Source organism: Dipodomys merriami, unplaced genomic scaffold, assembly GCF_024711535.1.
Source record: "Dipodomys merriami isolate MVZ:Mamm:240054 unplaced genomic scaffold, mDipMer1.0.p SCAF_551, whole genome shotgun sequence".
In the NCBI taxonomy this organism is placed as follows: Eukaryota; Metazoa; Chordata; class Mammalia; order Rodentia; family Heteromyidae; genus Dipodomys; species Dipodomys merriami.
The window spans coordinates 98,870-387,227 of NW_027206126.1; the positions used below are offsets into that span (position 1 = coordinate 98,870).

General features: G+C 39.2%; 4 protein-coding genes, 1 non-coding gene and 1 pseudogene across 8 annotated transcripts; 2 read left to right on the forward strand and 4 right to left on the reverse strand.

Moving 5' to 3' along the window:
- Positions 1-2,731: 2,731 nt before the first annotated feature.
- On the reverse strand, positions 2,732-67,069 carry LOC138811960 (bifunctional glutamate/proline--tRNA ligase). 2 transcript variants are annotated; one of them, XM_069999911.1, is made up of 33 exons: positions 66,947-67,069; positions 64,249-64,333; positions 61,838-61,937; positions 60,776-60,932; positions 58,948-59,087; positions 55,875-55,969; positions 49,645-49,771; positions 48,793-48,985; positions 45,454-45,625; positions 42,865-43,098; positions 41,851-41,935; positions 41,087-41,146; positions 40,786-40,806; positions 36,215-36,325; positions 34,203-34,339; positions 33,390-33,597; positions 32,533-32,645; positions 31,991-32,108; positions 31,512-31,868; positions 27,855-28,088; positions 25,914-26,176; positions 23,202-23,253; positions 20,837-21,046; positions 20,049-20,121; positions 17,091-17,170; positions 16,826-16,927; positions 15,891-16,046; positions 13,982-14,179; positions 12,600-12,773; positions 10,312-10,472; positions 7,834-7,912; positions 3,161-3,225; positions 2,732-3,062 (listed from the first exon to the last, which is right to left on the reverse strand). In XM_069999911.1, exons 1-33 carry the CDS (start codon positions 66,990-66,992, stop codon positions 2,912-2,914), a joined length of 4,557 nt encoding a protein of 1,518 aa, XP_069856012.1. In that variant the 5' UTR covers positions 66,993-67,069; the 3' UTR covers positions 2,732-2,911. The 2 variants fall into 2 exon arrangements, with proteins under 2 accessions (XP_069856012.1, XP_069856013.1); XM_069999912.1 differs by lacking the exon at positions 40,786-40,806.
- Positions 67,070-69,635: 2,566 nt separating this feature from the next.
- Positions 69,636-96,009, reverse strand: LOC138811961 (3'(2'),5'-bisphosphate nucleotidase 1). Of its 3 annotated transcripts, none has more exons than XM_069999913.1 (10): positions 95,871-96,009; positions 87,607-87,734; positions 85,241-85,345; positions 83,224-83,331; positions 82,183-82,231; positions 81,681-81,772; positions 80,548-80,592; positions 77,505-77,702; positions 73,274-73,379; positions 69,636-70,449 (listed from the first exon to the last, which is right to left on the reverse strand). In XM_069999913.1, exons 2-10 carry the CDS (start codon positions 87,724-87,726, stop codon positions 70,301-70,303), a joined length of 972 nt encoding a protein of 323 aa, XP_069856014.1. In that variant the 5' UTR covers positions 87,727-87,734; positions 95,871-96,009; the 3' UTR covers positions 69,636-70,300. The 3 variants fall into 3 exon arrangements, with proteins under 3 accessions (XP_069856014.1, XP_069856015.1, XP_069856016.1); XM_069999914.1 differs by lacking the exon at positions 95,871-96,009 and adding an exon at positions 91,200-91,269; XM_069999915.1 differs by lacking the exon at positions 80,548-80,592 and having other exon boundaries at positions 95,871-96,008.
- A 1,649-nt stretch (positions 96,010-97,658) lies between these two features.
- LOC138811963 (isoleucine--tRNA ligase, mitochondrial) lies at positions 97,659-145,818 on the forward strand. Its single transcript, XM_069999917.1, has 23 exons — positions 97,659-97,997; positions 99,728-99,850; positions 101,221-101,380; positions 103,147-103,295; positions 103,380-103,429; positions 103,545-103,654; positions 103,732-103,822; positions 104,593-104,708; positions 110,255-110,424; positions 112,103-112,193; positions 113,886-114,037; positions 117,698-117,858; positions 129,864-129,966; positions 130,488-130,581; positions 133,895-134,003; positions 135,189-135,291; positions 135,959-136,084; positions 137,021-137,152; positions 138,360-138,466; positions 140,045-140,190; positions 140,739-140,926; positions 143,636-143,780; positions 145,305-145,818. Exons 1-23 carry the CDS (start codon positions 97,731-97,733, stop codon positions 145,445-145,447), a joined length of 3,036 nt encoding a protein of 1,011 aa, XP_069856018.1. The 5' UTR covers positions 97,659-97,730; the 3' UTR covers positions 145,448-145,818.
- A 241-nt stretch (positions 145,819-146,059) lies between these two features.
- Positions 146,060-221,562, reverse strand: LOC138811962 (rab3 GTPase-activating protein non-catalytic subunit-like). The gene is made up of 35 exons (XM_069999916.1): positions 221,415-221,562; positions 209,388-209,452; positions 199,454-199,577; positions 198,496-198,577; positions 197,761-197,808; positions 197,613-197,688; positions 197,232-197,333; positions 193,389-193,488; positions 192,677-192,775; positions 188,733-188,881; positions 187,822-187,901; positions 187,614-187,703; positions 185,637-185,776; positions 183,509-183,725; positions 182,580-182,723; positions 182,294-182,376; positions 181,009-181,073; positions 177,082-177,172; positions 174,977-175,104; positions 171,138-171,355; positions 170,691-170,784; positions 168,621-168,726; positions 167,401-167,561; positions 166,044-166,272; positions 162,816-162,989; positions 162,611-162,717; positions 159,797-159,863; positions 158,146-158,216; positions 154,465-154,500; positions 153,336-153,410; positions 152,807-153,025; positions 151,141-151,230; positions 150,717-150,935; positions 149,567-149,725; positions 146,060-149,188 (listed from the first exon to the last, which is right to left on the reverse strand). Exons 1-35 carry the CDS (start codon positions 221,527-221,529, stop codon positions 149,033-149,035), a joined length of 4,179 nt encoding a protein of 1,392 aa, XP_069856017.1. The 5' UTR covers positions 221,530-221,562; the 3' UTR covers positions 146,060-149,032.
- On the reverse strand, positions 190,449-190,580 carry LOC138811971 (small nucleolar RNA SNORA36 family). Its single transcript, XR_011367529.1, has one exon. It is a non-coding gene; the product is annotated as a small nucleolar RNA SNORA36 family (small nucleolar RNA).
- Positions 221,563-248,878: 27,316 nt separating the features above from the next.
- LOC138811968 (rRNA-processing protein FCF1 homolog pseudogene) lies at positions 248,879-249,437 on the forward strand (annotated as a pseudogene).
- Positions 249,438-288,358: the final 38,921 nt, after the last annotated feature.

Below are 288,358 nucleotides of genomic sequence, written 5' to 3' on the forward strand. Positions count from 1 at the left end.
GATCGCAGTTCAAAGCCAGCCTGGGCAGGAACATCCATGAGACTTTTATTTCCAATTAATCACCAGAAAACTGGAAGTGGTAGTGTGGCTCAAGTGGTTGAGCATTCACCCGGAGCTGAAGAGCTCAGGGACAGTGCCCAGACCAAGTTCAAGCGCTCAGGGACAGTGCCCAGACCAAGTTCAAGCCCCACGAACTGACGCCACCCCCCACCAAAAAAAAAAAAAGTTATTTCTCTCAAAACTTGGTTTTTGGGCTGGGAAGGTGGCTCAGTGGTAAAGTGCTTGCCTTGCATGCATGAGGCCCTGGGTTCGATTCCTCAGCACCATATAAGCAAAAAGAAAAAAGCCGGAAGTGGCGCTGTGGCTCAAGTGGTAGAGCGCTAGCCTTGAGCTGAAGAGCTAAGGGACAGCGCCCAGGCCCAGAGTTCAGGCCCCACAACCAGACCCAAAAAAACAAACAAACAAATAAGAGAAAGGAGCCAGGCACTCCTGTAATCCTAGCTACTCAGGAAGCCAAGATCTGAGGATCACAGTTCAAAGCCAGCTCAAGCAGGAAAGTCTGTGAGACTCTTATCTCCAATAAACCACCAGAAAACTGGAAGTGGTGCTGAGGCTGAAGTGGTAGAGGGTAAGCCTTGAGCTGAAGAGCTGAGGGACAGAGCCCAGGTCTAGAGTTCAGGTCTCACAACCTACAAGAGAGAGAGAGAGAGAGAGAGAGAGAGAGAGAGAGAGAGAGAGAGAGAGAGAGAGAGAGAGAGAGAGAGAGAGAGAGAGAGAGAGAGAGGAGATGACAATTCTTGTTAATATCAATTTAGGATGTGTAACTTGAGCTGGACTAAAAAACACCTTCATATTAGTATTAGGTTCCATGTGATAATAGGGTTTTGTTATCTACTTAAAGGTAACAAGTAATTGGGGGGGAGGGGGGAGGCTGACCCTATGTCATAGCAATAGCTGTCACTATGTGTTAGTTGTTCTACCTTACTCTATGAGGTAGAGGAACTCTCTAACAGGTATCAGACTTCTTTCCTATTTAAGAAATAAGCAGTTTACATTGCTTCTAACCATGGAAAAGTAATGAAGAATTGCCATCCATCATGAAACTGATTCAGAGTTCAAAGATGTGGCTAAAATATTTCACTTGCTCTCATATAGTTATGACATTATTCCTAAAGCATACTGTAGTTAGTATGCTTTCAAGTAACAATTTCCTATCAATGTAAGAACAGTTCCTGTTTCTTACACATAGCCAGGTACTTTACTGCCTTTGAATATTACTTCCTCTGCCTGACACATTTTTCTTCCTCCATTTACACTAAAATTCTATTCATCTTTCAAAACTGCTTAGAATATAGGCCCTTTTGGAGCACTTTCTCTTTACTGGTGTATTGATCACTGTCAATATGGAAAACCCTACTGGAACAGAGTGCTGAAGGAAGACATTACAAAGGATACTAGAAATTAAAGGTAAAAAGTATTCCAGGAAAAGAGACATAGATGGGAAACAGCAAGAGGCCCTACCTGGTTGGGGTGCAAAGACAGGAAGAGTCTGCTGAAGTAGGCAAATGATGGCCAGCCACAAAAGGATTTCAAGGTGTAAACCAAAAAAAAGGCAAACACAAAAGCACCCAAGGAAATGTAGAGACTGGCTTCGAGATTAACAGATTAATCTATGGAAGGGAAGGTATAAACAAATTCAACCTAACAGCTATTTATTTTGCTGGCTAAAGACTATGGATGCCAGCGTTAGAGCAGCTGCCTAGTACTCCGGTTTCCTGTGTGAGTCTACAGGGTCAGAGCTGTTCTTCCAGGCAGCAAAGACTGGGATGGAGAGTGAAATGAGATTTTGGAGGCATGCCAACCTGAAAATGTTGATGGAACATAGAGAATTTAGTGTAACTAAAACACGTCTAGAACTCAGACCTGGAGATACAAATGTGTAGAGTTGTTTGCCTATTAATGCTGTTTGAAACTGAGATTAGATGAGGTTGTTGAGACAGTATGAGAAGAAGGCCACGTATGGACATTTAATATATGAATATATTAGCAGCAAACTAAGGAAGAAAAGCTGGTGAATCATAACTACGGAAAAAGTCAGAAGGTAAAGGGGCAAGTCATAGGAATAAGCATAATAAAAAGAGTATCATATGCAGTCATGATTTAGCAAGCCAAGAATAACTGAACATTCACTCTGACCTAGGGTATCACCACTGATTTTGGTGAAAAACACCACTGTGAGGGCAAAAGAAGGGTAAGGAAAGACGGAAAGAAAGAAGTAGGAGAAGGGCTGATTGACTACTCCTTCATAAATTAAAACTTGACTTCTAGAGATCCAACGGTAACTAAAGGGAGAGAAGCTCAAGGAAAAGTTTATTATTATTTGTGGTGATTTTAGGCTCAGTATTAGGAACCACAGAAGGACGACAGGTAGGTAGACCATAACTAATTTTCAGTGACTCATCTCTTGATAGAAATTTGTACATATGGGCTGGGAAGGTGGCTCAGTGGTAGAACGCTTGCCTTGCATGCCTGAGGCCCTGGGTTCAATTCCTCAGCACCACATAAGCAAAAAGAAAAAAGCCGGAAGTGGCGCTGTGGCTCAAGTGGTAGAGCGCTAGCCCAGAGTTCAGGCCCCACGACCGGACCCCCCCCAAAAAAAAAAATTTAAAAAAAAAAAAAAGAAATTTAGGTATTTCAGAGAAAAGAATACATGAAGCACTATTAGTTAATGATATTTATTACTGGAGTTGTTTACAGAAAAATCTTTTCATTGTTAATTTATTCATAAGAATAGCTGTTCATCCATGTGACCTCCTTTTATTTTAAAAAATCAAAAAAGTGTATGAGAAGATTATTAGTATCAACTTTTTAAAAAGTCAGGAGGACTAGAGAGTGACGTTTGTTTTATCTTTCAGTAACTCCGACCAAACAAGGTGTAGAATTTGGCAGGGTTCTTGCCACAGACACATTTGGCTCCAGGCTGCAGCTCACAGAGTGGCTTGAAAGGGATACAAAGGCTTTTAGCTCCCATGGATGGAGCACCAGGTTCAAGATCCTGATCCCTGGAAATAAGCAAATAAGAATTCCAGTTATCCATCCTGGATAACGCATTCTCTCACAGATACAAGACTTCACAAGCATGTTAGTTAATGATGTTTACCTGGCAGTGGTCTTTTTGATCCAGTCTTCACAGTCAATTTCCCCACAGAATGGAATCTGAGCAATCTAATAAGAAAAGGAGAAGTGTTCAGTATTTCTAACCCATTCTATCTATAGAAGGATTTGAGTTTTCTCTATAACTAATGGCAAAAAGTATGGGGCTCCCAGTCTCTTTCCAGCCACAGTACTTAGAAACTTGCTAAGAATTTTCTTGCTCTACCATCAAAAATCCAAACTCAGAATAAGACACACTGAAGGAATCTCTGCAGTACAGTAACATGTCCTAATAACCCGGCTACAACATAGTACACTCAGCAGAACCTTATCAGATATGTACTAATACCTGTTTTACATACCTGATGGCTACAGGGAGTATGAACAGGAGACACTTCATAGTGGTTTTTAAAGTGATGATTGCAATAGCAACAATCAGGAAGACCTGACGTTTCTGATATGTTATGGCTAAGTGAATAATTCGCACTCTGTAACTTGGGTGCCAGCAACTTAGGAGGCTGAGATCTGGGGATCATGGTTCAAAGCCAGCCTGGGAGGGCAAATCTGTAAGATTCTTAGATCCACTAAGCTACCACAAAAAAAAAAAGAGTTCAAGCCCCAGGACTGAACCAACACCAGAAAATAAATTAAAATTAAAAAATAAATAAAATATTTTAAAAAGTTGAATAATGGACACTTAGGCCTTTGTCTTAATTTTGAAATTTTACATTTGTTTAAAAATCTTTAGTTTTTTTTTCTCAATACAATGTAAAGTTTTGACTAAACCAGAATTAAGATTTCTCCCAGTTCTTTCATAGTATGTCCACCACAAAATGAGATCTATCTGCAATAATAATTATAGGGTAGCCCACTGCCCAAATCCTGGAGATTAATGTTAATGATGTGAAGAACATCATTAACACATCAGAAATTAACAAGCAGCTACAGCTCTATGAAAGGGAGATACAAGAGCTATTAGAAGTAATATTTGGGCTGGGAATGTGGCTTAGTGGTAGAGTGCTTGCCTAGGCATGCATGAAGCTCTGGGCTGGATTCCTCAGTACCACATAAACAGAAAAAGCTGTAAGTGGCTTTGTGGCTCAAGTGCTAGAGTGCTAATCTTAAGCAAAAGAAGCTCAGGGACCGTGCCCAGACCCTGAGTTCAAGCCCCAGGACTGGCAAAAAAAAAAAAAAAAAAAAAGAATAGAAAAGAAATAATACCAATGTCCCCAGATTCCTCACCAACTTTCCCCTATTAACATAGGGGGAAGGCAAAAGGATAGTTAACCAAGACTCTCAGTTTACTCAGTTCAATATATCAATCTAATTCCCAGCTTATAAATTTTTTCTGATAAACTAGATTAATACAATAAAGAGGTGATAAATTTCATGGTAAGACTTGGAAGGGTTTTGACAGGAATGGAAGAAAATGGCAGAGATTGGCTAGAATAAACATTTGAAGTAGTTTCAATATAGAAATTCTTGGTGCAATGAAAGCTAAAGCAAAAACAAACCCAGAGATACAAACCAAAATAACAGTTAATTCCTTCTATTGAGAGTTATCAAACAAAAAAGCATGATAAAATGTGTATTCATAAAATTCATGATAAAGCCAGGTCCTTGTGGCTGACACAATTCTAGCTACTCAGGAGGCTGACATCAGAGATTCGGGAAAGTCCACAAGTCTCTTATTTCCAATTACCATGTGAAAACCAGTAAGTGGAGCTGTGGCTCGTGTAATAAAGTTCACAGACAGCACCAATGCTCTGAGTTCAAGCCCCATGACTGACCAAAAAAATCACGAAAAAACAGAGTTTTAGCTTAGCAGGCCTGTCTATGATTCCTAAGACCATCGGTTTGATCCTCAACATCACAACAGATGGATGGATGGATGAGTGGAATTCATGATAATAGATACAACAGGGGAAAAACTTTCTTATCTGCCTTCAACTATGCAGTGAAAAACCACAAACTTAATATAAGGCTGGAAGTAGCACTGTGGCTCAAGTGCTAGAGCACTAGCCGTGGGTTGAAGAGCTGAGGGACAGCGTCTAGATCTGTAACTCAAGCCCCACCCACGACAGACAAAAAAAAAAAAAGAAAAGAAAAAAGAAAAATAGGGGCTGGGAATGTGGCGTAGTGACAGAGTGCATGCCTATCATGCATGAAGTCCTGAGTTCTATTTCTCAGTACCCCATAAATAGAAAATGCTGGAAATGGCACTGTGGTTCAAGTTGTAGAGTACTAGCCTTGAGCAAAAAAAGGAAGCTCAGGGCAGTGCCCAGGCCCTGAGATCAAGTCCCAGGACTGGCAAATAAATAAATAAATAAATAAATAAATAAATAAATAAATAAATAAATAAATAAATAAATATCTGGTAACTAACAATTTTCTTTTTCCTTAAAAAAATGCCAAGATGGTCTGTATCTTCACAACAAAATTAAAAAATGTAAAATAATCGTAGCATATAAACAAATTCAACAGAAGTTTTATTTGAATTCCTAAGTAATAATTTTATAAAAAAACTATGCTTTAATTCTTTCTAGTTTCAAAGTAATGTTTAGAGGATAAGACTTGAAAATTCTGGCTTTTGGGGCTTGACCTTCATTAATATGAAAGAGACAATATACATTTTTAGTTATTCAGCTGTGAAAAGTTTTTCAACTTAGTTTAATGATTTTTATATTTCTTCTTCTTTTTTTGGTTGTGGGGTTTGAACTCAGGGCCTAGGCACTGTCCCCGAGCCTCTTTGTGCTCAAGGCTAGGTTCTTCTATTTGAGCCATAGCACCACTTCCAGTTTTTGAGTGGTTAATTGGAGATAAGAAATGCCTGAGCTAGCTTCCAACTGTGATCCTCCCATCTCAGCCTCCTGAGAAGCTAGATTACAGGCATGAGCCACTGGCATCCAACTATTTATTCTTAGAAATACATTTTTATAGTATGGAATGTTGTAAACCCTTAGAAGTAGTGGCACATGCCTATAATCATGGTGGTGGAAACAGAAGGATGCAGAGGTCAAGGCCAGTCTCAACAAAGTTAGCAAGACTCCAAGTCAAAAAACAAGAAGTAGAAACAAAAGAGCGTGGGGTTCAACTGGTATAACACATGTAGTTCTCAGTCCCTAATACCAGAAAAAAAGTTTTTAGGAAAAAAAAAGTAAATGATAAGAAACAGTAATATTCAAAAATCATGAACTCAACAAAATTAACTACTATTAATATATAAGAATAAACCACATACAGAAAGGCATTGTTTTTCATTGGCTTAAGTCCCATCCTTTGGAAAAACTACCAAAATAAAATCCTATAAATCAAATGTCTTTCTGTTTTTTTCATCTATAACAATAGACAAGAGTAGAAAGAAAATGAGTTACCCTATTGATTTATTAACTCTTATGCGATTTCTCTCATAGACTATGTTGTAAATTGACCACCATATTTCTATAGTAAAAGAAAATTTTATATAAAAATTTATGAGGTAAAAGGAAAATATCATAAATAAATTGTAAAAAAAGGACAAAGGCAATAAAACAATAATAAAAGGCTAAACCCAGAGGAATTATGAATCTGAAGGGCATTTTTTTTTTCTTTTTTGGGTCCGGTCGTGGGGCCTGAACTCTGGGCCTGGGCGCTGTCCCTCAGCTCTTCAGCTCAAGGCTAGTGCTCTACCACTTGAGCCACAGCGCCACTTCCGGCTTTTTTCTTATGTGGTGCTGAGGAATCGAACCCAGGGCCTTGAGCATGCAAGTCAAGTGCTCTACCACTGAGCCACCTTCCCAGCCCATCTGAAGGGCATTTTGAGATGATCTATATTGTACTTTTTTACAAGGTATTAAACTGAGAATCACACAGATTAATATTACTAGCTTGTATAATGAGACATACTAGCATTCATAAATCAGAGTGTTGTTTATATTCTCAACATTTAAAAAATACAGAGAAAAGAAAAAATACAGGAGTGGGGGAGGAAGCAGAATCTAACTTTTAGCACCAGGTTCAACACTATGTAGCTTGGGCTTTTAGACTCTGGCCCATGATGATTTTCTCATTTGTAACTTGGGGACATGGGACTGGTTGCGTACTCAAACATGTAAGGTAGAATTCTAAAGTCCATAAGTGATTCACTCCAATAATAAATAACTTTGCACATCAGTTACAACTAGGACAGTTACATACACATAATACACAAAACCAATGAAATCTCAGTCAAAAACTACCTAAGTTGAAAAAATCTTTACGGAGCCCAAAGTAGCCACTCATTTAAAAAGGAAGGCTTAAACCTGAGCAGCATTTTCTTCCATGTTATTCAGAAAGAGCAATCGACTAAGAGCCAAGTACATATAATGAAATGTATAGTCAGGGAATTGAGAGAAACTGACTTTTAACCTTGTGTTTTATTTCTGAAACTAGAATATTGTTTACTGTAGGAATAGATACCAAAATGAAATTATCACACAATGAAGTGAGGGTCCATAACAAACAAATGTCTTTTTAGGCAAAATTACCAAGCATGAGTTTACAAGTGTTAGCCAAAAAGTGACAGAACTTTGGGAAACCAGCAGAATATAACATATAATGCTAAATAATTACAATCTCTTCTGTGACTGTTAAAAACAAAACAATACAAACAAAACAAACAAACAGACAAACAAAAAACCCAGTTTGTGGGAAATCTCTTACCTTTCCAGAATCCAGTATCTTCTGAAAATCTTCTAATGTATTAGCCACAACCATATGAGTCTTAAGATCTTCAGAAGCCCTACCCAAAGTATTAGAAAATATATTTTACAAATTAGTTTTATAAAAACACAAAAGCAACAATTAGGAAAAAAAAAGACCACAAAAACCCAAAGTTGGAAGAACTCAATTTGAAAGTTAACTCCCTTTACTAGGAGTGACCTTCAAGGAGATCAGCACTTTATCACAGTGCTACATGAAGGTGTGGGAAATTTGCCAAGTAAACAGTAGGCAACCATTGCTTTTGTTATTGCTATTGAGACACAACTGAGTAACATTATTATTTTTTTTGTTGGTGGTGGGGCTTGAACTCTCGGCCTGGGTGCGATCCCTCAGCTCTTCAGCTCAAGGTGAGCAGTCTGTACCACTTGAACCACAGTGCCACTTGCGGGTTTTCTGAGTGGTTTATTGGAGATAAGGGTCTTACAGAGTTTCCTGCCCAGGCTGACTTTGAACTATAATCCTCTGATCTCAGCCTCCTGAGTAGTTAGGATTACAGGCATGAGCCACTGACACTTGGACTTCAACCGAGTAACATTCTATTCCTTGCTATCCCACTTCCTACCTGTGGTAGTGTGTTACTTTCTTTTTTTTTGGTAGGTCGTAGGGCTTGAACTCTGGGCCTGGCCACTGTCCCTGTGCTCTTCAGCTCAGGAGAGCGCTCTACCACTTGAACCACAGTACCACTTCCGGTTTTCTAGTGGCTTACTGGAGGTAAGAGTCTCATGGACCTTCCTACCCAGGCTGGCTTTGAACCATGATCCTCAGATCTCAACCTCCTGAGTAGCTAGGATTACAGGTGTGAGCCACCGGAGCCCAGCAGTCTATTACTTTTGAAAAGTTTTCTTTCTACAGAACTGGAAAGTAGTAAATACTGTAAAATAAAATCTAGTAACTACTATTTATGACTGTCATGATAAGCAAACACAAGGGTGTTAAGATATTTTGAAAAAGAAAAGCACATGAATATATATTAGTCGAGATATTTCCTTTCTTCTTTTTGTGCTGGCACTGGGACTTGAACTCAGGGCTTAGGTGCTGTCCCTTAGCTATTTTGCTCAAGGGTGGAGTTCTATCACTTGAGGCACAGGAACACTTTAAGTCCTTTTGGTAGTTAATTGGAAATAAAGAATCTTAATGTTTTTCTGTCAGGCTCGCTTTGAACCAAGATCCTGAGATCTCAGCCTCCTGAGTCAATAGAAGCCATTGGTGCCCAACTCAAGACATTTCACATACCATGTAAGAATACCTCTCCTAAGAATCCCAGGTTTTAGACATGCCACAAATAAATATTCTCTTCCACATCAAAGCCACTTATTTAGTCACTCATGAGTGGTGATGAAGGAAAAAGAACATCATTGACCACATGAACTCTATACCACTACTAGCTGTCTTCCAAGCATGCTCCTGCTTCTTCCCTTCCTTGTTACTATAGTGAGATGAGCCTGCGCAGTGAGAAAAGTCATATGCACTCCCTAGGCTGAAGCTTGAAGGCAGTATGCATGGCTCCTGAACATTCCCCCTGCCCAACCAACATCGTCTAGACATGACTGTCATCTAGTTTTGACCATGTAAATGACCAGAGGCCAGGCTCTAGGAGATAGCAAATCCAATGAAATAAAAGGAATTAAGGTTTCTGAATAACCAGGGGGAGGAGAACCATCCTGACCTGCAACACTGACTTCACACCGTTAAGACTACAAAAGTTATTCATTCACTAAGCTCCGCTGGAATAGAACCACTGTACCAAAAGCCCTATTTGAACATTAAGACAAAATTTTACTGATGGAATTACTTGTTCTAAATTCTGACAAATTCTATCAGTTGTACACAAACAAATCTTAGTTTCTATTTCTCCCAGATGTGAGGCTGAATGTGCATTAAACAAAGGGTATTATAAATTAACAAATACAAAGCAGGCACTGCTTTTCCTCAAATGGAGAGTCTATTGCTACTGGTGTGGCCTTAATCTCTGCTTCAGGTAGGCAGGAAAAACAGGGCACCACACCAATACCACAATTTTTCTAGTGCGTTAGAGATCACCTTAAGATCTATGATTCTAAAAGATTCCTTTCCACAGGTCAGAGCAGGTCTAAAGCCTCCCTATCCAACAGTCCCAAACCCAATGATGACATTCTTGGCCTTGGTTACCTTATACCCACCCAGAGATCATTTTATACTATAGTTACCAGGCTCTGTCTAGACCAACTGAATTACTATCTCAGGGACGGTATCAAGCACTGGCATTTACTAAAACTTCTCAGATACTACTGACCTGTACCTAGCAGGTGAGCATCAATGCCTTGATCTCTTGCATTTATATCTTAAAAGCCTGGACCTAAAGTTAACCCAAATTAGTCTAGGAGAGAAACAGTCCATTTCTGCAAACTTAATATGAGACAAAAGATACTTAGAAACTACCTTCTGAAAAGGTTAACCTGGATATCTTCCAAAATAGCTTGAAGTTTAGTTTCAGCTTCATTTTCTGCAATTGTTAGCTTTTCTCCAGTATCTCGTCTGACAGCTACAAACTGACAGCTTTTCATATCACGTGGCCCAACTTCAAGTCTAATTGGTACTCCCTACAAAATAAAATTTAAAAAAAGCACGTGGTAAGTTTTCCTAAGTAATTATTTACAAATTTATGCATAAAGCACATTTGTTTTCTTTTCAATAGCAATAGAAAATTATTCTTTAAGTCTTCCTGATTGCAAATGGAACTAAGATGGTATTAAAAATACTACATTGGGGGCTGGGAAGGTGGCTCAGTGGTAGAGCGCTTGCCTTGCATGCCTGAGGACCTGGGTTCGATTCCTCAGCACCACATAAGCCAAAAGAAAAAAGCCAGCAAAAAGAAAAAAGACAGAAGTGGCGCTGTGGCTCAAGTGGTAGAGGGCTAGCCTTGAGCTGAAGAGCTGAGGGACAGCGCCCAAGCCCAGAGTTCAGGCCCCACGACCGGAGGCCCCCCCCAAAAAAAAATACTACATTGGACCAGAAGTATAGCTGAGGTGACGTGGTTGCCTACCACAAATGAATCACTGGGCTCAATCCCAGCATAGAAGGGGGAAAATAAAGCTAAGAGTAAGAATCTTTAGTTCAAAATGCTTCAGACCAAACATGTTTCACATTTCAGTTCCTCACATTTTCAAATATTTATAGACATAATTACTTAAGCATCCCTACTCTATAAAAATCTCAAATTGAAAATGATCTAAGCCGGGCATTGGTGGCCTGTAATCCTAGCTACTCAGGAGGCTGAGGATCACGGTTGAAAGCCAGCCTTGGCAGGAAAGTCCATGAGACTCCTAGCTCCAATAAACCACTAGAAAACCGGAAGTGGTGCTGTGGCTCAAACGGTAAAGCGCTCATCTTAAGCTGAAGAACACAGGGACAGCGCCCAAGCCCAGAGTTCAAGCCCACAATTGACAAAAAATAAAAAAAATAAATAAATAAAAAAATAAAGAAGAAAATGATGTAAAACCTGAAACTTCTGGAGTATACTTAGAGCTTGATTTGTATCCATACTTTTCAAAAGCTGGTCAAACTCTTTCTCAAGTTTTTTTCAACTTTGGGCATGAAGTTAAAAACTTAAGGGCTTTATTTTTTTTCTCAGGAATGAAGACAGGGACTCTACAGTATAGCTCAAATTAGCAGTATCTCCACTCACAAAGTGCAGGTTTACCAGGGGCTCAAAACAAACAGCAATAGGGGAGTGATTGAGAAAGGAATATGGAGACATTTCTGTTTAATTAACTTTGTATCAGTAAGAAGTTTATCCTTTAACATTTGATATCCAGGCATGTGTAAATTGGTTTAGAGAAGCTGCTACACTACATACCACTTAAAAGCTATTTCTAAGCAAGAAAGACCTTTTTCTTTCTTTTTCAAAAGGAGAAAACGTCCATCTTAAAGTCCTCACTAGAGAAAGTACTACTAAATACAAGGAAAGCAGCATCTGTGTTCCAGCACAGAAGATAGTTTCACTCAAGGAACATTAAAAAATGTAATATTGTAAATATTAGCAACTTTGGGAATGATAAATATATTGATAATGAATAATCTCAGCATTACCAAGCTTACATCAAAACTTGAAAGTTGAAATCTCACTACATTTTCTCATTCCAATTTCCTATATAATGTGAATTATATTCTTGATTCCTAATTTCTAGATCCAATTATGACTCTCTAAGCTAGGCAGGAATAGAGGATAGATGGCCCCTCCCAGCAGTCAGGAGGCTAAGACAAAAGGATTCAAAATTTGAGGTTTGGGCTACATAGTGAAACCTTGATTCCAAAAACAAATGAATGAAGAAAAAAACTTAAATTCTTGGTTTTAAAGAAAAAGATGTAAATTCCAGAAGTTCATAAAATGGAATTAAGCACATAGTTTATAATAAACCAGATTTCAGATGGGCTTTGGATAGACAAACTGAAAATCAACTGATGTACAATATGTGGAATAAAAACCCAACAGTGACAAGTGATTCCCATACAGCATTATTCTAGCATTATATCCAACTGTTCAAATAACTTACATGAATTCCTGGCATAAACATTATATATCAATTACATGAGGTTTACTTATTTTAAACAAAACCTTCAAGTTCACTTCTAACATAAAAAACCTTAAGTTAAAAAGAAACAAATGTACAGACAATCTAAAGCTAGGTTGAAGATTCAGGAGAAAAAGATTCAACTGAGGGATTTACCTTGAGCTCCCAGTGATTGAACTTCCAGCCTGGAGAGTAGTTATCTCGCAAATCGACTCTAACTCGAATGTTAACATTGAGCAATCGCTGTCGATAATCATTGCATTTGGCCATCAGAGCTTCTTTGTCTTCTTCAGAAAGTGTATTTGTAATACCACAAGGAATAACCACCACCTAGAATCCAGCATACAGAAATAACCACATAGAAGCACTAAAGTCATGTAAAAACCTACCAGATTTAAAGTTTTAAAAAAAATTTTAAATTGTTATTATAAAGGTAATATACAGAGGAGCTACAGTTTCATAAGTTAAGTAATGAGTATATTTCTTTTTGGACAATGTCACTTTCCTTTGCTCTCTTCTAGTTTTTCCTTCCCAGATATAAAAGTTTTAAAAAGCCTAATCAACTTACATGATTCTTAATCTACACCTAATATCTATCCACTATTTATATATTTATTGCTTATCTACATAAATGAATTTTCAGTTGACTTACCATTTCATTTAGTCTATTATAACTCATTTTATTTATTATTTTGGTTGGTCATGGGGCTTGAACTCTGGGCTTGGGGGCTGTCCCTGCACTCTTCAGCTCAAGGCCAGCGCTCTACTGCTTGAGCCAAAGTGCCACTTCCCATTTTCTAGTGGTTAATTGGAGATAAGAGTCTCACAGACTTTCCTGCCCAGGCTGGCTTTGAACCGTGATCCTCAGATCTCAGCCTCCTGAGTAGCTAGGATTACAGGTGTGAGCCACCAGCGCCCGGCTTATAACTCATTTTAAGAAATGATCTAAAGAAGTTTTATACATTAAAAAATGATCTAAAGAAGTTTTATACAAAGTAGTGTGTGTGTACACGCACACTGGTTCTGGGCGTGAACTCAGGGCCTGAGCACTGTCCTGGATAGAAAATAGCTTTAAAAATTAAAGAAAGCCTGGTTTATTGGTAGCCAGCTACAATATAGTTTTAGAAATTAAAGAAGCAGGGCACTCATGCCTGTAATCCTAATTACTCAGGAGGCTGAGATCTGAGGATCACATTTCAAAGCCAGCCCAGGAGTCAGAGAGACTTTTATCTCCAATTAATCACCAGAAAATGGGACTGCACCCAAGCCTAAAGTCCAAACGCTACACACATACACACACACACACACACACACAATTAAATAAGTACAAACAATAACAATGCAAATAATATGCAGTTGTACAAAACAGGTCTAAGCTATATTCTGTTATTTTATTGTCAGGGAAATCTACCCAAATAATATCATTCAAAACAACAGCCTTGCAAATTTCACATCTTCCAAATCATGATTTCAAGTTAATAAACATGGCTTCTTTTATAAATGAAATGAAAAACAGACAAAGGAAATATTCTCTTTACCTGAACACAGGCTACACGAGGTGGCAGTACCAAGCCCATGTTGTCCCCATGCACCATGATCATAACACCAATGGTTCGCGTTGTCAGTCCCCAGGAACACTGATAGGCAAACTGCTTCTCACCAGGTGATTTTGGATCTTCAAAAATGATTTCACACATTTTAGAAAAATTCTGCCCTAAATGATGTGATGTTGCCCCCTAAAATAAAGAGAAAAACATAAGCTTTAATTTTACTAATTTTTTATGCCTTCGAAGATATCATGATAAAATTACATGTTTTAACGTAGCACTACACTTGTTTTACCTCCCCCTTTGGAGGCTGCATAGGTTTAAAATGTAAGTATAAACAAGAGATCAGAATTAGTATGTGTGTGGGCGGGGGGTGGGGGGGAACACACACCCAAAACTACATAATTGTTTTGCTATGGAAACCCCTTTATATAGAAATATCTTTCAGTACAATTTTATTTATTTATTTATTTATTTATTGTTGGTCGTGGGGCTTGGGCACTGTGTTTACGCTCTTCAGCTCAAAGTGAGCATCTACTGCTTGAGCCACATGGGCCATTTCCGGTTTTCTAGTAGTTTACTGGAGATGAGTCTCACGGACTTTCCTGCCCGGGCTGGCTTTAAACTGCGATCCTCAGATCTCAGCCTCCTGAGTAGCTACGATTACAGAGGCGTGAGCCACTGGAGCCTGGCTTTTCAGTACATATTTAAAAAGGTATCCATACTTTGGTGATTCAGAAATTAATTAAACCTGGAGATTTAAAGATGACGAATGCACTAAAAATATGATAAACTAGAAAGTACTTAAAACACTTTTCTTTTAAATACATATTTTTATTTATCTTTATCTTTTTTTTTTCTTGTGTTATTGAGGTTTAAACTCAGGAGCTATGCCCCTTTGCTTTTAGTTTCTCTATTAAGCTTTTTTCCTGGCCCAGCCTCAGACAGTGAAGCTCCTGCCTCCACTTCCTAAAGAGCTGAGATTACAGGCATACCTAAATCACATCCAACTTTATTATTTAGTTGGTAGATAAAAACAGAAAAACTGAACACATTAATGTTGTAACATATTTCGATATTTCGATATATGTAGACAATGCATAATGTTTAAATATATCTCCTTAAGTATTTTTTTTTTTTCCTTCCTCTGTCATGAGTCTTGAACTCTGAGCCTGGGCACTGTCCATGAGCTCTTCAGCTCAAGGCAAGCACTCTACCACTTGAGCCATAGCACTACTTCCAGTTTTCTGGTGGTTAATTGAAGAGTCTCACAGACTTACCTGGCCGGGCTGGCTTTGAATCATGATCCTTGGATCTCAGCCCCCTGAGTAGCTAGGATTACAGGCATGAGCCACAGGCTCATAAATATTGCCAGTACTTATCATTTCTTTACACAAGATTTATCATAATCATATCATATCATAAACAATAATGCATAATACATTATTGTTATCCTATTATACAGTAACAGACTAAGATTTTTGTTTTGTTTGGAGGGAAGGGGATTAAGTTAAGCTATGTGAAATATGAGAAGCACAAAATCCAAAGTACCGCATGATCTCACTCATATGTTGACTCTTAAGAAGTTCATTGCATGGAAATTTAGAATATAATAGTGATTACCACAGGGGTAAGTAAGAATGAAATATGGGGAAAGCTGACACATGGGTACACAATTATAGTTACGCAGGAGTAAGAATTTCTAGTGTGGCAGAGTGTGATAACAATTTGTAGTGTGTGCATTCCGGGGCTGAGCCAGACACACTATAAATTCAAGGCCAGCTTGTGCTACAAAATGAGACCCTATTTCAACAACAAGAATGTATTTCTGTGTGACAGAAGAAATTGCTGTGTCTGCCCATGGATGGTCCTGTTACCCACAGCGGGGGCAGTGTGGTACCTGGATAGCTCTCCCACTAGCAGATATGAATGCTTCTACTGTTGTTGTATAGTCTCCTCCTGCAAACTTTTCCTTTTCAGTCTTCCTTCCTCTCACAACAGGAATTGCCAGGAGTTCTTCATATACTCGAGCATATAACTCAAGTATCTGTAAGACCTGTAAAAATAATTTAAACAAAAATGTGTCCAAATTTAGGGCATATTCATTCATTATAATCTATAAACTGTGTACTTCAAACATAAAGTATTTTTATAATGGAAAAGCTAAATGCTAAATGAGATTACTTAAGAAAAGACATTTAGGGCTGGGAAGGTGGCTCAGTGGTAGAGCGCTTGCCTTGCATGCATGAGGCCCTGGGTTCGATTCCTCAGCACCACATAAAGAGAAAAGGCCAGAAGTGGCGCTGTGGCTCAAGTGGTAGAGTGCTAGCCTTGAGCTGAAGAGCTGAGGGACAGCGCCCAGGCCCAGAGTTCAGGCCCCATGACCAGACCCCCACCACCCCAAAAAAGATATTTAGGTTGTGGGCACAACTTGGCAGGGTGCCTGCCTAGAAAGTATAAGGCCCTATTCAAACTCCAATATTGTTAAATGAAAAAAGAAATAAACAACAGTAAAGAAGGCAGTGAGGTTGAACATCTTTTTAAAACTGTATACATTTGGAATTAGAAAAAAATGATTGTAAGAATATATAGCAATCTGAGTGAAAAATGATAATTTTCAATCATATAACTATTCTACAAAGTACAATAATATTTTCAACTGAATTTAACTGTATGCTTTGTTTTTTAGTAAGACTTCAATAAACAATTATTAAAATCTATTCACATCTGAATTAATTTGATTTTACCTTGTAACAAATGTTGCACACATTTTAATTAAAAAAGCAGAGCCTAAACAAAAAAAATCATAAATAATATGAAAAAGATTTTTTATACCTCTTCTGCTGCTTCCTCAAAGGTAGCAAAAGCACTGTGCCCTTCCTGCCAAAGGAATTCACGAGTCCGGAGGAAAGGCTGGGGGTGCTTGAACTCCCAACGCTAGAAGATGAAAGAGTGCAGTTGGTTATTATATACAGCTTTCCATTCTTATTAACAACTTTACATGGTAAGTAACCAAAAACCATAATCATGATCCATAATACTTCAAAAACTAAAAGGAAAATATGATGACAACAAAATCTAAGTAGTAGTGTGGACCTACCACCACATTGCACCACTGATTGAGCCGGATGGGCAGGTCTCTGTGTGACTGAACCCATTTTGCATATGCAGGATACATTACTGAAAGATACAGGAAAACACAAGTAACTTAGTCATTTAAGGATTCACTTGATCACATTTATTAAATTTAAATTCATGAAGAATAACATTCATTTACTTTGACTGCTTTCATGTTTTGTTTGCTTTTGGAAACGTTAAGTTCTATGTTAAATTCTGTGCATTTATAATCCTAGTTAGTTCTCACCATTAGCCCATAAGTACAGATCACTGATATCAAAGATGTGAAAGTTAAAAAACTTCCCGAATTCAGCAGTTACATATTAGAATGAATCTTACTTAGATCTACCTAGAATATGTCAATTACAGCCTATCTGTGCTATACAATCAATTAAAAAAACCTGCCAATTTGATGTGAGAAAAAAAGCTAGTATCATAATTTCAATAGGGGACACACAAGAATGTCACTAGCAGTATCAAATAAAGAATAAACATTCTTACATCTAAATATGGATAATCACTTTAAAAGTCATTTTCCAGCAGCACTTCCATTTACCATGAGTAATTTTAGGAAAATGACTCAGTCTTTCAGAGAGCTTTTTTTTTTTTTTGTCAGTCATGGGGCCTGAACTCTGGGCCTGGGCGCTGTCCCTCAGCTCTTCAGCTCAAGGCGAGCGCTCTATCACTTGAGCCACAGTGCCACTTCCATTTTTTTCTGCTTATGTGGTGCTGAGGAATTGAACCCAGGGCCTTATGCATGTGAGGCATGCATTCTACCACCGAGCCACTTTCCCAGAGAGCTTTCTTTTCCTGCAAAGTAAGAGATTATAGCTGCCTGTGACTTCAGTTTTGTTGTGAGGATGAAAATTTAAAAAACTTAATTAGAATAAATGTATTTAGTAACCTTTAAAATTTCTACACATGGCCAGTTACCAGTGGTTCATGCTTGTAATCCTAGCTACTCAGGAGGCAGAGAACTGAGAATCTTGGTTCCAAGCCAGCCTGGGCAGGAAAATCCTTCAGACTCCTATCTCTAATTAAAAAGCAGAGAGTATGGAAGTGGCACTGTGGCTCAAGTGGTAGAGTGCTAGCCTTGAGGTGAAGAGCTCAGGGACAGCGCCCAGGCCCAGGGTTTAAGCCCCACAACTGTTCTCCTGCCACCCCCCCCAAAAGAAAGCAGAGAGTAGAGCTGTAGCTCAAGTGGTAAAGTGAGTGAAAAAGCTAAAGACTCTGAATTTAAGCCACACAAAAAAACAAAACAAAAAACTCCACAACTCTACTTATGAATGTATTAAAATGAGTAACAAAATTTAAAAATAAGTATGGCATGAAGTATTAGTTTGCACATTTTATTTTTTAGTCAGTCCTGGGGCTTGAACTATGGGGTGATGGCCCTGAGTCCGAGTTTGTTTAAGGCTAGTGCTCTACCACTTGAGCCACAGTGCCACTTCTGGCTTTTTCTCAGTAGTTTACTGGAGATAAGAGTCTCATAGACTCTCCTGCCAGGGCTGGCTTCAAACCACCATCTTCAGATCTCAGCCTCCTGAGTGGCATGAGCCACTGGTGCCCAGCTTACAAAGTTTATATATATATATATACACACATATATATATACATATATATATATATGTATATATATTACTGTCTTTTAAGTCATTGTACAAATAAATTTCAATTCAACATGTCACTTCTTCTATTAGTTATCCCCCATCTCTCTCAACTCCATCTATCCTTCTGCATTCCAATTCCATTTTCACATATATACACTGAACATTATTACAGTACTAGCCCCTCTCTCCATTGGTCTGCTCCCTATCTCCTCCGTTCCCCTGACAAAACATGCTCCAGCATCTTGGTACTCACTCGTCAAACTCAGGAGTTTTGTTGCTAGACTCCTCCCATGGGCATGCCGTACTTTCACCAACCGTGTCTAAGTCCAGAGGACCCAACACATATCTTCTTATATTATTTATCATTCAGATCTAACTTCCACATATGAGAAAACATGTATTTTGTCTTTCTGGGCCTGTTTTTGTTTTTTTTTTTTGCCAGTCCTGAACTTGAACTCAGGGACTGGGCAATGACTCTGAGATTCTTTTGCTCTGGGTAGCACTCTATCACCACTTGAGCCACAGTGTCACTTCTGGCTTTTTCTGTTTATGTCATACTGAGAAATTGAGCCCAGGGCTTCACGCAAGCACTCTACCACTAAGTCACAATCCCAGAAATTCTGGACTGGATTTCACATAGTTGTTTCCAATTCCATCTATTTTCTTTTTAATTTAAATTTAAATTTTATTGTCAAGGTGATGTACATAGGGATTACAGTTACTTAAGTAAGGCAGTAAAGTACATTTCTTGTCAAACTTGTTACCTCCCCAATTCCATCCATTTTCCTACAAATCATATCATTATTCTTCCTAATAGATGAGTAAAATTTGGTGTTGGTCGCAGTGGTGTGTGTGTTTGCAATGTTTTAATCAATCCCAAGAATAAACACTATTACAGTAAAATTCCTTGAAATGCTATTCCAAGAAATTTTATTTTATTTTTTGGTGGGGGTCCAGTTGTGGGGCCTGAACTCTGGGCCTGGGCGCTGTCCCTCAGCTCTTCAGCTCAAGGCTAGCGCTCTACCACTTGAGCCACAGCGCCACATCCGGCTTTTCTCTTTTTGCTTATGTGGTGCTGAGGAATTGTACCCAGGACCTCAGGCATGCAAGGCAAGCACTCTACCACTGAGCCACCTTCCCAGCCCCCCCCGAAATTTTAAAGCAAAGAATTTAAGTAAAAACAGAATTTTTATTATGCTTAAGGAAAATTCCATACCATTCCTGAACAATGTGCTACTGACAAGGATGACACATATCACAAAACAAAAGCTGAGACTCAACTCTAAAAGTGCAGCTGGCTAAGAACTCAATGAGCTTTCTACTGGTCTCACCTGTTTCACTGGTAGGCCGGATGGCAATGGGTTCCGCCAACTCTGTTTTGCCAGATCTTGTAACCCAAGCAACCTAATAAAATAGAATCATTTTCATGCATTGTTGTTCAATGGCATTTCACAACAATAGTATAAAGGTAGGCAAATTTTGTTTTTCTCAAAATCAGTAAGGCAGTTTCAAATCACTGAGGCTGTTACTGGAAGGTAGGGTTCCAGTTATATAATGTGATAATCATAACTTGGCACAAAGGTAAAATACAACTTTAAAATAAAAATAGTCTTATGTTTCTACAAACTGGTTGTTAGACACCACTAAAAATATTCTTTGAAGTTTATAAAAGAAAACTCGAAAAAAATCAAAGAGTGAAGGGCTGGAGGTATGGCTCAGAGATAAGAGCATCTGTCTAGCAAGTGCAAGGCCCTGAGATCAAACCCCAGAACTACCAAAATACTAAAATGAAAAAGAAAAATCCTCATGCAAATCACATGAGCAACCCAGGTCACACCATTATTTTGAAAATAAAAGAGGATGGTGGGCTGAGTGGGGAGAGGGAGGGAGGACTAACAAAGAGCGAATGAGGATGAATAGGGCTTAAGTAGTTTATTTGCATGTAATAAAATAGAAGAATGAAATCTACTGAAATTGCTTTAAGAAAGGAGAATGGGAAGGAGAATGATACAGGGGGTCAAGATGATCCAGATACAATGTATACACACGAAGAACAATAAAACTGCCTCTTGTACAATAAATGTATGCCAATTAAAAAAAAAAATCAAAACTCACTTACCTCAGGGGCAAAGTCAGCAACATGATTCTTCTCTTTCTCTAATGCAGCTTGAGACACAAATATGGGGAAATAGCAGTTTTCAACACCAAGTTTCTTAATCTCAGTATCAAAAAAGTCCTTAATGAATTCCCAAATGGAATATGACCATGGTCGAAGAATATAACAGCCACTCACATCATAGTATTCAATCATTTCTGACTTTGTAATGACCTTTTTAAGAGAAAAATAAAAGCTGTGAAGCTTAATTTTGCTGTTAAGCACAATTCTATAAATGGCAAAAGTATACAATAATAAAAATTCCAATGTGAGCCAGGTGTAACTGTACACACCTGTAATCTCAACACTCAAGAGGCTGAGACAGGTGGATTACAAGGTTGAGGCCAGCTTGGCTTACATAGTAGATTCTGTCTTAAAAATTAAGTAAATAAAATGAAAGTCCAATCTAGACATTTCCTCTGTTGATCCACGCTTGTAAAGTGAAAGATCTAAATGATAATAAAAACACATCTTCCTACAATGAGAAGCAACAAAAAAACAGGTCTCTAAACTCTTAAGACTTGAACTCCAATCTTGTCTCTATTATTTACTTACTATCTTTGGGACTTTAGACAAATCCCCTGACTTTACTAGGGGAAAAATAAAAACAACAAACCATTACTATCTCCTTGCCTTTTAACTTATGGCCTCATACAGGCTAGGAAAAATGTTCTAGCACTTAAGCCAAGCCTCTATCTCTGTTTGCTTCAGGTTATTTTTTAGATAGGTCTTCTGTTTTTACCCAGGCAAATATGGACAAAACTTTCTTATCTGTATCTTACTCACCTAGCTGTGACCATCTATCACTTGCCCTATTACAACTAAACTTAAGCTTATTTATAATGTTGAGATGGGATCTGGCTAGCTTTTTCCAGGGCTAGATTTGAATTGTGATCCTCCCAAACCCTACTTCTACATAGCTAAGAGCCAATGTACACTGCCAGGGCTGCCTTTTGATCTAAGAATTTATGTGGACATGCCTTGAAAACTAACTTGTTCAAAAGACCACATACTATATATAAAAAGGCATCGTATATTCAGTAAGTCCCGTCTCATTAGCAGATTTTACTTTTTCTTTCTGGTGCTGGTACTGGGACTTGAACTGAGGGCCAGGGTATTCTCTCTTAGCTTTTTCCTTAAGGCTGGCACTCTACCACTTGAGGCACAGCTCTACTTCCAGTTTTTTGCTGGTTAATAGGAGATAAGAGTCTAGCAGACCTTTCTGCCCAGGCTATCTTAGAACTGTCTCACCTCCTGAATAGCTAAGAATTACAGGTATGAGCCACCTGAGCCCATCTAACACTTGGTTTCGACATAAGTTTTAAATACTCAAAATCTAAACTTTTTAAAATTCCACATGCATATCATGTAGCCCAACTGATGTGGAATTCTTAGTTCTGTTATCTCTAGTTATTTTTAAATAGTTTTGTGATCTAATGAATATTTTCCTGTCTTTAATATTCCCCTCCCCAAAAGTAAAAGTAAGTCATCAGCCAGGCATGGGTGGCTCATGCTTGTAATCCTAGCTTCTAAGGAGGCAAAACATCAAGGTTGGAAGCTAGCCCAGGAAAAAAAAGTCTTAAGATTCCATCTCAAATTAACTAGCAAAAAGCCAAGCTGAGCACTGGTGGCCCACTACTCATGTCTGTAATCCTAGCTACTCAAGAGGCTGACATCTAAGGATTGTGGTTTGAAGCCAGCCAGAGCAGGAAAGTCCATGGGACTCTTATCTCCAATTAACTACCAGAAAACCAGAAGCAGCACTGTGGCTTAAAGTGATAGAGAGCAAAAGAGCTCACTGCCAGTGCATCCAGGCCTTAAGTTCAAGCCCCAGGACAAAAAAAAAAAGCCAAGCTAGGTGTGGCTCAAGTGGTAGAGCACCAGCCGAACAGGCAAACCTAGTGAAAGTGCAAGGACTTGAGTTCAATGCCCTAATATTAGAAAAGGGGAGGGGAGGGAGAGGCCCCAGGGAGAAGGGGAAAAAGAGTAAGGAAAAAGAAGGGGGGTGGGACTGGGAAGGGAAAGGAAAGATATCCACAAAGTTCACTAAAATGACACAATGAAGATTGAGGTTTGTTGACAGACTGCTTGTCTTTAACACGGGTTTGATGGCATTATGGGGAAAAATGAATTAAGCATCCATAGTATAGTATTAAACTTTATGAATCCTAAGTTCTCATGGTTTTCCCTCAATAGTGGTCTTCTTGGAGGTCATGGTATATTAACAGATACCAAGGATCTATTAACTTTATTAACTGAGTGGACCCTATCTAAATATAAAACAGACTTTAAGAAAATTAAAACAAAAATCAACTGAGAGCATACTCACTTGAGAATACCAATCCGCAAGATTTTCTTCTTTTTTTGCCTCAAGACCCAATCTGCAGACATGAAAAAGAAAATAAAAATGGTGTATGGAGGAACATGGCTCAGCAGTTGCTGGTTTATCTCTTTTCTTATAAAGCTACTAAAACTCTATAAAAGCTCCTTTTCTTTTCTGCTGTTCTTTTCCTTTCTTGTCAGTCCTGGGGCTTGAATTCAGGGCCTGGGCATTGTCCCTGAGCTTCTTTTGCTCAAGGCTAGCACTGTACCACTTGAGCCACAGTGCCACTTCCGGCTTTTTCTGTTTATGTGGTACTGAGGAATCAAACCCAGGTGTTCATGCCACAGTCCCAGCCCATAAGGTCCTCTTTCTTGTCCTAAAGATAATCTTTACTTTCCCCCTTGCCTCCCACCACCCCCCAAAGTTACATTTCCAAATAACAGCAACATATGAATTTGGGGATTAAATTCCAAACATGTACTTTAGAGAAATACTTTCAAATCATGGCAGGCTGAACTGAAAATAAAGCCATGAAGTTCAAAACAGATTATATATATTTTTAGTATCACTTATTTCTATATTTTGTATGTATATAGATTTTCTATATTATATATATATGGAGAATGTTTTTAACACAGAAAACAGTTTAGACATAGAAGATGAGATATTGTCCAAAAACTACAAAACTGGCTTGATGTCTATAATCCTAGCTACTCAGGAAGCTGAGTTCTGAGGATAATAAACCTATGAAATCAGCCCAAGCAAAAGTCTGAAAGGCTCTTGTCTCAATTAACCAACAGAATGCTAGACTGGAGGTATGGTTCAAGTGGTGGAACATAAGCCATGATTTTAAAAGCCAATAGAAAGTACAAAGCCCAGAGAGACAAAAAAAAGGGAAGAAAGCCCAAAATAAAAACTCTCCCAAAAACTACTACCAAATCTAACAAAAGCTATAGTTTTAATGTAAACATCTCTTTTACAAAGTACTTTACTCAATTAATGTGCTTGTTAAAGACAAAGCTTAGTCATGTATATTCCCTACTAAAAAGAAATTTATGGGCTAGGAATGTGGCTTAGTGGTAGAGTGCTTGCCTAGCATGCATGAAGCCCTGGGTTAGATTCCTCAGTACCACATAAACAGAAAAACCCAGAAGTGCTGTTGTGGCTCAAGTGGTAGAGTGCCAGCTAGCCTTGAGCAAAAGCAGCTCAGGGACAGTGCCTAGGCCCTGAGTTCAAGCCCCAGGACTGGCAAAAAGAAAAAAGAAGAAAGAAATTTATGTTATTCTCAACCATGGTAAAATTATAGTAAGATCATATCTCACTGAAAGGTGTAAAAGTAATAAAAACAGCAGCCACACGTGAATATGTGAATATATGCATATGTATATATACATGTGTATTGTACATTTTCCTTTGAAAAAATACCAAATTAGTAGAGCTAGATAGTCATACAATAAACTACAACTGAAATAAAAATTATTGCAGGAAATGGGTGTAGCTCAGTAGCCTCTAACACTGGGAATGTTTACTTGAGTTCAATCTCTACCACTGAAAAACAAACATAAAACTACAAACACATACATCCATAAAACTCATAACTATCCCAGACAATGATCATTTTGGGGAAATATCCCAACTATCACTCAAAGAATTTTGGTCTCACAATCTACATAGAAAGATCTATCCACTAGTGATGACTTATATAAGGCATAGAGTTTTAGTTTATAAGCGAGGCTTTTCTGGCTTTAAGATGCCAACAACTTTGCACAGGCATTCCCCTATGTTTTCCTGTGATACATCACCACAAAACAGCTATATAAAACCTGGTCCTTTTACAAGCAATCAGAGGGTAAAGGGTAACAAGTTCTACTCACTCCTCCACTATTCCATAAATCTTATTATCTATGATCAATAAGCAAAAAAAAAAAAAAAACAACCAACTATTATATTCTCTTAAAAAGACAATACAGGGGCTGGGAAGGTGGCTCAGTGGTAGAATGCTTGCCTTGCATGCTTGAGGCCCTGGGTTCGATTCCTTAGCACCGCATAAACAAAGAGAAAAAAGCCGGAAGTGGCACTGTGGCTCAAGTGGTAGAGTGCTGGCCTTGAGCTGAAGAGCTGAGGGACAGCGCCCAGGCCCAGAGTTCAGGCCCCATGACCAGACCCAAAAACAAAACAAAACAATGGAAGTCCCTCTGTAAAACTAACATAAGCTAATTTTCTAAAAAAGGGCAATAAAAATATTTATAAATATTTGCAATTACTCAACAAGTACAGAAGAAATTAGTACAAGCTGAAAATCCCTTACATTTTAGGACTAAGACCAAGTCTTAGATTGGAGTTCTTGGAATTCTGGGATATTTGCATAAATGACACCAACTGAGCACCCCTAATCACATTTTCAGGTTAAGGGTGTTCATCCTGTAACATCGTTCAGCAATTCATCTTCGTTGCAGAGGAAAGTGGAATGATGGGAAACAAGCATGGGAATTCCTTATGTTCCGAGATGCTTAGCCCAAGAAATTCATGTGTCACTTGTTTTAAAAGTTAAGAAAACTGAAACTTAAAATTAAGTTATCTGCTGACATTACAGAGTTAAGATTCTCTGACATAACCTAATGGTTAAGTTAACCAAAAATTTAACAATTAAAAAAAAAAGGTAACAATCGATTACATTCAAAATTCTGCTTTCCTTCGAGAGAAGTTGCCATTTCTTACCTGGTTTGTTTCTTTGGCCCTTGCCCTTCGCCTGCTCCACTTGACGACAGCCCACTCCCCTGGTTCTTAGGAGGGTCTTTCCTTTGACCATCATTTTGTTTCTGAGGTTTACTCTGCTTTTCAGATGTATTTTCTTTTTCTTTCTTCTTCTTTTCTTTGTCCTCAGCTCCAGTGGCTGACACGGGCTTATACTCTACTCCTGTCAAAGACTTGTACTGTGCTTTCAGCTGAAGGAGTTCTTGCACAGCTGCATCTACTTGATCCTATGGAGTGTAAGACCGTACTTAATCAATTCAAATAACTATCTTAACATAATACACAAATATAGTATTCAAAGCTTTGTGAACACTGTCAGAAGTGGGGTGTGAAGAAGTATGAGGTAGAGGTGGTAAATGTTAACACATACTAGTTGGGCTGGGAATGTGGTTAGAGTGCTTGCCTAGCATGCATGAAGACCTGGGTTCAATTCCTCAGTACCACATAAACAGAAAAACCCAGAAGTGGTGCTGTGGTTCATCAGGTAGAGTGCTAGCCTTGAGCAAAAAGAAGCTCAGGGACAGTGCCCAGACCCTTGAGTTCAAGCCCAGGACTGGCAAAAAACAAAAATAAAAACAAAAACATACTAATTACTGAAAATAAAGTTCAAAGTATGATAAAACAGAGGCAGAATTATACAAGGGTACTGGGAAACAACAGTCTATAACAATACTGTCCAAACAGTAATCAGTTGTTACATGGGCTATTTGAATCAATAAAGTTAAAATTCAGGATCTCAGTTGCAATAGTGCCATTTCAAATGGTAATAGCACACATGTTATAGAATAGAATATTTCCATCAAAACCTACAATATACAGTATGTATTTCATAGGGTTTGAAGGTAAAATCCGTTAAATTGAACATATCACAGTTATAAAGAAGGCAACGGTCAAGTATCTATATTATGATTAAACTGTAAAGCCTCTGCAACTTACTGTCTTGCATGCATGTGAATCTGTACACATACACACACACATTCTACTCAGCCAGGTCTGAGGAAAAGGATCATGAGTTTAGTAAGCATAGGCTATATGCAAGTTTGAAGACAACCTGAGTCATATCATGAGACCTTTTCTCAATGCCACTCCATCCTCTCCTCTCTGCCAAAAATATCCAACACTTTATTATAAAGAAATAGACAGATGCCAGTGGTTCAAGCCTGTAATCCTAGCTACTCAGGAGGCTGAGATCTAAATTTCATGGTTCCAAGCAAGCGTGGGCAGGGAAGTCTGTGAGACTCTTTAGCTAGCAGAAAACCAGAAGTGGAGCTGTAGCTCAAAGTAGTAGAGCACTAGCCTTGAGCAAAAGAGCTCAAGGACAGTGCGTAAGCCCAGTGTTCAAATCTCATTACTGACAAAACAAAAACAGAATTAGCAGAAACTAGACCAGAGCTAAAAAACAAAACAAAACAAAAAAAAAAACCCTATTCTGAGACTGACAAGGACGCTTATATTCTGGATGCTGGTGGCTCACACCTGTAATCCTAGCTACTAGGGAGGCTGAGATCTGAGGATCAAGGTTTGAAACCAGGCCAGACAGAAAAGTCTGGCCTCTTATCTCCAATTAACCACCAGAAAATTGGAAGTTCAAAGTGGAAGAGTCCTAGACTTGAGTGAAAAAGCTCAAGCAAGGACAGGTCACAGGGTACTGAGTTCAAGCCCCATGACCAACAAAAAACAAAAACAAAAACAAAAACAAAAAAACCAGGCTCTTTACATACTTTGGCAGGAAAAGCAATGACATGAAAATATTCAGTTATATCTAGTGGGGAAAGGGTTTCTCTAAGAGGGAAGATAAGAACAGTGAGAACTGAAATACAACTAGATGGAGACAAAGTGTTCTAGGCAAAGAAAACAGCATGAAATGGGAAAAACAAAAGTGCACAAAGCAAACACAACACTCACCTTAGAGGCTTTTTCAGCTTTAAGCTTTCGAACTATTTCTCCCTGACAAGCTACTTTGTCAAAAAATGCTTTTGCTTCCGATGTTTCTGGACCAGCAGTACCAGTATTTTTGATAGGACCTGAATCTGAACTTTGGGACGATGGGGACTGACCAGGTATGTATTCCTTCCCAGTTTTTTCTTTATATTCAGTTTTCAGGGAGAGTAAACACTCTACTGCTTCATTTACTTTGGCCTGAGATAAAGGAGAAAAAGAAGTACTATTAACTGAAATTTCTGAACATTTCAGTGCAATGTAAAAGTCTTCAATTATGACCAAAGTACAGTTAACTCAGTATGTCCATAGATTTATCCAACTAAAAGTCAAAAGTATTTAAACACACACACACACACACACACACACACACACACACACACACACACACACACACACACACACACACACACACCACACACACACACACACACACACACACAAACCCACTATATATTGGAGCTAGAAGCATGGCCCACAGAGTAGGAAGTTTGACCAGCAAATGCCAAGACTGAATTCAAATTCCAGTATAGTCAAAAAGAAAAAAGAATCCTTAGTTTTTTGGGTTTTTTTTTAGCAGTCCTGGGGCTTGAACTCAAGGTCTGGGCAGTCCCTGAGCTTCTTTTTGTTCAAGGCTAGCACCATTGGAGCCACACCACCACTTCTGGCTTTTCCTGTTTATGTGGTACTGGGGAATTGAACCCAGGGCATGTTAGGAAAGTACTCTACCACTAAGACACATTCCCAGCCCCAACAATTGGATCTTGGGCCAAACATGGTGGCACTGTCTATAATCTCAGCTACTGGAAAGGCTGAGATTGGAATTGAGACTCCAATCTCAACCAATAAACCAAGTGTAATAGTACACACCTGAAACAACAGCAATGTAGGAGGCAACCCTAGGCAAAAATACAAAACCCTATCCAAAAACAAACAAACAAAACTAAAGCTAAAACAAAAAGAGCTGAGAGTTTGGGTCAAGTGGTACAATGCTTGCCTAACAATGGAAAGTCCTGAGCTGAATGACCTCCCCCACAGGCAACTTTATATCATACAAATAACAAAACAAACAACCCAAACTAATCATTTATTTGAAAAACTTTCCAAATATCCATTTGAATAAAGCGTACATACTAAATTCCAAGATGTATTTGGGGGTGGGAATTACATCTGTACTGAACATGTACAGATATGTTTTTCATGTCATTATTCCTCTATGTAGTATGACTATTACATAGCACTTACACTGTATTAGATATTATTAGCAATTTAGCAACCATTTTAAGTACGCAAGCATACAGATAATTATGCTAATTTAATATATGGTACTATACAAATTTTTCAGTAAATAGTGATGCAGATGACATCAAAAGATTTGTGGAGGTTCAAAGGAAACAACTTGTACGTAAGACTTCAGTAAAAATTTTAGTGGTAAGCAAAAATGATCTTACAATTATAATTCAAAACTGAGAAGTAAGTCAGGTGCTGGTGGCTCAAGTCTATATAAATAACAGCTACCAAGGCTGCTAATATCTAAGGATCTTGGTTCCCAGGCAGGAAAGTCCATGAGACTCTTCCCTTCAATTAACCACAAAAAGCCATGTGTGAAGCTGTGGCTAATGTGGTGAAGTACTGGACTTGAGGGGGAAAAAAGGAAGAAAAGAAAAGAAAAATCTCGCCGGGTGCTGGTAGCTCATGCCTGTAACCCTAGCCACTCAGGAGGCTGAGATCTGAGGAGGCTGAAATCTGAGGATTGCAGTTCAAAGCCAGCCCAGGCAGCAAAGTCCATGGAACTCTTATCTCCAACAGAAACCACCAGAAAACCGGAAATGGTGCTGTTAGCTCAAGTGGTAGAGCACTAGCCTTGAGCTGAAGAGCTAAGGGACAGCACTCAGGCCCAGAGTTCAAGCCCCACGACTGACCAAAAAAAAAAAAAAAATTCTCAAGGAGGGTGCCCAGGCCCTGAGTCAAAACCCCAGGATCTATACTTGAAGAGCTACTTCTGCAGCAGCCACTAGGTAGTATTTTTCCACTGGGACAGGAGGCATTTTCAACTAAATAGAAAAAACCCTAATTTCTTTGCAACTGAAAATGGTAACAGAAATTTTAGATAACTATGGCTCTTCAGAAACCTAGAAAGTGTCAGTAGAGCTAAAAACAGAAGGCTGGGGAGGTGGCTCAGTGGTGGAGTGCTTGCCTTGTATGCCTGAGGTCCTGGGTTTGATTCCTCAGCACCACATAAGCAGAAAAAGCTGGAAGTGGCACTGGGCTCAAGTGGTAGAGCACTAGCCTTGAACTGAAGAGCTGAGGGACAGCACCCAGGCCCAGAGTTCAGGCCTCACAACCAACACCAAAAAAATAGAGATTAAAAACAGAAGGATTTCTAAACATCACAAGGGAGACACAGAAAAAATATTGAACCCTGGGCAAACCTTTTCTCTTTTCCTTGGTGCTCAAATAAATGTTCAGGAATGAAAAGTATTTCAGGTGGCAGGGGTACTGGGCAGGTGGCCAACAACTTGCAGCCTTGTGTTACTGGGCCCACGGATCCCATGATAATGTTAGAACAAGTCCCTTCCAGCTACCAAAGGCAAACACAGTGGTATGCCATGCTTATGTTCAAATCACAGCGCCATTGAGCAATTTTGGGCAGCTCATCAGAAACATGTTACAGCTCTATTTCATATATTTTTTAAAGAAGTATGCCGCATCTCTGTAGAAATGTCTTTCTTCCTTTTTATTGATTTATTTTTGCCAGCTCAGGGGTTTGAACCCCAGGTTTGGGCCTAGGTACTGTCCCTGAGCTTCTTTAGCTCAAGGCTGGCCCTCTACCACTTGAGCCACAGTGCCACTTCTGGCTTTTTTCTCTTTGTTTATGTGGTGCTAAGGAATCGAACCCAGGACCTCAGGAATGCAAGGCAAGCACTCTACCACTGAGCCACCTTCCCAGCCCCATCACCTCTGTTTTTACACTAGTAGTTCTCAAAGCACAATTCCTTGGCCAGCAGCATGTGCATGACGAAACAATTTTTGTGCATTTTCTCCACCCACTATTTACTAGTTTCCCCCCTATTACTAGGAAGGTAAAGGGGTGGGTGTTCAGCATGTATTCTAGCAAGCTCTCCAATGATACTTACATACAATAGAGCTTAAGAACCATGGTCCCACGTTTAAAATGCCTCTCTCTCAACTTATTTTCTATAAAAGGCTTCTAACTACTTTATAAGCTCTCTTTTCTTACTCCTTTTGCCTCCCACCCCCTCCCTCTGTCCTTTCTCCCTGTATTTGTTTTCTCCAGCAAGCTAAACAAACCCTTAGGAATATTTCAATAGGTTTATGAATTGTTTCTTTTTCCCCTGACTACAATTACTGCCATCAGTCCATACATATAACACAGAATATGGTCACATTACACAGTTACAGAAAGTTAATTTGTATGTTTCTTTCCCAGAAAACCAAATCCCTAATTGTGAGTCTTAATGTTTTCATTTGCTGATTATTAGGTCAAAATATTCATGCAGGTGGGGTCTCTAAGCAATCTGTTTAGAAGACTAGACTATCCTATGAAGTATCAACTCATGTGCTTACTTCTGGTGAGGTCTGCACTAGCTCTAGCACACTGACCTTAGGGGCCTTTTCAGCTTTCAGCTTTCGAACCACCTCTCCTTGTGCAGCCACTTTATCATAGAGAGATTTACTGTCCACAGTGCTTGCTGGTGATGTGGAAACATTCTGTACTACTGCAGCTGGAGGACTTCCAGGTTTATATTCTTGGCCAGTTTTTTCTTTATATTCAGCTTTCAGAGCCAAAAGCTGTTTAACTGCCGCATCTACGTCTTCCTTTGCTGCTTTCTTGGCTTTTAATTCACGCACTGTATCCCCTTGAATAGCCACTCTGTTGTAAAGGGCCAAGGAATCCTCAGATGTAGCACACGTATTATTCAGAGAAGGAGATGGCCTTTCCTTAAGAGGAGAAGTTATCTAGACATGTAGAAAGTCAAAAGTAGAATTAATGGCTCATGTTCAATGCTACTTCCATAATTATATAAAAAATTTTAAAAAAAGAATAATGTAAGCATAAAGAAAGACAGACTGATGTTTACCTCATGTTTTGTGGTTTCTACTTTGGTCTTTTCCTTTGACCCAGAGGTTGGCATTTCCTTTGTATGTCCATCAGGAATATATATTAAAATGCATGGAGCTTCTTTGCAACTATGTGGGCTAAAAAGAAAATAAAAGGCCAAAAAGCTGATTTGAATAAAATATCTAAAACAACAACTAAAATTAAATTCCTGAGAGGGGGGGCCCATGATTAAAAGTACATTATACATGAGCCGGGTGCTGGTGGCTCACGCCTGCAATCCTAACTACTCAGGAAGCTGAGATCTGAGGAGTATGGCTCAAAGCCCAGGCAGAAAAGTGTATGAGACATTTAGCTGCCAATATCAGAAGTGGAGCTATGGGTCAAGAGACGGAGTAACAAAGCTCAAGGACCTAAATTCAAGCCTCAGGACCAAAAAATAAATAAAATTAAAAGCCACTCCTTGGAGCTGGGGAGCTTGGTGGCAGAATGCTTGCCTTTCATGTGTGGAATTCTAGACTCGCTCTCCAACGAAACACACATAAAATAGATACAAATATTTACCTTACAGGTTCATAAGGCTGATCGCATATGAAGAATCCTCTTCTCTGGAGCTGAATAATGTCTCCTTTTTTCAAATCCTTAAGGCATGGATCCCCTAGCATTAGTTCTTCACGCTATAAAGATGATATAAGATTATACTTTTTCAAACAAGAACACTAGAAAACTCTGAAACACAATCAAGTTTTGTAGTTGCTCAAATATTCCTATTTTTAATAAACGTTAAAAACTTTACTGGGGCTGGGAAGGTGGTTAAGTGGTAGAGTGCTTGCCTTGCATGCATGAGGCCCTGGGTTCAATTCCTCAGCACCACATAAGCAGAAAAAGCCAGAAGTGGTGCTGTGACTCAAGTGGTAGAGTGCTAGCCTTTTTTTTTTTTTTGGTCTGGTTGTGGGGCATGAACTCTGGGCCTGGGCGCTGTCCCTCAGCTCTTCAGCTCAAGGCCAGCGCTCTACCACTTGAGCCACAGCGCCACTTCCGGCTTTTTTTTCTTTTTGCTTATGTGGTGCTGAGGAATCGAACCCAGGGCCTCATGCATGCAAAGCAAGCGCTCTACCACTGAGCCACCTTCCCAGCCCTAGAGTGCTAGCCTTGAGCTGAAGAGCTGAGGGACAGCGCCCAGGCCCAGAGTTCAGGCCCCATAACTGGCAAAACAAACAAACAAACAAAAAAACCACCTGCCTCAGCTTCATAAGTGCTGAGGATTACAGACACATACCACCACACCTGTTTTTTTTTCTTTTTAATTGACATACAATTTTGTAGAGATTTTCCATCTTACCTGAGAAACCACAACAATTACAATCAACTTTAAAAATGTTAAGTTTCTATAACAGAAAGAGATAATTATAGAAGGTTACCTTACTGTTCTTGTTGACATACTGCTTAAAGTCCTCATCTTTTCCTAATACAGGCTTTGTGATCAAGTGCTCATAAGTAACACAGATAGCTGGAGTAGGAAGTGCATGCGATGTCTCAGCAAGCCATGTAATCTTAGTTGTTTTCTTGTAGTCTTTGTTTTCCAAATTCAATTTTGCATCAAGAGATACAACTTTTCCATCTTCATTTCTAGATTTAAGATTGAGAAATATATTAAATTAAGCTTAACTGCTACAAATACATATTATTCTATCATGATTATTTTAACTAATTATAAAATTATTATTAAATAAGTTTTCTTCAGAAAAAAATTTAAATCAAACTTGAGTTTCTAATTTATATCAGACATTTATTAGCAATTTAGATGAAAAAAAGCATTCTCTGCTGTTAAGATACCAATAATCCACACATATCTGATATAAATCTAAAATTACTTTGATGCTTAATGCATTAAGCATTATAAATCTGAATTAAAATCTCAAAAGAAGCATCCCATCAGGCATTTATGTACAAAACATGTTGTTAAAGGTCTCCAAAGTCCCTTAAAACTATGTTTTACATTTGGATAAAATAATTTTAATATCACAAAATATATCCAAATAGCTTATTAGTAAACTGGAATATATAATACAAAAAAGTTAGTGTCCAGAATTTACGATATTTATGTCTAGACAGATTTACCAGTGAGAACACGTCAAAACATTCAGTCAAGGTCTAAATAAGGTGATATTTATATATATTAAGTAAACATAAGACATTTTTCCAAATTCATTAGAAAACAAAAAAATTCTTACTTGTATATTTTAGTTATGTTGATGTTGCCCCAATTTATAAATGTAACCATCTCACCCTCTGAGAAAGTCTCTGCGTCAGCACCTTCTATGAAAACTTTAGGACTGTACCATACAGGTTTCAAGCCAACATCGGGATTCTGATTATAAAGAGTGAGAGAGGGAATGTTAGTTGGAGAAACAGCTTACTGTAGCCTGATCCTAGCAGGCAAATCTGGTTCATTAATTCATCTATTCATTGTATTACTACATCATTAAAAGCCTATTACTATATCAAGAAGAAATGCTTTTTGAGATCCATTTAACATAAGTGTATTTTTAATTCTTTTCTTGGCATTGGAAAAATAACACCTGTTAGATAAACAGTTACACTATCCTTACGACAAAAAATCCTTAGTTCCAATCCCAGTTGTGACATGGATCTGATCACTGTACTAGAGGTAAATGAGGTAGGGAGCCTGTGCCTAAGAGTGCTTCATGGATTTCAGAGCTACAACCACATTCTGTTATCCTCATTACTTCACTGGCTGTTTTTTACTTTCTCAGTTATTTTCTTTTCTTTTTTTTCTTTTTTTTTGTCAGTCATGGGGCTTGAACTCTGGGCCTGGGCGCTGTCCCTCAGCTCTTCAGCTCAAGGTGAGCGCTCTACCACTTGAGCTACAGCACCACTTCCGGTTTTCTGGTGGTTAATTGGAGATAGGAGTCTCACGGTCTCTCCTGCCCGGGCTGGCTTTGAACCGCGATCCTCAGATCTCAGCCTCCTGTGTAGCTAGGATTACAGGCATGAGCCACCAGTGCCCGGCCTCTCAGTTATTTTCTACACACATTGCCACTTGAGCAGGAAATTTTTAATCTGTCACATTTTAGTAGACAAATTTTGAGAGGCAGGTAAATTTTCTGTCTTCCCACATTATATGCAGAAGAAAGAGATGAGAAATAAACAGCATGCTCTCTTTGTTACATTCTAAAATGCCAGAACTCAAGAAGCTAAGACAGAGGCATCACAAGCTCAAGATCAGTCTAGACTACATAGCAAGACTGTCTCAAAACCCCCTACATAAATAAATAATTAATTAAATGCAAAAGCACGTGTTTACTAATTGCTTAATGAATGTAACAATGTAGCAGACATTACCAGTAAGCTACTTGTAAGGTTGAGAACAGAAGGATCACAGTGCAAGGCCAGCCCAGGCAGGAAAGTTCAAAAGACCCTATCTAAAAAACAGCTGGCAAAAAACTGGGTTGGATGATTGGTTCAACTAACAGAGCGCCAGCCTAGCAAGCTTGAAACTTTGAGTTCAAACCTCAGTACAGAAAGGAAAAAAAAAAAAAAAAAGCTGGGGAGCACAGGAGAGGCAGGTTAAACATAATTGTAGAACATTTGTATTCTGAAGTCAAGTTATGAGTCAATATTCAGTATTAGTCTTCATATGTGTGTGTGTGTGTGTGTGTGTGTATCTCTGTGCCTCACCAAAAAAAAATAATAATAATTACACTTATAATCGTAGCTACTCAGGAGGCTGAAATCCAGATGGTCTGCCAGACCAGAAGAAAATTTGCTAGATTTTATCTCCAAAATAACCAGCAAAGGGCTGGCTGAGCACTAGCCAATGAGCAAAAGGCAGAGTTATGCTCAAGTGGCAGAACACCAGACTAGCAAGAGGTGCTGCATCCAAACCCCAGTACTATGGGAGGAAGAAAAAAAAAAAGCCAAAATGTGAATTAGAGTACTTCATCTCTCAGAATGACTCCAAGAGGAGATAAATTCTTTTTATATTTATTTTTATATATTAATATGCTTTCTTTACTGAACAAAATTTCAGCATGAATTAAATGTAACCATTTTATATAGTGTGCTCTACATTATTAGCAGAATAAATCTCTTGGCAAGAAATCCACAAAAAGATTTGCTTAAATTGGTATCAAATCTTGATAATTGATGATGAAAAGAAATTTATCCCCAAACCATGCCATGTCCTTTAACACAAAAACCATTGGTGAAACTGTCAGGTGACCTTTGGGTGTTTTGCTACTTCTTTCATCTCCTCCTGTGCTTCTGGGACATTCACTGGTATCACTTCTTTCTTTAGTAATGCAACATACCGTGGGGCCACCGGATCAATAACCTGCAACAAACACATCCTCATGTTACAACACTGAAATATTCTGTAAAATGTCATAAATAAAAGTAAATAACAGCACAGAAATACTAACTGGCTTTGTTACTGCACTTACTAAACTTTGTGGTTTATCTGTTCTCACTTATCTAATATTCATCAAGCAGGAAAATGAAAAAAGTCATAAGCTTACACAACATAAAAGATTTAGAGTTCTTTCCCTAGAATAACTACTGATAGGTGTTGAAAATTATCTTTAAATCTGGTATCTAGTGAAGCCTTGAGTAAAATAGCTTAGGGACAATGCCCAAGTTCTGAGTTCAAGTTCCAAGGCTGACCAAAACCAACCAACCAAACAAACAAACAAATATCTGGTAATCTAAGAGAGAAGAAATCCCTATAGGTAAATGTAATTTACAACATTGCATTGTTGGAGAAAACCATTTTAAAAAGACTATAGCTATTGTTTCTGTATCCTTTTTTAAATAACCAGTTAGGCACCATGGCACCATCAAAAGCAGTACAGCATTAGATCACTATAATAAGGCAATTCCATAGATTATAAAAGCATAAACAATATAATTCTATTGTTCTACATCTTATACAAAGGTTGGGCACCCATAAGCTACAACTCTGAAATCTGAACTGCTATGGTTCCAAACGTTTTAGATAATTAATACTCGGTATATATACATATTCAGGAAACACTATTATTCCCAGTATCTAGAAATACAGGTCTGGAAATACAGGTAATCAATAAAGATTAATTGAATGCATCATCGTAATCTATTTTCTCTCTCAAGCAGCAGTAGTCTCCTTCTGAAGCCAATGTAGTACACTTTCACTTTTCTGCTCAAATTAAACTTACCAATGGTGACTATTTATCACAGAATTCAGATACTCTATAAAACATCTGGGAAAAAAAATATAAATAGATTTCCACCCCTTTAGAAGGGTACAGGAAACAGTGGTACATATAACTAAACCTGGCTACATTTGTTTTACATTTTTTTATTGCTACTATTGTTGGGTTGGCTTTTTCATTTACTTTGAGACTAATATGTTGCTTTAGGAAAGAATAATAGACATTCTTAAGAACTCAGAAAAAAAAGCCATCCTCAAGTCATTACCACAAAGTTTAGAAAGCTATTAAATTCCCCTGGTCTGCTTATACTTTGTGACAATATTAAATCACTACTCAGCCTTAAGTTTACTATTCTCTCCTTAAGGCTTAAAGATCCTAATTCAGGGCTGCCTTTTTCAGCTTCTACCACCCTAGAATGATCAAAGATTTAATTTGTAACAACTCAGATTAGCATCTAAGAAAGTAAGACAAAATTTAGTTTAAAGAAAATAAAACAAGACAATAATATCTGGGAAATTTAACTCAAGTCATTGCAGCTGTTTTCCCATCTAACAAAATGTCGGCTGGGGCATTTATTAATGCAGACTGTCGATCCACTTAACCTTACAGTGGTTCTAGTAGTCTTAAGTATAGTCTGGAAATTTATTCGCTGGCAATACTGAACTTTCAACTTAGGTCTTACATTTAATGAACAAGTGCTCTACCACTTGTGCCACAACTCCAGTTGGAAATTCAAACAAGCATTCAACAGGATGGCTAACATCAAAGAAGTTTGGGAAACTTTGGACTAAAAACTTTTAAGTCTATATGTGGTTATGGTGGTAAACACTGTACTTTAATTATTCTAGAGGCTAAAGCAGAATTACTTGAGCCCAGGAGTTTGAGACCAGCCTATGTAATACAGTAGAACACCATTTTATAAATAGATTAGCCGGGCACCGTGGCTCACGCCTCTAATCCCAGCTACTCAGGAAGCTGAGATCTGAGGATCACAGTGAGACTCTTGGGAAGAAAAGTGCTCAGGCCCAGAGTTCAAGCTTTACAACCAACAAAAATAAATAAATAAATGCATAAAATAGATTTAAGTCCTTTTCACTAAAAAATAACACAAGTCTCAAAGATTCTGGTTCAGTCGTTTGGAAATTACTTCAAAGAGCCTGAGGATTTCCCATGCTTCAACCACAGCAGCTTCAAGTTTGTTTTATTTGTTGTGCTTCATGCAAATACTTTCATTGGAAGATCTAGTAGCTGAAAGCAAAGGCAGAGACTGAGACTGGGGAAGACTATTACCTTACTACTTAGAAACATACATTTAAAAATGAATACAGCTACAAAAGTTACCAGAGACAAGTAACAGCTCTGAAGTAAACACCTTAAATCTGTGACATTTTGGTCTAGACTTATAAGTTTAATTTTTTTGCCAGGAGCTGGTGGCTCACACTGGTAATCCTAGCTATTCAGGAGGCCTAGATCTAAGGATCTTGGTTCAAAGCCAATCCCAATAGGAGTGTCCATGAGACTTATATTTCCAATTAACCACCAAAAAGCTGGAAGTTGGAGCTGTGACTAAAGTGGTAGAGTACAAATTTAAATTTTTGAAGTTAAAGCAAGGAGAAAATTAACATGTTAAAGCTTTTTCTCTAAATGAGTATGTAAAGACCCTCAGGTCATTTTCAAATAGAGGCTGCTTAATTTTTTCCCCCTGAAAGTTGTTAGTAAAAAGCAGTAAGGTTAAAGGTAGATGGTTTAGCTTCTCCCTTAACACTTCCCAACACCACGGCTAAATATGGCTTAATGATGCTTCACTTAAATTGTATCTGTAGACATCAGAAAGAATATAAGATAGAAAACAACCTAGTAGTCGTTAGTAGTAATAAGAGAAACCTAAATAAAGGATCTGAACCAAAGAGGTAGACAGAATGGTTTTCATATAGGAAAATGTCATGAAGATCAATAAAAGAAACAAAAGTATGTAATCAAAATGATTCAATTTTACTCTCAACCAAAATACTTTATTAGATAACATTTAAGGATCATTCTGATTTCAGGATATACAAAGCAAACTGACTCTTAAATCCCCATAAACAAACCCAGAAGGGCTAGCAAAACAGAAGCTAACACTCAATTCTGGAAGCTAAAAAGCATAGAAGCATCCCCATATCACTCCATAACCAGGAGACTGCTTCCTTCCTGCCCCATGAACAAGAAATACCACGTCTAGCAGAAGCCAAAAGGAGCTGAAAGGGAAGGTATTGAACTGCAAACACAAGGAGGAAATAACAGGTGAGACTAAGTGTGAAAGCCCTCAGCAGTCACTCCCCAATTTGCTCCAAAGCCTTGGCAGCAGGGCCTTCAGCTTTAAGGGGTGATTAAAAGAATTTCCCTTTGGGAAAACTGCTATAAGAGATGAAAAGTTAATGACATGGAGGTTGGAAGTTCTCCAACCTGCCCAGTCAGCTCATCACCAATTCTTGTTCCTCAAGCCTCCACTTACTCTTGTAGTCTCCCATATCAAACACAAACAGACATTAAAATGAACCCAACACCTGAGACTGGCTATGACTGTTAATGGAAGAAAACACAATAAATAGGAAGCCATTTTGAAAATTCGTACAAGAAATCTTGAAAAGAACATGAATGAAAAATTTATCAGAATGGCAGAAGGTAAGTAATGTCCAGAAAACAGAACCAAAGACCAAATACAGAAGAAGATAATTGCGCATGAAAAGCTCCAGAAAGAAGAAACAGCAGAGATGGACTGGGTTCTACTTCAGTGGAAGAGCACATATTTTACATGTGGGAGGAAAGAGAAGAGGACCAGAAGTCAGAAGGTGGATGAGGCAATGCTGTTCATCTTCAACATAATCTACAGAATTGACAGTGAAATTCTTTTAATATATTTGAACAAAATATATATGTAAAACTATTAAAACTTAAATCTATAAAAGTGGATAATTAATAAATCAATGGAAGTGCTAACCTGCCTGCAAATCTTAAATTTATTATTAGTAACTGCAGCAACAAAGAGCCAGTTAGTAATTCCTTTATTTTCAAAAAAACTGACTGAACACAAAAAAGACACATGCAAGACAAGCAAACTATTTCTTGAGGCAAGACATCAGCACAATCAAGCAGCAATCCCAATAAAGAATTTATAGCACACAATCACAGAAACCATAGTTAACACATGGCATTAAAAAAAAAATGATTTGCCTTATTATAGTATCTAAGCATCTGCTCCCAGTTAGTAAATAACAGTATCAATTTGCATGATTCCTCATTTGATTTTCAGTTTTGTTTTTAAAGCTGGATCCAATAAGACACAGAAATTGCAACTAGTAAACCTTCCACACAACCCAATGATGTGTAATTTTAAAGCTTTGAGTCCTCTCAGCACACAGGGAACAGCAGAATGAAGTTAGCCAAGTCTTCCCCTTTGCTATCAAGTAGAGGACATACTTTATAAGGCTGGATTAATGTATTCCCAACATGTTTACATAAACAAGACTTTTATATAAATGTGATTGTGCTTCACTCGATGATAACATGTAATAGGCTAAGAAGCTATGCTTAAAGTAAGGCGAATACAAGCATTAAGTAATACCTTCTTACAGAGAGCTCGCAGCTTGAAAGCAGAAAAATGAAATGCAGAGTGTTCACAAAAGGTTAAAGGAAAAAACAATGACCATTTCCCATACATCCAAGTTTGTTTCAATTATTGTTTACTTGTTGGTGTAATGGCTCTTTAGTCATTTTTAAAAGGAAAACATTCCATTTTCCTGGAAGACTGCAAAATGATTAATATTCTTCCAAAATTTTTCTCTGCCATAGGACACTAATCATTTCTACGTGTGTATTATTCCAAAGTCAGGAGTGACAGAGTGAATTGAGAATGACCTCTGTACCTTTTTGTTAAATGCCCAGATCTTGTCCCACTCCATGTTCACAACAGAACGTGAGGAGCCCTAGAACAATAATAATAAAAATATTTTAAGACTAGAAGTAGTAAATACTTTGTTTCAAATCAAACAGTTTTAGAAAAATAAAAACTCAGTAAATACTTATACATTTAGTTCAACTGAAATTTAAAACTTGTTGCATGCAAACTGATTTGTTATACTTAACCATTTATTGTCAAAGTTCAGTCATACTTTTTACTGGATAATAATTCTTCACCTATGTTCAATGTTAGGTTAGGAGTTTAGGACAATCTAAATTTTCCACTATTATAAAAAGCTAACCCTAGCTGGGCGCCGGCAGCTCACGCCTGTAATCTTAGCTACTCAGAAGGCTGAGATATGAGGATCATGGGTCAAAGCCAGCCCCAGCAGGAAAGTCTGTGAGACTCTTATCTCCAATTAATTAACCACCAGAAAACAAGAAGTGGCGCTGTGGCTTAAGTGGTAGAGCGCTCGCCTTGAGGTGAAGAGCTCAGGGACAGCACCCAGGCCCACAGTTTAAGCCCCATGACTGGCAAAAAAACTGAAAGTGAAGCAAGAGTACAAGACCCCTAAGTTCAAGCCCAAATACTACTGTACACAAATCCTAACTCTATCCTTGAATCATAAGGCACACAAGAAACAGGAATAACAGAAATAATAACAAGTAAAAGGATATTAACAGAAATACCTACAAATTAAAAGAGAACCTATGAAAGAAAACAACTCACTTGAGCAGCAATGAACTGTTTCAGTCCTTCAACTGTCATTCCTCTTCTTAAAACACCACGGACTGTAGGAAATCGAGGGTCATCCCTGGGAAATATGAAAACTGTTAAATACCAAGGAGGTGTTTTAAAATGTGTAGATGCAGAAAATAAAAGACATCTCTAATGAGTAATAAATTATAATCTGTATTAGTTCTGGTAAATCAGTTCTCTTAGATTTATGAGCATGATAATCAACATGAATAGGTTTCATTTATAGATACGTGACTATACAATCTTTCATTTTTACACTCATCTTTCTTATAAAAATATCATTTAGGTTATTAACATGCCACAGAAACTTTTATATTCTTTCTAGAGGCAAAATCCTTTGGGCAATTAGTCCTCAACACATCAAGATCGAGAGCGCTTAAATCTTTATCTCAAGAGTATTTTGGCCATAACAGAGTGTGGAGAATGGTACTAGATCTATGAAATACCAGAGTTATATACACTTTTCTGTTAAATGATGAACTTTGCAAAGAATGTGATCTCGTGTGATTTTCATTCTCATGTGCCATGCATGTTCTACAGTGAGTATTCCATGCTGACAACATTAAAACAAGGTAGGGTTGGGGAGGAACAATAAGGCACTAAGTGAAATGATGTCTAAACCAGGATTTCTATATAGACCCACAGGCCCATCCATTGAACCACCATTTTTTTGTTGTTGTTGGGTGTGAGGCTTGAACTCTGGGCTTGGGCACTGTCCCTTAGCTCTTCAGCTCAAGGCCAGCGCTCTACCACTTGAGCCACAGCCCGACTTCCAGCTTTTTCTGTTTATGTGGTGCTAAGGACTCGAATGCAGGGCCTCATGCATGCTGAGCCACCTTCCCAGTCCCCTGAACCACCACTGAGTTACATGAAAAATCAGATATAAAAATTTTACATATATGAAATGCATAATTATATCTATATTAAAGAAAAAAAATCTGATACAAATACTTCTTTGTCAATTCTAGGTAATATGAAACATACCATCCATCTACTAGTCCTTCGTCGACAAACCATGTGAGTTTTCTTTTGGACAGCACTGTGTTGTTGAGATTTAGGCGACTATATTCCCAGATATATGGTTTTCTTATCCCTAAAGCTTCAATAATCCAGTAGAACTGCTCATCTCTGTCATGGTACTCTGTTGTTCTCAGGGCATGTGTAACACCTTCAATACTGTCAACTATAGGACAGGCAAAATCATATGTTGGATACACACTAGGGAAAAAAAGAATGTTTTTGAATCAACATTACCTATTTTATGTTTTCTATTTTAAAACATTTATAAGCAGCAATAGTAACCAAAACTATAATTCTTTGTAAATTCAGAGTTTTGTTTTTTTTTAACGGGCTTTTTGTGTGTGTACTATTACTGGGGGTTGAAGTAAGGGCCTTGCACTTGTCCTGGGGAGGCTAAGAACAAGAGGACAGCAGTTTGTGGAAAGCCTTGGCAAAAAGTTCAAGAGACAGGGCTGGGAAGGTGGCTCAGTGGTAGAGCACTTGCCTTGCATGCATGAGGCCCTGGGTTCAATTCCTCAGCACCACATAAGCAAAAAGAAAAAAGCCCGAAGTGGCACTGTGGCTCAAGTGGTAGAGCGCTAGCCTTGAGCTGAAGAGCTGAGGGACAGCGCCCAGGCCCAGAGTTCAGGCCCCACGACCGGACCCCCCCCAAAAAAAGTTCAAGAGACACTAATCCCAATCAGCAGTTGGGCACAGTAGTATGTAGCTATCATCCCAACTATAGTGGTAATTATTAAGAATAGGATTGTGATCAAGGCCACCCAAGAGAAAAAGGGGAGATTGTCTCAAAAATAATGAGGTGTAGCTCCAGTGGTACAGCATCTGATTAGCAAGCTTGAAGCCCTCAGTTCAAATACCAATATTCCCAAAAAAGTAGAGTAATTCTACTGAACATATAATTTTCTTTAACAGTGGTAAAGCAGCTGCCTGGCACATGCTAAGTATTGTATATGAGCCATAGTACTAAGCAAATAACAATAAAAGCCTATTTTTCTTAATCCTTAAAGCAATTTCTTAAAATTCCTATAAAGCAATTTCTTATAAAAGTTTATAATAGGGCTGGGAAGGTGGCTCAGTGGTAGAGCGCTTGCCTTGCAAGCATGAGGCCCTGGGTTCGATTCCTCAGCACCACATAAGCAAAAAGAAAAAAGCCAGAAGTGGTGCTGTGACTCAAGTGGTAGAGTGCTAGCCTTGAGCTGAAGAGCTGAGGGACAGCGCCCAGGCCCAGAGTTCAGGCCCCACGACCGGACCCCCACCCCAAAAAAGTTTATAATAATGCATAAAACTTTCAAGGATGCAGCAGGATCATATGTTCAAAAATGACATGGCCTACACAGTGAGACTTTTTAAAAATAAGATAAAAAAGAGGAATTGGCACTATGGCTCAAGTGGTAGAGCACAAAGAGGCTCAGGTACAGTGCCCAGGCCCTGCATTCAAGCCCTGGGACCAACAACAAAAAAAAGGTATAAAATTAATTTCTTTGGGTGGGAATGTGGCTTAGTGGTAGGGTTAGCCTAGAATGAAGCCCTGGGTTCAATTCCTCAGTACCACATAAACAGAAACGGAAGTGGCACTGTGGCTCAAGTGGTAGAGTGGTACCATACTGTGTTTTATTATCTATTTCACACTAAAAATGAATGATTTATGCCTTAGCATCATAAAAAAGAACTGAAAATCCAGAGAAAACAAACTTGAAAAATTTTTAAAAACTTGTAAAATTTTTAGACTATAAGTCAATTTATGCCCACAAAAAAGTCAGAGTTTACCATAGAAAGAGAAGTATTTTCATCTAGCAAAAGTGGGGATTGCCAGGTCCAAGGGTTGTATAAATCCCACAAGATAATTTAGTATATGACAAGAAAGACAAGTATGGTTTGTCAGCTGCCCCTCAGCTCATCTGCCTGCACTGATAATTTTTTTCTTTTTTTTGGATCCGGTCGTGGGGCCTGAACTCTGGGCCTGGGCGCTGTCCCTCAGCTCTTCAGCTCAAGGCTAGCGCTCTACCACTTGAGCCACAGTGCCACTTCCGGCTTTTTTCTTTTTGCTTATGTGTTGCTGAGGAATCGAACCCAGGTCCTCAGGCATGCAAAGCAAGCGCTCTACCACAAAGCCACCTTCCCACCCCCTGCACTGATAATTTTGTATAGACCTCAAATGAGACTGGAACTATCCAAATGACCTTTGGCAAAAATCAGGTTCCTGGGGCTGGGAACATGGCTTAGTGGTAGTGCTTGCCTAGCATACACCAGGACTGGAAAAAATAAAAACAAAATCAAGTTCATCACCTCTGAAAAAAATACACACCACAATTATACCTACTTAATACTCAAAAAGCAAATTTAGGGAGAATCAAGCCCTTTTATAGATGCAAGTTAATAGTGGAAATACCTCCTATAACCTTTGACAAGTAAATAAGCAACCTCTGAAAGACCACAGGCCGCTTGGCCAGTCAGTCTATGGTTTCTTGACTGTTTGACTACTCTACACTGATAAAAGAGGATCAAAACAAAAGCATAGAAAGCTATCTGGCATACTGAAAAAGACACACTTACTTGTATTTACTCCCAGTTCTTGGATGTGGCTGAATTTTGCAGCGGTAAAGTGTTGGGTCCCTCAGGCACCCATTGTTACTACTCATGTCAATTTTTGCTCGCAAACAACAGGACTGACCAAACTGAGTTCCTTTTTTCATTTCTTCCCACATTTGTAGATTCTTCTCAATAGCTATAAAGTGACAACTTCATTAGTGGTTATTTAATGTTACTAATGTGGTTAAATTCTAATTACTTTATTATTCTTATAATTTGATATGTTATCATTTTATGTTAGCCATATTCCATTAATTTGAAATACTACAATAGCTATGGTGGTGGCTCACACCTGTAATACCAACTATTCAGAGAATCACTGTTGTAGGCCAGCCCAAATGAAAAAGTTAGCAAAACTTATCTGAAAAATAACTAAAGCAAAAAGAACTGGGGTGTGGCTCAAGTGGAAAACCACTTGCCTAACAAGTCCAAGGCCCTGAGTTCAAATGAAAGTACTAACAAAGGGGGAAAGAAAACACAACACTTAAAGAAATATACTCTATAAAGATGTTATAGAAAAGGTAAAATCAAGAGTCTACGGATATAGCACCAACCAAGGATACAAGAGAAAGTATATTATCCGAAGGTTTTTCTCATTTGTTGCCATCATTTTATTTCCCTGACATGGCACACCTTATCAGCTCATCTCTTCTCCCCTATAAAATCTTCACCTGGTGCTTCTAAAGAAACATTCTTTTCTTTGGCAACCTTAAGCCTAGGGGTCAGACCAGTTTGTCCTGACCCTGGGGAACCTTAAGTACTGTCACTATAATGTTCATCTAAAGAACATGGGGTAGATAGACCAGGTGTTGGTGGCTCACACCTGTAATTCTAGCTATTCTCAGGAGGCTGAGATCTGAGGTTGTTTGATCTGAGCTGGTTTGTAGCCAACTCTGGCAGAAAAGTTTATGAAACTCTTATTTTCAATTAACCACCAAAAAGCCAAGGAGCTGTGGCTTGAGCAAAAAAGTTCAGGGACAGGGTCAAGGACCTAATTTCAAGCTCTAGGACCAGCAGAACATGGCATAAGCTAAAAGCATGAGCTGTGGGTTCTGTAGAGAATAGGAAATTCTTAAATCACAGAAAACAAAAAAAATGACAGAAAACAGAAAAAAAAATCTAGAAAAAAACCCTCTTTATCTCAGGTGACTGTAGGTCTACCTATTTCAGCATATTCAGTCTATTCTAAATGAATAAGAAAGAACTGTGAAGCTAGGTGCCAGTAGCTCACACCTGTAGTCCTAGCTACTCAGGAGGCTGAGATATGCAGATTGCAGTTCAAAGCCAGCCTAGGCAAGAAAGTCCATGAGACTCTAATCTCCAATTAACCATTAGAGAAGCAGAAGTGGCAATGTGGATCAAGTGGTAGAGCACTCACCTTGAGCTGAAGAGCTCAGGGATAGTGCCCAGGCCCAGAGTTGAAGGGAGGGAGGAAGGGAGGGAGGGAGGGAGGGAGGGAGGGAGGAAAGGGAAAGGAAGAAAGACAGAAAGAACTGTGAAACAGGACCTTTCTGTGTAAACTTTGGAGATACAATGGACATTTTTCCTGTACCCAAATTATCAAGATAGAACTGGGGGCATGGATCAAGCGATAAAAGTCCCTTACCTAGCAAGCACAAGGTGCTAAGTTCAAACCCCAATAACACACACACACACACACACACACACCCCAAAACAAGTACACACACACACACACACACACACACACACACACACACAAAAAAAAACAAGTGTAAAGGCCCAATTGTTAATTAGCTTTTAAAATGAGAATTAAAAAAAAAGGTTTAGGGCTGGGAAGGTGGCTCAGTGGTAGAGCGCTTGCCTTGCATGCCTGAGGCCCTGGGTTTGATTCCTCAGCACCATATAAGCAAAAAGAAAAAAAAAAAGCCGGAAGTGGCGCTGTGGCTCGAGTGATAGAGCTCTAGCCTTGAGCTGAAGAGCTGAGGGACAGCGCCCAGGCCCAGAGTTCAGGCCCCACGACCAGACCCAAAATAAATAAATAAATAAATAAATAAAAATAAAAAAAAAATAAAAAAAGGTTTAATATAGCAATTTGAATATTTCCAAATACTTCAAAAATAAAATATGAAAGTTCTACCAACATAACTACAGAGACTACAAAATTAAAATACCCCAATTTGTGAGCTCAGAAGACAAGTCAACAACTGATAAATGAGAATGGTATGCTCTCAGGCTGGGTACAAGACAGCAGATACAAGACCAACCTGAGCTAAATAGTAAGCCTGTCTAAAGGAAATTTTAAAAAGTATGCTCTTTAGGCAGGTGATATTTCAGTAACATAGGGTACCCACATGTTAAAAGGAAGACCTGAATGCAAATAGTGTTATCATCTAACATTTTATAAACGTTAAACATTTAAATTAAAGAAGCATAAGGGCTAGGGATGAAGTGGTATCATGTGCTAGTCTAGCATTTACAAAGCTCTGGGTTTGATCACCAGCACTTCAAGAAAAAGAGCTGTAAAATATCACAGTAAAGCAGGGCACTGGTGGCTCCTGCCTATAATCCTAGCTACTCAGGAGGCTGAGTTCTGATGATAGAGGTTCAAAGCCAGCCTGGGCAAGAAAGTCTGTGAGACTCTTATCTCTAATTAACTACCAGAAAACCAGAAGTGGCACTGTGGCTCAAGTGGTAGAGCGCTTGCTTTGAGCTGAAGAGCTCAGGACAGTGCCCAGGCCCAGAGCTCAAGCCCCATGACCAACAAAAATAAATAAATACATACATACATACATACATACATACATACATACATACATACATACATACATAAATAAATTTAAAAAAATCACAGTAAGGGAAATACATGCAAAAGACTGCATATAATAAGAACTAAAGGCATGGGCTCTTTAAACATGGTTGTGATCGGTAATAAAGCAATAAAAATGTAAAAGATTACAGAGAAAGAAAAAAGATTTCTGAAATACATTAGCATAGAAATCACACTCAATGTGTTTCACGTCAGCATCTCTCTTTTTTTTTTTTTTTTTGGGGTCCGGTTGTGGGGCCTGAACTCTGGGCTTGGGGTGCTGTCCCTCAGCTCTTCAGCTCAAGGCTAGCACTCTACCACTTGAGCCACAGCACCACTTCTGGTTTTTTTCTTTTTGCTTATGTGGTGCTGAGGAATCGAACCCAGGGCCTCATGCTTGCAAGGCAAGCACTCTACCACTGAGCCACCTTCCCAGCCCCATCACATCAGCATCTCTTACAATAATGAAATCATGTACTGCTAAGGAAGCGTAATACAGAATATAAATTAAAACATCAGACAAAACTACGCCTTACAGTTATTTCTATGTTTGGATTCTATCCTCTGTTCACGTTCTGCTTTCATCTGCTCAGCAGGAGTATCATCAACATAAGCCTTCCCTTCTTGAATTAGTTTCTCTGCATATTTCATTATAGTTTCAAAATGATCTGATGTATAAGTAAATTGATTTGGTTTGATATGCAGCATTGCAACATCTTCCAAGATAACCTGCAATAAATTAAAAAAAAAGTGCATAGTTTCATTTTTCCCATTATTTCCAATCCCTGATACTGCATTTTGAATAAATGTAATTTTAAAAAAATCCGTCTTAAATAGCCTGAAAAAGGCCGTGGAAGTTGTATGATATTAAGTCAGAAAAAAAAAATTATTCATTACATCAGCTTCCAAATTTTCAGCTCCAAAAGCTGATCTCATGAGGGAGCTTTCATTTACTCTGAAAAAATCAGTTATTATTTATTGATCATATCAACAATCCTTTGTATCCTCTTGGAATGTAGTGTAGTGCTTCTGAATAAAGATGAGACAAGAGGTAGAAAACTACATTTTCCAATACCTATTTAGTGATTATTTCATTCATAAACTTAATTATTATATGACAATAAGAAAACCTGCCTCCAGTGAATTTGTTACTCATAGGAAAATACAGCATGTAGGTAAATTCTATAACCGGAGAAGAGAAAATTTTTTTTTTGTATAGGAACTTGATATTTTTCGGTTTGGGTCTCAAGAACATACATAGGTGGAATATATAAAAGGGGGGAGGCAGCTATGAAACAAAGTTTGCTTTTCATACCATGAAGGTATCAGGTTACCCTCTAACTTTAATTTACTTTTCTGAAAAAAGTCATCACTACACTTTTAATTACCTTCTCAAAATCTTCCTTTTCTTTTTCAGGATTTGTGTCATCAAATCTCATGATCAGTTTCCCTTTAAAGTTAACCTGGTAGTGCTGGTTCAGAAGAGCAGCTTTTGCATGCCCAATGTGTAAGTAACTAAAACAAAAACATTCCACAAAGAAACTCATTAACAGGTCTTAACTGAACACTTCAACTTAACCCTGAGGAGATGAGAACTAAACAGATCTTCTAACTAGTACTCGAACCATATTTTACTTTCCAACAAGAAGTACTATGATAGAAAAACTGACAGAAAAAAAAAACAAAACAAACTAGGAATATTATAATACAAAAACAACTTTGCACATAAAATCTCATGAACAAGTACAGTATTTACAAAAGTTGCAATGTTCTTTTTTCCCCCCAAGAGTAATGGTCATCTGGAGGAAAACTGCTTCTGAAACCATTTCCAATGCCAACTGGTAGTGTCCCCTTAGTATATGACATGATGCTACTGGGATTGGACAAGCACCTAGTACCCACTAGAGAGAAACACCTCTATAACTGTCACTGTCACTGTGATGGCTAAATGAGAACCTACGAGAATTATGAAGCCAAAAGAACTGGGCATGATAGCTCACACCCGTTAATCTTAGCAATAGAGACTTTTATTAGAGTTGGAGGATCACAAATTTCAGACCATCCAGTTCAACTTAGCAATATCCTGTCTCAAAATATTTCTTTCTCTGGACATTTTATTTCTCTAGGCTTTAGTAGTCTCAAATGCCAACAAAAAGATTTTAACCAAATGACTACAAAGGTCACATCTAGTATCAATGAATCAAAATGTATAATATTCTTTTGAGCCAGGCGCTGGTGGATCATGCCTACAGCTACCCAGGAAGTTGAGATATGAAGAAGGGGTGGGAGAGGAAGAAGTCAAGAAACAGTATTGATAATTTATCAATATTTTCCTCTATCAATGTGTTTATTTATTTATTCATTTTGCCAGTCTTGGGACTTGAACTCAGGCTTGGGCACTATCCTTGAACTTCTTTTTGCTCAAGGCCAGCACTCTACCACTTGAGCCACAACATCACTTCTGCTTTTTCTGCTTATGTGGTACTGAGGAATTGAACCTAGTGCGTCATGCATGCTAAGGAAGCATTGTACCACTAAGCCACATTCCCAGCCCAATCAAAGCAGTTTGTAAAAAGCAATGTTCTGTAGGGCGCCGGTGGCTCATGCCTATAATCCTAGGTACTTAGGAGACTGAGATCTGAGGATCGTGGTTCAAAGCCAGCCCAAACAGAAAAGTGAGACTCATATCTCCAATAAACCACCAGAAAACCAGAAGAAGCTCTATGGCTCTCAAGTGGTAGAGCACTCTCGTTGAGCTGAAGAGCTCAGGGACAGCACCCAGGCCCAGAGTTCAAGCCCAAGACTGAGAAAAAAAAAAGCAATGTTCGTAGTGGCATCTACCTGTAAATTTCTAGCACTTAGGATTCTGAGGCAGAAGGGTCTTGAGTTGAGGTCAGCTTGGGTTACAGACCAAGACTCTATCACCAAAAACTTTTACAAGGAAATTAACTTGGCCATTATTGTTTAAATTATAATCATTTGGGAAGAAAACAAGGTATGAAGCCAGTTTAAATAGCTCTTGCCAATTTTTACCACTTTCAGTTTACTACAGCAGTCACCATTTTAAGGTAAGTCATCTAGTTCTAATAGCACACCTTTGACATGAAGTGATATTGATATTATGAAAAATACAACTCCATTTATGACAATGAAAGCTGAATGTAGGTGGCTCATGCCTATAATCCTAGCTATCCAGGAGGCTGAGATCTGAGCATCATGGTTAGAAGTCAGCCTAGGTAGAAAAGTCTTCTTGAGACTCTTACCCCCAATTAACCACTCAAAAACTGCAAGTGGAGCTGTGGCTCCAAGTTGTAGAGCACTAGCCCTAAGCAAAAGAGCTAAGGGACAGTGTGCAGGACCTGAGTTCAAACCCCACAACTGCAAAACAAAAAAAATAAAATAAAATAAAAAACAAAGGTCAATTAAACATGGCCTTGCACATGCCTAGTAAGAACTCTGCCACTGAATGACACACCAATCCTAACTCAATTAAGTTTCTACAAATTTAGACAGAGGTCCAGATCAGTGATTGGCTTATAAAAAGGGTTTTTGCATGCATAAGTAATAGAACCAACTACAATGTGCAATGCAATATGGGCTTTTAAAAATTGCCTGCAAAAAACAGAACTGCATATACTCTAGAAGATATCTTAGAACAAAAAAGTTATTACACAAAAATTGATGAAATCCCAGAAATGGATGGAGTTTAGTGAAGAATATCAATATTTGTTCATTAGCTATGATAAAGTTACCATATAAATGCAAGATGCCAATGAAAAACTGGATGTAATAAATATAGAAACTTCCTGTAAATCTAAAACTATTCTAAAATAAAGTAACTTAAAATAAAGGGCTATGGATTCCCAGAAACAGAAAACTAGATGTTAACTTGATGCATGTTTAATTCAGCAATGAGCTACATCATTCAAAAAGATACAGTTACTGATCACCTATTGTTTGAATTAATGTGTTTAGCTTTAAATATAAAATTAACTTAAGAAGGATAATGTGGAGCTGACAATGGAGCTGAGTGGTACAGTGTATATTTCCCATGAACAAGATGCTGGTAGGGAAGGAAGAAGGAGGAAAAGAGGGAGGAAGGAAGGGGAGGGAAAAAAGGCAATGAGGAAAAAATGAAGGAGAAAAAGAGGAAGACAGAAGAGACAAAGTGAGAGGAGGAAAAAAGGGGAAAGAAAAAAAGGAGGAGGAGAAAAAAGGTCTTAAAGAAAAATACATCTGAATCAGCAATAATGTATATAGCTCTAATAATGTATATGTCAAGCTTCAGGAAAAACAATTGAGACTATAAAATACCATAACTAAAATAATCATCTGAAGAAACAATAGTGAAAGGAAGTAAGGAATCATGCTGCTTTAGTTACCAGTAATACTGAATTAGACTTCTGCCATGCACAACAGTGTAATTTTTAGCTACAAGAGCCAGATGGCAGATTTTGAGTTTGGCCAGATATTAATACATCGTATGAATCAGCTTCTAAATAGTGCCTTCCTCAAAGGGTTGTTCAGATTAATGACTTACTATACAGAAAGCACTTGTTAGTGCCTGTACTTGTTAGCAAGTATATGGGGATATGATGAAATTTATGAACAGTAATGAAATATTGGTTATATTCCAAATCCCTACCTGTATAAGAGCATCTCTCTGAAAATGACATAATTTAGAACAGATAAACATATTTTATAATATATATGTATAAATATGCTAATCCAATATTCAAGAAGTGACAGTGATTTTAAAAAAAAGACAAAAAATGGCATAGCAAGAAATAGTATTTAAAAGCTACTTATTTATTTTTTTGTTGGTCGTGGAGCCTGAACTCTGGGCCTGGGCACTGTCCCTCAGCTCTTCAGCTGTAGACTAGCGCTCTACCACTTGAGCCTCAGCCCACTTCTGGCCTTGTCTATTTATGTGGTGCTGAGGAATTGAACTGAGGGTCTCATGCACGCAAGACAAGCATTCTACCACTGAGCCACCTTTCCAGCCCCTTAAAAGCAACTTTTATCAAACAACTAAGATTAGTAATGCAAATGACAAGTATGACCTCTCATATCAAACACAGAAATAGAATATTGGGAGGAAAGGACTCATGATATCTTTAAGAACTGAATTATGGCTGGGCATTGGTGGCTTATGTCTGTAATGCTAGCTACTCAGGAGGCTGAGATCTGAGGATCATGGTTTGAAGCTATCCCTGGCAGGAAATTCCATGAGACTTTTAATCTCCAATAAACTGTTCAGAAAAAGCCAGAAGTGGAGCTGTGGCTCAAGTGGTAGAACATTAACCTTGGGCACAAAGAGATAGAGAGAGCACCAGGCCCAGGATCACCAAAAAAAAAAAAAAAAGAATTGAACCACATAACATAAATGCTATTTATTTCATTGAGTCACGAATCAATCAAATTTGTTATTTTTTTCAGTCATTATTTCTTTTTCGTTTCTTCTACCATCCCCTAGTACAGAAAAGAAGCCATGAGCCAGTGGCTCATGTTTCTAATCCTAACTACCTCAGAGGGTGAGCTTAGTAAAGGTTTGAGGTTCGAGGTCAGCCCAAGCACAAAAGTTCATGATATTCCATCTCCAAAAACAAAAAGACAAGGTAGAAGAATGGCTCAAGTGGTAGAATGTCAGTAAAACAAGCAAGCTGAGCAAGCCCAAGGTTGAGTTCAAACCCTAGCACCAGCAAAATAAAGTAAAAAGTATGCAACTATACAACTGGTTTTTCTTTTAGTTTTTTTTTTTTTTAATGTGGTATCAGGAATTGAACCCAGGGCCTCTTTCATGCTAGATAAGCACTCTACCACCAAGCCACATTCCCAGGCCTAGACTGGTTTTTATGATGAGATCATTTGTAAAGATCTATTAAGTACATAGCTAAAAGAAAATTGTTTGCTGGGTGCTGGTGGCTCACGCCTGTAATCCTAGCTACTCAGGAGGCTGAGATCTGAGGATTGCGGCTCAAAGCCAGCCTGGGCAGTAAAGTTCATGAGACTCTTATCTCCAATAAACCACCAGAAAACTGGAAGTGGCACTGTGACTCAAGTGGTAGAGTGCTGGACTTGAGCTGAAGAGCTGAAGGACAGCACTTAGGCCCAGAGTTCAAGCCCCACAACGGACAGAAAAACAAGAACAAAAAGAAAATTGTTTTCCTATCTGCCAATTTCTGTTATCTACATATTCTATCTACCAAAAAAGGATAAGAATGTGAAATTCTTATCTGAAACAAAATCTGAAATTAAAGTTGTACAAAGAATCATTTCAGCTGGGCACCCTGTGGCTCACACCTGTAATCCCAGCTACTTAGGAGACTGAGATTTGAGGATCAGAGTTCAAAGCCAGCCCAAGCAGGAAAGGCCCTGAAACTCTTATCTCCAATAAAACCACCAGAAAAAAATGCAAGTGCCACTGTGGCTCAAGTGGTAGAGTGCTAGCCTTGAGTTTAAGAACGAAAGGACAACACTAGGCCCAGAGTTCAAGCCCACAACCAAAAAAAAAAAAAAAAAAAGAATCATCTCACAAATTAACACTGGTTCTAAGGTTCAGCATCGAGGTGCACAACTGCATTAGTAATGTGTCTTTAGTAAGGCTTATTTTATTATATTAGTATCACAGGAACTACAAAGCTTGATATTCCTCTTAACTCTGCTTCAAGGAGATGGATTGAAAAGGCAGACTCCCTTCAGGCTTAGGGAATGGTACACAAGGTTTGAAGCAGCCCCATGCTATGGCTTACAGCCACAACAGTCTTTTCTTAAATGAGTGGACTCTTTGATTATAATTTTCTTTTTTTTTTTTGTCCAGTCATGGGGCCTGAACTCTGGGCCTGGTCGCGGTCCTTCAGCTCAAGGCTGTCGCCCTACCACTTGAGCCACAACGCCACTTCCGGCTTTTTTTTCCCTGCTTATGTGGTGCTGAGGAATCGAACCCAGGGCCTCATGCATGCAAGACAAGCACTCTACCACTGAGCCAACGTCCCAGCCCTGATTATAATTTTCTATGTTTGCCAAGAGCTAATGAGTTTGGGAAACTTGTTACCAATGGAAAGAAGTAAGTAGGAATGTATTTTTCAACACATTTCTCCATTTGAGGGAAAAAAATACTGCTATCTAATTCTACTATTAATATAAAAGATGACTGGAAGTATCATACAAATCCTTAGTGAATAAAAGCCCCCCAAATCTTAGAATACAAATAAAGGTTAATCCCTATTTATAGACATTTTTAAATTTAAATTCCCCCCCCCCTTTTTTTTGTCAGTGCTGGGATGTGAACTCAGGGCCTTGCACTTGCTAGGCAAACACAACCATTGAGCCACTCTGCCAACCCTTATTTTAATGTTTCTATTTGTAGTATTTTCTTATTTCTATTTAAAATGGGGTAAAATTTCAATGTCTCTTCTATTCTTAATAAGCTAAAGCTACAAATTAAAATTCAACTAATATTATGTTAATAATTAAGAACTATTATGACTTTTTAACTCCCATCATCAAAATCTTATTTATTTCCTTTTGTATCAACTCTTTAGTATTAGAAGTTGGGTAACTTTTAAGGTTTTCCCACTAATATATTTAAGTGTAAGTTTGAGATGTATTTCCTTACCCACTAGCTTCTGGAGGAAATCTGACAGTAACCTTTCCCATCTCTGCACCTGGAAGCTCAACAAACTTCCCAACGTCTTGTTTTTTCTCAGGTGCCTGAAAAGAAAAACATCAACAACAAGCTATATGGTTAAATACTTAAGAACATGTTCACTATACCTACTAAATGACACACTATAGTAGTTATGAACAAAATAATGACTAGACCATCATCCTGCACTTGGGTAATTAAAAGTCTGATGAAGGAAATAAACAAAAGCACACACCAGTAATACCGGTAGTGTTTTTAGAGGGTACAGTTAGAACATGTAGTAAAGCTAATCAACAAGCCAGGCACCAGTGGCTCACCCTAGTAATCCTAGCTTTTCAGAAGCCTTTGATCTGAGGATTGTGGTTTGAAGCAAGCCTTAGGCAGGAAAGTCCATGAGACTCCTATCTCCAATTTATCACCTAAAAAAACAGATGTGACTCCAATAGAAGAGCACTAGCTTGAACACAAAAATTCAGGTAAAGTGCTCAGGCCCTAAGTTCAAGCCTCAGGATCACAACAACAACAAAATTTTAAACTGTGAATCAACAATATCCAGGTCTTCAGGAAAAGCTTACAAGGTAGTAAGAACCACACTGGATCTTTCCTGATTTTGGTTTTGTACAGATACGGAGGCTTGAATTCAGGGCCTCAAGCTCTCAATTGTCTTTTTCTACTCACAGGCTAACAATTTACCACTTGAGCCACAAATTCAATTCTAGCACTTCACTGGTTAATTGGAGGTAAGATTCTCTTGCTTTTGTCTGTCCAAGTTAGTTTTGAATAGAGATCTTCTGATCTCTGTCTTCTGGGTAACTAGGATTATACATGTAAGCCACTGACACCTGGTTCCAACCTGCATCTTAAAAAGTGGAAATGTGCCAGGCACCAGTGGCTGCTACTCAAGTAGCTGAGAGCTGAGAATCAAGGTTCGGTTCAAAGCCAGCTCCAAAGCCAGCCTGAGCAGAAAAGCCCTTGACACTCTAATCTCCAATTAACCAAGAAGCACTAGCCTGGAGAACAAAAGCTCAGGGTCAGTGCCTGGAGCAGAAATATTTCAGATGGAAAGGCTAAAGGGGCTAAAGTGTTTAGAGGCAAGACACAAAGGCAGGGAAGGGCAATACAGTATCTATGCATAGTATAGGTCCATGAGCAAGAAAGCTGAAATACATTAAGTCCAAAACAGAATGTATAGGCCAGGTAGTGGTGATTCCTGTCCATAATCCTAGCTACTCATAATGCTGAGGTCTGACAATCACAGTTCAAGGCCAGTCCAGGAAAAAATAAGTCTATGATATTCTTATCTCCAATTATAACAAAATACCAGAAGTGGAGGTGTGGCTCAAGTAGTAGAGCACCAGCCTTGAGTGAAAAAGCCGAGCAAAAGTTCAAGCCCCCATACTAACACACAAGGTTTGGACTTGGCTTTTATGCTTCAAGTAATGGCATCCTCTAGGGGAAATGAAATGTTACTTTCATAATTTAAAACCCTACCTAGGACAGCTAAGATGCAGAATTAGAGAAAGATAAGACCACATGTGAAATGGTATTTAACAAAGATGCAATAACATAAGCAGAGAAGTAGGGTTGGATAGAAAGAAACCCTGTATAAGAGGACTTGTTGACTCATTAGATGGGAAAAAATGGTAAAGGATTCGCCAAAGTATTAGGCAAATTTTACTACATCAGAAAAACCTTCATTAAATAAGAACTATACTATTCATGTCGACGATGTGAAACCAATCAAATCAGAATGATTCTAGAGAAGAGGACCTTTTCTACTGTACTCTATTCTATATCTTCCTATAGAAGTATCAAAAGGATCTGTAGCATCCAAGGACTCAATGGTTAAAAACCAGAAAAGAGAAGATTCAGGAGAAAGACAGTAAAATAATAATAACTAAGTTGAAGGTGTAGATTGAGGGAATGGGACTGTAGTTTAGTGATTGAGTGCTTGCCTAGCATACATGAAGTCCTGGGTTTGATTCCTCAGTACCACATAAACAGAAAAAGCCAGAAATGGTGCTGTGGCTCAAGTGGTACAGTGCTAGCCTTGAGCAAAAGAAGCTCAAGGACAGTGCCCAGGCCCTGAGTTTAAGCCCCAGGACTGGCAAAACAAAAAGTGTAGATTGATGGTAGAACATGTGCTTAGCATAGATGAGGACTTGGGTTCAATCCCCAGCACTAAACAACAAAACTAGAGAAAATTTAGTTATATAAAATTTGAATTGTCTAGGAAAAATACTGGAGATTCAATCTTTCACAAGTATAAAGATTAGGGCTTTAAGTAATCTACCAGTTAATGTCAAACTAAGATTTAGCAACAGTAGATTCTTCTAAGATAATCCTTTTTCACTGTGAAAAGATAAGTTCATTTTTTGGTAGTGCCTATGAATTCTAGGTTAAGCAAATACTGCCACTGGGATATACTCTCAGTCCCAGAAAATAAGTTTTATGAGTAGCAATGATTTCCTTCTCAGAGCCACACTGAAACATTAGCATTTAAGAAAGGGGGAGGGCTGGGAAGTTGGCTCAGTGGTAGAGTGCTTGCCTCGAATGCATGAGGTCCTGGGTTCGATTCTTTAGCACCACATAAGCAGAAAAAGCCGGAAGTGGTGCTGTGACTCAAATGGTAAAGCACTAGCCTTGAGATGAAGAGCTGAGGGACAGCGCCCAGGTCCAGAGTTTAGCCCCCCCAACCGGCCAAAAAAAAGAAAGGGGGAAACAGTCGGACGCCAGTGGTTAACACCTGTAATCCTAGCTACTCAGGTGGCTGAGATCTGAGGAGTGCAGTTTGAAGCCAGCCTGGGCAAGAAAGTCTGTGACAGTCTTTATCTCCAATAAACTCCATAGAAAAAATGGCTTAAGTGGCAGAGAGCTAGCCTTGAGCACAAAGAACAGCGCCCAGGCCCTGAGTTCAAACCTTAGGACTGGCAAAAAAAGAAAAAGAAAAAAAAAAGAGAAAGGAGGAGAACAAGGAGGGAAAGGTAGGGAAAGAGGGGAGAGAAGAAGGAAGGGAAGGAAGGAGGGAGGCAAACAGGCTTACCACTTTAGCTTTGCTTGTTGAAACATCCCACTTGGTATCTACTGACTGGAAGGCCTGCTGGGCTTCAAGAAAACCAAACCAGCGTTTTACATGAACTGGAGCCTTGTTCTGTTTCATTTGTTCTTGCCATGCAGCACTTCCTATTAGCAAACATAATTTAAAAACTATTCTATAAATCTGCAACCTCAAAAGCAAAGTTCTAACCATGGTTAATTCATGTAAAAGAGATTCAAGTCCTTCTTCTGCAATAAAAAAATTTACACATGTCCTAACACTTCAATGTATTTTACAGAGTTGACAAAAAAATCACTTTTTCTTACTCATGCCACACACATTGTAAAACCAACACTTAATTAAGAAAAAGATTTCAAGATGAACTAGAAAAAACAAAATCAAGATAATCAAGATGCTCTCTTGATGCTGCTGGTAGCTAATACCTGTAATCCTAATCCTACCTATTCAGGAGGCTTAGATCCAAAGGATCAAGGCTTGAAGCCAATCCAGGCAGAAAAGTCAGTGAGAATTCATCTACAAAATAAACCTAAAACTGAACTGAAGGTATAGCTCAAGTGGCAGAGCACCAGCCAAGTAAGCAACCTAAGTGAGTAAAGGATCTTGAGTTCAAACTCCACTAATGGCAAGAAAAAAAAAGGCACTTAAGTCTGTTTAGCAGTTTAGCATTATAAAGCTACATTCTTAAAAGAACAGTAAGAAGCCAAGAGCAAGTGTCTAATGCCTGTAATCCTAGCTACTCAGGAGGCTGAGATCTGAAGACTGGTTCGAAGACAGTGCAAGCAGAAAAGTCCCCCATGAGACTCTTATCTCCAATTAAACACTCACAAACCAGAACAGCAACTATAGCTCAAAGTGGCAGAGTGCTAGCTTTGAGCCAGGCCCTGAGTTCAAGCACCATGACCAACCAAAAAAAAAAAAAACCAAAAAACAAAATTCAAAATAGATAAAAATGAAGGACACTCCTGTAATACTAGCAAGGGAGGCTAAGGTAGGAAGGAGTCAAGTCCAGCAATAAGGCCATGACTCAAGTAGGAGAGTATCTGCCTAGCAAGTGAGGCCAAATTCAAATCCCAGGGCCTTATTATATATATACCTCAATAAAATCATATATTTTAAGTAAGTGGAGTTTTCTGTATATGTTATATTTCATGAAGCTTTTTTGTCTCTTCAAAATAAAAGGCTAACAGGTTTCCCAAGTTGATAAACACTTCTTCCTATGTGCAGCAAACTAGTTGTAGAAGAGGAATAAGTAACCTCCCAGAAAAGTGACACCTCAAATCACTAAATTAGCCCTTCTTATAGTCCTAGTGATTTTTCCAATGCGAGCTAAGTGTAATGTCCAAAGTAAGGATGAGGCAGCAAAGCTGATATAAGAGACTGAGGATTTTAAGCAAGAATGACAAACGCAAAGGCAAGAGGAACTTAAAAGAAAATCCCCAGGGCTAGTAGAGGACAAGAGATTCCTGTAACTGGATATAAATAAGAAATTTGGATGACTACTCTAGATGAACCCGCTTAAGTTATGGCCTAAACATGTGTGTATGTATAGGTTGGGTGTATACACATACATGCATGCACATGTGTGAATACTTTTTATCCAGCAAAATATTAAAATATTAAATGATTAAAATAAAGTATTTTATTTGGGCTTGGTGGTGCATAATTGTAATCCTAGCCTCTTGTGAGGCTGAGGCAGAAATATTGCTTAGGTTTAGGAGTTTAAGGTAAGCCTAAGCAAGTCAGCCTCCACTTTAAAAAAAAAGAAAAAAAGCCAAAACCATAGAATGCATATTTTAAGAGGAATTACTGATACCTTTTAAGGTGGCCCATACACATAGATCTGCTAAGGTCAAGGAGTTCCCAACTAAGTATGTTCTCAAAGACAGGCAATGATTAAGCTCGTTGATGGCAGAAGTAAACAAATTACATGAAGGTAATTTTGTAGACCTGAACTCCAACCAGTGGTCAATCTGTGAACACAAAGAGAGAAAAGAAATACACTGCAGAGTTTAGACCTTCGAAAAAGATGACCACAAGAAAAAATGGCAGTAATGTAGCACAACATATTTGACTTCCTAATGTAAAAACACACTTTTCTTACCTCAAATTTTTGAATTATGTGGATTCAATTCTAGAAGCACAGGATCTAAGGTGGCACTTAGATAAATATCGTATTTTGTTACTTTCCTGAAGATTTGTGGAAGGGTATTTCAGGAAGAACAAAAAATACAGACAATTTAAAACTGATATGCCTACTGCCTTATCTACAAAGCATGAAAACTGGATGGAATGATCTATACAGTCTCATGCGCCCATGATATTCTAGGAAGGTAGGAAGATGAAGATGCACTGAATGCCCCCAAAGTACAGTTAGTTTGGGAATAAACAACTATTTTTTTTTTGGGGGGGGGGTCCGGTTGTGGGGCCAGAACTCTGGGCCTGGGCACTGTCCCTCAGCTCTTCAGCTCAAGGCTAGCACTCTACCACTTGAGCCACAGCACCACTTCCGGCTTTTTTCTTTTTGCTTATGTGGTGCTGAGGAATCGAACCCAGGGCCTCAGGCATGCAAGGCAAGCGCTCTACCACTGAGCCACCTTCCCAGCCCTTTTTTTTTTTTTTTTTTTTTAAGAAAGAGAAAATATTCTAGTTCTTTACTACAGTGGTGATCAAGCCCAGGGCCTGCCACATGCTAGACAAGTTCTCCATCACTGAGTTATACCAATTCTGAGAATTTTTCTTTTCTTTTAAAAAAATAAAACCACAATAAACATTTCTTAATTAACACTGTAGAGACAATGTACTGTAAGACAATATTGTTCTCAAAAATCCAAAAGCAATAAATTCAAATAAACAAAACATACAAATAAGTGTTTACCTCAGTATGTTCCATCAGGTTAGTGCCATAGAGCCCAGCTGTAGTGGCAACTCTGGCCAAATAGCGAAGTATGGAATTTACGTCTGTGAACACCACATTCCTAGAGTAAAAGCATGAGGTAAAATATTGCAGTCGTTCTAGTAAACAGTAAGTGGTGAGACTATGGAATATATGTAAAAATGGAAATCCTAATATACTTTCTAAGTTCTTTTCACTACAGCAAAATAGATTTGCTTACTTACCTGTTTCTATCCAATTCTAATTTGTTATAAAATATGGGGCTCAACCCACTAATTACTTCAGAGCGGTCTATGCGTGCACATGCGCACACACACACATACACCAACACACACAATTGTATAATGCCTTCTAATTTTAAAAATACAACTTCATCAAAGTACTATTTCACCAGGATGGTGGTGAGCTAGTACTCAGAAGGCTGCCTAGCCAGTTCAAGAATCTGAATAAAAAGCATAAAACCATCACACACACACACACACACACACACACACACACACACACACACACACACACACACACACACACACACACACACACACACACACACACACACACACACACACACACACACACACACACACACACACACTATTCTGCTAGGATATCTCTGAGGCAAAAACTGAAAAATTATTCCCTAAGGAGTTAAACCAAATCTCTTCTCTGGATAATCTCATCAGCCCAAGAAGGAAAGAACTAAAGACACTGACAGAAGTTCCCCAAAAACAGATTAGCTAGACTTTCCTAGAGTAAGCTCAGAATTAATAGAACCAACTCTCAGTTCAGAAATTACCATTCTCACTGTTTTCATGCTAACTACAAAAGAACTACTACCAGAAGTTGTCAGATGTTTGAAAAAAGCCTGTAATTTTAAAGACAGTGACCAAAATAAATAATGAAACAAAAATTGCAATCAGGGCTAAAGGTATAGCTTAGAGGTAGTATATACAAGCTTAAGACCCTAGGTTCAATCTCCAGCATCTTTACAACCAAAGAAAAATAAACATATAAACAAATAAATTAAGAACAGGGAATAATAAAAGGATTATCCAGAAACATATAACAGAACCCTCAAAGGCTAGCATAGTGTCTGACACCTGTAATTCCAGTATGCAAGAGACAGAAACCAGAGGATGTTCAGTTCAATGCTGCCCGAGCTACATAGAAAAGCCTTGTTTTAAAGAAACCAAACAACAACAAAGAACAAAAACCCCAGAGCTCTGATAATAAATATGTGATAGCAGAAATTAAATTTCAACTAGAAATACTGGATAATAAAATTGGGAAAAAAAAACTAGAAACAAAAGAAAATGCAGATGACAACTTAAGAAAACAGGAATTACCTGAATACTCTCATTAATAAAACAGAAAATGGAGCTGGGGTGGTGGAGCTGGGAATATGGCTTAGAAGTACAGTGCTTGTCTAGCATGCATGAAGCCCTAGGTTTGATTCCTCAGTACGGCATAAGCAGAAAAAGCCAGAAGTGGCATTGTGGCTCAAATGGTAGAGTGCTAACCTTGAGCAAAAGAAGCTCAGGGACAGTGCCCAGGTCCTGAGTTCAGACCCCAGGGCTGGCACAAAAAAGAAAAAGAAAACAAAATGGAGCTGGGTACTGTCTACACCTATAATCCTAACTATTCAGGAGGCTAAGATCTGATCATGGCTGAAAGCTAGCTCAGGCAGAAAAGTATATGATACTCTCATCTCCAATAACAACCAAAAAGCTGGATGAGGAGCTGTGGCTCAAGTAGCAGAGTACCAGCCTTTGGCAAGAAAGTTAAAAGACAGTGTACAGACCATAAATTCAAGCCTCTTATATAAAGCCACAGTGGTACGCACCTGTAATCCCTGCAGAATGACCCTGAGTTTCAGGCTAGCGTGGGTCACATAAGGACTTGTCTCAAAAATAAATAAATCTTTACATGTAAATCTTTCTTCACATTTCTATTTTTTTTTTGTTTTTGCTTTTTGTCAGTCATGGGGCTTGATATCTGGGCCTGGGCGCTGTCCCTCAGCTCTTCAGCTCAAGGTGAGCACTCTACCACTTGAGCCACAGTGCCACTTCCGATTTTCTAAGTGGTTTATTGGAGATAAGAGTCTCATGGCCTTTCCTTCCCGGGCTGGCTTTCAACCACGATCCATAGATCTCAGCCTCCTGAGTAGCTAGGATTACAGGCCTGAGCCACCGGCGCCTGGCATATTTCTAGCTCTTAAAAACAGATAATGAGTGAAATCACATAGCTAGCTGACAAATATAAATCCCTGTATTCCATCCTTTTAGAATAACAAAGTTCACTTCTTTCTAGGAACAACTCACCAAATGAGCAAGTGAAATAAGCATATAATATTTAATTCTGATTATTTTTAATAGTACTGAAAATAGAGCACTTACTCAGAAACATTAAGAAGAGTCTCTTTTCCTTCTTCAACAGAAATGCTGACATCACCTTTCACATGTTCTACTGCCAGCAACGCTTCTAAAAATGGAGGATGAAAAGATTTATTTCTGTTTAACGACAATATTTATAACTTGGATCATAAAAGCAGTAAGGATGAGTCAATAATCCAGCATTAAGTCTTAATGGGAATAAGCTATTTTCTCAGTAGTTTATAGTTTAGAAAGCCTACAGGAAGTCTTATGTTTTATCTCAGAGAAATAACTGAAGAGCAAACTAAGGCTTGGACTACCATGGTAGTCAGCATCTGAAAGCAGAATTAAGGCAATCTTGATCTCAAATTCTAACACACTGCATTTCAAATTAAAGCCTCAGTATTGGCATGCAGACACAGACACACACAGAGAACACATTGAATATAGTTGCTATGAATTTTTACATTGTAAAAAGAGAATGTTCTCACAGAAAAATGCTAACTATTAAATGTAAAAATAATTGTACAATTGGAAGGTCACCATGACAATCAACATCATAAATTAGATGCTGAAACAATGCATGGATGAAAGGAGCTGTTCGTATGGTTCAGTTTTTAAATTATCTGTAAATTGAAAGAAAAAACTGCAGCTGGGAAAGTGGGCTGACACCATCTTAAGTGATCAAGGATAAAATCATTAGGAATGGGAAAATTCAACTCATGTATCACTAATGGGCTGCAATGATAAATAAGAAATCATATCTGCAATGGAGAACAAGGATTATTGTGTTACTCCTGCCAAAGATGCATAGAATAAATCTGACTACAAGGAAATGTCAGACAACTAGACTAGAAGGTACTCAAAAGTAAGTGGCTTTTAATCTTCAAGGACAAGGCTATGAAAATCAAGGTTAGACCACTAACCCATTCCAGATTGAAAGAAACGGGGAAGACATGACAATATGGTGATCCTAGACAGAATGTGGACCTTGCTTATGACAGCTATTACTGGAACAGTTAGTGTTAGATTAATAGTGTTTGTAGGTATGGGAATTGTATCAATGTGTATTTTCTGACTTTGATGGTTGTGTATATCAGGTACAGAGTGTTTGCTTGTGGGAGATGTATACTTGGAAGATTCTAGGGAGGTAAAGTACCAAGTTCTCTCTCCTATCATTTTTATGTATGAAATTATTTTAACATTAAAAAGAACATACACTATACATATAATATAGGGAAAGTCTAACAATGTAATCTATTTTTGCTAAATGCTTCATTTAATTTTATTGAAGATAAAACATGGAATTTGAGCAAGTGAGAAAAATTAACTGAAAGTCAAGAGAAGCAACTACAAAATTAACGTATATATTCTAAAACTGGTACAGAGTTCAAAATGACAAATTTCTTGATTCTTCTAATATTGACAAAATAGTTCTGAGTTCTGTAATTTATAAAGAAAACAGATCTATTACCTCCAGAGTGATTTTCTAAGTGACGTAAGTTAGAATTACAGCTATTTATTACACACCTAAAAGGTGTCAGAACTTTATCTCTAAGTCTTATTTCATTCTGGGAGCCAACACTATATAGAAGACATTCCACCTTTCTTATAAAAGGAAAGGAAGCAAGTAAGCAAGGAACTCATCCAAGTTCCACAACTAGTACTTAGCAGTCAGGACTGAGGCTTAGGCCTCCATCAACCAAATAAATGCCTTTGCCCACAACCACTAGGCAGTGGCTAAACTATTATCTAGTGCCTTTCCATTCCCAAATCAAATCTACTTCTTTTATAGAGCTTATTGATTTGCTGTGATGTTAACACATAATTACTGGAACCAATATACTAAAACGTTATCATTTTAATTATTCAAGCCGGCTAATGGTTTATAGGGCCAGGAAGGGGGATGGGAGTTGGGTAGTGTAGTGCTTGCCTCATATATATAAAGCCATTCTCAGAAACACACGCTGTTTTTAATATGCGCAGACAAACATCAACATTGAGAATCATCCCCACATGACTCTTCCTATTTAAAATTCTCTAGAATACTTTATGTGCCTAGATCCTTAATATGCATTAACATAAGCGAGTTTATTAAGCTTAAATTCTTCAGTGTAATTTCTCAAAGTAATGAAAAAGTCGAAATCCTAAGCGATCTAACCACCACAGCAATCGCAGGCTGAACTCAGAAGCTGTATCAAGAAAGCAGTACCGCTGACATTTGTGGAGTACATCGCCCCATCAATCTATGTGCCTACATACTCCACCACCTTTAAATAAAAATCAGTGCGCTCTCAGGTAACATTCTAAATGCTATCATGACCTGTTCCCTTTGAACTGGATAAAACATGTAAGTCGGGTCAAGTGAATTCGGGATCTTGGGGAGAATGTGAACAAGTGGGGAAGGAAACATGCTATTTCTAAGAGGAGTCACCCCACCGAGAGAAGATCCCAAATGAAGACTCCAGTGGCCCAGGCCCGGGCTAACACCGCGCCTCCTCCCACACCCTCGCAGACAGACCTAGGCAAGGGAGGCCTCCGGAGGCCCGGGACTAGGCCGTGGGCCCTGGACGACTCAGTTCAGTCAGGGGTTAAGTAAAGCCAGGCCGCAGCTTCCAGACGGTGACTGCCACTGCGCCAGGCCGGGGCCCGGCGACATCCCTGCCCCGCACCCCTCCGGCTGATGCAACCCCACACAGGCCGGGTGGCCTCGGCTCCTTACCCAGGGGAGGGTCTCCGGGATTCACCGTGAGACAGAGCTTCGCCATCGCCTCGGGTCTGTAGGCTCACACAGTCGGGACGCTGAAGCCACACGGCAGACTGACTGGAAGCGACAAGGTGCAACGTGTGCAAAGCGCGCCGCACGCCAACGCCGCAGCAGGTCCCGCCCCGCCCGCGTGCCGCGACCGCTGACGTCACCGCGCAAGGCGACGTGCGTCATCACAGCGCGTCTGTCTCTACCCGGGCCTTCGGACACGCCCGTGGGTTGGGATCCCGTGGGTCTGGGCCCACGTGACGTTGCGCCACCGAGTGAAGCAGAGGATGATGTGGCTTTTGCTGTTAAGGTGTAAATAAAAAAACAAAAAACACTCTTACTTTCATCGTGCCTCACATGACAGCAACGCACACTAGAAAACACAAAATTACACGTAAGTAGTCCACCCAGGCCAGGCTTTGAGTACGGTGGCTTGGACCAACCGATTGCAAGTATTACTAACTTCTTGTGTGAGAAAACTGAGGCCCATGAAACAGCCGGCTCTTGTAGTATCTTTAATCGTACAAAGAGGTCGTTCAGCCTCGTCCGTTTGTGAGGCCAGGGCGTCCCCATCAGTGTCACCCGCTTCCTCGTTCTCCCCATCTCTCCCCACCCCACCTGTCCCCTAGGTTGTCCTAGCTCCGTTTGAAACATCCTGTTTTTAAAGGTGGTCATGGAGCTATGAAAGAAAGGAATCATGGTAGATGACCGCGGTGTATTAAGAAGTGGAACGATGTGTCCATCCGCACAGTAGAAAGTTGGTGTGTGAGGATACCATGATAATCTCTGGAGGGAGAGGGAGGTTGTTTTCTGTTGTTCTGGTGCCAGTCCTGGCGCTTGAACTCAGATCCTGGGCTCTGACTGAGCTTTTATGTTCAAGGCTAACACTCCACCCCTTGAGCCACAGCTTTTTTGGTAGTTAATTGGAGATAAAGAGTCTCACAGACTTTCCTTTGAACCGCCATCCTCAGATCTGTCTCCTGAATAGTTAGGATTAGAGGCTTGAGCCATCATCACTCTGCTAACCCAGTCTATTCTACATGCTGTTTCCATTGCTGTTCTTGTGTGGTGAGGACCTTAGCAGGCAATGCAGACAGTCCTGCCTAGATGGATTGACAGGGTCATGATTCTTGGTAGATACAAAGTATTAACACAATGCATTCTTTTTTCTATAAATGTTTTGGAGTATGTGATATCTTACCTGGAGTTGGTACATGAATCCTAGACCCTCGACTTTTCATTTCTTTGGACCACCTGTGTGTGCAGTAAGTCTGTTTAAGATCAGAAGAGGCATTTTCATCTACCTTTTATCTGTGGCCCCTCATGCCTCTTCCCAAGACTCAGAGTGCCCCAGTTTGAGAAAGGTCTACTTCACACATTGTGTGTATACTTGCTGGACTATCTTGGGTTTTTCTTCTCTGTTCTTTTCTTTATTTTTTGCTTATGTGATGCTGAGGAATTGAACCCAGGGCCTCATGTACGCAAGGCCAGCACTCCACCACTGAGCCACCTTCCCAGCCCGTTATCTTGGGTTTTTCATAAGGAGTGACTACTAATAATTCAGGGGAGCACAACCACATATGGTGTTTTTTGTTTCAATTCTTGCACAAAGAACGTAACCTGAAATAACCAGTTAATTAATCTATTATTTTCCTATTGTTCTGTTGTCTCCTTACCCCACCTTTCAATGTATGCTGCTGTGCTTGCATTCTGTTATTGGCTGAATTTCCTGTCCTCGTATCTGGGGAGTAAACTTTTGCTTATGCATTGGCACTTGACTGATCAAGGTGCCCACATTGAATTCCTTTGTGGGTGTACTTTTGCATTTGTACTCTTACTTTCTCCATACTAAATCATGCTCAACTAAAATTTCTGTGTCAACTTTGAATTCTTTCTTTGATGAGACTAAGAAGTGTCATTTGTCTTCACTGACAAATTTGGAATAAAATATTAAAATTAAAACAATTAAGAGAGAAAAAAGTGCTTACTTTCTTGAAGACCATCACTATTAAGGGAAATTGCTTCTAAAGGTTAACAGGATTTTTAAAAAACATGGTTTTATTAGAGATCAAGTATAAGCAGGCATGGTAGCTCAAGTCTTGTAATTCGAGCTACTTGAAAGGCAGCAACTGTGGTTTCAGGCCAGCCCAGGCATAAAAATTCATGAGATTCTATATCACAACTAATGGTTGGGCATAGTGGCATAGCCTGTCATCCTCAGAATAGGAGGAAGTACAAGGAGCAGAAGATAGCAGGGAAGATTGCAGCCTAGGCTGGCCCAGGCATTAAGCAAGACTCTATCTTAAATACAACAAACTCAAAAAGGGGAAGAAGGCATGGCTTAAGTGGTAGAGAATCTGCCTTGGAGATTTGGGGCCTTATGGTCAATCCTCAGTACCCAACATGACATTATAAAGCTTTATAAAGATGTAATGAAAATGAGTTAAGCTCATAATAAAGAATTTATAATTTTCAAATAATTCTATAAAGCTGTTAAATAACATAAAAAACTAGGATTCAGGAAGTGGTGCTGTGGCTCAAGTGGTAGAGCACTCGCCTTGAGTTGAAGAGTTGAGGGACAGCACCCAGGCTCAGAGTTCAAGCCCCATGACTGACAAAAAAAAACCCAAAACAACAACAACAACAACAACAAAACTAGGATTCAATAATTTATTTTAAAGAAACTTTCCCAACAAGTATACCATCAACATACATAGTAATATTATATATATATTTATAATTGGAGTAAGAGCGCTTTAAAAATTACCCTGAAAAATAAGTGAAATACTAGAACAACTTAATATTTTGTGCCCTAAAGAAATCTGGTTTCGGAATGTTGATTAAATAAATGATCTAGATAGTAAGGTAGAACTAAACATTTCCCCCCATTTTTCCACATAAAAATAAGAAAAAAAAAGACCTCACACTGAATTTATAAATTCTCTCTGTATGTAAACCAGTCTGGCTGATTAGTTCATAAAATTAAATTTCTTGTTTTGTTTTTTCTTCTTCTTTCTCCTGTGTAGCCCAGCCTGATCTTGATGGCTTGGAATTTGAGGTCCCCTTCCTCTCAAGTAGTTGGGAGTTACAGGCGTGTACCACCATGCCCAACAGGAAAAAGAATACACAAAATTTATTATATGTCCAAGGTATAGGAGTATTAGATCCCTAGAAAGATAAATTCTTTAAGCTATTTTCTATTCCTAAGTAACAAATACAAGTCACTGATCAACAATCAATAAAGAGTTCTAATTCCTTCCAATCAGCTTTAAAATGTATTGTTTTGAGAACCAAGTCCACGAGGCTAAGTAAATGATTCCTTTAAGGAACAAGTGCTTTCTTAACAGACTCTGGGACTCGGCTTGCATAGTAGTCATAATTCCTTAGTGTGGCCAGGACACCTGCAGAGTTCATATGCTTCACCTCCTTATTGTACTGAAGGGCATTCCCATGGACATCGGTTAACTTTCCTACAGGAAAACATCAACAAAATGTTAGGGGATAGTTGGAGCATATTTCAAGTATTTTTGAGGGGTGGAGTGAGGTGCTATGTATTGAACCCAGAGCAGGGCACATACTAACCACAGGCTCTACCACTTAGCTACCTCCTTGACATATCCCTTCTAGTTATTTTTAAATGACTATTGCCTCTCTAAAAGAATCCCATAAGTTCTGGAAAAAATAATAAGGGACCATAAAGTTCAGATTTTTTTTTAATTTTTAATTTTGCCAGTCATGGGGCTTGAACTCTGGGCCTGGGCACTGTCCCTGAGCTCTTCAGCTCAAGATGAGTGCTCTACCACTTGAGCTACAGCACCACTTCCAAAGTCAGCTTTTAATTCCCATGAATTTAAGACTCTTAAGGACAATTTAACAAAAAGGACAAAGATTATTTTCTCTGATTAAAATTGACTTCATTAAGCATCTTCAATTTGTATTTCTTTTTTTTTGGAGGTGAGGACTGAACTCAAGCCTGATGCATGCCAAGCACAAGGTCTCCAACTAAGCTAACTATATTTCTACTCTCCTAATTATATTTCTTAGTTTTCAATTAGTTTCTTTTCTTCTGAGGTGATTTTTTTTCAAATTCTGATACTCCATCACCACCATTCCCATTTTCAAAATGTTTTTGTCAGCTTACTGTACAATATTAACAGGTCCTGGGTCTTGAACTCAGAGCCTGGGTGCCTGTTCCTGAGCCTCTCTGCATCCAAGGCTAGCACTCTACCACTTGAGCCACAGTGCCACTTCTGGCTTTTTCTGTTTATGTGGTACTGAGGAATCAAACCCAGGGCTTCATGAATGGTAGGCAAGCACCCTACCACTAAGCCACATTCCCAGCCCAATATTAACAGTTTTATAAAGGTTTAGATGAAAGATATTTAAGAATTGCTCACTAATTTTATATGTGTATTTGACTCTGAAAAAAAAATCATCTTACTGGGTATATATCTGTAATATATTTTCCTTCAGTGTGTGTGTCTGTTTGTGTTGGTCGTGGGGCTTGAACTTAGGGCCTGAGAGCTATCTGTGAGCTTTTATGCTTAAGGCTAGTGCTCTAACTCTTTGAGTCAGAGCTCTATTTCTGGCTTTTTGGTGATTAATTGGAGATAGGAATCTTACTGACTTTCCTGCTCTGGCTGGCTTTGAACTGTGATCCTATGATCTCAGCCTCCTGAACAACTAGAATTAAAAGTGTGAGCCACAGGCACTAGGTTTCCACCAGATTTTTAAAAATTTCTAACTATGATCTTCAGCACTGGTATGAAGATTCACCAAGACCAGCTTATAAGAGCCTAAGTGGGTGATGCCAGTAATAGTGAACATTTTACTTTTCAAGAAAAAATTTCTCTGGTTGGGAATGTGGCTTATTGGTAGAGTGCTTGACTAGCATGCATGAGGCCCTGAGTTTGATTCCTCAGTATCACATACACAGAAAAGGTGGAAGTGGCCACATACACAGAAAAGGTGGAAGTGGCGCTGTGGTTCAAGTGGTGGAGTCTTGAGCAAAAGAATCTTAGGGCAAAGGTAGCTCAGTAGTAGAGTGCTTGCCTTGCATGCATGAGGCCCTGGGTTCAATTCCTCAGCACCACATAAGCAGAAAAAGCCAGAAGTGTCACTGTGGCTCAAGTGATAGAGCACTAGCCTTGAGCTGAAGATCTGAGGGACAGTGACCAGGCCCAGAGTTCAGGCCTCATGACCACCACCACCAACAACAACAACAAACAATCTTAGGGATGGTGCTCAGGCCCTGAGTTCAAGCCCCAGGACTGGCAAAAAAAAATCTCTCAAAAAATTATAACTATGAGCCAGGTACTGGTGATCTTAGCTACTTGGAGGTTGAGATCTGAGGATCATGATTCAAAGCCAATCTGCGCAGGGAAGTCTATAAGACTTTTTTTTTTTTCTTTTTCTTTTGTTTTGTTTTTGTCTATCATGGGGCTTGAACTCTGGGCCTGGCTGCTGTCCCTCAGCTCTTCAGCTCAAGGCAAACACTCTACCACTTGAGCCATAGCACCACTTCTGGTTTTCTGGTGGGGCTAGCTTTGAACCCTGATGCTCAGATATCAGACTCCTGAGTAGCTAGGATTACAAGGATGAGCCATCAGGCATTGGGCTATCAGACTCTTATCCCTACTAGCCTACCAAAAAAGCCATCAGTGGAGCTGTAGGGGGCTAGCTCTGAGCAAAAGTTCAGAGACAGTGTCCAGACTCTGAGGTCAAGCCCTGGTACCAAACCACAACAAACCAGAACCCACAACAAACAAACAAAACCCAAAACCCAATTATTAAGAATTAAACTGACTACAAGCAGATCAAAGCCAGCCCCCCCCACCAAGAGATTATGAACTAAAGAAAAACAAATTTGCTGAAAATCTACTTATCTATGAAATGAATGGTTGCACTGAATAATCTCTACATTTCCTCTATCTAGCTTTATGTCCTAGAAGAATATTACCAAAATATGTCTTAATAATAGTTTTACTTTTTTTTTTTGTAGGTCATGGGGCTTGAACTCTGGGCCTAGGCCTGGGCATCCCTGAGCCCTTTAGCTCAAGGTGAATGTTCTACTACTTGAGCCACAGTGCCACTTCCAGTTTTCAGGTGGTAATTTGGAGATGAGTCTCACAGACTTTCCTGCTGGGCTGGCTTTGAACTGCAATCCTCAGATTTCAGCCTCCTAAGCAGCTAGGATTACAGGTGTGAGCCACCAGCGCCTGGCTTAATAATAGTTTTATACTGTAAAAACTATTTTTATAATATAAAAGCTATTCCCAAATAAAATGGACTAACCTCCCACAGCATGTAAGATAACTTCTGGGGCACAAGTATCCCATTTTTTACATCCAGGACTTGCAAATACATAGGCAGAGGCTTTGCCTTCAATCAGTTGGATAATCTGAAAGGATAAAAATATTAATTAATCCTCAACATGAAATGGATGAGATACAAATTAAAAAATAACTGCTAATACCTAAAGAGCACGTTTCATCAGTTCCTCTGTCATATTTCAATTAAAACGTCAACACTATGGAGAAATAATAGATGTTTAATAAAATATGGAGACCTAAAGGAGAAAAAAATGGGCCAAATATATAAGAAAGATATCTGAAATATCCTCTTATCATATACCAAATTAGATAAAGGTTTATTTTATTTTTTGTTATTTTATTTCTTACTGTCATATTAAGATTTTTAAACTTCAACACTGACCATTATTAAGTAAAGGACTGGGAAGTAGTAGGCAATATAGTAATACACCAGTAATTCTCACATGTGTGCATGGCTGACTGGTCTAACAAGTCCTTCCACAGTTCTTCAGAGTCAAATCTCCTGCTATGACCTTTTAAATAGTCATCCCAACCTTTTTTTAACACTCACACAATTGTGGCCCCTGATATAGCTTGCATGACTATCTAAACAGAAACTTGCTATCAAATTTCACTACTCAATTGACTTTTTTTGTATTACGGTAAAATAATTATTTCTAAAAATCTCAGATTTCAAATACTAAGAGAATAGACTAAGAGGAGGAAGAAAATTTCAGTAAACATAAAATAACCAATTATGTCTTTCAGTACTATTTATGAAAACCATAAGACATTTTAATCCTGCTGTAAACTTTTGAGTAAAACCTTTTTTTCCCTACCTAACCAATGTTCCAAGTCTAATATGTTTAGAACTATACCAGGTGCATCTTTTTTAATGGGTGAGGAGATGAAGCTTTCATCAAATTCTTTTTTTTTTTTTTTTGGTCTGTTGTAGGACTTGAACTCTGGGCTTGGGCGCTGTCCCTCACCTCTTCAGCTCAAGGCTAGGGCTCTACCACTTGACCCACAGAGCCACTTCTGGTTTCACGGTGGTTTATTGGAGGTCAGAGTCTCAAGGACTTTTTGCCTGGGCTGGATTTGAATCGAGATCCTCAGATCTCAGCCTCCTAAGTAGCTAGGATTACATTACAGGCTTGAGCCACTGGTGCCCGGCTCATGAATTTTTTTTTTTTTTTGGGTCAGTCGTGGGGCCTGAAGTCTGGGCCTAGGCGCTGTCCCTCAGCTCTCAGCTCAAGGCAATTGCTCTACCACTTGAGCCACAGTGTCACTTCTGGGTTTTTCTGCTTATGTGGTATTAAGGAATTGAACCTAGGGCTTCACGTGTGCAAGGCAAGCACTCTACCACTGAGCCACCTTCCCAGCCCTAATCAAATTCTTAAAGGGGCCCTTACTGTAAAAAAAAAAAAAAGTTACAAACTGCCAAGGAAAGCTTTTTCAAAAGAGAAAGGTCCAAATGGGAGGAAAAGGAAGTAATGTTTTGTAGACTGATGCCCCTTGGAAATAAAAGGTGATCAGTGTTCCTGATTACAAAAGGCAGGGGCAAAGAGCAACCCTATTCAAGCAACTCTATCTGTCACTATTGGTTTCAGTGAATATATTTCCATCTTAAAATGTTTGTATTATGATGGGCTCTGGTGGCTCATGCTTGTAATCCTAGCTACTCAGAAGGCTGAGATTTGAGGATTGGGGTTCAAAGTCAGCCCTGTGTAGGAAGCCCATGAGACTCTTTATCTCTGACTACCAAAAAAGTCAGAAGGGCCGGTGGCTTATGCCTGTAATCCTAGCTACTCAAGAGGCTGAGATCTGAGGATCATGATTCAAAGCCAGCCAGGCAGGAAAGTCCCTGAGGCTCTTATCTCCAATAAACCAACTGAAAGCTGGAAGAGGCCCTGTGGCTCAAGCAGTAGCTTAAGAGCTGAGGGACAGTGCCCTAGCCTAGAGTTCAAGCCCCAGGACTGACAACAACAAAAAAAAGTCAGAAGTGGAGTTTTGACTCAGGTGGTAGAGTGCTAGCCTTGAGCAGTAAAAGCTCAGAGGTAGTGCCTAGGCACATACAATCCTCCCATTTCAGCTTCCCTTGTGCTGTGCCACTATATCCATTGTTATAATTTTTTAAATTATTTGTTTATGCTAGTACATAGACCTGGGTCCTGCTTTATGCTCAAGGATAGTGCTCTACCACTTGAGCCACACAGCTCTACTTCTGGCTTTTTGGTGGTTACTTTGGTAAAAGTCTCATGTACTTTCCTGCCAGGGCTGGTTTTGAACTGCTATCCTCAGATCACAGCCTCCTCAGTAGCTAGGATTACAGGCATGAGCCTCTGATGACCAGCTATATTCATTTTTCATCATTATCAGTAAATGCCTTTAAAAAAAACCTACACATAGCTGAATATTGCTTGTGAAGCATACATGTGGACACTATGAACTGCACTCAGCTCAATAAACATCAGCCTTCCCAGTGCTAGGTACTGCATGGCATATGCATCTATCAGCAATGCATGGTATTTAGTGGCACTGAGCAGAAGTATGAGTTGAAGAATAGTAGGAGATGAGGCTTGGGGATCTACAGGGGCCAGGCTATAGAAAGCTTCACATTCTTTTTTTTTTTTTTTTTTTTTGGTCGGGTCGTGGGCCTAAACTCTGGGCCTGGGCGCTGTCCCTCAGCTCTTCAGCTCAAGGCTAGCGCTCTACCACTTGAGCCACAGCACCACTTCCGGCTTTTTTTTTTCTGCTTATGTGGTGCTGAGGAATTGAACCCAGGGCCTCATGCATGCAAGGCAAGCACTTGACCACTGAGCCACCTTCCCAGCCCGATCACATTCTTTGTACCAGCCGTGGATCCTAAATTGTTGAGATGGGAGTCATCTAAGAATTTGGAAGAGATATAGTTTTTATCTTTTTTATTTGCTCTAGTCATTATGAAGACTGGAGTGAAATAGAAAACTGTGAACTACAGAAGGTGGGTGACAGGTTTCAGTTATGGTACTAAATGGACAAGAGGAGGTATTAGAAAAGAAGATATATAGGTAGGGTGACATGTGACGAGGAAAAATAGAGACTGGGTGAAAGGAACGAAGGAATCTGAGGTGTGAGGAAGGAAAAATCAGGAGTGAGGAAAGAGGGAATATGGGATTATTTTCATGTGTCTAGTTGGAATAATTAGGCAAAGGTGGTCGAATCAACCACACAGCAAACAGGGAGAGGAAAACATCTGGGGATGGGTGGAAATTAGGCATGCTGAGATACCTGAGGGATGTTATCATAATGACATCCAGGGTACAATCAGATGAGAAAAGGTCAGGGTTTATGGGGGTAGATGAAATTTTGACCCATTGCACATTTGCTCCCAGGAGACTAGAAGCCTGGATAAAAGAATGGAGGAAATAGCCAGAAAGGATGCAGACAAGTCTATGCTTGGACTCTATTGAAGGGCTAAGAAATATCCAGAAGGTCCTTGAGAACTAAAGTCATTGGCAAGAAGCATGGGCTGTTACCTCAGATAAGAAAGATGTCAACTTTAACTGCCCTCCCTCCTCCCACACACTTTGTAGGTCTCTCTTTCAAATCCAGGGTTTTGTAAGCACATGCTCTATAACTAAGCCACATCCTTTTGTCCCTTAAACCTTAACTTTTCTTCATATTATTTTACTTTTTTTTTTTTTTTGTCATTTGTGGGGCCTGAACTCTGGGCCTGAGCACTGTCCCTCAGCTTTCAGCTCAAGGCTAGTGCTCTACCACTTGAGCTACAGTGCCACTTCCAGCTTTTTCTGCTTATGTGGTGCTAAGGAATTGAACCAGGGCCTCATGCATGCAAGGCAAGTGCTCTACCACTGAACCACCTTCCCAGCCCCATTATTTTATATTTTTAAGCAGGTGCTCCCAGCCCAGCTCTATTCTACCTTTTAAAAGAAGTTTGAAACTCAGAGTCTATGACACATCTTTTTCTTTTTCTTTTTTTTTTTTTTGCGGGGGGGGGAGCTCCGGTCGTGGGGCCTGAACTCTGGGCCTGGGTGCTGTCCCTCAGCTCTTCAGCTCAAGGCTAGCACTCTACCACTAGAGCCACAGCGCCACTTTAGGCTTTTTCTTTTTGCTCATGTGGTGCTGAGGAATCAAACCCAGGGCCTCATGCATGCAAGGCAAGCTCTCTACCACTGAGCCACTTTCCCAGCCCCGACACATCTTTTTCATACCTTATTTCCTGCTCCTCCCACTCGCAGTACATCATCAGGATTCATAGCACTAATACAGTCTGTGACCAGCTTGTTGCTGTGGGATCGGGTAGTGGTGATAATGTGCTTCCCAGCAGGGGCTTCTTTCAGTTGAAACCCAAAGGCGCCTAAACCTAAAACTCCCCAGATTGTCCTTCCCAGCACAGCATCTGGTCCTGCCTATGTAGACAAGGTGGGAGGCAGGAAGAGGAGGGGACAAAGCTTGTAATTATCTGAAGAAAGATATCAGCCATAAATGGAGTATTTAGTTACAGTTAGACCATTTCAAATATAAGGTATTTATAAAAATAAAAGCATGATAATATGATAAAAAAAAGTATAATAACACTGATAAAGAACTTGTCCTGAAAAAATAGGCTGATTATTCTCATTGTTGTTTTGGTTAGTAGTGTCAAAGGTATTGAAAGGAATTCTTGAGTCATCAGCAAAGGAAACATATATTGATTTATGATTTCTTTCTAAATGATTAAACAATGTGTTTGTAATACTGAAGATTGCCATTATTGCCAGTATTGTCTATGAAATGAAACACTATGTACTGATCGTAACTTTCAGTATCTAAGAAACAATAGGGACCATGTTATTAAACATAGTCAAAATGTATTTTGCTGCCACAGAGACAGAACAAGTAAATAAGATGATGTTGAACAGTAGCCATAAATAATGAGGTCAGGCCGGGTGCCGTTGGCTCATGCCTATAATCCTAGCTACTCAGGAGGTAGACCTGAGGATCCTCGTTCAACGCCAGCCCAGGCAGGGAAGTCTTTGAGACTCTGATCTCCAGTTAAACACCAGAAAACTGGAAGTGGCACTGTGGCTCAAGTGGTAGAGTGCTCAGCTTGAGCTGAAGAACTGTGAGACAGTGCCCAGGCCCAGAGTTCAAGCCCCACGACTGATCTCCCTCCGAAAAAAAAACTAAAAATGAGGTCATGCTTAAGAGTTTACTAACATTTGTACCAGTAAATGATGATAATGCAATCATAGAATCTGTGATTTCCTTTGCAGAGCTCAAAGAATTTTCAACCATACTGTTGTAAGTGGATACATAGAAAAATAAAACCTGTATGTCAGAGAAAATAAATCTAGTACATAAAATAATTATTCCAAAGTCATCAAAACATGGTATTAATATAGTACATATACCGTAGACAGGCATATATTCTGCTTAATACCATACAGATACTAGACACCAAACTAAATGCTTTACAGGTATTATCTCATCCAATCCTCAAAGCAACCCAAGGAAGTACATATTATTATCCAAATTTTAAAGAAGAGGAAAATAAGATTTGGTATCATTTAGGTAAACTGACCAAGGACTCTAGGAAATTTATAACCAAATCTAACTGCATCTATGTTGAAAAGTGTCTCTCCTTTGTTCTTTAATTTTTGTTTCTTTTCTTTCTCCCCTTCCCCCACTTTTTTTTTTTTGTCAGTCCTAGGGCTTGAACTCAGGGCCTGGGCACTGTTCCTGAGTGTGTGTGTGTGTGTGTGTGTGTGTGTGTGTGTGTGTGTGTGTGTGTGTGTGTGTGTGTGTGTGTGTGTCCGGTCGTGGGGCCTGGGCACTGTTCCTGAATGTGTGTGTGTGTGTGTGTGTGTGTGTGTGTGTGTGTGTGTGTGTGTGTGTGTGTGTGTGTGTGTCCGGTCGTGGGGCCTGGGCACTGTTCCTGAGTGTGTGTGTGTGTGTGTGTGTGTGTGTGTGTGTGTGTGTGTGTGTGTGTGTGTGTGTGTGTGTGTGTGTGTGTGTGTGTGTGTGTGTGTGTGTGTGTGTGTGTGTGTGTGTGTGTGTGTGTGTGTGTGTGTGTGTGTGTCCGGTCGTGGGGCCTGCACTCTGGGCCTGGGTGCTGTCCCAGAGCTTCTGTTCCTTAAGGCTAGCACTCTACTACTTGAGCCACAGTAACACTTCTGGATTTTTGTGTTTATGTGTTACTGAGGAATCGAACCCAGGGCTTCATGCATGCTAGGCAAGCACTCTAGCACTAAGCCACACTCCCAGCCCTGGACCTGACTTTTTTTTTTTTTTAATTTTTTTATTGTAAAGATACTATACAGAGGGTTACAGTTACATGAGTGAGGTAATGAGTACACTTCCTCTTGAACATTGTTACCCCCTCCATTGTGGACCTGACTTTTTTTTGTTGTTGTTGTTGTACATTATTATATTTGGATTATATTTGCTGGATAATACTTGTATTTTTACATGCTTAAATGTATTTATTTTTTTTTAATTTTTTTATTGTAAAGATACTATACAGAGGGTTACAGTTACATGAGTGAGGTAATGAGTACACTTCCTCTTGAACATTGTTACCCCCTCCATTGTTTTCCCCCTACCCATCCCCTCCCTCCCTCCCTTCCCCGAGGTTCTTTTTTTTTTTTTTTTTTTTGATTGTGATTAAGTGATTACTTAATTTCCGGAAATTCACAGTATTGTGGAATAATGATGCTCATTTAAAGTCACAAGTTCATTCTAACTTTCCTGGAGCAAATTGTCTATCACAGTCTGTAATATATAACGGTGCTCACATTGTGGACCTGACTTTTAACCCCAGATTTGGTATTTACCCATTGGTGCTATTAGCAACTTCATTGCCTCAGTTTCCTCTTCTTTAAAATGGGATATGTCTTCCTTACAGGGTGTGCTCAGTATTAAGAGATAATTTATATGAATCCCTTGAGTCTAGAGCTCATAGTAAGCTCTTATGCTCTTGGTAAGTTTTAGCTTTAAGATGATCATGACTGACTAAATTGAAATCTTTAGCCTTGAATATCACACAGCTGAGCCAGCTTTCTATGTCAATGTGCTGAAACAAATTTTATGGCATAAGCAAAGAGAAAAAAAAGAGAGGATAGAGTATAGAAGGGAATGTTGCCAAGGGAGAGGTAATGAGCTGAACAAAAGAAAATGAGCTGGTGCACAGGATGGACAATGCTGCTCGGGTACCACAAGTGCCTACCTCTTTTCTACCTAGTGGTTTAGGCAAGTCCTAGCTGTATTTCTCACCTTTGCTTCATTCCTGTGTTCCCTTAACTTCTGCGTTTCATTGTTCTGTGAAAGATGAATATAATTTTTTCTAATCTCAGAAAGAAGGGATGAAAATTATTAATAAATCCTAAGCATTTAGATCTTTATTTCTGATAAAAGATGACATGCATTAGTCTCTTTAAAGAATTAAATGCTCCCTTTTAAACCATTAATTACTTTAAAATGAATATGGAAATCATACTTATGTCTACATATAATACTGTACCCACATTGTCATATTATAAAAATTAATGGCCACTTAAGCAATTCAGAAAGACTTTCCCAAGAATGTACAACTATTTTGGTAAGTCTGAAGAAATATGTGGTTATAAATAAGTAGCAGGAAAAAGCAAATTTATATTAGAAGTAAATTTATATTAGAAGTAAACATGAATCCTCGTTTCAAATTAGAAATTGAAGAAGTAATCATCTTTGCTTACTTTGTTTTTCCAAAGGTCTATCAAAGTCATATTAATGCAAATACCTCAAGTATTTTATTTCAAAAATTTTGTTTAAAATTTAATATGATTTAATAGTGTATTCTTGGTTTGAAAGTAACACTAATCTTCTGCATCTAAGGAAGACAGAATATAATGGGCAGTCAAAGAGATTAGAAGAGACGAAGTAAGAAAAAAAGAGTGCAAGGGCAAATTTAATTCATTATCACATGGATTCTAATTAGCTACTACACAGGATTACCTAGATAGCAACATGGTTAGCATCTTGTCTTGGCTGACATGGTTCATTCCTTCAATTGCTTCAAGAACTACCTAGAAACCAGGTGTCTTGATGACTCAGCTAATCAAGAACCGTATCAGCGATTCCCAAAGTTTTGCACTTCAGTAGTAAATAATAAAATGCAGTGTAAACAGAGTCTCTCTATATAAATATACAAATATTAATATCTATAGATAACAATACAGTCCTGGTACCAAATACCCTCAGAGGTTCTAGTTCAGTAAGTCTAGAGTATAACCTGGGGACCTGCATTTTAAAAAGTTTCCATATGACTGCTCATGAAACATGCTAGAAAAGAGTGGACTAGATGGCACTTGGAATCATACCACAGTATGCTTATTTAGTTAACATTTTTGTGTTACAGATAGTAGTACCTGGTAGTTGTAATAAGGCTGGTTAATGATTCCTGCTATGGCTTTTCCTTCATAAGCGATTCCAATAAGAACTGTTACATTATCAAGAAGACCTATGAAAAAGAGGTATCAGTTATACTTCTTTTGTGTTATGACTCATCACAGTACAAGTAATTTTTGCAGTAAAAAGTCAGGAATTGGAACCAGACACTGGTGGTTCACACCTGTAATCCTAGAGACTCAGGAGGCTGAGATCTGAGGATTGTGGTTTGAAGTGAGCTCAGGCAGAAAAGTCCCAATGAGACTCTTATCTCCAATTGACCACTCAAAAAAACTGGAAATGGAGTACTAGCTTTGAGCAAAAGAGCTCAGGGACTCTCAGGCAGTGGGTTCAAACCCCACAACCAACAAAATAAAACAAACAAACAATAAAGATACCTGATTTTCATCTAATATAAAATATATCATATGTGCACAATTAAACATCATCTCCTAGTGTAATATAAACACAAGAGACACTCACCTTCAGTATATTCCTTAGTACCGTCCAGAGGATCAACCCAAACTACAAGCTATAAAATAAAAATGAAAAAAGAGGAAATACACAAATCAGGTACACAATATCCCCAAATAGATATAAAGTTTAAAGCCATTTTTTATTAATAAAAAATAGTATAAGGTAGGCTAGGCACCAGTGGCTCAAGCCTGTAAACCTAGCTACTCAGGAGGCTGAGATCTGAGGATCGAAGTTCAAAGCCAGCCAGGACAGGAAAGTCCATGAGACTCTTATCTCCAATTAGCCACCAGAAAACTGGAAGTGGCACTGTGGGTCAAGTGGTAGAGCACTAGCCTTGAGCTGAAGAGCTGAAGGACAGTACCCAAGCCCAGAGTTCAAACCTCACAACCGGGGAGGAAAAATAAAAATTAAAAAATATATATATATATATGATGGATGCCTTAAAGTAACACAATCAGTTTTGTAACAGTAAAATACTTAAAAATTCTATAGTCATAAATTAATTAGCTCCATTTAAATTAGACAAAAAAAGTAATGGTAGAGGCAGGAAGATTACAAGGTCTAGGCTAGCCTAGATGTGAGACTGTATCTCAAAAAATAAGAAATGTTGCAATATGAGATATTTAACTGACAACATTTTGTTGTCACTTGAGTACTAAGCACAATGCTGTGAACATACTGAGCTCTAGATGGTCCTACAGGGGAATTTTCAAAGAGGCACCAAGAATGCTTTGAACAAGGTATGGTTGTCAGATTAAAATAAACAAAAAAGTCTGGTTACCTTAAAGATACAATTTACATAAGCAAAAAAAATGAATAGTTCATACAATTAGCAATACATAAAGAAAATAAATAGCATCTGCCTAGGACTTTGAATGAATCAGAGTAGGCTCCCATGAAGCACTGAAATTATACTTCACATGCATTTTTGGTGAGAGCCTTTTGTTGATGGAATTTACAAACTGTCTCACTTTCTATATCTTCCACAACACAGAACAAAGTCCCAGATGAACAGAGTATAATGTAAAACTGTACAACGGAGCTTACATCTTCTTCTTTAATCCGACTGTACTGTGATGGGCACGGTTGCCTCAGTATTTCTTCCCATTGACCGTCCTCAATCAGCTCCTGATCCACTTCCTCAGAAGGTAGGTCCTGTGGGAGAGACAACACTGACGGTTACTGTTTAGTGTTCCTGTGTTAATGCAGCATCACAACTTTTACTAGTCCTTTCAACTTACATTCATGTCAATAGAGCTTTGAAAGTAAACCTAATTAAAATCCTAAAGCAAAAACCGTATGTGACCTACCAAAGCTGACTTAATGGTCACAACTTGAACAGGGTTAATTTATTTAAAGAAGAAAGAAAGGAGGGATGGGGGGGTTGGAGTGAAAAAGAAAGGAAGGGAGGGGGGAGAGAGAGAGGGAGAGAGATATTTTTAGTACAAAAAAATTATTACTGGGCATTCAACTAAAAACCTTGAGGTTGTTAGAAAAGTGCTCTACCACTTGAGCTATTATCCCCGTCCCTGAACAGAGTTTAAAAAGAGATTTTTTTTAAAAAAAATTTTAACTTCATAAGCTTATTTTACAGAAACTTACTCTAACCCTGGGGACATGGCTCAGTGGTAGAGTACTTATATATTCACGAGGCCCTGAGTTCAATCCCCAGCCCTGAAAAACAAAAAACCAAAACAAAGTAAAACAAAATTTATTTTTAGAGCTAGCATGGTAATGAATGTTTTTAATCGCAGCACTGGGAGGCTGAAGCAGGAGAATCTTGAGTTCAAGACTATTCTGGGCTATCTAAGAAGGACTTGTTTCAAAACAAAAAGCATCAGAAAACTAACAAAATCCAACTTATTCTACTCTTTTACAATTAAGTCTATTTTTATGCAATTAAGTCTAATTTTATTTTATTTATTTTTTGTCATTTGTAGGGCTTGAACTCTGGCCTGGGCACTGCCCCTCAGCTCTTCAGCTCAAGGCTCGTGTTCTACTTCTTGAGCCACAGCACCACTTCCAGCTTTTTCTGCTTATGTGGTGCTGAGGAATCAAAGCCAGGACCTCATGCATACGAGACAAGCACTCTACTACTGAGCCAACTTCCCAGCCCAGAGTAAGTCTGATTTTAAAACAAACTTAAACAAACAACAGAAGTCATTACATCCCATCCAGTTCTAGAATTCTTCCTATTTTTTCTATTTTATTTTTTGGTACTGGGAACTGAACCTACAGCCTCACATACGTGAGTCAAGCGCTCTTAAGCCTAAATGATACTTCTTACAACTAAATTTGCTCATCTTTTCTTCTGTGTGCTGAGGATCAAATCTATGGTAGGTAAATGCTCTACCACTAAGTTTTACATGCAGCCCCTCTGTCCATGTCATAGTTTGTATGCTGAGTATAATAATTCCAAAAGTAAACATATCTCCTCTGGTTAAGGAATTGAGATTTCTGGACTAAAAATGGACCAAAATATCTTAAAATGAGATATTTCCTTCAATAACCATAATCACTACTTACTGTTACATTAGATATAATACTTAAATTTTAACACTGGTGATAAATCAATGACAGGTCAGTTATAAATCCATAGAACAAAGATTTAAAAAAATACATCAGCCAGGAAAGTGGCTCAGTGGTAGAGTGCTTGCCTCGCATGCATGAGGCCCTGGGTTAGTTTCCTCAGCACCAAATAAGCAGAAAAAGCCGGATCCTCAGATCTCAGCCTCCAGAGTAGCTAACATTACAGGTGTGAGCCATAGGCACTCAGCTTATTACTTGTCTTTCTAACTTGGATCCTATATTTCTATTCTATTAGCTCTTGGGCCAAAAAGCTGGACAACGTAAAATCAATTTAAGGAAAGTAAGTGATGCCAAAGGAAAAAATAAAATCTGGAAAGGAATTATCCAAAATATTAGCGATGATAGTGTGATGAGTGATTTCTATTTAATGCTTGTTATTTTTTTCTCATTTTCTTGAGATGAAGATCTGAGGGACAGTGACCAACAAAAAAATAATAAAAAAACACCAAAATACTACATCCCTGACAACTCTTACCTCTTCTCCTATGATGGTTAGTTTAGGGAATTTCCGTGCCAGTGAAGAGCATATACTCATTTGTACCAATCGGTCAGCTTTGGTCTGCAGGTCTGTTGCAGAGGTCTGTAACGAAGAATATAAATCCTGATTTCTAAATGCACAAATGTCTATCTCTTTTACATTACACTTAGTTTTTAGATTCACAGAACATAATGAAAGTAAAACAGGAATAGGATAATAAACTGAATTATGATAAAATTTAATACATAAACCACCTATGGCACTCTACTCAATCTACATCCAGGTAGTCAGAAAGACAATGGACAGTTTTGCAAATGATACCATAACTTTCCTGGAAGACCAGCAACTATATCAGGTGAGCCAGACTCTCTGCTTGCAAATCACCCTTATGCTGCACTGACTTTTGCAGGCTATCTCAACGAAAGCGTTATTTTGCTAAATGCTAACTTCACAAAAGGGCTTACTCTCTAAATATCTACGCCTCTTTACAAGTTGTTGACCTTAAAGATGAATTACCAGTCACCTTTGAAGACTACCTCTGTGTGTTTGAGTGTGTGTGTGTAGATACATTGGTAGCTATTCATTTAATTACATGAGGAACACTATCCCAACTCCTTTCTTCTCTAAGACACAGATGTCCTTTTCCTTATATCAACTTAGTACTAGAGTTCATTATTTTGGAAACCTTGTGCAGCAATCTGATTTTTCTGTTTCCTTTAAAATAAGGTTATTAACAGAATAGATACTGGAAGTGCCTAGCCAATACAGAGGACAAGTATAATATTACTTGTCTTCCTTCCTTCCTTTTCTTTTTTTTAATTGGCTGTGGGGATTCTGGTTTTCTGGTGGTTTGTTGGAGATAAGCATCTCAAGGACTTTCCTGCCCAGGCTGGCTTTGGACCATGATCCTCAGATCTCAGCTTCCAGAGTAGCTAGCATTACAGATATAAGCTATAGGCACCTGGCTTATTACTTGTCTTTCTAACTTGGACTCTGTATTTCTATTCTCATTAGCTCTTTGGGCCACAAAGCTGGACAACATAAAATCAATTTAAGGAAAGTAAGTGATACCAAAGGAAAAAATAAAATATGGAAAGGAATTATCCAAAATATTAACAATGGTAAGTGTGATGAGTGATTTCTGATTTCTGTTTAATGCTTGTTATTTTTTTCTCATTTTCTGATTTTTCAGGAAAGGAAAAATTTTACAAAAAGAAAAGACAGCGTAGGGAGTGCAGCTGCGGCCCCGCACCAGGAAAAGGCAGCAAGATTAGCAGCATTCTGAAAGCAGCTGTAGTACCTTACATGTGTCAGTGGAAACTTGTCCCGTATTATGGAACATAAATATAGGACTTTATATAATTATTCCTGTATATTGTATTGAATTGACTCCACTTTTCTCAGATGCTGCAACTACTTTGAATACATACCCTATAATCTGATACATTAGCTATATAGTTACATTTTATTGACAAACTTGTTAAATGTGTTTTCTTTACTTTTTTCCCTCTTTCTTTCCTTCCCGTTCTCTTTTTCTCAAACTAATCTCACAAGAGCATGTCAGCTAAAACATGAATAATTTTGAAAACAGAGAGTCAGTAACCAAAAAATGTGGTAGGAAGTAAGAGTATCAGTTAACAAGAAACTGATACTAATCTTTTCAGTTACACCACTGCATGTTTTGAGAAATGCAAGAAACTCTAAAGACTTTATAGAAAGCTGTGCGCTTATGGCATAATTTGCCTATCATGTTTTATTGATATACAACTTGAAAAATACAAGTGCCAAGGATACTTTATGACTGGTCAAACACATATCTAAAACAAATTCGTCTTTTAACCTAGTTTATGGGATCTCTTTTGCTGACCCTATACTAGCATTTTAACTCTGTGTATTGTTTTAGAAGCTTTCATTATTAACCATTTAGACCCTTAAAACCAAATTGTCTTTAGCTTTTTCTAAGATATTCTTCTTGTTGTTTTCCCTCCCCCCCAGCATTATAAAAGGGAATCCTGTTTGTTTTTACATCTCTGTACTGATGTAGCCTTGAGTCTAGCCTTTGGTCAGAGGCATATCATATAAAGATCTTAGAAAAAGTGTGGAGTCATTTTCCTTCTCCTCCCTCTCCTCTCTTTTTCTTTCCCTGGCAGAGCCCATGCTTGCCAGTTAACCTACACTCCCAGTCCTGAAGTAATTTGCAAAGCAGATACAAAGCTCATTGAACTAAAGATCTTGCAATCTCCAACAGGGAGCCATCAGTTCTTCTAACTATTATTAATGTTTATCCAAACTATAAAATCCTTTATGCAAACTTCAAAGAACAGAATTCAGGCTGTTAGGAAATGAGATGAGAGTAGCAGCACCTTCTCCACAATACCCAGGTCTCCTTCAGCAATGACTCGTCTGACTATCATTCCCGCCTTCTGAGCAATGGCATACGATGAAGCCACCAACCGCATCAGCACAGTATGACTGGATGCCATGATCAGTTCTGAAAAGAAATCAAGAAAATATCACATTATTTTATTTTATTTTTTGGTTATGGGGCTTGAACTTTGGGTCTGAGTGCGGTCCCTCAGCTCTTCAGCTCAAGTCTAGTGCTCTACCACTTGAGCCACAGCGCCACTTCCAGTGGTTTATTGGAGATAAGAGTCTCATGGACTTTCTTGCCCAGGCTGGCTTTGAACTGCAATCCTCAGATCTCAGCCGCTTGAGTAGCTAGGATTACAGGCATTAGCCACTGGCGCCCAGCTCACATACTTTAAAAGCCTAATTAATAGTACCATTTATGTGAACCCAGTTCAACAGATAATTAATTGAATACTTACTTGGGACTATCACAATTAACTGAGTAAAATAATTAATTATTTATTAAGAGCTTATTTATTCTACTCAGTAAACAGAATAAATATGCAGTAAAGGAGACTTGGAAAAACTCCATTTCAATATTAACTCTCTCAACAAATCCTATAACATTTTTCTTCTCACAGATGGGAAATTTCAAAGTACAAGTAAAACCACACCAGGCCACCTAGCACAGGAAAGTTTTGTGTGTATGGTATGTAATGTGCTGTGAAAGATGCTTCAGGGCTTAAAGTATAATACTTTGAGAAATTAATATTGTGGTGAGTTCTAGGTAAGGTAACATAAAACTAAATATAATCCAGTGGTAGGGGTACATACCTGTAATTCCAGCACTTATGGGACAGAGATGGGCATACTGAGTTTAAGGTCAGTGGGGGTTACATAGGGAAACCTTATTACAAACAACAAAGAAACAATCCCACAACAAGAAATATACAAAACTGGTAAGTACTAGAGAACTATGAATAGCACCAAGAATTCAAATGCATATGCACAAGAGTTTAAAAAGAAGAGGAATGAACATTGTAGCTAAATGGTAGAATGCTTACCTAATATGCACAAAACCTGTGTTTGATCCCTAGCATTGCAAAGCAAAAAAACAAAATGAGGTCAACTGAGGTCTTAGCTGACATCACCTCCTAACCCAATATTTCCTCTCCTTTTTGCACATGATGCCAAAAAATTTCCTAATAAACCTCTTGCACTATATCTCTGTCTCAGCATGTTTATGGGGAACCAGTCTGAGGGAAACAAACAAAAGCAACAACAAAAAAATCCCCTCAGGTGGCTGGGTATGGGGACACTCTCCTATAATTCCAGCACTCCAGAGGCTACAGCAGAAAGATTTTGAGTTTCAGGCCAGCATCACCAATATAGCAAAATCCTGTCTCAAAACCCAAGTAAGGAAAAACGCTCTGGCTGAAGATACAGCTCACATACACAGTTTGTATAAAGCCCTGGGTTGAATATCCAGCATGGCAAAACAAAAACTCTTACCATGCCTAAATAAAATCAGGTCAACATTATTTCACCACAATAAGGTAACATATTATCTTCTCTGTATAAAGACTATATTATACATAAAAAATACTATATACTTCAATTCACAATCTCTATTACCAATTTCTGACTATATGACATGCCTTTTAACCTTTTTAGCATTTCTTTCTATTGCCCATGCTCTAAAAGAATTAAGAAAACAACTGAAACAGTAAATAAGCCAAATGTTTGAAGGTCTCCAAAAGATGGAACTGAAATTGGTGTACAGTAATATATAGTACCACAATGTGACCAGTAGCTGACTGGAATTAAGATAAAAATAAAATGGAGGAGCTGGGAAGGTGGCTCAGTGGTAAGAGTGCTTGCCTTGCATGCATGTGGCCCTGGGTTTGATTCCTCAGCACCACATAAGCAGACAAAGCCGAAGTGGCACTGTGGCTCAAGTGGTAAGGTGCTAACCTTGAGCTGAAAAGCTGAGGGACAGTGCCCAGGCCCAGAGTTCAGGTGCCATGACCAACAAAAATAAATGAATGAATGAATGAATGAATAAATAAATAAATAAATAAAATGGACTTCTTTATAATATTTAAATTGTTTATCTTATCTCATAATCAGGCTAGATCATTGTTTTCTCATTCTTTTTGGTACTGGGGATTGAATACAAGGCTTTGCTCATGGTATAAGCAAACATTTACCACTTGAGCCCTATTCCTCTCTCCTCCAGCTACATTAATTTTCTTGACATACTGGGTATTGGGTGTTACACATGTAACAAAGTACTTACGGTCATTGCTAATTAAGTAACACCACGAATAGAATACAGGAGTAATAGCTTGACATTTTTTTCACATGATTTTTTATTTTTATTTTTTTTTGGGGGTCCGATCATGGGGCCTGAACTCTGGGCCTGGGCGCTGTCCCTCAGCTCATCAGCTCAAGGCTAGCACTCTACCACTTGAGCTACAGTGCCACTTCTGGCTTTTTTCTTTTTGCTTATGTGGTGCTGAGGAATTGAACCCAGGGCCTCATGCATGCAAGACAAGCACTCTACCACTGAGCCACCTTCCCAGCCCGAACATGATTTTTTTATGGCTGGTGCTTTATCACTTGAGCAATGCCTACAACATAGCTTTTAGCTGGTTATTTTGGAGATTGAGTCTTGAGGACTTTTCTGCCTGAGCTGGATTTGAATTCTGATCCTTTATATCTCAGTCTCTTAAATAGCTAGGATTAAAGGGCATGAGCCAGCAACACTGGGCTTAATGGACACTTTGACTCCTTTATGTCCATGACCAGCCATGTATCTGGCAACTATTTAGTTCTACCCAGACACTCACTCAAACCACCTGCCCCATGCTAGGGATCAAAACCAGGACATTGTGAATGCTAGGTAAGCATTCTACCACTTAGCTACATCCCAGATCCAGAAAAAGTATTAAACATGAAGAACACTTTAAGGTGTTGGCATGCTCATTTGAGTTTCTGTGGTATATAAGACTTGTTTTGTGACAGGAAGATTATTTTCCTTCACCGTATGGTGTTAAAACTTTTGCACAGGTATCAGTTACCTTTGAGCTAATTAAGCAATCATTTGAGCCTTGTAAGGCTCAGGAATGAGTAAGCCACTTCCTGCTCCTAAGCCTGCTACATCCCTGGTGCCTTCTACTTCCAAAGAAAATCTTTCAGGTACTCTGCCTATGACTTTCCTCACAACCTGTATCCTACATTTCCAAACTAGAACATCCACTAATAAGGAACATGAACAAACGAGGTTAGATGTAAAGGAGAGAAACGATTTATAAAGAGATTCCACAAATCACGTGTAGTTGGCAAATACGGAAATATTTCTACCATTTCTTTCTGAAGTATGTACTTTTCTGGTCCACTCTGAATTAGTTATGAAATGTCACTGTCTCCTGGACCTAAGAGATTTGCTAATTTTTTTTTTTTTTGCTTAACAAATAGATTTAAGTTTGTTCTTAATATAAAGAAAATGTAGTTAATGATATTATCCAAACACAAAATCTGCCAGACATTCTTATTAACCTTTCCAATATTGTCCCTCCCCAGGTCCCAAAGGAGAATGTCTTACCTTCAGATGTTCCAGCAGACTAAGAACAACACAAGCTACAGGCGTGTTAACTCCCTCTTACTTGGAGGCAGTTCAAGTAACACTCTAGGTACTTCCTTTTCTATCTTGTTTACAGCTTCTGGGTCCTAAAATACTACCATTCGTGAACCGCACCATTGGCAGCAGCTAAAGGAGTACAGCTAACAAAGAAGGTAAATGGGATGAACATGGTCTGTGCTGTTTAATTGCACACATGAAAGTAGAAAGATGAAACCTCTTGAAATTGTTTTAAGAAGCAGGGAAGGTGAAGATTAATCGGGAGATTGGGGAGTACTTGAACAGGATCCATAGCTTACATGTGAGGAAATGTAACAATGATCCCTCCTTGAATAACTAATGTATGGTACTAAAAAAACAAGCAGCCATGTACCAGAGCCTCATGCCTACAATCCTAGCTACTGAGGAGGCTGAGATCTGAGGATTGTGGTTCAAAGCCAGCCTGGGCAGCAAAGTCCATTGAGACTCTTATCTCTAATTAACCACTAGAAAACCAGAAGTAGTGCTGAAGAGCTCAGGGACTATGCCCAGGCCCAGAGTTCAAACTCCATGACTGACAAAGCAAACAAACAACAACAACAAAAAAAACCCTCAAAAAAACAAAAATCCTACAGCGCAGTGATCACCAGTAGTCTACTAGCGATTAACCACTATCTTTGTTTCAATCCTGGTTCTAGCATATATTAGCCCTGTAACCTTGAGAAAATGGCCTGAATTCTGTGCCTGAACTTGTAATGGCAGTTGACAATAGAGCCTCTTAAATGAACATATAAAACACCTGACTCTATAACCATGAAATGATACTAGCTGCCAATATTAAAATGATTGTAATTTTTTAAAAGATCAGTATTAGCATACATTAGTTGTAAAGCCTTTCAATGTCATTTCCATACACACACACACACAATGTACCCTTGATTAAACTTGATTAAACTTTACCTCTCTCCTTCCATTTCCACTCCTCCTTCCTTCCTTTCTTTCTTTCTTTCTTCCTTCCTTTCTTTCTCTCTTTCTTTTTTCTTTCTTTCTTTCCTTTTCTTTTTTTTTGTCAGTTGTGAGGTCTGAACTCTGGGCCTGGGTACTGTTGCTCAGATCTTCAGCTCAAGGCTAGCACTTGAGCCATAGTACCACTTCTGGCCTTTTCTGCTAATGAGGTGCTGAGGACTCGAACCCAGGGCCTCATGCATGCAAGGCAAGCACTCTACCACTGAGCCACCTTGTGAGCCCCTCCACTCCTCCTTTCTTAAAACAATTTTAACAGGTTTCATTGTTTCATTTTCATATATGAATACAAAGTTGCATAGTCAGATTCACCTCATTCACCCTCTCCCTTGGCCATGTTCCCCTCTCCCTTGGCCATGTTCCCCTCTCCCACTAGTACCTGTCCTCCAAAATAGCCTATTATATTTTCTTGTGATTCATTTTTCCTCAGTGTATATTAATTAAGAGAGATTTACCATGGAAATTCACACATGCATACATAGTAATTTGGTCAGACTAACCTCATCTATTGTTTCCCAGTCCTCCTTACCCCACTACTGTTTAACAGCTCTCCTTATGCTATCTTTCTACCTACACAGCATGTGTTTCAGTATTATTTATCCTTCATCATTCTCTCTCTCTCTCTTTCTGTTCCTCCTGGCAATCCCAGACAGTCCCACAGTTACTTACATGTTCACTTTATACACATATATGATGCATATGGGTTTGCATATGTATTTATGTGTGCACACATGTGTATATGTGTGTGTATATATATATATATATTTTTTAAAGGCTATATTTCATATGTGAGCAAAAAGGTGATACTTGGCTTTCCTGAACTTGGTTTATCTAGTTTAACATGTCTCTAACTATATCTGCTTCCCTATAAAAATGATTGGTATTTCTGAATATCCAGCAAGGACAAAGGAGAATGGTAAGGAAAAGAGTTACTATATCTTCTGGAAAGGTATTTACTATATATTCTGGAAATGTTTTTTTTTTTTTTTTTTTTTTTTTGTCGGTCGTGGGGCTTGAACTCTGGGCCTGGGCGCTGTCCCTCAGCTCTTCAGCTCAAGGCGAGCGCTCTACCACTTGAGCTACAGTGCCACTTCCGGTTTTTCTGGTGGTTTATTGGAGATAGGAGTCTCACGGTCTCTCCTGCCCGGGCTGGCTTTGAACCGCGATCCTCAGATCTCAGCCTCCTGAGTAGCTAGGATTACAGGCGTGAGCCACCAGCGCCCGGCTTCTGGAAAGGTATTTTGACCATAAGTATGTAACAGGATAACCAATATGACCCTGAATCATAGGCCAAGTTATTTCTCAATATTCTGGGCTCAAAGCTTGGGAGTAAATATGGGAAGAAAAAAGATTATACAACTCATAAGGCAATTAACCTAACCTTCATCCATTCAAAGAATTTTTACAACTGCCAGAGGACTAGTGCAGAATGAAATAAGAGGAATTAAATTACCAACTTGTCATAGCCTTGAAGAGGTAGCTATAGTGAGTCCTTCAACAGCTCAGTTGGTAGAGCAGAAGACTGTAGTGGAAGAGGTATCTATAATTCAATATGAAGATGGTAAGCATATGAGGATCAGGATATAAAAATGTCAGACATGTTCCCAATCAAAACACTAAAATCATTTGGAACATGACCAAATAATGCTGAAGTTCAAGGGCATCAGGAAAAATAAAAAAAATGTGAGCATGACAGAGCCAATTCTGAAAAATGCAAAATAATAGAGATATTTCCTGTGCTCTTTATCAAAATATGATGTAAAACTTTAGCTAGAGATTTTTGGTTAAAGAGACAAAGAACTAGAATCACATAAATATAAATACATTACCTCCCACTTCTGGCTTTTTGGATGGTTAATTGGAAATGATTCCTCCCAGGGCTGGCTTTAAATTTGATCCTCATATCACAGCCTCCTAAGACTACAGGCCTGTTGACTTTCCGTCAACAAAAGTCAATGGTGTGATGGTACATGCCTATAATCCCAATACTGGGGAGACAGAAACAGGAGGATCTCTAGTTTCAGGCTATGATGGGCTACAAACTTATCTCAAAACAAAAAAGAAGTGTGCGCACGCGCAAACACGCACACAAAACCAGGTCAACAGATGAATTTTAATTAAAAGAATAAAACTATAAAAGTATAAGGATGCTTTATAAAGTTGAAAGGGCTTTAAAACACAAAATTAAGAGTTCATTAAAGTGTACTGATAAGTTTACACAGAAGCTAAAACTACATACACAAAATGCCATAAGCAAAAAAAATGGAAAATTTATTTTTTAATCCATTATATACTAAACAAATGACTAATTTGTAAAAGTCTCCAATGTATCAATATGTAAAAGTAATACAATAGTAAAATGAACCAAGGAAATGTTCAACCTTACTGATTATTAAAGAAAGCAAACTAAACCAGAAAGGGCTGTTTAAGGCCAGCATAGGTAAGAAGAGGAGCCTGTTTATGAGCACTTTTCCACAGGTGCAAAGGGGAAACCTCTAAGAAGGGCTTGTAGAAACTTAATAAAAGAATTATACATATTTGTATATATATATATATATATATATATATATATCCATATATAGTAGTTAGGTTTCCAGGAAAACTCAAATCATGCTGACCAACAAATTGAGAAATGGTAACCTAAAGAATATTTGCTATTACTACTAATCCTAGTTTCTCAAGAGGCTGAGCTCTCATAATTGCTGCTTGAAGCCAGCCAGGGCAGGAAAATCTATAAGACTTAATCTCCAATAAAAACTACTCAGAAAAAGCTGGAAGTGGCACTGTTGCTCAAAGAGCGCTAGCCTTGACCACAGAGACTCAGGAACGGTGCCCAGGCCCTGAGTTCAAGCCTCAGGACCGACAAAAAAAAAAAAAAACAACCCAGATTATTTTTTCTTTTGAATTTAGTGCTAGGATTAAATTTTACTAAGTTTGGGTGAAATAAGTTCAAGTCTAGTTTTGTTTTGTTGCTTTTACAATAAAGCAAAAACACTCAGGAGCATAAAATAAACAACTAAAATGAGAGCAGTGAAAAGTCTAAGGCTGACAACTATCTCATATTGTCTTTCATACTCAGAATCTAGATTTAAAAGACATGAAAGCAAAAGTGGGACTATTTGGGAAAAGGAAAAGAATCTGGAAGGATGAGGGAGGGGACAAGAGAGTAATGGGGGGATTCATGTAGCCAAAATATTAATATCATAATGAAATCTATTTTGTATAATTAATAAACAAAAGGGGGTGGGGGGGCAGGCGCCCGTGGCTCACGCCTGTCATCTTAGCTACTCAGGAGGCTGAGATCTGAGGATCACGGTTCAAAGCCAGCCCGGGCAGGAAAGTCCTTGAGACTCTGATCTCTTAACAGACCACCACAAAACCGGAAGTGGCGCTGTGGCTCAAACGGTAGAGAGCTTGCCTTGAGCTTTAGAGCGCAGGGTCGGCGCCCAAGCCCAGAGTTCAAGCCCCACAGCCGGCACACACAAAAACCATAGGGGAAGATTCTAGATCTGAGATTGTACTATTTGGAGAGTCAATCTAACCTATTAAAAAACATAAATCCCTTGAATCTCATGCGTGAAGGGGGTTGATAGGGATCACGGCCCTGCCCTGACACGGCCGAGAGAAACTCACAGTGACTAAATCTGCGACGACGTCAGGAGACAGGCCCTCGGGGGTTAGGAAACCCGCGTTGTGAAGCCTCTGGTCCCTCGTGGCGCCCAGTACCGCGTTTTCCAGGAGTCAATAGGTCAGAAGCGGACGGAGGGCAAAGCCGCCTCAGCTACTGAGCATGCTCCAACTGCGGCGCAAGCGCACCACAGCTTCGTTGAGCTTTCCCTGCAAACTCCCAGCCGGCCCGAAAACTCCACTTCCCCGGGTTTTAGGCAAGCTTCCCGTAGGTGCACGCCTCTGAAGCCCCGGCTCTCCCTTTTCCGGGCTCGGTGCAGGCTTCTGGTGCCTGGATGCGGGCTTCGGTGTATGCTCCAAATGAACAGCAGTTTGGTTTTGGTTTTCAACGACTTGCTTCACTGTAGTCTTCAGAACTGTCAGCTTTGTTTTCATAAGATCAACATCCCTTGGCATTTTTGCCAGGTTGGTCATCAGTTTTAATTCCTTCCTACATGCTCTTCGGGAACTCCCACCCTGGTAATTAGAGACAAACCACACCGGTTGCAGTTGTGTCGTGGTTCAGGACGGTGACAAACTACATTAGGCCAAGAATTCCATCAAAGAGTACCTCCAATGTAAGAAATGAAGATACCAAATTTGAATCGAGGGAGAAGGAAGTTTACCATTTATCTATAAATGCCTGTTGAGTTCTTGAGACGAGTCCAGACAGAGATGCAATGCATATCCAATTTAGAAGACAGAATGAAAAGAATGTAAAATGTATTCTTGTTTTTTTTGTTGTTGTTGTTTTTTGTGGGGCATGAACTCAGAGCCTGGGCGCTGTCTGTGAACTCTAGGCTCAAGGCTAGCACCCTACTACTTGAGCCACAGTGCCACTTCCCGTTTTCTGGTGGGTAATTACTTTGCTGCTCTGGCTGGCTTTGAACTATTATATTCAGATCTTAGCCGCCTGATTAGCTAGAATGACAGGCGTGAGCCACTGGAGCTGGCCTGTGTGTGTGTGTGTGTGTGTGTGTGTGTGTGTGTGTGTGTGTGTGTGTGTACAGTGCTAGGAATCTAGAAATCAAACTGAGCTTCTGGTACCTGCTAGGCAAGCATTCTACCACTGAGCTGCATCCCCATGCCTAAACTTTCATTTGAGTCCTAAAAACTTCAATTTTTTTCTTTTTTGGAGGGAGGACAGACTAGCTTACTTAATTGCAAACCTCCTGCTTCACTATCATGCCTGGCTATATATACATTTTTAATTAATTATGATATAGAAGTAATATCGTGAACATATTGAATATTTCCATATTTGTTTATTTTTATTTTATTTTTTTGTGGGTCTGGGGCTTGAACTCTGGGCCTGAGCACTATCCCTGAGCTCTTCAGCTCAAAGCAAGCAGTCTACCACTTGAGCCACAGCACCACTTCAGGTTTTCTGGTGGTTAATTGGATCCAGATCAGACTCTCACGGACTTTCCTGCCCGGGCTGGCTTTGAACAGCCATCCTCAGATCGCAATCTCCTGAGTAGCTAGGATTACAGGTGTGAGCCACTCGCCCCCGACTCAATATTTCCATATTTGAAAGCCAGGCACTCTGATTAGAAGGGGGGGGCTGGGGAATCACCCTTGCCCCGCCCCTTGGTGCCGCCACGCCCCCCCTCGGCCGCAACAAAGACCCGGATTAGATTTGACTTGGCTGACCCGGGGAGGCAGCCAGCTCCGGGCCCGCCCTTGCAGCCCGGAGCGCCTGCGCACGGCGGGGCGTCTGGTCCAGGCTCTGGGGAGGGGGAGGGTCCTCTGCCTTCAGACCCGCGGTGGGAGCCCGGAGGAGCCCCGCATTCGGGGGTGAGGGGGTGCGGCCTGCCCTGCCCGGCCATGCGTTGGGGGCTGTACCCGCGCGGGCCGGGGGCTGCGGCTCTGGCCGCGGCCGGGAGGTTGTGGGGCCCGCCCCGCTTCCCGTGTCGCCTGGGGTGGCTGGGGACGACGCGGAGGCTTCTGGTGCGCTCGGTCACCGGCGCCAATAACCAGCTGACCAGCCCGAACAGCAGCAAATACCGGGACACGGTGCTGCTGCCGCAGACCGCCTTCCCCATGAAGCTGCTGGGCCGCCAGCAGCCGGACACGGAGCTGGAGATCCAGCAGGTACCGGCGGCGTGGGGCCCGCGGGAGCCACCCCGGGAGCGCGGGCTGGGCGCCGGGCCGGAGTCACCGGGCTCCCGCCGGCTTTCTCCGGGGCGGACGGCCCACTCAGTGGGGGCCGCTTCCCCCGCGGGGCCTCCGGGAGCCGGGGTGCCCCTTTGCGAGTCTGCGGAGCGTCGCCCCGTTTCCAGCACGGGCCGTGCAGGGAGGGGCTCCTGGCACTAGTCCAAACGAACCGTGGTGAACGCGGTGGAGCGTAAGCGAAGCGCGAAGCCCACCCTTGACTGCCCGAGGACACGGCAGCGGCGCTTCCAGGCACTGTAGGCTGTGCGTCTCCTGCTTACACTGAAGTTACTGAGGGAGAGGTCGAGTTTTTAGTTTCTGTAATGCCTGGTCACCCGGCATTCTGGTGTGCTTTAGCCTAGTCTTAGGACAGTTCACGATCCTAAGTTTCCTTTATGACCTTTTTTTTTCCCCTTCTGTGCTGGGGATCAAACCCAGGGTGACATTCCAGATGGACATAGATAGATATCTTCTGTGTTGGCGGGATTGAACTCAGGGCCTTTTGCTCTCCCTTTTTGTGCAAGGCTGGTGCTCTACCATTTGAGCCATACATCTATTTCATCTTTTTGCTTGTTAACTGGATATTAGATTCTCCAAGATTTGTCTGCCCCCTGACTTGGAGCCATCATTCACAGATCTCAGCCTGGAGTAGCTAGGCTCCCAGCATTCTGATAGACAGCTTGATAGACAGGCACTCTACCATGCAGCTGTACCCCTGCCCAGTTCTTTGTTTTTGTTTGTTTCTTTCCTAATTCTTTTTTTTTTTTTTTGTCCGTCGTTTGGCTTGAACTCTGGGCTTGGGTGCTGTCCTTCAGCTCTTCAGCTCAAGGCGAATGCTCTACCACTTGAGCCACAGCGCCACTTCCTCTTTCCTAATTCTTGTTTAAGGTATTTTTCTCTAGTGCCATCTATATACCAAGAAGTATGACCATTTGTGATGTTCTCTCAGTTAATCTTTACACTTACCCTATAGATAGATATTGTAACTTTTTTTTTTCAAATGAAACAGGTCTTTACCTGACTTGGCCAGCAGCATCATGGTAGGAAAGGGGTGTAGGACTTTAGTGTGTTGATCAAAATTTAGGGAGTAGCAAGTATTGAGATCAAAGAATAACAAGAATGAGATGTGGGAGGTACATGTCCTATGGCCCTGCTAGATTGAAGAGTGAGGGAGTGCTGATACGCGGTCCAAAAATTGAATAGTACTGTTAAGCTTTGTAAAGTGTGTGTCTTACTGAGCTTAGGGTTTAATCTGAAGTCTGCAGGGAAACTACTGAAAAGTTTTAAGAGAATCATCAGGTGTGCATTTCAGAAACTTATACCGTTTATATTTTAGAAACCAATAGATTGGGATGAGGTAAGAATTAAGCATGTAGGGGCTGGGAAGGTGGCTCAGGGGTAGAGCGCTTGCCTTGCATGCATGAGGCCCTGGGTTCGATTCCCCAGAACCACATAAGCAAAAAGAAAAAAAGCCAGAAGTGGTGCTGTGGCTCAACTGGTAGAGCACTAGCCTTGAGCTGAAGAGCTGAGGGACAGCGCCCAGGCCCAGAGTTCAGGCCCCACGACCAGACCCCCCCCCCCAAAAAAAAAGAATTAAGCATGTAATAGCTGCTATTCTGTTGTATGATTTTTATGATGTTTAGACATTTTTGTTTTGTTTGTTTTAACAGAAATGTGGGTTTTCAGAACTTTACTCATGGCAAAGAGAACGAAAAGTTAAGAAAGAATTTTGTCTACATGATGGACCTCCTTATGCAAATGGTGACCCTCATGTTGGACATGCTTTAAATAAGGTAATGATAATTTAGATTATGAAATTGGAAGGAAAATATTATTTAAATACTTGACACAAAAGAGCATATTATAATTATGTAAATTTATATTGGCATATAAACTAAAAAGGTTCGGGGGGTATTTCTCTCTTCCATTTCTTTGCTGAGACTTTTGTTCTTTGCCCATGATTGCTACTTTTTCATATATTTCACATATTCTTATTATGCCGGGTGCCAGTGGCTTACACCTGTAATCCTAGCTAGTGTAGAGGTTGAGATCTGAGGATTGTGGTTCAAAGCCAGCCCGAGCACAAAAGTCCGGAAGACCTATCTCCAATAAACAACCATTCAGAAAACCAGAAGTGGCTCTGTGGCTTAAATGGAAGAGTGCTAGCTTTGAGCTGAAGAGCTAAGGGAGAGCGCCCAGGCCCATAGTTCAAGCCCCACCACCAACAACAACAAAAAAAAAGAATATTCTTATTATGCCTGCTTTAAAATCTTTATCAGGTAAGTCTAATACTTCTAGCATCCCAGAGTTGGTTATCTATTATCATTTTCCTTTAGTGTAAAATCTTTCTGACTCTTGATATGAGTGACTAGTTTTTTTGTTGTTGTTTGTTTTGTGCCAATCCTAGAGCTTGAACTCTGGGCCTGTGGGCTGTCCCTGAGCTTGTTTGCTCGAGACTAGCTCTCTACCACTTGAGCCACAGCTCCACTCCCAGCTTTTTGGTGATTAATTGGAAATGAGAATCTCATGAAATTTCCTGCCTGTGCTGGCTTCAACTATGATCCTTAGATCTCAGACTCCCAGAATAGCTAGGATTACAGATGTGAACCACCAGCACCCAGCTTGTTGTTCTAATAGCATCCTGTGAATAGCTATGTTAACTGATGTTATATCCTTTATCAGACTTTTTGAGTCCTTAAGTACAAGGATCATGTTGTAGTCATCACTTTGTTCATTACCAGTGTGGTGCCTCAGATTTTAAAAACTCACATATTTGTTACCTCTGTGTTTATGTATCATTTGTATTAGACTTAATAGTTTATCTTATATGTTCTTTTAAAATTAGACTTTATTTTTATTTTTTTGTCCATTGTGTGGCTTGAAGTCAGGGCCTGGGCACTGCCCCTGAGCTCTTTTGCTCAAGGCTAGCACTCTACCACATGGAACCACAGCACCACTTCTAGTTTTTTGGTGGCTAATTGGAGATGAGAGTCTCACAGACTTTCCTACCCAAGCTGGCTTTGAATCCTCAGATCTCAGCCTTCTGATTAACTAGGATTACAGGCATGAGCCACCAGTTCTGCTGGACTTTATTTTAAAATGTTTTTGCATTATGAGCCACATGCTTTCTATGTAGATGTTGATTGTCATTTGATCTTTGCAGATTTTGAAAGACATAGCCAATCGATTTCACATGATGAGAGGCTCTAAAATCCATTTTGTGCCTGGTTGGGATTGCCATGGTTTGCCCATTGAACTAAAAATACTATCAGAACTTGGTGGAAAAGCTCAAAATCTTTCAGCTATGGAAATTAGAGAAAAAGGTACATAATCTCTGTTTGTTCTTTTAAAATGATTTTGTACATGCTTAATTCCCTTGGAAAAGTCAGGATTTTACCAGAAGGACTTTTGTTTTGGTTTGCTGTAATGAGATCTGTTGGGAACTATTACATGTTAGAGGAAACAAAATCTTCCAATTGATTCTCTTGAGCATTTCTGTTTATAGACTGAAGGTGAAACCTTGTGAATCTATCCATTGCAACCCTTCAGTTGTGTAGAGACTTTTATTTTATTACAACTTACTTTAGTGTTCATTTTACTATATAGAGCTTGGTGTCTCATCTCACGTTCTGAATCACAAGTCACTTCTAAGATACATGGATTACAAAAAAATCAAACTATTATCTTTTTGTGTGTGCCAATCCTGGAACTTGAACTGTTGGCCTGGGTGCTGTCACTGACCTTTTTGCTCAAGTCTAGTGCTCTGTCACATGAACCACAACTCTACTTCTGGCTTTTCTTAGTGGCTAATTGGAGATAAGTCTCCTGCCTGGACTGGCTTTGAACCTTGATCCTCAAATCTCAGCCTCCTGAGTAATTAGGTTTATAGGTATGAACCAGTGGTGTCCAGCCTCAACCAAAAATTTTAAAGTGTATTACAACCATAAAATAAAATACATGTATTTTAAAGCTGGGCATTATGGTACATACTTGTATTCCTAGCATTCCTGGAGGCTAACTCAGAATTGTGGGGATGAGGCCACCTGAGCGTCATGGGGAGATTCTTGCCTCAGAAAAAAACAACCAATCAACCAAATTACAAGAACTCATTTTTAAAAATTAATAGCTTATTTTATTCGTGATCCTTTCAGTAGATTTGGCTAGAAAGGAAGTTTTCTTGTCTACTGTATGTATTTGGATATAATTATAAAGATTTTTCTTTATGTGCATGCTGGTACTAGGACTTGAACTCAAGGCCTCACACTCTGTCCAGGCTTTTTTCATTCATAGCTGATGCTCTACCATCTGAGCCTCACATCCAGGTCTGATGGTTTGCTATTTAATTAGAGATAAGAGTCTCCTGAATTTGTTCCCTGGGATTTGCTCTACACTGTAATCTCCAGATCTTATCCTCCTGATTAGCTAGGATTATCATCGTGATTATGTGCCCCTGTAATATCAGTACATAGGGAATTTCAGGCCAGCCTGGGCTTCATCATGAGACCATATTGCAAAAAACAGTACACACATAGGCTGGGAAGTTGGCTCAGTGGTAGAGCGCTTGCCTTGCATGCATGAGGCCCTGGGTTCGATTCCCCAGCACCACATAAGCAAAAAGAAAAAAAGCCGGAAGTGGCACTGTGGCTCAAGTGGTAGAGTGCTAGCCTTGAGCTGAAGAGCTGAGGGACAGCGCCCAGGCCCAGAGTTCAGGCCCCACGACTGGACCTCCCCTCCCCCCAAAAAAACTGTACACACACAAAAATAATAATAATAATTACCCAGGCTGTAATACTAGCTACTCAGGTAGGTGAGATCTGAGGATCATGGTTCCAAGCCAGCCAGGGCAGAAAAGTCTGTGAGTCTCTTATCTCCAATAAACTATTCAGAAAAAGCTGGAAGTGGTGCTGTGGCTCAAATGGTAGAGTACTACCTTGAGTAAAAGAAGGTCATGGACAGTACCCAGGCCCAGTTGAAGCCCTAGGAACAGGGAAAAAAAGAGAAAAAGAAAGCCCCAAGAAACATTTTTTCAAAGTTATTGGCTTTCAAAAGCCTTTCCTTTTCCTTTCTTTCTCTTTCCCTTTCTTTTTAGCTAGATCATTTGCTAAAGCGGCCATTGCAAAGCAGAAAGCAGCGTTTACCCGCTGGGGAATAATGGCGGATTGGAATAATTGCTACCACACTTTTGATAGAGAGTATGAGGCCAAACAGTTGAGAGTTTTTTACCAGATGTATGACAAGGTAATAAAAGATTTCTCTTTTCTTCACCATATTAAAGTATGAATCACAAACTTTCAGCTTTATTCTAGTATTTCTGTCTTTTAGGGCTTAGTTTATCGATCTTACAAGCCTGTGTTTTGGTCTCCTTCATCAAGGTACATATGTGTTTGTTGGTAATTAAAGTAGAGAGGGCTGGGAAGGTGGCTCAGTGGAAGAGTGTGAGAAATTGATGACATTTCCTTATTTATGTTTGATGTTTTTAAACCTTAGGACTGCTTTGGCTGAAGCAGAACTTGAATATAATCCTGAGCATGTCAGTCGTTCAATTTATGTAAAATTCCCTCTCTTAGAACCTTCTCCTAAATTAGCACCACTTACAGGTAAGGTTTATTTCCTTGGATTTATTCAAACTATGAAATTGTATTATTTGCTAACAGTTATGATGTTATTTTCACAGATGGTTCATCTCCTATTAGTGTTTTAATCTGGACCACCCAGCCTTGGACAATTCCAGCAAATCAGGCCGTGTGCTATATGCCAGAAGCAAAGTAGGTATATTATTACATTTTTAGTCTACAAATAGGAATCATGCCACCATTCGCATTATGTTGAACTTATTTTCTCCTTATTATCCCTTTAAAAATCGAATGAATTATAATATACTATGTTTGTATAGATTTTATTAATTCACAGATGATTCCTTTTAAGACCTAGCTTTCTTTGGAACATGAAACATGAAGTGTGGAGTGGTTTGAAAGTAGTGCTTTTTATTTCACCAGTACTGGAGTTTGAACTCAGGGACTCAGGCTTGCTGAGCAGTCAGTCATTCTACTGCTGAGTCACACCTCCAGCCCTTCTTTTGCCCTGGTTATTTTAGAGATGGAGTCTTCTTTCCTGCCTGAGAGCATGCTTGGACCACACAGTCTTCTTCCCAGAGCTGAGAAGACATGTAATATCACTGTTGAATATCTGTAATATCTGTTGAAATGGAGACTCATGAACTTTTCTGTCCAGGCTGTCATGGAGTTACTATACTCCTGATCTTGGCCTCCTCCTTAGCTAGGAAGACCAGGTACCTACCATGGTATCCAGCGATTGGTTGAGAAGGGGTCTCATGTTAGACTGCTCTCAAACCTCTGCCCTCATCTCAGCTTTCCAACTAGCTAGGATTACATGCATTGAACCATTGGTACCTGGCTTGCAAGTAGTATTGTTTAACCGAAGTTTGTTTTTCTAAAACAATATTAAAAACTCAGTTGTTAGCTGTGGCTTGTCTTTTTTTCATTGCTAGTAATTTTCTTCTCAAATTTTATGTTAGGTATGCTCTTGTGAAATGTTCTACTTCCGGAGACCTCTACATAGTGGCTGCAGATAAAGTAGCAGCTATTTCTTCTACTTTGGACACAACATTTGAGGTTATTTCAACATTTGAAGGTAAAGATTTAGGCTAGTCTGACTGTCACAGTCATTAAAATATTAGGTTGATTTGAGTTCATTACTTTGTTGAACATTTCCCTGGTAAATTGAAGCAGATTACATATAGTTTTCTCGCTTTCTACATTAGACACTATTTTACATGATTCTTTGAGGGAGAATATAAGTTAATGTGTTTAAAGTATAGGAAAATATTGACAGAGGCACTAGGTATAAGATTATTTCTGGCAAAAATCTAGTAGTTACTTCATAAAATTTTATGCAGAATTGTTAAATTGATTTTTTTGTGTGTTTTTTGTTTTTTTTTGTTGGTTGTGGGGCCTGAACTCTGGGCCTGTGCACTGTCCCTGAGCTCTTCAGCTCAAGGCAAGTGCTGTACCATTTGAGCCACAGTGCCACTTCCAGCTTTTTCTGCTTATGTGGTGCTGAGGAATCGAACCCAGGGCCTCATGCATGCGAGGCAAGCACTCTACCACTGAACCACCTTCCCAGCCCGTGCGTGCGAGTGTGTATGTATGTGTGTGTGTGTGGGGTGTGTGTGGGTGTGGGTGTATAGGTGATGCCTTTTCTGAGCTTGAACTCAGGGCCTGGGCATTCTCCTTGAGCTTTGTTGTTCAAGGCTGGCATTCTGCTACTTGTGCTACAGTAGTACTTCGGCTTTTGGTGGTTAACTGAAGATAAGAGCTTAATGGACTTTTCTATTTGGGTTGACTTTGAAGTGTGATCCTCAGATCTCAGCCTCCTGAGTAGCTAGGGTTACAGACATGAGCCATTCGTGCCAGGCTAATAGAATTGTTCTTTTCTGATTTAATACAAGCTGCAAGAAAGACAATAAAGCTTTTTTTTTTTTTGGGTCCAGTCGTGGGGCCTAACTCTGGGCCTGGGCGCTGTCCCTCAGCTCTTCAGCTCAAGGCTAGCGCTCTACCACTTGAGCCACAGTGTCACTTCCGGCTTTTTTTTTTTAATGTGGTGCTGAGGAATCGAACCCAGGGCCTCATGCATGCAAGGCAAGCGCTCTACCTCTGAGCCACCTTCCCAGCCCCTAAAGCTTATTTTTTAGAATGTCATTTTAGTAAGAATTGAACAAATTGTGTAAGTCATTCCAAAGATACAGTATTCATTCTACCAGAAGACTTCTTTGTAAATAATTTGAGGTTTTAACATACTGACTGATTTTGAAATACTACTTTGGAAGTCTGGGAAAGTTTAAAATTATATGTGATCTTTAATGATATATTTTTATTGCTAAAAAACGATGATATAGATAAAAGAAAGAAAAAAAAGCCAGACATGATAGCTCATGCCTATAATCCTAGCTGCTCAGGAGGTAGATATCAGGAACGTGATTTGAGGCAAGTACCAGGTAAAAAATTCCTGAGACCTTGTCTCAACCATTAAAGGCTGGGTTTGGCTGCTCCTTTCATCCCAGTTATGCAGAAATCGCAGTAAATAGAATCAGGGTCCAAGCCGAGGCAAAAAGCTCACTAAAGCAAAAAGTGCTTGAGCATCATACAGAAAATGGAAAGACTACCTAAGTAAATGGAAAAGTCCTTTAAATTCATTTCTGATGTGAGTTTATATTTAAGTTAGAACTATAAACAAATTACGTTAGCAAAATAGTGACATCAAAAGGAAGAAAGAATTTACAGAATGTTTAAGATTGTTTTTTGTTTGTGATTTTGGAGATAGGGACTTACTAAGTAACCTTAGTTGGACTAGCACTGTTTAGCCCAGACCAGCTTTGAATTTGTAATCCTCTTCAGCCTCCCTGAGCACTGAGATTACAAGTGTGTGCTCCATGCTTTGCTGTTTTAAGAACATTTTATCTTTTTTTGTACAATAGGTTAGTTAGAGGACCTAATACTTCTTTTTTAATTGATCCCAGGGCCTAGAATGCTCCAGCATTCTAGACAAGTACTATACCACTGAGCAACATGCTTTTTTATTTTTATTTTGAGAGAGGGTTTTGCTAAGTTGCTTAAGATAGCCTCTGTGATCCTCTGTCTCAGTTTCCTGGGATTATAGGCTTATATCTCCTGCCCTCAACCTTCATATATTCATATCTCCCACACATACACTTTTTTAATGCAGAAGGTTATTAAAGGCTTCATCAAAAAGTTAGGGGCTAGGCTGGGAAGGTAGCTCATTGGTAGAGTGCTTGCCTTGCATGCATGAGGCCCTGGGTTCGATTCCTCAGCATCACATAAGCAGAAAAAAAAAAAGGGCAGAAGTGGCCCTGTGGCTCAAATGGTAGAGCGCTAGCCTTGAGCTGAAGAGCTGAGGGACAGCGCCCAGGCCCAGAGTTCAGGCCGCACGACCGGACCACCCCCCCCCCCAAAAAAAATACAGATATCTGAGCTGGGAAGGTGGCTCAGTGGTAGAGCGCTTGCCTTGCATGCATGAAGCCCGGGGTTCAATTCCTCAGCACCACATAAGCAGATTAAAAAAAAAAGCTGGAAGTGACGCTGTGGCTCAAGTGGTAGAGCGCTAGCCTTGAGCTGAAGAGCTGAGGGACAGCACCCAGGCCCAGAGTTCAGGCCCCATGACCGGACCTCCAAAAAAAATACAGATATATTTTGTCTAAAGCACATAATTGTTTGAAATTATTACTGAACAGAGAATTGTTATATTGTCTTAAGCTATCACATTGCAGAGTATGATTTGACCCCAGTTTGTATATACTTCTCATTTCTAACAAAAGAAGCTGGTACAGTAGTAGGAATAGTGAAAATAGGATAATTTGCATGAGATAGAATTTATTTCTAGAAAAATAGGAATTGTGTCTGATTTGTCATTAGAGATCTTTGTGGTAGGTAGCAGAAGTCTCAGAGAGACTATTAGAGGGGTAGATACAAAGAAAGTTAATACATTAAATCTGCTTTTCTCAAACCTTTAATTTTCTTTCATATATATATATTTTTTTTATTGTAAAGATACTGTACAGAGGGGTTACAGTTGCATGAGTAGGGTAATGAGTACATTTCCTATCAAGCATTGTTACCCCTCCTTTGTTTTTCCCCTACCATCCCTTCCCTACCCACCTCCCCCCAAACCTTTAATTTTCTTTTTTTTTTTTTTTTGGTCGGTCGTGGGGCTTGAACTCTGGGCCTGGGCGTTGTCCCTCAGCTCTTCAGCTCAAGGCGAGTGCTCTCTACCACTTGAGCTACAGCACCACTTCCGGTTTTCTGGTGGTTTATTGGAGATAGGAGTCTCACGGTCTCTCTTGCCCGGGCTGGCTTTGAACCGCGATCCTCAGATCTCAGCCTCCTGAGTAGCTAGGATTACAGGTGTGAGCCACCAGCGCCCGGTTCAAACCTTTAATTTTCATACGTAAAAAAACCCTTGGAGAGTATAGCATAGGCTCAAAGGACTAGGCTTAATGAAAATTATAGAAAGAAATTCATATGAAAACTGGAGTAGACTTATCTAAAAACAATGGTTACCAATTTTCTTCTTTAAGATTTTATCGATTATTTGGAAAAAAAGGATTCTGCAGTATGTAGGTTTGCTAATGTCTTCCTAGGAACAAAATTCCAGGCCAGCCAAATTGAACTACAAGGAGAGCCTGTGGTTTTCTTCACAAAGGGAGGCTTTATAGCCAACAGTCAGTTTTCTTCTCAAGCCTTTTTGCCTAGTGTTCAAGTTTCAACTAAATCTACTAAGCAATAGATTATTAAATGAAATGTCAAGATTAAAAGAATCTTTTGATGTTGTTGCACTGAAGATTGAACGCAGGACTTCTCATATGCTACACAGGTGCTTTGTTCCTTGAGCCATGCTATAAGACCTTTTATTTCTATTGAAGATGACCTAAGGAATCTCATTAAAAGGTGTTACCAATATTAGAATGAGAGAATGGGGAAGGATAGAGCAAGAGAGGTTTATTTTGATTAAAATATAATATATGGGGCTGGGAAGGTGGCTCAGTGGTAGAGTGATTGCCTTGTATGCATGAAGCCCTGGGTTTGATTCTTCAGCACCACATAAGCAGAAAAGGCCGGAAGTGGTGCTGTGGCTCAAGTGGTAGAGCGCTAGCCTTGAGCTGAAGAGCTGAAGGACAGCACCCAGGCCCAGAGTTCAAGCCCCATGACTGACAAAAAAAAGAAAAAAATATTATATATTCATATATGTATATATATACGTACATCTGAAGCACATCTGAAGAGAATTTCTTTCAAAATTTTTGGCTGTACTAGAATTTGAACTTGGGACTATTGTTAGTCAGGCACAGTATCACTTGAGCTATGATCCCAACACTGTTTAATTTATTTTTTTATTTTTTGTCAGTCATGGGGCTTGAACAGGGCCTTCGCTCTTCCCTGAGCTCTTTTAGCTCAAGGCAAAGTGCTTTTCCACTTTGAGCCACAGCTCCACTTCTGGTTTTCTGGTGGTTAATTGGAGATAAGAGTCTCACAGGAAGTGGTGCTGTGGCTCAAGTGGTAGAGCACTCACCTTGAGCTGAAGAGCGCAGGGACAGTGCCCAGGCCCAGAGTTCAAGCCCCCTGACCGTCGGAAAAAAAAAAAAAGATTGAATCTAAATATTTCTATTACAATACATCTTGAAAATACATTTTGGGGATTGGGTGGGGAGGCGGGGGGAGGCTGGGAAGGGATGTGAAGGGTAAACAAAGGAGGAGGCTGCAATGCTTGATAAGAAATGTACTCACTGTCTTGACAATGTAATTGTAACCCCTCTGTACAGTATGTTCACAAAAAATAAAAAAAAATAAAATAATAAAAAGAGTCTCACAGACTTTCCTGCCCCTGCTGACTTTGAACCACAATTTCAGATCTTAGCTTCCTGAGTAGCTAGGATTACAGGTATGAGCCACCAGTGCCTGGCATTACTTTAGTTATTTATTTTTATTTTTTATTTATTTTTGCTGGTCATGGGGCTTGAACTCTGGGCCTGGGTGCTGTCCCTCAGCTCTTCAGTCAAGGCAAACGTGCTACCACTTGAGCCACAGCACCACTTCCAGCTTTTTCTGCTTATGTGGTGGGGAGGAATTGAACCCAGGGTCTCATACATGCAAGGCAAGCACTCTACCACTGAGCCACCTTCCCAGTCCCCTGAGTAGCTAGGATTACAGGCATGAGCCACCAGTGCCCGGCTCTACTTTAGTTATTTTTTAAGTCAGGTGGTGCATTTGTTGTTTTTGTTTGTTTGTTTTTGCCTATGCCATTGTAGACTACAATCCTTCTAATTATATCTCCCATGTATCTGGGCTGACAGGTATGTGCACTCCATGCCCAGTTTTTGGGTGAGATGGGAGTCTCACTAACTTTTTGCCTGGGCTGGTTGCCATCTTTCTGATCTTGGTCTTCTAAATAGTTGCCATCACAGGCATGAGCCCCCTCAGTAGACTTAGATTCTGTGTTTTTAGTCTCATGTTCTACTGGATATGTAGCTCAGTGGTAAAGCTCCTGCTTAATGCTTTAATTCCTAGCTTGAAAAGAAAAAGATGGTAACTTGATGCCTTCTTGCTAAGTTAAAATAGATAAAACTCTATGAAATAATTCTTAATAATGGCTTTCTTTTCCCACAGGTGTTGATTTAGAGAATGGTACTTGTAGTCATCCTTTAAATCCTGAAAAAGTCTCTCCTCTGTTGCCTGCAAATCATGTGACCATGGCAAAAGGCACAGGATTGGTTCACACAGCCCCAGCACATGGTATGGAAGATTACAGTGTAGCATCTCAGCACAACCTGCCCATGGTACTAGTCCTCTTTTTTTCTTTCAGATTTTTTTATGCTGCTGAATAAAAGCGATAAATCCTAACATTTTTATTGCTTGTTAGTAATAATTTTCCCATAATAATTGTGAAATGCTTAGGTGTGTGCAATATCTTAAAAGTTCATTAATTTATACTAATTGGGAAACATGCCCCGGAATTAGCACAAAAAAAATCAGCACAAAATTAGAATTACAGAATACATCTTACACAAGGGCTTTAAAAAAAATAAGTACACAGGCCTTGTTTTATTGTGCTTTGCAGCTAAGTATTTTTACATATTGAAGATTTGTGGCAAAAGTGTGTTGACCAGTAAAGCAGCCCAGATGATCGTTAGTATTTTTTTGTACTATAGTATTTTTTGCTGTTGTTGTTTTGGTCACTTGTGGGGCTTGAACCTCAGGGTCTAGGTGCAGTCCCTAAGCTCTTTAGCTCAAGGCTAGCATTCTAGCACTTTGGGCCCCACTGCCACTTCTGTTTTTTTGCTGGTTAATTGGAGATGAGTCTCATAGACTTTCCTGCCCAGGCTTTCTTTGAAGCACGACCCTCAGATGTCAGCCTCCTGAATAGCTAGGATTACAGGCATGAGCCACCAGCACCTGGCTTAAAACATTTTTTATTAAGGTATGTACATTGTTTCAGACATAATGCTGTTATAAGCTTAGTAGCAGACAGTATTGCCTCACTGTGATATTCATTCAGTTTACTGTAGTGATCTGGAGCCAAACCCACAGTATCTCTGAGGCATGCATCGATACTTCCTCATAAGCCTATTACAGACACAATAAATAGCTAGTGGATTTTACTAGTTGAAAAGGACAGTTTTGTTCTATTTTTTTTCTTTTTTTTTGGGGGGGGGGTCCGGTTGTGGGGCCTGACCTCTGGGCCTGGGCGCTGTCCCTCAGCTCTTCAGCTCAAGGCTAGCGCTCTACCACTTGAGCCACAGCGCCACTTTTTTCATTTTGTTTATGTGGTGCTGAAGAATCGAACCCAGGGCCTCAGGCATGCAAGGCAAGCGCTCTACCACTGAGCCATCTTCCCAGCCCCTGTTTTGTTCTTTTCTAACAGCACTTTCCAAATTTATTTTTGCCCACTTTGGTTACTTGGAAAGTTTTTCTCAAAAAGTGAAGAAATGGCTGAGAGCCAATGGCTCATACCTGTAATCCTTTCTACTTAGGAAACTGATTCTGAAGGATCAAGTTTCAAACCCATTTTGGGTAGAAAGTCTAGGAGACTCCATCTTCAGTTAACCAGCAAAAAATAGTAGGTTGCCAGCCATAATCAAGAAAGCCAAGAATCAGAGGCCCTGAGGACCAGAGTTCAAACCAGTACCAGTAGATGGATGGACGGATGGATAAAGATGGATAGATTGATAGATAAAAACTATGGCTGTTGTATAAATCAGAGAGCAGATAAAGATATTTTAGTATGTTTTGCTACTCCTTGTTATTAAACCTTAGGTATATGCATCAGGAACACATTTTTCCTTTAGTGATTTAAATATTCAAAGTTTACACATTTCTACTGACCTAATAAAAAGTATTCAGGTTTTCCCGGTAGACAAAACTAAGCTGATACATTTTAAATGTGTTGTTTTATCAGCGATTGTCATATGACAGAATGTTCTGATGGCATTAATTGTTCAAAATGACACTTTGTAGGATTGTTTAGTGGATGAAGACGGGATTTTCACAGATGATGCTCATCCTGAGCTTCAAAAGAAAGCTGTCCTTGAAGAGGGAACTGATGTGGGTAAGTATTGCTCCTTTTGGTAATTTAGATATATTTTCTAAGAAGCAGCCAGCAGTAACCTTTCTTGCTGTTTTCCCTTATGCTTCCAACAGAAATAAAAGCTAAAATGAGTCTATTTAACCACATGATTTACTTATTTATTTACTTTTGGTAGCACTATAGAGTTTTCACTCAAGGCCTTATACTTATGAGACAGCCACTCTACCTCTTGAGCCATGTCCCCAGCCCTTCTTATAATTGTTATTTTTCAGATAGGGATCTTATGCATTTTGCCTGGGCAAGCCTCAGACCTCTACCTATGCAGTCTTCCCTACCTAGGCTTCCCATGTAGCCTGGGTTATAGGCATGTACCACCAGGCCCTGTTTATTTGTTGAGAAGAATCTAGCTAATATTTTTGACCTCAAACCATGATCCTCCTAATTTTTGCCTCTCAAGTAGTTAAGATTATAGGTGTAAGCCACCTCACTCTGTATTTCATTTGTTTTTTGAGGCAAGATCTGACTGTATAGCTCAGGCTGGCCTGGAACTTGCTGCGTAGCCATGGCTGGCCTCAAATTTGCAGTCCTTCAGTCTCAGCACTCTGAAGAGCTGGGTTTATAGATATACATTCCATGTCCTGGTTACATGGTGTAAAATGGAGGTTAGGAATTTTTTATCTTTTGCTTTAGGGTGGCTTTATTCAAAAAAATCAAAACAGGCAACAGGGAGTAATACAATTTTAGGGTAACAAAGATAATAGTGACATGACTTTTGTGGGAGAATAAAAGTTCGGTGCAGGCTCCATATTGACTGAATAAGACAATCGCTCCCTGGTGCTCCTCTCCCACAGAACTGACCTTATCACATGCTTTATGTTAGGGTCGTGGATGTCCTCCGTGCTGGCATTGTCTTTCTGCCTTTCTTCAGAATGTTAGGAACCCTTTCCTTGCCCACAGTAGTACTGAGGCTAATTTGACCAGGTGGATTACTTTTTCAGGGCTACTGTAACAAATTGGCAGAAATCTGAGGGCTAAAACCAATAGAAATTCATTCTTTCACATTCTGGAGACTAGATACATATAATGAAGGTATTGGCAAAACTATTCCTCTGGAAGTCTATGTAGGAATCACCATTTGCTCACCCAGGGTTCTGAGGCTCCTGCAGGTGCCTGGCCTCTTTGGGTTTGTAGCTGCCAATGTACCATTCTTTGTTTCTGTTGGCTTGTGTCCTCAGCTCTCTGTCTGTTTCTGTCTCCTCTTCTTTGGAGGACATCAGTCACTGGACTTAGGGCGCACTCTCATCTTGTGCGAGTTCTTTTTAATGTAATTCCAAAGACCCAATTAAACAAGGTTTCATTCATAGATCCAGTGTTGGTAATCTTTTTAGGTGGCATAGTTCAGTCCACCACATCTGGATTACTTCTGGTACCTGGAGATCACTTTAAGACTCATGGTATGAAAGAATATGACTTTAAGTTGCACATTTAGAATGGTAGATTACGTACCATCATGAAAGCTATGGCATTGGTATAATTTAGAGTCTGATTAAGATTTTACATTTTCAGCTTTTCTTCACCAGTAGATACATAGATTATGTCTTTGATATTTAAAAAGGGGCTACAATTATGGGCATCTGTTGGCTCAGATTTAGTGGTTTCTAGTAGTGTTAAAGTGTTATTCGAATTTTCAATTTTATCTAATTTTTTTCTAAGTTATAAAGATGCTTCAAAGTGCAAAGAATTTGGTGAAAGAGGAAAATCTGACACACAGCTACCCCTATGACTGGAGGACTAAAAAACCAGTGGTCATTCGTGCTAGCAAGCAGTGGTTTATCAACATTGCAGATGTTAAGACTACAGCAAAGGTAACAGAACATTCTATTATAAGGGGTGCATTTATCATTCTTGGAGAATCAGCAGTGCACAGGTCATAATGGGGTTTGCATATAGAGATTTTGTTACTGTAATTGCATTCCTAAACCCATAGCATTTTAGATCTGCAAGGACCTTATACCTTAATTCTTCGGTTATACATACATAGCTTAAAAAGGCTGTGAGAGAGCTGGTGGCTCACGCCTGTAATCCTAGTTACTCAGGAGGCTGAGATCTGAGGATTGCAGTTCAAAGCCAGCCTGGACAGGAGTCTCTTATCTTTAGTTAACCACCCCAAAACCCGAAGTGGCTCAAAGAAGTAGAGCACTATCTTTGAGCATAAGATCTCAGAGAAGGCACTCAGGCCCTGAGTTCAAGCCCCATGACCAATTAAAAAAAAAAAAAAAGCTGTGCCTTGTCCAGTCATTTTCCTATGCAATATAATGAGAGTAGGAAGAAATCAGCACAGAACCAAGTTTAGCAAGTTTAACTTTCCAGAGTTTCAGTTCCTGTGGTCTCATCTACATCAAAGCAATAGTAATGTCTATCTCAATGAGGACCCCAGTGACACATAATAGGTGTTTGATAAAGTAATTTAAGCTTTTTATTTCCTTAGGATTGTAACTGCCATCCATTTAAAAAGTTGTTGCTTTAAGTTAACAATACCTTATAACTGATGTTCTAAATAGTTAATACATGTTTGGTGTTCTAAATAGTTAATACATGTTTGAGCTCTTTCATTTAGTACATATATGTATCTGGATGGGTGTATCTTTATATATGTACCTATCATCCACAATAATTTGGTTTAACTGAATGAAGGAGCTCAAGTATGGCTTTGTTAAGTGGGCTATAGCATATTTTGTTCTACAGCTTGCAGGTAAGATTCTTCTGTAATTGTCTTGAGTTGTTGGTTAGTCTGGCAATTTGAGATCCTTGATAAAAGTTGTGCATAACAGTTTATATTTTCTAGACTTGTGTGTTACATAGTTTTTTGGTTTTTCAGTCCTTTAAAGGCAGATTTTCTTATTTGTATGTACTAACATTTGTAACTTGCAGCTCTGCACAGTCTTTTGGTTGTAGAACATCTAAGTCTGATGTAACATGTTTAAACCAAAACAATTGTTTTGTTTTGTTTTTGTTCTTTTAGTTAGGCTTATTTTCCCCCATAGATTATCTTCAGTTGCTTCGTGTAGAAATGGCAGGATTATGGTACCTAGCCATCATCCCAGCACTTGGAAGACTAACACGGGAGAATCATGAGTTCCAGAGTAGTCTATTTTTTTACCTTATGTCAAAAACAAAACAAACAAAAGGCAGAGGCGCTTATAGGGTAATTTATTGCTAGATTCTCATGACCTACCTTGAACAATAATCAACTTTTGTCTAATTCTCATTCCCTCCTCCTCCATACCCTACCTTTTTTTTTTGTTGTTGTCGGTCATGGAGCTTGAACTCTGGGCCTAGACACTGTCCCTCAGATCTTCAGCTCAAGGCTAGCACTCTACCACTTGAGCTACAGCACCACTTCCGGATTGTTAAGTGGCTTATTGGAAATAAGAGTTTCACAGCCTTTCCTGCCTGGGCTGGCTTTGAACCCTGATCCTCAGATCTCAGCTTCCTGAGTATCTAGGATTTATAGGCGTGAGCCACCCAAGCCCAGCTACCCTACTTTTTTATACCCAGCTACTGGATTGTTTTAAAGTAAATATTGGGCATTTATTCTCTTATATTGTTTTTTTATTTATTCCAGGAAACATTTCAACATAATGACTTTTTTGTTTTGTTTTGTTTTGTTTTATTTTTTGGTCCGGTCGTGGGGCCTGAACTCTGGGCCTGGGCGCTGTCCCTCAGCTCTTCAGCTCAAGGCTAGCACTCTACTACGTGAGCCACAGCGCCACTTCTGGCTTTTTTTTTCTGCTTATGTGGTGCTGAGGAATTGAACCCTGGGCCTCATGCATGCAAGGCAAGCGCTCTACCACTGTGCCACCTTCCCAGCCCCAACTTTTTTTTTTTGAGACAGAGTCTTTATAGTCCAGACTGGCTTCAAACTTCAGACTCCTTCCTTAGTCTCTAGAGTGCTAGGATCATAGGCATATGTAACCATGCCTTCTGGTTAATAATTTTTTTTTTGAGAGATTTGGGAGGGTAAAATCTTACCATATAGCCCAGGCCAGCCTTGAACTTGTACTCTATTACAGGGATGTACTACTATGTACAGTTGATAAAGCCTCTCCAAAGCATCATTTCAGTGTCATTATCAGCAGCTTTACACAGCAATATTTATTCTGTAAGAAAAATCAAATCTAGTCATTTGCATTTCATCAATTTTACTCTTGTTTTTGTTTTGTTTTGCCAGTCCTGGGGCTTGAACTCAGGGCCTGGGCACTGTCTCTGTTCTTCTTTTGCTCAAGGCTAGCACTCTACCATTTGAGCCACAGTGTCACTTCTGGCTTTTTTGTGTATGTGGTACTGAGGAATTGAACCCAGGGCTTCATGCATGCTAGGCAAATACTTTACCACTAATCCACATTCCTAGCCCCTCCTTGATTTTTTAAATCAAGTAATAATGGAATTGTAGAGTATTTAGTATGTAGTGCTAGAGGTTTTGAGAATGAGGTGTTTCAGTTAAAAATGAGTTAGGAAAATACTTAAACTTATTTCAAAAATAGGAAGCTGCTTTTATTAATGAGTAGAGATTCTTATAATATTAATATATTTGGATTTTTGGAGATTATTACCAATTTGTATTGAGAAATGAGTCTTTTGGTAGTTGACAAATGAAGTGAAATGCTAGTAGCTTACACTTTTGGGGGAGAGTTCTCAATAGATGGTGAATAAATAGCAGATAACTGTTAACTTTGGGACAGTATCTTCTGAATTGTAAACTATGATACATAAAATAAGGTTATAATATAATTCTTACTTGTCAGCATAGAATAGTAGCTTATTTCAGCATTTTAAATACTGTAGTTTAATGAAATATGCTAACATTAAGCTTTTTATGGCCAGTTTTGATCTAGGGTAAAACCTGATTTTAGATCATTGTTGTTATGTAACCCCCAAGCTGGTATTGAACTCAACCTTCTGAATGCTGGGATTATAGGCATGCACTTATATCTGGCTATGTACCCTTTTTTTTTTTTTTTTTTTGGGTCCAGTCGTGGGGCCTGAACTCTGGGCCTGGGCGCTGTCCCTCAGCTCTTCAGCTCAAGGCTAGCGCTCTACACTTGAGCCACAGTGCCACTTCCAGCTTTTTTTCTTTTTGCTGAGGAATCAAACCCAGGGCCTCATGCTTGCAAGGCAAGCGCTCTACCACTGAGCCACCTTCCCAGCCCTGGCTATGTACTCTTGTTAGTAATTTGTGGCTTTGTTTTTATTTGCCCCATTGGCTCTAATTGTTTTTTCATTTTCTCTCCCTCGCTCCCTCCCTCCTTTCCTTCCTTCCTTCCTTGTACTGATTGTTGAACTCAGGGCCTTGTACTTGCTAGGCGCTACCGCTCTCAGTCCTGGGTTTGTTTTGTTTTGGGTAGTTTTGTAGGGATCATGTTGATCAGTATAAGCATCCAAGTGAAAACTACAGTTGGAAAGGCGATGCCAGTTATACAAAATATATTTTGCTTTCTCTCATTTGACTGATGAATTGATTGCAGGAATTGTTAAAATCAGTGAAGTTCATCCCTGGAGCAGCACTCAATGCCATGGTGGACATGATGGACAGGCGGCCATATTGGTGTATATCAAGACAAAGAGTTTGGGGTGTTCCAATTCCTGTATTTCATCACAAGACAAAAGATGAATATTTGATCAACAGGTAGAACTTTTTCTATAATTTTTCATAATCTAAAGTAAGTGTGGTTTCCTTCAGTTTAAACTATTGAGTATAAAATCCTTTGTATTTAATTAGCTAATTAATTTAGATGAGGTCGCACTAAGTGTCGCCCGGGCTGCCCTGCCCTCTTGACTCTCTTGCCTCATCCTCCTAAGAGGTGGGATTACAAGCATGTGCTATCACACCTGGTTTATCACATAGGCTTTAAATTAAATATTGTGCCGGGTGCCGGTAGCTCACACCTGTAATCGTAGCTTCTCAGGAGGCTGAGATCTGAGGATAATGGTTCAAAGCCAGCCCAGGCAGGAAACCCTGTGAAACTCTTACCGCCAATAAACCATTAGAAAACCGGAAGTGGTGCTGTGGCTCAAGTGGTAGAGCGCTAGCCTTGAGCTGAAGAGCTGAGGGACAGCGCCCAGGCACAGAGTTCAGGCCCCACGACCGGAACCAAAAAAAAAAAAAAAAAGATTTTTCTCTCAACAGAATCATTTTGAGTTGTCTACCCTTTTCATTAGAAATAGCATTGTGTAATTGTTCAGATACTTTAAATTTTAAGACATTGTAACAAGTACATGTACACAGAAGCATTGGCGATTATATCCCAGTTATTTCTTGTTTTTCTTCTTTTTTTCTTTGGGTCTGGTTGTGGGGCCTGAACTCTGGGCCTGGGCGCTGTCCCTCAGCTCTTCAGCTCAAGGCTAGCACTTTACCACTTGAGCCACAGCGCCACTTCCAGCTTTTTTTTTTTTTGCTTATGTGGTGCTGAGGAATCGAACCCAGGACCTCATGCATGCAAGGCAAGTGCTCTACCACTGAGCCACCTTCCCAGCCCCTATCTCCTGTTTTTCTTATTTGTCTCACCATGTAGCCCAGGCTGGCCTCAAACTCCAGATCCTCTTGTTGCATTCTTTCAAGTGTTGGTATTGCAGGTATGACAACCACACTCACCTTATTTTACAAGTTTTTGAAAGGTTGATTGACATCATTGGGACCTTTGGATCTTGGCCTCCTGAGTAGCTTGGATTAAATAGAGGCTTGAGCTAATAATGATGGGACTTGGATGAAGGCTTTTTTTGTGTGTCATTTTTAGGCACATAGTGGTATTTATTTATTTAATTTTTGCTTCTGGGGGTTGAGCTGAGAGCCCTGCACATGCCCTACTATATATTTTGAGTTTTATTAATTTTTTTCTTTCTGTTGGTTATCCTTAGCGTCCTCCATTAAAAAGCTAAGTTTTATCATTACCTTATGGACTATAATGACAGAATTGAGAGAAAACTACAGACTACAGAGCTAGACAATGTAGCCCACTGGTTTCATCCACAGGGATGTGGCCTTTCACTCGAGTCTCATGGTAATGTAGGAAGAGGGGAAAGGTGTGTCACAAGTGGTAGAGTCAACAGGAGTTGAGACCGGGAGGGGAAACTAGCCTATGTGTGTGTAGCATGCTTGGGAGAGCAGGGTCTCAGGGGCTGGAATGTAGACTAAGATGATTGGTTGGGGGAAATCATAAGGAAGCTAATAAATATCAAGAAATCTCAACTTCTTTTTTCTCTCTGTGTCAGTATTGAACTCAGAGCCTGGGCACTCCTCTTTAGCTTTTCACTCAAAGCTGGTGCTCTGCCACTTGAACGATGGTGGTTAATTGGAAATAAGAGTCTCAGGGTGGGCTGGGAAGGTGGCTCAGTGGTAGAGCGCTTGCCTTGCATGCCTGAGGCCCTGGGTTCGATTCCTCAGCACCACATAAGCAGAAAGAAAAAAGCCAGAAGTGGCACTGTGGCTCAAGTGGTAGAGCGCTAGCCTTGAGCTGAAGAGCTGAGGGACAGCGCCCAGGCTCAGAGTTCAGGCCCCACAACCGGACCCCCCCCCAAAAAAAAAAAAGAGTCTCAGGGTCTCCTCCTAAGCCTGTGCTAGCTTTGAACCATAATCCTCAGATCTCAGCATCCTGAGTTGCTAGGATTTGCCAACAGTGCTTGGCTGAAATTTCAACTTTTTTTTTTTTTTGTCGGTCATGGGGCTTGAACTCTGGGCCTGGGCACTGTCCCTCAGCTCTTCAGCTCAAGGCGAGTGCTCTACCACTTGAGCTACAGCGCCACTTCCGGTTTTCTGGTGGTTTATTGGAGATAGGAGTCTCACAGTCTCTCCTGCCCGGGCTGGCTTTGAACCACGATCCTCAGATCTCAGCCTCCTGAGTAGCTAGGATTACAGGCGTGAGCCACCAGCGCCCGGCCTGAAATTTCAACTTTTATATAGGCATGAGGAGGACTGAGAGTGTGTCTAGAAAAAGAAAGAAAGAAAGAAAGAGAAAGAAAGAAGGAGAAAGAAAGAAAGAGATTACTCATAGAAAGCACAAGAGATTTTTTTAAATAAATTTTTATTTTTTTTATTGTGAAAATACTGTACAGAGGGGTTACAATTACATGGGCAAGATAATGAGTACATTTCTTATCAAGCATTGTAGCCTCCTCCTTTGTTAAGAGAGAGATTGTTATAAGGCTCTTTTGGTATTGTACTATTTAGAGCTAACGTAAGATTCTGGGCTAAATACTTTTGTTTTGCAGCTGTAATAATTTAGAGTTTGGGAGCTGGGAATGTGGCTTAGTGTTAGAGTGCTTGTCTAGCATTCATGAAACCCTGAGTTTGATTCCTCAGTACTACATAAATAGAAAAGCCGGAAGTAGTGCTATGGCTCAAGTGGTAGAGTTGCTAGCCTTGAGCTTCTTAAGCTCAGGACTGAGTTCAAGCCCAGGACTACAGATTCAAATGATTATAGTGGGTAAATCAACACAGTTCTCTTTCAAGGAAGCATAAGCTACCGCCATTAGTTATCATTTCTTTCAATATTTAGAGGATAAAGCTTTTAGAGAATTACCTTAAAATGACAGAGGTAGGCTATATGTACATATACTGTTAATAGGTAGAGCATACTATGTTTATTTGTTTGTTTTTTATGGTGTTGGGGTTTAAACCCAGAACCTCCCCAAGTGCCAAGTTCAGACCATATACCACCTAGCTACACCCCCAGGCCAGAGAAAACTGATTTAATTGAACATTATTACTTCATGTAAAAATATACTTAGGTGGAATGGTTTATAATTCACCGATTTATAGTTAGATTAGTAAATGTCAGCTCTGTCAGAAAAACACAAGCAAGTTTTCATTAGGTAACATTTGCCTTTTATTTAGTCATTGCATTTACCTCATTGTATTACAGACTCATGTCCATTATCTGTTGCTGTGTTGCTTGCATGATTGATTTCTGGTTGTGAAGTAGCAGAGACATACAGAATATTGGCCTATAGAAGTGACAGACAAATTCAGCCACATCGTCTGTCAATTCATAGGTCATTTTCCTGTACACCATTTGTCATGATGACTCTTTTCCTACTGAATTGTTGGGTCCATTACATGACATAACACTTGAATTTCTGACATTTGTTCTTAATGGTCAGCCTTATGAAACAGAATGGGAAGTTATTATTTTTTCTCCCTAATCAAATAAGAATCAAGGAGTCATGCTTTTCTTTCTTTTTAGACCTTGTACTGTAGAAAGGTGGTGACCATCAGAAGTAACAGCAGCTCCACTGGGAATTGCCTCACAGTCCACATGGAGTTGCTGTTACACCAGATAGTGCCACTAAGTTCCTCAACTTCCTTCTACTTATTTTTTTTTTCTTATTTTTCCTGTGTGGGTCCACGGATTAAACCCAAAGCTTGTCACATGTTAGACGAGTGCTCCACCACAGGTCCTAGAGCTACATTCCCAGTCCAGCCCTCCCTTCTTTCCAAGAAATAATTCCATTTTTGAAGTTAGTATCATTACTCAAATATCACATAGTTTAGATTGAAATCTGCTTCTATGAAAATGAAAAAAAATATCATAAAAAGATAAACATGAAAACATTTGTTACCAACGAAGGAAAATAAGTTGATTAAATTTCTTTCCTTACTTCAGATGAAACTAACCATTGCAATACTTAACATCTATTTAGGAAATTTTGACTTCTAGAAATGAGAAATCTAGTAGCACTTTTCAGTTTAATTGAAGCTACTTTAACTTTAATTTTTGTTTCTTAATAATAATGACATTTCATTGCAAAACTTTTATGTTCATTAGAGAAAAAAATATTGAAATTTGTTTCCTGTGACCTTTAAAATGGATATAATTAAAGTATAGATAGAATGCTCCCTTTCCAATTTCATTGTTAAATTCAATTTTGTCAACAGATAGGAAACATTTAGCCGCTCTTACCTCATTCTTACCCTAGTAAATTGCAGAAGAAAAGTCTTAGCACCATTAATATTTTCGCTTCTAAAGACGAAGCACAGCAAGCAGTGGAATGACAGCAGCAGTTTCATTACCTGTGACTCCTAATGCTGCCTGGCTTCGAGTAATACAATAAGCCTTTGGTCCCTTTGATAGCAGAGTACAGAATGATTAGCTGGTGGTGTTGCTCCTACTGGTTTTCACTGATTGTCCTAAGAAGGGGCACGTAATGCTTGTGTTTAGATAAGGCCTTTGAGTAAAGTACAAAGTTTTATGATGGACTTTCTGCTCTATGAAATACAGCATTAAATGGAAGTACTTAGATTACATAGAGATAAGTGATCACACCCATCTTTATCAACAGTAATTTATACTGATCTGTAGGTTACAAGTTAACTGTGTATTTGTTTTAAGTACATGATATTGTTAACAAAATAACGAGAATTCTTACATTCTAACGACAAATGTGGACTCTTCTTTTTTGCTCCCCCCTCACCCCCAAAAAGACTGCATCTTGGGGAAATATGGAGACAAGTGTTTTTAGATACCTTAAAGCATGCTCTGTTTCATTAGAAAATTTCACTTCTGAGAGTTTTGTTGTTAGGAGAGAAGAGGGCCAGTGTTTTTTGTGGTGTATAAGATGTCCAACATAGCTGTGTGTAACAGAGCATATTGACATAAAGAGAAGATTGAGTTTGATGGGCTATGAAGAATGATTACCCAGCCCTGTAAGGTGGCAGCATAGTACTTCATGGTTGGCTTGGACCCAGGTAAAATTGTAATGATCAGAACCTAACTAACATATCTATCTTTTGAGAACTTGTGCAGATTTTATTTGTATTTTTTCAGATTTTTGGCTATTTACCTCAAGGTTTAAGGTTAATATATGTGTGTTTAGATTTTTATTTAGTTAGTAATTTTTTTTTCTTGGTCAGTTGTGGGACTTAAACTCTAGGCCTGGGCACTGTCCCTGGGCTCTTCAGTTCAAGGCTAGTGCTCTACTACTTGAGCCAACACTTCCAATAAGTATTTTTATATTCCAGTACTGGGGCTTGAACTCAGGGCCTTGGCGCCTTCCCTTAGCTTTGAGCCACAGCTCTACTTCCAGCTTTTTGGTGGGTTAACTGGAAATAAGAGTCTCATGGATTTCCTACCAGGCTAGATCTCAGCTTATTGAGTAGCTGGGATTACAGACATGATCAAATGGCACCCAGTTTCTCTGTGTGTATTTTAAATTGTACATTTTAAATGAAATACATTTATGTACTTTTGAAATGTTGGGACATGAACAAGTACCTCATGCATGATAAGAAAGCTCTCTATCCTGAACTACCTTCCCAACCTTTGATTCTTTTGACATGCAGTTATGTCCAGTAGCCCAAACTGGTCTCAGATTTAGGCTTTTCCTGCATCTGCCTCTGAGTACTAGAATTACAGGTGTGTATCACCATGCCCAGCATGGATTTTGTTTTCAAAACTCTATCACAATTTTTAGGATCATTTAGTCTACCAGAGTAGAAAGACAGAGAATGTTTTCTTTTTCTGACACCAGTTCTTTGCACTTTTAATTTGTTGTAAGTTTTTTTTAATCTGCATTTTTATTTTATTTTATTTCTATTTTTTAATTTATTGACAAAATTATATATATTAGTTGTATACAACCTGACCATTTGGAATACATTTATGTATCATTAACATATACTTGTTTCACTTTATTCTCTCATTCTACCTCTTTTTTTTTTTCTGGCCTAGACTAGTGAATTAAGATGTTAAAAAATTCATGGCTTGGGCTGGGAAGGTGCCTCAGTGGTAGAACACTTGCCTTGCATGCATGAGGCCCTGGGTTCGATTCCCCAGCAAAAAGAAAAAAAGCCAGAAGTGGCGCTGTGGCTCAAGTGGTAGAGTGCTAGTCTTGAGCTGAAGAGCTGAGGGACAGCGCCTAGGCCCAGAGTTCAGGCCCCATGACCAGATCCCCCGCCCCCCTAAAAAAAAATTCATGGCTCCTCAAGATTCAACATACTTACAAATTGACACATGCCATGATTCTAGCTCTTTATTCTCTAATTTGAGAGGTCATCCAAAATCTCAAAGTAGAACTGAATTGTTGACCTAATTCTTAGTAAGACATATTTAATACTTATTATTTAGAATTTAGTATTTTAATAATTCATAGTAAAGAAGAAGGCAGCAGGTCTTGTACTAAATGTAAATGAGTCTCACATTTTTAATAAAGTAGTGCTATTCTTTCTTAATTTTTTTTTTTTGTCAGTTGTCTCTGGGCCTGGACGCTGTCCCTGAGCTCTTCAGCTCAAGATGAGTGCTCTACCACTTGAGCCATAGCACCACTTCTGGTTTTCTGGTGTGGTTAATTGGAGATAAGAGTTTCTTGGACTTTCCTGCTCTGGCTGATTTTGAACCGTGATCCTCAGATCTCAGCCTCTTCTGAGTAGCTAGGATTATAGCCATTGAGCCACCAGTGCCCAGTTTGAAACTGGTTAAGCAGATTTGATTTTCATTTGTGGTTATGTCATTTCTAAAATGTGTTACTAGTTAACCTGAAAGAAAAAAAAAGTATAATTTATGAATAAAATGTATGTAAAATACAAGGTTAAGAATTTGAGTGGGGGGAGGGGGGAGGCTGGGAAGGGAGGTGAAGGGTTAACAAAGGAGGAGGCTGCAATGCTTGGTAAGAAATGTATGCATTATCCTGCCCATGTAATTGTAGCCCCTCTGTACAGTATGTTCTCAAATAAAATAAAATTAAATTAAAAAAAAAAAAAAAAGAATTTGAGGTATCGGGCTGAGAACGTGGCTCACTGGTAGACCGCTTGCCTTGCATGCATGAGGCCCTGGGTTTGATTCCTCAGCACCACATAAGCAGAAAAAAATAAGCCGGAAGTGGTGCTGTGGCTCAGGTGGTAGAGTGCTAGTCTTGAGCTGAAGAGCTGAGGGACAGCGCCCAGGCCCAGAGTTCAGGGCCCACAACCGGTCCCCCCCCCCCCGCAAAAAAAAAATTGGAGGTATCATTGGCTAAGGTTATAGATTGGAAGTAGAGAACTTGCCTAGCATGCATAAAACCCTAGGTATAATCCCTAGCTCAGCATAAATGGGGAAAAAGTCAAGATTATGTTTCTTCTTATAAAAAATATATAGTATGTATGTCCAAGTAAATTATATTACTTCCATAAGAAAATGTAATTTAAATAACTTATTTAGACTAGAAATATTTAAGTTTGCTGGGATTTTACAGTTACCTTAACATGACAACAGCAAAATTGAAATCCTTCTTTGGTTCTTTTATAGACTCAGTAATATTGTTGAGTATAACCAAATAGATTGCTGAGTTACCTGGAAGTTAAGAATATGTCAAAAGATCCAGTGAGTTGAATTTGGCATTCTAAAATGCCTGTGGAGTATCTTTAATGGTAAACTTATTCTGTATTATTAAGACTTTCCAGAATAACACTTTTTAGTAGCCTTGTTTGCTATAACTTTTTCCTACTGTTCATAGAAACTGAAGCTCAGAAAAATATTGTTCTTTATTCCTGTCAATGGGCAATAACTGGCAGGTGGAATGGTCTTTGGACTCAGTGCTTACTCTGTCAACACACTAATCTTCTGAGTTGCCAAGATCCCCAGCCTCCCATGTGATTCACAGTCCTTATTAGTCGTTATTAGTCCTCTCTATTGCTTAGTCAGCTGCAGAGAATACAAGTGCAAGTTCAGGGGCAGGGCTTGTCAAGATAGATCAGTTAAAGAGGCGGAAGAGAGAACCAAAATCAGCTCTGACCTGTGACTTAGAGAAACACACTTTCAAGGCCTGCATGAACCATTTTACTTGTTCCTCTGGAAACAGCTACTGTGTACAGTGTACAGAGTGCTTGCAAAGTGTTTGAAAAGTGTAGGTTAGTGTGTACATGCAACTCCTTTGGACTCATGATAATATTAATCTTAATATTTCTACATTATATATTTTATCTGTTTATTTCAATATATTTAAACTATAATTTGCCTGAGTTAGCAAAACAAAATAAAAACAGGGCAAATGACATACATTTTTAGAATTTTAGTATCATTCTTTTTTTTGAGGGGGGCAGTCTGGAACTTTAACTCAGGGTCTGGGCACTATCCTTGAGCTTCGTTTGCTTAAGGATAGCACTCTACCATTTGAGCCACAACACCACTTCTGCCTTTTTCTGTTTATGTGGTACTGAGGAATCAAACCCAGGGCCTCATGCATGCTAGGCAAGCACTCTACCAATAATCCAAATTCCCAGCCCAGTATCATTCTTTTTTAATGAAAATTTTATAGTTGGTATCTGAGTATAGTAACTATAATTATATATCTATATGTACTTTGTGCTTTGTGACTGCTTTGCATGTATCTCTTTTTGTTATTTTGTTAGGTGTCAAAGTTCAACAGAAGTTTATTATATAGTCCAAGTTGGCCTTAAGCCTCCAACTGCATGGGGTAGGCCTGTGGCACCATGCCCAGCTTTCTTTTTCTCATAGGCATTAGATTTATTTTCTTTCTTTATTTTTTTAGAATTTTTATTGTAGAGTTGATATACAGAGGGTTACAGTTAACATGAATTAGGTAATGAGTAATGAGTACAATTCTTGTTGAACTATGTCTCTCCTACCGGTGCTCTCTCCCGGTCTTTCCCTCCCATCCCCACCCACAAGATGTCCAATTCATTTTCCACATAGTGTCTAGTAAATATCCCTGTTGTATTTGTTCATCCTGTACCATCTTTTATATGTTCTCCCTTACCCTCTCAAATATAAACAAACTAACAAGACAAAAGGCAGTGTATTTTCTTAACTGATAAAGTGTGCAAATTGTGTAAACTAGTAATATGTAACTAAACATTATTGTCATATAGCTAGGTACTTATTTCATAAAGTTTTTATGGTTTTATAATAGGATTTTATCTTCATAGCTAAAGTCCACCTGAGATAAGTAGCTATTTTAGCAATATGAATTTTGTGCTCATTTACATTCCTGTCATTTATAAATCCTTCAGAGTCTGCTGGTAGCATTATATTGTTTTCAATCTATCCTTTATAAAATCTTTTCTAAGATATTTCAGATTTCAGTTTTAGAGCATACTTCATTTATGTAGCCTACTTAATTTCTGCTTCCCACATTTTTTTTGTAAACACTTGATTTTCCTATGAATTTAAGATCTAGGGAAGGTTTGCTCTGTGAAGTCATGATGAATAAGACACAGACGCAAATTAAGAACTTGGCACTTTTTCCTCTTTGCTTCTTTTCCCCCACCACTGTCTCTGTGGACCACAGAAAATTCCTAGTTACTTGCACCAATGGAGTATGATCCCAAGGAGGAAAAGTTGGCTTTACTATGTGTACTTTAATCTTCTTAGTGTGTATGCCAGTCCTGGGGCTTGAACTCAGGGCCTGGGCACTGTCCCTGAGCTAGTGCTCTACCACTTGAGCCACAGTTCCATTTCCAACCTTTTCTGAATAATTTATTGGAGATATAGACTTTCCCACCCTGGCTGGCTTTGAATCTCGATCCTCAGATCTCAGCCTCATGAGCTCCCAGTGCCTGGCTCAGTACTTTAATGTTTTACTAATGATTAACATAAATTTACCTAGCCTAAATGAATCAGTTTAGATGCATATATTGCATATGCACACACACACACACACACAGTAGGTATTTTATGTGTTATTGATATTCATAATAAGTCTTTTAATAATGCTGTATTGGAAACTTACAAATGAAGGATTTGAGGCATAGAGATGCTAAGTGCCTTTCCCAGGATCATATGAGTGGTTAGTGATAGAGCCAGAAATCAGATCCAAAGCTGCAGGGTCCATGTCCTTGACCACTATACTTACTGGGCCTAAATAGAAAGCAACACAGAGAAACTGTCCATCAGCAAAACTGCCACAATAAGGTAACTATTTTAATAAATTAAGCTTGTTATTGATATGAGCATCTTTTTTTTCTGAGTTAAATTTTCAGATAATTTTATGATCAGTTTCAGCATCATAGGGTATGCATTTGTTGGCATTTGTCTTGTATCCAAGGCACTATGTTAAATTTACTGGTATAATCTCTCCTGAGTTATTCTGAGAGAAGTACTGTATGTAGGTCACTGAACTTAGTCTCATTAAGACAGGCCTCTTGTCTGTTTTGTTCACTGCTACATCTTGTACTAGATGCCCAAAGGTGGAGGTGCTAAGCAGGTTTTGGGGTTATTCTTGTTGTTTGAACACTTGTGCATGGCCATGTGATGAGCGTGCCAGAGTCAGAACCTAAGCCTGGAGAGCTGCAGTCCATTCCGTGCTCTAGTCCGTTGCTTCTTGTGCAGGCAGGTTTGGATGTGGGTCTGTCAGTAGTCTTGGAGCTTTTAAGTGGAGAATTCATGTGATATGAACACTTTGAGCAAAGCATCTATGTCAAGATGTATCATGTAAAGTAAAGGATTGGAGGAAGGGAAATTTCAGACCATTGTATAAATCTTCATGTAGTTTGGACTGACAGAATGTCAACTGTAATACTTCGGAGTTCGAACTGACAGACATGTTGACTTAATTTGGGCAGGAATTGTAGGAGGGAAGGTAATTAAAAGGTTTCAGGTCTTGGTAGTTGGACAGCAAATAGATTGAGAGAAATAGGGGAAATTATTAACTGAAAAAGGAGGTCAAGAAGTCTTTTTTTTTCTTTTGAGTTTATATATGATCCATTTGTTTTTATTCATATTGAATTTAAGATGATGACAGCAGCCAAGCAAGCAATAAGTTAGAAAAGATGCTTGTAATCCCAGCACTTGGGAAGTGGAAGCAGGAGGCTTGGGAGTTCAGCCTAGCCTGGACTACACAATGAGGTAGAGGCCAGCCTGGGATATATAACAAAACTCATTCTCTAAAATCTAGAAAACACATGGTGGATCTGTTATCTAGCTACTGAGCAGGTAGAGATCAGGAGGATTATGGTTTGAGACCAGCAAGCGCAGGGAGGGCGGGGGGGGGGGGGGGAAGGGGGGGCGTCAGTTAGTGAGATCCTGATCTCAACACACAAGCTGGGCATGGTGATACATGCTCTAACTACAATAGGATACAGCAGCCCTGGGCAAAAATACAAGAATATCTGACTATCTGAAAATAACTCAAGCAACAAAAAGGACTTAGATCCTGACACCATGTCATTCACGCCTGTAATCTTGTGTACTCAGGAGGCTGAGACCTTAGGACCTCAGTTCTAAGCCAGCTCAGGCAGGAAAGTCCGTAAGACTCTTATTTCCACTAAATAAACAATCAAAAAAGATACAAGTGGAGCTGTGGCTCACAAGTGGTAGGGCACTAACCTTGAGCACAAAAGTGCTCAAGCATCCAGTCCCATAGTTCAAACCCCACAACTGGCAAAAGGAAAAAAAAAAAAAAAGGGACTTGGGCAAGATTCAGATGGTAGAGTGACTGCCTAGTAAGTGCAAGGCCCAAGCTCAAACCCTAGTATTTCTGACACCCCAAAAATAAGACTGGGGATGTAATTCAGTGGTAGAATGTTTGCTTAGCATGAACAAAGCTAGAATTTTATCCTGAGCACCATCAAAAAAAAAAAAAAAGAAAGAAAAAAATACAACAAGTTACTACTGTATTTGAATTTTAAAAATTTTACTTATTACAATAGTAAATTGCAGTAACTGAATATTTAAGTAAAATTCAATAATTCTGCCCCTAAAATAGCCAAACCATTGAGCATATTGCTAACCTAGTGGAACAACATGGCAGCGATATCTGGTGGACTCTTCCTCCTGAGCAACTTCTTCCAAAAGAAGTCTTAACTCAGGTAAGCTTCTTTCTGTATTTAGCAGCCTTTGTGGTATTTCACGACTGAAGGACAATGTGAGAGACCGTTATAGTCCAATAGTGATCATATAGTAATGGGACATTAATGAATTGACTTAATATAAATGGGAAGCCGTGCAGTCTGGGAGTGGGTATGGAGTTTGGCAGCAAACTGTAGCATTGAACCAGGCAGCCATGATAGGCTTGCTTGTGATCTCACTGGGGGTCAAGACTGATTCTGACCCACATAGTCCACAAGGTAGATGTACTTGAATCAGAGAGAATAGCCTCTCACATTGAAACTCAAAACTGTGAGGTATATGGCTGATAACCAAGTGGCTGTAGTTCCTTGCACATGCCAGCAGAGGGAGCTCTGCTGAACAAGGAAATGCTTCTGAATGCTCTAGGTTTTATTGGAAAATGTGGATTTAGTTTTTATTTCCATATCTTCAGTCCTCAGACAGTCCTTACTGTATGACTGTGGTCTTTGTGTAAGAAAGATGTTTTTCCATTCTCCACTAGGCTGGCGGTCCCGAGGCCTTGGAGTATGTGCCAGGACAGGACATCCTGGACATATGGTTTGAAAGTGGAACCTCATGGTCTTACGTTCTTCCAGGTAATTCCTAAAAATCAACTCTGCCCATTAAGGAGTTGTGAAAGTACAGAGTTGTTGCTTAGAGAGCTGTCTGTAATCAAACAGTTTTTTTTTGTTGTTGTTCTTTTGCCTATCTAGAAGATCTGCTATAATTTTAGACCTGGAAGCATCCTTAGAAATTATTTAATCCAATAATTTACAAACTTGGTTTTGCTTTTCAGGATGAAATTTTTGTTTAGAGTTGTTGTTGTTGTTGTTGTTGTTGTTGTGTTATATGGGGAATTGGACCCAAGATCTCACCCATGTTAGACAAATGCTATGCCACTTGAGCCATGCCCCATCCCTGAAATTTCACTTAGAACTACAACATATAGGATAGGTAACAATGGGAATTTTTAGCCAGGCACGATGGTATGCACTGGAATTCTAGCACTCAGAAGGCTGAGACAAGGATTTATGTGATGTTTCTCCGTTGTCTAAACCAGTTTGTTTTCCCTCAGCCTACTGCTTGGCTACCTCAAGGCATCCAGTTTATAACTGAAATAGCAGAATCCTCACCTTAAAAAGAAATAAAAATAATGGCTGAGTGCTCACTCACATATAATTCTAGCTACTCAGGATGCTGATATGTAAGGATCACTATTTAAAACCAGTTTAGGCAGAGAAGTCCATGAGAGTCTTACCTCTGGTTAACCAGTAGAAAGTGGATTTGTGGCTCAAGTGATAGAGTGCTATTCTTGAGCACAAAAGCTCAGGGTCACCACCCAGGCACTGAGTTCAAGCCCCAGTACTGGCAAAGAAAAAAAAAAAAAGGTAACGAGGGATAGAAATAGAGACTGAGAACAAAAGCCAATAGCAGGGGCCTGGGAAGTGGCTCAGTGTAGAGTGTTTGCCTTGTGTGCATGAGGCCCTGGGTTCGATTCTTCAGCACCACATAAGCAAAAAGAAAAGAGCCAGAAGTGGCGCTGTGGCTCAAGTGATAGAGTGCTAGCCTTGAGCTGAAGAGCTGAGGGACAGCGCCCAGGCCCAGAGTTCAGGACCCACAACCGGACCCGCCCCCCCCCCCCCCAAAAAAAAGAAAGCCAGTAGCAGTTGGGAAGGGAGAGAATAAAGGGATAAATATGACTGAAACATTTTATACATATGTTTAAAAATGGAATAAAGAATCACGTTAAATTATTTTTAGTCAGAGAGAGGCGATAAAAGTAACAGGCAAGTTGAGCACCAGTGGCTCACACCTATAATCCTAGCTACTCAGGATGCTGAGATCTGAGGATTGTGGTGTGAAGCCAGTCTTGGCAAGAAAGTACTCATGAGACTCTTATCTCCAATTAACTACTCAAAAACCAGAAGTGGCACTGTGGCTCAGTTGGTAGAGTGCTAGCCTTGAGCAAAAGAGCTCAGGGACAGCACCCAGGTCCTGAGTTCAAGCCCTACAACCGGAGGGGGACGGAGAACAGGAGTGAATTTGATCAAGGGACAGTGTATGCATGTATGGAAATAGAGTAAAATCCCTTTGTACAAAAAAAAATCAGAAACAGTCTGATCAATCATTTTTCAGTAGGGAAAATGAGATTTTAGGAAAGCCAAATGTGGTTATAGTCACCTCTTTCTTTGTGAGTGTTACAGTTCCTTTTCTAGATTACGTTGTCCACATGTCAGCAATCTTCTGTCCAAACTCACTAGCTATACAACACCCTGAGTACACTCAATATAAATGATGGACTTTGTGTGATAAGGTGTCATTGCCGGTTGATAGATTGTAACTAATGTTCCACTCTAGCCAACAGTGTCAATAATAGAGACACTGTAGGCAGGGTGGATGAGAGCTATATGTTCTGTTCAGTTTTGCTGTGAACCTAAAAGCGTACTTTTAGTTATTATTTTGGTTTAAATTATGTTCAGGTACCACATAGGTTAAGTAATAGTTTTGCCATATTCCTGTGTGCTGGCTCTAAATTTACTTTTTTTTTTTTTTTTTTGAGAGAGTTTCCCTATGCTGGTCTGAACTCACCCTTCTGCCTCGGTTTCTCAAGGGGGGCTGGGATTACGGGTGGGTAGGAAATGCTAACTTTTGTTACATGGTTAAGTGTTACATTTCTTAGAATTCTAAAACTTCATACTTCCTACCACATCATACATAACTCCTAAGTATGTTTTTAAATTTTTGAGTGTTCTGTTCAAGAAGCAAAAAAGATGAAATATAAAACATAAACTGCAAAAAAGCTTTTTCTCCCTCTTGTAAACTTTAGATACATAATTTGCACAAAGGATTTAGCATTATATATCAAAGCTTTGAAATAGTTGACGGAGTAGGTATGTTTACAGGAATCTCTGCCGCAGAATAAGCAGTTCTGGGTGAAGATTTTGTGTCTGGATATTCCTTGCAGGGTTATTTTTTCCTAACCATAATGATTTGAAACAGTGAACCAGTGATTACCTATAAAAAATGATTCAAGCATTTGTTATGCATACATACAAGATAATGATATATAGACATTAAATGGAATATTTATGTATGAGTGGAAGTATTTCAAGTACAGGATTCACAGTAGCAAAAGTCAGGGAGAATGTCTTGATTTGCAACTCCCATCTGTATTTGTATGTATAAACAAAGCCTTGGAAGGAAATATAAGATGATAAAATAATTATGTCTGTAGGGGAAATGTTTATAATATTCTTTTTTTCTTTCTTTCTTCTTTTTTTTTGTTGTACAAGAACTCAGGGCTTGGGTGCTATCTCTTGGCTTTGTTGTTGCTCAGGGATAACACTGTCCCACTTAAGCCATACCTTCCAGTTTTTTTTCTTTTTTCTCCCTTTTTTTTCCTCCCTCCCTCCCTCCCTCCCTTCCTTCCTTCCTTCCTTCCTTCCTGCCTGCCTGCCTGCCTTCCTTCCTTCCTTCCCTCCTTCTCTCCCTCCTTCATTCCTCCCTCTCCCTCTCTCTCTATTTTCTTTCTTGCCTGCCTGCTTGCCTTCTTTTCTTTTCTTTTCTTTCTTTCTCTCTCTCTCTTTCTTTCTTTCTCTCTCTCTCTTTCTTCCTTCCTTCCTTCCTTCCTTCCTTCCTTCCTTCCTTTCTTTCTTTCTTTCTTTCTTTCTTTCTTTCTTTCTTTCTTTCTTTCTTTCTTTCTTTCTTTCTTTCTTTCTTTCTTTCTTTCTTTCTTTCTTTCTTTTTTTCGTTGTGGCTAGTTACTGATAGTCTGATGGATTTTCCTGCCCCAGCTGGGTTTGAATTGTAAACTTCAGATCTCAGCCATTTGAGAAACTGAGATTGCAGGCATGAGCCATTTTTATTTTGTCACTTTAAGTTACTGTAAAACAATGTTTATTTTTTTAGGTACTGACCAAAGAGCAGATTTGTACTTGGAAGGAAAAGACCAACTTGGGGGCTGGTTTCAGTCTTCTTTACTAACAAGTGTGGCAACAAGGAAGAAAGCACCTTTTAAGTAAGTATCCCTGAGCTCAAGGCCAATGACTTTGCGTACCTGCCAGTGTAGGAAGCCCTGTGCTGGGTAATATGTATATATGCATAGGTATGATGCTATATAAATGCAACATTAACAAAATTAGAGCTATTCTTCTTCTATAAGAAAGCACTATGGTCTTCTGTCACATTAGAAGAAGAATTTAAAGTAAGAAAAGAAGCTGGCATGGCAGCATATACCAGCCACTCAAGACAAGAGGATTGTTATTTGACATCAACCTTGTAAAGTTATGTGAGATCCATCCTATCTGAAAGAGCAAGTAAAAACAAAACAGGCTGTGGCATGACTCAAGTGGTAGAACCCCTGCATAGCAAGTGCAAGGCTCTGAGTTCAAATCTCAGTACCTCCAAAAAAAATAAACAAAAACTCAAACAAGCAATAAAGGTAAGAAAATGAAAAAGGGAAAAAGAAGAGACCTCACCAAAGAAGTCATTGATGAAAATTTTAACTCTTCAAAAGTTGTCATCAACTGGAATAGAGGGGAAAAGCTATAGGTCTTGAACTCAGGTGAATTCAGGTGAGATTTAAACAGGAATGTAGGGAAGGATGCTTTAATCTTACTTGTGATACCCACAGTGACTAGTAAACTGAAACATTACTTAGGGAATTTTCTTAATTACTGTGTTTTTAGCTAGTACAGATAATTACTCTTCTTATTCAAATTGGAGAGCAGTTTAATCAGAAAAGTTATTAATAACTTAAAGTTTTTGCTACCAATAGTGACATATCCATCCTAAAACAATTTCCACATCTCTTCTCTAATGTGTTTCTTTAATACCCATCAGAACAGCAGATGCTGTTTCTCCAGGTAATTTTCAGGTGGTTGTTCTTTCAAGACATGCTTTTCCTTCATTAGTTTCAGTGACTCTTCAATATTGATTCTTCAACATGTAATACGTCAGGAAATAATGTGTTTAATGAGTGGAAACTCCTCCAGTTTTCTTTGCAGAAGTAGAGAGCTCACTACTTAACTATCCCTATCTGTTAGCCGCTGAAAACCAACCTTTAAGAAAAGCTTTCACCTATAATCAGTCAAGGAAAAAAAAAATCTGACTTGGGTCCAACTGGGATCACCTTTAAATTACGCATTATCTTCAAAGGAATTATAATCATGCTGTCATTAAAGTAGCTAACTCACCTTCTTAGGACAGTGGTTGTCCATGGGTTTACCCTCGGAGAAAAGGGAGAGAAGATGTCCAAGTCCCTTGGGAATGTCATTGACCCTGATGTCATCATCAATGGAGGACAGGTAGGTCCTACCATTAGAAGCCATTTGATTTTTGTTCAACAGTTCATAATTGGCAGCCCGAACATAAAATGCAGTAACTTCAGTATAAATAAACACATAAGAATAAAACTATCAGGAGCTGGGTGGCTCAGTGGTAGAGTGCTTGCCTTGCATGCCAGAGGCCCTGGGTTCAATTCCTCAGCACCACATAAGCAAAAAGAAATAAAGCCAGAAGTGGCTCTGTGGCTCAAGTGGTAGAGCGCTAGCCTTGAGCTGAAGAGCTGAGGGACAGCGCCCAGGCCCAGAGTTCAGGCCCCATGACCGGACCCCAAAAAAAAAAAAGAATAAAACTATCAGCCAGGAATTGGTACTATAATCCTAGCTACTTAGGAGGCTGAGATCCGAGGACTGTGGCTCAAAGCCAGCCCAGGCAGGAAAGTCTGGGAGACTCTTATCTCTAATTACTATTAAAAAGCCAGAAATGGCTCTGGGACTCAGAGAGGTAGAGCACTGGCCTTGAGCACAAAAGCTCAGGGACAGTGTCCAGGCCCTGAATTCAAGCCTGTCTCCTTACTCTTCCCCCCACACCCCCAAAAAAAGAAAAGAATACAACTTACCTTTTCTAAAGTGTTTGCTGCGCTCACTGGAATTGACGTCATTCTGTTTGCGTGCTGCTCCTCCGCTGCAGGATCAGAGCACCGAGCCTCCCTATGGTGCTGATGTCCTTCGCTGGTGGGTCGCTGAGTCCAATGTCTTCAGCGAAGTCACAATTGGCTCATCCGCGCTCAAGGCTGCCAGAGATGACCTTAACAAGGTTAGAGCCATGATTCCCCGGTTTCCCAGTGGAAACTTCACTAACTCATTGTTGTAAAAATGGATGCACACTTTCTCTGGCATAATAAGACTAAGTGAAAAGGAGATTGCAAGTTGTGAGCATTTAAAGATATTCTGAATTAATTTGCTGAAAACGCTACTAGTAGCTGGACATGGTGATGCACGCCTCTAATCCCAGATATCTGGGAGGTGGAGATGGGAGTCAGCCTGAGCAAAAACTTGCAACACTCTCATTTCACAAAAATCCCAGCATGCTGGTATATATCTACAATCCTAGCTATATAGGAGGAATAGGGAGGGGAATTTTTGTCTAAGGCTAGCCCCGGTAAAAACGTTAGACTCTATCTGAAAAATAACTAAAACCAAAAGAGTTAAAGACAGACTGGTAAAGTATTTGAGTTGAAATGCCAGTACTTCAATAGATAGATAGATAGATAGATAGATAGATAGACAGATAGATAGATAGATAGATAGATAGATAGATAGATGAATAAATAGATAAGTAGTTCCAAAAATTTCTTTTCATACTTTATTAACACAAAATATAAGACTGATACAAAATTATATTAATTTTCTCTAACAGACATTATTTAGCCATAAAAATCCATTGCTTGTTTGTGTAAGGGTTATTGGAAAGAAAGTTTGTTTATGTAGGAACAATGATATGTTAATATCTGTAAGTGGTTGTAAAGGGGTTTTAATTCAATTGATCAGTGTCACCTTTTCATCATTCTCCCCCATCTCTCCCAACTCCTCCCATCTCTTTTTACAGTCTCCCGCCCTTTCTCTCTACAATGGGTTTAAAATAATGTATCCTATGAAGGAAGTAAAGGTTGGATTAAACTTAATAGACTTCTTGTGGAATTTGAAATCCCCATGACATTTATCCTACTGTACTCTTTCTCGCCTTCAATAGCTTAGAAACACACTCCGCTTTCTTCTGGGAAATGTGACTGGTTTCAACCCAGAGACAGACTCCATTCCTGTGGACGAAATGTATGTCATAGACCAATACATGCTACACCTGCTTCAGGACCTGGCCACCAAGGTAACACTCGCTTTAGGAGAACAGAAATGGCAGCTATGGGGTGCTGAACTGTTGAATGTTTTGTCTGACCAGGGCAGACATTATAGAGACAGCAACTGGAGCTGCTTAAGCTTGCTAAACTGCAACACTCCACCCCTCTTCTCAGTGACCTCCAGTAGGAAGTGTTTGAAAGCACAATTGAGGGACACGGTAGAGGCCGTGGACTAGGCTTTTCCAGGCCTCACTTTCCTCTGCTTCCCGAACAGAGAGGACTAGAGATGTATTTTATTTATCTGAAGATGCATCCCTCACTTCAGACAGAGCTGAAATGATTATTTTTATGTGTCTTAAAATATTTGCTCATTGTCATATTTACATAAAGAGGCACAAGTAATTTGTGCTTTCTCAAAACTGAAAATGTATGCCCTTAAAACACAGGCACACATGTCTGTTCTGCTCAGATCAAAAATAAGTCAGAAGAGGTGGGAAGGGAAGGGATAGTAGGGGAAAAACAAAGGAGGGGATAGCAATGCTTGATAGGAAATGTACTCATTACCTTGCTCATACATCTGTAACCCCTCTGTACAGTATCTTTACAATAAAAAACTAAAAAAAAAGAAAATTAAAAAAAGAAAAAAGTAAGTCAGGCAGCCAGATGCCGGTGGCTCATGCCTGTAATCCTAGCTCCTCAGGAAGTTCAAAGCCAACCCAGACAGAAAACCCTGTGAGACTCTCATCTCCAAGCAACTGCCACATAGCTAGAAGCAGAGATGTGGCTCAAGAGTTCCAGTCTTGAGAAAAACAGCCAAGCAAGAGTGTGAGGCCCTGAGTTTAAGCCCTAGTACTAGCACCAAAACAAATACCAACCCCTCTCCCCCCAAACCCAGATCAGGCAATTGTGAATTATTGGTAAGTTGCACTCTTAGCTATTTAAAAGTGGTGTGATTCTGTCACTTAAACTTGAGGGCTGGGATGTCACCCAGCACAGCTCTTGCTCTGTATGTGAGAGTCCCTAGGTTCAATCATCAGCACTACAAATTCACAGCAAAGCAAAACAGCACGGTCCTTTCCTTTCATTGCCGTTGGGTGCTCTCTTACAGCTTGCAGAGTGGAGTAGCCTTTCATTTATTCACTTTTAAGACATTTTTATAAAGGAACATTTCACTTATGTTAATATTCTTCCTGTATTTATTCCACATTCCAAATGTCTTTTGACTTGAACCTCTAGATTACTGACTCCTACCAACAGTATGATTTCGGAAAGGTGATTCGGCTGTTGAAAGCATTTTACACACGAGAGCTCTCCAACTTTTACTTCAGCATCATCAAGGACAGGTAGGTGTGACTGTCAAACGTAGTCAGCAAGTGTTTTTTGAGTGTGGACTCAGGCCTGGCAAACGTTGGGGCCCAGTTATGACAAAAGTGGGTGCTGCACAGCCATCAGTATTGGCCTCCAGTTACCCTTCGTTATCAGGCTTTACTTACCACTTACTAGCTTCATGATCTGGCTCATCTGCGAGACACAGGACTTACCACAGAATGTGGTCACGGGCCGAAGAGATGGCAGAAGCAGTAGAGGAAGTGCTCAAGTAGTGATGGCTGCTAGTACTGGGGTAGGAGCGTCGTGCTGTGCTGGGGGGCTAGCACATCGCCCTGGACGGAGGAAGGGCAGTGACACAGCAACATTTGCCAGGTCAGGGCGTCCTTTAGACCGTGCCATGCAGAACCTCAGTGCTGCGTGTGCCGATTGCGTGTGAAGTGCTGTGTGTCACTGGGGCAGTGGGAGGGAGGTGTCAGCCTGTTCAGCTCCAGAACCCCACATAGGGATGGACTGTGGCTGCGTTCCTCCCCCAGCGCACTGGCAGCATTTGGGGGTGAGGGGCAGTTGGAAATGCCCGCAACTAGCTTTTTAGTCTGGCCCGCAGCTGCCATCCACCTGCAAGTCAGAACTGGATGTGGCATGTGGGTTTCTTAAGAAGTGGCACAATCTGATCATATACAGTACTTCATATCAAAAGGAACTCCAGGAAATGGAAACCCGAGGTGTTTTTCTTTGTTGATATTTTTGTTTCTTTTTTGTTCATTTACTTCTCTGTCTTTGGGAGAGCAGGGAAGGGGCACAGAATTTGGAGGGTCAAAGCAGGAACAAATGCAGCAGTGGTACTCACTGGATACTATCTATGTTGAAAATGTATACAACTTGTGGGTGGAGATAAGAGGAAAAAACTGGGATAGAATGAGGGAAGACGTGACACTGTCCAAAAAGAAATGTACTCTTTTTTTGGGGGGGGGAGGGGTCCAGTCGTGGGGCCTCAACTCTGGGCCTGGGTCTTGTCCCTCAGCTCTTCAGCTCAAGGCTAGCGCTTTACCACTTGAGCCACAGGGCCACTTATGGCTTTGTTCTTTTTGCTTATGTGGTGCTGAGGAATCGAACCCAGGGCCTCAGGCATGCAAGGCAAGCGCTCTACCGCTGAGCCACCTTCCCAGCCCTGATGTACTCTTTTTTGTCAGTTGTGGGGCTACAACTCTGGGCTTGGGTGCTGTGCAAGCGCTCTACCACTTGAGCCACAGTGCCACTTCCAGTTTTCTAGTGGTATATTGGAGATAAAGAGTCTCACGGACTTTCTTTCCCAGGCTGGCTTTGAACCATGATCCTCAGATCTTAGCCTCCTGAGTAGCTAGTATTATAGGCGTGAGCCACCAGCACCGCGCTAAGAAATGAACTCTTTACCTGACTTATGTAACTATAATCCCTCTGTACCTCACCATTACAATAACAATAAAAAGTTAAAAACAAAAAAAATGCAGGTGGGCACACAGGGAGCGGGTGGAGCATGTTGGTGTGTGAGTCGCGGGGGCTGTGGAACTGCAATGCGTGCGGCATGGGTGGTGCTGACGGCCGCGCTCACGCAGGCTTTACTGCGAGAGTGAGAACGACCCCCGGCGGCGCTCCTGTCAGACGGCACTGGCCGAAATTTTGGATGTGCTGGTTCGGTCTTTCGCTCCCATCCTCCCTCACCTGGCTGAAGAGGTGTTCCAGCACACTCCCTACCTGAAAGGTAAGTGGGATTTGTTCCCAAAGTGCCAACCCCCCCCCCCCCCCCCCCACACACACACACACGGGCAGGGGTTAAGTACTCCACGTAGCTACACACCTGTCTGTGTACTGGGCGAGGATGGTGGCAGAGTGCAGCTGACCATCTCTAATGCCCCGGACGGGTAGCAGCAGCTTCAGAATGCCGACAGGTCACTCGTTCTCAGTGCGCTTATGCATGACCCAAAGTATATTTTACTTGCAAAAACTTGGGAATATTTTGGTAATAGTTTATTTTCCTCATGATTGAATCAAGCTATTAGAATGTTAGAATCTGTGCAGAAAGGAGAGGGTGAGGGGAGAGTCACTGTAAATATTCCAGCTCTAGACAGGCGCTGTTAATCTTGGGATCTCTCTGATACTTTCCATCTTCATGTTGGTAGAGACGTAGACTGCCCCCATGGTGGTTCATCACATGATTCTCAGAAATAACTGCTCCCTCTTGCCAGCACCAGTGAATCCTTAATGGTTACAGCCCAGGTACATGTCAGTCTGCTCATTCTTCTTCCAAAGACCAGAGTGTCTTCCGCACGGGGTGGATCAGCACCAGCTCTATCTGGAAGAAGCCTGGGCTGGAGGAGGCGGTGGAGAGCACGTGCGCCATGCGCGATTCCTTCCTCGGAAGCATTCCTGGCAAAAACGCCGCCGAGTACGAGGTCATCATTGTCATAGAGCCCGGGCTGCTCTTTGAGATCATGGAGGTATGCCACCCACAGGCCTTTGCACGTGCCGCTAGTCATACACAGCGTCACCTGGAACTTGCTTATAAACATTATCCTAAGGAACTTGATTACTAATTTAGAGATGAGGATTTCTGTCAGTCCTGCCATGTGGATGTTATCTATAATTGTTTCCTACATTTTTTTCTTAGAAGAGGCATCCTCTGCTCATGGGCACAAGCATGCTGTTCTGTAGGGACAGGAAGTTACAAGAGTTCCTGAAGTGAACTCTCAGGGTTAGAAGGTTGCACACAGGGGAAATGACAGTAGTCATAGCAGACTATCATACCAGAATACATAAAATTTCGGAGTTTTGTAGTAAAAGTAAGGTGTATTTGAGTATTTTGTCAATATGGACCAGATTTGAAACAAACTCAAAAATTACATCTGTCTCTAATTCCATGTGATCTGGAGAAAATATTTTGTTTTGCTTTGTTTTATTTGAGGTAGTGTCTTACTGTGTAGCTCAGGCTGGCCTTGAACTTTCTGCTTAAGACTTTGGGGATTACATGCACACACTATTAAGCTAGCAAACTATCCTGTATATCTCAGAGCATACATCCCATTATTATTTTCCAAAAAGGCCCATCAAAATTTCTTTCCTAAACATTTTTTTTCGTCCTAATATTCTTAGGGGTTAATTGGCTAGCTTACGCCTAACACATTACTGAGAGTTTTTTCTTTAGTTAATGCTTAAGATCAGAATTGGCACTGAATATCTTTTTTAGGTTTTACTGACAACTTTTTCTAAAAAAAAAATAAAAAAACTTAGCCTCTAATTACGTTGATAGCCTCAATTTTCATGCACACTTTTTAGTGGTACTGAGGTTTGAACACAGAGCCTCAGGCTTACTGTGCCTGTGCCCCTCAGCCTGTTTTGCTTTAGTTATTTTCTTAATAGGGTCTTCCATTTTTTATTTTGTGTTGGTTGGGTTGTGAGGCTTGAACTCAGCCTGAGCACTGTCCCTGAGCTCTTCAACTCAAGGCTAGTGTTCTACCACTTGAGCCACAGCACCACTTCTGGGTTTTATGTGTTTGTTTGGGCTTGTACCTCAATCCTCCTGTTTACGCCTCCCATGTAGTTGGGATGGCATGTACATGCTGCCATGCCCAACTTATTGGTGTGGGGATTTCAGTTACTTGTCTTGCACTGGCTAGCTTGAATTGCAGCCCTCTGGGATTACAGATTACTGCACCAGCCCAAGTTTTTAATAATGTAATTAAAGTAATAAAGATTCAATGCTTACAATAGCTAGGTTATTGGTAGATTATTGATAACAGAAGAATAATTATTAGTTGAGCACTAGTGCTTCATGCTTATAATCCTACTTAGAAAGTTGAGACTGGATGATTCCCATTTTAAAGCCATAAAATTCCTTGAGACTCCAACTTTAAAACTTAACAAAAATCTAGGCTTAAATTGTACCTTCAGTGATGGAGCCCCAGCCAAGCCAGCATGAGGCCCTGAGTTTAAAGCACAGTCCTGGCCAAACCCCTTACCCCCGAAAGAAACAAAAAAAAACCAAAAAAATCCAAACACGAGTATTAGCATGTTAAGCTTTGGAAGCTGGGAAGTGTTGACCCTTCATTTAGTACATGAAAACACTGAAGTTGTGAGCTCACACAGGCTGTACCAACTCATCCTGTACTTGTCCCTTACACACTGCTAGCCTGGGCCTCAGTTGTTGTAAATAGTAATCTGAAGATTATAGCTTGCTTTGGATCATACCAGAAAAAGTATTTGAGACTTCTTTCAAAAACCACATGTATTTTCCTAAGAATCCCAGGAAGTAGTTGTCACTTAAGAGTCCTGCGTCTGTTGGCTACTAATTGGGTGAACCTACTAAAACCAAACTAATCTCAGTTTCATGGGTATGTATTTTAAGGAATATCACAACTCATTGTGAAGGACAAAATTACAAATAAAAACTGTACTAGTGAACTTGGCACTGGAGATTCACACCCATAATCCTAGCTACTTATGAGGCTGAGGATGGGAGGATCGTAGTTCCAGGCTAGCCCAGGCAGAAAAGTTTGGCAGACCTCTTTTCAACCAATATTTGGACACAGGGTCAGTAAAGTCTGAGTCTCCATTTCAGTGAAAGAAGCTGAGCACAATTGAACACGCCTGTCATTCCAGCAGCTGTTGGAAACAAAAGAATAGGAAGATTGAGGTTCAGGTGTGCTCCCAGTCAAGAAAGAGACCCCATCAAAAACTAGTGCATACAAGGACTGGACACATTGCTCAATGGTAGATTTCTTTCCTAGCAAGTTTGAGACCCTGAATTTACTACCACAATAAAATAAAATACACACCCACAAAAGTGTATCAGACATCTAAATCCAGTGTACTTTAGGTTTCTGGGTACTTAGATCATAACCATTAATCCACGGTGTTAAAACATGTCTTTGTTTAGATACAGTGTCTTAATTCGCGCTCAAATGTCAGAAGCATGATACTGGAAAAAAAGTATTGGCTATGAGACTAGACCTGAGTTGCAGCTTCACTATTGGTTGGGAAGCAGGTAGTCTCTGCCTGTTTACTCGTTTGTAAAGTGAGGATGGTAAACAGCACATGGTGTGTGTATGTGTGTATGTTAGTGAAGGAAAGCATAGAAGATATTCCAGTAGATATCCTACCTCAGTTGATGGTGAAAATTTAACTAGTTAATTGTCTGTGCTCACTTCCAGATGCTACAAGCTGAAGAAACCTCCAGCACCTCTCAGTTGAATGAGCTAATGATGGCTTCACAGTCAACATTACTGGCCCAGGACCCACGGGAGAGGACTGCGGATGGAATTGAGCTTACCGGGACATTCCTCATCAATTTAGAAGGTAAGAAGCATGTGATAGCAGCAAGTAGTGTCTAGAGAACTGAGTTATCCAGCTTTCAGTGTGAACTATTCTAGGGGCTCATAGGGACTTGAAATATGTTTGTATGGAAAGTGTCTAAGCCAGACCTCAAGTGTCCTTGCTGATGACCTTGGGAAGTGAAGGCTAATGATAGAAGACAAATTCACTTGTTCTGAGTGACCATCCATGTCTGTGTCATCTGCTTTACTCTCATTTCCCATCCGTGTCCCTGAATACTTTGATATAGTGTCCTAGGATCTATCTTACCTAGTACCTATCTTACCTGCCCAACCCTGCAGTACTGATTCTGAAATGTCCTCATCCATAGCCCAAATTAGAGTAGGACTTAACCATGCTTACTCTCACAGCAGCTGCAGATAGCTTTAATAGGGTACTTTCTATCAACTTGGTTTATCTGCATGAATAGGAGCAAAGAAAGGTGGGATAGAATTAGTAGAGTAAGCAGCAGGTGTTGTAATAGATTTCAGGTGCCCATGAGAGACAGGAAGCTAACTTGCAGGTGTCATCTGAATTTCAGGCTTGGCAGTAAGTACTCTCTCTATGAAGATCTGGCTTAATATGATTTTCAAAAACTTGGATGGGGAATATTAGGATCGAAGCTAGGGCTGTGGGTATATCTGCGCCCTCTCCCATACGAGTTGTGTACCGAACCCCACCTAGTTTTTCTTTAGGCAGGTTTTGCTTTTTGCCCAGGTTGGCCCCAAACTCAAGATCTTCCTGCCTCTATCTCCCAAGATCTAGTCACAATCTTAACCTAATTTTTTTTTTTTTTGCATGACTAGAAGTAATTCTCTTGTACTATATTTTTCACAATCAGTGTAATATCTAAGTTTTAGTATTAGATAAAGGCCTTTTTGCCAGTCCAAGAAGTTTTCAATACAAGTAGTCTCAGTCATTTAGGCTATTAAAAAAAATCCTGTCACAAACACTGGTGGTTCATGCCTGTAATCCTAGCTGTTTAGGGGTCTGAGATTTAAGGATTGCAGTTCAAAGCCAGCCTTAAGCAGCAAAGTCCATGACACTCTTATCTCCAATTAACAGCAAAAATATTGGAAGTAGAATTGTGGCTCAAGCGGTAGAGCTCTAACCATGAATGAAAAAGCCAATCATTTAAGCCCCATGCGTGTATGGACACATGTATGCAAAAGTCCTTAGTCAAGTGTATGTATCTGGAGAGGCAATGTGACCCATCAGAACTATACTTGGACTGAGAGCTAGAAAGCCTGCTCTGCCTGAGCAGGTACAGAACTCAGTGACTTGGGTAAAAATCAGCTAGTTTGATCCCTAGGGCTCCCTCCCTCCTTGGCTGTCTTCATTCGCCAAGTAATGTCATCCCATCATTGTGGCAGGTTACTAGCCAAATGATGCAGAAGCTATCACAGCAGAAAGTCCTAGAAAAAGGAGCCCCAACTAAACCAATAAGGCAGTAGTGAAACAAACTGAATTGGTCTATTAGAAATACTCCCCCTGTATTTTTGTCTATAGGTGGTGATATTCGTGAAGAGTCTTCATATAAAGTAATTGTTGTGCCAACTTCGAAAGAAAAATGTCCCCGCTGCTGGAAGTACACTGCGGAGTCTGCAGACACACTGTGTCCCCGATGTGCAGAGGTGGTTGGTGGAAAGTAAGACTGGTGCTAGCAGCTTTCTGGGAACACTCCCAAGAGTACTGATGGGATGCATTAGTATAGGGTCGGAAAGAAATACAAGGTTTAGATAAGGAGTGGAAAAGTAATTACTAAAGGATGAGGGCAAATGAAATCTATAAAAGAAGTATTTCCTGCTTCTTGAGAAATAATGATGTATATATATACATGTGGATATACATATGTATGTGTATACATATATGTATCTGTATCAGACTTATTCAGAACACGGACACTGAATATACTGCTTCCAATATGGCTCCACAGAATATGTTTTATATTTTCTAAAAACCTTTTTTGACTCAGTGTTTTAAGTTCTTGATGTCTGAAAATAAAGGCACTCTGGAAAACTACTGAGTGATGTCAATGCAGTGTTGGGACAGTGAACAGGTGGCCTGCATGAGTGGGATGGGTGGCCCCTGAGGTGAGACATCCTCTGACCTTTCAACAGCCAGCGACTGACTGCTGCATCAGACCTTTCAACAGCCAGCGACTGACTGCTGCATCGGACCTTTCAACAGCCAGCGACTGCTGCTTAGGGGAAAAAATCACCACATTTATTCTTTAAGAGGAGAAATTTCTTAATACTTACGTCTGTGAGTGTTAAACAAGAAAGCTGAAAATTTATTTCACTAATATACAAGAAGTTCACAACAATGAACACAGAAAATAGCAATATATACAGAATTTCACACTGCTTACAGTACAACAGATAAAAGGACATTTTATAAACAATCCAGTATAGGATTAAAATCTTTCTGAGAATGGCTAATTGACTCAGCAGACATTTATCTGTTAGGAGCTCAGAAGCCCTCCGCCCCATTCCTGTTACCAGGAGAGGCCTGTACCTCTGCTCTGGGGCACTGTGAAAGTATCTGTCTCTTATAAATGAAGAGGACCACAGCAACTGCCAAATGAACATAATTGGCGTAAGCTTTTTATTATTAAATCTTAACTTTTCTTGTGATTTTAAATTACAATTCATCAGTTTTTAAAAAGGCAATTTAAAAGGATTGACTTTGATCTTAGATGAATGTTATAAAACACAGATTTTTTTTCTCCCCCTTTTTCTAAATCTGAAGCATTTAGGAGCCTGGTGCTATATACTTCCTTATGTACATTTATCTACATCTTCTTTACCTACTTCTCTATGTCTAGGTGTAATTTGTAGTTATAATTATTTGAACACCTCTTTTAAAGTAGACTTTAGCAGTGTAAAAAGTATGTAACTTTAAGGAAGGGAGTGTCTATAGGAAACACTGGTGGTTATTGGCTTCTCTGAACCTGGGCTACCTGTATATGCCTATTCTATGTAAAACCTAATTCTGCTATTTGTAGCTCTTCGTGTAATAAATGTATACATAAATATTAAATTATTATTATTTTTTGTGGTCCTGAGGATTGAATCCAGGGCCTTCTAACTTTTTTGGGCTGGCCTCAAACTTGAGATCCTTCTGGGTCTGCCTCCCCAGTAGGTGGAATTATAGGCATGTGCCACCATGACCTGCTTCGTTTTTCTTTCTTGTTATCAGATTTATTTTAAAAGCCCTTAGTGAAGCAGTAAAATATTTAACTGCTTTTCCTAACCATTAAACCCAGAATTCAGATTTTGTATACGTTAAGTTTTATGATGACAAATCTAATAGACTCAATGATTTGTTGAAAAAGTTCTCTGAACCATATTTCAGCTTTTTTTTCAATATCCCTAGATTTGATTATGGAACCTTCCAGAGTAAGTTTTTATTACTATCTAAAATGCAAGTTCACCCTCCCCCCAAAAAAAGTATAAATGGAATTAGTATCTATAACCCCAAGTTTCTTTGACCACCCTCCTAAATTCATACTACTTTGAGAGTATTTTGAGAATCACAGGAAAAACTAATTCCTTAGAACAATTGTAACAAGCGACTATATGAAGCTCAATGCACTTACAGGATTCTAGGCTGTGTCTGGCAGGGGGAGGGGAGATCAGTGAGGCAGGAGGATGGACCAGCTCAGGCTTTTCCCCGTGCTGCTTCTCTATGCCACCCGCACCTCAGACTCAACATGTCTACCACAGCCACTCAACACCTGAGATATTTTTCTTTCTAGACTTGAAAGTTGATAGCTACATAAACAGTTAAGTCGGATCTTGGTTGAAAGTGATCTTTTAGTAAAAAAATTCATGTTTGGATATTATATCTTTGAAGGAAGTCCTCCTCAACTGTGCTCAATGCTAGAAATGGCTTTACAAGAAGCGAAGAAACCAAGTTCTGTATCACATGCGTGACTATGAAAACCTGTGACCCATACTGTAGTGGCACAGTGTGGCTTCATTCCAAACACGCACCACAATACATACTTGTATTTTTGGAGTTCAACACACTTCTTACAGACTTTTGGTTAGTTTGGTTTGGATCAAAAACTATTTATTTAGGGCTGGGAAGTTGGCTCAGTGGTAGAGCACTTGCCTTGCATGCCTGAGGCCCTGGGTTCGATTCCTCAGCACCACATAAGCAAAAAGAAAAAAGCCGGAAGTGGCGCTGTGGCTCAAGTGGTAGAGCACTGGCCTTGAGCTGAAGAGCTGAGGGACAGTGCTCAGGCCCAGAGTTCAGGCCCCATAACCGGAAAAAAAAAAAAAATATTTATTTAGCACTTGGACTGCTCTAGGCACTGTAGGGTACAAAATTAGTTGTACTGTATCCTTTCAACCCGGCTGTGAGGTAGGTTTGCTAAAGCTAGAGTATCAATAAGCACTTTTCCTGAACATTCTCAAGGACAGATTACACTACCAACCCTAGGAGCAGACATTTCTAAACACTTGTAGGAAAAATAAAGGTGGACTGAAGTATTTTAGAATCCCCTCCCCTTTCTACATAAGTTTTACAAGATAATACATTTTTTTTTTACAATTTCCTGATGTGGATACAACTTGGGCAAAAAAGCAAGTTTTAATTACATCCTAGTGATTTTGCTGCATTTGCATCCCAGATCCTCTGTTTTGGCAAGGACTACAAGTTACGAGTGCTACCCGTGTCCCTTCTGAAGGCCTCAAACACCTTCCTCTCCTCCTCCGATGGCAGCACTTTGGAAAGGTGCTGGCAACACCCAGCACACCCAGGAAGAGAACTGTGCCAGGAGTAGCCTGTTAACAAACTTGCTCAGCACTTTAAAGGAAAGCAGGATGTTCCTCTAACTTTGCATATTGTGACTGGACATGAACACATTTAAATCTTGTCACAACAAGAGTATGAAATGTAGGCTTCTACAAGAACATAATCAATAAATTATAACCAATTTAAATAGCAAAGTTTAACAACAAAACTACTGAAGGGTTTGAATTAAAAACAGTAAACATCTGTATTGTTAAGTATAGTATAATTAATATTTGTTCATATTTTATCTCTAGTATTAACCAAAGGAGTGGATTTTACCCAAGATTGCACTTTTTGAAAGTAATATATATTTTTATTTTACAAAAACAGAAAATGATATATTCCATAAAATTCCAGCTCTTACTATGTAAAATGGCCATGCACTAATTCACGTTTTAGTCACACAAGTTTAGACTATTTTCAATAGGTAAGTGTCATAAAGAAGGAATACATATGGCTTCCACAGCTTCAATAAGGTGCAAGGCTAGACTATACTGCCCGTGGTTTTCTGGCAACAGCTCCATTACTTTATTTACTAGTTTGGCGGTTGTTGTAATGGGCACTTCAGTGTTTTGAAGATCCTGAGGGTTCTGTAAATCAAACACAAAATAATCCATTAGTCATGCACTACCAGTCAATAATGGTGAATGGCTTAAGACATCGCAATAGGTATTTCCCAGTTAAAACAAGACAAAACCACAAACATTATACTCTAAACTGTAGCTCTGTGTATGTGTGTGCGTGTCTGTATATTTGAATTCAAGAACTGGGGGCTGTCCCTGAGCTTTTTTGCTCAAGCTAGCACTCTACCACGTGAGCTACTTCTGGCTTTTTTGGTAATAAGAGTCTCACAGACTTTCCTACTGGGCTGGCTTCGAACCCAGATCCTCAGATCTCAGCCTCCTGAGTAGCTAGGCTTCTAGGTGTGAGCCACCAGTGCCCAGTGGCTCTCATTCTACTGTACTTACCATTGCCTTCAGCCAAGTGCAGAGTGTGGGTGGCAGTCGAGCCAGCAGCTCCATCCCTTCTTTGGTCTGGGTGTGGAGGAGTGCATGAGCCAGCCTCTGCCCTGTCAGCACCAGCAGCTGAGAGGCCAGCACCTCTTTGTCATGGACCTGCAGAATGGCCTGCAGTGTGAACAAGGAGAAATAATACAGTGAGCACTAAGCAGTCGTCTATTCTAGAAAGTAACTGCCAGTGAGGAGATACTAGTTGACTTTTTAGCAGTGGCCATGTACATACCCAAGGAAACTTAGCATTTAAACCTGACTCTCCAACATGGGCCATATTTTTCCTTTATTACATAATTTTTCAATGCAGGAGAACTGTATAATGTCTTACTTTCAAGTGTTTGACAAAGAAGGGATTACAGTATGTAAGATGATGTCATGAGTGCTGACAGCCCTCATGAACGTACCTTGAATGACTGTGGGCACGACACTGTCCCTGCTGGGGTCCCCCAGCCCCCCTCCTGACGTCATATTTCATTACTCCTGTGTTTGACAAGCACACCGGGTTTCTAGTCCTCCACCCACCCAAGCTAGCCCCTGCCTTGGACCTTTGCATGAATATACTCTGTACTTCTCTCGTTTTCTGAGTGGCTGGCTGCGTCTTACCTTGGGGATTCAGCAGTTGTGCTCTCTCACTACCTGCTCTGGCCCTGTTTATTTTCTTCATAGCATGTAATCCTCAGAACACAATTTATCATGCTCTTCTCCCCCTCTGGAAGACTATCAATTTCATGAAGAATTGCCTGTTTTGTTTACAGATTCATCCTTGTATACTGAGCATGCCTGGAACACTTAGGAATTTATTTTTTATTGTGAAAATACTGTACAGAGGGGTTACAATTGCATGGGCAAGGTAATGAGTCCATTTCTTATCAAGCATTGTTGCCTCCTCCTTTGTTTCCCCTTCCCAGCCCTTCCCATCCCCACCTCTGCACTACCCTCCCCCCACTTAGGAATTTATTTAGCTACAATTTGTATTCCTTTTTTTCTACATTTTTGCCTCAAAGTTCTAACAAAAAAGCAAAAAGCTGTTCCGGAGACTTTACTGACTGCGCCACCCATTGGCTTTGTCACCTCAGCCTCATTAGCATTCCCGGGTCATTATTACCTCTTCTGCTAAGTGGTCAACTCCGTGGTTGTAGAGCTCCCCCACATAATGCCTTCGAACTACATCTTCGTTAACTTGAAGGTGATGGGATAAGTCCATGGCCAACCCTGGCCAGTCTGGGTCTTTCCCAGGAGTAGTTGCTGCCTCTTCTGAACAGTCCTGGTCCTTGGCCACTGAATGCTGGGCCTGGACAGCTGCACTAACAACTTTCAACAAGAACTTGAGAATGGAGAGAGACAGAGCAGTGCTTCATTAGTATGGGTTTTCTGTCAGTGACTCATTGAAATTTTCACTGTCCAGAAAAATGGAAACTAGCTCTTGAGAATACCTTGAAATTACTCATTCTTTTGAAGGACAGCTAGATTTTTGCTATCCTGTTTTTCTTCCCAAGAAACAAGAATGAAATCCAGTAACAGTAATTTACCTGTTGTCGTATAGAAATAAAATTTGGATCCATTTCCCCACTTGGTAATAACTGAATTGAAGTTAGGTCTTTGAAAAATGCATTTTTTCCCTAAAGAGAAGGAAATGAAGAAAATGCTGAGCATGAGTTATTAAGGGAGGACAAAAGAAAAGGTTTTAAAAAACAAGTCACTGAATTATGAATAGTTTATGGTTGACTTTAACTCTTTCTGTAAACAGTAGCATTTAACAGTTCTACTACCTAAGTTTTTATGACAGCTATAAAGTATGTAGGGGGCAGCCAGTGGTCCCCAACGGCCACCTCCTCTAGGGTATTCATGCCATAGACCATTCCATCCTCTAGACTGGGAGCTGGTGACTAGCTGCTAGCAAATGGAATCAGAAGTGACAGCACATCACTCCCAAGAAAGGACTGTGGCTTCTGCCTTGAGCGCTCATACATGTGAGGGAAGACAGCAACCTTGAGCTGCCCTCTGGAGAGAAACATATCTATGGCAAAGAACTTAATCCTGCCAACAGGCCCAGAAGTGGCTCACTGTCCCCATCCCAGTTGAGCCTTTACATGAAGCAATATCCCACGTCAATATGCTAACTATAACTACGTGAGACATTATGCAAGAAGCATCTAGAATCAGTCAGATACCTAACCCAAAAATTGAGGTTAGAAACCAGGTGGTGGTACATGTCTATAATCCCAGGTCCAGACAGGAGGATGATTCTGAGCACATCCTAGGCTACAGAGTGAGACTATTTCAAACAAAAACCCTAGGCTGGGGATATAGCTCAATGGCAGAACACTTGTCTACCATATTCAAGGCTCTGCATTTGATCCCTACCACTGAAAAGCAAACAAATACAATTGTTGGTGGTTTTCAGCCACTAAGTTTTGAGATCAACTGGTAAGCAGTAATAGTACTAAGCCTATGTAATCTAAATCTTTTTAAAAAAGTATTTGTTGACTCATTTAAAATATCTTAAGAGTTAAGTAGAGTAAGTCAGAAAAATCAGGAGTATCAGTAGATAGCACACAAGAAGTTCCTAGGCAGGAAATGTACTACAGAGCAAAGAGCATTGATCTTTAAGTCAGAAGACCAATTTTCTATCTCAAAATCCACCATTTTCAATCAGATTATACCTTGGGCAAACGACCCTACTACAACTGGTTATTATTTTACTGTTTATGGTACTGGGATTGAACCTAGCAAGTATTCTACCACTTGAGCAATGCCTCCCTCTCCCCACGCCCCCTTCACACCTTGAATTTTTCTTTCGAAAATAAAGTATCCTGAGTATTTTCAGATATAGCTTCCACATCTTAGATGTAGAGGTCTAAAACTATACTATTTATTATTTACCATGTGGCAAACTTGTTAATAGGTACTTTCTGTTGAATATGTTAATTAACTCATACGCAAGGCACTAAAACCATCACTCATCCAAGACAGGGAATTCAGGAGGCAAAGCAAAGTTGAGTCAGGACACAACAGGGTGAGGGTCTGCAGATCTTACATATGAGGAATCCTAAGTCCCTTAGGACATTCAAATATAGATATATGAACTACGTAGGTCACAGAGAACTGAACAACTTTTATTTAGTAAGAAAATCTGCGTGTCTGCTACCCTGCCACACCTAAATGGCTCTCAGGTCCTTTGGAACATTCACTTACCTTACTATCGAAAAGTGCAAGTGGCTTCACAGTCTTCAGAGAGAAGCGCATGACTGCGTAGAGGATGGAGCAGAGGATGGAATGGTGCTCCACCAGTGGGTAGTGGATGTGCTTCTGCTCGAGGGCCAGCTCCACTATGGAGATTGGGCCTTCCACAGAGAGCCAAGCATCCTCAGTGTCCAGGACAGGCACTTGCATTTCATCCCTGCTAACGTCTGCCTAAGGGTTTGCAGAATGCAGGACTGAATTAAGAACTGGACAAACATAGTCTACTAATATCCTGATGACTTCCTAAAGTAAAGCGTAAACCCATGTTCTATACCCCCATGATAGTAAAAGAATATCAAGTCTAATAAGAAAAATACTATTGTTGGACTTAAATCAGTCTCAAAATGAAAAATAATCTCATCACAGCAGTCTTTTCTTAAGGCCAGTGAAGTTCAGATTACTTAATATCTTAGTCACCACTCAGAATGAAGGGTCTCACTACACAGCCCAGACTGGTCTTGAGCTGCCTTAGCACTTTTACCTCTAATAATGTCTGAAGAAGATCTAAACAGGAGCCCAGGAAAGATGTCATTGCTGTGTCACTCATCCCCACATCCTGTTTCAAAATGGAACAGAATCAGTCCTGAACCAAAACAGCTATTAGAATCAGACAACAAGAAGATTCCACACATCTGTTCACCCTACTCTACTCTGAACAGACAAGAATTTGAAGTCATAGGCATATTTAAGTTCCCTAAAAAAAAAAAAATAAGTGTTCTCCTTTATTATCCTAAAATTGTGCTACTGAGAAGTAACGCAGATAATGCTAATAAAAATATATGCTAAAAAAAGTTGTGTTCTAGGAAGGCGTGCACCTCAATGGTAGAACATGTGCTTAGACTACACAAAACTATGGGATCAGCCCCTAGCATATACACATAAAAGGGTACAAAAAACTAGTATTCTTTGTGTATTATAAAGAAACTTCTATACTGCTACTCAACTAACCAAGAAATAGATACAGGTAATATAGACATGAGACATGAAATATTATCATCAAAGAGCCTTGTCTGTTTTCCCTGTATCTTTGAGAGACTGAACTGAACCTTCTGAACAAAACTAAAATTCCTTAGCTTGAGAACTACTAGATTCATGCTGTGGGCAGCAAGTTAATGAGGGCTAGAGTCCTGTGTCCCAGCATTTCTTAAGCCATTTTTAATAATATTTCAAAGTTTTGAGTAAAAGTTTTTGAGTGAAAGTGGCCGTAAGTACAAGCACAGTATCTGTCGATTAGAACTCTATTTAGAGCAATGTTGTATTTGAACAATGGCTATTACATATGTGAAGATTAAGGAAACTACTCAAATGCCTCTGACTCCATGTGATGCTGGATTAACATGTGGGAGGCATAGCATGTTACTGTACCATTCAAAGTCCAAAGATGAATGTGTCTTAAGAAAACTTAAACATGCTAACTTCACAGTCTGGAAAGGTGAATTAAAATTGGCCATAGTTCATGACCACTTCCTTCATATATTAGTTTCTATTTCTCTTATCTCCTGCTGTGTCATCCAAATGCTAAAAGGCATAGTTCACCTCTTCAGTTAATCAAGTACAATGTTAAGTTTAGGATTAACAACTGTACTTTTATAATTAAGAGACTCACTTACCCTTCGGCATAGCCTATCCTTTGGTGATTTTCCAACCTGAGACAAAAAGGACACAAAATATTGTAATATTTAAAATTTAAATAAAAAGGCACTACAACAGACTAGGAATTTAAAAGTAATCAGACTTACAAACTACAACTACAACAGTAAATATATGTGACCTATAAATAATTGGTTACCAGTAGGTCCAATTAATTTTATAATGGAATTCACAAGTATATCACAAAAATATGACATTGAGCTCGTAATCATTTTCAAAAATTTTATAAACATGTTTTGTGTGTATAAGTACTGTGTGTATGTATGTATGTGTGTATTTTGGGACAGGGTCTCACTATACAATCCTTGAATTCAATATGATTCTGCCTCAGTCTCCTGAGGGCTGGAATTACAGGCCTGTATGACAACCTCAGCTAAAATAATATACTTTTGAGCTAAAAAAAGTTTCTGCTAGGTGTGGTGATATACTCCTGTGATCCTAGACCTCGGGGGCATTAGGCAGGAGGCTTTTGAGTTTGAGGCCAGCCTGAGCTACATAATAAGACACAGAGAGGGGAGGAAAAAAAGAAAGGGAGAAAGACAAAACAAAACAAAACAAAACCCTCTAAAAAATGTGGCCTTCATTTTATACAGTAAAATAACTGTGTTGTCTTAAGAATGCAGAACCATACTCAAGGCTTGTCGATACAGATGAAATCGTTTTAAACAGAAAGATGGAGAACACTCTTAACACAGACAAGCTTGTCTACTTTAGCTCATCTTTCCAGCTGCAGATTTCCTTGATTCAGTTAGTGCTTATTAGGATTCAACTATATATATGTCTCCAGGGGGAAGAGGAGGTGAAAATAGTGCCCTTAGGAGCACTGCTCCACAAGTGAAGAAATTCACAGAGTGCAGTGGAGTCTGATACAAGAGTCTTCCTCCCTCATTACTCTTAACATAGTTCACAGACTCTGGGCACCTAAGCTCAGCACAATCCAATGCCAGAATATTGCTAGAATCATCCTTATATCTGAGCATGTAACTTATAATGAACCAATGTTTTCAATATCAAGCAATGGGCTCTATTTACTGAGCCCTTTGAGCTAAGCAGAGACGAATGCTAAGCAGTTCACATGCACTAGAATATTCAAGCACACTGTCTGCAAAGAAACAGCTTCCAGCTCAGATGATTTTATCAATTGTTTTTATTTTTTGGTGGTACTGACTTTACTCAGGAGCTTGCATTTGCTAGACGAGCACTCTACTGCTTTACACTTCCAGCCCTTTTTGCTGCAGTTATTTTTCGAACAAGGCCTCGTGCTTTTTGCCTGGGAGCTAGCCGCAGACCCTGATCCTCCTCCCTATGCCACTGAGGCATGTGGGCTTGCAGGCCTAATTCATCATGCTCAACTCATTTGTTGAGATGGCAGTCTCACTAACTTTTGCCCTGATTTACCTTTCTGCCCTCTTCTTCCTGAGTGCTAGCTACAAGTCAGGCATGAAGCACAGTGTCCACCTCAACTTTGTGGGCTGAATATGAACTGTCCTCCAGAGGCTCATGTGTTGAATGCTTGGTTTCCAGCTAGTGGTGCTCAGTATACTTTGGGCTTTGAGGGTTTCCAATCCCTTACCACCCCATCCCTCCCCTTCTCTGCCTTCCTATCTGCCATGAGGTGAGCAGCTTCCTCCTCTAGTATGGTCCTACCACCACAATGGTCTGCCTCATCACAGCTCAGAATCAGGACAGCCAAGGACTAAGGACTGAAATCTCTGAAATTATGAGCTAAAATAACCTTACTCCTCCTTTACATTGTTTATGCTAGGAATTTTGTTACAGCCCCTTATACACCCAGTTTCTCTTTTATTACGACAGCCTATGATCCAGATAGCTCTCTGAATCCTGCCAGTCACCTCCAGTACTAGACTACATTTTCTTCTGACCTGCTTTTCATTGTTTCATAAGTACTCATCTACCAAACTTCAAGTAAGAAGTTTTATCACTTCTCTTCTTTTGGCACTCCCAAAATTCCTTATGTTACTTTCTCCTATTATTCTCTTAAAAGAGGGCAGTCAGAAGTGATGCAGAATAAAACATCACAAGGACCAAAAGAAGCAAGTTACAGGGAAGTAATTAAGCAGGCAAGGAAGGAAAACACAGAAGGGATGGTTAGATTTTTTGTGTGTGTATGAAATGCTAAAGATGTTTAATATTAAGACCGTGTGCATACTAAGTAAGTATGTGCTCTACCACTGAGCTGTAGTCCCAGACTCACGATAGTTACAAAATTGTCAATGCCATCACACAAAGCAATTACTTTTGGTCATTGGGCTTGAACTCAGGGCCTGGGCGCTGTCCTTGGGCTCTTTTTGCTCAAGGCTAGAACTCTACCACTTTGAGCCACAGTGCCACTTCCAGTTTTCTGGCAGTTAATTGGACTTTCCTGACTAGGCTGGCTTCGAACCACGATCCTCAAATCCTAGCCTCCTGAGTAGATAAGATTACAGACATGAGCCACAAGGTGCTGGCATACAAAGCATTTTCAAGGGAAGCAGTGACCCAACCAAAGGCGTCTGAGTTGTGATGCTAAACATGACATCAGAGTGGTTGGTATACTGGCAATTCTCTTGATTCACTTAACTGATGCCAGATTAGTCTACTATCTTGACTAGTCTGTAAAAAGTACTAACTAACTGGTCTCTCTGGCTACGCAGCTTGAGGCTGGACAGATATCCCAGTTGGCAAACAGATTCTCATCCTAGTAATTGAATTCTATGTTCACATGTTATTCCCAATCTACTCATGTGCCTGCATAGTTACTGTTATTATGTGACTTAATGAGATATGAATGAGGAAAAATGGAGCTGTTTATATTAAGGCTATGTTGAATACTTTAAAACAATTTGTAGAGAAGAATAAATAACTTTCTAGGGCTGCTGGAAAACATATACTGTTAGGGACAGAAAATTTTAAGATTTTACATTTAGCAAAAGCTTCAAAGAAACAGGATCTAGATATGGACAATTTATTATGAATGAGGTTTATTCAAGAAAGCCAAACTAATACTCTAGCCAACTCTATTCCAAGAAAGTATCTTGGGTATAAGAGATTGGTAAATTAAGCATGCATAGTCATATGTGTGATTTTAAAGTAAAATGTAATTCCTTATTTGACTTTATCAGCTATCATGTCTTTTGCCAAAAAATGTCTTTGGACGAGACATTTACTATGCTCTGGTTAGGGAATCTTCCTCGGGACATTAAAATGCCAGTACTGGAAATTACATTTAACATAGCATGAATGAACTGAAAAGCCAAACCAAAAAACAAAAACAAACAAAAAAACCCCCAAAACTAGTTCAAGCTGGGGGCTAGGGGCTCATGCCTGTAATCCTAGCTACTCAGGGAGACTGAAATCTGAGGATCGTGGTTCAAAGCCAGCCAAGGCAGGAAATCCGAGAGACTCTTATCTCCAATTAACCACCAGAAAACCTCAAGTGGTACGGTAGCCCAAAGTGGTAAGAGTACTATAGCCCTGAGCTAAAAGAGCTCAGGGATAGTGCCCAGGCCCTGAGGTTCAAGCCCCAAGATTGACCAAAAATAAAAAGGTCAACAAGGCTCAGTGTTAATGATCTTATACCAGTCAACTAAACTAAGGGAACTAATGAGTAAGAAACAATATACAATTCAAAACTACCTTACCTTATCCATCAAGTATGTAGCAGCAGAAAACCTTTTAACCAAGAACGTATTCCACATCATCAGTGCAATGCCTAGAAGGCAGGGTGAAAGCCAAGTGGGAAACAGAAGGCTTACATAGTGTCACTGCATCGTACTAGACAAATTACTGTCCTAAGCCAACTGAACTACTATCATTTCCTATATCTTATACAATATTCAGGAAGTTAATGAGCCCTTCATCTTAAAAAAATCATGTTAAGTGGTTGTACGGAGGCTATAATTCCATATGTCGGGTTATGAATACAGTAACCCAACTGGTGATATTGTCTTGATCAATACAACCCCACCCCACCCTCAAGTAACATAGTTCAGTTTTTATATGATATACAGTGAATTATCATGCTGCATTTACTCTCCCTTCCTCTCTCCATCTGTGTACCCTCCTTGTTGTCCTTCCCCCTAAATATGTTGCTGCTGCTTGGTATTCATTTTTTAAAGTACTTAATCAGTTTGAAATGCTAATGAAAATCAAAACTAGGCTGTGGAAGAGTATATCAAAATGGCAAGTACGGGTAAGAAATGACTTACACACCATGAGTGACAAGAAAAATAGAAAAATCACAGTATCACATAACAACCAGCAAGGCTTTGTCTATTTGTCTGTCTTTGCAAAGCTGGGGATCAGGCCCAGTGTGTATAATATTAAGCAAGGCTCCACCACTGAGCCAAACATTTTAAATGATAACACCAAATGCTGGTGATTATGTGAAACAAATGGAGAATAAACTACAGGTAGGGTAAGTTGCAAAAATCACTTGGAAAACTACTTGACAGGATCTACTAAAGCCACATGTGTCTACCCCATCACCTAGAAATTCTACTCATAAGAAATGAGTAACAAGAGATATGGAGAAGACTAAACATTTGAGACCAGCTTGATTCATAAATTAATAAATTAAGATATAAAAATTACTTAAATCTCAAGCAAAGTTCCAAGCTTTCTATTTATATATTCACTAAACTGTGCCATTAAAATTATAAGAGCCAACCATATTAGGTAGCATAAACCTAACATTTCAACTTGGGAGACAGATGAAATGACCACTAATGCCCTTTCCCCTTCAGAAGAACATTTTTGCAAGTAGTTAAAACGGCAGTACTTTGCATATGGCAAAACACCTAGATGGTAGGGTGAGCAAATAAAAATTATGAAGATAAATATGTGAAACCTCATATCCTGTTAAAGCAGGTGTTCTCTTTTGAATCAATTTTTTTCAATACTGGAATCTGAACTCTGAAGGTCTTGTACTTGATAAATAAGCACTCTTGAGCCATGCCACCCAATCGATGACATTTTGGACTTTAGTGCTGGTAGTAGAGATTGAACTCAAGTGTCTTGTGTTTGTTAGGCAGGAATAGTCAGTTTTGCTGTACAGTCTTCTGTATGTATGCCTGAAATGGCCGGCTTTGCTCCCCACCCACCTCTTGTAACTAGGATGATAGGTGTACCTACCACCCCGCCCCACATTCCCCCTAGTTGAGATGAGAGTCCCACAAACATCTAGGTAGGGCTGGCCTGGAGCCACTCCCTCAATTTCTGCCTTCCCAGTAGCTGGGATTACAGGCTTGAGTCATCATACCCACTTATTGTTTGGGGCAACTATTTACTTACCATTCTGAACATGTGCATTAAGAATGTGCTTCAAGTGTTCTATTGACCTGACAAAATAACGTGCTTCCTTATGAACAGAAGAAAAGAGAGGGAAAAAAAGGTTATTTAAGAAGTGCTTCAAATACTAAAGGGAGAGACTTCTTACACAAATTTAATAATGTTACAATAAAAACACGTTAATTAGGTAGAGGTGGGAGTGTAACACATTCAAGGCTAGGTATTTCTACCCAGCAATTAACAGGCCAGCCTGGGCTACATAGCAAGACCCTGACTCAAAAACCAACCAACAAAGCAATTACATAAACAGAAAACTATGGGATTACTTAGGTACGAAGTAACTTGTGATTAAACAACATGATTAATTTCTCGAATCTCCCAGGTCATACATGCTGGAATGAAGATTCAAACTCAAATGTGTTTTTGTATACCACCACACGTTTTCTCTCCAGTGAATTCTTCAATTTCACACAGACGTGAAAACAATGAGTTTATTCTTATAAATGAAATACCTCCATTCATCATTCAACAAGATTTACTGAGCAGCCACTATGCACCAAACTTTGAAGCATCAAGGATACATATATATACTAATGAGCTCAGAGGCAGCCTTAACATGCCATGTGAGCACACTATAAAGTATGTTACTATTAAATGCTATGGAGAAAACTTAGAACAGTAGGAAAATATGAACTATCAGAGGGATGTCTTAAGTTCTCTTTAAAAATCAGTTTATCTATTAAAACCCAAATACAATGATGATCCACTTTTTTGCTAACTAATTTACCACTGTCAACAAACATGCTGGTGGAAATTGGTAATTCCCAAAGGTAATCAATTGTTTTAAGCCTACTAAAGTAGTATTATGAAATAGTGAGGCTGGCACAGGGGTTGAATGGTGCCAGAAGATTAAAAATTAATAGGATAATGTAAGCAATTCTTCCAACAATGATTACAGTAATGTAAATACCAGGCATCATGCACAAATATTAATCTATAAACTACTATAAACTTGGGTGATGACCAATGATAGCCTTCGTTTCAGAAGAATTTGAAATAAAGGATTCACAGACATTTCCAAAAGTCACATGTGGTGTGTTAAAATGATTAGATATAAGCCAGGCACCAGTGGCTCATGCCTATAATTCTAGCTACTCAGGAGGCTGAGATCTGAGGATTGGGGTTCGAAGCCAGCCTAAGCAGGAAAGCTTGCAAGACTCTTATCTCGAGATACTAATCAAAATAAAGCCAGAAGTGGAGCTGTGGATCAAGAGGAAGAGCGCTAGCATTGAGCAAAACTGGCAGCTGTGTCTATTATGCAAACAACCTCTGGTTCATAAACCACATGCTCTTGGGTTTTCTTTGTTTTCCTTTTTTTTTCGGTCGGTCATGGGGTTTAAACTCTGGGCCTGGGCACTGTCCCTGTGGCTCCTCAGCTCAAGGCCAGCGCTCTACCGCTTGAGCCACAGCACCACTTCCGGTTTTCTAGTGGTTTACTGGAGGTAAGAGTCTCACGGACTTTCTTGACAGGACTGGCTTTGAAACATGATCCTCACATCTCAGACTTCTGAGTAGCTAAGATTACAGGCGTGAGCCACCAGCGCCCGGCCAGAAATGGCACTGTGGTTCAAGTGGTAGGGCACTAGCCTTGAGCTGAAGAGCTGAGAGACAGTGCCCAGGCCCAGAGTTCAGCTCCCAGGACAGACCAAAAAAAAAATAAAATGCGCCATTTAAAAAGTAGAGATCTTAAGACAGTCTCCAGTGGCTTGAGCCTGTAATCTTAGCTGCTCAGCAGACTGAGATCTGAAGATTGCAGTTCAAAGCAAGCCCATACAGGAACATCTGTGAGATTCTGATCTTCAGTTAACACCACCAAGCTTAAGTAGAGTTCTGGCATTGAGCAGAAATGTTCAGGGATAGCACCCAGGCCCTCAGTTTAAGCCCCAGGATCACCCCCCACCCCCCAAAAAGTAGGTTTTGTTGAGATTTTCTTTTATGAGAATGTAATGTACAGAAAATATAGAAAAAAAACTTAATTTGTGAGATGTAATTTACCAGAACACTAGGGGAGTCTAGGTAAGGGGCTGACTAGCAAAGAGCAATCCTGGTGTCGGCCTGGAAGGACAGGCTCCTTTATGAAGGGGCTAAGGTGTTAAGACAAAAAGTAGGTCACAAATTGAGTGGCGAGATGGGATCCAAACCCAAGCCTGGGTCTTCCTTCCAGGGTGGCTTTCAAACCCTGAATGCCCAGGGAGAAACAGGCTACAGAAAGTAGAGGAAAACAAGGCCTGGGCAGCAGAGAGTTGAAAGGAAAGCAAGGCCAACAGTGGACAGGAAGTCAACCATGTGCATCTGGCTCTTTCTACTGTTCTTCTGAGACACAGAATCTGAACAATCAGTTTGCTGGCAGGCATCAGGATCTTCCACTTTTGTCAAGATGATTATCCTAAGAATATTTTATCAGGTAGATGACATCTCACACAGAAATTCCAAAAGTTAAAAAAGGTACTTGGTATAATTTAGTAGGGAGTTGAGCACATTAGTTTTAAATTATGATGCTTATTTATTGGTGTACATTTAGCAGATGTAACTTCTCTGTGCCCTACTTTTCTGGAGTGAGGATAATGACAATGCCCACTCTTCAAAGGTATCCAGTGACCACTAAAAAAGGTAACTTATGAAAAGGGCTGAGTACAGTTACTATATGCCATAATAGGGAAAACCAGTGTTTACAGTACGTTGCTTAACAGTCCCATAAGCACACAGCAGGAGCAGAGAGCAAAACAGATCAGCATGAATTGGCAATGGGGATCTTACCTCTGGATCTTTATTCCACTGAACAACATACTCCCAGCAGCAGTGTGCATGCAGCACATCGAGCTCTAGGCTACAAGGAAACTGCTCATAGGCTAAATGCAGCAAGTCTGAAAGTCAGAAGAAAGGGTCATGTTATTCTTTCCCAATGAAGAGTCCATACTTCTCTCCACTCTGGGCATCATAATTGCCATTATTTGTGTATCACCTGGTATGGCTCCTAAGTCTGTCCCCTCCTCCGACATATCTAGGAGACGTTTGTTAATTCCTTCTTCATGTTCATCTGGATTTTCAACATCTTCTTCTTTATTAGCCAGTTTTAACAGTTCGGGGCTGAGGTCCTGTTTAAATACCCACTTGGCCACACTGTCTGCAATGCCACCTACAGGTGGAGGACAAAAAAGAAAATGAAAACTTGTGGAACATGAACCCCGGTGCTTGGTAAACGGAGCCAAAACAGTGCATAATAAGCACTTGCTTTGGAAGAAGCCTAAGTACCACATGCAGTTTTGAGGCATGGAAGTTATAGCAGCATCACTACCTATCACTCTCAGAAAGTATTAGACAAGGGGCTGGAAAGGTGGCTCAGTGGTAGAGTGCTCTTGAGTGACACATGCATGTGACATTATGCCCTGCCTCTAATAGAATTTTTACTAGACCCTAACTTGCCTATATAAAATATTGAGAAAAATTTAGCCACAAGTAATCAATAATGTTTCAGCCATCAATAAAGTAAAAATAATTGTAGACGCAAGCTGACAAACATTCAAGAGGCATGAAGCCCTATTTTCTACCTGAAGCAAGTTAAACATTAAGAACATTCAAAAACTTTCATTTCAATCTTCACATCCCCATTATGAAAAAGGGTCTTGCTATGATTCCCATGAACTTCTCTTCCACCACAGTCTCCCAAGTAGCTGGGACTCTAGGTGTATACCACCACATCCAGCTTCCCTCATGGAGTAGTAAAGTGTTTGCTTATTAGTTTTTCAAGCCCCTGAGTTTGATCTTCACCATTACTAAATAAATAAATAAATAAATAAATAAACAAACTGCCAGGCATATGTGGCTCATGCCTGTAATCCTAGCTATTCAGGAGGCTGAGATCTGAGGATCACAGTTTAAAGACAGCCCAGGTAGAAAAGTCCATGAGATTCTCCAATTAACCAGCAAAGAGCTGGCAGTGGAGCTACAGCTCAATGGTGGAGGGCTAGTCTTGAGTACAAAAGCTCAGGGATGGTGCTTATGCCCTGAATTCAAATCCCAAGAGTAGCGCATGTGCATGCATATGTGTGTGCACACACATGCACAAGCACACGCATGCGCGTGCGCGCGCGCATACACAGAGAGAGAGAGAGAGAGAGAGAGAGAGAGAGAGAGAAACAAAAACTATCCCCAAACAACAACAAAGACAAAAACCCAAAACCTTTCCATAAAGAGTACTTTACGGAAAACTCAAAGACATCAGATAAATGGAAGTAGTATGCTTGGTAATTTAATTTCTCATACTGGGCTTCTAAATTACTTGACAATTTGTATTCTAGAATTAAACCTTTGATTATTTTTTTTACATTAGTTATAAAATGGAACAGTGTTCCTATGCTTTCAATAGATGGCACATAAGTATAATGAGCTTACAACTGAACTGTCACACTAGCAACAGTGGCTCATACCCAGCAGGCTCATGACCCTGCCCGTGCTAGCCTTACAGGAGGGTGAGATCAGGAGGATCACAGTACCAGGCTGGGGGTGGGGAGGGGGGAAGGGGGCAGAGAGGGAGAGAGGGTGGGAAAGGGGGTAGGAGAGGGGGAGTGGGGGGTAGTGTGCATGAATCCATGTTCATGGAAGGAAGTTGCACACATGGTAGTGTACAAATGTTAACTATGACAGAAAGCCTAAAACAGGCAGATCAAGTTCAAGTGTGGGCCCAGGAGGAAAGCTAGAGCCTTTTCTAAAAATAGCCAACAAAAAAACAGGATGGGAAGCAGGGCTCAGGGGTAAAGTACAAAGCCTGACAAGCTCAAGCCCTGCGTCAAACCCTAGTGCTATTCAAAAGAGAAAAAAATTATCACAAGTCTAAAAACAAATGAGGAAACAGGGACTGGGGGCCTGGCAGAGCACCTGCCTACCAAGCTCAAGACCCTGTTAAGCCCCAATACTCAAAAAAAAAAAAAAAAAAAAAAAAGGAGGGGGGGAGAAAACAAGACACATACACACATGCATTCTCATCATCATTCTCATCATATGTCACATGATGTATGATGCTCCACACCTCTGGTACTCTGCCATGTAGTCCATAGACTGTACCTCCAGGACCATAACCAAAATACAGCTCTTTTCTTTATAAAGTACTTTGCCTTTTCTGTATAAAATAGGTGATTATAACAACATAACACTAAGACAAAAATAGTCTCAGAATGGACAGAAAAGACACACATGCTTAGTCTACTTCTGAATTGGAAGAGTTGGAAGTTTAAAGCATAACTGGACCTTAGCAGGTGCAATTTGAAATGCGTACTTTGAACTTCTAATTAAAAAGAAAAATAATGAGAAAACAAGTTAATAAAATAAAGATTTAGAAATACTTGGGCATTTATAAAGCTAGAAATATAGGCATCCTGGTACCAAATAGCTAACAGAGCTTCTGATAAGAAAAGCAAGTACCCAAAGAAGATCAGAACTGAATGATGCTTATGATCCTACATGATCTAACCACAGAAATAATAATGTCTCTGCCAGGGTAGAAGAGAAGAAGACAAAAACCTTGTGTCCTCACTTACACAGGAAGCTACAAAGGTGATCTTACAGACAGAAGCAGCATCTGAGAGCCGTCAGCAGAGGCTGGGATGTGTGAGTGTTGGGGTGGGGGGAATGGAGGATGGGTAGAAGGGGGCCGCAGGATAGGAGGAATAACCTCTACTGTTCTACACACAGTCACGTCACAACAACTATATTTTACAATATCAAGAACAGACGATGGGCTGGGAAGGTGGCTCAGTGGTAGAGCGCTTGCCTTGCATGCCTGAGGCCCTGGGTTCGATTCCTCAGCACCACATAAGCAAAAAGAAAAAAGCCGGAAGTGGCGCTGTGGCTCAAGTGGTAGAGCGCTAGCCTTGAGCTGAAGAGCTGAGGGACAGCGCCCAGGCCCAGAGTTCAGGCCCCACGACTGGACCAAAAAAAAAAAAAAAGAACAGAGGACATTTGACTGTCCCTAACATAAAGAAATGCCAATCACCTGGATCTGTTCACGGCAGGCTGCATACATATATTAAAATGTCACACTATACACCATCTATTATCTGGTTAGTAAGTGGCAAAAAGAAAATATTTAAGAAAATAAAAAAGATTACCAAAAAAAAAGAAAGAGAAATAAAGTTTTGTGGAGATCAAGAACAAAAAGATTCAGGTGCAAATGCTGAAATAAACTTCTGCTTACCTTTTCCTCCTTCTAGCAGTTTTTTAACCGAGAGCCTGGGAAGTGGCTCCACTTGCAGCGATGACACTTTGGAGGTTCGAGCGCTGCCCTTGGTGTGAAGCAGAGTCTGAAGTAACAGACAGTCCTCCAGCTGTTTCAGCAGAAGTTTCCAGTATTCAGTGTCAAGAGAAAGAGCCTCCCAGGAATCAGTGAGGGCCTCAGCATCAGCACCCAAAGCTGTTTGGGAAAACTAACAGAAAATGTCCACGTGATTCTCTGCTTTTAGGGAGAAAGCATGGCCAATTAAGGTACATAATTAGGCAACACACAAAGGCTGTTCTGCCTCACTGAATGAGAGGAGGGACATTTACAAGGGGTCCAGTAATAATGACCCAGTTCAACCACCAAGTTTTCTGGGACTTCTTTGGCAAAGGTCAGCATTTTCTTTTTTCTTTTTTTCTTTACTGGTCTTGGGGCTTGAACTAGGTAGGGCCTGGGCACTATCCTTGAGCCTCTGTGCTCAAGGCTAGCACTCTACCACTTGAGCCACAGTGCCACTTTGGTGTTGTTGTTGTTGTTGTTTTTTCTGAGTAGTTTATTGGAGATAGGAGTCTCACAGACTTCCCTCCTGGGCTGGCTTAGAACCGAGATCTCAGATCTCAGTCTCTCGAGTAGTCAGGATTACAGGCATGAGTCACTGATGCCTGGGCTAGGTCTGCTTTTTCTATCACTCCCAATCAGGATGTTGACATTTCTTCAGAATGCACTGACCAACTTAAGAAATCTATCTGGCATTTCTTTCTTTCATCATTATAAAACATGTCAAGCTGCAATATTAAATTTAGCCTAAAATTGCAAGACTGACAGTATGAAGTGAGTCTTCACAGTCCTATTTAGGTGTCTCTCTACATCAATGTAACACCACTCTAGGAAAACAAACAAACAAAACCCTGTCGATTCATTATGAAATATAAAACGTGTTAGATCAGTGTTTGTGTAACAGAAATTTAAGTCTTCAAAAGATGAGAAGCCCCTCCCCACCCCCACCTGCCCACCTCCACCCAAGCCAAAGGTAAACAGAAAATTCCTGAGTCATCTTTCACTGTGAAGTGTGTAAGAGGTGGAAGAGTGAAGACAAACAGAATACTTTAGAATAAACCTGAGAAGCGACAGAACCAAACCTTGACCTCTTTTAGATGAGGAAATTGAAGCTAAGGGATTCACTTTAAGGGACTTGGCAAACATCAACACCACCTTCTCCCCCTCAAAATACTCCAAACAAGTAAGAATCTACTGGGCACACATTTCAAAGGAGAGGAAAAACATCCCTTTAGCTGATTGGATAGGAATGGAGCAAAGCCAAACTTTGCCCACTTACTTTTTTCTCTATTATGTTGTTTGATATCTGCGCAGCCACAGAATGCCCAACATGAGCAGACAGCAGAGCAGCTCCATTGTTCTCAGACTGAACACAGGCCACGCGCATCTGCTGCCACCAGGGGGACACAGACTGGGAATCCCAGGTGTCATCAATGGCCACTAGGGGATGGGGAGGGAAATAGAAAGTAAAGTCTTACCTTGCCAAAAAAATTTTTTAAGCTTGTCTAACTTTTCATATTTAAAACTAAATTTCCCAAAGATATACCTGCTGTTTCTGAACATAATGGAAAATAAATTGTGCAATTTATTATATTCGGAACATTTATATCCAATTTCTGAAAAGCCATCATGTTTCTGAATCAGTGCTAAATCCCTATTTTCATTATTACAAAACTATTATTGAACATTTTAATAGATTGTTTTTTGGTTGTTTTTTTTTTTTGGGTCCGGTGGTGGGGCCTGAACTCTGGGCCTAGGCACTGTCCCTCAGCTCTTCAGTTCAAGGCTAGCTCTCTACCACGTGAGCCACAGTGCCACTTCCGGCTTTTTCTTTTTGCTTATGTGGTGCTGAGGAATCGAACCCAGGGCCTCATGCATGCAAGGCAAGTGCTCTACCACTGAGCCACCTTCTCAGCCCCAGATTATTGTTATTTAATAGATTATTATTCTGACAATTCCAAGTATTTTCTCTACCGAGGACCACTAAGTATGCCTTACTGAAGTAAGAAAACGTATTGTTTATATTTTATCTTATAAGGACAAGCTAATCTTCATAATTAAATACTTTATGCACTACCATCTCCCTATTAATCTATTTTTTAAAAATCTCTATAGTGAAGTTTTGTGTATGTGTGCTGGTCCTGGAACTTGAACTTAACACCTTGATATGCTGTCCCTGAGGTTTTTTTGCTCAAAGCTAGTACTCTACCACTTGAGCCACAGCTCCACTTCCAGCTTTTTGCTCACTAATCAGAGATAAAAGTCTCATGGACTTTCCTCCCTGGGCTGGCATTGAACAGAGATCTTCAGATCTCAGCCTCCTTAGTAGCCAGGATTACAGTTGTAAGCCACAGTCACTGGGCTTTACAGTGAAATGTTTTGATACTGTATTATTCTTTTGTTAAAAGAAACTTTTCTCCTTCCTTGTTCTTGTGATATTTCCAAGAACAGTAGCTCAGATCCTGAGAGAACTGACTTACAGGTGCAGCAGCATCCTACCTTTCATCTTGCTCAGGAGGGACAGCATTGTATGAAGACAGCAGACAGACCGGGGTTTATCCAAAATATCTTTTTCCTTGGAAAGCCACACACTCAGGAGCAAGGACTGAAATCAAATTAAAATTCTTGTTCAGTCAAAAATAATAGTTAATGCAGACAAGATCTCACACTGTCACATATATAAAGACATGGCAGTCGGTACTGCGTCTATACACAGGCAGTGTGAGGGTCAGACCAAGGCTCCCTATCTGTCTACTACCCAAGAGATTCTGCATCATGTTGCTATCTCTCCTTTAGCTTATGCACTGTCTATTAAGAAGCATGTTACTAGAATGGACATTGCTGGTGAGTGGATTCCCTGTGGATCACTGAGATGCCAGTCGGCTTGTAGATTTCTACAGAAGACAGGGAGGACCTGGAGCTGTTGATCTTGCCTTGCCCTGCCCGTATACATGCTGGGGATATGATCGCAAGGAACAAACATAGAAAACTAGCAAACTCCCATTTTAAAAGCAATAGTAAGTTATGAAATACATTTCACACAAAAATCAAGTAGGGTGCTGAGGCTGGTGGCTCACGCCTGTAATCCTAGCTACTCAGGAGGCTGAGATCTGAGGATAGCAGTTCAAAGCCAGCCCGGGCAGGAAAGTCTGTGAAACTCTTATCTCCAATAAACACTCAGAAAACAGGAAGTGGTACTGTAGCTCGTGCTAGCCTTGAGCTGAAGAGCTGAGGGACAGCGCCCAGGCCCAGAGTTCAAGCCCCACGACCGACAGAAAAAAAAAAAAAAGAAAAAAAATCAAGTAAGGCAACAGGTATAACTTTTAAGATGTATTTGAACCAGTGTTACCTATTTAAGTTTACATTGTGCAGGGCAGGTAAGAGAGAGCTCATGATGAAGGTAACTTCCCTTACTCTTTTCAGAAAAGGAAAATTTTAGTCCTGCAATTTTTCCACTGGATAGTTCTTTTCTTTTGAGACAGGGTCTTGCTAAGTAATACAGACAGCCCTGGAACTCACAATTCTCTTACCTCTTCATCGTAACTGTTGAAATCACTAGCATGTTACCACCATGCCTAGCTGTATGATTCTTTTATCTTACGTTTGTTATATCATGAAGATTTATACCTTTAAGATATAATCAGAGTTTGAAAATAATAGAATCTTTTTTAGCTTAGTTTTCTTTTTTATTAAAAAAATACTTTTTTGAAATGCTAGGGATGGAATGCAGAGCCTTATTTATAGTATGCCTTGGGTTATATCCCTGGGCTACATCCCTAGCATACCTTTTTTAGTTGTACAATACCAACTTTTACTGATGTTCAGAGTACACTGTGAATACATTCATACCTGGCAGATTTTAACTTTATTATAAGCCAACCACAAATTATGTGGGGTTGGGGATTTAGCTCAGTGAAACAGCACTTGCCTGGCAACTGCAAAGCCCGGAGTTTGGTGCTTAGCAAAGAAAAAAGAAGAAAGAAGGAAGAAGGAAGAAGGAAGAAGAAGAAGAAGAAGAAGAAAATAAAACAAAAACGAAACAAAAAACTGGCATGGCGGTACACAGCTATAATCCCAACATTTGGGAGGCTAAGGCAGGACTGCAATTCAAGGTCAATCTAAGCTACACAGAACAAAACTTGTATCAAAAAAATAAAGAAAGAAAAAAGTACACAGGTAGCAAACAAAGATACAATAATCTTACATTAAATATGGTGATTACAAGTTTCTTGAATCATTTTTAGAAGACTTCCATGTATGTTCTATGGCAGGCTAAAAAGCAAACATTAAACTCTCCTGCATAACATTTTTGTTTTTTATTTATTTTTTGGTTTTTGTTTTTTGCTAGTCCTAGGGCTTGAACTCTGTCCCAGAGCTTGTTTTTGCTCAAGGCTAGCACTCTACCACTTGAGCCACAGTGCCACTTCCAACTTTTTCTGTTTATGTGGTACTGAAGAATCGAACTCAGGGCGTCATGCATGCTAGGCAAGCACACTGTCACTAAGCTACTTTCCCAGCCCTCTGAATAACATCTGTAAGGAAGGACAGCACCCAGCACAAAACCCTTACCAACAACTGCTGAGGGCTAAGGCCAGCAGACTCTAAGGTGTGACACATATCCTCTGTGGAGCTTTCTCCATGCAAACACTTCCAGAAGAAGAAACTACCTAGTGAAATGAAAATGAAATGCATTACTCAATGACAAATTACCATCTGGATGAATACTGTTCCTGAACTGCAATCTAGAATTCTAGCACGAGAAAAGATGAATTAATGTTTTTTATTTATTAAGTCAGAAAACAAATCATTACATGCCTGACAGTATCTCTTCAGTACATTCAGTAATTCCACTGGCATGACACAATGTGCATATGTCCCGCTTCTGCTAGCCAAATTATATATTAAATTCTCTGGTTAATTACTTTTATTTAGAAAAAGAAAAGTCTTTGAGATGTGGTTTGTTCCTAGACTATCTTCTAGAAGAAGGGAAGAGGTAAGAGGGGTTTATCACTTCACCTACCTAAAGCCACATATTCCTCCTCACTGATCTTCTTTATATTGAGCACATCCTTCTCATATTCTAAATACTCAAGGAATGTCTTTACAGGCAACACACCATCCTTGTCATCAGAAAATCGGACAGAAGTTCTGGTGTTCTCTTGCTTGTATTTATCTAACAGTGTCTGGAGCTTATGTAGTTCTCTTTCATCAAGCCTTAGCAACACAGCCAAGTCCTTAAAAATAAAGGAATACAAGTTCTCAGAAGACTATATCTCTTTCGATAAGCCCCATTATTTGAAGTGAAACTTAAGGCTGCAAGCAAAAGGCGACCCTTTTATTAAATATGAATTACCAGGCATCTAGAAAAAGAGAAACTCTAAGGGATATCAGTTGTAACTTGCCATTCTGAAAACAAGAACAACTTGAAATTAAAAGCTTTATATATTAAACAAGATAGACAGTATAAAATAAAAACTATGGGAAAATAATTCTCATTGTATCTGCACGTAAGTCCTTTAGGTGGCTATCAGGGATCCAACTGATTTAAAAGTCACAGATAAAACATGCCAACCTAACCAGTAGTCATTGTAGTAGTAGTCAAACTAGTGCATGCTAGGCAAGCACTCTACCACTAAGCTACCTTCCCAGCCCTCTGAGTAACATTTGTAAGGAAGGACAGCACCCAGCACAAAACCCTTACCACGACGGCTGAGGACCAAGGCCAGCAGACTCTAAGGTGTGACACATATCCTCTGTGGAGCTTTCTCCATGCAAACACTTCCAAAAGAGGAAACTACCTGTTTGTATGTACCGTATGCACTGAAACAGTTCCTGAGATTACTATCATTTTTGTGGAAACCACTTAAGTTCATCAAGCAAATCTTTTCTGTATGCAACATAAAGCAATCTTTGGGTCTTGTCATGTAGCCCAGGCGGGTCTGAACTCTCCATCCTTGTGCCTCATTCTCCCAAGAACTGGGGACCAGGTGTGTGACACACCTGGCTATAAAGCCACATCCTTAAATAAGAGAAGTTCCTTTGATTTACTTATATAGGCTATTGTTTTTAAGTACAAGCCATAAACTCTCAAATGAATACCAGTAGTTCAATATACTAAATTTACATAAGAGTTTTCTTAGTCCTATAACCAGCCTAGAAACTGGTTATGTTTTTGAAGGACCTAAACAAAGATTTCTATAGGAAGTCTTATTTTAATTCTGAAAGAGTGCTTTAAAAATAACAAGTAACACTATGCCAAATGTATCTCTACATTCTATGGGGCCTGTTGTGGAAATGTGACTCTGAAATAGTCTATATATTGAATTAGCCAAGTAGAAATTAGTTCCACTGAGGGTTATCAATGTATACATTTAATTTCATTTGTTGTAGTAGTTTTGTTTTCTGTTTTCTCAAGATGGAGGCTTATTGTGTTACCCAGTCTGGCCTAAAGTGTTCATCCTAACTAAATAGTCTAGAACTATTATACTTGACCACTTAACTTCATCTGCTAGTACATATGCAAGAGAATGTGTATCTTAAGATTAATCATTGAAAAAACCCATGAAATGTCCAGGATATCTTGTAGACATTGCTTAAACAACTTGAACCTTCCTTCCTGTAGCTTAAATTTACACTACAGTGGAAAGAAAAAGATCATGGAAAACAGTCGTTATTATTTGTAATGGCAATGACAGAATACTAATATGAGTGCACTATTGCCAAATCATTACATGAAATCCATCTGAAGTTAATTCCAAGGAGAAAAATCTCTCATTTTTCTGCTTTAAAAAATTGTATTCGTATGTTTTTGTTTGGTTGTCTTTTTTCTGTGCCAGTCCCAGGGCTTGAATTAAGGACTTGGACACTGTCCCTGAGTTTTTGTGAGCAAAGCAAGCACTCTACCACATGGAACTGCAGCTCCATTTCCAGCTTTTTGATGGCATTGGAGATAGAGTCTCACAGACTTTCCTGCCAATGCCTGGCTTCTATGTATGTATTTTTAAACTAAAAAGTCGACATTAAACTTCAATTAACTTTTGAATGTATCTGATAATTCTTCAGCAAACATTGTAAGCAAAACATTGTAAGACTAATCACTAAAATCATTTTAACAATTCTTGCTTGGATAAGTAGAAAAGGCACAAGGCCTTGAGCCTGGCAACCTCCCCAGCAGAACACGATCATCTGGGGAGACAGGCTACATTTACTCTGTTCTTCATTAAGAACAAGTTCTCTGCATGGAAAAGTAAGAATTCTGTATAAATTCTGCCCAGCAGAACACGATCATCTGGGGAGACAGGTTACCATTTACTCTATTCTTCATTAAGAACAAGTTCTCTGTATGGAAGAGTAAGAATTCTGTATAAATTCTCATTAAGTTGCACTATGATAAAAACTACAAGTAGCTATCACTATCTTGTATTTCATATAATAAAGCAGAAATGTGAGAATTATTTTAACTCTTTGACACATTTGTACTTCATTATATAGTATACAGAAGACTAAACTGCACTAGTTTGCTACAATAATAGAAATATTGACTTCTTACAGAATTATAGTTCTTGGGGTTGAGAAGGTGGCTCAGTGGTAGAGTGCCTGCCCTGGGTTCGATTCCTCAGCACCACATAAGCAAAAAGAAAAAAGCTGGAAGTGGTGCTGCGGCTCAAGTGGTAGAGTGCTAGCCTTGAGCTGAAGAGCTGAGGGACAGCGCCCAGGCCCCAGAGTTCAGGCCCACAACCGGACCCTCCCTCCCCCCCAAAAAATTATAATTCTGTTATACCATTAAACTGGGTATGTTTTCACTGGAAACATTTCAATTTCAAAAAATTCAAAACTATCACCTTAAAGGGCTGGGCCTGGTGGTACACAGCTGTAATCCCAGCCTCTTTGGAGACAGTGAGCTGAAGGATTGTGGTTTGAGGATAGCCCAAGGAGTAAGAACCCATCTCAACAAACAAGCTGAGAGAGGTGGGATTCACCTGTTGTCCCAGCTACACAGGAGGCTTAACTAGGAGGACTGTCATCTAGCAAAAAACTCAAGACACTATCTAAAAAAATTAGCTAAAACAGGGCTGGGAAGGTGGCTCAGTGGCAGAGCGCTCGCCTTGCATGCCTGAGGCCCTGGTTCTATTCCTTAGTACCACATAAGCAAAAAGAAAAAAAGCCAGAAGTGGTGCTGTGGCTCAAGTGGTAGAGCGCTAGCCTTGAGCTGAAGAGCTGAGGGACAGAACCCAGGCCCACGACCGGATGCCCCCCCCGCAAAAAAAATTAGCTAAAACAAAAAAAGAGATGGGAGCATGGGCCAAGTGGTAAAGTGCCTGCTTTGTAAGTGCAAGGCCCTGAGTTCCAACTCCAGTACTAACACACACACGCACACTCAGTCACCTTAAAAAAATATATAGAGAAAAAAAGAAACAAAAACAAATTAGTCGAGAATAGGAAAGATGAATTAAAAATAAAATTTGATCGTCTTATATAAATATTTAGCAACAAGGCACAAAGAGCCATCAAGAGGCCTGAAAAGTATATGTGTAATCTTTGCAAGGAAAAAAAAAACATTTTCTACTTGTTTACTAAAAACTTTAAAGATTAAAAATAATCGAAGAGATTACTAAAATTCTAAGGTATAGAATATAATTATATCATATATTATATATTATTATAAATTATATTACATAATTATAATTATATAACATAAATATATCTATATCTATAAATTATATCTATATAATTAGATCTATTATATAGATATATCTATTATATAGATATAGTATTATATCTAGATATAATTATATCTATATAATTATAACTATATAGGTTATATAGATATAATTTTAAGATATAGAATTACTCACATTATCAGAGAATGGTGTATCTGAATGAAAATCAAGAGAATTTAATTGACTGACAGACTCATAAAGATGTAGTAATTTCAGTTTACTGGCACAAAACTGGAACAATCCTTCATCCACAGACTCAAGCTCTAAAAGTAGAAGGAAAAAACATATTAAAAAGATAAACTGAACAAGTTTTTATCAACTTGTTTCCTTGATATACTTTATTTATTTATTTTTTTTGTCGGTCGTGGGGCTTGAACTCTGGGCCTGGGCGCTGTCCCTCAGCTCTTCAGCTCAAGGCGAGCGCTCTAACACTTGAGCTACAGCGCCACTTCCGATGTACTTTATTAACTATGAGAAGTTTTTAAAAGCAAAGATACTTTTTCCACTATTGAAAAAGTACACTGCTTTTAAATGAAATGACCTGCTCTAATAGTAGGGGGAAAGGAAATAGGGGGAAAAAAGAGCAGAAATGTCTTTGTGTAATACTTAAGTAATCAGGAAACATCTTTGCCAATATCCCTCTTAGTCAAAACTTTTATGCTGTCCATTATGCTCACACACAGAGCCTACGCAAATACAAGGCTGCCTCTTATTAGTACAGTGGTCAAAGTAAATAAAATTCAACCTGAAACTGTGGACTGTAACAAATGTACCCTAAAAAAGCCTGGCAAAGAGAATGAAAGTAAATTCTTCTTTAAAATCCTCCCTTAATTAGGTTTAAAAATCCTCCCTTAAATAGGTTTAATTTTGTCCAACAGTAATACTGGAGAAATACACTCTACAAAATACATTTTGACCAAGTGTGGTCCAATCCCAGCTGTTGGGAGGCCAAGACAGATGGATCCTAAGTTTGACATCAGACTGGTTTATACAGTGAGTTCCAGATTAGCCAGAGCATCCTAGATAGTGAGACTGTTTCAAAAAAAAAAAAAAATTTCTGTATAATAATTTAGATATTTTATCTAATATAAAACAAATAACTTGTTCTGTGAAAAGGCAGACAGTAAAAAAAAAAACTACAAGAAATCTTATTTAAGATACAGTAACATGGAAAAACGTCCAAGTTCTTACAGTAATAGCAAAAGCTAATACATAAAACTGGCACATGACAGGTAGAACTAGAAATTGTGATCATTTTATAGTTTGGTTTACTCCCAACCTTGTGCAAAGTAATTTTTAATTTAATAAATTTTGATATTTTGTTAGTCTTTGCAGCATAGGGGGCTTTATAAGTATAGAGTGCCTCTTTAAAAAAACAGGTTGTTCCTACCAAGTTGTATGGACTTGTATTATCTAAAAGCCAGCTTTATGTATCTGCTGGAAAAAGTAATGAAAAAGTGGTCTCAAAATTAGAAGCTTCAAATCCAGAAAGAATGTGTAATATTTGAAGTCACTATGGTCTAAACATGATTAAATATAAGGTTTTTATGTAGCTAACATGACAAAAAAAAGAAAAAAATCACGACTAATTTAGTACTCTGAACCCTGCAACTTGGATTTGGGAGGACCAAGCTCTGCCCATGAAAGAAAAAGAGAGGAAAACATCAATGCTAAACCCCAACAGAACACTGATTCAAAGAATTATTTTTAATCATTAGTTCAGTCAGAATGAGATTACTTGATAGCACATGTATGGAATTTCTCTTATCCCACAAATTAAAGCAAAAGACAATGGAAGAAGAGAACTGGCCACTGTTTGCATACCAATGGCTGATTTCTCTCCTGGCAGAGCTTTCAAAATGTTCTCCAAAATTATTCATCTGTCTATAAAGAGCTTTTCTCACAACTGTGGGGCCTACATGAAAGTATTTCCAACAAGAAATAGTAATACATTCTGAAATAGCTAAAGAACATCAACTGCATATATGGGGAATAACAAGACCCCCAAAGATTGAAGGTACGAACGTGTTTATATATACATATAAATAGGCATATATATATGCATAGGTTGATATATATATGAATAGGTTTATATATATAAACCAAATTATTATATATAAACCAATTTTATTATGTATGTTAAAATGACACATTGCATACATATTAAAATGATACTATAAGCTACAATGACATATAAAATTTGAAGTGAAACAATTACCTTCATCAGTACAAACTATTACCTTGATTTTTTAAAGTGTCCATTAAAGTCTCAGTGATGTTTTTAAGACAGGAGAAAGGTAAACGTTCACTTGCCAAAATGCTTTCCAAAGCCTAGAAGAAAGACATTGAGCAACAGTTTAGTTTTAAGTATTTTATATTAACGCCTTAATCTTCCCTGTATTTCAAAAAGAATTTCCTATTTAAGATGTTTTAATCTACATACCATTGGATAAAAGTGCACTGAAATAGAGCAGTAAGCAATACAAATCAGCTTTATGTCACATAAAATAATGTGGTACAATGATGCAAAGTCCAGATTGATAATGATACAACTAGAAGAGAACTAATATTTAACAGAGTGGCAGAGACAAAATAGAAACAAAGTATTCACTAGTAAGAAAAGTGTGGATAAGTGGGCTGGGAAGGTGGCTCAGTGGTAGAGCACTTGCCTTGCATGCTTGAGGCCCTGGGTTAGATTCCTCAGCACCACATAAGCAGAAAAAGAAAAAAAAAGCCGGAAGTGGTGCTCTGACTCAAGTGATAGAGTGCTAGCCTTGAGCTGAAGAGTTGAGGGACAGCGCCCAGGCCCAGAGTTCAGGCCCCACGACCGGACCCCAAAAAAAAGAAAAGAAAAGAAAAAGAAAAGAAAAGTGTGGATAAGCTCTCTCAAAGTACAAATGAAAAGCAGCGGTAATTGCCATGCCAATAATAAAAGCTAACAACTTAGAGCTTTCTTAGTCCATATGTGCAAGGCAGGCTGAATTTACAGGTCATGTCGGCTAGCTCCAATATGCAGCCTAACCTGCCTTGCTCTCAACACTCCAACCCATTCTTGGTACTTAAGTCCTCACTCAGAAGCTCCAAACTTCCACCTCATGTCCAACAAAGCAACTAAAAAAGAGTTAAAGTTTACATCTATCTTTTCACATGAACACATTAAATTGAATAAATGAGACTAAATAATTTGAAAATAGACTAAAATATGGCATGAGATAGGAATCAGAGCATATAACACAATAAATTCTGTATTTGTGGGAGAGAAGTTGGCTTAGCAGTGGCCTGTGATGAAATACTAACTATCTGGGGGAAATAAAGCAACTAAAAGAACCCAGGACAAACATAATCTGTCAATAATTGCACAGGTGAGTTTTTGGCTTCCTTTCTCAGTATCCTTCTGGCTGTTCACCAGAAATCCTTTGCAACTACCTGTAGATAAGTCAGTAAAGAGTTAGAGTTTCCCTGAATAATGTAAGTTCCTTAGTAAAGATTTTTCCTTTCCTCTAATATTTTTAAAACAATTAACAATTTTGTTATTGGGTTTTCCAACATATTAAATAAAATCACTTTCACAAATGATTCAAGAATATAGTCTTTAAAAAAAAAAAAAGATGAACCCAGGAGAACATAAAACAATATGTACCAGGCTAAATTTCCCCAATTTTGTTGTTTCATGATGTAAGATTAACAACTGCACCAAAAAAGAATTACTGGGGTTTTGACTCTACTCTAGATTCCCTCTCCTTTTCTCTAGATGCCTTGTGATCAGTGTCATCTTTAATGACTGAGATTTTACCCTGAGAAATATGAAAGTCAATTAACAGTCTGTATAATGGAAAATCATATTTTATAATGAGACCATGAAGTAATTTTTTTTGGTTTTGATAGTACTGGGAAAAAATCTTTGAAAAAATAACTGCAATAAAAATCACTCTTTCCTAAACTTTCCTGTGCATGCAGCTTTAAAATAAGAAGAAATTTTAATCTCTACCTTCAGGTTGTGACATACAGCTTCTAACCCCCTATAACTTCCTGAGTGGTAAGGGTGCTAAAAGCATCTTTTTTTTTTTTTTTTTTCCTAATGCTTGGTCTCTGCTCCAGTTCCTAAAACCCATGCAGGCACACATGCTTTTGTTTTAACATTGGTATTGATCCTAGGAATTACTGGGTAGTAATTCCTCCTGGATAGTTTCAGGATGGGGGCAGGTTATCATACTACCCATGTGATTAAAGAATTAGAACTTTTAGCCCCACTCTTTACCTCCCACGTTTACTAAAGGTTGGGTTTATTGTTAACAGTCAATGGTGCAATCAATCATGCCTAAGTAATGAAACCTCCATAAACACCTGACAGGGCAGGGTTTGGAGAGCTGCAAATAGATGAACACACAGATTCTTAGGCATGACTGGCCTTGAGAGAATAGGAAGTTCTGCACCCCTCCCACCTGCCTTGCCCCATGTGTCTCTTCCCTCTGGGCTATTCACCAGAAATCCTTTGTAACATCCTATGATGTGTGGGTAAAAGTTATGAGTTGCCCTGAGATCTGTGAGTTCTGTAGCAAGTTAATCAAACCCAAAGAAGGGTCATAGTCAGACAACCTGCTACTTAAGACTGGTGACTAAAGCGTGGTTAATCTTATGGGATCTAGTCCTCATCCTGTGAAATCTGGTGCTCTCTTCAGGCAGGTATCAGAACTGAACTGGAGGACACCCACCTATGCCAACTGGAAAATCTGCAGGAGAAATTGGTTGGTGTATGGGGGGAAAAAAATCCATACTGAATCAAACCATTAATTGGCTGTGTTAAGGGAATAAGAAAAAACACTGATTTATGTCCTCATATGCTCATAGTAGTATATTTTAAATGCTATGACTTATGATAATTAGGTAAAGTTCCTACTTAAAGACACAAAAGAACTAAAAAAAACACTTGGAGAACTATGACTAATGTACATGAAATAAGTAGTAAGCAGTAGTCTAAAAGTTAACTGCAGACAGAGCTGGTGGTATATCTTAGTAGTAGAGCAGTTGCCTAGCATGTGAAAAGCCCTAAGATCAAACCATAGCACTGTAAAACAAAAAGTAAAACAGAAGTGGAGAGATCTCTGTGGGGTTGAAATGTTACATAAGAAGTTATGAAATCAAGACTTTGTGAGGAGTATGGATAGGAGAGGGAGTAAAAGAAGTCACAGATGATTATAATAGTACAAAACAGCCTGGACAGAAGTAACAAATACCTGGCAGCTCCACTCTTAGCTAACTATTCAAGAAACACTTGCAGATGTGCTATAGGAAACATGTACAAGAATGATCATGGCATTATTGTCTGAATAGCAATATAGAAAACGACCTACATGTTACCAGACAGAGGAAAGTGAGTAAATAACTAGAGTCATAGAGTGAATTTATATGGCACAGGAAATGAACTGTATCACTTCAACTACAGTATAGCTCCATATATCACATACATCATTCACAGAAATGTTCAAAAATAAGTTAGAAGAAGACAAAAAGTATATGTCCCTTTATACAGTTCAAAAAGACAGAAAATATACCAAGAGTTTACAAGTGATATGTTTTTTGTTGTTGTTGTTTTTTTGGGGGGGTCTGGTCATGGGGGCTGAACTCTGGGCCTGGGCGCTGTCCCTCAGCTCTTCAGCTCAAGGCTAGCACTCTACCATTTGAGCCACAGCGCCACTTCCGGCTTTTTTCTTTTTGCTTATATATGGTGCTGAGGAATCGAAGCGCTCTACCACTGAGCCACCTTCCCAGCACCTAAGTGATATGTTTAATAGAGATACACATTGGGTAATCTTAAGATGCAGAAGATCAAAATGGATACCCAAGGCTGCCCAAGAGTTCCCAACAAGATTCTATTTCCTAAGGAGATACACACTTGTGTATATTATTATTCTTTAACTTAAACATGTTACATATTAGAGAATGTGAATATATGTGTGTGTCTATATGTGTATAAAACATGAGCACTTGTATATAGTAGACCTACCTAAATTATAATAAAGAGACAACAGACCCTTCTTCATGGGAATATGAAAAGGCATAAAGATCAATAAAAGGAAATTTTAAGCTTGTCATTTGTGGAGAGAAATAGGACAATAAAGATTTTATTAGAAGTAATGGTTAATAGCCACTTAGGAAAATTCACTTACTTGTTTTTTTGTTGCAGGGTACTTAATATCAAGAATTAATTCCTTTATTTCTGTTTCTACCATATCTAGAAAGAGAAAATCAAAGTAGAATTTTTACTTTTTATTACAGTAAAATGTTTCCCTGAAGCTGGCTGCGGGTAGCTCATGCCTGTAATCCTAGCTACTCAGGAGACTGAGATCTGAGGATCGTGGTTCAAAGCCAGCCCGGGCAGAAAAGTCCATGAGACTCTTATCTCCAATTAACCACCAGAAAACTGGAAGTGGTGCTGTGGCTCAAGTGGTAGAGTGCTAGCCTTGAGCTGAAGAGCTAAGGGACAACGACCAGGCCCAGAATTCAAGCCCCACGACCAACAACAACAACAAAAAAGTTTCTCTGAAACAAAATGAGCATACATGTGTTGTTACTCTAAATGCTACTGGTGTTCTCTTACATTACTGTTTTCTTGTGATAGCATCCCCTGGATGGCAACTTCATCCTTACAGCCCATCTCCAAGAAAAAAAGTATGGAAGATGACAGGCAACTCTCCTCTATTTTTTTTTAAATTTCTTTTATTGTGAAAATACTGTACAGAGGGGTTACAATTACATGGGCAAGGCAATGAGTACATTTCTTATCAAGCATTGTTGCCTCCTCCTTTGATTCCCTTTAACCATCCCTTCCCATCCCCGCCCCCACCCCCAACACACACCCCACGCCAAAGTTGTAAAGTTTGTTTTTCGACATAATGTCTTGTACATCTCATTGTTACAATGGGTCCACCTGTATCCCTAATTAAACAATTTGTTTTTTCCCTTCCTCTCCACAAATTATACCAATATCAAATACAGTGAAAACAGGGGTTATACCATGGGGGAGGGACATACACAGCAACAAAGAAATATCTTTTTTTTTTTTGGTTCCGGTTGTGGGGCCTGAACTCTGGGCCTGGGCACTGTCCCTCAGCTCTTCAGCTCAAGGCTAGCGCTCTACCACTTGAGCCATAGTGCCACTTCCGGCTTTTTTCTTTTTGATTATGTGATGCTGAGGAATCAAACCCAGGGCCTCATGCATGCAAGGCAAGCACTCTACCACTAAGCCACCTTCCCAGCACCAAGAAATATCTTATAAATATGTTAAAACAATAGCAAGAAAGAAAAAAACATTTGAGTCCTTATCTTGGGGTTCATTTAGCCTAACATCAACCTATCTGACCGTTTCTGCTTGTCTCAGACATATTCTCCTCTTTTCTAGATTTACAAAATGACAGGATAGTATGCTCTACTATGCTGCTCAAGTTTACCTACCTGGATCAGGAGATTTCACTTTCAGTAAAGCTGCTAGTTTCTTCACTAAGTGCATGTCCTTGGCTCGTTCGCTCTTTTTATCACTACAATAATAAATACAAGTTTACACATATACATACACAAAAGGTTACAGAATATGAAACTATTTCTTCTAATTCGGATATTTCTTTTTTCTTTATATGTGTCCTTTTATATGTTCCCTATTTACTATTAAAGTTATCCTCTAGTGATGAAATCACAAAGCACAGTGAGGTAAGGGAATCAGAAGTTACCTCAGTAAGCTTACCTGAGAGCCAAATGGAAAGGAACATTCACTGTTTTCACACTTGCAGAGACAGGGTCAACAAGGCAGATCTGGTAGGTCTGTGGCTGCCAACTCTGACTGGTAACATTGTTTAAACCCATTATTTTATAGCCAGGATACAGTAACCTAAGGAAATCATATACCAAAATGGTAAAATATTAGAGAAAGGAGTCATGCCAAAAGTTGCTTTTATAATAGCCAGGAGACAACACCCCACCATTAACTAAGGAGCATTAGCAAATGAATATTGATACCAAAAGCCAGTAAAGCAGGTCTCAACTGACAAGAGTCGATTGGCTTTAAAAGGATCTAGAGAACTAACTAAACACAATCAGGCCTATGTTTCAATGGCACACATCATCACTAGCAAAGCATGAAGGAAACTTTCCTTTTGAGTCTTTACAGCTGAGTAAGGGACAAATGGCTATGCCAACCTAACTTTCATTCAACTGCCTCAGGTAATTTTTTTAGTAATATTTCTTTGTTTTTAAATACTTAATTACACATCAGGTATGCACAGGAAAACCTGTATAAGGATAATTACAGTTTTCTAGCAACTTGCAATCTTTAAGTTGCCTTAATAAAAAGCTTTCCTGCCGGGCGCTGATGGCTCACGCCTGTAATCCTAGCTACTCAGGAGGCTGAGATCTGAGGATCGCGGTTCAAAGCCAGCCGGGGCAGGAGAGACCGTGAGACTCCTATCTCCAATAAACCACCAGAAAACCGGAAGTGGCGCTGTAGCTCAAGTGGTAGAGCGCTCGCCTTGAGCTGAAGAGCTGAGGGACAGTGCCCAGGCCCAGAGTTCAAGCCCCACGGCCGACCAAAAAAAAAAAAAAACCTTTCCTTTAATAAAAACAACCCTGTTTTTTTTTTTTTTCACAATCAGCAAAATGCCAGAGGTTGCAGCTTACCTGCAGTGCTTACCCACGTTGAAAGCTCCTACTCTAGGTCCCTGCTGTGTACTCCAGACTTCTAAAATTCCCCTTCTTGGTGCATAAATCACAAGGAACTGAGCTACTCGACTGGGACCCTGAGTATTTCCAAAGGGGGAAAAATCTGCCTTCTCTGGTACTCTTTCATGGAGGTCCTCTACAATTTGAATCCATCCAATTTGTGCATCTCGGTACCCTTGGAGACACAGGAAAAGAGAAGCCAATTAGTCACTCTGGGCTTAGGAGTAGCCTCTTGAAGCACTGGACAATTTAAGGAAGAGAATCAGAAAAGCTATAGAAGTACATTATCTTTTTTAAGAAATATTTTCAACAGAAAGGATAATACATATAATAATTTGTCACAGCAATTTACCTAGTTTTAATATTTTGTCACCTGTATTTGCTTCAGATAATTTTTTTTAGAAAGAAATATTGGGTATCATTAAAGTTTTCTGAGATATTTCCCCCAAACTAGCACCTGTTCCTATTCCCTTCCTTCCCTCTGAGATTCCTTCCTTTAAAAAACTTGTGGCTATCCAGGCGCCGGTGGCTCATGCCTGTAATCCTAGCTACTCAGGAGGCTGAGATATGATGACTGCGGTTCAAAACCAGCCCAGGCAGTAAAGACCGTGAAACTCTTATCTCCAATAAACCACCAGAAAACCAGAAGTGACGCTGTGGTAGAGCGCTAGCCTTGAGCTGAAGAGCCGAGGGACAGTGCTTAGGCCCAGAATTCAAGCCCCACGACTGACAAAAAATAAAATAAAATAAATTTTAAAAATTCTGGAAAGATCACTAGATTTGTCTTCCAAATAAAAACCAAGTTGAATATGAACATATATTACTTCTCCTTCCTTCCCAAGCTAGAACCATGATAGAACCATGAGTGGGGCAGCTTCATGGAGGGAGACTGGGTCTGAGGATTTCACGGTGAGATCATGTTGTATACTTGAGTCTGTTATTCTTGCACCTGAATGAAAGTGGTACCGTTACTAGTGAACTAAGTAGACTGATGTAAGCATACAGATGTAACTAAGTCAAGTCAATAATGATGGAGTTTGCCCATTTTACTCTCTTAAATACACCTAAAAAATTCAGCGTTGTAGACTTGGGAGAACCTCTGCCTCAAGAGTAGCTTTGTGGGCTGGGAAGGTGGCTCAGTGGTAAAGTGCTTGCCTTGCATGCATGAGGCCCTTGGTTCGATTCCTCAGCACCATATAAGCAGAAAAAGCCAGAAGTGGCGCTATGGCTCAAGTGGTAGAGCACTAGCCTTGAGCTGAAGAGCTGAGGGACAGTGCTCAGGCCCAGAGTTCAGGCCCCACAACCAATAAAAAAAAAAAAAAGAGTAGCTTTGTGAGGAAAATGAATGGAGAGGGGGCAAGGAACTGAATTTAGGCATTAAATGATAGTGAGAACTGAAATAAGGTACATAAGGTACAAGTTATAGGAGTGTCTATGGGGTGACCAGAATATATGAGCTATGAAAAATCAAATGTTGCTGACCTAAGTTTCTTTTAAAAAGAGCAAGCAAGCCTGGCACTGGTGGCTCACGCCTGTAATCCTAGCTACTCAGGAGACTGAGATCTGAGGATCGTGGTTCAAAGCCAGCCTGGGCAGGAAAGTCCGTTAGACTCTTCTCTCCAATAAACCACTAGAAAACTGGAAGTGACGCTGTGGCACAAGTGGCAGAGTGCTCGCCTTGAGCTGAAGAGCTGAGTGACAGTGCCCAAGTCCAGAGTTCAAGCCTCACGACCGACCCCTCCCCCCAAAAAAGAGCAAGCATAAACATAAAAGATTAAATACTGTTATCAACTCAAAAAGTGAATTAAGCCAGGTGCCAGTGGCTCACGCCTGTAATCCTAGCTACTCAGGAGGCTGAGATCTGAGGATCACGGTCACAGCCAGCCCCAGCCCAAGCAGGAAAGTCTGTGAGACTCTTACCTCCAATAAAAACCACTAGAAAACCGGAAGTGGCGCTGTAGCTCAAGTGGTAGAGCACTTGCCTTGAGCTGAAGAGCTGAGGGACAACGCCCAGGCCCAGAGTTCAAGCCCCATGATCAACCAAAAAAAAAAGTGAATTAACTTTTTTCTCAATTTCCGTAAGTACCTTTCCACATACGTATTGCAATTCCTCTAGTGACATCCAATAAAATCACCCTGCCAAAATCATCTGTTACTGCTGCCAGTGTGTTACATGGAGACAGACAGATGCTTTCACCATGGCGTCGAGAATCTGGAAGACCGAATCTGTTATTTAAAAGAAAATAAAAACTCAAATCACATTCAAATCAGGAAACTTAGAATAAATGAATGCACAAATAAAATATAGTTCTTCTGTTTTTACATAAAGAAATATGAATTTTGCCTAGATTAAAAGATAATTTACTGAGGCTGGGAAGGTGGCTCAGTGGTAGAGCGCTTGCCTTGCATGCTCGAGGCCCTGGTTTCGATTCCTCAGCCCCACATAAGCAAAAAGAAAAAAGCCGGAAGTGGCACTGTGGCTCAAGTGGTAGAGTGCTAGCCTTGAGCTGAAATGCTGAGGGACAGCGCCCAGGCCCAGAGTTCAGGCCCCACGACCGGACCAAAAAAAAAAAAAAAAGATAATTTACTAGCTAAACACATATGATAATATAAAAATTTACAATATAAAAATGTATAAAAAATAAAGTCTCATGTAGGTTTCTGTACAGATATCCATACCCTACATTTTAGAGAATACGAAGTAGATTCACAATCAACTAAAGTTGAGAATGCCCTGCATCTTTTGTCTATTTTAAGTTCTTCCTAATCTGTGCTTTTTTCTAGGTAACATATTTTGCTTGACAGCAATGTATCAGCCTGAATCAAAATTTTCCTTTTCCTAATGTTCGTGCTAAAATGGTATTGATTTGAAATCAACCTTCTTAAGACTATGAGTGAAATAATGTACTGTCAAAAGATCAGAAGAGAAAAATTCCTGAGTCAAAAGTGCTCAAAATTCTGTCATATTTTTTTGAGATACATAAGGCCATCTGGCCAATTTCTTGACTTTTGAGTGAATATAGAAAAAGTGGTATGTCACAATGTAACTTTATTTTTTTTGGTGCCAGTTCTGGGGTTTGAACTCAAGGCAAAAGTGCTGTCCCTGAGCTTTTTTTGTTCAAGGTGAGCATACTACCACTCGAGCTACAGTTCCATTTCTGGCATTTCAATGGTTAACTAGAGATGAGAGTCTCATTGACTTTCTCACCCTGGGCTGGCTTTGAGTTGTAATCCTCAGATCTCAGCTTCCTGAATTGCTAAAATTATAGTTGTTAGCCATCGGGCACCTGGCTACAACACAATATTTTAAAGTAAAGTGAAAAAAATCAAACTTCAGTATATTTTTATTAAGAGATAACTAGTTCGCTTTGTTCAGTTGAAGAATACCTTTAAAAAGAGGGATGGGAGGTAATGTTTCCCTTTAGGATGGTACTTTACATTAGGTAAAAAGAGATATGACAGTAAAAATTCATGCTTCCTCTCTACAAAAAAAAAATTAAATCTCACAGATCCACTATCATATCCTAAAGTCCTACTAAGGTAAACAAGGAAGTAAGCACAAGTATTCTGAAGAGAGTTAAAATACAAATGACTCTGGTTAATTTATTCATTCATTTGTTTTCAAGACAGGGTCTTAAGACCCTGTCTTGAGGCTGGCCTCAAACGTGTTATTTTTTTCTCACTCAGCTTTCCAAGTACTGAGATTATTTTTTTAAGTCACTAAACACCTTTTAAGTTTGTAGTCTAATAACAAATTACATAAACATTTTAAAGCAGGAAACACAATAGCTATTGTTAGACTGATTTTTTTTTGGCAACTGAAGCTAAATTTGTTTAAAAGTGCAGTTTACAAATACATCTTGAGTACTTGCTATATGAGAGATAGCTGTGAATACAACAGATAAGACACACTCTTTTTGTGTAGTTTATATTTAGTGAGATTTTCACTCAATTAATGATGTTCAGAAGCTCCTAAAGACTCATAAGTATAGGCAACTAAAATGGCATACATGTAATAACACACATCTGTAACAACTAAAAGGAGAAACCTGGTAGAACTTGCCTTACAGCTAATGGGGTAGCTGGTTCCATCTTGGGCTTTTGCTTCTGGACAGCTTCTTCTTCATGCTTATTTTTCCAACCTAGCCAACCACTGAAAAGAAGAAAAATTAGAATAAAACTAGAGCTTTGAGTTTTTGTAAGATAGACTATCAAAATATACACTAAAACCAAGCTAGATACAAATTACATCATCTTTGTTACTGAGTTACCTGGCAGCATTAAATAAAGCAGAAGTGAGTTTACTTGCAACTGCTAGAGCAACATGAGATAGTAATGGCTGCGTGCTTCCCTGTAAGACACAACACATGAAGAGAAAACTTAGCTCCAAGAAAACAAACCTAATAAACCTAATGTCTAAACAAGCCTACTTAAAAAATTTTTTTTGAAAAGTTGCTAAAACTGGACTAGCAGCTCAGCTTCTTTCAAATAGTAAGAACCTCATTGCAGTAATATAATTTTAAAAACTCTTACTCTAATTTTGAAATATAACTAGCAGTCTAACTTACCTTTAGAATTTTGCTCTTTAGTTACACTAAATGATAAAGTAGGCCATTAAGACAACAGTACTGTAACTGTGCTAAGGATTTCCCATCTGCCTACAACTTGGCTCTTGCCCTTCTTTTTAAAAATTTAAGTATTTGTATAAAAGTAAGTTTGGTCAATTCTGAGATGACTGCTTTTTAAGTGAGAAATAAGAACTGTGAAACCTAAGACCTGGATTTTCCCTAATTCAGGAAGCAATGTTACTACATATGTCAAGTGTGCTTGTAGCTTGTTCTACCTTCACAAGTTTTCACTTATTCAAACCCCCAATGGGCTGACATAATTAACAATCTTGAGCTTTTTGACTGTTCCAGAATATAAAAAGAAAGTTGCAAAAGAACTTCAGAAACAAAGCTTTATTTTTTTACCTTGATTATTTAATCTTTTTCAGTTAATCTAAATAAGTTAAAAGAAATGTAGTTATGTTTAATTATCGCTTCAACTGAAACTTAGAAACATAAGCTACTAAGTCTATATTGCTATACTGCTATATTACTAAGGCTATATTGTATGCAAAATTTAGACAAGGTGAAAAATAAAAAGTGGCCCTACTTATGATCAGTACTGAAACACATACCTCAAGAGCATAGAAGAAGCCAGTAAATGGATTGGACCCTACAGTGATATATTGGGACATAGCAGGTGGGCTGTTTTTAATTGCTGCATTAAATCCGCCTATATTGGAGGCAGTCTTCATTTGATCAAAAGGGGACAATGTCATAATACCTAACACACAAAACAAATAAAAATCAGGACAAGATCTGAATATATGGAAGTGACAATAGCATTGTAGGTCATTATGCGTTTACTTCAGTTCTATTCTGAGATACCATGTGTTTAGTTGAAGACAAGTTAGGTTGAAAAGTATAAAATCAACATTCCTTTATAGGTTTTTATATAGTGAATTGTTATAAATTGTTAAGTGTGGGGTTGAAAGGGATATGCCTTTTTTTTTTTTTTTTTTTTAAGATAGTGTCTGGCTATGTTGCCAAAGCTGTCCTTGAATACCTGGGCTCACCTCAGCCTTCTAAATAGCTGGGACTACAGGGATGAACCACTGCACCTCGCTTGGAAATTTGTAATGTAAAAACTTCAATCTTTTGTAATGGAGTTACTTTTCTTTAAAAAGTGGAGTTGTGGCAATTCTTTTTATAATTTTCCTTGCTATGATCTTTTAAAATTAGGAAGTAGAAATGATTATTATGAAACCTAAATCTAATTCTATTTGGCTTTCATTCTCTTCATTCCAAAAAAATAGCCAATAGAGTTCAGAGTTGTCATATCCAATGGGCCCTCCTCCTTTTTGGAACTCTTTAAGGCATTCCATAGTTAACCCTTCCCCATCCCCAATTTGTATCTACAATCTCACTTCCGCCCTAAACCTCAGACTCATGTGTCCAGTTTGCCTACGAGATACCACTAGCTCAATGTATAGCGACATCAGAAGGTAACCTGAAGAAACACAACTCTGGTGAAATACACTTCATTATCTTTCTACCCTCCAATTCCTCTGCCACACTAAAGCCACTCTTCTCTTTTGCCTAACTAGCTCCTTGATTTCTTTGAGTCTCTCTCTCAGCAGTACCCAAGGGGATATTTCAAAATATATTCCTTCCTCTTACTTAGAATCTACCAATTTCACCCACTGGATTGATGATAAAACCCCAACTCCTCATCCCTGTGCGATTTAAATCTAAGCTCTCTCAGCTTACAGCTGGCAGTCTGCCACCTTACTCCAACCTCTCCACTTCTGGCTTTTTGCTGGTTAACTGGAGTCTCTTGGATCTGTCTGTCTAGAGCTGGCTTTGAACTTCAATCCTCAGACCTCAGCCTCCTGAGTAGCTAGGATTACAGACATGAGCTACTGGTGTCCATGTTTCCTCTTTACTCTTTAACAGTAAAGCCATATCAACCTCCTTGCTGTTTCTTGAATACTCTTGAGGCTTTGTGGTCCCCAGGCAGGCTTATATTCTAATTTTGTTTTTTCTACTTAGAATGCTCTTCCCAGAACTCCTTCGCCCTGCACATCTTGATATCAGTGTATGTTCCCTGGATAGACCCTTTCTTGCCAGTGTTCTCCTTACTCTCAATCACAACCTTCTGCTTCTTTCCTTCATGAGACTTATTAGTATTTTAAAATAGCATATTTATTTATTTAGTTCATCTATTGTTTGTCCTTCATCACCAGAGTTATGGACTATTTTATATTTCTAGCATCAATCTTAGGACATAATAGCTACTTGCTGGGCCTTTATATAAAGATGTACATAATAAAATAAAGGTTTTTTTGTTTGTTTGTAGGCTGGGGATTAAATGAATAGAAATAGATTTTCTATCCAATCATTTTCCCCAGCCAGTTTCAATGTCCCAAAGTTTAATTAACAGAGCAGGGAAGACATCCTGAACTGAACTCAACACTTTGGATTTTTTTTTAAGTTCTTGGTGCTACTGGGGTTTGAACTTAGGACCTCACAATTGCTGGGCAAGCACTCTACCACTTGAGCTTCACCCTTACCCTGACACTTTGAAATTTGTACATTAGTATTTCTATTGGGAAAAATGTAAAGACACTAATTTGGCAGTTCTCTATTCACTATGCAGGGAACGGAACCAAATGACCTATTTTCGAAACATCCTCTAAGCCCTATAGAGGAACATTGCTTCCTTCCCTAACTACAACTTCATATATACATTGTGTTGACTTCTTGCTGAATTCAGACAATGGGAAGATCAAAGAGAGAAAAAGAATGAAGTCAGGACATCGATCTCCCTGACTCCCTGAAAGCTGGCCGTGAACTGAGGTCATCCTGCTCTACAGATGCTGGTTCCAGACTGTCTCAAAGTTATAGAACTGGTTCCTATCTTTTCTCTTCAGGCCTAGTTTGGCTGCTAGAACACCCTGGGACACTCAACCATCCCTTGTGGTTCTCATACACACTTTTTTTAAATAAGTAAACCTTTTGATGTCCCATGTCAGATATGCCATCTGTCATCTAATAGGACTCGCTGATAAAATATTTAGCACAACTGATATGAAAGCACTGACAGGAAAAGGGCTATTGGGCTATTATTGTTGGTATGATACAACCCTATTTATGAAAACATTCCTTTCCACATGACCGTGTACATATTATATAAACACTTACATACCCACACTACAAAGTCTGGAGGGATGTTAACCAAATATGCAATAATGAGTATCTCCAGATAGTAGAATTTTGAGGATTTTTTTTTCCTTTTCTCTTAGTGTATTTATGTACTGGTTGAATGTTTAACAAGCATATATTACAGTGGTTGTATTTTCTTCTCTACCCCTTTTTTGACTACCTTAATTCAGAAGATCAATCAAAGTTTCCTTACTAGTCCTATTCGTTTTGTTGTTGCTGAAGATGAGGTGCCATCATGTTACCCAGGCTGGACTTGAACTTGCTATCCTCCTGCCTCAGCCTCTAGAACAGCTAAGAGAACAGGCACATAACACACCTGGCTTCTCTTTACTGTTCTTGGACCATTCCAGCATCTGAATTGTCACCAAAGTGATTTTTCTAACAGGCAAACATGAGAATGTTATTCCTTTGCTCGGCAACTTTCATTGGCTCTCTATGTGGCTAGGAGAAAGCTCTAATTGAAAACATTTAGATATTTCTCTACAAGGCACATCAAGTCCTTGGAAATCAGACACCTCTCTACTTGTCTGGCCTAGCTCTTGCCGGTCATCCTTGGCACTCACTGCTTCTTCAGCACACTGTGTGCACTTCACCCCTCTGCCTGTACGTATGCTGGCTAGAATGCCTCCTTTGTACTTGTTCACCTAGTCAAGCCCTATTTATTCTTTTAATGTTAGATGAAAGTTATGTTCCTTTTTTTTCCCTGATGCCTTCCATATCCAATATAATTGTCCACTTGCCTACAATAACAATCATTACGTTGCAGTACTATAGCTATTCTCATGTGTTTTCCCCCCCAACTAGACAGTGCTTCTTGGCAGCAGACAGAGTATCTTTCACCTTTGTATTCTCTGAGGTCTCATCATGTAGTCCAAACTGGCATTGAATTTGCCATCTTTTTGATTCAGCCTCTTGAATGCTGTATTACAAGCATGCACCACCAGATCTGGCCTTCATCCCTGTATTCTTGATGCTGAACACAATAAGCCCTCAAATATTGTTTTAAGAAGAAATGTGCTTTTAATCTATATTCTGCTGGTTTAAGGGTTAGTTTTTTTTGAAGAATGATTTATATGGTCAGTATAAACAAATTAAGCAAAATAGTGAGTAACTTAAAACTGTATGATACTGTTGCTGAGGACATATTTAAATCCTTATTAAAACCACTACTATCTCTTAAAGACACAAGTCCATGATTTCAGAGTCTGAACCAACTTCCAAATGTCTCACTGAAGGCACTTCATTATTTCACATAAGAGATGCCCATTTCTAATAAGTGAGATACTTTAATCAAAACATAAATAAATTAAAACACAAATAAATTTAAAAAAGAATTTAAACTAGTAATGCTTACCAATACTAGCATGATCAATAATAGTATCAATATCTTGTAGACCCCATTTCTTATAAGCCAAGGGTGGTGGTTGTATGTTCTCATTCCCTGATGCTGCAGCTGTCAAAGATAAAGACAATCCAAATTTAAATCTAATGGGTAAAATGAAGTCTTACAAAAAAAATAAATATATAATTTGTTATTTTAGAATTACAACTAATAATAAAGCAAAGCAATGAGACAAGGCATAAAGTAAGATTTCTTTCATGACATGATAACATATACACAAAATGTAAATATTTATTTGAAAGACTAAATTGGTATAGATTTTGAAACATTCAAGCTCAGAATTTAGAGAAAACTACAGAAATACCAGAAAAGCAATGAAAGTCAATGTGAAGTCAAACTGCATCAAATGTCAGGTAAGCCATTTCTCTTAGCCACACAGAGAGCCAAGAAAGATTCTGTAAGTAGGTCGTATTATATAAAATAATTAGCAGCAAAAGTAAAGTATGTGAGTACACAAGTAAGCAAAATATTTCCTTGTCTACCATGATGTGGATATGGTAAAAAGTAACCATCCACATGGAAATAGTTTGTTGGGGTAAGAAATCTTTGAGAAAAGTACAAACTCTTCCATATTCTGTCCTGTGTGCCATAATGAGATAAGAAAACTCCCCAACACACACACACACCCAAAAAAAGGTAAAGTATTTCTTGCCAAAAATATTACCTTTTGCTACCTGGTTTCGACAAGCACGAAGAGACTGAAAAAGGCTAAATCCATCAATAGTCACAATGGCAGCTGGATACAAGATACTCAATTCTTCATTCTGTTTGAGAAATGAAAAGTGGAGAAAATAATGCATTTTCTTGCACAGATATGGCAAATAAACATTTTTAATATGTGAGGGTCGCAAATAATATAAAATTAAATACTATGACTAAACTGTCAACTATCTGATACTCAAAGCAATATGAGGGAAGGAATAGTAAGAATAAATGGAAATAAATTTCAAAATGTCTTTTGGCCAAGACTTATAATTCTTCTCAAATGAGCTTTTGAGGATGGTTGAAATCATTTGAGATATTTAGATGGTAGGAGGAAGAGGAGTTTTTTAAGTTTCATGCAAAAAAAAAATCATCATTGTATAAATACAAGCAATATATAAAAATAGAAAGCAAATGCACCTGAAGTTTATCCATAAACACTTGCATGAGATAATCACGTAAGTCTAAAACATATTTTAATTACTCATAACATGCCAATGATTTTTCCCCTTTTTGTAAATAAAGAAATCTTTTCTGCCACAGCTCCATAATGTGGAGCCACTACTATTTTTTTTTTTTTTGTAGGTCGTAGGGCTTGAACTCTGGGCCTGCATGCTGTCCCTGCGCTCTTCAGCTCAAGGCGAGCACTCTACCGCTTAAGCCACAGCGCAAATTCCAGTTTTCGAGTGATTTATTGGAGAGAAGAGTCTCACGGACTTTCCTGCCGGGGCTGGCTTTGAACCTCGATCCTCAGCTCTCAGCTTCCTGAGTAGCTAGGATTACAGGCATGAGCCACCGGTGCCAGGCTACTTTTTTTTTTCTTTTTTTTTTCTGGTCATGGGGCTTGAACTCTGGGCTCTTCAGCTCAAGGTGAGCGCTCTACCACTTGAGCCACAGCACCACTTCCAGTCTTTTTTTTTTTTTTTTTTTTTGCCAGTTATGGGGCCTGAACTCTAGGCCTGGACACTTCTTGCTTTTTCTGCTTTTGTGGTGCTAAGGAATCGAACCCAGGGCCTCATGCATGCAAGGCAAGCACTCTACCACTGAGCCACCTTCCCAGCCCTTTTTTTTTTAAGATAAAGTTTTGCTATGTTGCCCACACTGGATTGGAAATCTTGAGGTCAAGCACTCTTCTTGCATCAGCCTCCCAAGTAAATGAAACTACAAAGCTAGGTGCCGGTAGTTTATGCTACCAACTCAGGAGGCTGCTCAGGAGGCTAAGATCTTCAATCTGAAGCCAGCACAGGGCAAAAAAGTCCATGAGACTCTTATCTCCAATTGATCACTAGAAAACTGGAGTTGTAGCCCAAAATGATAGTGCCCTGAGCACAAAAGCTCAGGGACTGTGCACAAGCCCTGAGTTTAAGCCACACAACCAAAAATAAATAAACTGTGGGCTAATACAATTGTGCCTTGTAGAGTGTCTACCTCAATGTATGTAACCAATTTTTATTGAATATTCATTTCAGTCTCTTGCTTCCATTCCTGCTCTCTACAAACAATGCACCATACCACCAGCTAAAAGGTATAGGAAATAGCAAGTATTTCAATATTATATTTTTCAATCAGTTAAAAACAAAAGTATCATAGATAAGACCCAGATCAAAGGGTTGGAGAAAACCTTCAAATCTCAGTGAATTTGTGGAAAAATGGTAAATATCTCTTGTAAATCTATAAATATCTCTTGTAAATCTATAATAATCTATAAATTGTAAATCAATTTATAGATTATCTTAGATTTCCAAGTGTTCCTTCCTTGTTGCCTTCAATAATTCCACTTTCTCTTCATCTCTTTATGAAGAATATTAACAAACAGGAGTCTTTAGCCTGTTTTATTACTTGGAAGAATTCATTATCTTCAATAATTGTCTTCATTAATAATTTCTAATCCATTCTTACACATTTTTTTTTATCATTACATGATATTGGTATCTTCATGTTATTTTCTAGCATGGCCTTGAGCTTAAATACCCCAAACCACACTTACTAACTTTTATTTACTGTTAATGCAGTAGTATTCGCAGCTTCTAACTTTGTCATTGGTATACCTTAGATGAATGTCTTTTAAGTTATCTTTTTGTTCACTTCTCTTTTTATTCTTCTACTTCTCTAGACAAAAACTGTCTTTTCCTTCAACTTCTGTTCTGGTTTTTCTCTTCCCAAAGCTATTCTGTTTCTCAACATCTAGCCAAAATACCTTAAAAAGACAGATAACCAGCCAGGCTTGGTGGCACATAAATGTAACGCTAGCACTTGGGAGGCAGAGGAAGGAGGATTATGAGTTCAAGGCCACTCTAGGCTATATAATTAGACCCTGTCTCAACAAAACAAGATAAGATAAATAAGACAGGCAATTAGCCCTTCTCTCACAATCCCAATTCATCATGAAAAGAGTCCTGCAGTAACCCTCTGATTTTATCACTTCCTTTTCATTCATCTTTAGAAGCTTCTCTAATCTCACAAATTAATTATAAATTTTATTTAGTCTTTAACTTAATGTATAATTGGCTACTCTTGCCTATTTAATAGTTTCTCAATATTTTGTAACACAGGTCTTTGTTATTAAATAATCTGAATATCCCCTTCATGCTTCTATGCGGCACATTTTACCTTTTCCCCATTAGTCAAGGCTTAATTCAAATCTTACCTCCCGAGGGAATTTTCCCTATTATCCTAGTTCTACTGAGCTCTCCTCCTCTAAACTTATAGAGTACTTATTCTGCCCATAAAAATAAACTTGGCAATAAACTAGGTATTTCTTTATATTGATTAATTCATTCATAGGAATTAATAGATAAAATCTATTCATATTTATAGATATTAATCTAAGTTGTTCTATATCTATAGTACATGTATCATGCTATTTATTTTTTTGTTTTGGGTCCGGTCGTGGGGCCTGAACTCTGGGCCTGGGCGCTGTCCCTCAGCTCTTCAGCTCAAGGCTAGCGCTCTACCACTTGAGCCAAAGCGCTACTTCTGGCTTTTTTTTTTTTTTTTTTTTTTTGCTTATGTGGTGCTGAGGAATCGAACCCAGGGCCTCATGCATGCAAGGCAAGCACTCTACCACTGAGCTACCTTCCCAGCCCTGTATCATGCTATTTAAATCAATATTACATGTATATAATACATGTATCAATTCACTTAAAATCTTTTGGAAGCTAAAAAGTACAAGAAAGAAAGGTACATTGTATAGTACATATAGTATATTATATAGAAAGGAAGGAACATTATAGTTTGACCATATATACTGCACACTAAATAAAGGCATATTGGTGGAAGTGGCTCTACAATGACTTTTTTTTCTTTGGGGGGCGGGGAGGAGGGTTGAACTCAGGGCCTGGGCACTTTCCCTGAGCTCTTTTTGCTCAAGGCTAGCACTCTACCACTTTGAGCCACAGTGCCACTTCCAGTTTTTGAGTGGTTAACTGGAGATAAGAGTCTCACAGGGACTTTTCTGCTCAGGTTGGCTTTGAATCACAATCCTTAGATGTCAGCCTCTCCAGTAGCTAGGATTACAGGTGTATAGTGACTTTTTAACTATAAGACCAGAACTTTTCTTTTACCACATGTAATTCTGACACATAAGTCAAAATTAAAGATATAGTTATACACGCCATAGTTTACACACTCAAGAGTATAATGTTTCATTTAAAAATACAAGTAAATTGGTATTTTAAATTCAGCTACAAATAGATAAAACACCATAGTTAACTGTGACATGTATCTGTTTCCATTCAAAAAAGCAGAAAAAAAGTAATGCTTTCAAGTAATGGCATTGTTGCTTTGAACAGTCTTGTACACCAACCTGTTCAGTCACACCAGGATGTCGAGGGATTTCATAGGTCCTGCATTTAAGCTGAAGCACTGGGTCTTCATTCAAAAGTTGTGCAAGCAAAAGCACACCATTCTAGGAAGAAAAACAAAAGACTCAGCTTATTTTCTCATCAATATGCCCAAACAAGAATTGCAGAACACATAGTACTATCTCCCCAGTAGTTTCCTATGCATATCAGGTACTCTCTTTTCAGAAGAATACAATTTCCCTTCTCTGTATCTTGTAGCAAAAGGTACTACTGCCTCTCCTGGCCTTCAGGAAGCATGAATTTCAAGCAGCATATAATAAAGACACATGGTACTAGATATTGCAGTCAACTAGGATTTTCCTAATGCTGGAAACCCAACTCACCTCAGTGTAGAAGCGTACATAGCCTGAAGTAAAACCCACTACAATGCAAGTCCAGTCAGGGCGTCCAGTGGAACTCCTGTAACAAATGAAATTTATGATCCTAATAGCCAGATATCAAGAAGAAGAGATAACTCTTATTTATCCTTACCTCTTTTGACTTGCTAGTGGGATACAGAGGGCACTAGTTACACGTTCCCTAAAAACAAGAACAAAATTACATGCTTATCTACTGACCTTACTTTTATTTCTCTATAATTTGATTTTAAAAGATATTAAGTAAGTAGAAGGGGACCTTATGTACTAGTTTTATTGTATGCATAAATAAGAATACAGTAAAACTCAAGCCAAGTGCTAGTGGCTCATGCTTGTACCTATTTGGAAAGCTAAGATCAGGGTTCAAGGCCATCCTAGGCAAGAAAGTACAAAAGATTCTTATCTCTAATTAGCTACCAAAAAGCCAAAGTGGAGCTGTGGCTCAACTGGTAGAGTATTAGTCTTGAGCAAAAAAGCTCATGGAAAGCATCTAAGCCCTGAGTTCAAATCCCAGAAGTGGCATACACACAAAAAAGTACAATAAAATTCATTCACATAAACTATAACATCACATTCATTTGAAGTTAATAGCTGTATTTTAAATTCTGTATTGTCATAAAAAGCATGAAAGAAAACAAAACTTTACACATGTAATTGATTGCACACAGAAATAGAAAATCTCAAATAATCAACAAGCAATTATTTCTCACACGTTCCTATCTTCATTTCTCTACAAACTCTAAAGCTGGAAAGCATATACATTTACTAAATATTTCAAATGATGGAACTACTTATTTATTTCACATATTCATTTAACACTAAGAGATATCCAAAATTAACTCAAACCTACCCTTCTTCAACATTCAGAGAACCACTCCAACCAACAGCAAATTGCATTTCTTCCTTTCCTTTATCACTGCATTTCCATTTTGCTGGAAAAAATTAAGATACCATATAAAATAACCACTCTATCCCTTTAGGACGATTATAAAATTTAATAGCTCAATCATTCATTGATTTGGGTCTTTTTATAGGTATATTTAATATTTTAAATTTAAGAGCTTTAAAAAAAATCATCTGGTTTCCTAACTTTCCTCCAATTAAACCCATGTAGTATACTATTTTATATATAGTTCTTGCATACCACTTATCTCATTTATAATCTTTATCTTCAGATAGCAGACATTTTCTATTAGATAACTTATTTTATAAGATCATTCTACAGTCATTTTATACACAATCTTATTTTGTTCAATAAGTGTTCCCATAATATCTTATATACTTAAATCTTAATTTTAATCTTCAAAGTCTATGAACTGAAAATCTATGCCCCAAACAAAAATGTATAGTATTCTAAGTCTTTAAACTATAGCTACAAGTTATACCAGTTATACTGTTACTAAAAAACTGTCAATGACCTTATCAGCACTAACTCTCCCTTGCAATAAATGGGCTGCTGTTTCTGAAGGGCCATTCAGTGATAAAGTATCTTGTAGTCAGAGAGAGAGAAAGGAAGGAAGGAAGAGAGGGAGGGAGGGAGGGAGGGAAGAAGGGAGAAAGGAAGGAAGGAAGGAAAGGAAGGAAGGAAGGAAGAAAGGAAGGAAGGAAGGAAGGAAGGAAGGAAGGAAGGAAGGAAGGAAGGAAGGAAGGAAGGAAGGAAGGAAATACAATTGCTGCCTGACATACCAATTTATAGATGTCACCATATAATATAAACCAAAGAAATATTTGAAAATTTCCAAATACCCTATATACTACTCCAATCTATACATTCAAATAAAAACTGCAGAAAACAATAGAGTACTTACGCACTAAAAACACAGCTTTTTGTTCCCGAGCTATAACCATAAGATCATTGGTTGGAGATAAGGATAAAACACAGTCTTGAAGCCAGGAAGTTCTTTGTGTTCTGCATGTATTTCCTTCTTCTTCCTATGAGTAAAAATGTTTGCCATAAATGCAAAAATATTGTGTACTTCAATTCAGTTTGCCTTAGAGTGTAAGGGGGAAGAAAAAAGGAAAAAGAAAGATCCCTGATTGTTACAGTATATAATATTCTTTATCAAAGCATGTCAAGGATGATCAACAAACAAAATACACAGTATAAGTTAATTTGTCTTGAACATTAAAAATTTTTTTAAACATACAAGAAAAACATTAGAAGAATGTCACACAAGGATCATTCCAGTAATGAACCAATCTTGGGAAACTCAATAAAGAGCGTATTAAGAAAAAGCTGTGACATAAGCAGCTAGATGGCAAAGAAAAAAATAACCATTATCTCATGACAGCTATGGTTTTAAGATCTGTAAAAGTATCTGATAAGGTATGATGCTTGCCTTTTGTTTGACCTGAAAGGTATTATCTTTCCTAAATTGGAAATTTATTTTTTAATAGGTAAATGTCTATAGTTAAAATTCAAAGGTTATTATATATTTTTAAAAAAAAGGTTTTCTTTGGAATGTCTCTCTCATAGTCCTGTGCTCCAGCCATCTAGTTGTCTTCTCTACAGACAACCAAAGAAATCAGTTCTATCTCCTGTGACACTTTATGTACATAAATGCAAGTAAGTTTACTACTTTTTCTTCCCCCTTTCAGGGATAGTAGCATAATGTATGTCTAACATTTTGCTTTTTGTTCCTAACATATACAATAGACTTTATTCCATTTGACATTTATTCTTATTAAAAGCATGCATAGCATAAATGCACCTCTTGATAGACATTTATGTCGCTTACAATCTATAGCTGTTATCAAGTGCATGGATAAGTATATACGTTTGTTAAAAACTGTGTTAGATAATCTCAAACTGTGTTCCACCTGTGCTTGTATTCATCCGTAATATGACTAGCCAATTTTTTTTAAAGCACTTGTTTTTCCAGATCTTTGCCAGGCTAATAGATAAAAAGCAGTATCTCAATGCAGTTTTAAGCTGCTTTTCTCTTATGAAAATAGACATTTTCTCACATGCTTAAAAATTCATTTGTAGCCAGGCACCGGTGGCTCATGCCTATAATCCTTAGCTACTCAGGAGGCTGAGATCTGAGGATTGTGGTTCAAAACCAGCCTCTGCAGGGAAGTCTGTGAGACTTTTATTTCCAATAAACCACTCAGAAAACTGGAAGTGGTGCTTTGGCTCAAGAGGTAGAGCACTAGCCTTGAGCTAGTGCTCAGGCCCAGAGTTCAGGCCCCATGACAGGCAAAAAAAAAAAAAAAAAACCAGATGTAAATTTTCTAAAAATACTTTACTCCTCTCCTTGGTACAATTCCTGTTGGGTTGCTGCATTTTTTTTATAAATGATTTGTCTATATTAAAGAGTCCTACCTTTGAGGAGAGTCAACAGAGATACAAGGCAGGAAGTTGTATAAATATAAACAATAAAAAGAGGCACAAGGCAGGAAGTAGCATAAATGCAAACAACAATAACAACAAAAAGTATGTGGATCTGTCTGAAGTAGTTCCTGTATTAAATCTTTTTCAAGAAAATCTCAAGTCACCAGGCACTGGTGGCTCACACCTGTAATCCTAGCTACTCAGGAGGCTGAGATCTGAGGATCGCGGTTCAAAGCCAGCCGGGGCAGGAAAGACCGTGAGACTCCTATCTCCAATAAACCACCAGGAAACCGGAAGTGGCGCTGTAGCTCAAGTGGTAGAGCGCTCGCCTTCAGCTGAAGAGCTGAGGGACAGCGCCCAGGCCCAGAGTTCAAGCCCCACGACAAAAAAAAAAAAAAAAAAAAGAAAGCCTCAAGTCAAAAGATACAATACAATCAGAATGAATAAACATCTACTCCAGGCTGGATCACAATAAACTACTGTTAGCTTTTATAGCAAAACTTGATTTCTAACTCATCGAGAAAGTTCAGGCATGAAACAGGATGCACACTACAATGCTTTGTGAAGTTTATTAGAACATCAGCACACATTTGTTGGCTGACAAGATGCAGGCTCAGCATTTTGTTTTATACTATAAGGGTATTTGCGTACTACATTTTTGAAAAAAATCTCCCCATGCTAATGGGGACCACAGTCACTAATATTGGTCCCTTGAAGCTAGTGATCTTAAAATAAAAGCATCAACTAGCAAGATAGTTAATTTCCCAAGTAAGGCATGACATTTTAAAAAAGAATTTAAAAAGCATCTTATGGGAGAAGGAAAGCAGGAAAAAAAGAGGAAGTAACAATGTTTGACAAGGATTGTACTCATTTCCTTACTTGTGTAACTGTTACCCCTCTGTACATCAACTTCACAATAAAAAAAAAAGACAAGAATCTTACCACTTAAAAGTGCTACATCAGAATGACCTAGTTTTCCACAAAAACTAGTGTCTTCATTAAAATTAATATCCATATTTATAATTATATATTACATATTGCAACATATTAATATCCATATTTCTAAAACATAATCCCTAGGAGGCTAAGTTTGTAGTTCAGCATATACAAGGATCTGGGTTCAATCATTACCACTACAAAAACCAAACCAAACCAAAACAAATGAACACAAGGAACATAATCCCTATTGGGGGAAGAAGAAATCTGTATATAAGTTAAGTGAGGCCTATTCATCAAAGCTTCATCTTTCAATTAAGACCGGTAAACATGTTTTCTTCACTGCACAAATATGGTAGCCACTACTGTGGATTGTAAAAGAATTCTTTTTAAATAATTAGAGTTATAGTATATACTTCAAAATAGTTCTTTTGATTTTAAGCTCACAAATCTGTCAAATAATTATTGTTTCGCAATGTACCAGATGTCTACCTCAGAGTTTGGTGAATTATTCCTTAGCAAACATGGTGACAAATGTTTTCTGGTGTATGTAATAGTACAGAGGGTAGACAATCATTCAAGTAGTCAGGAGCAACTTCTCAAAGCTTTCAACTTTAATACCAAAGGTCCACTGTTTACAACATGGGTTCTTCTTGTTACTGTGTTAACTTTCCAAGTTATTTATATATTATAGTGGCACCAATAATGTTCGCTGAAATAAGGCACTTTTATCACATTCACTGTAATTCTCAGTGGTTTGCCATCTAAGACAACAAACTAAAACATTCATCCATACTTTCAAAGGGGCATAAATGCTTCAGCTATTTTGAGACACAAGAAGAAAGTAAGCCGTGCTCCATAAGTAGGGTTTTCCCCTTTCCCCCACAAGTCTATTGCTAACATAAGCAATGCTCAATATTTTTCAAACATTTTTCTTGTTTTCTTAAAGGGGAGGGATTGTAGCAAGACTTATTCTCAAACAAAACTACATACAAAAGTTCAGTTTACAAGCTACATAGGAGCAGAGATGAGCCCCTCTGTGAAGGCCTGCAGCATGAAAAGTACTAGTCCGGCCCCTTTCCAAATCCAAATCTGAAATTTCCCAATGGAAGATTTTAAGTTCTTTTCTGATGCAAATGGCATTAGAGAAATAATGAAATAATAAAAAAAAAAGTAATGCTCTAATTGAGAATCTTGAGTCAGGACACGCTGTAGTCTATGCTTTAGACTTTAAGCATACATTTCTTTGGGCACCCATCTGATTAACATGTTTTCATTCCTTGTTTATCTGACAGATCATAGTTGCCTCTGCCACTTTTTATAGAACAGATGGGGCATATATCAAAGTCTCTTTTAAAGGGAAATTTCCCACACTGCCTATCCAAATAGAGGACACAGAACCTTCTTTACTTCCTGTCCCAGTAACCACTCCTCACAATCTATTTACTATTGAGGAAACCAATGCTATTCTTCTCTTCCTTGTCCTTAATATGCCTTAAATATACCTTCCTAGTTAAGATAAAAATCCAGTCTTTTTCAAATTTCCTTCAGACTGCTTCAGTTCCCTTTAAAATGTGAAGACTGGCTGAGCAAAATATTCCAACATAACCAGTTATTTCTTAAAGGAAAATATTAGAGCTAGATGTGGTGGCTCTCAGCTACACAGAAAGCTGAGACCAAAAGGATCATAGTTTGAGGCCTAATGAGGCTTCCTCAGGAGTAAAAGTCCTTGACATTTTATCTAACAAAAAATCTGGGCATGGCAACAGATGCTGGTTATCTATGCTACAGAAATAGACATAAACAGGAGGATCCAGGTCCAGGTTGCCAAAAGCAAAAAGAAACCCTAGCCTGAAAATAACAAGAGAAAAAGCCCTGGAGATGTGGCTCAAGTGGCAGAGCACCTTTCCAGTAAGTGTGAGTCCCTGAGTTCAAACCTCAGTACTGGTCTGGTGCTTTTTTTCATTCTCTTTTATTTCCTTATGGGCAAGCTGGAATTCTTTAACTTTATTCTTCATTGCCCAATTATATTATACTTGACATAGATCCACTATTTTGAGTATTGTTATGTACTGACTAGTAACTCCTCCTATCTCAATTTACATACTTAAGTCCTAACCCCTAATTTAACTACTATTTGATAACAGGGCCTATAAGGAGATAATCTAGGTTCAATAAGGTCCTACGTGGCTGATATCCTGATAGGGAGAAGAGGCATAAGAATTCAGTCTCCACCCCCATGTATACACAGAAGAGAGGACAACTGAGAAGACAGCAAGGAGTGTACTGCTTTGGGCTCTACAACAGTGAGAAGATAAACTTTCGTTCTTTAAATCAGACAATCTGTGGTATTGTTATGGCAACCCTGAGCACACAGAGGCAGGAAGGCAGGAAATATCTGTTCAGAACACGTACCTTCTATTACAGAAGCCACACTTTAAGCTCCTGAGCCCACCAATGTCACAGACAAATATTTCTTTAGGTATGGCTGGCTGCTGCTGGTATTTCATAGGCCTACTTCCTCCCCCCCCCCTTTTCTAAATTTTGGCCCAGAAAAGGACTTTATTGGTCAGTGAAATTACCTTAAAAAATAGCCAAGAAGTGAGAGCATTCTGTCTTTCATTTTAAGAGAATGGTTTGTATAGCAAAGACAAGACAATCTACAATAAAGCAAGCCCAGGCAGCGCAACAGGGTTTCTACAGAGGGTTCTCTGTTCCAAGGCAAGGTAGGTAGGTAGAGAACCTGGCTGAAAAAAAAAAAATCACAAGTGGCCAGAAGCCCTTGAAGGGAGTCTGGCCTGTCTCTTCTCAACAAGACCACATGCCTTTAGCCCAACTACAGAGCTACTTCTGTTAAGATCAACAGTTTGGTCCCAAGCCCTCCAATACATTGTGACACTGTCTAAGTGAGTTTTTTTGTTCCATAATTGTACTGGGAGGTAGGCTAACACCTGTTTAGGTGTGTCCCAGATTTAAGCTGTGGTTACTTGTTCACTTATCCCATACTGATATCATGTCTGTGTAAAGGCAGACAGAGACCACAGCAACCTGGACCTTTTTCCCAACCATGAACTAACTGTTCCCATAGCTTGGCTATGATGAGAATCCCAACAATGGGAGGTCAACCCTCCTGCAGGTGTTCCACTTGTCACTGTTCATTTGCATTATCCTACCACATGGGTCTAATAACTTCTTTGGTGAGATGGAAGCAATTATGACCTGAATCTGGTCCCTGGAACATGCCATAAAACCAACTGTTCCACAGAGACAAAAGATTTCTTCTGTCTTGATATTCTGTTCATCGGTCTATAAGCTGGTAGGGCAGCCCAGGCTCCTCAGGAAATGCCAAGAAATGCAGTCAAAATGCAAGGATGCTCTGCTGGTCTGTGGACAGTAACCTTCCTCTTGTTCCTTGCTTTACTCCCATATTCATTTTTCATTTCTCACCATCTCTCTGTGTGCTGTTTTCTTCAATCTGCTCACTGTTTCCACTGTTACTATCTTCCAAGACTTGATGTTCTTCTTGTTGCTGCTACTTTCACTGCCTCAGAGAGACAATACAGGAGCTAGAATGCATTTTCTTCACTAAGCCCTTAGAATGTTTGACACCTTGGAATCAGAAAAAGCTAACGAGGCTTTCTTTAAAAAAAAAAAAAAAAAAAAAGGCTTTTCCAGACTTCTAGCACTGTCAAGTCTAAATTCAAAAGTCCTTTACTCTTTAATGCCATAAAAATGAAACTATTCTCAAGAGTAGTGGAGACTTGTGGAGGTAAAAAGCATCCTGGAGTTATAATAGTTTGCTGCTGGACTCAGCAGTACCAACTGGCCTCCAGGTCAGCCACATTCAGTAGAGCTGGCTGTCATTTATCTGCTTACTACTGCTATACCCATAAGGACCAAAACAAAACAGCTTTCTAATGCCAAACTAATAAGAATAAAAGTTGATCACAATGGTCTCAACACAACGGCAACTGACAGAACCCAGTTATTATGTTTATAGTTAGAGCCTCTTGACACAGCCACAAGCTGACTTCAAGACATTCTACTGTGTTGCTGGCATCATTGTTAGTGTGAACATGCCCGAGCTATACTTTCAGGGAAAGTAGTAGGTTGTGAGTTTTCTGATATTCCTAGCAAAAGAGAGTAGAAATTTCCTTTCCATTCTTACCTCCTCACTGGGTATGGGAGACCTAGTAGAGCTTTAATGTAAAATAAAAGATAAAGAATCTAAGACGACAAAGATATAAGCAAAATCCAGTCTTTAATTACATGATCCTATTTATATGACATATTCAGAATAGCAAATTCACAGACAGAAAGAAAATCAGTGGTAGCCAGGGGTTGGGGATCAGGGAAGCACAGGAGGTGGATGACTAACAGACATGGGTGATGAAACACTACAGAATGAGATCACTGGTAATGCTGTACAAGAGGTTTGTGAATATTAAACCACACTAAACTGTATACTCTAAAGGGCGAATATATGGTGCATGAATTATTTCAGAACTGTGCACATTAACATGAGACCAAACTATTAAAATCTGAGTAATTAAAATGGATACTAAAAAACACAAAAGAACCAATGAAGGAGTAACAAAAGAACTAAAGGACATGAGGCAATAGTCAATAAATAGCAAGATGACAGATATGAATTCAACAGTACCAATAATTACATTAAATGTGGAGAAATTAGTCACTCCAATCAAAGGTTAAGATTAGTCAGACAAGATCCAACAACCTGGTATCTACAAAAAAACGTTATTTAGATTAAAAGACCTGAATAGGTTAAAAGTAAAAGGATGGAAAAGAGGTACAGCATGACAAAAAGTGACCAAAGGAAAGCTGAAATGGCTATAACAAATATTAGACAAAATAGATATTAATATAAGGACAACCACTAGATACAAAGAGAAATGTTTCGGAATGAGAGCTATCAGGAACATATGACAAATAATTGTGTATGTACTTCACAACAGAATCCTAAAATACATGAAGCAAAATCTGACAAAGCTGGAAAGGGAAATACACCATCCCACAGTAACAGATGGAGATTTCAATGCTTTTCTTTCAATAATAGATAGAACTAGTGAACAACCCATATAAGGGAGACTTTTATGACACCATAAAACAACATACAATAAATTTAAGAGGTCTGGAAGAATACGAAATATGTTCTGATAACATCAGAACAAAATGAGAACAGCAAGGGACAAGGTTTTGACTGCTAAGGTGATGAAACACTCACTTCTTCGAGCAGGATTTTCAAAGAGTCAACACCTGCCAATCTTCCCACTGGTCTTCCTGCATGTTTGCCTACTCTTAATATTTCACTGGAATTTTTAAATAAATCTTTACTACATGAGTATCTCTACTTCTTAGCACATGATGTTCTTTAATTTCTCCTCCAAACGTACTATTTTCCTCTTCTTTCCCATTCAGTATGACACATCATTCACTCAGGTCTCAAGACAAATATCTGGGAGGGTGTATTACTTTTATTATAGCTATCTTTAAACATTAACAAAATCAAAAGCAAAGTACTCACTTTTTAGGAGTTGTAACATATGCCAATTGTGTTTTATTTATTCCACACCATATCCCAGGTCAAAAAGGTCATTCTGGGGTTGTTTCGTTTTTGGTAGAAATGGGGTCTGAACTCATGCTTGGTAGGTAGGTGCTATCACTGAGCCACACCTCTAACTCCATTTTTTGCTGATTAATTTTGAGATTAAATTCTTACTTCCTGCCCAGATATGGGCCCAGACCACAATCTACCTAGTTTAAACTTTCGATCATTGCCGGACTCATAGGCATTCACCACCACATCCAGCTTCCCTCAAGACAGTCTCATGGATTTTTATGTCAAGCTGTCTTAGAACTTGAGTCTTCTCAATTTGAGCTTCCTATATAGAGTAAGATAACAGGCACATATAACTGCTAGCAGTTATGGGTTTAAGAAGGAACCTCTTAAATAGGTAGAATTTTGAGCATAAGCTTGGCTAAAGAAGTTATTATTTCTAATCTTTGAGTAGTATAAAGGGGTTTCAATATGTCAGTTCTGAGTACCATGTATCCTGACCCATTTCACTCCTTTCATCTTCCCCTATCTCTTCGAACCCCGTCCACATATTCTTGATTTTTTATTTTCCTCTCACCCTTAGCAATCACCTACCCCATTGCAAAGTCTTACTGTTATCTCCAAAACTTACCCAGAACTCACCCACTTCTTTTTTTTTGGCCGGTCATGGCACCTGAACTCTGGGCCTGGGCGCTATCCCTTACCTCTTCAGCTCAAGGCTAGTGCTCTACCACTCGAACCATAGCGCCACTTCTGGCTTTTTCTGCTTATGTGGTGCTAAGGAATCGAACCCAACGCCTCATGCATGCAAGGCAAGCGCTATACCACTGAGCCACCTTCCCAGCCCCCTCACCCACTTCTTAGATTTACTAATATTACTTTAACCAAGCCAACATCATTTTCTAACTAAACTACTTCAACAGATACTTTTCTCCCTACTTTGACTTATTCCTAAGAGCAACCAAGGTAAGCCACAGAAATCATAAATATTGTGTGTGTGTGTGTGTGTGTGTGTGCGCGCGCGCGCTCCCACTGCATTTAGAATAAACTTCAAATTCATAATATTTTACATGGGGTCTGCTTACTTCTCTGACCCCTTCTTATTGCAGTTTCATTTCCACCATGTCACACCAGTTTTATGTTCCTTCAAACAGGAAGGCCTACTTTCCTCAGGCCTTTGTGTGGCTATGTCTGGTTGCCATGCCCTAAATATTCTTTGCCACATCTTCACCACATTGATTTTATATTGTATTTACATCTCAGGTTAATTGTCATAGCCTTTGAAAGCCTTCCCTAACTATACAATGTACAGCAGTAACTCCATCTTGCTATCTCATGCACATCTGAATTTTCTGCATATCTATTGCCACCATTTGATACTCTTCAATTATTTCTCCTTTTGATTTCTTTCTCTCCACTAGAGTATAAGCTCTAATGGGAGCAGGGACCTACAATATGCTGGGCACAATAGATATTTGTTGAATTACTAAGTGAAAGAAGTCTAAAATAGTAAGTTATACCTAAAATGAACGTTCTCTATCTAGCCTTTACTATGCTTTAAATGTGCCCCCTTAAAAGGCAATTTAAACTCTTAATTTCTAAGGTAATAATGTGAGAAAGTGAGACTTAATGAGAGGTGATCTAGGTCAGAAGGCCCTGAGTTCAAGGCCCAGGATCAGCACCCTAAAAAAAAGCATGAGGTTCTCCTACATTCCAGTACCACCATGGGCAGTAAAAAAAATGTAGAGGAGTAAGTATCTAGTTAGGAATTATTAAGTAAACATGTCTTTGACAAAGATTTTAAAATGTTAACCTAACACAGAAACATGTTACTAACATTGGAGAAGAAAAATGCCATTGTCAAAATAACATGGGTACATTTAAAAACACTTACAGGTTCTTGTGGGTCTGTTTCTTCCCATGCTCCCCAGCCATCATCTTCCCAGTTTGTTGATTTACCTGTTTTTTTAAAAATGAAAATGCTTACATGAAATATATAGCTTAAAATACTTTAAACCCATTTCCTCTAACTGTAATAAAACCAATCCCTCTAAAATGTTGATTGTTAAAAAAGAAAACAAGCCAGGTGTCAGTGGTTCATGCCTATAATAATAGCTACTCTGGAGACTGAGATCTGAGGATCATAGTTTGAAGCCATCTAGGGCAGAAGTTTAAGAGACTCCATCTCCAAATAACCAGCAAAAAAATCTGAACTGGAAGTATAGTTCAACAAGCAGAGTGTCAAATGTGAGCAAAATGCTGAGCAAGAATGTAAGACCCTAGTCCAAGCCCCAGTATTGAAGTGCATATGCATGTGTACAAGTGCACACGCTTGCGTGCATGCGCGCACACACATGCACACACACAAACAACTATAAACTGTGTTACATTAGGATTTTGCCCTATATGGAAACAATCAGGAAACATCTGATCTACTGAATTTCCAAATACGTGTACTATTAAAATCGTGTGCACATTATTTGGATCTTAAGATACTGGACATCAAGAGGATCTACATTTATCAAACTGCAAATGGTGACAAATTTTTTATTTGTTTGCTACTTAAGACAAAAATACAGTTACAAAAGCACTTAAAATGCCTTTAAAATGAATTGTTTCTTAACAAGACAAGGTATCCATGAAAAAGAAAATTAAGCTTTGAAATCAGATAAATTCAGTACCCACTTCTGATCCTTGACTTCTTACATATGGGACATCCTCTTAGATTTTAATTTGCAGTAATATAAAGTATCCAGTGATAGCTCAAATCCTGATCCAGCACTTAACGAATTCTGTGAGATCAGCTATGTTATCTCTCATCTCTAAGCTTTAGGGTTTTTTTCACTACGAATGCAGAAAAAACAATAGCTCTTTTAACTAGTTGGGCTGTGGTAAGGATTTGAATCAGACAGCATACAAACTAAGGTATTATGAGCTTGACATAAGTTTCAAGATCTTGCCACTAAAATAGAGTGACTAAAAGTACAAATAAGTAATACTTCAGCAATTAAAATCAGCTTTAAAATTCTTAAGGAAACCACTTTAAAAGATGGTCCTAATCTTGGGCATGTACAATCCTAGCACCACAGAGGTTGAGGCGGAAGCTGCAAATTTCAGGTTAGCCCAGGATACACAGCAAGACCCTGTGTCAGAAAACCAAAAAGGGGACTGATTTTGATGATTTACAGCTAGAAGGAAATGACCAGAAATTTTACCTACATATAAGGTTTTAAAAGTTACTAAAATCAATTATGCAGAAATAATTTTTTTTTTTTTTTTGTCGGTCATGGGGCTTGAACTCTGGGCCTGGGCGCTGTCCCTCAGCTCTTCAGCTCAAGGCGAGCGCTCTACCACTTGAGCTACAGCGCCACTTCCGGTTTTCTGGTGGTTTATTGGAGATAGGAGCCTCACGGTCTTTCCTGCCCGGGCTGGCTTTGAACCGCGATCCTCAGATCTCAGCCTCCTGAGTAGCTAGGATTACAGGCGTGAGCCACCAGCGCCCGGCTATGCAGAAATAATTTTAAAAAAGGAAACATTGTATATTTGATACTTGGAATCATTGTTCAATTAACCTGCAGTAATAGTAATCTAATTTTGGGTACTTAAATTTTAACAAATAATTACTTCCTAATATCCCAAGCACATGACTAGAATATATTAAGTCCTACTAGACTACACCATTTGATTAAAACTGCAATGTACAGATTTCCACACACAAGTCAATTAACAATTTTAACAACTGATCTGTTAAATACCATAGGCCAAACCCTGTAGTAGGAGCTAAGACAAACATACTGTTTGTCTTTTAAAAGAAAATCTGTGATCTTGTGTAAAAGAGGAACTAACATGTAACTGTAACACATGGAGAGTGCTATATATATTTGACTATTAAAGGATCTTGGAGAGGTGAGATATATAAAAAGTGAAATGCATCTCTAAAAAGTACTTATATACTTGGAAAAAACTCACCACTAATAAGAAAAGGTAAAGAGGAAGATTAACATGAACTGAACATTTCTACATGCCTGAGTGCTTATGGACATTAACTCAATTTAAAAACCATAAGGATCCTCTAAAAGCCCATTTTACAAGGAGAAAAACAGAGTTTAAGCAGCTTGATCATATCATGTAGGACTAAGTAGTAAAGTAGGATTTGAATTCAGGACCACATTAGTTCCACAGCTCATACTCTTTTTTTTTTTTGTCGGTTGTGGGGCCTGAACTCTGGGCCTGGATGCTGTCCCTTAGCTCTTCAGCTCAAAGCTAGCGTTCAACCACTTGAGCTACAGTGCCATTTGTGGCTTTTTCTGCTTACGTGATACTGAGGAAACGAACCCAGGGCCTCATGCATGAAAGGCAATCACTCTACAACTGAGCCACCTTCTCAGCCCCAACAGCTCTTATTCCTAAGAATTATATTACTCGTATTCCTACTGTAGCTCATGAAGAAGGATAAGATTAGGGAATGGTATAGTTTGCGTATAATCCAAAAGTAAGAGCTCTTAATTTTTTCCCCCTGATAATACAAACATCCCCTTGATACTGAGATGTAAGAGAGGCTAATTTTGTTTGTTTGTCGTTTTTTAAGTTAGATTACAATTTGTTCTTTGGAAACATAATCCAGAGAGACAATTGAATTCATTTTCTACTTCATCAAAAACAGCTGTCTTATTTTGCTTAATGGAGGCAACTAGACCAACTAGACAATCCCATTTACAGTTTTAGAATACATCTTGTCTGCTGAACAGGAAATTAAAGTCCATGACTCACTTTGAAACTGGCTATTAAAATTAATGCATATACCAAGGTACCAATATATCAAGAAAAGCATGCAGAATTAAAGTCCTTCAGGAAGGTCAGCTAATCACCCACGCATTCATTTCACAAACAGCACCTTTCATGTGCTAGACACTGTGCTAAATGCAGAATATATAAAAGCAAATAACACATCAAAAAGCTCAGTTTGAGCATGGAACTTCTGTTGAATTCTGTTAAAAACTATAAAAAAAAACCTTTTATTTTTCACTTATATTGGTATAAAAAGAACCTGAGTCCAAGTCATAAATGACTCATACAATCAAACAGAAGACAGCAGGAATTTAGATTTCCTACCCCTGTGGAGAATCACTATTCCTTTATGACACAATTCAAAATATTCAAGACTTAGAGAAATATTTTAAGCAAGCATTTGTGTTCATGAGGGCTTATCCATTTTTCAGTAGTAGGAAGCTTGATTAGGAAAGCTTTTGACTAGGAAGCTTCTCTCAACTAGAGGAAAAAGAGAATTGGGGGGGGGGGGTTTGGACTCAGGGTCTGGGCACTGTCCTTGAACTTTTTTGCTCAAGGCTAGCATTCTATCACTTTGAGCAACGGGTCCACTTTTGGTTTTTAGGTGGTTCATTGGAGATAAAGAGTCTCACAGCCTTTCCTGCTCAGTCTGGCTTCCAACCTTGATCCTCAGATCTCAGCCACCTGAATAGCTAGGATTATAGGCATGAGCCACCAGTGCCCAGAGAATTTAATTGGAGAGTTCCCACTACCATTTTTCAAAGGAAATCAGGATAAAAACAGGTTAAAGGTGTTTTATAGACTGCTGTACAATACTTACTATGTCTACTATAATAAAAAAAATTCTAAATTCTAGTCAATTTAAATATGGGAAACATTTTACAAATTAAACATTACCCTTGTGGGCTATTTCTACTCAGTGCCAGTGATCTAAATTTTGTGGCATCCTTAATTTCTGTTGAAAATCATTTAGTGTATTTTGCAAGCTGCTATTTGACAACTACTGTCAGCTGATGAAAAGTGTTAGACTCCCAGCACTTCACCAAAGATATTTCTGATATCTTTAAATTATGCAAGTAGGCCAAGAATAATCTCTAAGAAAAAAAAAGACAAGTTTATACTTAAAACATAGCTATCAGTATCTAATAATGATGTCATTCAAGTAAAAAATTTTATTTAGAAATAGTTTTTCTTTCTGATAACCTTTCTTGAAGAACAGTGTTCTTCCACTGATATAAGTTTAATACTTGTCTGGTCAGCACTGGGGTGTGAATTCAGGGCTTCATACTTGATAGGCAGGCTATTCTACTCTTTGAGCCACATTCCCAGCTTGTATTCATATAATTAGTATTGTTTCCTTTTTTTTTTAAGCACTTGAGTTTAAACTCAGTTATTCCAGTATGCTCAACTTGCTTGCTTGATCCACTACCATTCTACCACTTAGAGGGTAATTGTAACTGGTTTTGTCCTATTTATTGAAGCAGCAGCAACCACTAAATGTCCCATAAGCACTTCTATAATTAACACTGTCATCAACCGCCTCCGTCTTTCATTTTGTTGAAGGTAATCCAACAAATCGGACCGGAAAATTAAGAAAATGGCAGTTATATTCACTGCCTTCATAAAATTAAAATTACAGTATCTTTTGCAGATCTTCCTCTATAGGTATCCTGAAAAACTTTGCAATGAAGAAATTCAGATGAGTTAGGATGACTAATCGAATCAGGGATTGTGGTTGGGGGCTCTGTATGAGTTCAGGAATCTGAGTTTACTAATCTCCATCCTCCAAATCAGAGGCAGACAGATCATGGATAATGCACTAAGGTATACTAAATTAGAAATTAAATGTAATGCTATTCTAATCTGATCCTCAACATCCCTTTTCTCTTGGCCTGCCACTACTCTTTTCCTAGTTGGACTGTGCTTCACTAGTAGGCAGTCTAACAGTGCTGCCTAACAGAAATTTAATGTGAGCCACACGTATAAGCTAACTAGTCACATTTAAGTAAGTAAAAATATATAAAATTAAACTTGATTAAAGTATTTTAGCATAATATAGCCAGTAGGTCACAATTTTAATGAAATCAAGGTGAATTTATGAGAAATTAAATACTTTTTTATATATTTTACATTTAGAGTGTGTCTTGGTTCCTACTAGCCATTTTCCTAATGTTCATAAAACAAGTATCTGGAATCAGATTACCTGGGTTAGATGTCCAGTTTTATCCTAAAGAGTTAGATGAGTTGGGGCAATTTAATTTTTTACTGCCTCAGCTTCCTTTTTAATAAAACGGAGTTAGTAACTATATCCCCTTTACAGAATTTTGACAAACTATTCAAAGCTCTAAGGACATATAGAGCTGGCATAGGACACCATACTGTCTGTCATAGTGACACCTAAATACCGCTGTTATGATAAACTTCCAAGTACAACATTTTCACACACGTATCTCTCACATGTTAGCTAAATTGCCTTCTCATTTGCCTTACCTCTCCATATCCAACTTCTCCAGGACGAAGATTAAGTCCTCATGAAGTTTGCTTGCATCCAACAATGATCTTTCCCTCTGTGAAACTACAGCATTTGATTATGTTTCTCATTCAGAATTTAATTATATACTGTTCTAGGTCATATGTGGCATTATTTGTTAGCTTGTAAATACTGATGTAAATACTTAAATCAGATTTTTATCTGATTCAACATGAATGTACCCGCTATCTGGTCTACACAACTCAAGCTCTAGAAGTACATGGAATGAGTACCCTACATCTGTGTACATACTTATACATGTACATGCATAAAAATTCTGTTAAGAACATCATAAACAATAAATATTTACTAAATGAGTAGTCTTTGACTATAAAAATTGTTATGGAGGTTCCTCAAAAGACTAAGATTAGAATTACTACATGATCCACGATTCCTGGGTACCCAAAGAAATCAAAGTCAGCATACCTACATGCTCCTGTTTATCAAGAGCTCATCACTTTTCACAATAGTCATGTTATGGAATCAGTAGCCTATGTGCCTACTAATGGATGAATGGATAAAGGAAATATAGATATATAGAGACTGTTATTCCACTACAATGAAGAACAAAATCATGTCATTTGTAAGAAAATGGAACTGAAGATCACCACATTCAGCAAAATAGGCCAGACTCAGAAAGCCAAATATTGTATGTTACACCCATATGTGGACTCTACATTGTAGAAGGAGGGAAGGATGGGAGGGAGGGAGGGAGGAAGGGAGAGAAAGAAAAGAAAAAAGATGAAGTAGAAGGGGGGCTATTTGGGAAGAGGAAGGGGAGCAGCAGTCAGGGTACAAGAGAGTGAGTAGTATGATAATTATGATCAAAGCATACTACAAATGCTTATAAAATTTCCTAATGTAATCTATTTCATACAACCAATATATGATAATAAAACTTCTTCAAAAAGAAGTGTTTGAAAACAACATTCTTATCTAAATGTTTCTCTGTATCGCTCCATTAAAGCAGCTAAATTGGAAGTGGCGCTGTAGCTCAAGTGGTAGAGCACTTGCCTTGAGCTGAAGAGCTGAGGGACAGCGCCCAGGCCCAGAGTTCAAGCCCCACGACCGACAAAAAAAAAAAAACAAAACCTAAAGCAGCTAAATTTACATACTTAAATGTAATGACCAAAACAGCTGTCACTTCTAAGCCTTTTGTAGAGAAACACAAAACAGTTAAGTTATTTTTACATAAATTTTATATATAGACTATATCCTGGATCAAAACAATTTTTCAAAGACTTTCTATAAGTGGAATAATTGATATTGATAATTTTGATTTTAAATGAGACAAAATAATTAATTTGACTTACTTCATAGCTTTAGTTTTCATTAAGAAAGGATAATGAAAATGATATATTTTATCTTATTCAACTCCAAAGAAAGAATTTGACTATGTTAGAAAAGATCCTCTGGAAATCTAATTCAGAGTAGACAACTGGGTATAGACAAAAAAATCTTCAAATATATACAGGTGTACACATTGTTTATATTTCTCCATTTCAAAACAAAACTTTTATCATCACTAACAAGAGATCCTAAGGTCAATAACGCAAAATCAACTTGCTTACTAAATTACATGTAACTTTCAATTCCCTCTCTCCCTCCCTTCCTCCTTCATTTCCTCCCTCTCTTCCTTGTTACAGGACTTCCTTTTTAGCCCAAGCTGGCCTTGAATTCACCATCCTCCTGCTATTACCTCTGAAGTGTTAGGATTACATGTATGGTGATACATACAACCACACCTAACTCCAATTACAAAGGCCACTGAAACCCAAAATAAACAGCATACCATTCAAAAGAAAGATTATCATATCATCCTTAATTTGTATCAGTACTCCATTGCACAAAAGCTTATCTTTCTTCCAACAGTAAATAAAACAGGTAAAACTACAAAGAGCCCAAAATGGCAAATTTTGACTACTGGAGAAATAGAAATATAAATGATGAGAATGCTTCATGTTACTTTCATACTACTGTATATATCCTCATGTTGCTCCCAAATCAGTCATTTTATGACAGGTAAAATCCTAGATGTTAGCAAAGTATGAGGTGTTTGTGTGTGTGTGTGTGTGTTCTGTTTTGTTTTTGCAGCAGTAGTGACAGAACTCAAAGCCTCTCATTTGCTAGGTTCTACAACTGCCCATTTCGCATTGGTTAAAATTTTGGGAGATAGGATCTGATTTTATGCCCTGGCCTACCTGGACTGCAATTCTCCTATTTGTGCTTCCCCTGTACTTGGATAACAAGTATATACTAGCATGCCCAACTATTGGCTAATATGGAGGTCTCCTGAACTATTTTCGGGCCATGCTGGCCTCAAATCACAATCCTTTAATCTCTGTTCCCTAGTAGCTATGATTATAGGCTTGAGCCACTGCAACAGCTCACATGTTCATGTTTGAACTGAGCTTCTCCATTTCCATATAACCTACTGATAAAACTATATTTCTGGCAAAAAAGAAACACATATTTAAATAGTTTTGAATCTTTAATCTTTCCAATCAAGCCTCCATATTCTCAGAATTTTTCCTTAAAATTCACACATAATCAATATTTTCATTGAAAAATTCTATTTAAGTCTTCAAGAAGTTTGCCAGCTTAAGATATTTTGTCTAGCTCAGTTGCTGAAATTATCATTCACTCCTTATCATTCACAGACTGAATCAAAACTTCTCCTAAATACACTGATCTCCAATCAACTAACCTGACATGAAGAGAAAGAGGAGCAAGATGAAATGGTAAGTGATTAAAAATAACTATCTCTTCACTGATCATTAACCTGACTTTCAGCTTCTGTTTTTTAATACCCATCACCAAATTATTTTGAACTACTTAGAATCATTCATTAGTAGCATAATCATAAGTTCTTGTTTTTACCCTTATCAAAGGTTTTACCTATAAATGTAGCCACAATTCCCCTCCAGAAATTTTTCCATAAAGGGATTAGATTATACTAGTATAAGAAGCTGTTCAATATCTCAGTAAATAAACTTTCAAACAAAACAGAAAACAATTTTAATTATCAAAGAAATTTCTTATGTTTTTTGGGGTTTTGCACTATTGAGGATTGAACCCAGGGCTTCCTCAAGCATGCCAGCCAAGCACTCTACTACTTAAGGCATGCCCTCCAGTTCCCAGATGTCCTATTTAAGCATATTTCCAATGAGATTATTCTACTAACAAAATCTAAATAAGAAATTCAATTTTTGCTTTCCATAGCTCTATTTAATATCCCAAATGCATCATTCTAATTTGCCTTTGAATAATAGTCTGTCATCCATAAACGCAGTATGTTTTTCATTTAATAAGAACCCGAAGCTACAAAGGAAATTGAATTCTAGAAGTGGACAATTAATTTGACAGTATTTGAATGAGTATGTCAAAATCAAAAACTAAATAAGAAACCAAAACCATAAAATGTTAGGAAAAGGAAAACTTAATTTAATTTCCATGGTCTAATAAAAGATCTTCTTAGCAGGGAGCAAATTCATTTCCGTTTTTGAGACAAAAAAAAAAAGATGATGTACTTTGTTTCTATAAAAAGAACCTCTAGAACATATGACTTATAAATAATTCAGAGTTCAACAAATTTCAGTTGGCTTTTTTTGGGTTCAGGTAAGGAAGGCTTCACATCTTCCTTAGGAATTGAAGTATGTAGTAATCAAAATTTAGGTAATCAAAAATTATATAGTCAAAATCTATAAACCTAAAGAAACTCTAAATGCCCCATTCTCCTTTTTGTTAAGTACTAATATATCATGGCACAAAACTTAATATGTTAACTCATTTTACTATAAAACTATTTTATGGACAACTGTGGAGAAATTACCCACATAAAAATATGTTCTAATTTTAAAAGTCCATTGTCTGATAACATAAATATTCTCTGTAGAAATAGCATTTTTTATAATAGCTATTCAATTGAGATATGATGGCATTTCATTGTGGCTTTGATTTGCATTTCCAGATAATTAGTTTTATTGTGTATTTTCTCACATACTTCTTGGCCATTTGTAAATGTTCCTTCAAGAAATGTCTGTGCAAGTCCATCTATCATTTTTAATAATTATTATTTTGCTGTTGAGTTCCTTTTGTTCTATACATTATCAATCTAGAATAGTTAGTATTTTCTCCCATTCTATAGGGTGCCTCTTCAACTCTATTGATTCTTTGCTATATAGAAGATTAATAGTTTGATATAATCTCATTTGCCAATTTTTGCCAAGTATTCTGTTTGGTTTGGTTTGTTTTTGCCGGTCGTGGACCTGAACTCTGGGCCTAGGCGCTGTCCCTCAGCTCTTCAGCTCAAGGGGAGTGCTCTACCGCTTGAGCCACAGGGCCACTTCCAGCTTTTTCTGTTTATGTGGTGCTGAGGAATAGAACCCAGGGCCTCATGCATGCAAGGCAAGCACTCTACCACTGAGCCACCTTCCCAGCCCTTGCCAAGTATTCTGATTCACTCTGTATATGTATTTATTTACTTACTTCTTGTCCCTCTCAAGTGTGATTTCTTAAAGTTCTTCTAGTCTAGAAATCATTATCCCTTAAAATTATGTCACTATGTTAAGTAGGTCTTACTACTACTGGTCTAGAAATCAGTCTCCCTCAAAATCATGTCAGTGCATCATTAAGTGGGTCCTCACTATTACTACTCATACCCATTCCTGCAATTTCAAAGTTATAAGACCATATTTTAAATCTTAAAAGATGTTATTTGATTGATAAAAACAACCATGTGGTAGTTTTCATTTTTGTAAATATTGGGAAATAAGGGCATTGGAGATCTTTTAAATGTACAAGTGATTGTCTCACATAGAAACAAATAGCCATATTGTTATTACCTGACAACTAAAGTACAGAACTTGGTGTATTATGATCTGTGTGCCCAGATACAAGCTCCGGGTACCAATTTTCCTGCTTCCTGTTTTTCTTCCACACTGTTGCCATGGTACCTTGCAGATTTATCAAGTACAAATCAATCATGTTATTTCTCTGCCTTTTAAAGTCTTTCAGAGGCACCCACAATTTTACAAGATTTATGGATGATTTAGTTCATGACAGCCTCATCTCCCCCCTCATCTTCTCACATCCTCTCCAACCATTCAGTTTTTCTGAGTTGTCCAAATGCCTTGCTATCCCTGGCCTCCTTCCTGCACACATGATACTATTTTACCTTTTCCCTCTGCCTACTTCTTACAAGGCAGAATTAAGTATCAGCACTTCAAATCCTTTGCATCTCTCTGGCTTGATATGGCAAGCGACTGACATATATGTCTCTACCAAAAACCCTAACCTCCTAGAGAACACAAACTACCAACCTTAATTGGTTTGTTGCATCAATGACTGGCACAGAGTAAAGGTTTATTCATGGACACTTTTGATTTGATTACTTCCTAAATTGTTTATTGACAGGCCCAGACTGGCCTGGAACCCACAATCCTCCTGCCTGAACCTCCTGAGTGCCTAAGATATCTGCTGAGTTTTTTTGTTTTTGTTTTTTTTTTTATATTGGGGGTCCAGTCGTGGGGCCTGAACTCTGGGCCTGGGCGCTGTCCCTCAGCTCTTCAGCTCAAGGTTAGCACTCTACCACTTGAGCCACAGCGCCACTTCTGGCTTTTTTCTTTTTTCTTATGTGGTGCTGAGGAATCGAACCCAGGGCCTCGAGCATGCAAGGCAAGCACCCTACCACTGAGCCACCTTCCCAGCCCCTCTGCTGAGTTTTGGAAGAGAATAGTGTTGTGTTTTGTTTTAGTGGGCCTGGTGGCATTATTACAAAGCAAAAATGTGCTTCAGATTGGTAATGCAAAAAATAAATAACAAGAAACATACCCTTGCAAAAGGAGACGGCTAGGGAATTCTGAGGAAGTTGCACACATCTACTGACCCAGCACTGGGCTTACCATTTGGTAGTCAAGAAGCAGTAGAAGGCCTCTCACCTCAATAAAAGCATATTAACTTTTCTTAAGTCATGTCGTTAATTTCGAATCTCTTCCTAAGAGGTTATTTTTTTTCTAATTTGGGACTTCATTCACCATCTTAAGAGTCCCTTTTTACTCATCAAGCAGCCACTAATTCTTTAAATCTGAATGAAAGGCAGGGTTTGGGGGAGGGAGGACGTGGGGGGGGGATGATACACGTTTCTGGCAGGGTAGGCGGCAAAAGCCACCGTGGTAGGGATGGCGCACGAGGGGGGGCACCGGGGCAATCACAGGGTGGGAAGGCTGACATCTGGCATGAATCACCGAGCAAGTAGCAGGGGACGGTGGACAGCGGGCTGGGGTGGGGGGGGGGGGGGAAGAGAAACTCAGGAAGAAGCCTAGAAGGGGGAAGGAGGGGCTGGGGAGGCGGAGGAAGGGCAGAGGCCCCGCGATTTGGCAGCGATGACAGAGGCTGAGGAGGAAAACTGGGGAGCCAGGAGGGCGGCCCCGACGCCGCCTGGCCGGGCCGGGATGTCAAAGGCGGCCGGAAGGGGAGTCGTCGGGGCGCGGAGGCGGCGCGGCCCCGAGGGTAGGGCCCGGCGGACCCGGGGCGGCGGGCGCCCGGGAAGCAAGGCCGCGACACGGGCGGGGACTTATTGGGGTGACACCGGGGGGCACTTACTGGGGTCCCTCCGCAGGACGCCGCTGGGGGTCTCCTCCCGCAGCTGAGGGAAGAGGAAGTCCCGGGCGGCCTGCAGGTCCTGGAAGTAGCAGAACTGGACGATGGAACAGGCCATGGTGGTGGGGAATCCCACTAGGGCGGGTGGGGGGGGGTAACTCACTTTATCACGCCCGGCCCCCCACCAACTCACCGCGGCCGCAGCCAAACCCCGAAAGCTTTAGCCACGCCGGGGGCGGGGAGGGCGGGGAAAGCAAACCGGAAGTTGTCAGCGCATTCAGAGCACGGGCCCCGGGAGCTGCGCATGCGCAGGGCCGCCCAAACGCCGGAGCGGGATGGCGGGGGGTGGAGGGGGGGGAGCGGGGCCGGAGGACGTGCGGGCTGTCTGAGTCACGTGATGAGGGACGCTGCAGTGGGAGAGTCGGGCGGCGCAGACGTGGCGACTCTGGGCTTCCTTCCAGTCCCGGTTCTGCTCCGGCAAGTTGAACCCTTTCATTCATTCTGGCTTGAGCCGGGATGATGTAATTGGACTTTGGAGCCCTTCGCTAGCCCTTCGACGGCCGGGGTTCGTCACTGGCAGCCTCTCTGGGCCCAGCACAGGACCTGCCATCTTTAGCAGGTGCTCAATAATAATTTGCTTTAGGAGTACGTGGAATGGACGTAGGACACAGACATAGGATAACCGGGCTCTCTTGCAAATGCGCGTTGCTTTTGCGAGTACTTTTCCAAACCTCGCCCCCGATGTGAGTCGTTTGGGAAGGGTGACTTCGTGTGTGTGTAGACCAGATCTCATTTTGTCCCCTGGCCGCCTCCTCTTCCTCCCCCTCACCCCGCCCCGGGTGCCGAGATTATGTACCTGCTGCACCACGATACCTGGTTCACAACATAGGTCAACCAATTTTTTTAAATGAAAAATTTGAAGGAAATGTCACTGAGGAGACTCTTGAAACCCATTTACATTATTTTCATAAAATGTGAAAACAAAAAGGCGTCCATGTTAGCACAACAGGACTATAGGCAAGTGTGCACCTGCCAAAGGAAACCTATAGACGGGTCCTCTACTTTTTGTGACAGAGAAAATGACCTAGGAGTAAGTGAAAGGGAAATATATTCGGTCCAAAGCATTCGTTTCTATCCTGCCCATATGTGTATATTGTCCTAATAACATAACAGCTGTGATTGAGTGTCCAAGTTCTTAATTTCTTCTTCTAGAGTAGAATGATTTGCTCCACACAAAATAACAATTTTTACTTTCATCAGATTGCCAGGGATCAGTTCTGTAATGTAAGGGCTGAATTAGATGTCCTACAAGGTTATTTCAAATTCTATAATAAAAACTTTGCAGAAAAACGGCTAGTGGCAGCCACTGTTCTTTTCTTTCATCTAAATAAATGTAGCACTGGGTAGAATAATAGAATTCTGATAAGATCATTCCCTAAGAATCTAGCAACCAAAATAAACACAGGAATGAACATTAAATTTAGATTCATAGCTTTACTGGGGAATAAGGAGCACATGACACTTTATGGAAAAACACTGTGTCATTTCGTACGAGACATTGAAGTTCCTGTTCAGGTAAAAAGCATTTTGTGGAAGCAACTGCCCTTGGCTGATTCAGCTGGCCTTTTGTTCTGCCCTGAGGCATTCTATACCTCCTGGGTGGTGATCACTGAATGTCATTACTTCTTCCAAGTGGTGTTCAAAAGGTTCATTCATGTGTTTTAAAGGACTTTAAATATCCTTCACAGAAATTACAGCACAAGTTGAACTGAGCTCTTCCTTGGGAAGTTGTAAAACTGCAGGGGAGTTTCTGCTGCCATGGTTTCTGTGGAGTGTGGGAGGATTGTGCCAGACTGCGAATATCACTAACCACACAGTCAGAAGAAAGTACATTACGGAAAATAAAGGCTTTACATTTCCCAGCATAGATAGTGTCTCTCCTAAATATGAGTTCAGGTATTAATGGGACCTTCTGCTAGTATTTATTACTCTGAGTTTGTCCACCAATAGCTGTTGTTAAAAGATGTTTATTGATGATGGTCCTTGCCAGTTCTTAACAGCAGCCTGAAACCAAAAGGACTGAGCTTCAGGAAGTAAAAGGTGAGAGAGAAAGCCATGTACTTAGTAGAGTCAGGAGATTTCAGGTCTGTCTCAGCTCTGCAGCCGTCAGTTTCATGACCTTGGACAAGGCATGTCATCTTTTGTTTATTTTTCAGTTCATTCAAGAGCTACTTCTGCATGCCCATTAGGAGTGGCTGGAGTATCTATGAACATAAATAACCAATAAAAAGTAGTAATTTTAGAGATGAAGACAGTCAGTATAGAGACAAGTAAAAATATGACAAGGTCACAGAGCATACAAACAAAAAACCTCACAGCCTTGAGATTCAATAGAGGCTTTTTGGAGATCACATCTGAGTCTTTTAGGATGGAAGGGAATGGGGACAAAATACCCCTGGCAGAGGAAGAATTATTAAGAGAAACAGGAATAGCAACTACTTGTGTATACAACACACAATAAGTTGCTTCTAGAATGTGAAGTATGATAGGGTGAGTTGGGGCAGGCACAGAGATAACCTGGATGATTTTAAACTTCCTCAAATTTCATTTCCTACAGAAATCTAGTACTAATTAATATTTCTTTTTTTTGGGGGGGGGGTCCGGTTGTGGGGCCTGAACTCTGGGCTTGGGTGCTGTCCCTCAGCTCTTCAGCTCAAGGCTAGCGCTCTACCACTTGAGCCACAGTGCCACTTCCGGCTTTTTTCTTTTTGCTTATGTGGTGCTGTGGAATCGAACCCAGGGCCTCAGGCATGCAAGGCAAGCGCTCTACCACTGAGTCACCTTCCCAGCCCCTAATTAATATTTCTTAGTGTGCTTAAATTTGACTTTTTCTTTGGTTCCTTTTCCTCATTAATGCTGATTTTTTTTCCCACATCTTGTTTGTATTCTATGACTGTAGGAGGGGACCAGGTTTTGTAGGTTGGGAGTGATAATATATTCATCTGATCCAGCTGCTGTAGTTTACATAATTTACACTAGAGGCACAATTTCTGTCAAATTTTTAGTCTCTGTTCCCCCTTGCTAAAACAGGCTCAGACTAGTAATTTCAATAACCCACGAGCTTTCCCTTATGAATCCTGCTGATTGTCTCTCTCCAGGCCCTCTAATTTCTCTCCTTACCTTGACTGGTATCAGTCAATCAAATGTTTTTACTCTTCTTAATGTAGTTTCGTTTCTTTTTTTTTTTTTATTGTTTTTTTTTTTGGGGGTCCAGTCGTGGGGCCTGAACTCTGGGCCTGGGCGCTGTCCCTCAGCTCTTCAGCTCAAGGCTAGCGCTCTACCGCTTGAGCCACAGCGCCACTTCTGGCTTTTTTCTTTTTGCTTATGTGGTGCTGAGGAATCGAACCCAGGGCCTCGAGCATGCAAGGCAAGCACTCTACCACTGAGCCACCTTCCCAGCTGTAGTTTCTTTTCTAAGAGATGTAGTAAGCAACACTTGTCCTGCTGCGGCCACAGATGTCACTTTTATATGACACTTGCATTTAAAATTGTTTTTTAAACAAACATAATCTTTTCTGTTGTCCTAACTTAGCTGAGTCCCTTGTTTGTAGCCATGCTCTATCTTGTACCAAAAGGCATCTAGAAGATCTGAACCATTCAGAGATATGCAGGCACTTACTTAATTAGTTCATGGTGTGAGCATCTGCTATGTCCTTCTTTTACTCAGGAAACTTGGAAATCCTTAAAAATCCAGATTGTTCCTTTGCCTGACTTCACAGGCCAAATTAGCCATTTGAGACCTGTATAACATTTTATTATTTTTTTTTTTTTAAAAAGTGTCTGCGTATATCCCAGGCTGGTCTGGAACTGGCTGTATAGCTCAGGTTAGCCTTGAGTTCACAATGTTGATGCATTTGCCTCCAGAGTGCCAGGATTCCAGGGGTGTGCCACAATAGTTGTCTTCTCCATGGCTTTTAAACCTATGGTTTATCTGCAGTTCTGTCTCCCCCACTAGATGGTGATATCCTCAAGAGTAGGGATTATAACTTATTTGTAAAATTCATTCATTGAGCATTTTTTAAAATCGTCGGTCAGGGAGCATTTTTTAAAAATTTTAAAAAACCTACTAGTTATCAGGAGATATGACTCATTCCCAACAGAATATATATATATATATATATATACATACTAAAAGATAACTCCAAATGACAGACACAAATAAACACAGCTCCTTTTTGAGAATTCAGTGCTGGGAATGGAGCAAAAGAGTAATACATTCTGAAATTGGCATTTCTTTTTGATTATTCTCCCTGGAAGAATTAGCTAAGCCATGGATAGGTCTGAACAGGTGTTAGACATAAATAGGAGGGAGGGTAGAATGGGAGCAGGAAGACTGCATTCTTAGTCAGAAGAAATAGGCCTGACCCTAATTATAAAAGGAAACAATATACATAGAGAAATGCCCTTTAGCCTGTGTGGGAGTTAAAAGGAGAGTGTTAAGATGAAGCTGGAAGCTACGAGTGAGGATCCCAGCACTTGAGAATTGTGAGTTGATATCAGCTTGGGCTACCAAGTACATTCAAGGCCAGGATAAGTTATGTGATTTGAAGAGAAGAGACTGGAGAGGTAAGAAGGGGTTAAATGACTTAAGGACAGAAACTATAGTCAAATTTGTGTCAGCCTAACAAAGTCCTAGACAGACAAATTCATAAATGCTATGGAAGGGAGGAAAGAGAAGGAAGAAGAATATGAGTGGTATCTAAGTGATATGAAACACAACTCAATCCCATTGGGATTGAGACTTACCCACAAAAACAAGTCAATACAAGGCTCCATATGAGACAATTCCAAAAGAGTATGGTACAAGTGAATGTCAGTTTGTGTCTATTTGTTTGTATGTTTGTTTAGTTGATTGATTGGTTACTTTTATGAGACAAGGTCTCACTCTGTAGCCAAGGCTCATTTAGAATTTGTTATATTTCAAACTCATGGTCCACTTGCCTCACCATCCTGAGTATACTAGGATGTGGGCATGCACCACCGCACCCAGAATTATAGAGAGGTTACAATACCAGACATTATCAGGGAAGCCTGCATGAAGAAGAGACCTCCATTGTGGTTTTAACTAAGAAGAAAGGAATAAATCCAGACTATATAAGAAATTCTAAACCTGTATAACAAAACAAATTAATAACTTTATTAAAAATGGGAAATCATGGTTTGAAAATATAAAATAAAATGGGAAATTAAATAGGTATTTGTTGAAAGAAGACATATAAATGACCAACAGGTATACAAAAAAAAGACAAATCATCAGAGCAATACAAATCAAAACCACAAGATATCACCTCACTCCAGGATGAATGGCTTTTGTTAAAAAGACAAAATCTGGAAGAAGTGACACTGTTCAAAAAGAAATGTACTCATTACCTGACTCATATAACTATAACCCCTTCATACATCACCTTTACAATAAATTTTTTTAAAAAGACAAAAATGCCAGGCACTGGTGGTTCACACCTATAATCCTAGCTGCTCAGGAGGCTGAGATCTGAGGATTGGTTCAAAGCCAGCCCAGGTAGGAAAGTCCATGAGACCCTTATCTCCAATTAACCACCAGAAAACCAGAAGCAGAGCTGTAGCTCAAAATGGTAGAGCACTAGTCTTGAGCAAAAGAGATCAAGGACAAGGGTCAGGCCCTGAGTTCAAGCTGAACAGTCAACAAATAAGTCAAAAGAGCCAAATATTAATAGCTCAAACTTGTAATCCTGGCTACTTGGGATAAGATTGGGAGGATCATGGTTTGAGTCCAACCCAAACAGAAAAGTTTGCAAGATCCCATCTCAACCTAGAGCTGGGCTCAGTGATCTATGTTTGTTCTAGCTACCAATGGAAGCCTAACATAGGTGGATTGTGCCCAGATGCATACCTGGGCAGGAAGTGAGACCCTATTAAAATGGTGTTTTATTAAATACCATTTAATTTTATTAAGTACCATTTAATAGCAAGACCTTATTAAAATAAATGGTATTTATTTTAAGCATGCCTTGATTTTAAAAAATACCATTTTTAAATAGAATACTTTTCTTCACAAAGGTAATCAATACTCCCCACAAATTTCAGGCGGAGGCTACATGACAAAATTCTAGAACAAGTCTCTGAGTAGCTCCTAAAAGTTTGGTTAGTAGAAACTGACTTGCAGTGTCCTGGCTATAGCTTCTGGCAATACTACTCACTGTCTTCAAAACCAATTTCTGTGTTGCAGTTTGCATATCACAGTTGGATATCTGAATTTTTATTTTTCCAATTTTAGTGTTTGAAATTATTTTCTCTACGTTTAATGCCTCACATCTTCTGAAATCAACACTTTCATTCTCAAGATTTTTTTGTAAGCTTTATACATTTGTCATGTTTCCAAAACTCCCAAATTTATAGTAATCCCTAAACTTTGACATTTCATTATTTTTCCTCTTAGAAAATCCTTAAAATTTTGACCAGCACAAACTTTACCACCAGACTATGACTAAAAGTCATAGCTGGGTTCATGGTGGAAATTCAATATGGTGACCCACTTACTCCCTGGAGCTGCATTGTAAGACCCCTCAGTGGATATCTGAAACTGCAGAACACCATGTAAACAGCCATGTCATGTTACGTTTGCTTCATGATAATTCTGTCAGTTTTCAACCCTTCATTCCAAGTCAATTAGAATTACTACTGCAAATGCAATTATAGGGCATTCAGAGAATGAAATACTTTCTTCACCATTAGTTCACCGTTACTGGTAATAGTGTTCAGGATCAGCTCAGAACAGCTTACCAGAACTAACTGTTAATGTTTCAGAAAACTTGAAAGCCGTCGCCTTTACCTGATATCTTGAAATCTGACAAAGTGAGAACATTTACATCATAGAAATCAACAAAAACTACAAATTAGGACCTATTCTTTTTGCTTCCACAACCAAGTGTTAGATGTTCAATAGTACAGTACTGACTGTGAGGAAACTTAAAAGTGTATATGTTTTTAACTTACTATAGTTTCTTAATAAATAGCTTTGCAAAATGTTTTGAATAGCCTTTTATGAGCACCTTCCATATATTTTGATATAAAAATCATCTCGTACTGTACATGGATGCTTGGTCCTCTTGCTAAGCCTTTAGCCAAATGTATAAAATGGTGTGGACTGCCAAGATGAAAGGCTCAGTGCTAATCAGCTTCCATTACATGACAACATACCAAGAGCAGCAATTTAAAGGAGAAGAGACTTATTTGGGCTCATAGTTTCAGTGGTTTCAGCCAGCTGATCCTGTTACTCGGAGCCTGAGGAAAAATGATCATGGGGCAGGACCTAGGGGGCACTTCACGGCAGCCAGGAAGCAGAAAAGGCCAGGTCCACTCAGACCCTGGAACAAAAATACCCCCTTCAAATGTACACCCCCCCCCCCAGTAAGCTTCCTCCAATAGGCTCTACTCCCTGAAGTTTCTACTTCATCCCCAAAGTACCATTGGAAAAACACCATTGGTTAAGGACCAAACCTTGTAACATGTGAACCTTACAGGGATAATCTACATCCTAGCCATAACAAGTTCTCCAAAGTCAGAGCAACTTCAGCTTGAACTCTAGGGCTAGGAGTTTTAGTAGTTATTATTGTTTAGGTCTCAAATGTCCCCCAAAAGCTCATGTGCTTTGTCTTGGTACCTAATCTAGAAGTGTTCAGAAGTGAAGCCTTAGGGAGGTGATTGGATCATGAGGACTCTGACCTCATGAATGACTTAATCCATTTGTGAATTCATACCTAATAGATACTTGAGAGGTGATGAAAACTTTCGGAGGTGGGGCTGAAGAGGAGGAAGTAGGTCAATGGGGAACACCCTCACGGAGTATATTTTGTCCCTGGCCCTTTTCCTGACTCTTTTTGCTTTCTAGCCACCAAGAGGTGGCTTTCTCTTATCCAATGTTCTCAGTCACTACATTCTTCTTCACCACAGGCCCACAGACAATGGACCTGAGTCAAAATGAATCTTTCCTTCTTCAAGTTGATTTTCTCAGGCATTTCACACAATAGAAAGCAGCCATTTTATTCTATTCAAGTTATTCTAAACTCTATCTCCTCACCATAACATAGATAAATGTTATACATTGTATCTGTCCTGATGATTACTAAAATGATGTATATAAACTCTTTACTGAAGATTATTTCTTCTATACCATAAAACAAGAAACATTGCATAATTGTATTTTAATGTCTATTTTAGAAATGTTAAAATATGAGAAACTATATTTAATAAGCTAGCATGTATGACTGCCATTGGCAGGCATTATTGCGACAGACCAGCTCGGCCGGAGCACTGGGACCGACGGGACAGGGATCTCAGGATAGGTGGGCAAAGAGTCGGCGAAGTGACACACAGACACAGACTCAAAAGAGTTGCATCTGAGTGTATCTTTATTGAGGAGAATTAACATTTTTATACAGTGTGTGATTGTGACATAGATTCTTCGTTTATTTAAGCACGTAATCAATTTTTTTTAAAGGCAAAGCATTGATGAATTACATGAAAATTGATGACTATCCCACCAACTGTTTGAGCTAAGTGGTGCGAAACAAGTCTAGCCTATTGTTTAATACAATTAATCGTCTATTCAGCCTTTTCATGTTTAATAATTAAACCTAAGACAGGGACTGTACTTATATTGTACTCTTTTTATTTTTTTATATATTTTTAAGTCCCTTTGATTCTTTTTTTTTTTGGGGGGGGGTCCAGTCGTGGGGCTTGACCTCTGGGCCTGGGCACTGTCCCTCAGCTCCAGCTCAAGGCTAGTGCTCTACCACTTGAGCCACAGCGTGCCACTTCCGGCTTTTTTCTTTTTGCTTATGTGGTGCTAAGGAATCAAACCCAGGGCCTCATGTGTGCAAGGCAAGTGCTCTACCACTGAGCCACCTTCCCAGCCCTTTAAGTCCCTTTGAAACCATCCTAAAAACCACTTTCAGGTTAAGTCAGGCATTCTTCATTTCCTATGATTTTAATCCCAATATTTGTACACATAAATTTCTAATTGCTGTTTTAAACTGTCTTATTGTTGTTTAAATAATGAACACCATAATAATCTAGATCTACCTAATCTTTGTACAAAATCTAATGGTTTCAAAATACTCTTTTTTCTTTTATGTTTATTTAACTATTTTCATCTTTATAAGCTCCTGTATAAGGAAATGGTTCATCGGTTGGTTCAGGAAATATGATGTTACTAACTTTATAATTTGTGTGAAACCACCATCTATTTCCTATAACGTAAGTTGGACTAAATCATAACTGTTGGGGGAATCTTTCTTTTCCTTTTTATAATCAGAGGTCCCTTATTTTTTTAAGAACTCTCTGAACTACTGGGATAACTCTTTCAAAGTTAGTTTAATTCATTGATTCTGTCTGTTGTGACATATCTGGAAATTTTAAGTTTCTATATTTACTACGCATGAGCCACAAAACTGCTTGTGAAGATGTAGGAGTTTCTGGAGGCAGCATCACATCAGATGATAGATTGATTGGGGCATTGCCCACATTTAATCTTTGGTCCTAGTCTTTATTATTTAGAGAAGCCGTCTCTATTGGACTGGAAAGATACAATATGCTCTGTTCACGGATCAATAGAAAAATAGCTAAAATGAGAATAAAGGCATCGAATGTTCAGCCAAGAAGAATATAGTAAGAATAAAGGTAGAGGCTATAAAGGTGCAGCCAAGTGTATGGGAAGCCTTGAACCAACCCCCCCTTCCTGCAGGCTTGCTTCCTTGAAGCTCTTTGTCTAACGCAATCTCTCAGGCAGACTCCGCAGGAGGTGGCGTGGCACATTATCTATAGTTAAAACATTTGATGTTGAAGAATTTTTCTCATTAGACTCTGTCTATTGTGAGACTAGTAATTTAGAGGATTCCAGAGTGAACCAATACAAAAGATTCATGTTGAAATTATTTTATTTAATTATTACAATCCCTAAATATTATTATGATTTTGGTTTGGATATTTTTCCAAACTTTAGAAATATTATATATGTTGCCTTCTTAAAAACCACAAGTATTACCACACATTTCTATTTCAAATATTTGAAATATCATTAATGTATTTTGAAAGTATTTTAAATGAATTAATTTATTGGAATTAATATATTAGGCTATACTTGATCCTGACGGGCTGGTCTGTTTATATAAAAACATATGTTGTGTTTATAACAAGGGACATTTACTTTTTTGTTTTGTTTTTGTTTTGTTGAGACAGGGTCTCAGGCTGGCCATGAGCTCTTGATCATCCCAATTTCCAAGTGCTGGTGATTACAGATGACTCATTTCTTAATACTTGTGCTCTCCCTCCACCTTCCTCACCCTCATATCTTCCCTTCTTCCTGGATCTCTTCTGAATTTGAAGGTTGAAGGAAAAAAATTTAAAGTTCCCAATATTCTTAGAATTGATACATTCTTGATTGACAATAGTAGAAACATTTTGTGTCAATTGGGTGATTTATATCTTATGTATCTCCTTAATGCATGGCTTATAAAAATGGTTTAAATAGCCTTTCCTGAGCACCAGATATTTATTTTCATGTAAGTTTCATCCTGAACCATAGTGGCTCACATCTGTAATTGTAGCTACTCAGGAGGCTGAGATCTAAGGATCAATGTTGGAAGCAAGCCCAGGCAGGAAAGTCAGTGAGACTCTTGTCTCCAGTAAACCACTCAAAAAAGCCAGATGTGGCATTATGGCTCAAATGGTAGAGCTCTAGCCTGGAATAAAAAGAGCTCAACAACAGTGTCCGGTCCCAGAGTTCAAGCCTCAAGATCAGCAAACAAAAAAAGACTGAACCTGTTTTGAACACTATTTAATTCCTTTTTCTCTCACTAAATGTTATATTTGACAAGAAAAAAGGCATTTTAATGATTTCTCTATCTGTTATTTGAAGAAGAGGGTTTATATGTGACACTGAAGAAGGTCAATAATCAGGTATTATATTAGATACTAATTCATGAAGTTCAAAATACAAATGGCCAGCAGATATTTTATGGCAGCTCAAGGCCTTAGTCAAGATTTAGTCATGCAATTGAGTGATAATACACTTGGCAAAAAAAAATGCAAGAGGCAATAAACACAGCTTCTTAAAAGATCAAAAGTCAAAGTGAGCTCAAATATTGAATTCTTTAAAAAACCACTTATTCTGAAGTAACTTTGAGTCTTGTAAGACAGAAGTTTGGACAACTATTTTTAAGCCTGAACCTAAAACATTATTAGTTGTGGTGGTTGAAAAACTAAAGCTGTAAATTTCAGCTAGTTCAGTAATTTCTGCTGGGACTAGTAATTTTTTAAACATAGCTCTAATAGTTGTCTCTTGTCAAGAAATACTAATGAGTTCTTATTTTTAGCAAAGAAAGTTAGAAACAAGAAAAAAATTAAACCGTTTAGGTCTCACAACCAGGTATCTTTTTTAATGTTTGTGGCAAGGAAGTAATTTACCATTCTCTTTTAAATCAGAAATAAAGACATATTATTATTAGTGTTTAAAATTACTGTCATTTATGATGGTAGAAAATGGCTATGAATTTTATATGTGGAAATGAACCACCCACATTTTATTTTTGAAAAATCTGTGTTACTTTATTTTCCACTTTATTAACATATTTAACCATACTGTAATTAGTCTTTTGGCATCCATTAGCATTCTATCTTTGTCTATTCTGTTCCCCTTTCCCTATCACTACCTTATCTTTGCACACTAATTATATACTCTCTGCGTATATGGCATTATTTTATACACAGACATGGAAAAGCTCAACTATTCTAGGTAAATACTATACTCTTTGGAGAAGAATGCTTTTAATAAGGTATTACATTAAGCTCTATAAAATCACAAAAATCTATTTTGAGAATTTTTTTCTGAAGAAATTGAATTTCAAAAGTGCTGAGATATTAAGCAATAAATAAAATAAAGGAATTAATAATTCATTAATGTATTAATAAATATTTCATTACCAAATGGAGTCCTGGTTAGTGCATGTTAATATCTTAGTAAGTAGAATTCTTTGAATGTTTTGTATATTTCAATTTTAAGTATTTAATATTATTGACCATAGGTCTATAGATAGAGTGTTTTTAAAAAGTTACTAACAATACAGAAAAGGGCAACTTGACAAGTCTAATAAAGGAACTCATTAGTAACATAAGATATTTAAAGGCTAGAATATGTACTAGGCATACCCTAAACCTGATTACTTTGTTCTAATTGACTCTTCCTTTGAAATAGATGGTCAAGGAAAATTCTGACAGTCATCAAGAAAATCACTGCTGTTTCTCAGATATTATAGTCTCTTTGTTGTTACATGTTCCTGAAATGTCTTCAAATGGACACTAAAACATTTTTATACTGAGGGATTATTTCATATTAGGTAATGAATACATTTCTTTTTTTCTCCATGTCTCCCCTTCTTTCACTTTCTCCCAGCTTTCCTCTTCTGTCCCTGCCCACGTTATGTAGTTCATTTTCCTCATAGTGTATATTGAATAGCATGATTGAATGTTTTCATGCTTCCACCCCCCCTTTCTCTCCTAAAAAGACAAAAAAAATCAAAGCAAAAACAAATACCACCAACAACAGCAACTACAAAGAAAACCCCACATTTCCATTTTCAGGAATTTCGTTTGATAAATAGTATTTTTATTTTTAAATTTTTGTAAGTCATGGGCACTGTCCCTGAGCTCTTTCACTCAAGGCTAGCACTCTACCACTTTGAACCACAGCTCCACTTCCAGTTTTCTGTTAGTTAATTGGAGGTAAGAGTCTTGTGGCCTTTCCTGCCCAGGCTGGCTTGGAACCACATTCTTAGATCTCATCCTTCTGAGTAGCTAGGATAGAAATGAATCACAAGCACCCAGCCAATAAATAGTATTTTAAATGTTCAGAGGAGTTACATCTTTGGGTTCCTCCTCTAAGGGTATCATCCTTTAGTCTGACTGTATGTGAATGCCTAGAGCACTGTATAAGTTATCATGTAACCAATAATGTCTGTAAATACAGTATGATACTTTGTAACATTTCCCAGACAACACATAGACTCTTTGGCTAGAGAAAATAGTCTAAGTAAAAGTAATTAAATAATTATATTCCTCATTACAGTCATCGAGATTTCAACAATTGGGGCTGTAAATAAACTAGAGAACATTTAGCCCAAGATTCTCTTTTCATAGTTGAAGAGAGAAGGGATTACATGCCACCATACTTACTTCCCTGAGCTGCTTTTTTGTTTTGTTTTGGTCAGTTGTGGTGCTTGAACTCAGGACCTGAGCACTGTCCCTGAACTTTTTCACTCAAGGTTATAGTACCCTACCAATTTAAGCCACAGTGTCACTTCATTTTCTGGTGATTCGTTGGAGATAAGAGTCTCACGGACTTTCCTGCCCATGCTAACTTTGAACTGCCATCCTCAGATCTCAGCCTCTTAAGTAGCTAGAATTTCAGGAATAAACCACCAGCACCTAGTCTGTAAGCTTCTTGAACATGGAAATTAATACCTTTTCACCCATCTTAGAAATTTCTTAGCCATTAATTTATACTTGCTTTATCAAGTCACTTCTATCTCCTTGTGAATATCTATTTTAAAAATATTAGATGTTTCACACTCCATTCTTGCCTCATTTTCTCCCTCTTTTTTAGTTTGAGCTGCATTTTGGATAATTTCCTAAGATGTATCTTTCTGTTCTCTGAATTCTTGCTTTAGCTTTTTGGAACTTAATATTTGGTTTAGTTATTGTAGCTTCAGATTTCAGTTACTATGCTTCTAATTTTTAGAAATTCATCTTGGTTAGCTGGGCACCAGTGGCTCGAGCCTGTAATCCTAGCTACTCAGAAGGCTGAGATCTGAGGATCACTGTTTGAGCCACCTTGGGCAGGAAAGTCCGTGAGACTGTCATCTCCAATAAACTACTCAGAAAAAACCAGAAGTGGCACAGTGGCTCAAGTGGTTGGCTTTGAACCATGATTGGTCATATCTTAGCCTCGTGAGTTGCTAGGAATACGGGCATGAGCCGCTGGTACTTGGCTACCTTTTATGTTTTTAATAAACTTGGACATATTTATTTTATGTTATGGCCTTTATCCTGATCCTCCTGATCTCTGCCATAACAAGGGCTGTGATTGCAAGTGTGAGCCATTGTGTCTGGCTCAGGATGGATTGTTTCTTCATGTGTTTTGTAATGTTGGCCTGTTACCTCATCTTTAGCAGAATTTATGTGTGTAGCCTGGGTTGAAGGCATAGTTTCCTACCTCAGGTTTTGGTTTGTTCTACACATATATGAATCAGAAGTTAAAAACAGATTTTAGGTGAATTCCCTGACTGGCTTTGAGATTAGATACATTCTCGTGGTTGTGAAATTTGGGGTGGGGGGCAGTTTTATTCACATAGAGCTAGGACTGCTTAGACGAGCAATCTTGTTAACTCCATCAACTGGAAGGTGAGTTGTTTTCTAAACTGCTATTTCATAAAGACAGCTCGTTTAGGAACCTAGTTTTATGAAGGAGGATTTCAATTCCAAACCCTGCTTTTGAGCTAGCCCCAGCCATATTTCTCATTTCCCATATGGCTGCTAAAGCTCCATGGATGACCATGACTGATAGTGTTGACTGCTTCCGTGTGGCGTCAGTGTCAGCTCATAACATAGTCTGATTTCCAGGTTTCTTTCTAGTTCCTGGCTTCTGGGATTTTCTCTTTCTCTTAGTTCCCTTAGCTGTGATTTTAATATGATTTCTTACATTTTATCCAGCATTTGTAAGCTTGTAACTGAAAATTTTGATGGATAGTTTCAGTCTCCCTTACAGCTAGAATCAGGATTATCTCAAAGTCTTATTTTTATGTGCCTGCTGCCCAACTGGGAAGAAAAATTATACAAGAGCAAAGTATCAAATCCTAAAAAGTTGTCAGTACCTTATTTCAAAGATATCCCATCCTTACCCACTTTTTGTGTTAACTCAGCTTGATTTTTTTTGCGGGGGGGGGGGGGGTCTGGTCGTGGGGCCTGAACTCTGGGCCTGGGCGCTGTCCCTCAGCTCTTCAGCTCAAGGCTAGTGCTCTACCACTTGAGCCACAGCGCCACTTCCAGCTTTTTTTCTTTTTGCTTATGTGGTGCTGAGGAATCGAACCCAGGGCCTCATGCATGCAAGGCAAGCGCTCTACCACTAAGCCACCTTCCCAGCCCAATCAGCTTGATTTTTCTTAGTGCCAGGGAAGGTATCAAGATACAACAAAAGATGTATTTTTGCCTTTTGGTTTGAATCTTTACCTTTCCTTGTATTCTCTTACCCTGGTGATGTAATATATCCGGCATCCTTCTTTTCCACTTGTAAATGGAGACATTGGCATATGAGGTTCAAATGAAATGATAGATAGTAGGTAAGAGTTTTCTGTAGACTGAAACAGGATGCTAGTTATAACTGAGCACTTTCATATAGTGATAGGACAGGAGAGTTGTACTTGCTTTTATTCTTCATAGTTGAATATTTCTGAGAACTTTAGGTCTGGTCCACTCATAAACTTTTCTTGGAATGTTAAAACTCTTAATTATTTGATTATCATTCTTTATACCCATACAAGATAAATTCTATAAAATTAAAGAGAGAAAAGGTCTTTCTTTTTCAAGGCTCTTGCTGCCAAGCTCTGGTGGCTCATGCCCATAATTCTAGCTACTTAGGAGGCTGAGATTTGAGGATCCTGGTTTGAAGCCAACCCAGGCAGAAAAATCCTAGAGACTTCTATCTCCAAATAACTAGCAAAAAGCCAGAACTGGAGGCATGGCTCAAGTAGTAGAGTGCTAGCAGTGGGCAAAAAAGAGCCAAGCAAGAATTTGGAGTACTGAGTTCAAGCCCCAAATATAAAAAACCCAACAACAACAAAAAAAAACCAAGTACTTGGTTTGTGTGCTACAGTTTTTATTATCTATCTCTCTTCTCTGAAGGTTTTTGCATTCTTCACAAGAAAAATATTAAAGGTGTTGAGAATCTTGGCCACAGCTGTATACATCAGAAAAATGCCTCTAGGTTTGTTTGTTTGTTTTTTTGCCAGTCCTGAGGCTTGAACTTGGGGGCTGGCTACTGTCGCTAAGCTTCGTCTGCTCAAGGCTGGCACTCTACCACTTGAGCCACAGGGCCACTTCCACTTTTTCTGAGTAGTTTATTGGAGATAAGATTTTCATAGACTTTCCTATCTTGGCTGGCTTCAAACTATGATCCTCAGATCTCAGCCTCTTGAGTAGCTAGGATTACATGAGTCACCAGCACTTAGACAAACCTGTAGTATTTTTGTGTTAGTATATACATCATTTTTTAATTCATTGTACCCTTTTTAAACGTACAATTCAGCAGTGTCACTATTGTTACTACATTCATATTACTATATTTGCTCTCTCTGTGTTTCTGTCTCTGCCTCTGTCTCTCTGTCTCTTTCAGTGCTAGAGATTGAGCTCAGTCCCTCACATAAACTAAGCAAGTCATTGAACACCATGCCTAATCCAGCTCTAAAGCTCTCAAAAACCTGGAACTGTTTTCCAAAGTAGCTGCAGGTAGCAATTTATAAATCTCCATCTCCCTTTCCTCACAACTTCAGGCAACCACATTTTTGTGTCTGTATAGATTTGACCATTCTAGATGTTTTATGCAAGTAAAATCTTAACAGTGCTTGTCTCTTTTTAAACGATATTTCTACTAAATGTAATATTCTTGACTGTGTTACTCATCTAATACTGTAACCAATACTTGAAATAAATTGGCCTATTAGGAGGAAAGGTTTCTTTGTCACACAGCTGTAGAGTTTCAGTCCATGGTCATTTGGTCTATTGCTTTTGAGCCTGTGGCAAGGCAGTGCCTTGTGGTGGAAGCACTTGGCAAGGAGGAAGCTGCATAGGTTGTTTGTGGAATAGGCTGCTGAAAGGCTGTTCTGCAGCGTGACTTGAGGCCCATTCCTGATTCAATGCCTTGGGCTGGTTCCTCAACCTACCTACCTTGTGATTCTGTGTCATCCCTATCATTTTAATGAATCTGCGTGCATGTCTAGAAAGGCTTAAATCCTTCTTTCACATGTGGTGGTTATAAAGCAAACTTTGCCTTTCTCTGCCTACCACACTTCTGCTCCTATCGTAATCACCCTCAGTTTATAACCACAGCCCTCTTGGGATACAGTCCTCTCTGTTCTCATCCATAGATCACTGTTTGTGAGGGCAATAATATTGCATGTTCTTCATCTGTGCATCTCTAGAATATAGCATGTGGTAACAGTCCAGATAGTATTTTAACAAACCTAAAATCATTTATCACACACAAATTTCTAGCCTGTGCTCTGTTTAACACATACTCCACACAACTGACCTGGTTCCTCCTGGTAGTCACAAGGCTTGGATTAAAGTTTTCATCTTCCTCATTCACACTTTCTCTGATACCAACGTCAGGGTCTGGGGCCCTTCAGAGGCCTGACTTCACAGAACACCTGAGATTTTCTCTTTGTGTCACTTACAATACTTATACTTACGCAATATTTTGTTCTGTACTAGAATAGAAGCTCCAGGAGGACAAGAACCGTGAATTCTTTCATCTTTGGTGCTATAATCCACAACAAGAGCTTAAGAGTTAGTACATACTTAACTAATATTTCCGGAATAAGTGACCCATCTCCTGACTTTCTCTTTTTCTTCTTCCTCTTCTCTTCTTTCTTCTAGTTACATATTTACACCTTTCAAAAATGTGGGTTTGTGTGTGTGTTCCTACATATGACAGATTTGAAAAGGTATAAAAACTATGTATTCCTGCCACCTACTGGCTGGATATGGTGTCTTGGTGAATAGATGTCAGGAAAGCTACAACATTTACCTACAGGAGAGTAATGTCTTGTGTTTTGCCCTCTCTAGGGCTTTGATTGATAAAAGAGTAGTGTCATTTATTACTCAAAGGACTCCATCCCATAAAAAACATTGCTTTTTAACCTTGTTGTATAGAAATATACCTGTTTTGCTCTATAGAGAAAGTTTATTTTTCCTTTCTTGCATTAGGAATTGAGATTCTCTGAGCTTTCCCCCCCCCCCCTCTACTTCCAGTGAACCACTAGAGGGGGCAGTGACATGTCCTGTCTCACCCTGGATTGCCTCTGTGGTCAGATGGATCTTAGTGACCTTCTGAGCCAACTTCTTCCATTCTGTAAACAGAGAGATGAAGGGATTACTTGAGGTAAAAGAGTTGGTCAGTGACAAAATCAGGGATTGCAGAGTTCTCCATGATTCTGCATTGCAGTACACTCCTGCTGACCTTCCGTTGTGGGCGGATTCTTACTGGATCCACTGTTACGGATCAGTTGTGAGAATGAACTGGACTGCCTGTGTCATCATCCAGGTTGATTAATGATCCATATATAAGCATGTTAACTGAAGGAAGAAGTATGAGATAATGGCAGTGGTGCTGACTTCCAGCACTTGCAGAAAACAAGATGTAGGACACAGTAACAGCAACTGTCTTTTTGTCATCAAAACAAGCAACATCACCCCCCTCCTCCTTTACCCCAGAGGCATGGGCCAATATCAGCACTGGCTCCCCATTTTTCACCCAACACAGTGATTGTTTAGGGGACAATATGAACTCTACCTGAGTCCATCAGAGCCTTTGCTTGGGATTTCTGAGCTTGAAACTGGAGAAACAGTTTTCCCATTTTGAGGGTCAAGCTCCATAGACTATGAAGCTAAGAACTATGGACACTTTCTAACCAAAGCCAGAAGGCTTTCAACAAAGGCAGAGAAGAGTGCTGGAGTTATAGGCATGGGTAACCATGCTTAGCAATCATGCCTACCTACAAAAGCTTATCAATAACACAATCTATTTTTTTCTTTAAAGTTAGGTTGAGTTGGATTTTTGTCACTCACAATGAAGAATTTTGACTCAATTCTACAAGGTTTTGAAAGTTACCCAGAAGTACCACCTACTTAAGTAAATGGGCTCTCTGTTGTCACTATGGGCACAGGGCATTGTCTTCCTCTGACTTTGAACTTTCAATACCAACCTTGTAGATGACGAGTGAGCAGCTCTCTGTGTCTCCTCCTTGTCATCTCTCTTGGTCAGTCCAACTAGGGAGAACATGGTAACGGGGCCAAGGGTACAGGACACATGGCCCAGTTAGTTCTGTCTACAACACAAGTCTCAATCCAGAGCATCCAACTGTTTTGCATCCCATTTCCTTGAGTTATGGAAAACAATGTGGTACTTCTCCACTGGCTCTGGAAGGCAGTGTGGGATAATAGAAGGAGCATCAGACTGAGCCTTGGAGGATAACCTTTTAGTCCCAACTCTTGCTTTCTCTCTCTGGCCCCACTTATCAGGTTACAAAAACTGATAGTTGAGCAACATGATCCAAAGTATCCTTTTGGCTCTAAAATTATGTTATCAAAGAATAACTCAAATGCATCCTTGATGAACATCATATTTGTCTAGCTGTTGTTGTACCTGAACAGAATAACATTTAACTTCACTTTTTCCTCTTTCCCTCTTCTTCTTTTTCCTTTTCTCTCCTTCTCCCTCCTGTCCTCCCTCCCTTTTTTTTCCTTCCCTTCCCTCTTCCTCCTCCTTTTCACTGTCTGTTCTGCTGTTCTGCTGTCAGTCCTTAGAGCAAGCCAGATGTGTAAGTCTCTTTCATGTAGAAATCTTTGCTTGGCACCAGAGTGTAGCCCTGCTCTCCTTGGCAAATAATTTCTTACCCAAAGGGCTGAGTCCAAGATATGTCTGGGAAGGCAAATCCCTTCTTCTGTAATATTAATAACTGTGAGGCAGCAATTCTGTGCTTCAGGGCCTCCGAGGAAAAAGCTTTCCTCACGTTCTCACCTCTACCGCCCATGCTCCCTCTACATATCCACCTTCTGGGCTGTAAAGAGCCAGGGTTGCTAGGAAACCAGGCCTAGGCAGCGGGCAGCAGAATAAAAAGGGAAGCAGATACGTTCTGGACTCCTGATCTAGTTTTAAAAGACTGAGTTAAAGTATGTGGGGAGGTGGTGGGGAAAGGGCAGAGAAGAGGAAGGGAGGGGACGGAAGGGCAGGGGGTCATTTGGAGAAGAGCTTATAGACAAGCAGAGGTGCAGTATGAAGCAGTACACAGATGAGCACGTGAGGTTGTATAGATGGTAAAGACACCCAAGGCTAATTGTTCAGAGAAGAAAAAAACCAGAAAGTCATTTTATTCAAAGCTCCTGGAGAACTGGGGTGAGAATAATGGTCCCTGCTTGACAGGGCAACTGAGCATCTGGAGGATTGTCAAGATCCACATGACTATTTGGAGCTCTTCTTCCCTGTCCTGAACTTGTCTAAAGGAAATATCAGCCCAATTACATCTATACCTCTCCGTATCACAAGAAATTGGTACAATTGAGTCAATACTACTGGATAGGTATCCTGGTGGGACCCTCTTAAGATGCAAAGTTAAGGACACAAAGGTACTCTGCTGAATTGGTCTTGCTGTTAGCCAGTGTCTGGCACAGAATTAGAGTCCAATAAATGGTTATTATTATGCTTGCCCTTTCTGGTGGATATTGACTGCTGTCCCTACCCCTTTGGGTAATTATTTTGAAATGATTATTGATGTCTTGACAGTAGACTTTTGTCTTTTTCTTCTAAATTTTGTGCCATTACCAGAGTCTAAACTCAGGGCCTCATGCTCTTGTTTGGCTTTCTTATCCATGGGATGGTGCTCTACCTTTTGAGCTGTAACTCCAGTCCTGCTCTTTGCTTATCCTCTCCCCCCCAGAAGCTGGCTTTAGGTTCTGATCCTGCAGATCTTAGCCTCCTAAATAGCTTGGATACAGTTATGAGCCACTGGTATCCAGCATTTCTGCACATATGTGAGTCTATCCACTGGTACAACTCACCTCAGCAGTCTCTCATATAACCAACCCTGACATACCAAAATATCTAACTCTACAAAACATGGGTCACATTCAAGCTACATCTTGCCAGGAAAGTGTCACCTCCCTCTCATCCCTGATTTTCAATTGTAGAATATTTCAGGTGTGTTTAATGTGGTATGTGGTCTGTTCCAAAAGTCAGTGCAGTTGGTGGGGTGGGTGGAGGGACCATCAAACTCTCAGGTGAGTCTCATCTTGGCTGCTGACCTGAGGAAAGCTGCTTCAGCCTGAGGTCACAGCTGCTGTTCACAGCAACAGCTACCAAGTGATAGCAAGGATAGCAAGTGCTCTGCATTTAGAAAGAATCACATCCTGGAATGATGTAATGTTTCCAGATGGGAGGTGGTTAGGTCACATGAGGTCTGACATCATCTGTAGCAGGTAGCTTCCGGGAATGCTGCCCATACCTACTTTGTGGGGCAGACACTGGAACACAGCTCTTTCTTCTCTAAGAAAACAAAGCAGATCACAGCAAAAGTGATGTGTCGGCTTCAAAAATCTGAGTAGTCAGATCACAAGGGAGAAGAAAGAGAGTTGTAATACTTACCCCAGACACGCTAAACTCTCACTCCTTAGCACTCAGACAAATTGATAATCAAAAGGACCTTGAAGAGCTTTATCTGGTTCAATTTACTGCGTCCCAGGAAGATCATACTAAAACTTCAATACCTGTGGAACCCCCAGACACATGCTGCATGAAGGACTTTGGTAAGTGCCTCCATGTCTCTGTGGATAAGTATTTCCTTAAAAAAACTTTTCCTTGTTCCTTAATGTTCTAAGACAATAGACTGTTTAACTATCATACTTTAAACAGTGGGGTTTATAACCGATGTAGAATGAAATGTTTGAAAAAGATCAAAAAAGGATAAATGAAAGCATCTTCTTGACGGATTTTGCATTATATATGAAGTATGCAATGTTAATTCAAAGCAAAACAAAAAAAAATAAAGCATATAACTAAATAGGAACTGATACAATTGAATACCAAAAGTAATTGACAGGAAGAAAGTTCACAAAATTCAAAAGAAATTGCAAGAAAAATCTCAAGCCTTACACCCAAACCATGTTAATAATTACATTAAATGTAAATGAATTAAACTCATTAAAAGGCAATACTTAAAAAGCTGGGCGCTGGTGGCTCATGCCTATAATCCTAGCTACTCAGGAGGCTGAGATCTGAGGAGCATGGTTCAAAGCCAGCCTGGGCAGGAAAGTCTGTGAGACTCTTATCTCCAAAAAAAACCATTTGAAAACCCGAAGTGGTACTGTGGCTCAAGTGGTAGAGCACTTGCCTTGAGCTGAAGAGTGCAGGGACAGCACCCAAGCCCAGAGTTCAAGCCCTACAACTGACCAAAAAAAAAAAAAAAAAAAGGCAATACTTGTCACAGTGGACAAAAAACAAGATCCTAGTGTGTGTGTGTGTGTATGTGTATATACATATATATATATAGTGTTATATATATATATATATATATGTATATACACATATATATAACACTGAATAGAAAAGCACAGGTTAGTAACCAAAGGACAAGAAAAGATATATCATGCAAGCACTAAATATAAGTAGAATACAGTGTAAGAGATAGAGAGAGCCCGGGGGATGTTGGCTCACGCCTGTAATCCTAGCTACTCAGGAGGCTGAGATTTGAGGATCATGAATGATTCAAAGCCAGCCGGGGCAGGAAAGTCCATGAAACTCTTATCTCCAATAAACCACCAGAAAACAGGAAGTGGTGCTGTGGCTCAAGTGATAGGGCGTTAGCCTTGAGCTGAAGAGCTGAGGGACAGCCCTCAGGCCCAGAGTTCAAGCCCCATGACCAAAAAAAAAAAAAAAAAAGGATAAAGAGAAAAAACAAAAATAGGGAAAATAAAAGTAGTCCTAGAGGTATAGTATTAATTGTCATTACAGATTAAAGAACAAAGGAAATGGAGAGAAATAAATGATGAATTAATGTGAAAACTTTTCCTAGACTTGAAGGACATATATCTCCAGATTAAAAGGCCCATAAGTACCCAAAACACATTAAATAAAAAAACCAACATTTTTTTTTTTAAATTGGGAGCTCCTAGCTACTCAGGAACATAAGAGCTGAGGATCACAGTTCAACGTCAGCCCAGGCAGGAAAGTCCGTGAGGAACTATCTCCAATTAACCACCAGAAAACCAGAAGTGGAGCTGTGGTTCAAAGTGATAGAGCGCTAACGTTGAGCAAAAAAGCTCATGGACAGCACCCAGACCCTGACCCTGAGTTCAAGACCCATGGCTGACAGAAAAAAAACACCTAAAACCCCAAAACATTTATCTCTATATTATCAGTGATAGAGAATACTACAAATCTCAGAGATGAAAATAGAATACATTCACAGATTCTGGAATGAGAATATATCAAACTTTTCAGCAACATCATTAGAAACCAGAACTTCCCAAAGACAAAAAATGTTTATCAATCTAATATTCTACTCATTCAAGATGTAATTAAAGAGTGACACTAAATAAAAGATGTTTTCATCCATGTACAATCTCAAATTTTTACTTTGGCTCCCCGAAAGCTATTGAAGGAAGTACACCAACCAAGAGAGGAGCAAAGCAAGAACTAAGCACCTAAGAAGCAGAAGGTCTAATACACAAATGAAGAAGAAAATTCTCAGGAAATAAAGGTGTCCTAAATTCCCAGCAGAGCTTCACCCTTGAGCATCTTCAATTCTGGTTGGAGTAGGGGGACAGCAATCCAGGTACGTGTCCAGGAGAGAGAAATGGAGTGACAGTGAGAAATAAAAAGTCATCTTTTCTATCGAAGTGGGTCAAAGCTCATCACTTCTTTCCTGTTACAAGCCCATTAAATTTTAGTTATATCCTAACCCTGTCCCGGTCAAGACATCCTTTTACAAGCTCATTAAGCTTTAGATCTATCCTATTTCTGTGAATTAAGCCACATTCTGGAGGAAAAAAAAAGAAGTTTTGCCCTCTTTAAACTAGCCAGTGACAAGCCCATTGTGAACCTGAGTTCAGCCAATGAGAGCAGACCTTCTCTGTGTGCTTGCTTGTCAGGATTTTGGCTAATGGCACTCCCTTCTGCACAGAAACACATTTTGCCTAGCTGAGTCTATTCTTTATTTTTGTGTCTTCAGTTGTGATTGAGATGTGTCTTAGCATTTTTGTACCAATAGAATATCATATACATTTGCACAGAAAAAAGAAAAGATGGCCTGAGGATAATTTCCCAGCTTTTTCCAGTTAGGTATGAATAACTAGCAGAATTCTGGCCAATGAGATGGGAGCTGTATTCTACTGGGTGGCAATATTAAGAAAATCACTGTTTTCCAATGAAAAATAAATGTATCAAAGACTGGCTGTTTTTATTCTCACCCCTTCCTCCTTGTATCCCGAAGACATTGGGGGAATCCTTTTAAGCCCTGAGTAGAATGTAGGCCACATATTAAGATTTTTGTATGCATGGGCCAAGGATTTTGAAATGTGGATGACAAGATCACTGAAAGAAGCAATGTTTCCCAAAGGATGGATGGGAATGAGGTCATTTTCAGTGAGGCTATACCCAAATGTAGCATTAGATAGCAGTGAATTGCACACATGAAAATTCAGCTAGTATTACTACCTGCTTTTTCTCTTGAAATGACTGGATTTCTTAATACATAAATAGTCTAAGCTAATTATATCCAACACCTTCACAAGTTTATAAAACTTCATTATTCCCCAGGTATCTCAATATCTCCACACATAAACAACCAGTTATACCACTGTGATAACACTTGGCCCCACCAAAAGCTCCTTTCTTATTCTCCCCAGACTATGACCAGTGAAAGCCCCTTACATTTGCTTGTGTACTTTACCTTGAACACAATAAAGACATTTGCCCAGGGGATCTCTCTTTTAGCACCTCACCTGCATCTACACTCTTGGTTTTCCTTCATATGGCTCCCAAGATGTTATGACATACCTTCCTCTATAGGTCCTGTGAAGTATAATAAATCTTTTCATTTCTTATGCTAGTCTGAAAAGTGACTTCCATAGCCATGAAAAAAATGCAATTTTTCAACATCAAAATGATCTTGAAATGATATGGAATTCTTCACTGGGCACCAGTGGTTCACGCTTGTAATCCTAGCTACTCAGGAGGCTGAGATCTGAGGATCGAAGTTCAAAGCCAGCCTGGGGAAGGAAAGTCTGTGAGACTCTTATCTCCAATAAACCACTCAGAAAACCGGAAGTGGTGCTGTGGCTTGAGCGCTTGCCTTGAGCTGAAGAGCTGAAGGACAGCACCCAGGCCCAGAGTTCAAGCCCCACACTGACAAAAAAAAAAAAAAAAAAAAAGAAAGAATGTAGAATTGTTTTAATAGCATGGAAAATACATAGTAGCTAATTAAAACATATTTTGAAACTCATTTCTTAGCTAGCTTGTCAAAACACAAGGGAGAGATGGGAAACAGTGTAGATGAGAAATAAATTTTCCTGTGACCCTTGTGTGAGTCAGCTTGCTGTAACTCTAACAAATATCTGAGATAATCAAGTTTTAAAGAAGAGAGGTATATATCTGTTCACAGTTTTGAAAGTCTCAGCCCCTGATTTGTTGGTCCTGTTGCCTTGAGATACGGTAGAGAAAAACCATTCTCCTCATGATGTGGAAGTAAAGGAGAAGTGGGACTTAAGGACCCACAATCCTGTTCAAGTGCATACCCTCAGTGCCTGAAAGACTTCCCACTGTGCCCTACCTCCTGAAGGCTCCACCACTTCCAATTATGCCAAGCTGGGGACTAACACAATACCCAGGCCTCTGGAAATGGGGGTGAGGGTGGAGATCCAGACCCAAAATGTATCAAACCAATTACAAACATAATGCTTCTCTATTGTGCAGGAGAGACAGAAAAGTAATAGCAGTTATTCCAGTTCTGACTCCAGTTCTAAGTATTTTATTGAAAATAATCTCACTTCCCAGAATGAAATTATAAAAATGATATCCTTTTGCCTCATGAAATTGCCCACTCTGTAGAAATTCCTTCCCATCCTCCTTTCCTCTGCCTCAAAAAAAAAAAAAGCTTTTGAAAATAAATGAGCTGAGATATATTATTACTCTCTTCTGGTGTCTGGGTGATTTTTCACATCTAATATTTAGCCCAAGGTCCTGGGGAGTTGGTGTCTGTTCCAAACAGATTTGATTAACCAGCAGGAGGTTTCCAGGGAAGATGGCTGAAAAAAGTCTAATTGCTGGCGTCAAGAACAATCCACTTTTAGTTTTTCAGATGTAGGTGGATTCTGTCCACATAGATACCATTTAAAATTTAATTGTATACCTTCAAGTTCTTCGAACGAAGACAATTAATGAACTGTGAGAATTGCAGGCAATTTTTATTATTCACAATGTTCCTCCCCCCTGCCCTTTCTTTTGCAAAAATGTGCCACTGGAAAGGAGGAAGAGAAAATTTACCAACAATTTGCCAGGCAGTACTCTTCCTTGGTTTTCATAACCATCATGATGAATTATATTACTGATGGTGATCTGATTGGGGCACCCAGAAGAGGGTCACTGGGTCAAAATCACTCAGTCACTGAGTGGTGAAATTAAGACAGGAACTCAGGTCTTGGGAATGCTGGCATTTTCATTACAATCTTACCCAATGATGATCCTTTTGATTAACCTTATAACCTGATTACTGAGCTGATAGTGTATAGGTTGAGCATCCCTAATCTAAACATTCAAAATCCTAAGTAGTCCAAAATCTGAAGTTTTGGAGCATTGATGTGATGCCACAAGTAGAAAATTCTACATTATAAGCCTCTGTTTCATGCAGAAATTATTTGAGGTATTATATAAAATTCCCTTCAGGCTATGTGTATAAGATATATATGAAATGTGAATTTCATATTCCAATTGTGTCTTATCCCCAAGAGATCTCATATAGGTACAAATACTTTCCCCAAAGAGAATCTCAAAAATTTTGAAATTTGGAGCTGGCCACTGGTGTCTCACACCTGTAATCCTAGCTACTCAGGAGGCTGAGATCTGAGGATCACGGTTCAAAGCCAGCCTGAGCAGGAAAGTCCATGAGACTCATTTCCAATAAACCATTAGAAAACCGGAAGTGGTGCTGTAGCTCAAGTGGTATAGCACTAATCTTGAGCTGAAGAGCTGAAGGCCCAGAGTTCAAGCCCCACAACCAATCCCCACCCCCCAAAAATTGAAATTTGAAATATATCTCGTTTTGTTAAAAAGGAGAAAACAAGAAGAGCAGTTGGACCAATTTCAGGGACAGATTTGTGGGGATTCAACATTACAATGAAATCCCTGTGTTTATTTTCATTCTGAGCTTAGGTCTTAAGCTTCTTTTAGCAGAACCTGTGTTTTGGAGGACATAAGGAGAGGCGCTTGAAGAAAGGAAAGGGACTTGAAGGAGGCACTTGAAGGAAGGGAAAAAGGGACTTTTAGCGAATGAGATTTAATTCTACAATTTCTGTTTCAAGGGGCAGCAAAGAAAACAAGGAAGTATACAACCATGAAAAGAATGCTTAGTATGAGGGATGAGAAAGACTAAAAGGACAGGTGAAAGCCTAAAAAGAAAGAAAAAAAAAGGATCCCAGTTTACTGAAGAAAAATAAGCCCTCCAACATCCTTCCTGCTTATTTTTCCAATATAATGCACAGCTGGGCCCATCTTTCCACATCCTGGTTGATACCAACTTTATCAACTTTTCCATTAAAGCTAAACTGGATTTAATACAGTCAATGATGGACTGTCGGTATGTCAAGTGTATCCCTTGCATAACTGACTGTGTAATGGCTGAAACTGAGAAATTGGGGCAGAAGTATTGAGTGGCTCTAGGAATCGCCAAGGATCCATGATTTGAATGTTTACCATGCACACACAAGGAACCTATGCAGGATAACTGCTTCGTTCAAAGAGTAACTCAGCACAAGTGTTACAATGTGGCTACAGTTGACAGTGACCTTAAAGGAAGAATCTGGAAGATATCTGGAGTTCCTATCATGTACATTCCTAATCATAGATACAACATTGAGCAGCTGTCAGAGGATTATGGAGTCCCTCAGCTTTAATTCTTGCAAGACACAGTTCCACTACCTTCCTTGGACCAACTTTCTCTATTTCCAGTTCATACCAGTTCAATAATCAGCACGATTATTATTCTCTTCACTTATTGGCTCTATTATGAGCTGAATATAGCTAAATATACTCACTTTTTAATGTTTTTGAAAAAATAAAGGAAAAAACAGGATACTTTCAGTGATACTCCAATCTAATGGAGAAAATGAGCATGTTATTAGAAGGTATACATCAAGTACTAATTAACAAGGCAGACAACTTGATGCTTCTTCCATTATTTTTATATTTCAAAGATTATGACTTCTCATAGTAGGAAGGATCTCCTCCAATCTCATTATTTGAGAGATTTCCTATAATTTGTGTGTGTGAGTGTGTAGAAAGAATCTCTCCATGTAATATGGCCTGGCCTAAAACTTGTTATGTAACTCAGGCTATACTCAAACTTGTGATCCTTCTACTAAATACTGGAATTACAGATATGCTGCACCACAACATCTGACTATGACTCTTGCTTTTCAACAGACATACACACATATGTATTTAGATTTATAATATACATATGCATATAAGGTATTATATAATATATATGTATAAATGATATATACGCATATATTAATGATAATGCAAATATTTATTAGATTGGTTCACAATGGCCATCTGCAGTCTGGAGAGCCAGAGAAACCAGTAGCTTCTCACTCCAAAAAGTCAGAAGCTCAGAATGAGATAAAAGATAACAATGCAATGAGGTTTTTTAGGAACTTGATATTGGATTGCTTTTTCAGAGTGCTGTGGCTTAGCTACTGGAGAAAACCTAGAATAACAGAACCTTAGCAATGGTTAAAATTGATCAGTAAAGATCAGTGGAATTGGTGATGACTATCCTTAGCTGAAACTGAAAAGAGAGGGGGGGGGTAATGATGGGAAGAGAAAATTATGTTGTGTTTGTGATAAAAATAACTTTGGATTGCCTGTGTGACAGCTAGCAGGACATTGAGTATCCATCTGTTTGTAGTCGCATGAGATGTGACTAGAACAGAATTAATATGTGGAAAGCAGAGAAAATAATGAATACAGGTGTTGTCTAAGCAGAGTTCAAAATGAGGGAGGAGTTGAACAGGGGAATCTTGGAGAATATCAGCATTTAAGGTGTTGAAAGAAAAGAGTAAGACATTTTTTTTAATGAACAACCAAAAATATTAAGAAGAAAAAACTAGAGAAAGTCTGTCACTAAGGCTCAGTAAGGAGACTTTCAGAAAAGTCAGAATAGTCAGAAAGGTCAAAAAGAAAGAAAGTGAATTAAGTGTTCATGATTGGGAGTTTGGGTCCACTTTGTGTGGCTATAAGAAAAAAAACTGAGACTGAATAATTTATAAAGTCAAGAAATTTGTTTTCCTCATATTTCTGGAGGCTGAGAAGTTCAAGATCAGGGCACTATCAGGTTCCACTGTTTGTTTCCAAGATAGTGCCTTGCTGCTGCATCCTCTGGAGGGGACAACTGCTGTGTCTACACATGGCAGAAGATGGCAGAGCAAGCCAGAAGGAAAGTGCTCTAGGAAGCCTGTTTTATAAGGGTCTTAATCCCATTCATGAGCAGAAGAGCTCTCTTGGCCTATATCCCCTTTGATCATCCCACTTTTTAATGTCATTATATGTTGCCCATTAAGTTTCAACACATGAAGTTTGGAGGTGACATATCCAACCATAGCAGAGGGGTTTTGATGACAACAATTAATATTTAACAACCTAAGAATGTTGACAATACTATTAACTTCTTCCCTTTAGCTTCCCAAGAGAATGGTATACATAGGAATATCAAACAAAAATCAAATTAAAATTTGATTAAAGGACATATCAATGTCAATAACTTTCCATGCAGCTTTGGTTGTGATAAATGAATCTCTGATTTAGGCTTGAAACACAAATAGGATTTCCTTCTTTTCATTTCCAACCCTTCTCTACTTTAGATCCAATCTAAAGCTTAGGATTTTACCTACCACTGACTGTCTGCAAGAAGAAAGGATGCGGGGCTGGGAAGGTGGCTCAGTTGTAGAGCATTTGCCTTGTATGCTCGAGGCCCTGGGTTCGATTCCTCAGCACCACATAAGAAAAAAAGCCGGAAGTGGCGCTGTGGCTCAAGTGGTAGAGCGCTAGCCTTGGGCTGAAGAGCTGAGGGACAGCGCCTAGGCCCAGAGTTCAGGCCCCACGACTGGAACAAAAAAAAAAAGAAGAAGAAAGGATGCTGCGGTGAGCAAAACCCGATGGAATCTCCAGAGGAAAGGCCCTGAGTATACTTCTCCATGAAGCCACATTAAATAGAAAAGTCAGAGACAGGTAGAAATGGTTCATACTCACAAGATGAGGACTCAAATGTTTTTTTTTCTTTCTTGCTATTGTGTTTAACATATTTATAAGATATTTCTTTGTTGCTTTGTATGTCCCTCCCCTATGGTATAACCCCTGTTTTCACTGTATTTGATGTTGGTATAATTTGTGGAGGGGAAAGGAAAAAACAAATTGTTTAAATAGGGATACAGGTGGACCCATTGCAACAATGAAATGTACAAGATGTTATGTCAAAAATGAACTTTACGCCGGGCGCTGGTGGCTCACGCCTGTAATCCTAGCTACTCAGGAGGCTGAGATCTGAGGATCGCGGTTCAAAGCCAGCCCGGGCAGGAGAGACCGTGAGACTCCTATCTCCAATAAACCACCAGAAAACCGGAAGTGGCGCTGTAGCTCAAGTGGTAGAGCGCTCGCCTTGAGCTGAAGAGCTGAGGGACAGCGCCCAGGCCCAGAGTTCAAGCCCCACGGCCGACAAAAAAAAAAAAAAAAAAAAAAAAAAAAAAATGAACTTTACAACTTTGCACTCATTACCTTGCCCATGTAATTGTAACCCCTCTGTATGGTATTTTCACAATAATAAATAAATAAATAAATGAAAAAGAAAAAAAGAATTATACTCACTACTGACTCATGTAACTGTAACCCCTCTGTATATCTCCTGTAACAATAAAATACTACTACTAATAAAGAAATACGATGTACTTATAGCACCTAAAGGAATTCTGCTATTGTGCCATGGAGACAATTTTGTCTCTTAACAATGTGGTCAGGTCTCTTGAACGACTAGAAACAGAGGCTGTCTACTGCATCTTATTCCTTTAATTGGAGGAAGCAGATTCTTTCTACTCTCTAGGAAATGAACATAGTGTAGCCCAGACAACAGGATTTGAAAATTGCACTTTTCTAACAATAGACCCTATCATTCATGAGGACACTCTAGAGCAGTTCTTGGTCTATAGAATTTTCTGTCTTGATGGAAATGCTATTTAAATCTGTACTGTTTAATATGGTAGCCATTAGCTGTGTGTGGTCATTGAACACTTGAAAGGTGATTAGTGTGACTGAGGAACTGAATTTTAACTTTAATTTAAGTTTAACTCATTTGAATTTAAATAGCCCCATGTGAGTAGAGCTGACCCTATGAGACAGTAAACTAGGGATCTCAGGGGATTGCAAAAATATCTGGTATTCCACAGAACTCATGATATACTCCCCCCTCTTTTTAGCCTCTTCCTCTATATTTGATCTGTTATACCTGACCATGTCCATGTAATCCTGGTAGAGGTTGAAAATACCTAATTCAGAAATCAATGGTGCTAAAAATGCTAAAAAAAATCTGAAACTTTTAAGTAGTATGAATAGAAAGTTCCACACATGACTTCAAGTGATAAGGCACAGTTAAAACATAGATGCACGCTGGTGGCTCACACCTGTAATCCTAGCTACTCAGGAGGCTGAAATCAAGGATCACAGTTCAGAGTCAGCCCAGGCAGGAAGGTCTGTAAGACTATTAGTCTCCAATTAACCACCAGAAAACTGGAAGTGGTGCTGTGGCTCAAAGTGGCAGAGCACTAGTCTTAAGCCAAAAGAGCTCAGGGACAGCACCCAGGCTCCAAGACCACTACCACCAACAAAAACCATAGACACATGGCAATGTGATTAGCACTTGTAGTCTCAGTTACTTCAGAGACTGAGGCAGGAAGATTGAGTTTGAGGCCAGCCTGGGTCACACAGTGAGATCCTGTCTCAATAAAATAAAACAATTAAAACAACAACAACACAGGTACATTGAGAATGTTATATAAAATCACCTTCATGTTATGTATATAAGGTGCATAAGAGACAAAAGTGAATTTCATGTTTCAACATGACCCATCCCCATTATTGTATTATGTATATCTATATAATATTCTAAAATCTAAAAAGAACCCAAAACATTTTTGACCCCAAGGTTTTCAGAAAAGGGATATTGAACATAGTTAGTTTATAATGCTACAGATTCCTGATGTATACAATAGGAATGGTAATAACCAGTGGTCTATGGAGATTATTATTATAATCTATGATGACAGTGACGATGTTGACGATGAGGATAAACCCTTTTTAGCAGACATTTTCAAAGAATAATTCCACAATTTGCCAGTTGTCAATTTTCTGCATTGCTTTTTGTAATTCAAGGTTCAAGCCTTCTGGTGGCATGCATTTATCACTGTTCTGAGGTTAAAGCAAATCCCTTGAGAATTAAAGATTATAGGTAATCCCTCCCTCACGGGAGGGAGCTCATTACTGTATACACACAGTAAATCTGCCACAGAAACTCAGAGTCAACCAGGTGAATTCTAGTTTTGGTTCTCCCAACAACAGGCTTCCAGGCTCTAGTTCTCTGGTGGCAGAGGATACACAGGAAGACATTTCCTCCAAAGGGAATAAGACAATTCTGCCGTCCTTAGTCCCTCCAGGATGATAGGAAAAGGGATTGGTGCTACCCACTTATTTGAGCTCCCACAGATGTGAAAAGGAGTACAAGACTTTTTTTTTTTCTGTGGTAGAACATGAGTGACTTTTTAGAAGTACAGAATTACTTGATAGTGCTAAATCTTCCTAGCATCCCTAAGTGACATGCCCAAGGCTGGTTTCACTGTTTCATTATGAAGTTGCTGGAGAATACTTCTCGAAGGATACTGTGCCTTAAGAAATAAACATTCACTGGGTGTCGGTAGCTTACGCCTGTAAAACTAGCTACTCAGGAGGCCGAGGATTGAAGATCATGATTCAAAGCCAGCCTGGGGAAATAAGGTCCATGAGATAATTATTCCCAATTAATCACCAAAGCCCAGGAGGATGCGCAAGCCTTCAGGCCTGCTCCAGGGCACACAGGCAGGTCCACTGAACCTGCCAGTGCACTCATTTAACTTAACCTAGAGAAACTAGGTGGAGCAACAGAGAGGAGTTAGGGAAATCCCCCAAACCCACATTATTTCACTTAGGTACTGTGAATGGAAAAAGCAAAAGACTGTACTTGACATAAAAATGGAAAATAGAAAGTAGAGCTGTGGCTTAAATGGTACAGTGCTAGACTTGAGCACAAAAACTCAGGGACAGCACTCAGGCCCTGAGTTCAACCTCCAGGATTGGCACACACAAAACAAAGAAGTATTAAAAATGGAACATCCAAGCTTATGTTTATTAAACCATTTCTATAGGGTAATAATCATTCTAATGTCTTATTTTTTGCATAGCATGCCTGAGTTTGTAAAACTCACATACATTACTTTGTTTTATGTACACAAATATGGATTTTTTTTGTCGGTCATAGTACCTGAACTCTGGGCCTGGGCTCTGTCCCTCAGCTCTTCAGCTCAAGGCTAGCACTCTACCACTTGAGCCACAGTGCCACTTCCAGCTTTTTTCTGCTTATGAGGAATCAAACCCAGGGCCTCATGCACGTAAGGCAAGCACTCTACCACTGAGCCACCTTCCCAGCCTGAAATATGGATCTTTTGTATATATCATTCTAATCATAAAAAACAAATACTTCATTTTTTTTAGATCAGGAAAGTAGGGGAAAGGGAGAAGGGAAGGATAAGAAAGTCAGTGGAGGCTTCAGTAGCTCCCTCCAGAACTCATTGTTTTTTGGGCTGTCTAAACTGTATGTGATATGACACTGGACTCTGATGAGATTGAGCCAGAGATGTGGCTGAAGTTTTGGTTGATCATTTAGGCAACATGCCTTTACCAATGAGAGATGTATAGTTCCAATATCATTCACAACTGCAATAATAGAGAATGTACTAGGCACTTCACAATGATGACTTCATTTATTCTTCACAACTCTGAGAAGAAGGAATGACACCAGTTTTCCAGATGAGAAAAATGAAGCTAAAGAATGTACCCAGAGCTGCACAGATTGTGGCATAAGCAGGATTTGAACCCAGGTCTAGCAACCCTTAAAACCTCTGAACCTTTAGAAACCCTTATCTCCTCTCCCACTACTTCAAATGTTTCACCAGGTCTTTTCTTATTTCCTCTCCACTCCTCAGATGCTGCCTTCTGGTCTATCCTCAGAAAGTCCAAAGTCAAGGAAATCCATAAAAGAAGCTCAGAACAAAAAGACCTTCCTAAAATAGGACCCTTCTTCCTCTGAAAGAAACTATAGTAGTTCATAGTGTTGGGTTTTTTTCTTTTTTTTTAAAGCATATGTTTTCTCAATATTCAGGCATGTGAAATAGTTATCATTGTCATTCCATTTATGAGAGAAATTTGGGTCCAGAATAATAATTTGAGACAGCACACCTTGTAGGTACATGGGGGTGTAATTTCAAATCACATCTGTTGGCTCCTAAACTACTGTCTTCCTTGTGATTTTTCTTGATGTTAATCTCCAAATTTTAGCATTTCCATTTCTAAATCTTATCCCTCCTTGCAAATGATTCACAGAGTTTTATTTAGGAAAATGAAGTCAAAATAAGAAGCTTGGGAAATCTGGAAATGGTTTCATACTCTTTCCTGTCTTTCTTCATCACTGAACTTCTGCAGCTGGAGGTTCCCTATCCCTAGTGATAAGACTGGGGGCTTCAGAGTAGCCCCTGGGTCAACTGGGTTGATGGGAAGAGAGTACAGCCCTTTCTGAATGAGCAGATAGAAGAGCCACAGAAGCAAACCGGCCACAACGATGTGTTGTTTGTTGTTCACTTGTTTATTTTAGCAGTCAGGAGTTTGTGGTGGGGAGGGTAAGACTCAGGGCAGAGTATGTACCCAGGGAGCCTAATGGGACCATAAGGTTGCCTCCAGCCCCTGTGTTCCCTCTTCCATGGTTTAGTGTCTGCTGTGTTCTCCCTGGATCCTCACTCAGCAAGCATCACTGCCCAGCACCGCCCTTTCTAATGCTTTTGCTGGGGGTGAGTCCAACCATAAACAGATGTTCCTTCTGCCATGTGACCTGTGAATGCTGCCAGCAAATATTAAATCAGCATTTTCCAGCAGGATGACTAAGAGGAGCTTAGGATGAGACCTGGTTTTAATGTAAGCCAACTCCACAGAGGCCATTAGCCCATTTCTATCTCTTCCTTTGTCTTTCTTCATCTAGGTTGCCAAGGAAACAGTCATGATACATGCAATCCCTCTGTTTGGAAATTTAGAAACTATAGTTCCAGCCAGGCTCCCAGAAATGCCTACCATATATCCTTGCCTTTCACTACCTGGTCATATACAAACAACAGTAGAGTCACCAGTAATTATGATTTCATCATAGTTTTGGCTCTACTTCATCCTCTCTCTTGCTGTCCTAGCACAATACAGGCAGCTGTCAAAAATAAACTTAGGTTCTAGTTACTTTGTCTATATCATATTTCTTCCTGTCCTATGTTAGTGAAATAAACAGAAGGTATCTACTGGAAAGTAATGTCTGGGAAGACACACCCATCACTGAGTTCTGTCTGAGAGTTGAGGATCCTCTGAAAGTAGAGTCCCACATAAAATGTAACACAGATATATGATAATATCTCAAAGGTGACACTCTGGAGGGCAAAAAAAAAAAGATGGCATTGTGGGAGGTAATCGATGCATGCCTGCCCTCTGACTAGACCTCTATGATCTGATAGTACAATGAAAATGTCCATTTGGGGACTTAAGGCATATTCTGGATTCCCAGAACGGTTCCTATATGGTGCGTTGTTATCCTTTCCAGTAAGAGTTGTTCACTTGTCTTCATAATGTTGGAAGTACAATCAGTGGTGGTCCAAGGGATCTGACGCTGAGAGAAAAGTTATTAGGAACTTGCTTACACAGTGACTTCATGGCTTGCTGATTTGGCAATCTAAAAGTCCATGCACCTGGAAGGTCCTTAGGCAGAGAGGGTGGATAAACAGGATGTTACAAGCGATACAACTACAAGGGGAAAGGGAGCATGATAAGTAAAAACTGTGTCTATGCCACAAAGCACATACCTCAAATGCCTTTCTGCCACAAAAGACCAAAGCTGGAGGAGACAAAAATTCTACCAATCCCAAGTTACAGGTCTCAGAATTATGCAGTAGGAAAAAAAAAACAAGAAAGAAGCAGTCAATGTCCAAGAATATTGTACACTCCATAGTACTCAATGTACTCAGTGAGGATGTACTCATAGTACTCAGTGAGGATGGACAGGAAAAGGGATCTGCTCACTTAGGAGGACAAAATGCTTGCCACAACTCCTCTGGGTGTGCCTGCCCACCAGACACCTGATCTTTCAAAATGGCCAATAAAGTATCATTCTTGCTGCACTTCTTACCTCTGCATCCATTCTTTGAACTTAGACAAATGAATGTGTTTCTCCCATAGAAGAGCTTTCAAACATCAAAAAAAGGTCTTTCTTAGATCATTTGGTTGTACTTGTGGGTTTAGGCAGATTTAGATCTGGCAAGGGAGGGAGAAACTGCTAGGTGAGATCCAAAGAAGTGTGATTTGGGTGGTGGGAGCTGCTGCTGAGCTTGCTTGGAATGAAGCAGGTTCAGATGCCCAGGTTAAGTCTCATCAGCATGACAGTGCTGCGCCATCTGCAGAGGAGAGAAAGCTTTGGGAGACAAGCTCACTCAAAGGAAGGACACCCATTTTTGAGGATTTCAAGGAGCAGGTTTGGGCAGGCCAAAGCAGTAGGATACTTCTGGACTTTAGAGAGCCTCTGAAACCACATCATATAGAAAGATACCTACTCTTCCTGTGTGAAGAGGGAACCCAACATCATTCATGGATGTTCTTTTCTTCACTATTTTAGATTTGAAAAGCAAAGGAGTATGGTTTTCTAGAAGGATCTCCTACTTTGTCTTCCTTCCTTTCTCCATTCTTCCCTTTCTCCCTCTTCCCTTCTTTTCTTCCTTCTTCCCTTCCTTACTCCTTTTTTTCCTTCTACAATGGAGATGGACCAACTTCTCAATTCAGTTCTCCCAGGATTATAGACTTCAGGCCATGTTGTATTCATGAGGTTTAACAAGTGGTGCTGTGAAAGGAAAAGGAAAAGTTCCTATGAGCTTATTATGGGCTTTATTGATTTAAAAAATGTGTGGCAATTTATTGCTATTACTAAAAATATGTATTTTATTGTAAATTCTATATTGCCAATTTACTCCTCTTGCAAAATGCTTGTGTTGATTTTTGTGGAGGTCCTATATCTGTAGCTGATCTAAGTTGCATTTCAACCATCTTAGGACAAATGGAGTTGCATCTCAAACCCCTAAATCTTTTCCCAACCCATTTATCATCATAACATCTGGATGTAGTAGACTGTTTATTTACTATTTATTACCTCATATAAATTGTCACCATTAATCTGAGATTCCTTTCAGCTCTAGTAAGATTTGTAATATAATTTTTAAACTAATGGTTTTCTTTATAAATGGGCTTGCAGATTACTGAAATTATAACAATTGGCTCTTGTGAATGTATTATACAGGAATTCAATTGCTTGATACAAAGAAGCCATATTTTGAGAGGTCAAATCAGGAGTCTTTATTAGAAAGTCAGTGACTGCAGGTGGACACAGGTACCCAGAAAACTTGCAGCCTTGAATACACTTAACACTATTAGAAAACTGAGCCATTAGAGTAGGAGAATAAAGAAAGAGTAGAAAGACAGTCCCAACAAACTAGATCAACTCCAATGGAGAGCCGAAGTGGGACACCATGGTGACCTGAGGATAGTCAGGAGACACATGGAATGGCACACATCATGCCTGAGCTATTAGGGGCCTAAATAGGGTCATGGTCAGGAGACAGGGTCACTGGGCACTCAAGTGACTCACTAGTTCATGACACAGAACTGGTGGGTCCAGGGCTGGGAAGATGGCTCAGTGGTAGAGTGCTGGCCTTGCATGCATGAGGCGCTAGGTTCGATTCCTCAGCACCACATAAACGGAAAAAGACAGAAGTGGCACTGTGGCTCAAGTGGTAGAGCGCTAGCCTTGAGCTGAAGAGCTGAGGGACAGCGCCCAGGCCTAAAGTTCAGACCCAAGGACGTGCAAAAGAAAAAAAAAGAAAAGAAAAGAACTGGCAGGTCCAGTAACCTATTGTCCAAGTCTTTACCCTTGCTTCTAAGAATTCAGGCATGCCTATCAGCAGGGGGTGGGACTTCATCCTCAGCCACCAAGAAGACAAGACAGCGCCAGTTAAATCCAATTCCCTATCATCCACCATGTTGCCAAGATGGATCCAATTAGACCCAGTATCCTTATTTTCAAATGGAGCTGCTTTGCCATACTTCTGCCTTTGAGGATTGCAGCCATCTGGCTGGATTCCTTGTCTCCCAAAGAGTATAGTGCTTCACAGGCAAAAGCACTCCATAGTATTGGCACTCTGTTGTGCTGGACCTGGGAAGTTTCTTAAGTCTGATAATTTCACTTTCTGACATACTAGGTAACAGAACAACTCCGGACCTCAGGGTTGGGGATGGCCTCCTTATGACACCACTTCACCAGCCACACATATTGTTCATTTCTCAGCTCAAAACAAGCTAAATCCTGTCCAAGAAGAAAGTGTGGCTCTGGCCCAGGAAGGGAAGGATGAAAAGGAGTGGAAACACCACTATGAAGCCCATTTTCTGCAGGCCTGTGTCTCTCCCCCTCCTATCTGGTTGGTGCAGCACAGCAATCGCAGTCTAACCTCTTCACTGTCTAAGTCTGCTTTTCACAAAAGCTTGTTCTGGGAAGGAGGGTTTTTTCTTTCTCTTTTTTTTAAAACTATAAATAGCATCAACATACATGTGGAGGAGGGAAGTGGACAAGTGGCTATGTGCTCTTTATTCTTTATTAATCTCCCATCCAGGAACCTATAATTCTCTGTCTGCTCTGAGTAGAAGCACAGTCTCCCATGGGGCTGGACTAAAGAGCACATGATTTCCCCTTTCTGATTTCCTATTGATTCATCGGTCAATTGCCCTCAAGTTGAGTTTTGTGTTTTTGCCAGGAGGGTTGCAGTGAATTGCATTTAATTTTTTGTTATTAATGCTACCATTATTAATGTCGTGACTTTAGAAAGGATAAGTACGAGACAGAGCAAGAAGATGAGGGCAAGAAAGGCAAAAAATAATACTTGTTTATTTTAGAAGAAATCAAACTTAATTTTTAAAAATTTTTTTGTTGGTCCTGGGGCTTGAACTCAGGGCCTCATGCTGTTCTTGGGCTTCTTTTTGCTTAAGAATAGTGCTCTGCTGCATTGAGCCACAGTTCTACTTAAAGTTTTTAGGTAGTTATTTCATTATTTAGAGTCTCATGGACTTTCTTGCTTGGGCTGGCTTCAAACCATGATCATCAGATCTCAGTTTCCTGGGTAACTAGAATTACAGATGTGGGCCACCAATGCTCAGCTTTTATTTTTGATTAACATAACTTTCATAAAAGTCATCTTTTTAACCATTTTGTTATTTAGTTAGTTTGGGTTTTTTGACCCAAAATAATATTGTTATATATTACATTATAATTATGGTAACAATATAATAAAATAATATTTTCAGTGCTTTTAACTTAAATTTAATTTAGTTACTTTTTAGCTTTTTTACAAGCTTACATTATATAACTATACTTTTACGTGATATATAAATTATAGTATAAGGTAATAATATGTATCTCAGAATGGACTCAAACTGCCTCAGCCTCCCAAGTGTGGAATTATAGGCATGTGCTACCATGCTTTACCTACCCCTTTGAAAGTATAATATGTGTACAACCATCATTACTATCTCTAGAACAGTTTCATTGCCCTCAAAGGAAACCGTGTACCCATTCCCTTTCTTCCTTTCTCCCTAGTACATGGCAACCACTAATCTACTTTCTGTCTCCATGAATTTACTTAGGTACTTCCTATAGATACAATTATATACTGTGTGACTTTGTTTTATGAGGATGATATTTTCAAGATTCACTTATGTTGTAGCTTGTATCATAAGTTACTTTGGAATTTAAGAAAATGGTGGATTTCTTCTACCTTGTTTTATTTGGCAGTCCACTTTTTTTTTTTAATGGTGGAAATACTGTACAGAAGGGTTACAATTACATGGGCAAGATAATGAGTACATTTCTTATCAAGCATTGTAGCCTCCTCCTTTGTTTCCCCTTCCCATCCCTTCCCATCCTTCCCCGGCCCCTCTCCCAATCCTCCCCGCTCCCCCAGCCCCTCACCCCCCACCCCCCGCACCAAAGTTGTAAAGTTCGTTTTTCGACATAACGACTTGTACATCTCATTGTTGCAATGGGTCCACCTGTATCCCTCTTTAAATGATTTGTTTTTTCCCTTCCCCTCCACAAATTATAACAACATCAAATATAGTGAAAGCAGGGGTTATACCATGGGGGAGGGACATACAAAGCAACAAAGAAATAATCTTATAAATGTGTTAGAAACAATCACATGAAAGAAAAAAAACCATTTGAATACATGTCTTAGGGTTCATTTCCCTAACATCAACTTATCTGACCTTTTCTGCTTGACTCAGACATATACTAGTTATTGCAAATAAGGGAAACCATGGGACCTATGTTTCTTTGGGCCTGGCTTACTTCACTTAATATAATTTTTTCCAAGCCTTTCCATTTCCTAACAAATGGGGCAATGTCATTCTTTCTGATGGAGGCATAGAATTCCACTGTGTATATATACCACATTTTCTTGATCCATTCATCCACTGAGGGGCATCTGGGTTGGTTCCATATTTTAGCTATGGTAAATAATGCTGCCATAAACATAGTCATGCTGGTAGCTTTAGTGTGGTCTTGTTTGTGAACATTTGGGTGAAGGCCCAAAAGTGGGATTGCTGGGTCATAGGGGAGTTCTATGTGGAGTCTTTTGAGGAACCTCCATACTGCTTTCCAAAATGGTTGAACAAGTTTACACTTCCACTAACAATGCAGTAAGGTTCCCTTCTGTCCACATCCCCTCCAGCATCTGTTGTTATTAGAGTTCTTGATTATACTGGCACAAGAACAGACCTCAGGACCAATGGATAGAATTGAAAACCCAGAAATGAACCTACAAACCTATAGCCATCTAATCTTCGATAAGGGAGCTAAAAATATAGAATGGAAGAAAGACAACCTCTTCAGTAAATGGTGCTAGCAAAATTGGTTAACTACTTGTAGAAAACTAAAGCTAGATCCTTATATATCACCCTGCACCAGAATCAACTCCAAATGGATCAAAGACCTCGGAGTCAAAGCAGACACTCTGAAAACATTACAGGATGGAATAGGAGAAACTGTAGGTCTCCTTGGCTCAGGCCGAAATTTTCTTAATAGAGACCCAGAAACACAACAAATCAAAGAAAGGTTGGACAAATGGGATTTGCATTAAATTGCAGAGCTTCTGCATGGCAAAGGACATAGCTAGCAAGAGCAATAGAAAGCCTACGGATTGGGAGAAGATCTTCACTAGCCATACAACGGACAAGGGTCTCATATCTAAAATATACCTGGAACTCAAAAAATTAAATCCCCCAACAACAAATCTTCAAAGAAACAACTGCTCAATAAATAAGTGGGCTAAAGACTTAAAGAGAAACTTCTCTGAAGAAGAAAGACGGATGGCCAATAGACACATGAAGAAATGCTCAACCTCCCTAGCCATAAAAGAAATGCAAATCAAAACAACATTGAGATACCACCTCACTCCAGTGAGAATGGCTATAATCAAGAACTCTAATAACAACCAATTCTGGAGCGGATGTGGACAGAAGGGAACCCTACTGCATTGTTGGTGGGAGTGTAAACTTGTTCAACCACTTCGTAAAGCAGTATGGAGGTTCCTCAAAAAACTCCACATGACAGTCCACTTTTGGTCTGGTATCTTATCCAATTGCAAAAGAAATGGTCAAAGAGAATTACAAGAAATGGAAAACACTCTTCTACTCCAGGTACATAGCTATTTCTCCAGGAGATCAGGTAAACTGTTTTTGTACGGCTCAATTATATTTTAGTTTGTAGTGACTATGCACTTAGCATTGGCAGGGTCTTGGCTGACTAAGAGCCACTACAGTATAATGCCTCTAATTTGTTTTATTTTCTGATAGACACAGGAAAGAAAAGACAAACCGATGGCAATGCAAAAATAATGATTATGAACAAAAGCCTATCAGCTCATGAGGAAAAATGGACACTCCTCAATGACTTTTACCACCTGTAAAATAAATACTGAACTCTTGACAGTTCTATCAGGGGAATAGTACTCAGAATTTTTTGCGTAAGCTTTTTCCTGGAGTTTCTATATCTTGTCACTAATAAGTACAAGAAAACAAAATCATATATTAGGTTCTTGTTCATCCTTTTCCTGCCACTTTTTCACTAAGCTTTTTATTGGATTGAAAGCTCTTTGGGAGAAAGATTCAATTTATGTTTGGAGAAGCTCAAATCTCTGATAGTTCAAAGGCCCTCATGTGTTCAATTATAAGAATTCAGACATCTTCTTATGTTGTTGTATTAGTCACAGTAATTAATGTTAGATCTTAGCAAATTAGCTTCACAATCTCAATGGTTTAAACAATGGATGTTTATTCCTTGCTCCCAACATGACTCACAACAGGTGTGGCAGTTCTTTAGGTAATGACTCAGGAACTTAGGCTCCCTCTGTGTTTGAGTTTGCTATCTGGATAGTATGGCCCACTTGTAATCCTTTGCATACCATCTGAGCGGAGCCAGCAAAGTGAGGTCAGGCAAGAGGTAATGGAGATTTTAGCATCCAGGCCTGAATCATACTGAGTTGCGATCCTTTGACTATCTGAATGTTTAGGCTTGTGTGCTTAGAAGGAGGAAATGATATTATTGATCATCTAACAAGTCTCTGCCATAATTGTTTTCCCTCTAGCATGCTTGGAAAGAGGTGGGTGGGAAGTAGCCTTATGCTGATTCCCAGGTCAGCCCTGTCACTTCTGTGCCTATGCTTTTGCCTGATTCTAGGCTGGGGTCTCCACTCTTGTGCCAGGAACGTTCTCTGTCCCTTCTATTGATCCTGTTATTAGAAAGCTGACCTTAGGATAAAAACCATTCTCTTTTGCCACTTTATTTGCAGCTAAGCTTGAAACTAAGTAATGGCTAGAATGTAATAAAGCTTTACTGAAGGTTTTAGTGTCACAGGAGCGATTATAATGCAGAGAAATGTAAACTTGGTGTTACCCATGATTGGATATTACTATTCTCTATAGGAAAAAAATGCCAGCTCACAGAAGGTGAGCTCTAAGCTCTAAAGCACAGTGCCTATAAAACATAATTACGGGACACCAGTTTTTGTTTTATCCTCAAATTGAGTTAGAGTAACACTATATTAGAGGCACAATCAATACAGTATATGCATTGCTAAACTTAGTCCAGTTTCTCTTCTGTTTGAACCAGCAGTCATGATACCTGTATGTTCTTGTCACCATCTTACAGTTATAGCAACAACCCTTGAGCAACCTTATTTCTAAGAACAAGACATAATTTATAGAATGATGAGTGTGAGATTATAATTAGCAAGTCCCTTCAATGAAATATACTTTAGGAGCTATATAAATGATCAGAGCATTTTGGGGCTGGAGAGTTGTAAACATATTCTCAAAATTACCTCTACTCAGAATTTTTTTGACCAAATCTAAAACTTTTTAGGTGAATGATAAAATCCTGATAAACTATTATAAGTAAGAAGCCAATTTTTAGAGGATTTATTAGACAGCCACAGGCCCCAAGGGCAAGAGGTGAATCTCTTTCATAGGAATTTGAGTTGTTAGCAGTAAAGCTTGTCTATGGTCTTTCTTTCTTTCCACAAATTGGCCTCTGCTTGTCTATGAAAAGGTGAAAGATGGTTACACAGTGTCCAAGATTATATTATTTCAGTTCCGTATCTGTCAGCAATGTCTAAGTATCTTTTAGACCCAATTCTAAGTCAAAAACATAGATTTGGTCTGCCTCAGGTGGCCATTTATCTTGTATTAACAATAGCCAAGGAACAGGGTCAGATGGCATAAACATCTCTGCCATTGGGTACCCACTGGTTTGTGTGGTTAGTTCTAGGACATTTGTGGTTTCCAGAACAAATGCATCTTGGTCAGAGGTGATTTCATATTCTATTGCTTGAAAGTTGGTTTTGATCCTCATCATTCAAATGCCCAGGGTCATAGGTTAGAATTGGGGTCAAAACTCATAGTCCTTAGTTCTACCCTTTGCAGGAAGAAAACATCTTCCAAGTATTGAGCCTGGAAATTCAGTCATGACAAGACAGCTATAGAATTTCTATGTCTCTTAGGATAATTTTTTCCAAGCCTTTCCATTTCCTAACAAATGGGGCAATGTCATTCTTTCTGATGGAGGCATAGAATTCCATTGTGTATATATACCACATTTTCTTGATCCATTCATCTACTGAAGGGCATCTGGGTTGGTTCCATATCTTAGCTATAGTAAATAATGCTGCAATAAACATAGTTGTGCTGGTAGCTTTAGTGTGGTCTTGTTTGTAACCATTTGGGTAAATGCCCAAAAGTGGGATTGCTGGGTCACAGGGGAGCTAGTAAGCCAAGCTCAAAGAAACATAGGTCCCATGGTTTCCATCTGAGTCAAGCAGAAAAGGTCAGATAAGGTGATGTTAGGGAAATGAACCCTAAGACATATATTCAAATGTTTTTTTTCTTTCATGTGATTGTTTCTAACGCATTTATAAGATAATTTCTTTGTTGCTTTGTATGTCCCTCCCCCACAGTATAACCCCTGCTTTCACTGTATTTGATGTCGGTATAATTTGTGGAGGGGAAGGGGAAAAACAAATCGTTTAAATAGGGATACAGGTGGACCCATTGCAACAATGAGAAGTACAAGTTGTTATGTCGAAAACGAACTTTACAACTTTGGTGGGGGGGGCGGGTAGGATTGAGTGGGGGGGGTAGGGGGAGGATGGGAAGGGATGGGAAGGGGAAACAAAGGAGGAGGCTACAATGCTTGATAAGAAATGTACTCATTATCTTGCCTATGTAATTGTAACCCCTCTGTACAGTATTTTCACAATAAAAAAAATAAAAATTAAAAAAATAATTTCTATGTCCCCTTTCACACCCAGCTCTTGATATTGTGGTCCTTTTCCTGTAATCCTTACTTCATCCACACACCATGGGAAGTTCGTTGTACATAATAGGCCCTCAATTAATACCTATCGAAATGGATGACTCCCTACTGCATTTGGACTGGATTTGAATGGACTTGCTTTCTAGCTGGTGATTTGCATGGTATCTTAAACCTTTATTTTTCTTTCTTTCCTTCCTTCTTTTTTTTTGCTGGTCCTGGGGCTTGAACTCTGCTCTGGGCCTGGGCACTGTCCTTGAACTTCTTTTGCTCAAGGATAGCCCCCTACCACTTGAACCATAGCAGCACTGCCTGGTTTTTTAAGTAGTTTATTGGAGACAAGAGTCTCACAGACTTTCCTGCCCAGGATAGCTTTGAGCCTAGAGTCTCATATCTCAGCCTCCTGAGTGACTAGAATTATAATCGTGAGCTACCAGTGCCCAGCTAAACATTTCTTTTCCTTACTGTGAATCAACAGAATTGAGGTGATTTGTTGTTTTTGTTCCTCAGCTTTCTGAAACTCCCCAACTCTCTTGATGTGCAGAATTAATTTTCACCTTCTCGATGCCACTTAAGTAACTGGTTTACATTGTCAGTAAATGGTGTCATACAGAATTTCAGTTACTCACACTGAATCTGCCTACCCAGCTAGAGTGTGAACTGCTTAAATGCAAGGCTTCTCTATCTTTAAACCTATTGCGTATTAAATGCTCAAAAAATGCTTCTTGGAAGTATGAATCAACAGATGAATGAGCTATGTTTCCTGGTGTATGTCAGCCATTGGGTAAAAATTGAACCCTTCTGCCTTGAATATCAAAGTGGAAGGAAGAAATTAAGCACAGCAAGAGCAAATGTATTTGCTTAGTTTCCTTCACTATCTATTTTTCTCTGGGGGTGCCCTCTTATCACATATCCCTCAAATTCTTACCACATAGTTCTGATATCATTCAGGGATGAGCAAGTGCATACTTTTTCATTCATTCGTTCCCTTAAGTATGTTTTTCGGTATCTTCGGACTAAACACTATAGTAGACTCTAATAATACAGTAATAACAATTGATGGTGATAATGATGTTGGTGATTTCTGTATTTAGGAGATACCAAGTCGAACTTCTTTTTCCCAATTTCTGAACTAATCTAGAAACAAAAAGAGGACCTAGCATAGTCAAAGTTGTAATATTTTAAATCTTCCTAACCAGGTACTTGTGGCTCTTGCCTGTAATCTTAGCTATTTTTAAGCTGGGGATCTGAGGATCATGGTTTGAAATGAGCCCAGACTGCTTCTTTCCAGTTAACCCACAAAGTGCGGTACTAGAGGTGTGGCTCAAACGGTAGAGTGCCAGAAGACAGGGAAAAAGCCAAATGAAAGTGCAAGCCTCCGTACCACCATTCAAACAAACAAATAAAAACAAAAACAGAAAACTCCCTGAGTAAGCTTAGCATGGAGAATGAACCTCAGATCTATGGACAAGTGGTATTCTTAGTACTAAACTGCCCGGGCACGGGCAGTGATCCCCTGCGTAGTCTACTTCTGTATGGGAAGAGAATGTACGCTCCCTGGTAAGCCCATCCCCCAAAGGAAAGAACAGGAAGCATCTTCCTAGTTATTCCATGACTACTGTAATTTTCCCCACCACCCTCGCTCTCATCGGTGATCTTTCTTCTACCCACCATTAAAAGCCACAGCTTTGTTGTCAGGATGTTGAAAGATGTAGCCACTGCTGCTGTCAGAGAAAGGCACTCTCATTGCCGCCATAGCCCTGTGACACCTGCGCCAAGAATCCTGACGCCGGGTCAACACGATAATGTCTGAGCTGACTCCTGTGGCTGCCAAAGTCACCAAAGTTGCTGAAGAAGTTGTTGGCACCAGAAGGTCTGCATGCTCAGCGTCTCTCGAAGCTTCTGCATAAAGAGCTCTTGTGGTTTTCTTTTGCTCTTTTCCTGCAACCTCCAGGCTGGGTCCTTGAGGAATAGAGCAGGAGGATGCTCAGAGGGGCAGACACAACCAGGGAAAGGGGTAGTTTCCAACAAGGTCAGCCATCCTATCTCAGAGAGATGCCACCAGCTGTGACAGAAGACAGCACTCTTCCTATAAAGCCATTTCCTTGGGGCTCTGTACTAGACCACATCACCCTTCCAGTGTTATGAATTATTAATGCTTCTCCACCCTTCAATATCTTGTGAATAACACCAGTTATTTACAATGTGCTAAAACCCAAATATGTTAATACTTGGTTCTATAAAATATGACTGTTTTTCTCACCTAGTTTTGGCATTTCTTAGGGGTTTCAAAAACAAGAGTTTGAGGCTCCTTCAATCTGTAAGAAAGCCCTCTTCCTCCCATCCATTTTGTCCTTTTACTCTCCTTCCTCCCCCACCCCATTTCTGGGCCACTTGTTCTTGTACTAGAGATTTCTTTCCTAAGTAGGAATTCTTCCCCAGGAGGCTACTCTCCTCTTCCTCTAAGTAAATCCCTGGGGAATATTCCAAACACCCACAAGTACTTGCACCATGACTGAGTCCTGGAGTGAACCATCTTAGCTTCATGCTGGGTTCTCTGCAAGGAGAGGAATGAATCAGGAAGGGCTTATCTAAATTAATCCAGTAGCTTAATTAAATTAATGAAAGCAACCTTTCCAGAGGGGATATAGGAGGACCCTGTTTCTTGGATTTGTTTCCTGCCCTGATTCAATAAGCATGTCTCAACAGTCACACCTAAAAATCCTTGTTCATTTGTAGTTTAAGAAATGTTTAATAAAATCTGTATTTAGATGAGCAAAGTTTGCCAGAGTCCCACTTCAGTTATATTTAGGATTCGAATGTACTGGTAATTTATGTCCTCCAAATCCCCTGGGGTAGGTGTTGAAATGCTTGAGAAGCTGGTGATAATAATAAAAACCATGCAATTGCTCACAAATAGGTTGTCATAGTACAGACTAGTGATACCTTTTGTCTCTGTCTTGCTGCTGACCAACTAATCAAAACAGATTCTCTTCATATACAGCATCAGCTGTCAACTGGGAGTGAAGTCCATGATTCTGAGTAGTTTAATGGCATTACTGATTCACTGGCTATTTTAGTGAAAGCCGGCATCAGTATATGCTTGCCTGGAACACAGATGCAAAGCTGGGTGGCCTGATGCTATCTTAGGTAACTGGAGCATTGCTTCTGGAAGTGAGTTGCTGCCTTTAAATTATTCAGTGAGCCTTCCTCCAGTCCACAGGCCTTTTTACAACAGTAAAGAACGTGGCAGAAAAGAATCATGATATTCTTAATGCCGCAGGACTTAATGGGAAGAAGAAAGAAAAAAAAAAAAAAGAGAAGTCACCAAGGGGATGATGCCAAACAGGGGCCTAGAGCTTTGTAGAACTTGTGCCTGCTCATCTCTTTTCCAGGTGGGAATGCTCAAAGAGAAGTAGAAAAGGTGCCATGACTTATAATCAGTGTCACGTATATTGTTTGTGGGTCTGTTTCTTGTTAGACTATTTGCTCCTTCAGGATGATAATCTTATTGGTGTCATTTCAATATTATATATTCAGCTTTGGCACTTAGTAACTGTTTATAAAAAATGAGTTAAATGAACTCTGTTCGAACTTTTCCTTTTAGCTCTAGTCAAATTGTAAAATCTCTTTCTTTGACTTGACTACTTAGATCACAGTCCTTCATGTGCTTGAAGTTGGCCTTGTTTCCTCTCGGTTGGAGAAAGGCCATCTCAAAGGGATTAATTGCTTGGAGAATAAGTGCTTTAATAATCTTAGAACAAGAGATTAGAACATTCTCAAACGTGATTGGTCACTATGGCAAATGTTTCTTAGCAATAGAGGTCTGCTGCATATATTCTGTAGGGTAGAAAAACAGACCTTTTCTCTCTACTCTCCTAAATTCACAGGGTTGGACTTACGAATAAAACGGATAAAAGACAAATTAATGAGAAAAAATTTAAGAATGTGTGTATCATTATTCACAAAGAAAAATGTGGTTCAAGAAAGCAGTTGGAGTTGGAAGTTTATATAACATCTTAGGCTATACAAAGATAAAGTGATGTTAGGCTAAACAGGAAAGGTAAATTGTGAGAAGGTGACCAAGAAACACATGGCAAACTATCATTGTTTTATTAAGATATATTTGCAGGTTTAAATTGGAGCTTTCTGCCAACAGCCTCTATTTTCCCTTAAGGATTCATATCTTCTCCATGTCACTCTTTATGATCCTTATAGGGCTTTATCTCTGGAAGATAGTAACTGCATTGTATTAAAGCCTAAACCAAATGTCATAACATATTTTCTTGGCCCAGGGGTTGGATTGAGATGAGACTAGTCTCATCAGTGTGGGTTTCTGGATGTTTCATCTGAGTTCTTAACAGATTTGAACCTATAAGAAAGTTATTTCCAGAGCAGGAGTGGATATTTTAGGATTGTAGAACCCATCTGAGAATGGAATACACCCAGAATCTGAGTCTTGAGACAGGAAGAAGATAGGTCCTAAGATCAAATGAGCCTCTGCACCAGGGTATGTTTGAACTTCTGAACTTTCCAATAACGTGGGCCAGTGTATTCTCTTTTTGGTGTAGACCACTTTGTGTTGAAAACTCTGTTACTTGCAACTGCAATATGGGTTAATCAGATTCATTCATTACATTCAAAGAGTGAGCATAGGTTGATGATTGAAAGGAAAACAAAATTTAAGAGGACACTGGAAAGTCAATCAATTCTGTGCAACAGCTTCTATGAAGGGAAATCTATGATTATAATCTGAATGGGGACATGCAAGTGGCTGGGTCAAGAGATGATATTCTACTTATATCCCTATGCACTTTTAAAAGCTTAACTTTTGGATCAATCCCAAACATTCTTGTTTAAGAAATCTAAATATAGGATGCAAACCTTCCCAAGGCCTACTGACCTTCTGAGAAATATTCGAACTATAAAACCAAAAATAAACTAAGTCCCTTTTCTAGAAGTTTCAGCCATCTAAAAATCAAACAGGGGCTAGATTCTTAGCAGTTCAATTTACTGAGTCTTAGTTACCAATGGCAACAGATAGTTATTTTGAACACAGGCTCTAACATCACTCTCTTTTCCACATTCTTATTGGCAAATGCGTAGAAAAATCTATGGAACCCTCCCACAGTGAAAATATGAGATTATTTCACATAGTCCCACATTCATAATAAGTTTTCCCTCAGTCCTTAATAAATTCTCAGCATCTTTGGCTTTGAGTTCCATTATTGTTTTCCATCCCTGCTGATCTGAACACAAGGTTCTCTCATGGTTAGAGGTTCTATTTACCCTATACAAAAATATGGTGCTGCTGATTGGACAAATGGCTCGTGAAGAAAAGAGTATACAGAGGATTCAAAAAATGATTATTGGGAGGAAAGATTATCTAGAGCTGGCTGAGAAATTTCACTGTTAAATTCAAATACCTATAGAGCCTAAGTATTTCTCTATTTCTTTGTGGTACTTTATTCTCACAAATCCTTTTCATTCATATCTAGGAAACTTGGGCCATTATTTTGTAGCCATCTTCAATACACTCCTATATACCTGAGACAAAGTCAGCTGCTGATAGGTGAATTCATATGCATAGTTTTATGGGAAGAACATTCTCATTGACTGCAGTCTCTCTAAATCTCTGCTTCTCAGCCTAGTGGGAGTATTGGAGCTCTAGCCACCATACAGGGTAACTACAAGATTCATTCAAAATCTCATGTAAATAGTAGTGTTTCAGAAACAGTAAAGCTTATTGAAATGAAAGATAATGTAGATAATGTCAGGTGGATTGTTAGAAGTATTAATAATAAAACAAAACAGAGTTAATTTCTTAGGCTATGTGAACATTTTCTTTGTGAATCAAGTTTATCCCCCAAAGAGATTAGCTAGCATTCCCTTTTAGGTTTTATTTATATGTTTGTTTGTTTGTTTATTTATTTATTGTTGGTCATGGACTTGAACTCAGGGCCTAGGCACTATGCCTGAGCTCTTTGGCTCAAGGCTAATACTCTATCACGTTGAGTCACAGAACCACTTCTGATTTTCTGGTGGTTCATTGAAAAAAAAGGAGTCGCACAGACTTTCCTGCCCAGCCTGGCTTCAAACCTTGATCCTCAGATCTCAGCCTCCTGAGTAGCTAGGATTACAGGTGAGAGCCACCAGCACCTGACTAGTTTTCCCTTTTTATATCAAGGTGTGTGTGCACATGTGTGTGTATGTGAATTCTCTAAACTTCATACATCACCATCACCATCTCCTAGGGCTGCTTGGTAAAAACATATTTATTCCACATTCACTGTCTACTAGACTACTGTCTACTACTAATAAAAGTCTTTAACAGATGCCCCAGGTGATTCTTTTATTATTACTATTATTTTCTTTTTCTAAAATTTTACTGTAAAGGTGATCAGTTGCATACGTTAGGTAATGAGTGCATTTCTTTTTGAAGAGTGCTTCCCCCTCCCTCATTTTCTCCCAGTTTGACCGCCCCCCCAACCCTACCACAGGTGATTCTGAAGCACCATGTTCCCAGACAAACTTCTTTAAACAATCAATCTCTAAGTCTACTCTCTGTAGTTAAGAGATTAATTTAGTTGACAAATACTGTTTGATTTTGGAGGAGAAACTAGTGAATGTATCAATACCTCTCTAAAGCTAACAGAGTTCTCCAGTAGAATCAAGTCATTTGCATCCATGGCATGATATGTTTAAGAATCTTAGTCTACTTAGGACCAATGGAATAGAATTGAAAACCCAGAAATGAACCTACAGACCTATAGCCATCTAATCTCCGATAAGGGAGCTAAAACAATAGAATGGAAGAAAGACAACCTCTTCAGTAAATGGTAAATGGTGCTGGCAAAATTGGTTAACTACATGTAGAAAACTTAAGCTAGATCCTTATATATCACCCTGCACCAGAATCAACTCCAAATGGATCAAAGACCTTCAACTCAAAGCAGACACTCTGAAAACATTACAGGATGGAATAGGAGAAACTGTAGGTCTCCTTGGCTCAGGCAGAAATTTTCTGAATAGAGACCCGGAAACACAACAAATCAAAGAAAGGTTGGACAAATGGGATTGCATAAAGTTGCAGGGCTTCTGCATGGCAAATGACATAGCTAGCAAGATCAATAGAAAGCCCACGGAGAAGATCTTTACTAGCCATACAACGGACAAGGGTCTCATATCTAAAATATACTTGGAACTCAAAAAATTAAACCCCCCAACAACAAATCCTCAAAGAAACAACTGCCCAATAAATAAGTGGGTGAAAGACTTAAAGAGAAACTTCTCTGAAGAAGAAAGAAGGATGGCCAAAAGACACATGAAGAAATGTTCAACATCCCTAGCCATAAAAGAAATGCAAATCAAAACAACATTGAGATATCACCTCACTCCAGTTAGAACGGCAAAAATCAAGAACTCTAACAACAACAGATGCTGGAGGGGATGTGGACAGAAAGGAACCTTACTGCATTGTTGGTGGGAATGTAAACTTGTTCAACCACTTTGGAAAGCAGTATGGAGGTTCCTCAAAAGACTTCACATAGAACTCCCCTATGACCCAGCAATCCCACTTTTGGGCATTTACCCAAATGTTTACAAACAAGACCACACTAAAGCTACCAGCACAACTATGTTTGTTGCAGCATTATTTACCATAGCTAAGATATGGAACCAACCCAGATGCCCCTCAGTAGATAAATGGATCAAGAAAATGTGGTATATATACACAATGGAATTCCATGCCTCCATCAGAAAGAATGACATTGTCCCATTTGTTAGGAAATGGAAAAACTTGGAAAAAATTATATTAAGTGAAGTAAGCCAGGCCCAAAGAAACATAGGTCCCATGGTTTCCCTTATTTGCAATATCTAGTATATGTATGAGTCAAGCAGATAAAGTCAGATAATGTGATGTCAGGAAAATGAACCCTTAGATATGTATTTTAATGTTTTTTTCTTTCATGCATGTGTTTCTAATGCATCTATACGATTATCTCTTTGTTGCTTTGTATGTACCTCCCCCACAGTATAACCCCTGCTTTCACTATATTTGATGTCAGTATAACGTGGAAGAGATGGGGAAAAACCAGTTGTTTGAGGATACAGGTGGACCTGTTGCAACAATGAGAAGTACAAGTTGTCATGTCCAAAATGAGCTTTACAACGTCGGTGCGGGGGGGGGAGGAAGGGGGGAAGGAGAAGGATGGGGATTGGGGGGGAGGGGGGAGGCTGGGAAGTGATGTGAAGGGTAAACAAAGGAGGAGGCTGCAGTGCTTGGTAAGAAATGTACGCATTATCCTGCCCATGCAATTGTAACCCCTGTGTACAGTATGTTCACAAATAAAATAAAATAAAACTTAAATAAATAAATAAATAAATACACCTTCCATGCTGACAAGCCAGGGTTCTCTAAACATGAGAATAAATCCAACGTAGGGAGAAATGAAATATTTTGCTTTAGGAACTGGCCTTTAATAACACATACTTTGTGATTGCTTCATACAGAGGGTTAAAATCAAGCCATAGAAAAGAATTCTTTGCTTTGCTTTGGCAAAATTATCTCCTTCAGGATGCTCAGTGGAGGTGTCTAAGGCCTATGGGTAGTCAGAGAACAGTAGAACAGTCCCAAATCCACAAATGTATCACAAGTGGCATGTTGTCAGGAAGCAAAAGGACTGACCACCAGTCCTGACAAGGCTGCCAGACATGCATTTATCTGATACATTTTTTTCTGGTCCTGCTTTCTGGTTCTGCTCCACAATTCTACAGCCAAGAGCCCCAACCACAGTCATTCCCTTCTATTCCCTTTCTTTCACTCTGACCATAGTTAATGGGAGCCTAACCACTCTTTGTGTTGCTGGCTTTCCTGTTTATTGCTTTGCATTTCCCAGCTCTTCCTTGACCTGGCAACATGATCCTTAGATGCCTTTATGATCAGATTAGCTGCTCCTGACCTTGGACAGCTTTCAGACTTTTAATTAGTCATAGCCTTGCCAGGAGACCATTAATGCTTTTCTTTGGCACAAATTCTAGCTGATTTGAGGTGGAGTGAAGACTCTCTATATCTTTGGTTCTTGTTCCGTTGTGTTGACTCAACACAACTCAGGGATGTGCTCAATCTCATCTGTAATAGCATCTCTTCAATAGTGACTTGCAATAGAAGTGGATGTAGAAGAAGATTGAGTAAGCCCTCATAGGATATATCAAATTCTCCCTGTGTAGAAGAAAAGGCTTACAAAAAATAAATAAAATCCCCTTCTTTGCCACATGTATTTGATGTATGTGCAGGGGAGCAAGTTTTTTCTCTATCCCTGTTTCTCTGTCTCTCTGTCTCTGTCTCATCTCTCTCTCTCTCTCTCTCTCTCTCTCTCTCTCTCTCTCTCTCTCTCTCTCTCTCTCTCTCTCTCTCTCTGTCTGTCTCTCTCTGTCTCTCTCTCTCTCTCTCTCTCCCTTCCTTTCTTTTTTGTTGGTAATGGGGCTTGAATTCAGGGCCTGGTTACTGTCCCTGAGTTCTGTTGCTCAAGTCTAGAACTCTACCACTTTGAGCCATAGCTCCACTTCTGGTTTTTTTGGTGGTTAATTGGAGATATTCTCATGGGGACTTTTCTGCCCCGATTGGCTTTGATCCAAGATCCTTAGATCTCAGCCTCCTGAGTAGCTAGGCTTACAGGCGTGAGCCACTAGCACTCAGCTATTTCTTCTTTAGAAATCGTTGCTAAGAGCTAAGGTAAAGACACCTAGTAATGGAACTGTCTAGCGTTTTGCATTTCTTCAACAGGAGCCAGAGATACCAAAAGACTGTGGTTTGGAGTGGACCAGAGTCCCCTCCTCTCTACAGGGAACATACAGGTTGTGTGATTTTTTTTCTCTCTCTCTATATTTTCTCACCATTAGGACAAACCAGTAACAGCTGGGTATAATTCATTCCTCACAAATGCTGCTTCAGTTATGGTGAGTATATTGTCCTTGCATTCTCCAAGCAAATCTGAAAAGAAGATTCTCTGTAAGAAAATTTGTCTGTCACTATGGCACCATGCTTGCTGAGAGGAACAAATGAGAGGGGTTTTTATTGCCACTCATGCCCTGAGTTGTCCTGTGTCTCACCAATTCTTTTATTATCTCTGTCTTGTCTTTCTCTAGTTGACATTTATCCCACACGGTCAACAGCACACTGACACCTTTGAGTATTGCTTCTAACTTGCATGCCCTCCTAACACTTCATGTCTACAAAGCATCTTTCTGGCCGCTACTGATATTTCATTAAGATCGGCATTACCTCTAAGGAATTGGTGGGAAAGGTTACTTCTATGTATTAATAGTCCTACTTCCCAGAGGGAGACTGTGCACCCCACAGTAGTCATGCCAATTTTCACAGCCAATCTTGTGGCTCTTCCATATGATAAAAGGAACAACTGTAGGGCTTTAATGCTTCTAGATCAGAATATTTACAAATATGGAAGGAACTCCCTTTAGAATGTCATACTTCCTTGAAAATTTCATTTTAGCAAAACACAGTTCGTATTTAGTTTGAGGGTATCAATAGCTAAATACCTAGATATAAGCATTTGGAGAAAGCGATACCACCAATATAGAGAAAAGGCTGCCATAAGAGACAAGGCTAAGTCTAGTTTATGTGACCAAATGTGACGCATTATAATGCTTCATAATGCTGCCCATCTGGTGTTGTCCATCCTGAGAACCAAAGTTGCTGTAAATATATTTGTCAATGTGCTTATTTAAAGGGATTATTTAGCTATAGATTGTATAACCTCAAACACTTCACACAGTAGAAATTGCTGAAGTAATTTTCCAAGTATGTTTAGGAGAATTGTCTTTGTTCTGATATAATTGGCTCATTTTTGGTTCAGGTTCTGCAGGAGCCCTTACTTATGCCTTAGACCATTTTTTTTATCCAGGGCTTTGCTGCATTAACAGAGAGCTTATAATCTCTGTAAAATCTGCAGTGGCTCAAAGTTGAATTTTTTAAGTACTGAAAATGTATCAACTGCCATTTAGAAAAGTTATTATCTTCTAATGCTGTTTTAAAAACATGTCCATTAAGGGGGTAACAATGTTCAAGAGGAAGTGTACTCATTACCTCACTCATGTAACTGTAACCCTCTGTATAGTATCTTTACAATAAAAAAAAACAAAAAAAACATGTCCATTAATAATTACCTATTACTCAAAAGAGAAGTTCTTATCTCAGTCAGTTGCCAGCAAGAAAAGGGGAAGGGAGAGTGCTGAGATCTGGGGAGAGCTGGTTTATAGCCCCTGGATTTTCAACGGGAAGAAATGTGTGTGGCTCCAAACTGAACTAGAAGGCCTCCATTGTTGGAAAATGTCAAAGATGCCAGGAGCAACGTTATTCAAGAGCTCTCTGGCTTCAGTGATTCCAGAGCTCACTGTTTAACCATTTTACATGCAACTTGGCTCAGGCTTTCATAATCACTTTTCAGAAAAGCAAAAAGCAGTCTACAGTTCTGGTTCTTAATGTACTCATTACCTTGCTCATGTAACTGTAACCCCTCTGTACAGTATTTTCACAATAAAAAACACTTATTAAAACAAAAGAGCTGGCAAACAGAATTTGAAGAGTTAAAAGCTTGAAGGGATTAGTGTTTAAAGAAGAAAAGGGTTAGCCATTTTGGCTAAATGTGAGAATGATCACATTGTTTTTATCTGCTCATTAACTTTATACAATGAAGCTTATCTCTACAACTCGTGGTCCTACAGGCTTGTTTTATAGATTATGAAAATGTTCCTTGCAACCTTGTGCATGTTTACCTGCTTCTGCTTTCTCCTCAAACGCCTCACCAAAACCATAATTCAGCTTCCTACATGGGTTCTGCCTAAGACACATTCCCCAAACTAGGTATTGTAGAACACAGCTTCATGAACGGTTAGTACTACTCCTGCAAAGACAATATGCTGTGCTGAAAACAAGAGAATGCTGGATTTAGTAAAAGGGTTCATTTATTTCAGAGCTTTTAGGATGTTAATGCACATTTTGTAATTTACAAAAAAGCCACAGTATGCACATTTCTCAAAAGTGTGCAATCATGCTGGACTGTTTTGTGGTATGTGTATGTTAACTTTAAGAGTTTTTCTGTGAACCCAAAAGATTGTTTGAGAAATGTTGGCCTAAGAAAATTCTTCACACACTATCCTGAAATCTATCCTTATGTGATCCAACCCAGGTGTAATAATGACTAAGTAAGGAATTTAAAACCAAATGGTTTTTTTTCCTTTCCCTTCTACTTCTGTATTGTAGTTAAGGGCTTGCACTTAGATGCACATTTCGGAGTGAATTCTGACTTACTCTCTCCCATTAGTAGTGTCAGAGTTCAGCATTCATGATTTTTTTTCACTATGATAACTACCTTCCCAGTTTTGCCACCTGAAATATAGTGCATCAATATGAATAGATAACACAAAAGTTGCATCTCTTAAGATCACCAGCCAATACAAATCATTTGTTATTTGAATTTATTCCTACCTTTGCCCTTTTAAAATTCTGTCCTCTTTACTGCAACTGGACTTTCCTCCCATCTCTACTGTCCAATATCCAACCCATTCTTTGAAGGCAATATCAAGAACACCTCTTCCTGGCAACCTCCCCTATCACTCCTGGACCTCAAGCTCTCACTCAGCTTGTTCATTCATGGCTGCTGCCCTACCTCTTGAGATACTCCTTTAATTGCAGCTCTTTGGTTGTTAACTGGAAATAGAAGATCATAGAGTTGTTTGCCTACGCTAAGAACCATAGTCTTCCAATCTCAGCCTCCTGAGTATCAAGGATTATGGATGTGAAACACTTAGCACCTGGATTCTTATCTTCTTTACTAATATGATCTTGTATCTTTGCTACTACGATCTTGATATAAGGGATCAAACATTTTATGTTAGATGTATCTTTTCCTTGCTGGAAATGTACTGTCTAACTGAAAAGTTAGTATTATACTCATTTTGAAAATTAGAGGAAAGAAAAAGTTGAGCTGAAGCATTTTAGCTGATAAATGGAAGCTAGAAGGGTCTTTGGAACTAGACCCTGGTCTATATGCTTTCAATCTCTTGATTTAAAAAAAGAAATGGTTGTAGGTTCCTCCCCGATAGTATAACCCCTGTTTTCACTGCATTTGATTCCAGTGCCCTGCATCTTATATATACGTTTTTCTAATTAGGGAGTGTGGGGGAAATAACAAAATGCTGAAACAAGGATACAGGTTGACTCATTGTAACAACAAGGTGTATAAGACACTATGTTGAAAATGAACTTTACAACTTCGGGGAGGGGTGGGGGGAGAAGGAGGAGCTGGGGTAGTGGGGAGGGAAGGGATGATGGGGGAAAAAAACAAAGGAGGGGGTAACAATGCTCCATAGGAAATGTATTCATTACCTTACTCATGTAAGGTACAGTATCTTTACAATAAAAAATAGATAAAAGAAATATTGGCACAAGCACCAGGGCCTTGATTATAATAAAGTGCAATCCTGAAGGGGTTTTTAGATGAGAGATTTGTACGGACTTCAGCAGGAAGCCTTCACTGAGAATGCCTAAAGCATTCTCTGCAACAAAAGTAATGCCAAATGGTTCTATAACAGGTTGTGATTTCAGCAACTCATTCCTTTCCCCACCCAGTTAGTGAATTGTTAGGTCATTATAGATGTTAGCAAAATAGACTGAATATTATTCTGGGTCTGCTTTTGGTACTTATTTTAATCTTCTAATCCTGTGCCCTCTACAAGACGATAGTGATATTAACTTGTGTTTCAAAACTGAAATCATGGGAAAATATTATGAAAATGTATTGTATATTATGAAAATATATGATTATATTCCATATGTAGTATAATCTATAAATATATTACATATACAGGGCATATCATTGTATTAGCTATGTAATATATTGTATCATATATAGGTGGTCTTCAACTTAACAATTGTTTGAATTATGATTTGTTCTTGTTCTTTATTTTTCATTTTCCCCTGGTATAAATGTGATATGCTGCTAGATGCTGGTGGTTCATACCTGTAATCCTAGCTACTCAGGAAGGTGTGGCTCAAGTGATAGAGCACCATTCTTGAGCAAAAAAAAAAAAAAAAAAAAGCTAAGGGACAGAGCTCAAGCCTTGAGATCAAGCCCCAGTGCTGGTACCAGAAAAACTGGTATGCACTTTGAATTTGGATGCTGAGGCAAGTGTGGTACACTTGCTTGACATATGTATTTCCCATGAATACACTCAGTACACTCACATGCACACACACACACACACACACACACACACACACACACACACACACACACACACAAATGTACGAATTTTAATGATTTTCCTAAACTAGTGATATGCCCTACAATACTCTTTTTTCATGCTGGGATGAAGCAGTGAACCATATTTTTGGTCAACCATATGATCAAGGTGGTTAACAACTAATACTCTATAATGTACAATGTCAGCATTTTTAGGATGTTACGTTTTGTGTTTTAGCATCTCATCATGTCTCCAAACCATCTATTGCTGTTTGTGTTTGATGGTTTTATCTGACTGTAGCCTAATGTAACTACGTGTTTTTGTTTTTGTTTTTGTTTTTTTTTTTGGGGTCCGGTCGTGGGGCCTGAACTCTGGGCCTGGGCGCTGTCCCTCAGCTCTTCAGTTCAAGGCTAGCGCTCTACCACATGAGTCGCAGCGCCACTTCCGGCTTTTTTCTTTTTGCTTATATGGTGCTGAGGAATTGAACCCAGGGCCTCAGGCATGCAAGGCAAGCGCTCTACCACTGAGCCACCTTCCCAGCCCCTGTAACTACGTGTTTTAATCACGCTTTAGGTAGGCTAGGCTAAGATATGTGTTATTTATTATATGCAATGTTGACTTACAATATTTTTCACTTCAAGTTTATTGGATTTATTGGCATTTAACCTCATCGTAAGTCAAGGACATCTTATTTAACTGATATGATAACTTTATGGTATTTTTCTCCATTATTTCAATTTTACCCAAAAAAGGGAGGAAGGAAGGGAGAGAGGATAGGAAGGAGGAACGGAGGGAAGGAATGAAGAAAGGGAGACCAGATTTAAGGAGACTGAACAGCTTGCCTAAGCTCACACTGCTAATGCTGGTGGCACTGAGAGGGGATCTGCATTTCCCTTACTGCAAGAGCAAATACTTGTATTGAATGGACTTCACTGGAGTATGCAATCCTGTAGGGTATGAAAAAATGGCTTTAAAGGTATACAACGTGTATGGCCTTAAGGAAATCAATGTCCACTCCGTTAATACTCCTCATTGAGATATTCTTTTTTATTGAATAAATCTAGGTTCACAATAGCTCTTCCTGTTCCTAACTCATTTAGAATCATCCCGTAAGCACACTACCTAAGGATGTAAAAACCTTCAGATGCCTTGAAGAGAAAGATGTTCTCCCTTAGATAGATAGTCAAGGTAACATGAATCCTAAATTTCCTGTCTTTTCTGGTTTTACAGCTATTTATCTTAAAGGAAGACAGACACATTCATTATGATGGAAGTTCTGATTCAGACATATGTATAGTGAGGTAGAGGGTGAAAGAAGGGACAATTTTGCTGAATAATCTTGCTATTTTATCCTAAATTTTAAGTCTTGTAGAAGTAAAGCAGAGGCAAACGGTAAAAAGTATAGACCAACCAAAATACATTTCTTACGACATTTAAATGTAAACTTTTTTCTCAGCTTTATTCAAAGGAGTATTGCTTACTCCTTTACAAGTAGAAAGCAAATTAGACAATAATACAGAGTAGTGATATTAATTCATTTAAATGTTATAGGAAGCTTTCCCTGGATACAGTAGCAAAAAAAATGCAGATAAAACTTTTATGTGCTTTGTAAAAAATTGGTAGTTAAAAACCTATAGTATAAAATTATATTATGAAATATTTATTCCAGTTGCAATTAATGCTTATTTCATCTCATGAAAATTTTAAATGAGTTTTGATCCATTAACCAAAAAACCGTAATGTGTTAGTGGTCGAATGTATAGTCAGAAAACATCTGATCATGATTCATAACACCAGAGGATGATTTTACAATATAACTTTATATATTATGATAATCAATATTTATTTAAACATTTATTTCACTTGATCATTTTTAACAATTTTCATAGTAATGTAATCCAAGAGTTTGTTTAAAAACTTAACATCTTAGGTCATGGAAAGTAAAACAACTTTTTAGAAAACATGTTCCCTTGAATGATGGAGGTCAAATTCAGGGCCTTGTGCACTTTACATAAGTACTCTACCACTGACTTACTTTCTCAGCCCCAATTAAAAAAAAATCAATTAATATGTGTTGTTGTTTTCCAGTTGTAGGACTTGAACTCTGGGCTTAGATGCTGTTCAGCTCTTCAGCTCAAGGCTAGCACTCTACCACTTGAGCCACAGTGCCACTTCTGGTTTTCTGGTGGTTTATTGGAGATAGGAGTCTCACTGACTTTCCTGTCCAGGCTGACTTTGAACCAAGATCCTCAGATCTCAGCCTCCTGAGTAGCTAGGATTACAGGTGTGAGCCACCGGTGCACAGCTAATATGTATTTTTTTTAAATTGCAGATGTGATAAGGTAGAATTCCATAATGGAAGATGTAAGGACAACAGAGTGTGTACACAAGAGAGTGGTGGGTAGAGGGGAAGAAAAAGAAAAAGAAGTGTGGCCACACTCATTCCCTAAACATTCCATAAAGCACTATATAAAAGATAACGGTTCATATACAAATATAGATGAGACTTTATTCATCTCTTCCAGATAGATGACAACAGACCGCTAGGTAGTAAATAGATGATAAATAGATGGATGGATAGATAGATAGATAGATAGATAGATAGATAGATAGATAGATAGATAGATAGATAGATAGATAGATAGATGGAGGGAGGGAGGGAGAGAAGTGTAAAATTTGACAAATTCAATTTATTGTACATTTTTACAACAGAAACACCAACAAAAGAACAGAACTCCTCTGTTAAATGCCTTGAACACACTATACAAACACTGCCGAATCAAAGGGGGAGATAGAATTCACTGAGTTGTGGTACTGATGTTTTTTGTAATATTTATGGTCAATTTTAATGTCCTTAATATGCACAAAAGCATTTTGAGAGATTTTTGACTATTTGGAAATGGAAGGACACATCCTTAAATGGCAATCTTCACGGATAGCAACTGAAAAGATACATTGCTCTGTAAAATTACACTCTAAAGAGATGAAGAAGATGCCTTTTAATTTGGAAAAGGACTGGGGATAAGACTAGAGGAAAGCATTAGAATGAAACAGAAATTTATGGGCTGTTGATCCTAGATGATGATCCTAGATGAGACAGAGGAGCCTAGCAGAGGATGGCCTGACAACTGTGTGTGTGTGTGTGTGTGTGTGTGTGTGTGTGTGTGTGTGTGTGTGTGTGTGTGTGTGTGTGTGTGTGTGTGTGTGTGTGTGTGTGTGTGTGTGTGTGTGTGTGTGTGGTGGTCCTGAAGCTTGAACTCAGGTCATGGGTACTGTCTAGCACTTGAGCTTTTTTGCTCAAGTCTAGATCTCTACCACCTGAACCACAGCTCTACTTCTGACTCTTTGGTGGTTAATTAAAGATAAGAATCTTATAGACTTTCCTGAATGGCCTGGCTTTGAATTGTATCCTCGTATGGCTCTGTAGCCTAATTTCAAATGATGTATTGTGATACTTCTAGTATTGTTTTTTAGGTCCATCTTGCTTTTGTTATCTGGGAACATTTCTGTTTCCTGAGGAACTTTTTACTTGTTTTTCAGTGAAGAATTAGAATTTTAAGGTGAATCTATACATTGTTCTTGGTAGGATAGCTATTTGCCCAATAATGATTGTGCCAACCCATGACTATGGGAGAACTTTTCACCTTTAGTGTCTTCTTAAGTTTATTTCTTCAAACTTTTATAGTTTTTGTATTTTAGATGTCTCTCATGTCCTTAGTTAACTTTATTCCTATTGTTGAGATTATTGTGACTGGGGTAGTTTTCCTGATTTCTCTCTTGGCCTTTTCATAGTTGGTATTCAGAAAAGCTATTGGTTTTTATATGTTGATTTTCTATCCTACTATTTTACCAAAGATGTTTATCAAATTTAAGAGTTTTCTTTGGTGTAACATGTGGAGTCTTTTATTATAATACTATATCATCTACAAGTAGGGGTACTTTGACTTCTTATGTGTTCTTTAAAATTTTTTCTTTCTTCTGTCTTATTGCATTGGCTAAGAAATTTAGAACTATAATGTAAAACTATAGAAAGAGTAGAAACCCTTGCATCATTCTTGATTTTAGAGGAAAGAGCTTCAGCTTTTCTTAATGTTGTAGTCCATCTTGTTTATGGATTTGTCACATCTAAGCTCCATTATGTTGAGATATGTTCTTCTAGTGCTAGTTTCTTAGAGCTTTTATCATGAGGGAATATTGCACTTTTCCTAAAGGTTTTTCTTGTGATGATTGTGTGGTTTTTCTTCTGTATTCTGTTCATATGCATTATTACACTAATTTTGCATGTTGAATCATCCTTGTATCCTTGAACACAATTTGATCACGGTGTATGATCTTTTTAATGTGTTGTTGAATTTGGTTTACAAAAATATTTTATTAAGAATTTTTGCATCTATACGCATTAAGGAAATTAGTTTATACCTTCTTTTTTGTTGTTTTTGTGTCCTTATCTGGTTTGAGTATCAGAGTAATAGAGGTTTCATAAAATGAGTATGGTAGAGTTCCTTCCTTTTCTATTTTTTGAATATTTTTATTATTGCTAAGTAGTTATACAGAGCTTGAAGAGTATCACTTAACAGTCTGGTAGAACTTGGCAGTGAATTTCTTCTGCTCTAGGCTGTTATTGTTGAGATGCTTTATTACTACTTCAATCTTATTGCTTGTTATAGATCTCTCTAAGTAACTGATATCCTCTTGAGTAAAATTTAGGCTGGGCATATGAGTTTAGAAATTTATCCATTAGAAGGAGGCAACAATGCTTGATAAGGAATGTACTCATTATCTTGTCCATGTAATTTTAACCCCTCTGTACAGTATTTTCACAATAAAAAATTGATAAATGAACAAAAAGAAATTTATCCATTATTCTAGATTGTAAGTTTATGAAGTATTTCCTTATGATCCTTTGAATTTCTTTGGTATTTGTTTTTCTATCCTCTTTCTCATCTCTAATTTTATTTCTTTGTTTCTTCTCCCTCCTTTTTTTGGTGAGTGTGATTAAAAGTTTGTTAATCTTATATTTTTACAAACCAAATTTTTAAGTGATTATTAATTTTTTTAGTCTTGATTCACTAATTTCAGTACTGAGATTTATCACTCTACTTATTAATTTGGGGTTTGCTTATTCTTATTTTATAAGAGCTTGAGGTATATCATTAAGTTATCTATTTGAAATCTATTTATTTCTTAATGTAGTCATTCATAACTATAAATTTTCCTCTTAACACTATTTTTTTCTGCCTTTGATGCTAGGAAAATTTTAAACGCTATCTTCCATTTCTTTGATGACCTACTCATCATTCAGCAATGTATTATTGTTCAGTTTCCACGCTTTTAAATATTTTCTGTGGTTTTGGTGTTGTTGTTTTGTTTTGATGTTGATTTCTAATTTTATTCAATTGTAGTCTGAAAAAAAGGAAGTTATTTCTACTTTCCTATATTAAAACTTGCTTTATGACCTAAAATATGATCAATTTTGGAGCAAGTTTCATAGATTGCTGAGAAGAATGTGTATTCTGTAGCAGTTGGTGAGATTCAAGCATGTCTGGAAGAAGCAATCAAATGTTATGCATAAGTGACCCAGAATCTCACAACACCTACTACTACAAGTGAAACAAATATGCTGGCCCAGGCCTGCAAGACACCTGCCCCCTCAGAGGTGGGCCTGAGTTACAGCATGAAGGAGAACCACACTCTTTGTTATAGAACATTTAGTAATTTGCAAATGACACATCACTGGGTAGGTAATTGATTTCCCCTTATTCGTTTGAACATTCAGTGAAATCCAAGATCACAACTTGTTTAAAGTGACTTTTGATTCCTGGTATTTTGTCGAGTACCTCGTACCTATGAAAATTTCAATAAATATTTGTTAAATATATTAGGGAGACGAATGAATGAGTCTCCCTCTCCCTTCTTTCTTCCAAGAGCAGAAGTTCTTAAACTTCCACACATTTGCAGCTAACTGGTGAGGTTGACAAAGTGTTCATACTGGAATCCCATACCCAGAGCAGACTAAATCATTTCTGGGGTCACTGACAGCTATGTAAGCTTACATTGTTAATTTTTTAAGAAACTTTAGGGGCTGGGAAGGTGGCTCAGTGGTAGAGCGCTTGCCTTGCATGCTCAAGGCCCTGGGTTCGATTCCTCAGCACCACATAAGCAAAAAGAAAAAAGCCGGAAGTGGCACTGTGGCTCAAGTGGTAGAGCGCTAGCCTTGAGCTGAAAAGCTGAGGGACAGCGCCCAGGCCCAGAGTTCAGGCCCCACAACCAGACCCAAAAAAAAAAAAAAAAGTAATTTTATGCTGCTGACAAGACAGTCAGTATGAATCCATATTTATTTTTTAGGTGGAAGAAATATTTTCAACTCTGGAAACAATGCTCTTATTTGTATCTAATGACTCCGGATGTTCTACAGTCCTTGTAGTAAACCTCACTGTATTAAAATTCCAATCGTAGATTCCAGCACACTCTCCCTACCAAGAAGCTATCTTAATGGAGCTCACAGCAAGCCCCTTCAACTGCATCTCCTCACTGTTGCCAGTGAGTGCATTGCCTGACATCAGCGATGACTCACACAGCTGCTTCAGAGGCAAATCTGCTATTTGCCCAGTAATCCTTTCAGCAGAGATCAGACATCTGTTGGTGAAATCATTTTTATGAGATGGAGGCAAAGCTTTCCAGCACTGGATTGGTTAATGCAAGTGAATTTTCCTGTGCACTCAATTGCCTAGAGGTCATATTTATTTATTTTATTAGGAGTTTTACATTTATATTTGATTTGTATTAGGCTGATTAAGGTCCTGAAACTTCTCTGCATTGCTCTGTCTGTCTCTGATGCCCTCAGCAAGGACAGGGGACAGACTTAAGCAATGGCTCTCTCTCTCTTTAAGCCCTGTAGCTTGGACCAAAATGTTCTGTCTTGCTGTGTTGTCTGCTAATGCATGCCAATACAAAGACTTCTGCAGCTTTACTTGAAGCAATTTGTATTAGTAAACAGGGACACATTGATCATGCTTTTAAAAACCAGATAGCATCTCCTTTCTTCAGATTGAATTAATGTCTCCTCCTTTGAAAGCATCACTGATTTGCTCTGTGTGTGTGTGTGTGTGTGTGTGTGTGTGTGTGTGTGTCTGTCTGTCTGTCTGTCTGTCTGTCTGTCTGTGTCTGTGTGTAACACCATCCCATTCAGGAACAGGCTTAGTGATTCTAGACCATGATTTCGATTAGAACCAAGTGATTCCACGGTTCCTCTAGACTCTGACATGCACC

What these genes read in the sequence shown, in the direction of transcription:
- LOC138811963 (XM_069999917.1), top strand. Translation starts at nt 97,731, where the DNA reads ATGCGTTGGGGGCTGTACCCGCGCGGGCCGGGGGCTGCGGCTCTGGCC. An exon ending in GGTTATTTCAACATTTGAAG is followed by an intron (nt 104,709 to 110,254) that starts GTAAAGATTTAG and finishes CTTTTCCCACAG; the next exon opens with GTGTTGATTTAGAGAATGGT. An exon ending in AGGAAGAAAGCACCTTTTAA is followed by an intron (nt 134,004 to 135,188) that starts GTAAGTATCCCT and finishes TCACCTTCTTAG; the next exon opens with GACAGTGGTTGTCCATGGGT.
- LOC138811962 (XM_069999916.1), bottom strand. Translation starts at nt 221,529, where the DNA reads ATGGCCTGTTCCATCGTCCAGTTCTGCTACTTCCAGGACCTGCAGGCC. An exon ending in ACAACATAATAGAGAAAAAA is followed by an intron (nt 166,273 to 167,400) that starts GTAAGTGGGCAA and finishes ATTTTCTGTTAG; the next exon opens with TTTTCCCAAACAGCTTTGGG. An exon ending in GCACTTGGCTGAAGGCAATG is followed by an intron (nt 149,189 to 149,566) that starts GTAAGTACAGTA and finishes TTTGATTTACAG; the next exon opens with AACCCTCAGGATCTTCAAAA.
- LOC138811960 (XM_069999911.1), bottom strand. Translation starts at nt 66,992, where the DNA reads ATGGCGAAGCTCTGTCTCACGGTGAATCCCGGAGACCCTCCCCTGG. An exon ending in ACCTGATGGAACATACTGAG is followed by an intron (nt 60,933 to 61,837) that starts GTAAACACTTAT and finishes TTGTGTTCACAG; the next exon opens with ATTGACCACTGGTTGGAGTT. An exon ending in ATCCAAACATAGAAATAACT is followed by an intron (nt 45,626 to 48,792) that starts GTAAGGCGTAGT and finishes GTCACTTTATAG; the next exon opens with CTATTGAGAAGAATCTACAA.
- LOC138811961 (XM_069999913.1), bottom strand. Translation starts at nt 87,726, where the DNA reads ATGGCATCCAGTCATACTGTGCTGATGCGGTTGGTGGCTTCATCGTAT. An exon ending in TAACCATCATAGGAGAAGAG is followed by an intron (nt 83,332 to 85,240) that starts GTAAGAGTTGTC and finishes TCTCTCCCACAG; the next exon opens with GACCTACCTTCTGAGGAAGT. An exon ending in GTCGGATTAAAGAAGAAGAT is followed by an intron (nt 82,232 to 83,223) that starts GTAAGCTCCGTT and finishes TTTATTTTATAG; the next exon opens with CTTGTAGTTTGGGTTGATCC.